The following is a 259,514-nucleotide window of genomic DNA, read 5'->3' on the forward strand; positions in this document are numbered from 1 at the left end:
ACTGAAAATAATTTCCAAACCATGTGTGTCATTGTACTCAACTTTTTAACAGTGCTTCCATTAAACATTAAGAACCTCATACACTATCAGCCATTCTGCACTTCACATCAAATTGCACTGTAGAGTTATACATTATTTACCAATGGCTAGTCAATAGCCAGTTCATTTCTCTAAAGGGTTCTCCATTTCACTCCTCAACTCCAATATGATGTGTGCTGGAGTGCGAGTGCCTCAGTGTGCGTCATTTATTGTTTTAAATATTATCTGTAGTGGTTTTAAAGCAAGATTTTTGCTGGATTGAAATCCAGAGAAGTAAAGAACTTAACTAAGTTTCAAGCAGTTGTTGAGGGAATGATCAGTTGTGCTACAGCTAACCTACACAGAAGTGAGTCATTAGACCAACAGTATGAATAGCCCATGCAGTGATTCATAATGCTAATGAAAAACATGAGCATGACTGTTGACGTTAGAATTCAGTGCACTGTTAAGTGATGAGATCAGCTCATATTAATACTCTGCGGTCAGCTGTGGCTCTTACTGTAACTGTCAAAGCAGCTTTGCTGAATCTTGTGAGATGTCAGTCCAGCTGCGGAGACGTCACATGGATTGAGCTTTCATACTTGAGAAAAATAGCTTTGACCTGACATTGACTGTGTTTACTAGAAGGCTGCAGCATGTGATGATAAACAAAGTGCCATACTACATAAACTGCAATGCATAGCCCTCAGGAATGGTGCGTTTAACTGTATTTAAATTAAGAAACCTTAAAGGAATGCAAACGTGTAACCCGACATCTGGCTGATACATTGGAATCTGACTACATACAATACATTTCAAAGCAAAGCAAAGAAGAAAATTCCATAACACAGGTGTCCCTACCACTATATTGCCATTTTTAGAAAACATGTTATAACCTTTGCCACCTTACAGATGTGAGAAAACCAAGATGGCTCAACCTTGTGGTGTCCCTCACTGGCACCCCTGTGTCTAACATAATTGCCGGGTCCCTCGTGGCACTGAGGTTATTAAAAACACAGCCTCTCCATCTGTTTGAGCATGGTGTGTTTCTGGCCTTTTGTCGCTTTGAAGATGTACGCTGTCAGGCTTTCCACCCTATGAAGTGACTGGAGATAAAACCCAAATCCTTTATCAGCATGTCTGTCAACTATCGACAATCCCATCTGTCTTCCCTGATAAGACTCGTCTCGCATCATGGCTTCAGAAATTTCACAAGGCATGAACGATTCTGAATGATGCTACGAAAAAAGGGAAATGTGATAAAAATTTGAATCAATCTCATTAAAGATTAAATATGTTAAATGTTTAGCCTAATAGAATTTCTACTCAAATAGCATTGTGAGAGCAGGAAACATAAGCAGACACTGTTGGAATTATGACTTCAGTACAGAGTTTGAGTTTTGAGACGTCATAGATGTGTTTGTACAAAACTGCTTCTGCCACACCCAAACAACTCTAGATGCTGAAAATAATGTAAGACACAGAAAAAATAAGGCCGCTCTCATGTTAAGCAAGATTGACAAATGCATTGCTTTTATTGTTCCTTCTCAGGACTAGTCAGAGTCTTTCCTCCCTCAATGCTCATAATGAACATGAACAATAACTATATTTGAGTGCTACCAGTTGTTTCCAATAATTGCCTAATAACAACGTGCAGGGCTTTAAAAAGCAAATAAGTTAACTTACTGACTACCAACGAGGAAACAAAGCGTCGCTGTTACACAACACCACGAATGTGAAAGTATCTATGTCTGAACGCTAGTATGAATTCTGAATTATTAATATAGGGAGGCAAATGAGCTCTGCCATTTCAGAAAGCAGATAATCAAATGAGAAAGGGTGGAAATAAAAGCTGGATTAATAATGAATGAATTTGTCCCAGATTTTTCTGCTTGCAAACCCATCTGCAGCCGAAATTAAATATCTTGTGTCGGAAAAAGTTTTTATTTCATCATCATACGTGTTACAAGTAGTTTACAGTTTTTACTGTGTTCATTCTCATGTTGACATCAATAATGAAAAAAGTTCAATTTCAAAGTCTTATATGCATTTTAGAGTGTAATATCTAAGTTTCTAAGTTGTCTACTCTCTGTTTGGAAAAATATTACTGAGTCCTTTTTTATTTTATTTTTTTAGTTGTAATAGTTTTTAAATTCTGCATTTTTTTCTCCATTCTCAATTGATGCTGGCAGATTCAGCAGTGGGATAGCTACACACATACATTTCCATTTCACTAGAAATGCAGGAAATCATCAAAACATGTTTTCTACTGAGCAACATCTCGGGTGAAGAGTACAGAGAATGCTACTGAGATTAATGGCATGCTGTAACTCTTTATTGATTCCCTGGAGATGAATAGTGTGTAAATAAAGTATCATCTAGGATTCACAGTGGCACAGCTTCTATTCAGTGTCACCTTCATGCAACCAAGGCCAAAGTTTTCAACTGAAAATAAAATAGAAATGTTTGTCAGTGCATGTTCTACTTGGTCCAAATGCTACTTCTCTTTTATTACATAGTAGGGTTATTGGAAGAAATGTGTCTCCAGTACCTCAGACTAAACACAAGGTGAGCTTTAGCCTTGTGCTATTTTCATGAATTTGACAGCAGGACTATTTGTGTAGACTATTTATTCATCTCAAACAACCAATGTACTGACCATAAAAACAGCTGTAAGCTAGCTCGCAACATATACTACAACCATGTATGTGTGTGTGTGTGTGTGTGTGTGTGTGTGTGTGTGTTTGTGTGTGTGTGTGTGTGTGTGTGTGTTTGTGCGCGCGCGCATGTGTGCGTGTCAGCGCGTCAGCTCTTGATCTCAGAGCTCACCAGGAAACTTGAGCTGTTTTTGTGTGTTCCCTCCAGTCTTCCATCTTTCTCTCTTCTATACATGTTTATGGAGATGTTTCATAACAACCATGGATTCTTCTACTTAAATTTAATATTTTCAATTTGTACAGTTGTGTCTCGTATATTCACATTTGGTAGCACGAGTGTTAGGAAGACTTTTTGAAAATGTAATTACTCTCATTACAAATACTAATTTATAAATGTAATCATATTACTTTTCTGTTTTGGAGGTAATTCATTTAACTTTAGCATCAGCAACTGCTGGCAGTGAAGCTGCTGTAGCTAGTTAGCAAGCCAGTTAAGATGACACAGCATGTGAATAAGACAACTTATGGGGAGTCACATTTCTCCTCATTCGGTAGAAGCTAACTCACTCCAACTTTATTTTTTTTTGTTCCCAGAGGACAACTGGTTTTACAGACATGAATCAAATTAGACATACAGTACAGTAAAGTGAATACATGTTGGCTATAAGTCCACCAACAGTAGTCACAGGTGTCTGATTTTCATATTTTTACAGTGTACAAAGCACAGCAGCAATAACTTTTAAAAAACTTCAAGGCAGATAGATTCATTTGGGAAAGTTAATGTTCAGCTAGATCAGAAAAATCACGTATCAGAACGTTTGCATTTGTGGCAATCTAAAAATGTTTTAGTATTCATCAGTACTGATTGAAGCTACAGATTCGTAGAGAGATTTGTACAGTCTTAAAAAAAATACCTTTCTCTCGCTGTGGATTATCTAGAGTTCAGTGCTGACAGTAATTGGTGTTTGACTTAAACAAACTCTTTTCCACCCTCACGCCCCATGAGGTAGGGTACGGTTTCAATCATTCCCTCCCACCATTCTAGCTTTACAGGCCTCCGGTGTTCTTCAGAAACAGACATTGTAACAGTGACGTGCAGTCAGGGGAGGCAGGTGAGTCTCTTAGGAGGCGAGAGGTGAGACACGGACAGCTGAGCCTCCCTCCAGATTGCGCGTGCAGAGGGCGCGTGCTTGTTCCCATTTCTGTGTATGTTTCCAATATGATGGTTGAGGACCCTTTTATGAAATAAAAGTATACGCCTTGTTTTCCATGGTGTTCAGTAATGTATTTTACGTATGTGTGTAATATGTACATCTTATTGATGTGACATAAATCCACAGGGAAAATGCTCGCCTTGAGGCAGGCAGTACCTCTGCCTCAATGAAGGCGGCGATAGTGAGCAGCCTGATAGCCAGGCAGGTCATGGTGAACTCTAACCTGTGTGCAGAAAGTAAACACAAGAAGTGTGCTGTGCGACGCTGTAGAGCTAAGCGACAAGCTGTCATCTCTCATGCTGAAAATGGAGGATTTGATTTCTAAACTAAGACGTTTTTCAAAGCTGGACTTTCAGTCAAAGCAAGAAGTAATTTACAAGTAAAGGTAAGATATACTGCAATATACAGTGGCACTGGCTCCTATTCGCTCCTATTCTCTCATGCTATCCTATTGGCATCCTACTGTATGTTTGTAAATCTGACTTGTGAGTCAGTGCCTCCCCAACCCCAACCCTCACTGTACGTCACTGCATTGTAATGACCCATTATTTCATGAACACCAACTATAGTATTTACTCCATGCTGCCAATGCTAAAGAGCTGAGGTGGAAACAAAGGTATGGATTGTGGCTCCTCCCTGTCGCTAGAGATCCACAATAAAATTCAACATTTCCGAGAATGGCTCTGCTGAAAAGACCATCGTTGGCTTCTGTTAGAATCTACTTTCAATGTTTTAATGGTTTTTTTCTCTCTGATGGCTAGTTGTAAACCTCAGAGGGCCTCAAATAAATGCAGCTAATTGCTATTATGACTCTAACAGCTAGCCAAATTAACTGTTTAATATGAGCTTCAGATATTATGCATACGCAACTTCAGATTCAAAAGAGAAGAATAACTTTGCAGTTGAGGGAAAGTCACAAAGTCAGAATGAGAGGAGGGATGGGATGAGGAGTGGAGAGAGAGAGGGAGCGCAGTAAATGAAAAGGGAGAGAGAGCGAGAGAGGATAGTCACCGACTGACTAAAAAGTGAGCTTTTATCATTTATTCATTTGAAATGCAAAAGCAGAGAGGCAGATACTGAACATACCCAACTAAGCCCTCCTCTCTAATTTGCATAGAAAGGACTGCAGGGTTCGCGTGAAGGCTCACGCTTACTAGCTTCATGGCACTGTGTGGGCCCCCTTGAGCCAGTTCATACTCCCACATGTTGGTGATCATGTAAGAGCTTTGAGCAAAGGCAAGCTGAACAGCACTCACTACCCCCACTCACATTAACAGCTATGCGTAATGGGAACTGGGGTAAATACCCAAGTATATTGTACAGTATGTCAATGTTTTACATGATCTTCAAAATTTGTTTTAAAAGTGTTTGTCTGCGTAAACTGAATAAGTGTGTTTATATATTAAGATTTAAAGTAATAATCTCAATGGTTTTTTATTTAAATAAATGTCTGTTTAGTCATTTAGCACAGAATGAGGTAACACAATGCTGATCAAGCCTATGTCCTTCTGATGAAGGCCCTTGTATTTGCAGTATTGGCAACTGGGTAGCCGTGCAACCCGTTCTCATTTCAACTTGCCACATATTGCCATTTTGTTAGGAACCTTTGGTGTCACTTGTCAACGCACTAGGTAGTCCTGCACGTAAATCGGAGATTCTCCACTATGGTCACTGTATTAAACACAGGGAACATGTGGTTAGCAGTGTGAATTCAAACAAAGCTACGTGGTTTGGTTTAGGCAACAAAACCGCTTTCAATGTTTTGTTGAGTTTGGTTAAAGCGAGAATCAAACAGCCAAATGAAGGCAACAGAATCAGCAGCTGTAGTGTTTGATTGTCTGATTTGGGCTGTTTAACATGTGAGTCAAGAAGTGGAGACCTTTTAAGATGGCACAATTTAAAAGAAGTTCAAAGAATAGGCCACAACACACTCTGGACTTGCTGGAATAACCACTGTGAATTAATCAATGAAAGTTGTGTGTTTTTCCTCTAGCGAGATCAAATCCAGCTGGACGCGATCAAAGCAAACATATTTTCTTTAATTACTTTTTCGTAGGTTATGTTATTCACCGTAGGAGATATGAGACTATTGCTTTGTGAATGTGTGACAAATCTGGTGATAGAGGCAGACCTCATCTTCTGCTGTTAGGGAAACACAACATATGGTCTAGTTAGTTTGAAAACCAGTTGGCCAACACTGCCTCATCGTTCGCCTGTGATCGAGAATTTTATTAGCATTGATTTAAAAATGGTACAGCATAGTGGTGCATATTGTTACAATTTCTGAATTAAAGCACAAAGAAAACAAATGCAAGAATATCTGTGAGTTGTTACAGTACCACATCATTAAGTAAAACATTTAAGGACTGTTAATGAGATCTGCATTCCCTCTGGATGAAATGTTCACAGTAATGCAGATCAATGCAAATGAATGAATCTGCTGCACTGATAGTAATAGCAAAAATATAACACATATCATCATCAAACATCCATGCACAGAATGTGCAAAAGATGTAGAAGTGAACCTGCAACTACAAAAAACAGTCTCTTTTTCATGACAAAAGTCCCTGAATATTTTCTAGTTGTGTATTCCCTTATAATTAACTATTGGTATAATAGTATAATATATTTTGTGTCTAATGCACCATTATATAAGTCAGTAGCACACCAGAGAAGTTGACAGTACTGGATATGTTTCTTCTCAAATGTTACTCAGCTGCTGCTGTATGACCACCAAGGTGCTTGAAGCTTACATGCTTTTTCAACATACGTCTAAAAGTGGCTTCCTCCTCTTTTGAAAAATTGGAAAATATGCACATTAAATCTTATTTATACATACAGTACAGACCAAAAGTTTGGACACACCTTCTCATTCAATCTTTCGGACTGACTGACCTTCATTTCTTAAAGTAATGATGGCCAATCGTTTTTCTTTACTTAGCTGTTTTTTTCTTGCCATAATACAAATTCAAACAGTCTATTCAGTGAGACTATCAGCTGTGTGTCCACCTGACTTCTGCACAACACAACTGAGGGTCCCAACCACATTTATAAGGCAAGAAATCCCACTTATTGAAGCTGACAGGGCACATCTGTGAAGTGAAAAACATTTCAGATGACGACCTCTTGAAGCTCATTAAAAGAATGCAGAGTGTGTGCAAAGCAGTAATCAGAGCAAAAGGTGGCTACTCTGAAGAAACTAGAATATAAGGCGTATTTTCAGTCTTTTTACACTTTTTTGTTAAGTACATATTTCCACATGTGTTAATTCATAGTTTTGATGCCTTCAGTGTGAATCTACAATGTCAATAGTCATGAAAAGAAAGGAAACTCATTGAATGAGAAGGTCTGTACATATTGGGAAACATTTCTAATAAGTCAATGAAATGATTGTAATTATTGCCACACCTTATACGAGAATGTTAGCCATATCACATCCTTCATGATCTAACTATGTAATATGATCAAACTAAGGGGCCCTGTTTAGCCTATCTCACTAATACGATAAAAATCCAATCCACTCGCAGCAGGAAATTAAATCAGAAAATCACTGAGGAACTAGAGCCCTGCAATACTGATATGTGTTCACACAAGAGCATTGTTTCTTTGCCTGAGGAATGTAATATGTAAACAGAATGGTTACAAAACATGTAGGAACTCCAAAACACCCAAAGCATGAATAATTATTCTTTACAGTAGTATTAGATTTATTTGTTAAAGTTACTTTTATGTCATTTAAATCAGTGCTGCACGCCACAAAAATTCAGTTTGAACTGACATTGTTTCAATGCAAAGAGATTACTTTAAATAGAACTGGAAAAAGTGGAGATGGAACTGATTTGGCTATAATCCTGCATGTAAAGCTATAACTACAAAAGGATGCAATTGAGCATGACTGCAGTCACTGTGCTGTGATTACCTGTACCCAGCTCAGCCAGACTTCCATTTGGCTCAACAAAGCCCACACAAACTACAGAGAACTTTGTGTCCCTCTGTGAGAAGTGTGTGTGTGTGTGTGTGTGTGTGTGTGTGTGTGTGTGTGTGTGTGTGTGTGTGTGTGTGTGTGTGTGTGTGTGTGTGTGTGTGTGTGTGTGTGTGTGTGTGTGTGTGTGTGTGTGTGTGTGTGTGTGTGTGTGTGCGCACGCAGCATATATATGGAGGGAGGGGGCAACATGCTGACCGTCCCTTTCCCTTGCTGTCAGGACCAATCAGTGTCTGGCAAGTTAATGGAGAACACAAAACCTATTTAAAAGCTACATTTACCACTTGGCTGATTCCATTACATTGTGTAATTTCCAGGTGTCACATTTCCCCTCCACACGTCTGTCTTAATGCTCTCCCAAGCACCCTCTGATTAGTCAGCCTCGGCTGGCTCCCCCAAATCCACTCTAGCAGAGAACCCCATCCGTTTACATCCTCCTTGAAGGGAAAAACTCCTTACTGCACATTTTGTTAAGGTGTTCAGCAAGTTACCAAATAATACTGGACACTGACCTGGCTGTAAAATGCTAAATGGGTGCACACCTTGTCTGTTCTTGGTAGGATTGTTTTATTGTGTTTCATCGCTATTAAAAAGACAGTAGCTATAAAAATGGCATGACATTAATTGTCTGTACCTCAACACTTCAATCCATGTTGTGTTAAACCTTGCCCATACCTAGTTTTATGAATCAAATCCTGGGATCAGAAGGAACAGAAGGATAGGAACAGATAATGTTAACCACTGAAGCTGATCTCAAATATTCCACTGTACTTTCAACGGGTGTTTAATTTGGCTTCAAAGAAGCTCTTTTTTGTTCATGACCAAATGGGCCGAAACCCGGGACATGCTGTTCTGGCAATACCTGTGAATGTTTCAAAACTCTGCACAGAAACCAGTTTTTACAGAAATCATTTGAGCTAGAGAAAAATGACTGAAGGCAAATCACAGCCTTCATGATGTAAAGCTGGGGGAACACAGGGGCACTTTTTCAGACGCCAGTATTGGACCCCCCCCCCCCACACACACACACACACACACACACACACACACACACACCAAACACACATACACACACACTTTATCTAGTCTAAAAATAATTTAATATATATAAATACAAAGTTTGATATGCATATTGATTGAGGAGAAAGGCAGATATCAGGGCACTATTAGTGAAACAAATATTTTTTAACTAAATCCAAGCAATAAGTGAAAAATTACATGTATGGTTTCATCCTGCACTTTTTCAATATCAATTCAAGATCAGTTTCAATAAAATAGTTTTACTAATACCATCCATTTCATGAAGGCGACATATCAAAATAATGAAAAATGTGATTTTGTTTGGTTATACTTCGCTGAAAACAAAAACCTTTTTAAGGGTGTGTGTCTGTACTAACTGTGCCCCGCCAAATTTCAAATCAAAACTCTGCCCCCTGTGCTGGATTAAGCTGTTACTGGAAGTGTGTCTGTCTCTGTCTTTGTGTCTGTCTTTGTCCTTCTCTGTCCATCTGTCTGTCTTTTCTCTCTTTCTCTCTCCTTTTCTTCCTCCCCAACCGGTGCAGACTGATGGCCGTCCTTCCTGTCTGTTATAGGGAAGGTTTTTGTTGCCACCGTACTCTACGGGGGAATTGTTGGGTATATGTTTATCATAAATAAGTCATAGAGTGTGGTCTTTACCTAGTTTGTAAAGTGTCCTGAGATAACTTTTGTTATGATTTGGCACTATAAATAAAATTTAATTGAATTGAATTGCTGGCCCTAAGGTGTTTTATGATTTGGTATTATTCGGATATACAATGAAATTAATAACGAAGCTTTTTTCTTTTTACATCTGATTTGACCATAAACAGGTTTCTACCTTAAATTCTGTCTTGATTTCTGATCCATTGTGGTTGGAGTTCTTTTGATCAGGGGGCAGTGTTTTAAACTTTTATCTGCAACAGTACTTTCAACTGCCATATTTTCTAAACATGAATTAATAATCTTTAGAGCTTGAAATCTTAGATTGTAATCAGAATCATTGGGGAGAGATCAGAGATTGGTTGGTTAATAAGAAGCCACTTAGTGAACTAACTTAAAAACAAGTGCTGGACTCCCAATGGTATGAATGGCAGTCAGGAGATAGTTTCCACCACTTTGTCAAACACATTATTGATGTTGAATCAGGAGCCGGACATTAAATTGTGGTCATCCACAGACCCAGGAAATCAATGTTGGTTGAAGATGCAATCGAAAGCTTCATTTGATTTGTGACCTGGAATCTGGCTGTTCTCCCGGTTCGTGGGCCACGAGGGAGCTACCACCACCAAATGCTTGCCCCATAGAGGTGTCTCTTTAAGAATTAGCAACCTACTGATTCATCGCTTCTTTTCCTTTTTGTGTCTAAGGATAGTGCTCTCAGAAAGCATGTTATTTTTCTCCCTCATTCTGAGTTCATAGTCAATGGAGTGTGAGCACTTACTTCTCATAAAGGTCACTAGCCTTTTACAGTGTGTTATGTATGGGTACAATCACTTTTATGTGACATCTTACTAGCTTGTCGTTTTATGTGCACAAGGTGAGGTAGATGCTGCCGCACGCGCTCTTCTTTCACTGTTTGGACCAGAATGTGAGCTCTGAAAATGAGGTCATTTGAAATGAAAAGCCTTGCAACTGTAAGGGTCCTTTTCAGTCTGTTTAATTACATGCAATACCCTGAAGTTACAAGATCTATCAAAATGCCAATACCTACAAGTGGGGAAATAAGGACACAATTGATTTCAGGATTAGTGATCATTGCTATTGAACGATTATGGCCCTCAGTGTGACTCACCAGTCATAACAGATCAACACAACTTACTGAAGGAATGCAGGCAGATAATGAGATATAGACAAAAGTAAATAAATTGCATGGATCTTTATAATTAAATTGTGCTTGTTTTAGTTCATTCTGCTACTTTAAATAGAGCATGCAGAAATATACAGAGAAGCATCAAATCATCATTATCAATTATATTTCCATTCATCCAGATTTTAAATATTCTTCAGAAGTGGGTATTGTAATTTTGCTCCACATATAAAGGATAATGCTTCAATTCCATTATCATTACAACCAGCTAATATAATAGCAATAGAAACACAGAGGGGTGTCTCCTTATTTTTATAGCCAGTCCACAGCAAAATACAGGTCAACAAGGTTGATTTGCTGGGTCCTGCTACTCAAGTCATTGCAGAATTGCCAACTGCAGGGAGAGTATATTAAAAGGACCCAAAGGGCCACTAATGATCTTCTCTCCATCAATGTGCAGCTTGCCAGGAAATGTTATGTGCTTTAATTGATGATTCTAAAGCTTACAATCAATTCACGCGTATGTTAAAGGAATTAAATCTGTCCCCTAAAATGTACCCATTTAGTGGGTGGACGTGGTAATTGTTGGTATTACTGACAGTTGAGCGTGTTGTTTAAAAAATATAGAGGAAAGATAACAACAAGGCAGACTGTCCATCTTTCCTAGGGTCAAATAGAGTGTGTGGGAAGGGTAACATTCGTCATGTTAGCTGTGAGCTATTTTCTGTCTGCTGACTGACTGGAGGCGATCCTTCAGGAATTCATCATTTATCAAACCGGAAGATATCCCCTCAGGCAGGATGGGAGCGGATGAAGTCTGACACCTCCGGGTTAGCCTGGAGAGAAGGCCAATTGGGATGCATTAGCGCCTAGCATAACCACAGGATTACTACCACTTGCATTAGACTGGACTTACAGATGATGACAAATGAATAGTAAGAAGATGCTACTCTCGCATGCACTCTGCCTTTCTCCTTTTTTCCCTCTTTCCTCTCACTCAATAAAAAACTGGTCTGTCCAATCACTGAATACTGTACAGGTACAATAGTTATATGCTGTTGTGGTAGAAAGAATGTTTTGTATAGTGGATATCCTTTCTATACTGTGCTGTACGTATATTTTATATATGTTGACTAGTCCCACATTGCTAGACCTACTGTATATCAAAGGTGCTGAGAAAAAGTATGCAGCAGTTAACACTCAGGGAAATAACTTTCTGGCTTTTTTGCATCTGTTTAAGTTTAAACCAATCACGATCATCTTGGATGGCACTAAGGGCTGACGCAGCGATGGTGCCCTTGCAAAATAGATAGCAGAGATAGCAGGTTGAAATAGGCAGCCAATGTTGACAGTAGATGTTGATTACACAGCTTACATTTAAAACTGAAATGTCATGGCACAGTATGCAATGTGTCATCATGAAATATAATGTTTCCTTGTACAAATAACATAAGGCACCATGGTTTCTTACTGCTTAAATACTTGGACAACTCATGCCGAGACTCAAGCTCAGCCGAGCACTATGTTAATGTATACTTCTTTTCAAACTAGGCTTTACGGCCTCATGATATGTCTACATAGGGCTCGTGTCACAAGCATTGTCCATTCAGGGGAGACTCTCACACAGTCAACAGTTTGCAGATGTCACACAATCATGCTGAAAAACAAGTGGGTAGTCACATGCTACCCTTCTGATCTCACAACACAGCCTTGTAAAGTCCAGCAATCTCTCTCAACCAGTAAAGGCCTTTTCAAAGTATAAAAAGCATGTCTGCAGAGAAGCAACACAACGTACCATCTCACAAAAAGGTGGACAGGCAGCTTTTTTTTCTGTCCTGTGGACAATAAATGCAACACAACAATAGGCACTAAATCATTTCAGACTGCTTCAACATGTGCAAAGTGGAAGAAATTGCCATGTCACGACCGAGCACACAGTAGGATCCAAAATATCCAACAGCAAAGTAAAAAGTAGTCTTGCATTGCCGGACCATTCTCTGGCTGCCGAAGTTAACATTCTGGTATAGGGGAACAATGCTCTGGGCTGTTTGTTTTTCTTTAAACCAATCACAATTCTTCTTTAGTCTTTGGCAGCTTGATGCAGAAACAGTGCAAAACAGATAATGGAGATGGCCTGACATCCGGTACCACGTTATAACTGCTCTGTACGTCCAGTAAGTTAGACTACTGTAAAAGTGAATGAAGCAGCAACAAAAGCAGAGTCGAATGTATTCCCTCCTGGTGTTGAAACCATTTGAAAAGAGTCAAATAAAGCCAGCCTATCAGAGAGTTGACTGCAGTTGCCCATGCTGAAAATGTTCACTTAGATTCATCCGCTGACATCAGCACCAGCATTGTTGCTGAAGCATGCAAACTGGCAAAAACTATTATTTCCAACAATAATGATGTATTGTGTCTTGTTGACCCTTCTATATAGTATTCTGTGAAAAAAATGACTTCGATAAGCTACAAAATATTTCATAACTACAAAAAGGAAAAGTATTAAAATAACTCATTTACACATCTCCCAACCCTTAGAGAAAGAACAAGTCAGAAAGAGTTGACAAACAGTGCCGAAGCTCACAACTGGATGGGACACACAGAGCCCTATTTAGAGGCCTATTTATGTCATGTCCAAGTCTACTTTTGTGAGTTAGACGGAACAAAGTAAAATGAAAGGGGCAAGGGGTTGTAATTAGCTTCACGCACTCTTTCCACAAAGTTGACTGCTGCTGTTTCTACGGAGCTCCATGAGAGAGAAAACAACTGGTGCCGTGAGCCTGCTACTGATCGGGACTGCAACAACCCATCTTTGGGACCTCCACTGGATACCACGGATGGAAAACACACCACTGAAAGCGATTTAAGTAACAGACCGCAGTTTGGTTACAGAGTGTTTTATTTGCTTCATCACTGTTTTTGCTGTTTGTTTCTGTGTGTTAACTCGTAACATTGGTTGCAACTCACACTGCTGAGACTTTTGCTGAGCAGTGCATTGTTCTACCACCATGTAAAAACTAACGAGCTGCATCTTACTCATAGAAAGCCAGCTGTTATGTTTTACTGCGGCGATCAGAACAGCCTGTTGGCCACGGCACAAAACTAGCGAACTGCATCACACTTAAAGAAAGCCAGTTTGCTTTGCGGTCAAACTTGCTTTGCTTTGGTGCTTTTCTCATTCTCTCTCTCCTTCTCTTTCCTAACCACACACATGCACATCTTTACACATCTGAGATGAACCGATACATAGCATAACTATCTTAGCTACACAGCATCTTGTTTCAAGAGACATGCAACACACACACAGACACACACACACACACACACACACACACACACACATACACTATCCCAGGTGCCACATACTCGTTTATTCTTTGAAATTGGTCCATCTCAGCTTCAGGGGGCGGTTCGGAAAATGTGGGAATTGCTTTTTGAAGGTAATGAAAACAGTGACTATTACTGCGCATTCACACCAAAAGCAATGGAGGGGATTAAATCGCCCGGAACGCGAGTATTGCGTCACTTGCTCACATTTGTCACATTTTTGATCATCGATTCATTCGCGTCTATCGTATGTAGCAGCAGAGGCAGCTAGCTAACCCCTGGCTCAGCCAAATGTTATGCTAAATGGAAGTAATGCTAGTGCTAGGGATCTGAACGCTTTTAAAAGAACAGAAATTAGCTCTTAGATGAAGTCTGTGGCTCTTACATAAGCCGCTGTGTTGTAGTGAGATAAGGCCGTCAGCTGCCAGCTTCACTCTGCACTGACGGCTTTCTTCTTCTTCTTCTGGATTTCTGGCAGACTAGATGTCTAAAGGCAAGTCGCTGCCATCCACAGTTCATAGTTATATGCATTATATTATATACATAGGAACAGTCTGATTTCAGCCAGGGACTGCAACAATAGTGGCTTTGGTTAGCCCGCTGAGCCCCTGGATAATTCATAGGAAACTTTGATGACGCTTACCACGATCTCAATGCTGATTGGTTGTCGCGGCACAGCTTCCCGTGATGTCACTTGAAAAGTAATTTTTTTTCTTTTTCAAGCGACACACGCGATAGACATGATGGACATGATGGACATGATGGACATGATGGACGCGATGGACGCATCATCGCTTCATTGCATCGCTCTTATCGCTCCGAGCACGTCTCCCGAAGCGACATCGCGTGTCATTGCGTCACTTACATTGATTTTGAATGGCAGCTTGACGCTTTCATCGCCTCCATCGCTTTTGGTGTGAATGCACGGTTAGGCAGGCTGTATTTGTCCGACATAAATGCAAAGGACGCAGAAACACCTTCTTCATACAGGTAATTAAGCATTTTGAGTCCCTTATCTGACCATATGCGGAATGCAGGGTCGATGCAGGAAGAGAGAAACACATAATTATTGAAATATGGGGCAAGTATTAAAGCCCTTTGCAAGCTGCACTGCTGAACTGGATCCAAATTTTAATGGTATTGACAACAACCGGATTAGGTGAGATCTTGTGGGCAGGTATGGGGAGCTGTGGGCAAATCGTAGAATGCAAAGAGCAGGAAGAAGATGTTATCTCTGTATGAGCCCAGGGCGGGCAGACATCTGCAACTCCACCGCGAAGCCAATATAAAAGCTTATAAATGTTGCAAGCCCAGAAGCAGTGGCGGAAATTAGGGAGTGCTAGTCCCCCTTCAGGTTTAGGGAGTTGAAGGATAGGGTTTTTTGATATGGGCTGGTTTATTCTGCCAAATAAAGGCGTTAAGTCGTTGATCTAGATTAGTAAAAAATGATTTGTTAAGACAAATTGGGAGGTGCTGAAAAAGACAGAAACTTTGGTAAAATGGCAGTCTTAATCTAGAGGGGCCCGCCCATCTAGACAAGCCTGACTTGCATTTATCTTATAGCGGCTGGAAGTTCTTATGGAAAAGGTCCCTGAAGGAGCTGGTAATAAACAACCCCAAATATTTGAACCCCTTGTCAGGGGAAATCTAAAAAGAAGGGGAATATGGATTGTTGGAGAGATCTTGCCAAATTGTTGACAAAAAATAACTCACTCTTCTGAATATTCAACTTATACCCCGATAGGTGCCCAAACTGATCCAGGATTGATAAAACTGTGAGGAGTGAGGATGTGGGGTTTGAAATAAATAAGAGGAGGTCATTCGCATATAAGGAAAGTTTGTGGACTAGACCAAAATGAGTAATGCCTTCAAACTCATTCTGTTTTTTAAGCCAGATGCCTAATGGCTCGATGGCTATGTTGAACAACAACGGACACCGTTATTGTTCACAGATGCAGAGGGGGTTTCATACAGAAGCTTAACCCAAGAAATAAAATTAGAATCAAAGAAAAATTTCTCCAAAATGTAAAATAGAAAGCCCCACTCCACCCGGTCTCTGCATCTAGCGCCACTATGACCTTGGGAGTGTCCGACCTTGTAAATTGCAGTTTTGAATTGCAATTATAACTGGTAAAGGGGTAATTGCTCAGATTCAACCCTTCACAGTTCACTTTATAAAAGTATATATTTATTTAATATTTGACTTTTTAATTAAACCAGTTTTCAGGTGGTGTACTGTTTATTATTAATGAATAGCCTATTCATATTTTTAATTATTAATAATACATCTATGATAATTGCTAACACCTGAACCAGCTCCTACCTGTTTCCAACATACCTGTAAGTACAAAGTACACAGTTCAAAATATGCAAAAAAAAACAGTTTTGCATTGTTTTAAATTCAGAATTTTCACGTGTTTTAGACCCTGATCTAAATTGATGGATGGATGGATTTTACTATTTGTCCACAAACACACACACACACATGCGTATTTCTCTATATATTTTCATATATACGTAGCATATTTGAGCAGGGTTAGTAATGAATGCCCAGTGGGATAACATGAATATGCATGGCATTTATCATTGTGTGCACTCTGCATGTGCTTGTTGGTGCTTAAAATAGAAGCTGTGATGTTAATATTTATGTTACTTAAATGTTCTGCAACTTTTCAGCTGTGATGAAATATATGCAGTGTGTCCCATTTGTTTACATGTACGTAAATGGGAGGTTAGGGTACTTGCAATGCAAAATCAATAATTAAATGCAAGTACTAATTGGATGATGGTATTGCCAATAGTTTAATGGAAAGGCTTCCCAGTATTGGGACCAATAATTAGATTCTTTGCTTTACTGGGTTAGCAGCAGTAGGAGGAAAATCTCATGTACATGAGGGCAAAGCACATTTCCCAAGGCGAACAAACTAAATACATGAATACTTTACACTGCTGAAAGATAATTTATAGCATGATTTATTGAAAAATGTATACTAGACTGCCTACACTAATTTATATTGATGGATGGATGGATGGATTTGTATATATATGTATACAGTGTGTTGACATGCACTTACAGTCTGCTTTCTCCAGTAAGCTGGATTTCTTAAATTTCCTTGTGTACAAGTCTCCAGGTTTCTGTTATCAGTGTAGGAAGTCCGAGAACTCTTATTCCCCCAGCTAAATTTCTCCTGGAGAAAGTTGATTTCTTGACCATGTTGTACGTGTAACCAGGTTTTTAATTGCCTTGTTAATGCATATGCATTACTAAAGGCTGCAAACAGGGGAGGTAATAGTGAAACGGCTGGATGAAAGTAATGCTCAGGGCTAGAGGAGAAATCTGAATAGTGACCTGCTGCATGTATGCAGATCCTTAGTAACATGATCTCAGATTACATGCAGAACCTTAATTCTATTTCTGCTTATTTGCAAATAAATGCATTAATACAGTAGATGAACATATTTATAGATACGAACTAGAGGACTAACAAAGAACCTGCTTTTGGCGTTTTAATTAGCTGATGTCATTTAAGTGTAAGAACCCAATTTTCATGGACACTCCAAATCTTTCACACCGCTCATGACAAATGCAGCTGTCTTCCTCTTTATTTTATCCACTGACATCTTTTTTTTACAAGGCTGCCTTTGACTTTGAGTGCCTATTGTACAGTTTTTACCCAGACAACACCTGACACCACAGCATGGTCACAAGGCTTCATGCAGGGCCCTGCACAAAAAGATAAAAGCTCCATATCCTGGCATTTGGCTATGATGCTCACAGATGCTGCCACTCATATGTACAGCTTCTGTATATACACTCTGTGAAATCGATAAGAAGGAGAAAGAAAATTGTATTTACTGCAATTAATCCATCAGCCAGGGGTAAGGCTCAAAAAATAAGCTGCTTTGTTTAGAAGAACATTTATCTCTCTGTGCCATGCTGGGAAAGGGGGCCACGGCTGGATGATGTCAGTTTTGCTCCAATGGCTTGGTACATTAAGCTGACTATTTGCGCTATGTGAGAATCAATAATGGGGCATCTGTAGAGGACTATTAGAGTTGTAATCGTACATGAGGCAGCATCCTCATGATTCACAAAAGTCTAGAAGAACACCTTGTACAAGGTTAATGTCAAGAGTGGAAAAAAAATCTAACACTGTAAAATAGGTATTGGAAGGAAGAAAATATCCTGACCTTAAAATAAAGGGTATTCAAACACTTTGTTCAGTTGTTTCAGAGACTACTGACCATCCAGCAAGACTTGTACGTCAAACCATCAGTGTCCAAATCCTGTGAGATAGAACTGTCAAAATGTGTGAAGACGGACGGATCTGGTTGGCCAATCAGACAAATCACCAGTGATTTTCAGACATTTGGGAATTGCTGCTGCACCATCCCAAATGGCTCTTTCTTTTTTGTCACATGGAACCTGACTCACTGAGCCATGATTGTACAGTGGCCCCTACCTCTCATCAAGCACTCTTCAGTTCGGGCAATCATCCGTGCCCTTACCTGTGTACCCCTGGCAGTTGCTATGACAACACCCTCCGCTTGATCAGCCTCCTATTCATGGAGTGACACTTGAATGACCACTTCATGGATCAGTGAAACGCACCCATCTGGATAAAGAAATACAGGAAGGTGCATCAATAACAATGGTTTCAGAACCATTGATCACTTTAAACTCTAAAGAGTTCCAGTTTTATGGCCTACATTTTTCAGCAATAGACATTCAATGTCATTCATTATGTACCTGCATCGTAATGTAGTAGTTTTCATTGTTAGTGGCAGAGTCTATAATAATGTAATCAATGGTCAACATCAGGAAAACTTACATACTTTATTCACTGGAGATGCAATCTGAATGACTTATGTTTAATCTGTTACTCTCAATCATTGCTTAAATTAAAGTAGTCATTATACTTAAGTTTATAGTTTCAATTAGACTGTATAAAATTTGGAAGTGCTCTTTGTGATGTAAGAGAACTATAGATTTCTGAAGAATGGGCAAAGTGGTCGAGTGTGGATGGAGCTGAGGCAAGCCAAATGAAACCTAAAGTGTCTAGTGTCCGGCGATGGCACTCACCTGCCACTAAAAACGACATGCCCTTTGTTATGCAGAACTTTTAGCCTTACTATGATTTAATCAGGTGACTTATATAATAAAAATCACCCCAAAACAGTCGGCAATGGGGAAATTACAGTATAGACACCAAAGCCATTGTGGTTGTACCATAATTAACATGTTTATTTTCTCTGTAAAGTTGGGCATTTTAATATGGGGGTCTGTGGAGACTGACTCAAGCCAGTCTCAAGTGACCATTTGAGGAACTGCAATTATTGGCACTTCCACATTGGCTTATTTTTCAGCACTGGACTGAAGGTTGCCGCTTGGTCTATTCACAACTTGTGGACTTCAGTAAATGTTAGTATCTGGATCAGAATTATATAATTATTCACAGAATGCCATTCATTGTAATTTCATGTCAAATAGATATGTTAGTACTGTACATATTGATGTTTGACCAGCAGCCTGTTACTGTCAATGATAGTAACTTTTTCATGACAAGCTGCGCAGCACCACACATGTTGCTAGCAATTGATGTTAAGTATCTCATGCCAACTTCTCATTCTCTTTGACAACGAGGCAGATCAGGGCTCAAGACCCTCAGTCCCAAAATATACATCGAATCAAACAGTTTGATGACCAGTCAGTCTGTCAGGGCATCACTATTGAAGTGTCTTCATTTTCATAGAGTGCTACACCTGAGGCACATCCTCAGGCAGACAGCTGATTGGCCTTGTAACAGAGCCCCTGTGCGGTTTAATAATCTAATTGTCTTTAATTTATTAAATTTATTCACCTAGTAGTCACAATAAGCATAGTGATCAGGGATGATCAATGACATCTTTATGTACCTTGAAATACCTTTAGGATATTTTGTCAGACCACGTAGCTGCCAATAGATGGTGCATGGTCCAGAAATTAAGAATTTACATAATAAGGAGCCTGGAATAATTCCCAGATTTGCTTTCATAAAATCCCTTATTCTGGCTACACAGAGCCAAAGTTATTCAAGAGTCCTATCATATTGGGCATCTTTAATGGTCAACCATATTCTGCCAAAAGTAACATTTTTTTAAATCACATAACATAGTGGATGTAAGAGGCAAATAAGAAGATTAGGAAAAACACACCAAGACACGTTCTTCCTATTTCATACAGTAAAGATTAAATTGTGACTAACGCTGTTGCCGAACAAGGATTACATGTGCACCTTGCAGCAAGATGAGCACTTAACAGCTGTCAGCAGGGTTTTGTTGCAGTGGAGCTCAGCTAAGAGCTGTTGATGCAGCTCACAGAATTGTAGGGTGCATATCATGAAGCAGATTGGCTCATACAAACAAAACCCTTTGAATTTCTATTTCAGCTGTGCATCAGAAAATAGTCTGACTAAATGATCCTTTTCAACCCACTATTAGCCCAATCAGCTTGGGCACCATTGTTTTAATAAATTCTTCAGAGTGGTAATGTGGCACCTTTAGCTCCAAAGGGCTTTAGTCGTGCACCATATTTTTATGATAAACATGCTACACACATTACTCACGGGAAACAAGTGAAATGTGTGTTGCGTGTGATTTAACAAGCAGTATGGCTTATATTTTAGTTCAACTAGCACAGATACTTCAAACTCAGTTTCCTCAGCCCAATACAGAAGGCGCAGATGCATTTGCTGTGTAGCTGTGCCTGGAGAGCTGAGATAGCTACAGTAATAGACTATGACAGGGCCTTTTCTCTACCTGCCTTCAGGGGAGTTAGTCATGTGCGGTTGAAGTCAAGCTAGCCCTCTCAGGACCTTTACAATCCAAAGCATATTCTGTCAGCAACCCCCATCCCCTCTACAACATTATTCTCATGTCATCTATCAATCTTTACCTTCGCTTATTCACTAAGCCCAGAGTCAGGCCCAGAGATGACAGTGACTGCCGGTGCTTCTGGGGCTTCACAACTTCTCCCTCCCTCTGCAGCATGTTGGCAGAATGGGCCATCGAGCAGTAGATGGCCAATCACATGTGACAGTATGAGGACCGCAGACCTTAGGAGGAGGCTGTTTGTGGCGTAAACAGGCTCTGACAACACTGACTAACAATACACATCGCTGCAGAAAGTGGAGCTATTTATATCAGCTAAAAACCCCACAACAACCAGGTGACAGTGCAAACATGAAGCATGCAGGAAACCAAAGGCACTGACATGAAAAAGGAAACAAAACAAACCTCTTTCTGACAACACAATAAGTGAATATGAGCAGTCGACTTTCATTTCAGCAGAACACCTTTACATTGCAGAGATATCACTTTAGCTTTTTTATGTCAAGCCTTCCCACCGAAAGCCGTCATAAAACAATGATGAAGGTTAATGAAAGGTGAATGGACAGGCATATACCTACAAATAAAATTTAACTGATAATACCAAGTAGTCTTTTATGGAGGGACATTGTCCCATTTTGGTGGAGAGCAATCAATGACAGTTTTTCACATCTATCATGTCATTGCAGCTCAACGGTTTGGCAAAGCCCCAGCCCCCCAAAGTGCTGACACAAGTCTCCCTGCACACAGGCCACTTAAAAAAAAAATAGAATTACCTAGGTCACCTGAGATGCTGTAGGAATGCAGCATATGTCTGCAGCTGAATAATAAATGTGTGAAATGAATGTTTTAAAAATGAAAAACACATTTTCCTACATATCCTAGCTAACATTTTTTCACTTTCTTCATTGTAGACATGTTCATATGCAGAGGTCCATAAAAACAAACTTGCATTTCAATTTTCAATTTAATAGTGCCAAGGTGTGTGGTATATGAATCTTGTTATAATCGTTAACTCTAAGGCTTAATTGCTTTTTAATAATCAATAAGATAGTGCTTTATTGTTTAAATTCATTAATAAAGTGCAGAGAAGTTGGCTTGGTTCCTGACCATTTTTTATTATGAATAAGGAATTTTTCAAGAAGAAGTGATCTGACGAGCTCTCCTCTATTTTGCTAGTGACTCAGGGCTACATTAACCGCTACAAGCACCTGCATCTCTGATCAAACTCATCAGTCAAGTTGCATTGTGGGTAAAATAGGTGCCAGGTTTTGACAAGGAAGAAGAATGTGCGAAAAAAATCTCAGGTTCTGCACATGGATGCCTGCATACTGAACCCAAAGATGGCACCTATTCAATCCAATGAGAAGTGCTTGACCCCTGAATACGTCAAGAAAGTTTCCACAAGCTTGGTTAGGCCTGGTTTACTTTCGGCCTAGACTGTACATTGTGATGATGTCACTGACATGTATATCACTTTTCTTGGCTCAAAGAAAGTTTCACAAATATTAGATCTCCATCAGTTGAAAATTCATTATACTAAGGGTCATAATCAACCTTGATTGCAGGTCAAGGTGTCCCGTCAACTGTTTTACAGACATCTCCTTTACCATGTATATATCTATTTTTATATAGTATAGTGTCACTTTTATGTGCTGGTATTTGTGTTGTATGAACTGCAATCAGGTCATCCTTGTAAAAGAAAGATTGCTCTAAATGGCCTTTGCTGTTTAAATGAAGGTTTCAATACCCACGTCTTATAATGTATCCATGGTTTTGCAAAATCAGTCAACTATTGTCTGCGTGTTTGCCTGAATGATGTACAAATCTGCACATATGGAGTGCAATGTAGTGTAATACATGCAAGGATACATTAGGGGTGGTTAAGGTAGTAGTAGATTTCAAAAAAACATTTTATATAATTTATATTACTCTGCACTGATACAGAGCACACTGAGGAAAAAATAGAGATTTCCATTAAAAAAAAAACACAAATTCAGCTGGTCACCTTTATAGAATTAGTATTCTCAAAAAGCAGCGATGCAGAAGTCAAGACGAGAGTCTCACAAAATATCATGGTACAGTCATACTTAAGTTTCTGACCAGATAGAATGTAAACCAACAAAAAATAAGCACAAAGATAATTGAAAGTAGCAAAAGCAGTTTTGTTGTTTTCCAGAAATACAAGAACAAAAAACTTGCTAATACTCAAGGGTAATAGGGCAATGCGGGAATGGATTAAGAAATTAACTTGTTTTCATCTTGTTGCAGTTCATTATTTCAAAGAGAATAAGACATTAAGATGTTCTTTCGATAAACAAAGCCTGATTAATATCCATGGCAAACAATGTCTAATGGTTCCTGTCTTGTATGAGATTATTTTGGAATATCTTCACAACAAAGAAGCCTTTCATACTGCATTTCCCCCCTAATCCAACAATTATTGAAGTAAAACAACAAATGATTTTCTAGTTGTCAGAAACAAACAAAGAGACCTGGAAGCAACAAGATAAAGTACAAAGTATATTTTGAAGTGTGAGTTTGTTCTTCTAACGTTTTACGAAACCGTCAACTGAAAACTCAGCGTTTAAAACTTCAAATTGTAGCTAAGTAAAGAAAGGAGCTGTGTTTGTCAGATCCCCCCAGCTTTGCGAGGTATTAATAATAACTCAAGTAGATATTTTGAATTATGACAGAGGCATTTAGAGGTACAGCTGACCCACGTTCAAACAGGTGGTGTTCCCATAAGGACAAAATCAGCCTCATTACTGACTCAGAGTTGTCAGCTACTTCAAAAAGGATTCACTGCCTCTTTCCTTTTTTGGAGGGAAAGTCTCTGCTTATGGCCAGGCAAAGTAAACAGTACTGTCCTGGTGGAAGATTTCTCTCTGATCATCACCAGCCTCAACACTTACTTCTTCCTTTCATGCAAATCTTTAAGGTGCATAAAAAAGATTCCAGCTGGAACCACAAAGGCATTGACTTTGCATTCCACTGATTACTAGCAGATAAGACAGGTACATACTCAGTGACGCCTGGACCCTCCCACTAAATTGATACAAATGAGGTATTTATGTGGCATTGGCTTCAAGTGGTGTAATCATTTCAAAGGTTCTCATTACTCAGCTGGAACACTACTGTAAATTAATGTGATTATTAAATGAATCACATTATTTAATAATAAATAAAGGAGAGTTGGGAATTCGTTTCACCTTTTATTAACTTCTAAAGTGGTTTGTCATTTTTAGTATTGGTTCGTTAGATTAATAGTTCAACATTTTGGAAATTGAGGATTATTCACATTCTTGCTCAGAGTTAGCTACAAAGTTTGATACCACCATAGAAACAAAATGAGAGAAGAATGGACATTGAACCGATCGGTCTTAATGGTCATTTGACTAGTTCTAGAGAAAATAACGTTGCCCAAAGGTAAAAACAAATAAACACTACCACCACCTCTATATGTTCATAATTAACATCATATACTAATGTGTAAAGACATGGTGGTCTTGTTGACACCTTGAGGTTGTGGGAAAATTAGTCAATACGGGTCAATCAAGAAAGATGAAGAAACAATGAGATTGGCTTTCTCCATGTGAGTTTATTCCAAATAATTTCCTTGCAAGGAAGCCCTCTTCAAAATGTCTGCACAAATAGCTCCCACCTCGAAGAGTGCCCCCAAGGTCAGGTTCTGCAGAGCTTTTAATACATATACTGCAAAACAGCCCAGCTGGCATGACGTTTACGGAGAAAAAGGCCGACTTGCCCTGTGCTTTGAGTATCACAGAGTCATGATTATAAATTTCAGTCCCACTTGTATCAAAGGATAAAGGGAAGTATCTTCACGAGATATACAGGACTGTACATTGCATGCAAAGATAAAGAAAACTTCTGCATCATGAGGAGATAAAGAATATGTTTTGTCCAGTGCTTTAAAACCCAGAGCATCAGGCAACTAGCAGAGACTCCAATTAGTTAGCTTTAGGGGCGGTACACATTTTTAAATGGGCACATGCGCCGCAACAGTGTTGCTCTAGCTTATGACTTCCCCTTCCATATGTTTACATTAAGAACAATGGATTTGAGGGCTTGAAAGAAGAAAGAAATGCTTAAAAATTCTACTGCCCCTGCTTCCAGTCTTTATGCTAAACTGAGCTAACCATCTCCAGGCTCTCGTTACATATTTACCATCCAGACATGAGTGGTATCCATCTTCTTATTGAACACTCGACAAGAAAGCAAATTATAGTAATTCACAAAATGTCGTATTATTCATTTGAAGAGATTCATCTTGTCATTATAGCCGTGTTTCTAAATGAGAAACATTATCACACAAAGCCAAAAGTTAATTGAAGTGATAGCTTGTGTTTTCTTGATCTTGTACAACCAAACTCTTATGATTTGTTACTATTTATCTTGTCAATCAAGATAAGCTGGAGTCAGTGGAAAATACAGGAATTCAAGTCATTTTCACTGCATCCAGTTCAGTGCTTCTTCTGCTAAACATAAAACTGCATTATTCAAGTCAGGAGCCACTTGGTTTGCAAGATATTTTAACTGAGAAATGTGAGTAATTTATGGCATATATGCAGGACCAGATGCATTATGCACAGCTGTACACACAACTTTGTTATACAGTGTTGGGAGAAATATACAGATCCTTTTCTGAAGTATAAGTAACAGTATCCTGCTGTAAAAATTACATAACCAGTGAAAGTTCATTTTAACAATACGGTTGGGTAGTGTAATCTGTTAGAATATATTACATTTTATAAAGCAATCATACATTTTTTATTTAATATACAAATAAACTAGTAACTCCAGCTGTCAGATAAAATAATGCAGTGTGGTAACAAAAAAGTATTTGTATAAAAAGGAAGTATTTAACTAAAGTCTCTCCAAACTGTATTTAAATACAGTACTTGATTAAATCTACTACTTGCAGTTCATCATTGGTGTTATTTGTCATGGATAAAATAATTATATAAAAAGCAACTATCAGATAAATTGTGTTTTTTACTTGTTGAAAAGAGATGAAGAGATTAAAATGTTTGCTCACTCATCACAGATGAAAAACACATAATATACTCGTTTCCTATCTCACGCCTATGACGGATGCCAACATTAAGGTAGTATGGACAGAAATAGTATTTCAATATATACTCAGAGGCCAGGTGTTTTGCTTTGCAGCCACCTTTTTAATGTAGCATACAACTGCATAAAATCGTATTGATTGAATAAAAAAGAGCTCGCTTCTACTCTACTCTGGCATCCCGAGCAAGCAGCACTTACAAATTGTGATCTATGGTGAGTAAAACTCTTCACATTGGCGAGCTGCCCTTTCATTTATCACAGTGAACGTAATCACTGTTTATCTGTTTCGCATCATGGCTCCTACCTGCACAGCAGTCACTTTTAGTGGCATTAAGTGAACATGTGGAATTCATTGCGGTTGGAAATATCACCCCTAGCACCGTCCCTCATGGACCTTAACCAAAATATATTCAGAAACGCATCCGTCACCGCAAGGAGATGGCAAATATGAAAAAAAAATATGAAATGATGAGATCTGAAAGAAAATAATTTAAACCTAACTGGGTTCAAGGTTCAGTAACTTGAAGGTAACTTCTCTAAGTGCTACTAAGGATAATAAATCTAGTCAAGTTTATGGGTTGACATAATGAGCCAAACAAGGTGTGAGGAAAAACCTGGCGGGAGCTAATGATAGAAAGGCATCCAGAGGAGTTGCGTGATCGTGATTAGATCTCACCACATGGCAGATGAGTAATTCATCTGCTCTTAATGTGCTGCAGCTGCAATCTAATGAGAGAGGCCGAGAGAGGAGACCTGGCCACAAGCTCCCCATGACTGCAGTTATATGTGGAGGGCCTGTATGTAGACAGACACAAAGGGCTTCATTAACGGTTCTTGTATCTTATGAAGTAGCAAAATCATGTCCAAATGGCTCTCCAGTATTGGTTGAGACAACTCACAAAATCAACAATGACTAAAAGACACTGATCTGTATATTTGCTGTATATTGTTGCAGGGCTATTGTAAGTATATTCCGTCATTTATAGGGCTGTAGTCAACCAAAGAAAATCTTGGTCGACTGAAATTCCACCTACTCTTCAACCACTCGATTGGACAATGGTCAGTGCACTAAAAGCACTCTACCTGGAAGCGCTGTCCACCAAGGCGTTTTTCCTGATGGCGATGTTTTATCATTTTTTCAATTCTTTATTCTGCCCTGAGTGTTAATCTCTTCTGTGCTGAGCTCTGCACGTTTTTTTCTTGGCGCAAAGTGCTGAAGAATGTTCTAACTAGAGCGCTGTGCTTATCACTGTCTCTATTTACCTGGCCGCCCGAAAGGCAGGAATAAAAGGCTACCAAAATAGCCAACCGTCGCATCCTACATGTACAAGGGCTGAACAACAACAATCTAACAATCTATCTATAGATATATAGATATATCTCTATGTATCCATCCTCTCTTGCCATGTGCTTCATCCTTAACTTTACCTTCTAACCTCTACCTTGTGCCCACATTTTGACTTTTGCAGAAACACAGCTGTGACATGCTTTACTGGACACAAGGCCCTATGAAAGTAAGACCAGTGATTCTCCGAACAATTACAGTTTTGTTGGACAAGAGCATATTGACCAACTAATCAGCCGCCCTGGTAATTTATCCACGTACAGACACAGACACACACGCACACACACACACACACACACACACACACACAGTGTATATATATATATATATATATATATATATATATATATATATAGTATAGGAAAAGCAACAGAATCATTGAACAAGCCATGGGTGCAGCATTCACAACTTTGTGAATGAAAATGTTCTGCTAGTTCCCAATTCAAGAATATTGATGTTTTTTAAAATGTCTGAACCAATGCAAGTTACTTGGTCATTAAGTTGTCTACTTGTTCTTGATCACAACATGATTTTGAACTGCTCAAATTATTCAAAATTTTCTAAAAGGGAACAGTTTTTGTTGTCAGTCATGTAGCAACTGTGTTCTCACGACTTGCCAGGCATGTAGTATGGAGGACTTCCCATGTCAAAAATATGACAGCAATGAGTTGTATTTGGAGGCAGCATAACAAACAAATGAATTCACCCATAAAAACATGCAGTACTTAAACTCAGATATACACTCGTACAGTATGTGTTTGGCACTCATTATTGGTCTTGTCAAGTGCTTGTATTTTAGAAAACCTTTACAACTTCATCACTATTAAACAACTTTTTGTCCTCAATTTTAGTCTGCAGATTTCAAGAAGATGTCTTTTTTCTAAAACTCTGAAGAGTGAAACCTTATGGTACTGCCTGTTCTGTCTATCCAAACACCTCTTTACATATAAAGTGCTCTATAGTGTCCCAGTTGTTATGCTAAGAGGGCTGGAGGCTCGATTCATGTTTGAGGGGTTTGAGAAATCATGAGTAACAAAAGGATCTACATTGAGTGAATGGGTGAGAGTGCAGGGTGGGAATCGCAGAGTTGGCAGCTAACAACAACTTAGAGCTGGCAGTTCCTGTGCGGCTTTGCCTTCCAAGAAGCTTCTCATCCGACACAGAGCTGGGCATAAGAACCACTAGCCCAGTCAGAAGAAGCCCTAATAAGGAAAGTTCTTATGAATTATTGATTGTGATGCCCTCCCCTCCTTTAACCCAGCACCCTTTTAAGATACAGATTCCCGTTAAATCCAATAGGCTTTGCTGGCCTCTCAGTTGTGGCTCTCTGAGCACAGCAGCTCTCCAAGAGAAGGGGAGCAATGAATGTTCCAGAAAGAGAGACCAATTAGAGGCAGCATGGTGTCCTCTATACCCTCCTTGTTCCCCCCCACGCTGCTATCCCATGATCCTTTAACTCCTCTCCATTGGTCGGAGTCAAATCTTTCCCCATGCAGTGCTCCCCTAATGTTTGGTTGCCGCTCTTGATCTGAGGTTTAGGCCCTTCTTCCTATTCTCTGTGGTCCACCGCCCAGACCCCCAACAGTCAGGCCCTCACAACCCCCTTGGCAGCTTGCTAGTCTATGGTGAGACCACGCTGTCTGTTGTTGACAGCAACGCACAAACCCAGAAGTCTCTAGATCACTAACCACCCAGTGAACGCACTAACAATAAGGAGTTGGGGGTTTTCCACAGGATTAGATGGACGGTGTATTCCCCAGTCTCATTGCGCATTCTGGAAACACGTCAGTCACCACTCAAGGACATGCAAGGCAGTATGCTTAAGATGCAGGGTCTACATATATAAAATCACCACTGAAATGGTAATAGATATTGACAAGTAGGCAATCCTGTTTGATGGATTTGCAGTTCAGTGCAGTCTGAAGAGCAGCTGCTAAGATCTCTTCAGAATCTCAGAAAAATAGCCGCAATTTACAAACCATATCAATATGAAGTGATCAGTTTCTCTCAGTTAAAAGCTAAATATTACATTTGTACATTTTAGACAGACAAATTAATTGCAAATGTTCTGATAATCAATGAATCATTTAAGTATTTACATTCCAGCTACTAAAATGTAAGTTTTTATCATCTTTACTGAATATGTTTAAGTTTACCTTTGAATTAGACAGTTTAAGAGATGTGTGATGGCCACTGTGTGCTGTTTGCTGCTCTATCGTGAAAAAAAAAGGTTCATGAAAGGATAATAAAATAATCATATGTTGCAGCCCTGCTGTATTACTGCTTTGTGTATTTACAGAAGATAACTCACATTATTTCGCTAATAGTTTTATTAATTCCCTAAGTGAAATGACCCTAAGCCCCCACCTGAAGAGGCCCACTTCATTAACCAGGGGTGAAATGATTTGGGCTGAACAGAGCACCATGAATGAAACAGACCTGGACTGGGAAATATTTTAGTTCAATATTTCACTCTCTTGCAACAACTAGAATGAAATTCACACACACAAAAAAACAAGACAACGTTTACTCTCATGGGTATTTTACTTACATTTATATAAAATAAAATAAAATGCAGTTATTTAAATTTATTTTATTCATTTTTGCCTTGGCTATTTGAACAGTATCCAGAAAAACAAATCCCAAATGAAGGCTGGAATTCAGTATCTGTTATAGAATTCGGTGCCTGTTAACACAAATGAGAGTGCAGGGAGATCTGGTATTCATGGGCTTGCTCACCTCGAGGCAAGTTCTTCACTTATATATGACTGTGTATAGTATCCATTCCACAGCTCGCCATGCGAATCTTTGCCTCTCCCTCGCTCATCCAGGCAGGTCATAGGGGCTGCCAGATAAGCAGAGCTATATTGAAATATTCAACAGCAGTCAGAGACTAGACCAGGGTGTTAATGCTTGGTGTCTTGGTGCGCAGGATGGAGAGAAGAATGAGGGTGGAAGAAGAAGTACACAATGGAGGAGAAATAAGATGGAGAAACAGAAGATGATGAGGATGATGATGAAGATAATGACAGGCCTAACTAATCAACTTTCTGACTAAAGCTTGACATTTCCCACTATGCAGAATCGTTGTTAGTTTCCTGACATCCAGAGCCCTCTCCTGGCCAGATGGATTCCCTGTTTTCCATCTGGCCTCCCTTTCCTCTCATCATCAGATCTGCTCCACCAGACTCCCATACCCCTCTCCTGTCATTACAGATCAGTACAGATGATTGTTATCACATGGCTTTCTCAACAATGAAACTGCAGTGGGGAAGCAATTGAGTTTGGAGAGAGTTTCAAGCCTTACATGATCGCTCATCATGACTTTTGAGATTCGGAAAAATGGCAGACATCCACTCAAACCACTGTAGACTACAACATCCTTGGAGTTTGACAGAATTGCTCTCACTGTGAAAAGAAAACAAAAAACAAGAAACCTGGTGAACTTGAAAACATTTATAAAACTATAGTGCTGATATAAGGTTTTCCTTTATTTCCAGGGTAGAAAAGAGGCCTGAGCCATGTAATCTCCCTGAAAAAAGCTTGATTCAGGAAGAACAGGGAGCAGACCTGATGTACAGCTGAAGCTAATAAGCACGTAATCACCCTGCTCTTTTACTCCAACCGGAGCCTTGTGTGTGGCTTAGCAGGTGAATAATGTGCTTACATCTGACAATCCACTGTTGAAGCCGGTGAGTTGAACATCTTATAGTGAGGATGAAGGGGGGAAAGATGAATGAGATTTTAAGGTTAGAACACTAGTGTATTTGGACATTGAGGATTTTACCTTTATTGTAAGTGACCTTAGGAAGAACCCTTTGACATTTGGTAAAGACATCAAAAGCATTTGGGCACGCTGGCGACTTTAGGTTGTTTCCTGGGTTTATCCCCCCTTCCTGCTTTAGGATTTATGACCCATTAGTTAAATAGTAGCCTACGCCATGCATGATGACCCACAATTTAACTGTCCATCAGAAGAATTGTTTGTCTATTAATACAGATTATTACACATGGTAATGTAATGTCCCATTTTAAAGTCATAATAACTGCAATAACCCGGAAATGAATAGTGCTACCTGTACCAGCTTCCATTTATGCTATTGGTTTGATTAGATTTCCAATGTGGTACCCACTAGACTCAATTAATAATATATACAGTATATACTGTATATTATATTGACAATGAATAGTAAGTGCATTTCACCTGTGTTTCTGCAAACTACACTAACGCTACCTCCCTGGAGTCAACAAGCACAAAAGTGGATAGCCTCCAGGAAAAGCCTACTTTTTGGTCTCAGCGTGCACATGAGGTTTGAACAAAATTTAAATGAAAACCTCTGTCTGATTTGACGGAGTAACCCATTATGCAATAACAGATGACATGAAATCTGTCATCGGCCATAATTAAGTAAAAAAAAAAATGTTTTTTACACTATTTATTCAGATGATGTTTTATTTCAGAATGTTTTAAATTTAATATTGAAGATTTTGGGATTCAACAGTTTCCCGTTATCTTCTCCAGTGTTGATATTTAAGATTTCAGAATCAGTCTCTGAAATGTTTTTCCACAGTAATTCTATAGTGCTCTTAACCTGAGAGCAGAACAAAGCACTTTACAAAACCTCTCCCATATGTGCACTCACATAAGCTTAGTGCATGCTGAGGGCTTCAGCACCCCTATAACCTTCAACAAGGTAAGCAGTTATAGAAAATGGATTTGAATGTTTTCCTGGCACAGCTGCCAATATACACTATTCATTTCCACAATATTCCAGTGAAACCCAGCAACTGAAATATGTGCATTTTTTGGGACTTTCACCCAAATTGCATTATTTGCACCTCGTTCAGGCAGCACATCCCTCTAACTAAAAGTATGGAACATACAACGTCTGTTGCTTTTTTGAAGTTCCTCTTTTACCATCAGCATCGTCAGTGAGCCCAGCAGTGTGCATTAGACATTAAAAGCTCCCTATATCTAAAATAGGCCTCTGAGCATAAGAAGGCACTGTGCTGCTTTTAACTTGCGCTGGAAAATGGGAGCCTATGCTCCTTCAGTCCTTTGTTTCCTGATGGTTCCAACTATACGCTGCATCAGCTCTGTGGAACTTGGGACTTCAGAGGAACCTCTTGAAGCCATAACATCAACCATGCAGAGAGTTACACAAAAGTGTTACAAAAGTGTCCTGGGAATTTGACTGTTTTCAGGATAATAAGTAGAGAGAGCTTATGTTAAAAAGTTAAAAAGTCGCTTAAGAAGCCCACCACATGTGACCTTTCCTCCTTATTCTATAAGACCACTGTAGGAAAAAATGGCATTTAATCTGGTCATATGTAGATAGATGCAACCTAACCATTGAGCTGGGGTGGGAGTGGTAGGAAGGTGTAATGTGGTACATTTCTCTCAACAGGGATGACTGACACATTTAATCATGAAAAATAGATATGTGATGAAAAGTTATACAAGGAGAAAATGAAGTACAGAGTTAGCCAAATAATCTGACTCAACTAACAACATGTGCAGCCCTTTCCTTGAAATCATATTGTTGTTCCTATCAGAACAGAGGGCATAAATGCATGAATAAATAAAATAAACTTAAGAAGGCCCAATGCATACTCACTGGATGTGCCCACCTGGAAGATAAAATATTGATGCTGTAGGAGGACAATGCTTCCCAGTTCTTCTCGAGCACTGCTGAGCCTACAACTCAGGTCAGAATGAGTCACCGGCAGTCTGGGAGAAGGATGTGAAGGGGGCAAAGGGTCAGTAGCATGGGGGAAACCATGCTGAATGTCAAACTGAGGGAAAAACACAATAGACCAGCACAGCTCTGCACTCAGCTAGCAGCCCTGGCCTGTTGACTGAAGTAATTTGCTCTTTCTCCAACGTCTACAGCATTGCAAACAAAGTCCAAAGCAGGTCAGACTGATATTGACCATGCACTGTATGCTAGAGCAAAAGCCATAACATTACAGAGATAATCTGCAAAGGCTACTAACACAGCAGAACAAACAGTTGTTGGCTGTCTGGACAGATTCCGATGATCATTAATAGGTAGCATAACTTGAAATGTTTGCAGCAGGAATGATTTGCTAATGACAGGGTTAACGATGCATGCATACATGAGAGTACTCCAGGAGAAGGTAAAATTACAGTCTCTGTATGTTTACCATGAATGAGCCTGTGTTCACAGAGCCTTCAGTGTAGCAGTACTGTCCTTATGTGAACAATAATGGACAGAAAGGCCAGTGGTACCAAATATAGAGCAATAACGTAAGTGCATTCAGTTGTTCCCAGGTGAACTATTCTTTCCTGCTCAAATATCTTATCTGATCATCAGGGACATTGCTGACACTGTATCTGTGCAACTGTTGACAATGACAGCACAGAAAAAATCCCAAGATAAGAAGGAACTTTAACTAGATTTAACTAATACTAAACCGGTCGATAAATGCAAAATTCCCTTACAAAAATGATACTAAAAGAGTGAAAGCAATACTAGTAAGGATGTCTATATCCGTGCCTTATTGTCTAAAGGGATAGTTTTTGGGGAAATATACTTATTTGCTTTCTTGCTGAGAATTATAGCATAGTGCCAGACTATAGCATTTGATCATTTAGCTTTAGAGGTGCTGCGAGGCAGAATTTGTTACCTTTGGACAGAGCCATGCTAGTCGCGCTTGTTTCAAGTCTACGATAAACTAAGCTAACCAGCTGTTGGTTCAAACCGCATAGCTACAGACATGATAATTAAAATCAACAAAATATCTCTTTAAAGACATTTTCAACAGGCTCCCTGTAGTTTGCCAGACAATTAAAGGTTTTTATTTAAAAAAAGAGAATTGCAAAACAAAACAAATAACCTCAATTAACTTTTTGTCAGTGGTGAAATATACATTTTTTAACTGAGGGGGGTGAATCATATTGTCTCGGAGTGTTTATATATATACTGTTAAAATCTCTTATCACTAACCTCCCATTCTTTAAAAGGCTTATCTTAATTAATTTTGCTAAAGTATTTAGTGACACCATCTTCTCACTCTGCTGTGACTATGAACATGCAAATCCCCAAAGCTCTACAGTGTTGTGTGCTGTATTTCATCCTACATCATCTAGCCTTGCATATGAATTTTGACTCAAGGTGTAAATTTTACAGGCAGGCTTTTGACCAACATGTCATCAAAACACTCTGTTAACATTTATTTACCCCCCCCCCCCCCCCCCTTTTTTTATATATATATATATCTTTGGTTTTGGCTGTTTGTCAGTAAACAAAGGATGTCAAACATCTAACTCAGACATTTGTTGGTTTGTGCTGTTGTTCAATCAAACACATGTTCCTAAGTGAAAACTACAGAGCCCCGAAGGTGGAATTTTCTTCCTCTCTGAGTGGGAAACCGGTCGTAGATATAAATTACCCAAGCAACTGCTCATTAACACCATCGATGGGCTGATTAGCTAGTCATGAAGTCATTGTGTGCCTAACAATCAGCACCATATTTTTATCTGCAGCCATTGTCCCAAACGGATGCCAGGGAAGAGGGGGTTTGATGAACTTAATTAAAGCCTATTAGAAATTCTGTGAGGTGGATTTGATCATCACTGTGTAGAATAGAAATGAATGGAGGAGACACTGATGAATGAGAGTGAGCCAGTGTACAAATAGACCAAAAGTGCTCTTTGAGCAGGATAACCAAAGCATCAAATAGAATAACAATCATGTTGTCTCAGTCTCAAATTAAAAAAAAAAATGAGACTCAGTGATAGATTGCCTTTTGGATGCATACACCGTGTTGGGTCAATGCAGCCATTAGTGGAGCTCACATTTCTACATAAAGACCCTGCAGTTCGACCTATCGGCTTGTATATAACTATCATTAGTCCGTCATTAGCAGCCTTGGCACATGTAGCAATGCTTGTTGCAGTAAAGAGATTCCTCATTGACTTTCTATACACTAATATCTGCCTAACAAATTCGTTTACAATGCAGTGCTTGCTTCAAGTATGAATAAAATATGCCTAATGCTTCTTTTAGACTGTAATAGACACCTCCGTAAGGGGTCGGTGAAATCCAGGAAAATGACAATTGCAATTACTGTGTAAGTCATGAATTTACATCATTCAAAAGATGAAAAATGTGTAGGTTTAGCGAATGAAATAACGATTCATGTTCATGTCCTCAAAGTGAGTATTCAAACAGGAATGGCATGAGAGCAGCGCCTCTGCATTGATAGGGTTGCTGAAACACCTTCAGACCTGTCATTACGATTCCCAGTGAAATGAGCATCAAAAGAGAGGAAGATCCCCCACGGTGACATTTAGAAAGTTGCCATACTGCTGCTTTGATATTTCAAACAGTTCTCAGTTTAAACACATCGTCTTTGAAGCCTCCCAGTTTCTAGAGAATGTCAAAAATAAAACTGGCACTTTGCAGAGAGGAGGATTTGCTTAAGTTTTATCAAACAGTTTCCTTGATGAAATCTGATGTCGGCTTACATACAGTACAAGTAACCACAAGCTTGAGCAAAGTTATTCTGTTCTCATCTTGTAGCCTGTGTATGCGCCTGTCAAACTTTAGTGAAATACCCTGCAGAGATTATTGCAAGGTAGATTTTCAGTTTGACATGTAGGTAAAATACCAAACCATATACTGAGGAATTAAGAAGCTAATTATGAATAAGCATGAAATCATTATTATGCAGCTTTATATCATGTATACATTTTTCCAGGTTATGACACAATATCAAAGATGTGTTGATCACATAAGAAAGTATCAGATAAATGTTTTTTTCTCACATAAAAGCATGCATAGATTGCCAGGTAGTTTTCTATTTTTGCTTTCTTGTATAGGTCTCTCATAATTTTAACCAGGTCTACTTTCACGTGTCACTTTGCAGAATTTTCTGTGTACTCCCCCGTCACAGTAAACAATCTTTGATAGATTAATGATAATAAATTCATTTTTAAAAAGATAGATTCGTTTGACAGACAATCAAAGTTGTTGAAGTAAAAACACAGTGAACAAAAAAAAAAAGAGTATTGCTACTGTAGACAAATCTTCAAGCTAGGCAAGACAGGTTAAAGGTACTCTGTAGAATTTTTGACCACTGGTAATGATATAGAGCAACGTTTTTATGAGTGGAGCTATGTTTTGTTTTAAATCATGCAAAAGGACACACAAGCATGTGGTCGAGGTGATATACAGTAAATTCCCTCCACAACTATTTTGCTGACTACAGTTGGTGGCAGTAATGTGCAACGAAGCCACTCAATTAGCTTTTGCAAGGAAAATGCAATCCACATGAGTTTAAACTGGGGCTGTACCCTGGGAATCGCCGCTGTCTCTCTGCATGCACCGCTGAAGCTCATTAACTATGTCAGAAAATCCCTACCCACCAATCAAATCATACTCTGTTATGAGTGTGCGTAACCAATGATGAAGGTGCTGCATCATCGAAGTCGTCGTGCTTTGATTAGTAATAGTCGTTGCAGTGCTATCCAATTGCATGCAGTGGTATTTTGAACTGCACGCGTTGGTGCCGCCCCTTGAGTTGGAAAGGTCTATTGCTTGTTGCCAGACCCTACAGCTGGATAGATGTGGGTCTGGATTTCCAGGCTACTATAGGGCTGGGCAATATGGAAAAATAATATATGACAAAATTTTTGACCAAATACCTCCATCGATATTGCAAAGATATTATCAGGTTAATATATTTACATAATGAGATTTCTGATAAATAATTATCAGTAATGGGAATATAATGACCAGGTGTAATAATAGAACAGCTAGAACAGTCTGATAAGTTCAGAAAATGACCTCACTTTATGATATCCAAGCTAAGATGATATCAAGTCTCATATCACAATGATATATTGCCCAGTCCTGGTTTAAACCCCCGCTCTGCCTGCTGAAACACTTTTCCAGAGAACTGCAGAAGTGTAAAAAATACATAATGCCCATAAAACTCTTAAAGTAGTCTTAAGAGACCCGGGGTAACTTACAACTTACTAAAGCTTTTGCTTATTCTTATTTTTACTACCTTTCGTGCTCAAGATCTTAATAAAGCATTCTCTCCATGCATGTTTTTTTTGTTTTTTTTTTACAAATTTGAATACAAAGGAAGTTAGTCATCCCTGCTGTCCATGACAAGCAACCCTGTTTAAATGGTGCTGCTCCCCACCACCCAGAGCAGCCCAATAATAGTTTGTTATGGTCATGCCCTGAAAAGTGATGATACACCGCTTTGGCCGGCCATGCTTACTCACCGTTAAATAGGGATATCTCTTTTTTTTCCTGAACACCTTGCTCTACTGCTCTGTCCATCATAATAAGGGCTCTTGTATCCAAGCCCTGCCTGTGAGAGAGTAATCGGTGTGAAGCAGGGAATAACATAGCGCTTGGTATGCCTGGAAGGCCCTGCAAGCCACAGTCCTAATGAAATATTAATCTGCGATTCCCTGCTAATGATAATGCACTATCAAGCATGAGTTGATCCAACTGAGAAGGGCTGTCACACTTCTGTTATGAGAGGATATCCCTGCTATTACAGCCCACAAATGAGATTTGAATCTGTGAATTACAAAATAGTTGAAGGGGTGGACCGCTGCCTTTAATAATTCTTAACAGCCGCTGATTTCCTCAGACAGTTGTACTGTAGACCTTTCACCTAGAACACTGTTATACAGAACATGTGCCCATTAAACTGAAAGGCTGCACTGATAGCCCGTGGATTTCCTTCTCCGTCTCTCTTTCTCACTTTCAGTCTTTTAAATGTACGTTGAGCCATATTTTACTAATTATGCACAAGCACATATACAAGTCCTACAACGTTTTCAACTATTCTACAACATTTGTGCCCTGTCTAATGCTGTTAACACAACTGAATTCTATAAACATACATCCATCTTTCAAATGAGATAGTTTCTTTCTGTTTTCCTCTGAGCTTACATGATCGACAACAGGAGATTTTCATAGGAACATGATCGAGCTAGTCAGGCTGGCTCTCCAGTCACTGGATCCTTCAATTGTTTATCCATAACATTAGCAACATGGCTACTGCAACCACACTAGCGAATGCAAGACACAACTGTAAGTAACCGAATTTCAACCGAAAACCAATCTGATATAATAAAGGCAGAGTCAAACACCCGGTAGTACTAATAAGTAGGCAGGTGTTGTTACTTAGTGGTCTAGGTATAGAAAGAACGGTTTTAATCAACCTCCCACTTCCTCTGTACGCAGGGCTGTTCTAAGTTTTGCTAACATTGACAATAGCTTCCTTAAACTGTTTTGTTGAGTTGTAAGCTTTTTTGCTGGATCACCTCTTGGTCAATTAACTCTCAGGTAAGCAGGGATAGGGTGTGTCGTGAAAGGTAAGAGGTCAATAGTGAAGCTGTGACATGTTGCTATTACCAATGTGGAAGGCAAAATAGTTTGCCGTCTTTGTTCAGACTGCAAAACTGCAAAAAAAAATGGCAGACAGAATTGCATTGTGAAAGTGAGTCGCTGGTGGTGTCATTGTTCTATAGCCATTAACACTGTTCAATCCACTTTTACTTCATAATGGTAAGTTAAAACAGAAAAGTGAACATTTTGATCACTAGCCAGTTTTTGTCTGTCACAATTGATTTGCCTCTGGTTTAGTGTTGCATTGCCAGACCATATTCTGCAAAAGTAAACCTTTTAGGAGGAAAAAAAAAAGCTCTGGGTTGTTTGTATCTCTTTAAACCAATCTCAATTTTCTTGGGCAGAAGATGCGGAAACGGTGCCCTTGCAAAATACAGTGGATAGCAGAAGTGGAAGGAGAATGCTTATCAGCCTTTATACCTGCACTGTACATCTGGTAAGAAAGACTGTGTGATGAAACTAGTAGCATAGGAGGGTGTGGATTTTGTCACAAAAACCTACTTTCATAACACTTTATGTGCCTCGGTTCTGATTAGAACAAATTGGCACAGTAATGAGCTGCTACCTAACTGCATTTTTGCTGTGCAAAAAAAATAAATTAACGGTAGTAGTAATAAATGAAAAAATATGGATGTCCTTTCACAAAATAAGAATTTTGACGGTTAATGTTTTGCTGATCATGCCATGCATTCTATCTATTCTGTCACAATTTCCTAAAGCCCAAGTCAGTCATTTACCAGTGAGTACAGAGGGAAGCAAAAGAAAAAATAAACAATAATGGTGATGATTTATGATTTAACTGTGTATTTAAATAGACAATAGCATGACAATCATAAATAAATGCTTTCTGAAATATATAAGTATAAAAATACAATCATGTGTAAAAATATATGTAATAATACATCATTTGTACAACTTGATGTGCTGTGTATACACACACAAAGAGACACATACACCTGCTGTACATTAAAGGCACTGTGATTAGGGAATGTTTCACTTTGGTGCATCTCCCGATGTGTAGTATCAGAAGAAACACAGTAATATACAGTATGCCACCTGTTTCCACCAGGATTGTCTCATTTTCTCTACAAACAAAAACTTTTGCCATCAGAATGCTTTGAAAAATGCTATTATCACATAAAAAATGTACAGAAAAGCTTTACAATACACACTGTGGTGCTCACACACCACACACACACTTGATTTATTCCACATCCAGACTACTGATACAAACAACAGATTAGACGAGTGGTCCCGCACAAAGCAGAAGAATATCTAAAGCCACAGTCCTCATAGCTCTCATTTAATAAATAAACAAACACGCTGAAGTGACACAGTCGAGCAGTCAATTCTGTGCGTGCATCCCCATATTTCACACATGCTGCAATAAACACAAAGGTGTCCACCCACACAGCATGCGCTTTTGAAATACAAGAGATCAAATCTAGAGAGAAGTTATACTGATTGACAAGCAAGTTCAAAAGGAGCATTTTATCATTTGGCTTCAAAAGGCAATGTGTGGCTCTGTTGTACATTGGGGCAACACGTGTCTCTTTTAACTTGAAATTAATTTCAGTCTGGCGAGGAGGGAAACATTTTAGTGTAAAAAAATGAACCCACCTTCTATCAGTTCTGCGGGAGATGCTATCAGGCCCATCGTAATGAAACTGGAGATCTAATCCAGGGAGAAACTCTGTTGTCAACAGTGATTTAAAACTCACAGCAGAGGCACCTCGCTGAGACAAATCCTCTTAGCCACTAAAGATGAGACTGAAGCGCTGATTCCTCCACAAGAGATGACAAACAGAGTTTCTTGTGTCATCTTTGAATAGTCTCAACCTTGCTCATGTGGTTGAATTGAGCACCATGGTAAAGCTGTATCAAAAGCAGATTGAAAGCTTTTCTGTTGAAAGGCGTAACATTTCTTCTAGTGCGGAGTCACTTAAGTAGCTCTGGCCCTGAGGTCACGAGGTCAAGGACAAGAGGAGGACGGAGCGGGAGACATTCTTTGACAAGCCACATCCTGAGTGCAGCTTTCGATTATAGCTGTAGAGTATTTGTGTACTGTGTACTGTACATCTGTGTTTATGTTTTTTGTGCTTGTGTTACTGCTTGTGTATGGTGTGCATGTGTGAGTGCGTGTGGATTTTGAGTAGGAGGGGCAGCCAGCAGGATCCTGGCACGGGAATTCCTTCCCATCAGGACTTGACGAAGGGAACAGATGGAGCTCTCTAAGGTGTGCTCTCAGCTCGGAGTCTCCCTGCTTCAGTTCTGCCATCTCACCCCCTCACCCTCACATCCACACACCCGCACCACTCCATCTACCTCATCCACCACAGCCAGCTGTGCATGGCCTCTGCAATTTCATCAAAGCACCTGGTCATTCTTTAATGGTAAAGCCACAGCGCTTGATCCCTTGAGAATCTGGGTTTCTTGAAATGCATGGCCTCATATCCGGGTAATACAATATACAACAATAAAACTGAGCTGATCATCTGAGTAATATGCAATATTGGTGGGTGGCCAGCTGCACTGTGTCTATTGGGACAGCTGCTGTAGTGTGTTATATTAAATGAGTGCTGTTAAATGATATGAGTTTGGATTGGCCTTGGAAAGGGTGAGTGCCAGTTTCACTCCCCGGTATTGATCAAGGGCTGTTTTATTTTCCACACAGGCTAACTTAGTCTGCCATACATTAGATTTATTAAAGTTTTGATTAAGGATTGACATCAAAGCACTTTAAAGCCGCACTCAATATTTTGTTATTAACAATTGGCCAGGTGACTACATGTAAAGGGAAGGTGTCATTTATGGAGAATTATCCCGCAACTTTTGCAGTTCCCCTCAGCTCTATGAATCATGTTGCAGCTCGTTGTTTTGGTTTTCCTTTAGTATTTTGGTTCACTCTCAACGTTCTCATCTGCCACATTTTCCAACAACAGCAGTATGCTACCTGCCCAGCACACAGGGAAGAGATTCTGGTTGTTTCATGACGGAATATTTGCTTTTTTATGAATGCCCAATCAGTGCAATCACAACTCTTGTTCAGTGGAAATAAATCCTTAATTCACAGAGTAAGTTGTGAACACACTGCCCCCCTTCCACCCCCCACCCACTGTCTCCCTTTGGCAAGTATGCTGCCAGCTAACCAGCGGCTTCTTGGCGACTCACACTCCATCTTCAGAGGTAGAATAATAAATGAGTAAAATACAATGACAAAAATTGCAGAAAGATAACCCTACTGCTCTTAGTTGTCTTTAGGTTTTTCTTAACAATCTGAACTTTGACCTTTAAACATTGCTTGTGTTTTTTGTCTCTCATTTTCTCTAAAAATCTGTATTCCAAATATTTTGAGCCATTACTTGATTTACTTTTCTATTTCCCTGCTTGCAGTGTGGTGAACACAATGATTGAGATTAAAGGCACATGCACTATACACTGGTGTATGTCCATTAACACCTGCTCTCAAGGCTGTTGCATGAAGATTATTATTATTATTTTATTTATTTTTTTAGCTATCTCTATTTTCACCTGTCTGTTAAATAACTCTGAGTTTGTTTTTGTCAAAGCGTGAGAATGTCCCTGAAAGGCCCAAGCTGTCTATTTATTTGTCAGCATTCTTCCACCGGCATATTCTAATCAATACACTATAAGGCTTTAATTAATCTGCAGACAGCTTCCGTATGTTTTTCTTACAGATAAAGAAAGGCAAAAGCGGTGCTTGATTTTTAATTTTCTGCCATTGTTTGTTCGTAGGATTGCATTTCTTCTAACCAGTTCTGTATGTATTCAGCAAACTTTCCATTCTGCCAGTTCAACCAAGAACTCATTGTGTTTCAGCCAGCATTGTGGTGCTGCTGTTCTTTTCCTAAATGTATTTACCCAGAGAAGACTGAGCACTATTTTTCACACATCACACACTGACACCTGGGAGATGCTCCATACGGTGCACCCCAGAGTAGATGCACTGGAGCAGTTGGGGGTTGAAGACCTTGCTCAAGGGCACCTAATTAGTAGTTGGGGGCAAGAGATTATTCGTTCCCTTCCTGCACCCAGACAAGTTCAATCCGTTGACCTTCTGCTCACAATCTTGCTTCGCTAACCTTGAGGCTACAACCACCCTCTATTGTATGAAAAAAAGAAGCAGAGTACAACATACCATACAGCAAATGCAACCCAACATTACCACATTAAGGTGTTTTCCATGCTTTTGTCTCCCACTGTACCTCATGTGAATCGAAAGGATGAGGCCAGTCTTTTTCCACATCCTAATAACCTCTATAATCTGTCCAGTTGTTTCTCATTTATTATTCTTTATCGATTTCCATCATCATTCCTAAACCTCCCTCCAGCCTTTTCCCCAATGAATCATTCTCCTCTCTCTCTCTCTCTCTCTCTCTCTCTCACTCTCTCTCTCTCTCTTGCACACAAACACACACAAGAACACAAGCATTCACTCCGGCTGATGTAGCAACTCCCAATCGATTCAATGCCCCAAGCATATGAAGTACGGCGCTATTTTATTTTCAGTATAATACATCACAATCATGCATGCTAATGGTTTATTGTTTTGCAGACTTGTACAGAATGCATTGTGCTGTTGGGTTATTGTCAAAAGTATTAATTGCAGTTTGCAATGCTGAGATAAGTCACTGACTTCATAAGTTCTAGTAGGCAAAAAATAAAACTTATTTAAAAACAATTATATATCTGAGTAAATATGCAACTTTTACATACCCATAAGCTGCATATTTTAAAATACCATGCTACACAATTACATAATCTAAACTGATAATAACAAGCACATGCTTAGTAAACATTTTCAGAAATTCTGATGTGAAATATTTCGAGTTTTTATTATGCACTAAAGTTCTTAATGAAATGTTTGTTTACGTATTGCATTAACATGGGAGTATACAGAAATAGGCTTTACCATGTGATTATTTCACATATTTTTTTGTTGAATTACCAGAGAACATACTGTATTGTAATATGTATCGTTAATAAGACATGAAAGGATCTATATATAAGAAAGTTTGGGCATATCGTCCAGCCCGACTGTTACTTCCCGAATAGCGTCTAGGGGAACAGGGACAAACACAAAACCAAAATGCTATCAAAATAACAATATCCCGGGGGTGAAGGAGTAAAGGTCCGGTTGTTTTTAAAAGGCAAGGTACATTTTTATTTAACCTTTTTAGTAAATTAAACAATGACAAACAAAAAACACACGGCGTCCGCCACCGAAGCCGCTTCTCAGAATGACGAGGGTGAGAGAGTCAGAGCAAGAGCAGATCCCCTCTTCCTTTTAAGGCCCCACTGATTGGCTAGAATCAACTTCAGGTGGGGAAAGGCGGGACCTACAGCCGGAAAGCACAAAGAAAACAACCCAAAAACAAACAACCCTCAAGGTCGTAACACCTACCTTTGAATATATTTTTAACAAGAGTAAAACCTTACCCAAAACATTTATGGAAACTCAATAAATTCCATTTAGACAAAAGTGATTCTATGGAATTTCATAGAAATGTAAAATAATATATTTTGTTGATTAAAATGTGATATGGTTTACATACAATTTGCTGTTGTAACTTAAGCCTTTTAAGCAACATTCATTCATTCATTCATTCATCTTCAACCGCTTGTCCCTGTCAGGTCGCAGCGGGGCTGGAGCAAATCCCAGCTGACATTGGGCGTGACAGGACGCCAGTCTATCGCAGGGCACATGGAGACAAACAGAGACAGACAACCATTCACACCTACGGGCAATTTAGAGTCATCAGTGATTCATCAATCATTTAGTCAGATGTCATAAATCAGCCATTGCAATTTTCCATCTTCAAAATGTGTGTTTTGCTGAGCCAGCTTGCTAAATGTTCCACTATGAGAGAACAAAGTATTAAAAGTACGTAAAACAAAAAAAGTTGCATTTCTGCAACAATAGGTTGCATTCAATAGGTTTTGTAGCTTTTCAGACTGTGTGTCTGAGTAATTCAATGTGGTTATTGTTATTGTTTAAACTCTATCTTCTAGTATCCACTCGCTTGGAACCTCAATGGAGGTGTTACCAAAAAAATACTACCAGAACTTGTGCTAATGAAAAAACAAAAAAATAGACGAGCTGTACCATACCCTAGATAAGCGGTAGTATACAGCAATCTTTCCTTTGAATCAGTTTTTCATTCAGCAGTAAGTTTGTGCCATTGGGTTTGAACCTTCAACCACTGTGTCTTTTTTAATTTCCCTTTACCAGACTTCTTGTGTCGTCATGAGCTCTATCTGTGGAAACCACGCTTAAGGGATTAATAACCTAGGAGATGGAAGTGATGATAAATGAGGCCTTGATGATCCCCTGTCTGAGACTGTACAAATCAACCCCAGTTCACTTTCGCCTGCTTCCCTGTGCTGCACTTAACCGCTCCATTATCTTACCATACCCCCCATTGTGTTTGATGTTCATCGTGAAAAATACACATTTTAAAACAGCACATATCCTGAAACTCTAATCATGCTGATGACTTACCTGCCAACAAAAGGAGAGAATTGAAGTTTCTTCACTGCTGGGGTTTGCCAACAGCTGAAAACGTGCCTGAATATCACTATTGATGCTCTGAGGCACCCATGAGTGAAGAGTTTTAATTTCTTAATATGAGGTAATGATTTGGAACAAATTCAATGCTTTAAAATGCCTTTCAGAATTGTAAGGAAATGTGTCGACAATCTACACGGTGATCTGTGTCTGGCAGAAACAATATCTTGATGGTGTTGAAAGACCTCGAACAATGAAAAAAAGTTTCATTAATGAGATTCTCTTTGGTGTGGCTCCTCAGGGCAGGAACAGCTACATGTTTGTTGTGTTTGTCCAGATGCACATATCCATCTCAATGGGTCAGCCTTACCCTAAGGTGATTTTATCTTTCTGACTAGGTTGCGGTGAACCCTCATATTGTGTCTCAAGATGGAAAGGGAAAAGGCTTTTATTATATCTATCTGCTACTTAGTATATTTTGTAGTTGCCAGGGCTTTTGATATCCTATCAAGTTCTGTTTTGTTTATTTGGACAACACATTAGACCCCAGATTACCATTCTTACATGGCAGTATGTAGATTACAGGAAACCAAAGGCAGATTCACCATCACCATTCTTTGATTTCAGACACAAATAGACAAAAGCAGATTATTAATTTCTAGCAACTGGCAATGTGTGCTCAAATAATGAATGTCTTTTGCAGATTTTGTCAGAGAGATAGTTTAGATTTGATCCGTGCAGTTAAGTGTAGCTAGTTAGCTAACTAAGATCGCGTTAGCTTCATAAGTTGTATGAAGCATTGTCGTACTGTTACCAGCTGAGTCATTTTAAAACCAAAACTCTTTTAAAGCACTTAAAGTTGTAATCGTAAAAAAATTAGATAGTTATTCCTAGCAGCCGCTTTGGTGGTAAGATGTAACTGCAGGTGAGTCTCTGGGACCTCAAGTCCCAGACACATAAGAGGGAGCCTGACTTAGAATTCAGACTTGAACTTCCCCTTTCATTGTTGTTTTACTTTATAGAAGTTCAAGGTTCCCGATTTCCGAGTACAAGTAAACGCAGCACCAACAGTGATCTCTGGCTGGGCAGACCAACGGCTGCTGACTAATGCAGTGCATTAGCATTCAGGGAGGGGGTGTCGCCATAGACACACATATTGAAATACCCGGCAGAGAGGCAAGTACAAGTGCTTTCATTAGTGGGTCATTCGATCACCATTGTTTTGACTCAGTTTTTGATAAATAATAACTTAAAAGGCAATTTACTAAATGAAAATCTTACAGATTATAACATGAATGGCTACATATGGTATATCGTGCTAAAAGACTGAGGCTAAAGCTACTACATGTCCCAGGCCAAAAGCTAGCATCCAAAAGTTGACGATGAAGAAGACATGGAAATGAAGAAACAGCATTGTTCATGTATTCTACTGTAGAACTAGTTAATCCCAGCATTATACAGTATGTAAGCAGCCTGGTTGAAGAAAAAAAAATTTGGCATTGTATGTTTCTGCAAATCACAGAAACGTTGATATGACCCCTGGAAGTCAGTTGACATAGCACAAGCCTCAAACTCCACTCAGAGAGGAGGTGGGGTGGATGGTTGTGTCATACACTAGACTTTCACCCCAGAGACTGGAGTTTGTGTCCCGTTCCATGTGAAAGTGAAACATAATTAAATAACAGGTGTACCTTTTTTTTTAACCAAAACGACATTTTTTTTTCTTAACTGAACCAAGTAGTTATGATGCTTAATCCGTTTTGTTAGAATTTATAACATTAAGCACATTTTTACAACTGCAACCATGAGGCATCAAAAAGTGTTGGTATGTGTCGAGTAGGGAATGCGAATGGCTTACAAGAATTCAGAAAGGGTTTTTAGAACTAGGATAAACTGATTTCCTTGTAAAAAAAAAATAATAATAATAATGATAATAATAACATAACTGGGATAACATTGGATGAGGTTTGTAGAGTGTAGATTTCCTCTAATCTAATGAAGTACCGGACATTGCTGCTGACATTGGCTCTAAACTCTAATGGCATCTAAGGCCAGGGTTAAAAATATTTCCCGCCATCACTTTATTTATTTATCAATGGTACTGTAACTATCTGCTGATACACTTACTGTGCTTTAGGACATGCTGCTACATTTCACTGTGGTTTACTGTAACCTACTTAAGTATGAAATGCTGCTACACTCCACTGTGCCATACTGTCACTGAGTTCTGTAGGAAATGCTGCTACATTTTTAACATTTTTAACACTTATAACTTATCGCTCCTTCTCACTTATCTAGTTTGTACTTATTTTATTTCAATCTGCTGCTAAACTGCACGCTGCGTATTGTTGTATATTGTATATACCTACGCTTAACCACGATGTCTGTTGCACTCTGTCACACTTGGTTCATTGCTTGATTTATCTGACGTTAGCTTTATTTTGATTTGATTTATGTTTATGATTATTGTTACTCTGATCCTTTTCCGCCTTTGTATTGAAACTGTTGCAAAATAATTTCCCTCGGGATAAATAAAGCTTCTTGAATCTTGAATCTTGAATACCTTATCTATAACTGCAACCAGTTGTTTGCTGCTAAGCCCAACCTCAACCCAACCTTACCCTAACCCCAACCGTTCATCTCTTCAAATGCAACAGTGCACAAGGAAACACTTTTCATTTGTTGTCGTAGTAACAACAGTAAAATCACATTATTGTCAAAGACCTCTGGGTGCTGCAACGAGATGGATTTTCTTATTCTGGCTGATGTTATGATGAATTTCAGGGTTGTGGGGCATAAAGCATTCCTAAGAGCAAACATATTTGTCAAGGCAAGAATATTGTCAAACTCCTTCATGTTCTCTGGTCTTTTTGATTTTGTATGTGATACACATTGAGGGCTGAAAATAAAACACTTGAAATGCAATCTAAAGAGTCAATTTGACTTGCATTTGCAGAGATAAGATGTGAACCAGGTTTCAAAGCCCCTATGGATATGGTTTCTTCAATGTGAAGACCAGATTCTTTAACCTTTCTTATAGACATAAGAATATATATATATAATGAGAACAGAATATATATATATATATATATATATATATATATATATATATATATCGACAATCCTTGGCAACCAAGTAATGGCTAAGAAACCCACTACAGTTACAGGACTGTGGAAGAGACTGCAAAGAAGAATGGACCAAGATCAAGTGATGTGTGTGGAAGTCATTTGAAGCAAGGGCCTCTCCACTTCCTATTTATTTTTTAATCCTATAGTCCTAAGAAAACATTGTTAAATCATGTCTTCTGACACAGTGGTTACTGTTACTGTTACTGTTACTGTTTCACAAAATAAAGGATTTTGTTGAAGTACCTTGGTTATTTAAAAAGAAAATGATAGTACAGCAGAGGTATAGCCACAGCGGATATTCTATTAAATTCTGAACCATTAAAAATAAGAATATTTCAGCATAAAACCAAGTATTAAAAATGTGCCCTCCTAATTTTGATCTCTGGTGTATTTGAGTGGGAGTGGTCAACTACTACTACTTTAATTTTAAATCCCCCTCTCAGTGTCTATAACATATTTTTAAACAGTCATACTATTTTATGCATTGATAGCTTTTGGAAATCATCCATTAATGGACTGAAAGTTGCTGAGTTAGGCTCTCAAAGTCAGGCAGAGTGAGCTACTACGAGACACATTCATGATTTATCAAAGATAAAATAATGATATTTACCCAAGAGTAGTCAGCAGATTAGGAAGCCTGAGTGTGTGGGAATGACTCAACATGGGGTTGTAAAACTGTGGCGGAGTACTTACTCGCCACACAGTTTAGTGGATTAAGGAGTGCCACAGTTACACTTGCTTAGACAACTGTGTCAACAAGAGAGGCATCTCCCAAACCACTGGCTAAATCAATGCACCGCACGCTCTCTGGGATGCTTTAGAGGTTATGCAAATGGCGAGGCTGAGATGTGACATTTTGAAAGCCTTGGATGGATCACCTCTATTAGCAGAGGCTTTGACGGATCTTAAAAGGTACTTTCCTCTCATAATGGAGGTTTATTCTACTCTCTCACTCCTCTTTCAACATGATTTGTGGTCAGCAGGGTCAGCGGTGAGTTGATATAAAACAAACAGTGCCCCTGCTGCAGGGGAGCCCACCTGTGAGTAGAAAGCACATAACTGATTCTGTGTTGCATCACACTGAACCATCATGGTAAGGATAGCAAAGCTTACTGAAACCAAGACCGCTCTACGTCTGCATCACTCTTGTTGTTACACAGTAGTGATTCATAAGAATGAAGCCTGTACTACAACAAGCTGTATGTAGCTACAAGGTGGCCAACAGCAATCATAAGCAATAATTGCTTATATTAAAATGTATCATGCAAACGCACATCATAAAATGAGAACAAAATGTCATATTCACACTCCCCATTAAAGTGTGACTGTTGTTTGCACAGGGCCCAAGTGACACGCTAACCTTCATATAAAATGATTGCAGCACTTAACTGATGAGATGACATTAGCCTAACAAAGCACATTATTGCAGATGAGGCTGCAGTTATCTGGTTAAAAGTCCTTAAAGAGGATGACTGAGGGAATGAATTCTGACATACACCAGTCCAGTGCTCAGGAATTACCACTGTGTTGTTTTTTTTTTTATTATTACATTATTAGAATATAACAAACAGTTGACATTTGGCACATGGCGAGTCAACTTCCATTCACCATTAGGTAATGGGCATTTTTTACGATTCTAATACAATATAATAATAATCATCATTATATTCATTACCAATTCATCTTAAGTTGTGAATTAGTGTTAAGACATTAATCTGATAATGAATGGCAGTATTTACAGTGGTTACATCTGGTATTTGAGTTCTAAATGTGTTGCATTTACTATTAAGCACAATTAGACAGCAGAGGGGGAAGATAACAAATCCAAACCCACCAAATTGCATTACATAAAAAGTCAGACACCAGCTTTTTCATTATGTGATTAATTCTATTTGTCATCCAGGCTTAAGCCCCCATATAATTTAAGGGAATATACTACCAAAGAAAACAGCCTTTATTTTGTGGGCCAGGCACACATTCTATTAAAAGGAATATACAACCTGATTACTCATTTTCAAATATTTAGCTTGGGCAGGCAATCACAGTGTTAAGTTGTGATTGTGTGTGATGGTGGGAAGGGATGTTTTTAAGGGTTCGGAGTGACATGGGTAGTCATCAACTCAATGTCATGGATGCAGCCAGTAGCAGATTAGCTGCACCAATATCCACAGTACAAATATGAGTATTCCATCTGCAAAATTATGAATTATGAATACTTGATTAGCTATTAGAATAAACCACATTGCTAATGTAAAACACATCCTTTAAAACATTTGCTAATTAATAATTCAATCTTTAAACAGTGATAACACATTAATAATGTATTCAAGGGATATTTAGGCTGTTGAAGTGGGGGTGTATGAGGTACTTATCTATTGTCAGTGTTTTACCTACAGTAGATGACAGTTAGAACGCTGTGAGTGTTGAGCAGATAGGAAGCTGTGGACAGAGGCAGCAGCTACAGCAAAATGTACTTAGTCACCTTTAAAAAAGCCCACCAAAAAAAACAGTTTAAGTGTACGCTATATTTAGAATTTTCACTGATTTACCTTGACAGCCTTGTCCTTTGGCACTACATTTTCTCCTATGCATAACATAACACTGTATTTCTCCATAGACCAACTGTTTGAGTCAGACTTTCCAGCAGTTTATGGAATAAACAAATACAAGAAAATCAAAAGGAGCCATAATGATAGTGACTACTAAATTCTGTTCACTGTGGAGACAAGACGATCACTTTATGAGCTTGAATATAGAGGCAGCAACAACCCCACTTCAAAAAAGTCAAACTATCATTTTAATGTGTTCTTAATAATGAAGAAATGTATGATATTAGCTATCATTATGAATACAAAATGTAGGGTATAAAGGGCAGACGCACACATTCTGCTGCTCTGAGTGTAACCCCTGTTGTTAAAATGATGTGTTTCTGTATTCCAGTATGTCTGCTTTGATCCTGAACCAGCATCAGGGGTCGATGGCAATAATAATACATTATAAACACTAAACAAGTCATTAACACGTAAGTGCTTTTACAGATGCCCAAGTCTTAATTATAATGTAGCTTCTGGTCTCAGTGTGAAAATTATCGGTGTTATGAGCCCAAGGTTCAGTGACAAAAACTCACTCGGAAATACCAAGGGACAAGACTGGTCTCTGCACACAGAACAAAAACAGAGGGGAATCACTAGGGATTTTCTGATGCTTTTCACAAAGGATCACGCGCCCGCATATTTAAAGTGGTGCCACCACATGAAAGGTTTAAAGGTGTAGCAGGTAACATCAAAGATAGATGAGGAGCAAATGTTCTATCAATTCTAGGTATGCTGCTCTGTATGTCTCACCCAAATGACCATGTATAGTGTTTTGTTTTTTATTTAAAAGACAAATCACAGCGTATTTAAGATGTTACAAAATCCTGAATGTAATTTTGTTAACTATGTGGACCTTTGGATTGAACATACTATATAGACCATATAATGTATGAATCAAGCTATAACGTAGATGGTACATTGTAACCCTATTTCTATGAGCAGTGGCATCACCCTGTATCCATCTCCATAGGCTTGAATGCTTGGGCTGCTCCATCATGAGAGTGGTCACAACCTTGTACGGATAATTAGTGAAGAGTGGATTCATTAACATCAGAGTCATAAAGCCTTTCTCTGTACAGATGATGCAATGCTTTAATTCTTGTCTTCAGGAGGTCACACCACAAAGTGACATTCGCTCGTCCACATAAAAAAGGTGGGAGACTGAACAATCTAATGGTTAGTGAACGAACTTGGTTGCTTGGTTACACAAACACATTCAGTAGATGTGTTTGTGTCATGTAATGTATCATTACTGTCCTCAAAGCATTGGTCTTTCAAGGGACAGATTTTACTTCAACAGGGGAGGCTAAATAAAAGTGAATAATGCAACAGAACTAATATAATAATTACTAATAATTATAAGACTATAATTACTTACACTATTTTGGACTCTCTGACTGTCTGTCTCTCCAAAGGTCAGCACTGTAAAGACTGCTTGCCCTTCATGTCAAAGTTCACTAAAGTTGAACTCCATAACATTCACACGGATTATTTTCACCTCCCAGGCCGTTCTTATCCCCGGGATGTCAAATATCAATTTACCACGGCCCTTGGCATTTGACATATTGACGCACAAGACATGTATAAAATGCACCAAACCCATCTGTGGCACAATTAGACGCTCAGAGCGAGTGGTCCATAAGTAAGAGTAACAACGTTTGTGTAGTGAGGAGGTCAGGGTGCTGGATTGGTCAAACAAACACAGGACTTTCACCCAGGAGACTGTGGTTCCTGTCCAGTTCACATGAACTTATTTTAACCTCACCAAAGATTTTTTTCCCAATCCTAACCAAGGTTTCTTTTTTGCTTAAACCTAACCATTTAGGTTTGTTTGCATTCACAGCGTTAACCCCATATTCCCTGTAGTTAAAACAGCAGCCGTAGTTGAGCATCCCAGTTTGACACGCAGGGCTACCCATTGCATTGATAAGTGATGCTAAGGGGACCTGACATAGCGTCTGTATGTGACGAGTTGGGATGAGAGCAGGTTTCCCCCCCTCGAGCGAATTCCCTCGAAATAAATCAATTTTGCTGCAAAAAAATAATAATTTTGGTTTGGCTCATGTCCTCCACCATCACCACTGGCTGTTGTAAAATAACTGCTGGGATCATTGTCTAAACCAAGTTAACACAACTCAGCTCTCAAAACAGCGTTGATAAGGAGCTAGAAGACTTCCAGGAATTTGGAGCGCACTTGGCTAAATGCCGACTTGAGACAGAAGTTGGGCTGTCACTGATGGCATTTTACAAGTCCACAAGAACAACAGTACAGACAAGAACACGCTTTTAGAAAGGACCTATATTGACCCATTCATGTCAGCACTGTGGACAGCACCACAACATGCTGTACTTCTGCAGGGCTGTGAACAAACTTTCCTGACTTTCCTTATCAGACCATTGTGTTTTGTATTGTTAATCCTGTGTTAAGTTTTTACCGCACTAACCGGGAGGAGTAGACGCAGGTTCAGGAGATTTGCTTGGCCTACTATAATATTTTATATCTGAGTAGCATAATTGAAGAAGCTGAGGTTATAGTTTAATCAAGGGCACTTGTTTATCAAGGGCACTTACTGTAGGAGGCAGGTTTTGTGGAAGTTGAGAGCATTTCTTATTTTTCACATTTCAGATTTTTGCCAGCCAATATTCAAACTTGTGACCTTGTCATGAGCTTGTTTCTTTATCCATTAGGCTGCTTCAGTGCCAAAAAATGGATGACAACTACAGCCACTCCACTTAGTGTTGTAACATGATGTGCTGCAATATGAAAAACTTATTTTCGTTTTGCCCCTACCATTCATAAATACATCCTCATGTCTCCATTCTGTATTTCACAAGAGGACAATGGAGTCATATCGAGGCATGTCACACAAATCTCTATTGGCAATGTCTGACATCTAATCTAATCTTCTCCGTCCTCCATTTCATTTTACTGCTGGTTTAACAGACTATTATGTTTTTAGCATTTGTGGCTTCCGGTGCATAGACCCTCCTGTATCTTATTGAGTGACTTTCCATATAGGCTGGATACTTGGTTTGCCACGGCTTTGGATGTATAAATGCCTCATAAACCTTCAATGAGTCATTTATTTTGTCCGTCCAGTTTCTCTACCAGATCAAGGATTTTCAAGGACTCAAATGGACTCTGTGTTTCAAGGTGCAACAGTTTTGTCCTATAATGACATGAAAAAAAGGCGATCAGAGAGAGGACAGAAAAAAATCATTGTGAATTAGTAGCTAAAGCTATGATATGTGATGTGTGTATAACATGTGAGTCAGGTTTCTCTGCGTGTGGATGTTTCATTATTCCTTCTGGCAGTGTGTGTATCAGTGCTAAACCAAAAAAAATAAAATGTACTGACTGGTTTCTTTATTTCGATATTCTCATCTCTTGCTCCAGGCGAAGACAGCAATACACCAAATGTACACCCACATGCATCATTTCAACAGCATCCCCTTTGGTGACAAGTCCATTCCCACAAGCATTATCCAACCTAACATCACACTTCAAAATAGCAAGACTGTTAAGGGATAGAGTAATGTAAAAAATGTAAGAGCACAGATTTTAATTGCCCGTCATCAGATCTAGTTAATCGCATTTACAAAACCATTTCTTCTTCATTCTCTTCTTCCCACACAGCCGGCTTGAGAGTCTTTAATATGAAGCCACATTTTCATAAATCTAATGATTATTATTACGCTGCAATGTAGGCTATGATTTTAGAATTATTTATTGATTTCAGTCGAGGGGCTTTGGCTCTGGGTGACATATGAATCCGAGCAACCTGTGCTGCAACGCAGTACCTGTGGTACACATGATGAAGTCATGCATTCACAATCACATTAGCATGGCTTTGACCGGTTTTACATAACGTATCCCTGGATACTATGGCTCCCACGGGGACGTGAATAAAGCATAAGGCCTTGTGCAGTATCTTCCTGTGTTCTAAATATCCCCTCTCAACTTTTTATAAATGTGCAGTATTTATCATTTGGAATTCTACCACAAAAAGCCTCTGTGTATCACTGGGGGAAGGAGAGGGAAATGGCAAAGGGAGTACTGGAATAAATTATTCGCAGACAAATCTTTTATTCCAACACAGAGCACAGAAAACAAGTGTGCCAGCTCCCCCAGTAATTCAAGAGGTACTTTTCTTTTGTTCTTCCCTTTTGTTTTTGGTGCGAATGTGGAAATAGAAGTTGCTAAATAAGGCCCCTCCCATTTCCCAACTCCCCTACGAGTTTCGTCTGTCTTTCTTTTTCACTTTGGCAGCTTCTCTTAAGCAATAGATCATTACCTGTTGTCTGTTTTCAGTAACTTGTACCTCCGTGTCAGGTCTATAATTTAAATAGCAAGTGACAAAGTCTACACTTGAAGCTGGAAAGAGCATCCCCTCCAGTGTTTATTAAGTGTGCCAATTGAATAAATTACCTGTGGTGGCCACATAATTGAGTTGACCTTATAAAATAACAAGGAGAGTGGCTCTGATGTGGCACACTGGACGTCACACATTTCTCCGCCCTGTATGACCCCCTCTCTTCTTGTTTGGACTTTATCCCTCTTATTAAGACTTCATTACTGCCATGCTATCAATATTTCATCCTCATTCTCTCCAGCTGCAGCTTTGGTTACGGTGAAGATGATAGTCAGAGAGGAGGGAGCTCGGTCAAAGGAATGAGATGGAAGGAAAGGGAAAGAAACCTTTAATCATGCATCATTGAATGGAATTGTTGATGCAAATGTGGCTCATGGGTAGGGTATCTTATAATGACACCCATATTTATGTGCATTCTCATAAGATCACATTAAAAAGTCTTGCATTATGAGAGGAGTTTCCAAGCAAGATAAGCTGCTTTCAAGCCCTTATTTTTGTGGAAGCCAAAAGTGTCAAATTTACACCCTTTAACAGTTCAAACACCTCCATCCATCAATCCATTATATGTAACCGCTTATCCCAGTCGGGTTCACAGGGCGCATGAGGGTACACCCTGGACAGGACGCTAGGCTATCACAGGGCTGAAATATAGAGACAGACAACCATTCACGCTCACATCCACACCTACGGGCAATTTAGAATCACTAGTCAACCTAACAGCTGAATGTCTTTTGACTGTTGGAGGAAGCCAGAGAACTCAGAGAAAACCCATGCTGGGGAGAACATGCAAACTCCAGAAAAAAGGGCACCAGCCGTCCAGCGGGTTCAAACCCAGAACAGTTCACACATCTCTCCATAGAAAAACCTCAAACAACATAGGTCAGTCAGCTAATTATAAACTGTTTTTTAAGCAGTATCTTGGGTCTCTTTTATATTGCATTATACACTGCACTGGTTTTCTATCAGTATTTGACAGTTAAACACATTGTTTTAAAAAACATCTTTGCAATGTACGAATTTATGAGTGTTTCAAACTTTGTTTCCACCACTACTTCAGGGATTCAAACTGAAGCCTTTCACTCCCAAGCCCACCTTGTCTAACCTTTTGCTGGCTGCCTTTTCTTTGAATGCTAAGGCTATCAATAACTGAATTATTGCAGTCGTGGAGGACTGCACTGTGAGCAGCTTCTGGGTAAAACTCTACCAGTCTCAGAGTATCACTCTGTACATTCATCAGCGTCATCTAAGTATCTTAGTACCTCAGTTTCTCCAGGAATGTTCAAATGCATTCCTTATTTCCACACCTGGGGTTCAGGTGCATGCTTGAATTATTGATGACCCCTAGGTGTATACAGTACGGTGAATGATGCATAGCCTGCATCTACTAATCCACACTGAGTTTTGGACTGTATATAAAAAGCAATATTCACTGCTATAAGATTGATTTGCTTTAAAGGTCTATTGGATGTTATGAATGAACACTGTAGATTATTTAAACATAGATTTAGATATATAATTATCATTCTTGTATGGTTTAAACAGAGGAGGAATTGATCATTTCTTAGCTTCCATCAGCCAAAGTACCGCAGTGATGCAGTTGTTTTGTACCACATGAAATATGTTTACTTGGTTATGTGTATGTCTGTGTTTCCTCCACTCTGTAGTGTGTGTGTATCTCCTGTACAGTGTATATGTACTACTTGTGTGTGTGTGAGAGAGAGAGAGAGAGATAGAGAGAGAGATCTTGAGATACCTGGCATCGCTGCTGCCTCTGTTTGTTTGGCTGCAGGCTTTCAGACTGTCAGCGCGAGGGCTGTGTAGTGAAACAAAACATGCTGTCATCTCCGTAACAAGTCTAGCCGCCGGGACTCAACACACACACCTCAGTGAGACAAGTTGCTATGGCACAGCCTCTACCTCTCCGCATTCTGGTTCCAGCAGTTGACACTTAGGATCACAGCCGCTCTGAGGATTTTGGAAAGCTACGAAACACTCTTCTGTTGGCATGTTTCTCCTCTGTATTTCTTTAAGCTTTATGCAGCTCGACAATTTTTTATAAGTACATTACACAAGGCAAATGTGACAAGCTGTTAATCATGTATCTACTTGGGAAATCAGAATCAGTTTGAGATAAGGCATCACGCAGGCTGATATGTGGAGATGAATGGGATAATCTACGAGGAGGTGAATATGCCTTCCCTCTGACTTGTTTTTTATCCCCCTGCAATTCTGAGCCAACTTTCATGTTGTTTGTCTTTGCCCATCTGTTTTCTAAACGCCATGCTCCTAGAGGCACATCACCCCTGGTCTGTAAGCTGTTACAGACGGGAAGTCAAGCGCCTCTTTCAATTACTCTCTTATTGGTTTAGACCTCCCTCTGGACAGGCCAGGCCCAGTGTCAATCCTGCTCGTAATGAGAGGAGATCTCTCCCCATAGAGGAGTGTCTCTTTGGGTTTAGGTTATGTGTCCTCGTGCAGGGAGTGGGGGTTGTGTGTTTGTGCATGTACACAATGAGTGTTATTTAGTTCATTGTCTTCTTTACTCTGCATTCAACATTTTCTAAAGTCAAAATCACATGAAACGCATGCTCTTTTCACAATTTCCATCATCTATGTGAATGAAATATGTGAATGCCTAAGTACCAATGTTTTGAGCCCCATTTGACATTTTGTTCAACAGAGCACGCTGCCCTTTTGCCTGCCAGCTAGTTGATAGCCAGTGCAATAACACATAACAGCAAAATCTCTCCCCCAACTAAACTTTTTGCTCTTCCCCGGGGATTGCAAGTGTGTTATGTGTATGAGTGTGTGCCGAGGGTGTAAAAGTGTATTTGCATTTCCCAGCCAGACAGCTGTACACCAGCCCAGTGTGAAGGTCAGAGTACAGGCCGACAAGCAGCAGGAGATGTCACACCAGGACAGGCCATGGCAGCCATGCACAAAATTGCCTCAACAGATCACAGACCTCCACCCATCTGCTGTGACGCCAGATTGGGGGGTTGCAGAAGGTTGAATTCAGTGGTTGAGCTAATAGCCCTTAGTGAGATCCACCACAGTAGCATGGACTGATTTGTAAATGAAGTGTTTGTTCCCTCAGAGATTTGCAGATTAATGAAAAGCTCTGTAATTGTTATTGAGGTTGCACAACTAGCAAAGAGTGATTGACCATAATGGTGGCCAGTCACTAATAAGTCTTCATGTAGTCTTGAATACAACAGCTAGTATCTTTCAATATTGGTTTATTTACCATGACAGTTTGAGCTGTAGTTCTGTATCCTTTCTTAGGAATGTAAAAGGTACAGTAGAGCTATGACTTGCACTGTCAGGTAGTAATTGCTCTTCTTGCCAGATGTGACAGGATGATGACCTATGTTGTTGCTAGGCAGCATTTTCAGGACAGCATCCCTGATGGGAGATGCCTGGTAGGCCTAGTTTACTCTCCATCGGGTCTAACGATGAAATCACCGGGCAGCCTATACCACACCACCACCTGTGACGGTGGTAGAATAACAGCTCCAGTTGTCAAGGTAAACATAATAATAAGTCTGTGAATAAGAAATAGCTTAGGCAAAGAAAGATGCGTTCTTGTTTTCTGGGTCTGCTGGAGTGCACAAACACACCTCCAAAGAACAAGTAGTATTGTAGTCAAAAAGTGTTGCAACAGAAGTGGGATGAAAATATAATTCAGCACTACATCATCCACTCTCTAGGAACCTGACGAAGTCAGAAATGTGCAAACACCAACATCTTGCACAGGCATCACAAAAATGATTCCACTGTACCAGACATAAGACACATAGAATGATGTGACAAGTGCAGTGCAGTGACTAAGTTTCTGCGTCAAACTTTAATTATATTCTCATGGAAATTATAAAAGTGCTGACCTCTGGAGAATTTGATGGCTTGCAGTCACACTGCATATAATATGTATTATTATTATTATATACAGCTTTGAGATTGGTTGGGGGGGCTGAACAGAAAAGTCTGTGAGCAAGCGCCTTTCTGTCTGCAGTTTCTATTTCTGTTTCCGTTCCTTGTGGCTGATGTGTCCCATCTTGGAGGAGTCAATCTTCCTCACAAAGGAGGAGCCTGCCATCCCCGGGGACATCGTTTATTCATGTATCAGATTTATTTTTTGCTGCCATGGCCTCCCAGGATTCACACCGCATTTATTACAGGGGGGTAATGAAAATTGAATTCATATGGCGAAGCCCTACATGCATTGTGTGACTTGGGTGCAATGTGAAGGTCTCCTCCCTCCACTGTAGCTGCATGTACGATACCCACAGTTGTGAAAAAGTTAAAATTTGCAGTTTAAAGTTTTCAATGAGAAAAAAATGTGTCAATACAAATTGAAAAAAGAATATTAAAGGGTGGAAAGTTTGTTTTTCGTTTCTTGTTCTTTTGCAGTATGCTGAAGTAGAAATTCATCTGCTGAACTGAGGAAAAAATATCTTCTCTTTGGAAAAGGGTTTAAAAATTGATTGCATAGATGCATCTGCCATCTAATATTGATTTTATTCCAAACAACACAACTATATGCACTTCAAGCCTCTTCAAATAAACAATTTCTTCAAATGACATTATTGGACAATATTCAACTTTCCCACATCTATAGTACTTATTCCTAAATATGTTATATGTGAGAAAATGAAGTGTACTCACAGATGGGCTTTTAAAATGAGCTTGATTTTTTAATATGCTATTGATGGACACTATTGTTACACAACGCAGTATACAAAGGAAACAGGAGAGCTGTTCACAGCTGGAAGAAAATACAACAAATTGTTCAAAGCTCCAGGAACGTCGCTGAAAGCCAAAACTAAAGTGTTACAATTGAGCAAACATAATTTCCTTTGTCTTTGTTCCATTTAATTGGCAGTAGCTTTCATAACCAGCAGTTTGATTGACGTCCGTCTGTGCATGTCTTGTTTCATTTCCTGTTAGCACAAAATGGTGAACTACAATAATTTCCTGTAAACAAACTGGAAAAAAAGGCTGAAGACAAGGAGGAGGCTTTTAAGTTATTACCAGAAGCAATTATGAAACTATGGAAACAGTGATTACATAGTGAATACAAATCATAAAGTAGCCAAATGTATTGTCAATATTGTACGAATAAGTGCAGTAACAAGGGCACTGGATCACTTAAGTATAGATTAGCTGTTAAATTAGTAGCATAGTCCCTCAAGGTCAAGGTAGGATGAAACTATCATCGCAAAATTAATGAAAGATCAGCATAATCAACACCTCCCAATAGGAACGCGGATAAGTTACAGTAATTATTCGAGTTAACAAACACGTAACCCATGTATTCATTCAACTGTCAAGCTAATTTCAAGCAAACTTTTGAAATGTCACAAGAAAAGAAATTCAAATTAGGCATGTTTCGATCAACTGGTCTGGAGAGAATAAACTATGCTACCTGGTCAGAATTTGGTGCTATAGGATACGCAAGGCTGTAATCCACCAGTAAACAGACAGAGTAGAAGTAGAGGCTGTCAACTGGAACCAGAATAAGCTGCCTTGGCCATCTGAAAGCTAAGTTATGCTTTTCATACAGATGGTCGCACAGACATGAGTTGACAAATAACTGTGACGAGGAAACTTTTGGATTTTTTATGCTGTGTGCGTTTCTCCTCGTGGCAAACCAATGTTCTGCTTAACTGTAGGGGGCAGTGTATTGAAAACTCACGTTGGCAGCATGGTTCTATATTTTCTCTGCCCATCCGAGATTGTTTGGTTAGAAAATGTCGGATGTGCATAGACAGGTGAAAACCAGATACACAGGACTCTACGTAAGCATGTGACACTCACCACCCTTGCAGATGCGTCAAGCATAAATCAAGCTGAAAAAGGAAAGAAAAGAATTTCCCCATGGGGATGGATATAGCTTATTTGATTGATTGATTGATTGATTTATTGATTGATTGATTGATTGATTGATTGATTGATTGATTGAATCGAATGTAGGGAGGTCTTCAGGCATTTGGAAATGGGCAAGCTCTAATTGTTCCCTCGTGTTAGCTAGTACTGGCCGTATTTCATGCTGCCCAGACAAGGACACGTTATGGTAATATCTGGGAAACAAAACTAGAGACCATATTGCTATGGGATCACACCAGCCGCAACGCCAAATCGGACCAGTGGCCTAAAGGTAGAGGTTAGCAGAAAGCTAAACTGTCAATCTCTGAATGCAGTATGCCATCTAATAAGGCTTTGCAGGCATTCAAGCTTGGAAAGAAATCACAATCCCGATCGTGTTGATAGAAATGAATAATGAGTAATGTCATTTGTACTAGGGAGAGCTGCAGAAGGAGGGCTCATTTCAAATTCTGGTGTTTGTTTTGCGATTTCCAGACTTTTTACTGTGCGAGTAGCGGTTGCTGCTAGCTACGGAGTGAGAGGGAAAAAAAAGTACTTTTATAACAAGCCATACTGTTTTAATCTACAGCATCATGACAGTACAGTTTTATTACCAATGCATTCTAATAACTTAGCTCAGCTTGACTTTTCATCCACAAATTCAACACTGATTCAGTTAAGATTACATTGTAAAATATGTACTCCTTTCTCTATCATTGACTGGTTAACTACATGTATTTGGTTTTTGTGGTCTGTTGGGGATCATGTGGTCGGGTGGCTGGTTGGTTGGTTGGTTGGTTGGTTGGTTGGTTGGTTGGTTGGTTGGTTGGATGGACTTACAAACTGAATTATTAATTTGTTATTGATGGGCTTAGATGAACACTTTGAAATGATTATTTATAGTGCCATTCCAGCTAATTCACAGAGGACCGACATGCTCAACTTAAAACGTTTCTAATTTAACGTGGATGCATGCAGGCTCACTGATATGAAGCCGGCAGCATGGAAAGATTAAAATAAATGAACTCAAGATATATTGAGCCTGCTTCACACTGGGACAGAGAGTCAGGAACCTTCAGTCTCTTTACTCTGAGGAGTCTTCATCTCCTCCCGCTTCCTGTTCAACTCACCCTGATCGTTTGTCTCCCTTTGCTTGAGTATATTTTTCCTTCATCTGTCTCTACAATGCCTTCTGCTGTGCGGTCTGCCTGACAGGTTGGCCTTTTCAAATGACCGTTTGTCATTGTGGGAGGCGTCAAGTTGCTTTTGTGAGCCATTTGCCCTCAAGTATGAGGTAAAAAGGACAAGGGAAGGAGTAGGGGGGAGTGGTAGAGTGAAAAGTGGAGGAGATGGAGGGAAGCAGGAAAGGGGCGAGGGACACAGGACAGAGGGGAGAAAGGAAGGATGATTTAATAAATCCTCCTTTCACTTTAAATGACCGTGTGAGAGAGCATTTTTTGTGCCTGATCCAACACCAAATTATGAAAGTTATTCTCTAGTGTGAGTGTGTGACAGTGATAACGTGGACAGGTGAAGAGGAATCCTATATCCTTAAGACCAGGAGCAGAGCTAGCTGATTTTATCAAACATGGCTGATGAGGCCGGCGGTTTTCTCTCTCTCTCTATCTCTCTCTCTCTCTCTCTCTCTCTCTCTCTCTCTCTCTCTCTCTCTCTCTCTCTCTCTCTTTCTCTCTCTTTCTCTCTCTCTCTCTCTCTCTCATCTCCCATTTCTGTCTTACAAGCTCACTGGGCCTAGCCTGCTGACATGCTTCAACACGACCACTAAGCACATCCCCACCGTCGGCTCTAGAGTTCACACTGCTGACAGTGCCAATTCATTAGTGTCCACTGACGCACAGCCAAACTCTAAGTCATAAATGCCACAAGGCTTTCTATTTCCTTTTTTTTTTTTAGATTTTCTCTTTTTTCAACAGTTTCGTCTGTACGAAGGAGCGATTCAAAAACAATGTAGTACATTCCTTCACACCAAGATCCCAAATCAATTAGATGGAGAGTGAATAATTGACAGTACGAATGTGAGGTGGCGGAGCCTTCTCCATAGCTGCCCCCTCCCTCCCCAAACATGAGACTGCACCAATCTGTCAGTGTTGAAAACACAAATCAAAACTCACGTCTTCAGAACTGCTTTATGTGATTTTAACATGTGATTATTGTTACTTAATTTATATTTCTATTGTGTTGTTTTATATTGAATATATGTAAAGAGAATTTGCTTATTTTGAAAAGTGCTGTATAAATATATTGTATTATTAATTCAGTATTATTATTATCAAACTCACCGAGCATCTGAAGAAACAACGACACAGCCTCATATATGTGTGGGTGGGTTCCTCTGAGCCTTTTTAACACTTTAATTAAATTGGATCAGCCTCCTAATTATTCTAATTGATAAATTATGACTTGATTATGTCACATTACAGCTGTGTAAATCTAAAATGCTCATCTGCTTTACAAATACGGCAATGTCTACCGCCCATTTGTAGTGAACATCGATGGCCTCGGCCGTACCGAGGGGAATGTGCAGAGCAGTGAAGATTCCCACTTATTTTCAGTTGCTGCTCAGTGTTGGCCAATTATTTGTCTCCTTTAATTACTTGAAGCTCAATTAGAGCTCTTTTCATTTAATTTCAATAACTAATCTGGGAATTGGGGTCTAGACTTTATGACACACTGGATGTAATTATATTCAAAATATATTGCCACACTTTTCTTTCTTTGTTTTCACTTTTAGCTGGGGAATGACAGAGCCCATATCGCTGAAATTGCTGCTCTTTGTGCCTCATCAGCTAGAGCTTGATGATTTTAGATTTGCTGAATTGAAAACAGGCTCCTAGAGGGAATCGTTTCAGGTGATGAAGATATACGTGTAAATGGAAATGTGTGAAGTCAGGAGTGTCACTGCTCCACACCTCCAACAAGGGGAAGCAAACCAGAATAAATGGGATGATCAGCAGCTTAATCGAGAGCCAATAAGCAGTTTAGCAGCGGGCAGTCGTGGTCTGTTGTCCTCTGCAAACACCAATTTAAAATAAAAATGTAATGAACAATAAGCTTTCCCAAGCTCCCTGCTCATCTTGCATCCACCTTTGACCTACAATATGACCCACTGCATGAACTCCACTGCTTGCAGCCATCAGCAGCGCACAGAAATATTTGTGTGGGTTGCAAGTGAATTGATGCTGTAGGTGTGTGTGAAGGAAACACAACACTGAGAGAAACACTCTGGAAGAGGCAGTTAGGGGGTTATGAACCCTCTGAGACCTCATTAACTAGGGAGCTTTCACCACTTTGTGTCATCCGGCAGCATCTACTGTCTGATGCTCAACGGCCAGTATGAGTGGATGGCCACACTGTAATTTTAGTTATTTTAACTTCAGTTCAGTCAGAAACATTCTCGTCATACAGTAGTTGCAGCTGAATGTGCGGTTGTGACTCAGTTCCGAGTAAAACAAAACCCTCAAGGGGAAACAGGGGTAACAATGTCCGCCTCGTCGACAGAAAAAAATGTTGGCATTGGATGTTGCTGCAAACCACAGAAATGTTGATATGAAACATTTTTGGCACCCTTTAGCATCCGTATGAGACTCCCTGGGCTTTTAACTCCAATGTCAACAGGAAGGTGGGAGACAGCACTTAGAGCAGGCATAAGTGCATTTTTTTCAACCAGAGTTGGTGATTGTTGGAAAAGTGTAAAGATTCACTAAGATGGTTTGGCAAGTTTAATTTGAGTTTGACTGAAGTGAAGTTTTACAGTGAGGTAAGAAGACAATTAAGCTAGTCTTAGTGCATTAAAGAGAGAAACTATGAAGATGCAGTCGACAAGTCTGGCAAATCGAGGGGTCAAATTTTAAATGTTTACAACTTCCACGCCCCTCCCTCACTACCAATGAGCTACTCCGCTCCCTCCCATCAATTGCTCGTCAGTGTGCATGCACCATATTCACGCTACACGGAGATAGGCTGGCTAACTTACTCAAAGATAGCAACTGCTAACGTAATTTAGCATATGCCTAGCTTGAGGCATGTGCCTGTGAAATTGTGACATGGGCGAGGGGGGTATCTGTGGCATGTGCAAGACCTGTGCCTGACAGTCAGCTCTAACATAACCATGCTCTGAGTGGACGGGGTGATACGGGCACAATTTTTTTGCAAAACAAACAACTAGCTCTAGGTGCACACAAAGGCAGGGATTTTTTTCTAAAACTGGATAATTGATGTAGCATAGTGTTGATTTCAGTGAATATGATCAAACAAATGTTGCAGACTGCAAGTCTAAGTCAGAAGGTGTGCGGTTGTATCTTTCTGTGTAATTAGGAAAGTAAGTGTAAGAGTATATCTTTACACTGTGTAAGTTTATTTTGTTTATTTATTACTGAGAATCACTGGAGGTGAGACATGAGCGTTCTGTCATTCTATTGGAAACTCTGTCAGCAGCTGAGTGACAGTGGCTGGCTAACTTACCTTCACCAGGCTGACTGACAGCAGAAATATACTGAACCAAAATAGTTTTCCTGTCGCTCCAAGGAAAGAAATCAACAGTGTTTATGTAGTCATAGTCATTGATTCATTGATTTTGTTTCCCCTGCCCCCGTAGAAAGTGAGGTAAATCTGCCTGTAGTGACACAGACACACTCAGACGGCAGACAGGGCGCTGATCAATCGGTTGCTGGACTGACAGTGGCCATTTAGAAAATTTTAACATATCTCCAAATCCTAGAGCAAGTGCTCGAGAAGTCAAGTAACATAATCAAATAAGCCCCAAACTCTGCTTAGGAAGGAGGTTTGGTCATACAGACACCGGACTTTTACCCAGGAGTCCAGGAGAAGTAAAATTTAACCCAAACCACAATCTTCTCCTTAATCTAACCAAGTAGTTTTATTACTTAGTTACTCATTACTTTAGTACTTAGTTTTACCCAAGTAATAGTTTGAATTCACAACATTAACCAAATGTTTAACTAAGACCATAGTGCATCAAAATGTGACGGGTAGGGAACTTAGAACTGATTGCAGCAGTTCAGAAACATTGAGATTCAACGTATTTGAGGTTTGCAGAAAACATACAAAGTCAACGTTTGTTGTGGCGCTGGATTGAAAATGCATCTGATAAAGTGCTCTAAGGAAATATAGTTCAAATCAAAAAACATATAGGTTTAGTGAGCTTGCCATGCTGCTTCAGCTGCTGGTTAGTAAAAAGCAGTAAGCTGCAGCATTCACAGAAGTGTGTAGTACTGCTTATAGACTGGTTTGTTATGTGAATGAGTTGGCACTTAGGAAGAGCAGCTCCTATTCACATGGATGATCCTGTCTGAACCATGCTCCATTAGCACAGACATAGACACAAAGCTGGATTTAGACATAAATTATAGACCATAGATATATAATATGCAGTGTTTGATTTCACACTGTGGATGTATTGTACATTTTTAGGCTACAGACTGCTTTGATTTTGTTCCACAGAACGCAAAGAGTAAGATTGGGAAGTCTGCCTAGATTGGGACCGCCGCCTATTTGATTGGATCTGGCACCTCCTTACTATCAAAATAATGTTAGTGTTATCTGTTCTGTCATTCTTTTTCTCATTGAAGTTACTTGTAAAGTGCTTATTTTCCTATTTTGGATGCATTTTAAAACTGATTTTGAAAAAAAGATAGAGAAACCCTAATCCCTAAGGTTAAGGATAGGCCTACTTGTAGCCAAATATTTGCATGTAGTATGAAGATATATTACCGTAAGCTCCACACCTTGGGACATTTGTGCCTTGTGGTTAAATTCCCGTCGTTGGGGACACAGGCTCCATTGTCATGTCAGAAGATGCAACAATATGTTTTAGACGGTTTTCTAGTTTTGATTTGCGCCGTGACAGAGAGATTTCTTGGTGTAATCCTCGTACTTTTTCACAGCATTAAAACCGTGTTGGAGAAAACACAAGTAAACAAGTCACAGTTCTCAGCTCATATCTGTATCTTTGAACAAACAGTGGAAATGTGACTTTGGCAATGTTTAACCTTGCCTGTGTGTTTTACATAGCACAGGCTATGGAGAGGCTTAGACCTCCTCAGGATTTAATCATGTGCCATTAGAGGTAGAACAGGGGCAACGTTTATAATCATTCACTTGTCAGGACTAGAAGGTTGTTATTGTTACCTAGATCTGCAAGGGATTGCACTTCTCTTGTCCTGCTGTTTAAATTTTATTTGAAATGAAGCATGGTTAATTATGAAGATAAGTATAAATGCCTGTGCATACTCAAGACATGCGATGGCGCTGGAAACTTTATTCTGACACTGAAAATTTAACCAACTGAACGTGTGACTTCATCTGTGTTTCCGTTTCATGTTCAGTCTCTATTGCATTTTCCTTTTGTTTTCAAAGAGGATGGTTTTCATGTAAATGATTCTTTTTGCAGATTTACTGAACTGTCTGCAGTGCTGATGACAGTGAACAAAGTGATTGCACAGGATTCAGTACTGTATCATTGTATTCAATCAGTAAAGTGATGAATTCGAATCAGGGAACTCAAATGCCTCCACACAGTCTTGATTTTGTGTGTTCTTTCCCTAGCTCGCGCTGACAGTATAAATCTCACTTGCTGGAGTTTGAGGCCAAGGACAATATTGAATAATCAACCACGGCAGAGTGACAGATTGATCTACCGGGAACATGATACAGATGTAACCACGCTATTCATCTTCTCACTCTGTCACTGTATTAAGATGCAAGGTGTGTTTCCCGTGCCATGATAAATAAGCTTTTATTGCATCAAAGCCTCGGGGACTCATCTGAATATTTAAAATCTTTGGATGACTACACTGATTTAGTAGATTTGAACATTCCCCTCAGGCTGCTGATGAGGATTTATGAGAGTCGATTCAGTTGATCATCATTAATCTTTGAATTAAAAAAAAGTTGTTGGATGATGGGAAAATAAAAAACGTCCATTAGGGTTAAATTGAAATTGAAATGTAGAGAAAGGAGACAAAATCAAGAGAATATATATTTTTATTTTCTGTTGCGTTTAATATCTCTTTTGAACTTTGCAATGATCTAACCCTGTGCTAACTATGGCATCATCAGAATATCTTTGCAGTTTCCTGAAGAGGTTCATTTTAGTTTTAGGTTTTAACAAATGTTATAAAGTCAATGTTCTGCACTCTGGCAAAATATCAAAAAAGAATATTCCAGGCAAGGAGGGTTGAAAGCAATATCAAAACCTCAATCTATCATCAGTACTTTATACCTCTGAAAAACCCACATGAACTGAGGTGGATATTGATCATGATACCTGCACACACAGAAAACCTGTGTGAGGTCAGGAAAAAAAGATCCCTCAGAGGGACCTCCAATTCCCACAATCCCCAGTTAACCTGAACATCAGCACAAAGTGAAGCGCCTCTCAAGGTCAGAGGAGACGCCTCCCCCTACATAAATCATGAGAGGAGTCATCACAAGAAAAACTCCAATGCCCGTAAGCGTCACTCAGCCTCGGCGTGTAAGCACTTTTTTCCCCACAAAGGCATCCATCAGATTTTTTTTTCTCCTGTTTTTCATTATTCATCTGTTTTGTCGTCATGTTTGTTGCAAGTTTTCCAGTAATGGTGGATCTACAGACCGTTGTCCACAGATTATATCTTCTTATCATCTCTCCATGTTTGTTCTGTCTTAAAATCCTTAAAAAGTGAATATTCATCTTGCCCTGAGGAAAGAGCCATCAAAGACCACTGGAAAGGGGAAACAAGCAAAATTAAAAATTCCAAAATGACTGATGTGCAATGTAGTTTTTGCAATGTATTTTGTTATGGATAGTTGCAGCTTCTTTCAGATGATTTCTATGCTTTTAAGTTCTTAAGTTCCAGCATTCATTGGACAATTACACCTACCCACGCCTGTGCTTTATATGCAATCTTATCAGTTACAGAAGTCCTTCTCAAGGACAAAACCTCTTCTTTTAGCAGATTTGAAATGAAGACATATATTAATAGCATATTACAGGATGAGGCTTGTGATTCTCTTATTGTCGAAAATCCAATTAAACCCGAAAAGTGTTAAATTTTCTCTTAACACTTTACAATTTTTAACCCTTTTCAATCCCATCATCTCTCCATCTCTCCTTGTGTTTAAAGCCCTGCACAGGCCAAGAACCGGCCCTGGACCGTGATGTTCAAGCCCTAACAAAGGCCCAGTCCGCCATCAACCTCTTTAAAGTGGCAATCCTTAAGATTTTAGTCCTGGTTAATTTGGCGACGGCTTATTTACTGGTGATATCAGCAAATGCAGTTTAAAACTGTCAGATATTGCATATACAGTAGATGTATGCAGGCTTGCAGACCTCTGTTTGTGACCCCTTGTCACAGTTTGGTAAGACCGGCGGCATAATTTCGCATTCATGTTGCATTCATGTTGCATTACTTGTGTGAGTTTGATGGAGTAGAATATTTCTACTTGCACTGATACGCGAGAAACACAAATTTTGCGTCTTCGTATTGCCTGCTGCAGATTCACGCCCATTTGGGTCACTGCATTAGCTATGTATCCAATCATGGAACGCAAATTGCAGAAAATGTGAGCGGTGTGAATAACACCAAGGGATAGAAGAGAGTCTGAAAAACAAGAGAATTTTTCAGTAGCAAGTTCTATTTTTTATTTTCTAACCCAGCAGTCATCTCATGGCCCCTGAAACGCAGGTCCTGACCCCCAGGTTGGGAATCACTGCTCTAGTAATTACAGCACCAGAATGGTGTGGGGGTAAAATAAACCACCGTGACCACGTTCATTGTAATGACAGCACATGTCACCCAGTGCAACAATGTGGCTCAGTGATGTGTTTTAATAATAAAGGTCTATAGCACAGAGGAATAAGCTCTGTCAGGCTTTGGTTGGACAGATTTGTTAGTATCAATTCATGATTGACTTTAGGCTTTTAATAGGATTTTTTGGCTAATGGAATCATATAGAATATAGCCATCCATTACCTTACACTACATATCTCGAGAATTTGAGATACCTACATTTACAGCACAAAGCTCATATTTCCTTTCCAGGCCTTAATGTTTCATGCATGGCTTCTCTTCTGCCACAAGCGTTCACTCATCTGCAAGTTGTAGTCAAGTTTCTCACAAAGGCCCATTAGCATTTCTTTATCACAAGTCTTGGATGCATCTTTTGAGAGAAATGGTTAATTAAATAGTCGATACCTCTTGCAATTTCTGGAAATTTGCTTATTATCGATCCACCCTCCATCTCTCCTGCTGTGAACCAGATGCATTTCTCTATTGATCCCGCATCAGACTGTGCAGTGTACCAGCACAGTATTTTTAAATCTCAGGCTATTATGTATTGATTGCGAAAAACTTTCATTTTTGCTCCAAAATACATACAAGTTTAGTTTGAAAGGGAGTAATTTCCATCTCAAAAGCAATATCAGACTCACGGGGGGATTAATTGATGCACTTATTTGTTTCCATGAATTTGTCCCAGATACTACCACAATGTTCATGTGTTCCATTAGTACAAACTGCAATCTTGGCTTACTTGACTCCTTCATAATAAATCCTTTCCTCTGTCATCGTCAACATCATCCTTTTTGTGAGAGTGTTTGAAATGTTCCAAGTCAACAGCCACCTCAGCGTTAATTCGTGCCTGATTTACAAGATTTCTATATATGGCTCCTACATCAAGGTACACCCTTAGCGGTTTTGATACAGAGGTGCTTTGTTGTTAGGAAACGGGAGAAAAAAAAGACCAAAAAACGAAAACAGGAGTTTATTTCTGTCGAGCGACAACCCTCTGCAGTCTCGTGGATGTCAGAAGTTGAATTTACAAGACAAAGGCGGTGAGTGCACCACCAACATGCTGCATCACTGTCTTGACAGATGAACGGCAGCAGCTCAAAAGAAAATGCACTCCCTGTAAGCCAAAGTAAGACGTTTGGCAATATGTCCACTATTTCTAGATGACAGTCAGGGCTTTGTAACTTTATTCTTTTTGTAGTATCTGTTAGCCATGTGTTTGTTGTTTTTTCTAACTAAAGTGCACCGGTCTGCGACAACATTTGTGAAGCTCTCAGAAATAAGACCCTATTACAAGGTTAACATGTTTAATCCAGGCTTCCTCTTACATTCAGGTAATTATACATTGTCCCAAAGCATATTGACCTTGAACCACAGCAGGAACTCTTTACTATTGAACTCCAGAGTTAACGTAAAGTGGTTTAACTTGTGTACATAAGAAAAGTCCCAGGGTATGAATGCGTAATGAAGTTTTATAGAGCCTCATCCATGATTATATGACTTATGAATATGCATACTTTAAATCTGGGAGACTTCCACCGTGTATGGGAATTTTTGAGGTCGGGGAGGGAGGACCACGCTGTTGCTACAGTGTGGCAACTGCTGGAGAGATGTTCTTAATATATTCATAAGGGAACAAGCAAGGCATTGTCTAAGATGCAGCTTGTACGCTACGTATCTTCTTGGTGTTAGTATCAGCAGGTGGTCACACAATGAGGTGAAAACTCACAGATATGACAATTATTATTTATGGATGCAGAGCTACAGTCTGTCATTGCTCACAAATATCGCTATAATGTTGCGGTGCACCTACACTTTTTGTCCTCATATATTGTGCTGCATAGGCTCTCAACAGGTAGATTTTACTGCAACTCTAAGTCATTCTGTGTGCTTTTGTCACAAATATGTATCCTACACAGATGCACAATTTGAACTAGGAAAGTAAAAGATGTGGAAGAGTGTCTCTTGATAAATAGCAACTCTTCGGTTGTTCCATCATAATGTTTTGAAATACATTTCTTTGCAGTTTCAGTCGTCAGGTGTTCTGCATGCGCGGCTTTAACATCCTGTATTGTTTTGGTTAATCCTGCAGAGTCTAAGCCTGTATCAGCATTACATTTTGCAACCCTGACATTTCATGAAACTAAAATGGAGGGAGTCTTTGTCTGTCTGTCTGTCAACAACCATTTGTCCGATCGTTGTCACACTTGTGGGTGTATTGCTTAGGACCCAAGGTAGAGCTCTCAAGATCTACGTGGCATATTTATTAGTAGAGTGTAATGTACATACCGTGTGGTGTAATGAGAGAGGCCCCCTATTCATTCATACAGAGCAGAACAGCATTCTGGGTACAACTCGCTCTCCGTCTCTTGCTACAGTACATTCAAGACGAGAGACTGGAGATGATGCCCTGTAACAAATTCACATTTCAAACATTACAAACATTACAAACATACAAACAATCCAAGCATCAGTGATGTAACTTTTGTAATGAGTGCTTTTGTTGCAGGAAATAGCCTGGTTGCAGTTAGTAAGCAGCTTGCTAGCAGTAGAAAATATGAAAATGACGTGCATAATCTAGCATTGTTTGGGAACACAATTGTGTCATGGCAGGTGTATTGACCCAAAGAAGTGTAGTGTCGAGTGTGAAGTTATGAAATCATTCCCTTGTCACTCATCTCTCACCAATTATCATTTAACTTCATCACTGCAAGGTATAGGGTATGAGGGGCTAGGGTATATAGTGATTACTAAGCATGTATTAAGTAAGTCTGGAGTTCACAATCAGAATTTGGACACTGAATAAAATAGTCAGTTAATAAAGAGTATGCTGTTATTTCAGACTGCTGTGATTCACAGTTAAGGTACAATGATTTTGGAAAGTGTTGAAATGTTTTTTTCAATTTTTCAGTGCTATAAACACAGCTAATGGTACTCAATTAACTTCCATTGTGTTGGTGGGTGGAGGCAGAAACATCTCTGCATGAATAGAAACCACCTGAGGTAAAAAAAAAGTAATGTTGTTTCTTTTTAGTTAGGTGATTTGACCCAGACAAACTTTATTATAAATGTTATCATAATCAGCATATGAATTCAAGTCAAATTATTGTAATCTAAGTTTTAACCTGTAGGCCTACTGTAATATTATTGTCTTTATCTCTATTCCTATAAAAACAAAGTGTAAAAAAAAGAAAATGTTGTTCTTTGTGTACTAAAATGTATTAAGACAGGTGGAGATTTACAGTACCAATAATGAATTGTTATCTTAACTCTCACACACAGAAATACACCTTATAGCAGTGCAGCTTACAGCCTGCATTGCTTTCTCTCTCTCCCTCTCTGCATACTGTATGTGAGTGAGAGACTGTGGCGGATACTGTGCCCAGGTGATGAATGACCAGCAGTGGATAAAGCACATAGCAATAACCTCCAGGCAATCTGGAGCACACTTGGGTACAGACCAGCAAATGTATCATTCAATTGTCAGAGGATTTTATCAAGTATGTTTTCTCCAATGTCTTTTGATTTATTTTACAATTTGTAAAAGTCACTCTGAGTCAGCATTCGACAAGTGTCACTACAGCCAAGCCACAGCAAACATATGCAAGGCACAGGAAAAATCCATGAACGGAATTTAACCCATGAACTCATGAGCAACAACAGTACATAACATTTAGAAAATTCTATTAATTTAGCAAATTGGGGAATTGTTAAATGAGTCCACAACAGAGGAGCATGAGTGGTGCTGAGGCCAACAGTACGCTACAAACTAAACAGACCTCGCTCCCTCTACTCACTCTGCTCAGACGTGTAGAGTGCGTGGGTTTTGGCGGCGTGGTGTAGGAGGCATAAGCCCTGCTGAGCCCTGTGGGCTATGCACACTCATCAGCACATGGAGTGCACTTCACTATCTTGAACAGAATATACATGCTCCCCCATTACACAAATGGGTCTACAGCAGTGGAAAAGTTGTCTCCGCAAACCGCTTGTTTATTTCTCTCTAGCTGGCTAATTGTTAATAATTTTCTTTTTAATTGTGGTGGTGGGCCTGGCTTTTCAATCTACAGTGGCAGGCCTCCTGAGGCTTGCCCCGGCATTAATGTGATGTTCAGTCTCAAGCGTTAAGTCAGTTTTGCAGTGGCAGCCTGTCCCCCAACAGCCACTGAGCACAGCATGAAGGCAGCCCTTGAGGGACATTACCAGTCCAGCCTCTCCGATGCGTAATATGTAAGCTGCTTCTCACTGGAGGCAGGGAGCCTGGTTCTATGTCTTGCCTGGCTCTTGCATCTCTCTCTGGGGGCTTGGCAGTGCCCATGTGGGGGTGAGAGTGATTGATGATGCCCACTCCGTTTAACACACTGTGGAAACCCAGTGGCAGATGGGTATCTACAGATGCACACTTCGCTGCAAAGCTAGACAAACCCAGGTCTTGAAGAAGTCAGTGCTGTTATAGTGTCAGTGTGTTGTTTTACAAGTGCAGTAGATCATGTTACCATCTTTCCTCACATAGATCATCCCTTTTGAAAATGTATGATCCAATAGCACCTGTCAGGAGAGGGGTAACTAATGATTCAAAGTACTAAAGCAAAATATTTTAAAGGCATAAAACACAACCTGACTCTGCCAGATGGATTGATTCGCATCATCTGCATTTGCTCTGCATATCCATCTGGGAACTCTCAGTTGGATATCTTTTGGGAAGAACCAGAAATACTGGTTGCTGATTGGATAAATCATCCGTCTATCACCTATGTTTGTGATAGACAGGCCAAATCAACCAATCAGATCAACAAAGTATATGACGTACTAACAGATTGTCAAGGCAAAGTATACAACATGTCGGTAAAGGATGTTTGCCGTTGTGTAACATGAATTGACGGATAAAAGGCACAATTTCAGGTGCCCGGTCCATATTCCAACAGAAGGATCCAAGATAAAAAACGTTAGCGAGCGGCTTGCTCGATAGCTGCTCTCATCTCATCCGCAGAAGCCATCATGTTGCTTACACTGAACAGTCACTTCTCGTTGCGTCACACTTCGAGCCACCTCATAACCAAAGCTGATTGGTTCGGTCGCTCCCTTCTCCAAATTTTCTCTGCTGCATGTCACCAGACTGATCTGCGAGTAAAATACAATGGAGCTTGCAAGATCAGGATGGTCCCGCAAGGTTAATAAAGACATGGAACCTCTTTAAATATTCTTCTGTAATGTGAGTTTTTTTCTATTTTAAATGCAATAGGTTGAAATTTATAGTATAATACTTGCATAAGTGTTCTTATTATCCAGCGTTAGACCTTTATCACTCTGTGTTCATGTAATATAATGTGGTGCCATGTCTAGAGAAATGGCAGTTGTGCTGCAGTTTACCACTTGTTCATTCTAAACCGGTTTGATTTGACATATTAATGTTATCGACTTTACAAGAGTGGAGATGTGAATAACTGAAACATCCCAATGTTATTTTTCATGCAAAGAGGCGAAGAGGGTAGGAGGAAGTTATTTGTCGGTCTGGTGAAGTGGGAGGAAGTTCCATTTAATTGGATTTTGATGTGCCCTGTTGTCATGGCACCCAGATCCCATCCTTACACATGAACGTATGTGTACATGTGGGTCTGTGTGTTAGTGTGTGCACGCATATGTGTGTATGTAAGACAGGAGAGCAAGGGAGAAACAAGGTGGAAGAGAAATGGAGACAGCAAGACAGACAGGAAACAAAAGGGGGAATAATTATCTGACACTGGAAATGAGCTTCTAAAAAGAGTATTTAATGATGGAGGTATAGCCAGTGATATTGATTGAGAGAAATAAATGTGTTTGGCCATTTGTCACACGGGGCTCAGGCTACAGCTGGTTAAGTGGCCACGGATCCCTTCACCAGTGGCAAGTGAAATCACAGCCAAGGGGTTTAGTGCATGTGTAATGAAGGGACACAAAGTCCATCTGCATCTCAGTCTGCTTTGATGCTTTGATGTGGCATGTGCTCTATCTCGATTTATCTCGAAAGGCATCTCTATAAAACACCAGATTAGCAAGACACACACACCATTTGTCCATACTGGATGTGGAGTGCAAACACAAAAGCCTTGAGCATATTTTTTAAACCTTAATTAACTGGCGGAGAAAACATTCCTATTTGAAGCAACAACTTGAAGAAGTAAAACATTCAGACAGAAACTGCCCAAAGTAGGAGAGCTCAATTAAACAAATGTTATTTTCAATTACAATTGCTGCTTCCATCGATTATTAAACAAGATCATCGATATCAAAACGATTATTGCGTCACTTTCAGTTTCACAATAATGCTCTTATTTCGTCACCTGTTTTCATTGAGTTACTGACTGAAATATGTAAAATATATAGTTAACACAAATGTGAAATGTAATGAAAATTGTGTTGTAGTCAGAAAACACAGTTGTTCACTGTAAGCTGGCTTCATTTATGTAACTTTACTTTACAAAGACAAACCAGCAAACCCTTTGTGAAGTCTGCCTGTACATGTTCCCAGCTGCCAAAGTGCTGATAAAACTACTAATAATAGCTTCTATTTTTGCTATCTCCATTATCCAAGAACACATTTTGCACACTCCTGCTTGTAACTCTGCTAGTCACTTACAGGTACCAGCTGGTAGAGAAACTCATGCATCACATCCACAACATCTTAACATGAATGAATATGAATGAATATGTGAATGAACATGGACTATATATATATATGTATGCATGTATGTATGTGTGTATGTGTGTGTGTGTGTGTGTGTGTGTGTGTGTGTGTGTGTGTGTGTGTGTGTGTGTGTGTGTGTGTGTGTGTGTGTGTGTGTGTGTGTGTGTGTGTGTGTGTGTGTGTGTGTGTGTGTGTGTGTGTGTGTGTGTGTGTGTGTGTGTGTGTGCGTGCGCGTGCGTGTGCGCGTGTGTGTGTGTGTGTTGTGTTTTGGTATTTGCTTGGATGGAATTGGTTTGCTAAATGTTGCACATGTGTTTTCAAATTGATGAAGATGTTTTCTTAATTTGCTTGTGTTTTATCTATTTGCAGTGCTGTGAGCTCTCAGGGCCACCGTAGTAGCAGTCGATGAAATATTAATCCTTTTTCCACCCAGATTCTTCCAGCTAGCGGGGAATCAAATCTTTCATGTTGCTTTTCTTATTTTTTGCTTGTCCACATATTTGTTTGGCCAAAACAAAGTAGGCCTCGTAATTCTACACAATAGCTGCAATAGCATTCATTTGATCCCGTCTTAGATAGCATGTTTATGTATTAAAAGTAAGCTCAACTGCAGAGAACACTGAAACTAATGGACCAGTGAGCACAAAGGGAGGTAAATACTATCATCAGTGGGAATAAGACCTCAGAAGTGAATGATTCACTCCAGAAACACTGCATTGAATTAATTGCTGTTCCCAGTCCACAGAAACACAGTGATTAGTCTATAAATCCGACTAGTTGCCAAGGATGTTAAGAGTGACATAAGGCAAGATTAACCATCCATCCTCAGAAGTACCAAACTGAGTCACAGTTCAGTGTGAATGTAAACACTAATATTGACATGGGGAGCTCTTGTAGCTTAACCGTGCACAAGGGAGCTCTAGCCAATCCGCTCACACACAAAGAGAAAGACACTTCTTTTGAGGACGCTTTACATCATGAAAACAAGTACATCCTACTTTTGTGAGTTGTTTGATTTCGAGAGGTGTTCCCAAAGCAGAGAGGAGGCACTCCTAAAATAATTTACAGGAGTCATAATTTTGAAAAACACTGTTATTTGTATGGAGGAGGTAATACTAAAGGAACAAAGAGATGAAAGGAATCTCACTGCATTTAATAATGGACTGTTCTTGATGGTTGCTTGTTATGCCACTTGTTATTTTCATATCATATCCTGAAATTTCTTGTGTAATTTCTTGCAGATTTAGGTGGTGGAATGTAACTGTATTAGGGAAGTACTAAAATACTTGTATGAGGTACATGTATTTTCCTTCTGCAGCACTTCATTTCAGTATTGTACTTTCTACTCCATTACAGTTATTCATGACTTTGTTAAAGAAAATGAATAGCTTACAAAAAATGATGTTTTGTTATAAATTAAACTGCACAACAGTGTATACAAGTACAGCTTAAAACAATTACCTGTGTCAATGGACAGAAAATTAATTTGCCATTAACTATGTCTATTATCATTATCATCATTTTTAAAGCCAAAAAATGACAATTGCTTTTAGCTTTACAAATGTGAGTATTTACTGATTTTCTGTTTAAAAAAATTATTCATCATAATTTTGAAGATTGGACTTTTGGTATCTATGCAAGCCTTTTACTTGTAATAAAGTATTTTACAGTACACAGTACTATAAGTACTTTTACTAAAGTAGAGGATATGATCCCTTCCTCCCTTCCGCTGGCAGATATTAAAAATAGATAAGGAAGCACCTCGTTGTTGCGTGTGAGCACTTAGATCCCACAGCAGAATCTGGAGCATCCAAATTCAGTCAAACGCAATCCAGGGTTAATCAGCCAGGGTGCAACGCAGACACTCAAACATCTGTTAGAAAAGAGAGAGCAAAGAGAAATTCATTTGCTTCTCAAATAAATAGAGAGGGTCGGGGGACACAGTGAAATTACTTTCCAATCTGTGAGTGGAGAAGAATTAGTATTTTTGACCAAGCACAATGATGTTGTTCACGGGGTTGGATGCCTTTAAACGTGTTTTTTTTTTTTTTTAAATGCACAACCTAGGCTTCTCATTACTCATTTGCTTCAGAGAAACTAATTGGTATACATTTACATACAAAATCTTAATTGTATTTGGTGCTGAACAAAACAGACGCAAGGCTTTGGCAAGGCGTTATACAGCTATAGGCTGTGCAAATGTTGTAGATATTAACCCACATCAAATGAAAGCTTATTGCTGGCCAAGTGAACATAAGTGCCTCGTAAAATTATCAAGTATTTGGAGTTCAAACATAAGAAGCATGGAAGTAAGATATGGTGATGGGTTTGTGTGAAGCCACAGCTCTTTGGCTAACCCTACACTAGAAAAAAAATCTTTGTTTGGTGTCTGGAGAGCTGGGGGTTTCTACCTCAGCAAACTCTATTCGACTCTACTCCACACTACCTGAAGCAGTATTGTACACTGCTACATGAAAGTGCAGTTCTCTCTGGCTGTTAAATTGTGAGTAAAATCTTTTGGGTGGATGCCTGTTAAGCTCTCGCTAATTGTCAGGGAGGAGAGTTACTTTGAAAACACTTTTCAACTCTCACGTCACATTAAGTCCAACCAGTACAGAGAAGTGAAGAGTGAGAGAATGAAATAGACTGCACTCCAAAAAACTTGAGACATGATCCTACGGGAAGATCCGTGCCCATTCATCTTTAATGTATCTCAACTTGTGCTCCAAGGCTCTGAGGACTGACAATGGAGAACAGACAGAGCGAAAGAAGAATGGAAAAGGGAAAGAGAGAATTTGGAAGGAGAAAAGAGAGGACGAGGGGGCAGCTTACTGGGGAATAGGAGTATACTGTGAATGATTGATGAGCAGACAGGGCTGTTTGGGTGCGTTTGCCAAGCAATAAAAATGGACTAATCCATCCTTTTCGCTCCCTGAGGATCATAGCCCCATAGTCGTCTCTGAGCTAGTGGGATTTTTGGAACTTTCCAGTCTGTTCATTAACCAGTTTTCAAGAAGCAAAAACAGTGGAGAAGTTACTGCCAAATGGTATCCGTACTGTCTCTCCATCACATCCACTCTTTCAATCTCTTTTTGTTTTCATTTCCATCATCCTTTCCCTTGCCTCTGCTGTCTGTTTGTCCTTTTGTCTTTCTGTACCTGTCCATCTGACTGTTGCTTGGTTAATTTGCCTGGATCAATCTGTTCTCCCCCAAAATGTTGACACTCGTCTCCCGTGTCATTTCCCCCTTGACCATCCACTCTCACCTGTGTAATTCTCCCTCCCAACTCACCTTCATTCATGCTGCATCCTGATTACCCTTTCACCCTCTTGTGACTATTTTTCCCCTTCAGCTGCTGGTCGTTTTTGCTAAACACAGAGTGACCCCTGTTGGTGGAGAATATACTCGCAGGCAGTAATGGCACATCTTTCTCTTCTCTGGGGGACCTCAACCGTGAAATCAGCCTGGCATTGGCTACACTGTGACAGACCCTCTGTCTAGGGGCCATATTTGCCCCCTGCTCTCCCTCCACATTTGGGAAGTAGCACCAGGCAGGAGGTGGGGTTAGTCTCCTTGCTTCATAGGCCTCCACAGTTCTTCTTCTCTCTCTCTCTGTCTCTGTCTGTCTGTCTTTCTGTCTTTCTCTCTCTCTCTCTCTCTCTCTCTCTCTCTCTCTCTCTCTCTCTCTCTCTCTCTCTCTCTCTCTCTCTCTCTCTCTCTCTCTCTCTCTCTCTCGCTCTCTCTCTCTCGCTCTCTCACTCTCACTGTACAGCTTACCAAGTCATTAAAAGGCTCCACTGTGAATCTCGTAGCTGGCAATCAATGTCTTCTCGTGTTTTTGTCTCAGATGCATGAAATGTGTCACACAGATTCTTTACTTAAGTGAAAGTAGCAATACCACAATGTAAAAGGTTCTCCATCCAAATACACTAACATGGTGAAAACTATCAGTGTTGCTGTTGAGGCTGGTAATAAATGTAATGGCAAAATGTAAGCTACAGTTGTGTCTTAACTTAATTATAGTCTTTCATACCATTTTTTCTTTTCTATTATGTCCTTATCTCTTCAATTTGTTAATTCAAAAGCATCCCATAGATAAACAGCAGTTACAAATGCCATTCATTCCTTTTGTGAATCGTAGCTATAGCTTTAATGAGAAAGAAATGTGACAATCTATAAGCATTAAGAGGACCCTCATCTTTCTTCAAACAAAGGAATACGGATTACTTCCACATTTGCTGCTGAAACAACTGAGTGACTCATCCATTCTGAGACACTGCAGCTTTCAGAGAAACAAAGTTGATATTGAATGTATCCTACCGTTGCTCTTGGAAGTCAAAACAGAGAGAAGTGAATCATCTTAAATTTGCTAAAACGCTTAAGTTATGACACAGCCAGCAGAGATTTCCTTTGAAACACAAAGTGCAGTGTGCTTGGCTGTCTACAGTAAGTGAAGTGTAATTGGGTTTCAGTGGAGAAAAATGTCCCGAGTTTGACTTCAAGTTTAATTTGCTCCAGAGTGAAAAGAATGAATTAGACATATGCAGATGGGAATGTCAATATGAACTATGCTTTCTCTTTACTTTCATCATTCACTAAAGCCATCATGACAATGCCGATTTTGTTGAGGGGATTCAGCTCTAGGAGGGAAACACATGTGTGCTTGAAACAGGTGACGAAACTTACAGTTATTGTATTAGGGAGAAATTACAGAAAATATCACACAATGCATCCATTGTGTAATGTAACAGTAATATATTTCAAATGAAGTTAATTCTTTTAAGTGCTGATAATCGTCAACGTAAAATGACACCTGACGCATGCTCATAATGGTTTGATTTTGGCAAGTTATGCCTGACTTCCCAGCAGACAATCATGCTCCTCTCAGATGAAATATATGGTCACCGGTTCAGACTGGCCCCTCTTACACTCAATTACCTCACATGATTTACTTCAAATTCCATTTGATGAGACTGACCCTTTGCCCCCAGACACAGAGAAGACTGCGTTTTAAACGTCAAACACTGGATTTTGATTTAGGGGGATCTAAGTGATTCAAAGTTAATTGTTGAAATGTGTCAAGGTGGCTTGTTTAATTAAAGGGAACGAGGCATTTATTTGGGCTCTGGCTTAAAATATCACAGCAGGTAACTTATACTGCAGGGTTCGCCCGTGTGGATGCATTACTGTTTTATTTACTTTGCAGAAGTCACAGCAATGACCCCCGGGGAAGATAATTAAGGTGGAATCAACATTTCATGCCGTGGCTACGTGATGAGCATATCAAGTCAATTTTGCTCTTCAGAAAACCAGGAGAAAATGCTGATAATCAGTGTTATGCAGGTTTAAAGTGTGAGGTATAACAGACATGAGTATTCAGATGCGGCTTATCCCGCAGGCTGCTGCTTACACAGGATAATTAGGTCCAATGTAGCAACTAGAGGAGGTAGCTGGTGGAGTGGGAGTGCACGGATTCAATCAGCCTCTATTTTTTGCATCGTACCGTTAAGCGCTCTAGCTTGACACTGCCCCCCCCCCCCCCCCCCCCCCCTTCACTGGGGAGCCAACAGAATGCTCTACCCAGCTCTTTAGGATCTGTCGGGCACATATTCATTGCCATTGATTTATATGTCAGGTCATAGTTCTCCATTGGCATAAATGAATTCCATCATTTCCACTGTATTCGCAATAGAGAATCCATGAAGAACTTTATTTGCCTCCCACAAAGTTTGAACTGGGTCATGATAAAGACCCCGCAGGCCGTTTCTCTTTGCATAAGTATTCCTTTCATGGCATGCCAATTACACAGCAGATACTCAAGCAAAGTTCATTTTCTTACGAACTACTGCCCCCTCTCTCTCTCCTTGTAAATAGAAAAAGAGCACATTTTGACTATTCGTCAGAAGGAAGCACAGCATCATTGAAGTACAAGAAACCAGGCTCAACCGATAACATCCATTTCCAAACCAGCAGTTCTGAATGTGACGCCACCTGCAGGCAGTGAGCAATATAACTGCGGTGCAAGCAGTGTCCATAAATCACTTTTGTGAACTAGGCTAGTTTGAAGAAGGAAGGTGACGGTCTACCAAACATTTTTTTTTGTAAAGAAAAGAAATAAAAGTATGTATGAAATTATGTCTGTGGTGTTGAATATTTTAACTACAAAGATGGATGTCATTGAAATCCTTTACACCGCTGTTGCTTATTAGTAGAACTGTTAACTCTGGACAGGTGACTATTACTCTTTATTAGCATTTAACCTCACCTCAAGTTAATGTTATTCCCAGTTCATAGATATTTAGAAATATGAATATGTGATTAATCACATCATATACATAGTACCAATCGTGAAAGTGCCATCTTGCCTGTTTCGAATGCATTAAAATACAAACACACATACACACATACACTCAGTCAATATAATTGCAAAGCTAAATGATGGCGACCATGGGGAAATAAGAATTATTTTATGTGTGCTGTACTCATTTCACGCCTGATAGACTCTCACCTTTACCCGGGAATATGCATGTCTTTGGATGCAGTTTCAGGCACGGGGCTTCTAATACAAGAATAATGGAAGCATTCTTCCTTTTTAATTGGACATTGTTAAAATGACATATCAATCCTGCAGCAGAGATGCCCTTTCCATGTATACTGTAATTGAAACGTTCCCTATTTCCCTCTCACAGTCCCCATATACAGGAGACTGAGACTGCTTATGTCTTGCAAATCTGGACCGCCTGCGAGGTAGTTTATTGTTGACTGTGCTTTACTGAGTATCATATCATCAGATCAGTTCATCGTTTAATTTATTTTCTGACTAATATCTTGATGCTCATGTCTCTCTCTCTCTCTCTCTCTCTCTCTCTCTCTCTCTCTCTCTCTCTCTCTCTCTCTCTCTCTGTGTCTTCTGGGTCGCGAAGGCTTCCTGCGTTGAAAAACACTAATGTAAAATCCTCTTTGTATTCTATTCTTCTATTAGCCTATTATTGTTGGTTCATCCGTCTTCATAATATTTGTTTTTTGCCATTTAACATCCCAAAAGCTCTGATTTCCATTAGCATTTTTGCAATTATCCACACATTCTATTAAAGTTGTTGGCAATGAAATGGCAAGAAATGATCACCCTAAGCCCCAGAGCTAAAAGCAACATAATGTGCACAGTATTGTATGGTAATCATTTTAATTAGAGAAAAAAAAAATGTGAATTACTACCTGTGTTTAACCACTCAAATTTCCATTTCAGGTATTCATGGCGTGAGGCTGACAAGCCAACTGAAGCCGAGCAAATAAAAACTGGCAGCCTCTGGATGAATGGCTGCATGTTTGGGTCATGATAAGGAAGAATTACATTTTTACACATCACTGAGGAGAGGAAAACAAAGCTTGGTGTGGGGTTGAAGGCTCTTTAAACTGTTGGAAAGTAACCCAGTGGAGAGGAAAAAAAGCATCGTTCTCTCTTACTGTAGCATTTCAAGCCTTTTCCTCAGTGGAAGATGTAAGTGATTTAGAGCTCATCAAAATCACACAGTATGGCCCCCAAAGCACACATAGTAAAAAGCATGATAGTGGTCCGCAGGATACTGCATCAATCTTTTGGGGGCGTTCCTAATGGAGCTATTAACAAGTCAGTTGTCATATCCAAAGAACTTCATTAATCATGACAAGAGGACTAAAACTCCCTCATTTAAAAGTACAACTTCACATCCTCCAGATTACATACGGTCAAATTCAACACTTCAAACTTGTTTATAGATTTCCATCCATCCATCCGTCCATCCAGGAAGTCTGACTCGTATTTTGATCAGATTTTTTTTTTTATCAATATAATCTGAAGTAAATATTCCTACTATTTTTTTCACGTGATAATACACGGCCCCATTCGTGTTCTGTATTAATCATGCTTTTTTTCTCGGTACTTTTATTTTAGGGTTTGTTTGTTTATTGCCTATTCTTCAGTGTTTTTGTCATGTTGCATCATGTCCTTTATGTGTTGAAAAGTTTAATACATTCAACAAACACACACACACACACATACACACACACACACACAACGGGACACAAGGCCTACTGTACATTATTCCAGCCAGTTGGCAGCTTGGCTCCTGAGAGCCCACTCCCACTGGGTGTGAATCAGAAATCTAACAGCTAATGGCAACAGTCACCCCATGGTAGCGCTACTGACAGAAAACTAATGCCCACACATACAGAGTGGAGCACAAGAGCTGTCAACACCCCACCATGACCCTGTGGGTATAAACTGACTCAAGAAAGAAAGAAAAATCAGCTCCCAGTGGAAATTGATGGCTGTTATTTCTTTTTCCAAAAAACCTCTTAAGCATACTTTATCTTTTTACGACTAATGTTGGATTTTCCTCATGATAATTTTAAGGGTCAAGGAGTACTTTATTATCAACTCTGTAAATATAATTCAACTACTTATTTCAGGCTCTCACACACCCATCAAATTTGCAGGAAAAAATGAAAATGCCTGCCTGCAGATTAAAGAGTTTCTTAGTCATGCTCCTTCTTTCTTAGCCATGCAGAACACCAGCACTCATTACCGGAGCATCAAATCACTACCATTTTGTCACAGCCCTTGGTATTTGATACCGAAGCACAACAACACATTTTTTTAATACGTCGATTAGTCCAAACTTTATGGATGTGAAAAACAAAATGAGTGCCCCTTTAATTATCACCTATAACTTTTCTAGTACATAAAGCAAAATCCAGAACTGATGATATATCTTACTGTATATCATGTTGTAGAAGTTATCAGAATCTAAGTTATCAAAACATTATTTAATTAATAGCAACGATAGTAACCCTGCAGGCTGTCACAGGACAAACATTGACTAGAAGGAGGGAATCACTGACCAGCTACATTCACAAAGACAAGTATCTCCAGCGTTCAGCAGCACCAGCAAACCGAATCAAGTGTGTGTTATCAGTATACAGGTCAAACACCAACGCTGAGCACTGTGAGCAAAGAACAGGAGTCCTGAGGGGAACAGACATCAAAGTAATCAACTGCTGAATGCAAGAAGAGAGAACAACAGTCACACCACAGAGCAATTTCACTTTTTCCTGAGTAGAATGGAAAAGTGTTCTCTATTAACGTTCCTACAAACACCATTACTTATTTTGCCATAAAACATAATCCACCGCCAAGATAAACCAATAACAACGATGCAATATCATTTTTTTATGCTTAGCTCCTACAGGCATAACCGTCTTGATTAATAAAGGCTCAGAAACTTGAATTGAGCAAACAGGCATCGGCTTAATCTATCTTAAGCAGCACACATGGCAGAATGCGAGACCGTCATGAATTTCTATTTTGTTATTTTTCAGCGTTGCTCCACAGTGTAGATATTGTGTGACTGAATCACCACAATATGAGCGAAGCACTTCAGCAGAAACTCCAGGTTCTTTCCCCGAGATCCCAACAGAGAGTGCATTAATCATCACAGTCTCCTTTCTAAGTGAAGACAGAGAGCAACAGCTGGGGGAGAGGAGCTCGACTTTAAACAGTACAGACTGCAGGAGGTTCAGCCATCACTTCTTGTTGTGGATTCTGACATCAATAGTAATGAATACCTCGGAGCGTTGCCTGACTGCCTGAGCATGAATTGCTATCACACATGAGACCGGGCTTTGGAAGCGGTTTTGTTTGTGTCTTTGTTTTTGCTAGTGACCATGTCTGTGGGTCTGCATGTGACTGTGTGCCCTTCTGTGTACCTGTACGTCCTCATGCATCGTGGCGGGTGTGCGCCTTTGTTGGGGCAGACATGAGTAATATGCAGAATAACAGGTCAGCCTCAATGACCCAAACTGACAAGAAAAATTAATCAGAACATTTTTGGTGCTCTTGGACGAGACCAGAGCCTCATGCTGAGGTCACACCTGCAAGGGCTGGAGCTGCACCATGCAATGATCTTTATGAAATGATCTATGGCCGGCAGGACCACATTTATTTCAAGCAAAGATTAAAGTGTTTGCATGGTTGTTGGACAGTTGAGGGCTGAGTTCACCAAGAGTACAAAAATATACTCCTCCCTCAAAAAACGACCGTATAGAGTGTTTGTACAAGCAGCTTTTTCGAACCCATACCTATGTTTATTATGGTGGCGACCTTAGTGATTGATTCTAGTGTCCTTTGAAAATTAAGACGAGAGGAGGAAGTAAGGTGATGGAGTATAAAGAGCGACAAAGTCCACATAGGGAGGAGGTCGGGGTGGATGGATGGATCAGACAAACACGGGACTTTCACCCGTCCCGTGTAAAACCAGAAGTCAATGGTAACTTATTTTAACTTACGTGTTTATTTTAACCCAAACCACGATCTTTTCCTGAAGCTAACCAAGTAGTTTTGTGGCCTTAACCTATACACGTGTCTTAAACTACAGAGGGGCACTAATTTAGGAAATGCTCTTGTGGGTTGTATTAGAGTGTAGGAATAAATGACCTATGTGGTTGTATGGACTGAAGGAGTTTTTGGAAGACACAGAGAAGACTGATTATCTCATTTGTGCAAACAAAACAAAACTATCTGCATAGATGCGACAAAGGTCAATGAGTCTTAAAGTCAAATCCTTAAATAGAATAGATGATAATATACACATGGATGCATAGATGCCAATTCCTTTATTTGATTTCCTTGCTAATACATTTCTAAAACATAAATTATAACATACACTACAGTTTCATATCCAAATATAGACAAATAACTACTGAAGTACAAGGGGTGTTAGTTTTTCTGATTCACCATCTAGTTGAAAATAATGTATCTGTGTTGTGTGTAGATCTGATTAACGCAAGAACCAAAACTGTCTTCAGTCATTAAAGGTTGTACTCTCCATGATCAGGACTAGGATGCAAGGGAAAATCCTGGCCAAAAAGAAGTAATACTACAAGTTAATTGTATTAAGTTCAAGTACATTTCCCTAAGTATACTTTATGTAGTAAGTATACTAATATTAATGTACTAGGTGTACTATATTAATACTGTTTGGGACTGAATTAGCCATTTTTAAGTATACTTAAAGTATAAGAGCAGTATATATATATATATATATATGCTTTAAGCTCAGTTGTCAGTATAAGCCAAGTATTCTTAGTACATAAAAAGTAAGCTGAAAGTATACTCTCTTATTTAAGCTTGAAGTATACTAATAGCACACTTGAATAAACGTATTTTTGGTTAGGGAGATGCAAGTGAGAGAAACAGCAAATACAAGAATTGGCACGTACCCATGGACAGACCTGATTGTTATTTTTTATGTCAACTTCAGGTAAAAAAACAAGCTGAAAAACTTGACATTGACAGATATATCCTTATAAATTAATTGTGGAGAAAATGTCAGCTAACAATTGTTTATTTACACATCCAACCAACACAGAGCAACATTAGCAGTCATTTGTAGTGGTGTTTCTGTCCACTTGATGAATGTAAGTCCAATATTCACTCTCCTTTTAGTCCTGAGGGAAATATCTGACTCTTTAGCTGCTGAATTCTCCACTATGTTCACCAGCCAGTTGCTAACTTTGCCTGTCAGTCATTTGGAGCTTGCAGGTATAGTATTTATTAGGTTTTCTAAAGCTGAGTGTATGCAACACCAAAAAATAACTTTGATGGGGTAGCCGGTGGCACAGTGGTTGGAGGAGTAGCCCAATGTAAAGAGGCTGAAGGTCCTCTAAGCAGCGGCCGCAGGTTCGACTCCGACCCGGAGCCCTTTGCTGCATGTCTCCCCCTCGCTCTCTCACCCCCATTTCCCGTCTGTCCTATGAGCTTGAAAACTGCCAAAAAAAGAAAATCTTATAAGAGAAAAGAAAATTACTTTGATGAGAAAGAAAGTCAAAAAAATGTCCAAAGTAAAATCTCAGGCCGTTAAACCAAAACTTTCATTCATTCATCTTCAACCGCAGGGGGCTGGAGCCTATCCCAGCTGACATCGGGTGTGAGGCGGGGTACATCCTGGACAGGGCGCCAGTCTATCGCAGGGCACATAGAGACAAACAGAGACAGACATTCACACCTACGGGACACGTGCATGTCTTTTGGATTGTTGGAGGCAATTGGAGAACCCGGAGAAAACACGCAGACACGGGGAGAACATGCAAACTCCACACAGAAAGGCCCCAGCCGGCATGCGAACCTGGAACCTTCTCGCTGGGAGGCGACAGTGCTAACCACTACTAAAATAAATGACATTAAGGGTATTTTGTTGTTCTATTGTTCCGTGCCTGCGTAAACTTCCTCTATGTGAGATTTGTCTATGTTGTTGTTACAGTTTAGAAAAGTGTGCCAATCACAAGATCTCAAACCCATATATAGTTGACCCACGCCATTGAGAAATGTCTTCAAAAAATGTCTCCAACTCTACTCGCCAACTGCTACTTACATTAAATAGCAGTCCACTTCTGGGTTTTGGTACAGTTGGTTTTCACACATGAACCGTACTCAAGACCACCTTTTCAAGTATACCAGGGCACAATCTATCATTTTGTCCCTGGGTCTACTTAAAAAGGTGGTAGTAGAAATAGAATAAATTAGACTTTAAAGAGACAAGATATACAATTGTTGGGTAATTGCTGGCCAGTAAGAAGGTTGACAAACCATTTAAATTTAGATCAACCTAAACAAATTAGTGTCTGCCTTTGTGATGTCTAGATGATGACAGATGTTTCAACAGTGGCCTACATCTCAGTGGATGTCTATGATCAGCAGGCTGGAGTAGTCACTTAGTTACAATCAAATTCTGCTCAGGGAATTCACATGTCGCTAATCAAAGCTTTAATGTCTTACCTTCTCTACACTCACACACAATGTCAGGAGGTCTTTGCTTGCTGATCTATGTAGGACAAGCAGTGGGGTGTCCAAAGTAATAAATGAACAAGATGAATGTGGAGGATATGTTCATTTGAAAGCTCTTGTCACTGAGGGTTTGCCGTCCGGCTGCACAAAGGGCGGAGCCGTCCTGCCTGATTTACTTTAGATTCAAACCATGGCTAAATTGGAAATCGTGAATCACTCTGACACCATTGGCGAAAGATGGATTACTCCAGTTAAAGGCTGCCTTTTCTTTTCTTTGGTTCTTTTTAAAGAAATCATACAAAAATTAATTTTTCTGACAGACGGCTGACCCGGGCAGTCAACGAAAGGAATAGCAAAGGGAGGCCAGCACTGAGGCACTACAAAGCTGGTTTTTATCAGCACGGCCCTATCCCAGCTTCATCCAAAAGCTCTCAGCTCGCAGCACAATGAGCCTGGCTGAGCATTTGATCAACTGTCTCAGGTTTAACAAGCCTTGCCAAACTACACCTGCCTGGAGGAAAAAGATATGCCTTTGAGCAGGGCAATGCCTCCCCCCAAGATGTTAAGGAAATAAGCGTTTGATGTTCACAATACCCAATCTGCACTAATCTCATCCAATCTTGGGCACTTGGATTCTCAGCGAGGCTCAAGATTTGCATTACTGAACAATAGCTCTCTGGATGCCAATGATTCATTCCAATATAACACAGTCATAAATTACAAAACAATACACTCAAACCAGAGCCCACTGTAGGTTGAATGGTGCTTTTACCAATTGAATTCAATAAAATAGTATATAACTGTCCTTCGTGCCAAGTGTGATACAACTGATATTTCGTCATAATGCACTTGGAAACCCTCCCACAAATAAAGTCAGTGGACTACCCACCTGTACAAAGGTGTGAATTTGCGTGAGCTCTGTATCCTTCAGTGTGAGCTTGAGTGTATGTGTGTGTATTCACCCCAACTCATCGTTGCTGGCTGCAGCTCATTGCCCTGCAGTAATATCAGGCCTTGCAGACACCTGGGACCAGTGGTGTGGGCCCTCAGAGGAGGCAACCGCCTGGCAACTGGCCCTGATTACTTTCTCCACTCTCCGGAACTCAACTCTGTATATGCCATTAACCAGCTGCACGCGGTGTGATCCCAATTCGACCGTGCCATTAACCCTGTATACAAAGGGTTGTTTACAAACACACACATACACACACACACACACACACACACACACACACACACACACACACACACACACACACACACACACACACTAGACAGAACTTCACAGCTCAGTCTACTCAAGCCACAACCATCTGCAGACCAACATCTTCCATAATCTCCCCAGTGAGAGCCGTACAGCGGGGTAACATGAAGCGAAGGTGACATCTAGTGGGCAAATTATAGCACAAACAGACATGTAAACAGTAGTTGCAGTATGCAGTGAGTATTGCAGTGATACACTATAATATGCAGGGTAAAGGGGGGAAGATGCCCCCTACTGAAAAAATAAAATGTGTTTGAATGTGATTTCAGTATGCACAGTATGACTTTGCAAGGTTCAAGGTATCTTTATCTCATAGTCTTGTTGCACAGCCAGTAGTAACCATATGAGAATAGATAATAGATCCAAAAACATGCCATAAAAACAATAATTTCAATAAATATAGAGAATAGAAGTTGTTGTTTAAAAGACCAATAGCAGCAGGGACAAAAGTGTTTGTAAGTCTATAGGTCATACAAAGTGGCAGGATGTATCTGACAGAAGTAACACAAACTCTTAAGATGGGCCTTCAAAGTTCTGACCGGTCACTTGAGGCTGTACCAGCAATTTTGCTGCACACTTTAACAATACCCTATCAATGTTTTGCAGTTTGGGAAGTAATGTGTTGTTTAATCTTTGTGTGTTGTTGAAATGTGCTTTATTTCCTCATTGTTTTTGGTCTTGCAGACCCCACTGCCGTATGTGTAAAAGCAATCCTTAGAATTGCTAAATTAACCTTTTTTTTCGCAATATGGTAAAAAAGTATTGAAATCATAACTCTTTAAATTTTCACTTACACATTTGATGAAGTCACCAAATAGAATAATTATTCATGTTAAATGTGCTACATGAACAAATACGTATTTGTCCTGTACAGACAATGAAATGCACAGTTTGTTCTACGTAGTAGTTTCATTGGGTTCAGTTACACTACATGTTTGACCTCTGTTAAACAAACATACAATATATACAATTACTTATTTGAGAGTGGTAGTGCTCTGTGAAATAGTACTGTGCCAACACCACTCACAGATATAGAACATATTTAACTACACTGTACAGAAATAAAATCAGTGGCGAAAGAAATACGCAGATCCTGCTTTAGTAAGATGTGTGATACACAGTTGTATCATATTAATGGGTTATTATTAATTGTGCATTTACAGTATATGTAAGTTGCGGTTTAATGCTGTAGCTTTTCAAGATGTGTTTTTGCTGTTGCGTATATTGCAGTGTGAGGTGTAATATTTTATTTGTTGAGCATATGTTTTGTAAATTACATAATTTATATAACTGCAAAGGAGCTGAAGCTGTCAAATATATTCAGTAAGGAGTAATATCTCCATTTTTAAATGAAGTGGGGTTGAATTATAAAGTAGCATACCTCAAAAGTTAGGTTTTGCTCTAATAGCAAACACTCTTGAGCATTTAGCATCAGCAATGAGGTTTTTTTTTTTTTTTTAAATGCAATTTCCCAGCTTGAGATCAATAAAGCATTTATATTCTATTCTGTTCAATTCTATAATTGATTTCATGTCCTTTAATGGTGACATAATATAATAAGATTGGGGTATTTGTGTATTTAACATATGAACAAAAGTCAAGCTACAGTGAAAATATACATAGTTGAGGAGATAATTTTCATTTTGTCCTGAAACCATGAGGGGGCGCCTTGTTCTCCTAATGTTTCTGTTTTAATAATGTAGTAGGACAGGGGATCCACTGATTTTCAAGATTTCAGTGAGAGATCACTCCAAAAAAATGACCGTTTTCCAGTCTAAAGCTTCCGGCTTTGCTTCAAAAACACCATCAATTTTATATTTTGCCCCAAACTAGTAAACTGTTCACACATAAATATTGTCATTGGGGGAAAAAACTGTTGTGCAGACGTTCACAGAGAAATATAAGGTCCTGCATAACAGCCATTACTGCAGGTAGCAGCATTATACCTTACCTATGTTTCCCACATGTAACATTTATAGATCAGGCCTGCGTCTGTCTTTTCTAATTTAAATAATATTCACTTTAATTCATTTGGTCAACATTTATTATCTATAAATGTGCTCTGTTGTGGTAAATTCTTAGAGCTGATGAACTTGGAGACAACAAATGTCCGGGAGACTTACACTGAAACATTTACTGACATTCAATCGAGGAGAATTAGGATTAAGCAGAACAACTGAAACACAGCGTAGCGTTGTGTAGTGCCATCCCAACTCTGATGGTTCTCGTCTTGCTGAAGGAATACTTGTAACTTACAACTCATGCTGAACATATGACGTAGAATAACCAAATAGTTATTGTTATGTTATGCAGGTTTTACTCACCTGAGTCACGTTGCAGTCATACCAAGACACATTCAACACATTTCTTAGTCAGACAATCTGACCAACTGAGAGGCAGAGTTCACACTGTCATAATATTGGTGTGTGTGTGTGTGTGTGTGTGTGTGTGTGTGTGTGTGTGTGTGTGTGTGTGTGTGTGTGTGTGTGTGTGTGTGTGTGTGTGTGTGCGCGTGCGTGTGTGCGTGTGTGCGTGTGTGTGTGTGTGTGTGTGTGTGTGTGTTTATTTAATGCATGCATCTCCTGTTTCTGGGACACTGTGTGGGTATATTGTTTAGTCTAACTCCTGAAGAAGAAGAAGAAGAAGAAGAAGAAGAAGAGTTCCTTTATTAATGAAGGAGTCAGAGAGTTGAGCTGTTGCTCTGAATGAGACATGAATGTTGCTCTGAATGAGACATGAATGAGACATGTCCTGAATGTGAAGGCCTGCCAGGGCACAACTGTCTCACTCTACTACAGCAAGAGTGTGAAAAAAGGGTTTTCCATAACATGCTCTATAAATAAATTAACATTTGTTTTGACACTTATAATACCTCAATATTACAATAAATGAAGAGTTGATTTTATTTATTGTCATGCCTTAATTTGTCCTGTAGATGGCTTACAGGGACAAAAACAACAGAGAAAATGTAAAACACACACACACACACACGCACACACGCATACACACACACAGACACACGCACACAAACGCACACAGACAAACAAACACGCACACACGCACACAGACTCACGCACACAAACGCACACACACACACACACACACGCACACACAAACGCACACAGACTCACGCACACATACGCACACACACACACACACACACACAAACGCACACGGACACACAAACGCACACAGGGTATGGAATAAAAAAAAGTGGTGTACTACAGCGTGACAGACAGCCATAGGAAAACGAACACCTTATCTTATCTCTGATTTATGCAAATCTCTCAAGGCTCAGCATGCCTCCGTCGGCGGGAGGAGGAAAGGGGACGAAATCAGGGAGAAGGGGGAGGCGCCGTGGAGTCAGAACCGTGTCAAAGTTACTGTAAGTTGAAACATTAACGGGAGTGTGAAGTTAACTTCTGCTGACAAACGGGACACGCGGAGAAAGCGACGAGAAGTGAGGGTAAGTTGTCGGTTCGCCTCTGCGGTGTGATTTACGAGGACGGAGCTGTTACCTACCGGTTAGCAGTGGAAATGTCCCGTTGGAAACTTTTCATCTGAGTCAGGTAGATGTAACACATTCGGTGTGACTTCTACCGCAGAGGGACGTTTATAGCCTATAAAGTAAGATCACTTAAAGCGGCGCTGCGTCTCTTCCTGCTGTGTCCAGCTGTATTTATTGAGGCTGATAATGAGTAGACTTTAGTATAATACCTGATACTGTGGTAGGCGACTCGTTTTATTATTTTTTATTATTATATTTATTGATTTGAACTCCTGATTATCAGATTTGACGATTCCAACATAGCCTACAATTAAACCTTTCCAATTTGTCATATAAATCAAATGTTAACAATGGTACATATGTCAAGGAAATATTAAAATAGAATATCAGTTATTGCTAAATAGGCTTTAGTTTGTAAATGTAATTAAAATAAATACAAGTTTGAACTATAAGGATCATTTTAATTATAGTTTAATCTGCCTGTTTTTTTTTATTAATCAAGTAAACGTGTACAAAATGATTAAGCTAGATTATTTCGATTTGATGAAGTGTTTCAATCATTAAAATGTATGGTATGAAGGTATGAATAGTTAACTCAGTTAAGTTAGTTTCAGAATAGATAAGGTTCTGTGAGACATGTAGAATAAGATATTTTTTCTAGCGCAAAAGGGAAAACTGGATGTTGATTTTCTGTCATATAAACATGTATTCCTAATTAAATATCATTTCCCTTCAGTCAGTCGATGAATATCGCCCTGAAGCTGTGATACACGTTGTCTATGCTGCTGAAAGGAGGCCCAGATGCTTCAGGATGGATCAGGCACTTTCCAGCCAGAGCTCAGCGCCGGACCTGCTCGAACCAGACAGCGAGGAGCTCCAACTCAGAGTGGACTTCTTCAGGAAACTGGGTTACTCCTCATCAGAGGCAAAGGCTGCTCTGAGGAAACTGGGCCTGAGCACAGACACTAACTCGGTGCTGGGAGAGCTGGTTCTGAGCAGGACTGATGCTGCACCCTGCCTGTCCGGTTCTGAAAGTTATGAGAGGAGCACAGAACAAAAGGATCCGTTGCTTCCTCCCAGCTGGACTCTTGGACCCTGCAGAATCATACCACAACTGGGGGACCGGAAGAATACAGACACAGAATTGAGGTCTATTGTTATTGATGGGAGCAATGTTGCCATGAGGTAATCTTGAATCTTCAAGTCCTTTTTTTATCTCTTTCATGGGATCATAGATGATTAACTTCTCGTAGTTTCCATAGCCATGTTTTGCTCCAGTACACAAATTCAATTACATTTTATTTATAGTGTCAAATCATAACATAACTTCTTTCAGGACACTATGCAGTCAGGTCCAGGTCACTCTTTACAGAGACCCAACATTCCCCCCATGAACAAGCATAAAAAAGTGACAACCAAAAGCAGGTGTTGTCTACCTTAAGGAAAAAGATAAAAGTAAAGTGCCTGTGAAATTACGTGTCCAAACTGCAATTACTCATTGTCGTGTTGTCATTCAACTCTGACCTTGAAACATCCATCGTCGAGTCACTTTAAAAAGGGGGGCGTTCACCACCCTTGCCTGTGCATGTTTTAGTAAAGGCTACTGCTACAATATGCAAATCCTAGGCACACACCTCAAAATCTGTGTAAAAGTGTAAAACAGGATGACTAATAGCCTGAGGTAACATCCAAAGGTGTGTGGTGTTTACACAGATAAACTGTACTTCTCCCTTTCATTTTTATCCTTTTCCCTGCTCCTTTTTACAGCCATGGCAACAAGGAAGTGTTCTCATGTAGAGGCATCCAGCTTGCAGTGAACTTTTTTCTGGACAGAGGTCATAATACCATCACTGTGTTTGTTCCCACTTGGCGCAAAGAGCAGCCCAGACCTGATTCCCCCATAACAGGTGAGCATACAAGAAGTGTATGATCAAGTGGACGGATGGTACTCATCAAGCAGAGTATTCATTTAGCCTCACATACAGTCAAAGCGGAAACAATCTCATTGGCTAAACAATAACCAAGTAAAAGATAACCTATTTTATAATCCTTCTTGACAACCTTGCAGGCTAACTAGCTTAACTTGTAAGTTAACAGCCTCAACCCTGGGAATACAAAAGATAGGGTTGTAAATCAAAAATCACTTTGCTGATTCGACTTATTTCGTGCGGTTCAGTACAAAAGATTTGTAGTCACTGATTTACGCGTAGCGGACAGACCGCCGTTCAAATGCACTTTTTGCTATTCCGAACTGTTTACTGCTCATAAGGTAAGTAGCTCAACAGCCTATTATCTTACTAACTAGTATGAAAAAGTCGTTGTGCCTTTTGCAGTCTTTAAATAAGCTTTTAATAAGTGGCATACTTTGCAGTACGGCTGAGTTGACAAAGGCACTCTCAGGCTCCATTGCTGAAAGCAGCTGATTTACACAGTGACAATGGTGATTCAGTATGGAGACGATAAAGATGAAACCAAAAGAATCAATGTCTCTGCAGCTTCCTAGCAGACAACACCTTACAAAAGAGTGAAATCCCCTTCGACTGGACTGGATGCCAACATCGCTAACATTGCACTAGTCATTTATGTTTCTGCTTACGTCAGATGCACTTGACGCAGATATTAATATTTTGAAGTGTGTGCCAGTCACTGCCATCAACTCCAAGCCATTATAGAAGCAGTCCAGTCTAACGTGATTTTCACTGATAACAGAAATACTCCATGGTGAGAACCGCTAACCGTCGGTTAGCGTAGCTTAGTACAAAGACTGGAAACAGAACAAAACTACTAATGGGCAAAAAAAACAAAGTGCAATAACATCAATTAGCCATTTTACAAGGGTTTTCTCCTTTCTGTATTTCTTGGCTAACTTCATGTAAATAGTTCACTACATAAACGTATATTAATTGTCATTTCCACTTTGTTTTTGTTTTTGTTATATGAAACAAACAAGATTTAAAGTGTTAAATAGTGAGCTTTAGCTGTGTGCTAAGTGCATTTTCCAAAATACTGAACTCTTCATTTATTTAGCCAGGAATCAGTGCTTCTTTTGCTTTGTCCCTGAAGACATTGTTTCCTTTATAGAGCTTTTCTACCACTTAAATCTCCTCTGAAACTGTAGCTGAAGGTATGCATATTCCTTTATATGTGGTTCAGTCCCACAGTAGCCATGAGATTCTGTTGCAATGTTGTCCGAGGCAGAACTACTGAACTCATGCCAAAGCCATGGTTCAACCGTTAAGATTGTGAAACAGCGGTTTACCCAATTGGCTACCAAGTAACTTTTCTGTATATAGCCAGAATTATTTTCTGTAATAGTTTGCCTTTGGGTGCTGTGTGATCATCTCTGAGACAGACATGTTGAGTCACTAACGTTTTTGGGTGTGTTTGAACAATTCAGATTAACATCATAGCTACACTACACCATCTCTTTGTGTAGAGAAGCTGCCCTTCATTCAGTCTTAAAGGTGGAGTCTGCGATTCTGGAGAAAGATTGTTAATATTTGAACTCGAAACCAAAACAAATACAGCTCTCCAGTTAGTACTCCTCTCCTACCGTCCCTCTCACTCCCACTGCCTTTCTCTTTATAAATACATGATCTTTCCCTTGTCCTGTACACAAACAGAATAGTGTTATGTGGCTCATTCTCAGAGTCATTTTTTCAAGCTGTGCTTCCAACAACAACTATATAAAATAAAAAAAACTGATGCATCATCAGCTTGTGGCTCTCATGATTTAGAAACTGTACACTCTGGGTGGAGCAATCCAAAGGTTCTATTTTCAATCTGCAAACAAGGAAGTAAAAGTCAGCTGGGAAAAGCCCCATCAGGAAGTAAAGTTGTGTTTTTTCTTCCACACCTATTATACTTGTAGAGTATAGTTAACTGTTGACAGTTAAGAGGTCAAGTGAAGACAGTTAACCTAAAGAGGCACTTAGTTAGAAAAACGCCTTTAAGTGTTTGCGTGTGTATTGTCTGCAAGTCAGTGGCGCAGCCATACACACATCCAGCTTTCATGTACCCTGGCCTCTTTTCATGGTTCATTTCATATCTAATTTGCATAAAAAGCACCTGTACAGTGTGTGTACTGGGATTTTTATTCATATTGCTGGTAGAGTAATATGATATGACGCATATATTAGAGATGTCTGTACAGGTGATGTCTAATTTCTTGTTTTCTATAATTGATTTCTGGGGATTTTGTAAATTGTTTGGTGTTTTTTGTATCTGATATGTGTGATTGTGGATCATGACAATTGTTTGTCATGTTACATAACAAAGCTTTTCACTTTATACACAACTTTCGACTAAAAGGGTAATACAAGTACCTCCTCTTCACTATCTCTCCACAGCCATCTGACTCATGATTGTTTGCACTTTCAGATCAACACATCCTGATTGAGCTTGAAAAACAGAAAATAGTGGTCTTCACTCCATCGCGTCGTGTTGGTGGTAAGAGAGTGGTTTGCTACGACGACCGCTTTATCGTCAAGCTGGCTTATGAGTCTGATGGAGTAGTCGTATCCAATGACACCTACCGTGACCTCCAAGGAGAAAGACCTGAGTGGAAGAAATGCATTGAGGAGAGGCTCCTCATGTTCTCCTTTGTGAATGACAAGTAAGCAATTAGACAGTTTTTTTTTGCCTGTGCATGTGAGGTTTCACATTTGAATGCTGTATAATGATTCTAGAGGACATATTGCGTCTTCAGAGTGTAATCAGGGAGACATAATTATGCAGCACCCAGCTGATTTGTCAGGTAAATTAAAAAATCTGTTTAATTTCTGTGGTGGTTTTTTTGTGCAGGTTCATGCCCCCAGATGATCCTCTGGGTCGCCATGGTCCCAGTCTTGACAACTTCCTTCGGAAAAAGCCTCTGCCTACGGAACAAAAGAGACAGCTCTGTCCATATGGTGAGATATTATTAGCACAAAGCTTTATTCCTTTAGAGGTTTTGGACAAGGATGTAAGCTTGTTCCAAATGAGATTACCTATAACCTTTGTGTGTCCATATTTGTTTTCCTCAGACAAAAAGTGCACTTATGGCATCAAATGCAAGTTCTACCATCCAGAGAGGTCAAACCAGTCTTACCTGTCCTTAGCTGATGAATTGAGAGAGAAAGCCCAGATTTCTACTGTAAGAGAAGAGAGAAATACCAGGTTATCACCTAGACAGCTTCAGACTGAACCTGAGCCTGCTCACAATGCATTTCTTCATTCCAAAGACTCTAAGGCCGAGCAGATAAGAGACCAGAAAAGTTCCTCACACCCTGGTCGGCTCTGTGAAAATACACTTCTATACAGGGAGGATCCTAGAAAAAGTCCAAGTCAGATGCCTTGTCCTGTAACAGGAAGCCAGTGTAACAAAGATTGGCCTGGGCTGCACTCCATGCCCAATCATTACTATGCCAACATATCCCACGAGTACCTGGATTCTGGCTTTGGCTCTTATGAGAATCAGTACTCTGACTTTTCACATTGCCTCAGCAACTCCCACAGGCTCAAACCTCAGCAGCAAAGTGCCCTCGCTGGACCCAGACTTGCCCCAGTGCATTTAGAGAAAAGTACCACCAGCCAGTCTTGCAGGTGTTGTTCCCATGCAATGCCCTCAACAACCCACCAGCATCATCATGGAAACACGGACTCCAAGGGTCAATCCAAATACGACAGCTACCCTCCTCACATGTTCCCACCTGGTGTGCCACAGCAAAACAGCCTTTCCAGCCATCTCCATTACACTGGAGCCCCACATCATCAGCATAACTACTGGTCAGATCCCTTCCAGGGGCTGCCCCAAGCCAGGACATGTAGTGTCTCCTCTTCAGTCCATTCCTCACCCTCCCAAAACTGTTCTTATAAAGGCCATCAGTACCACTCCTGGGGCCAACAACAGTCATCCTCTGCTGCGTTCAACCCTCAAAGGGTAGAACTCCGCAAGAAACTGCAAGCCATCTTCAACCCGCATCAGGTGGATACCGTCATGGAAATGTTTCCACATGTGATGAATGCGGAGAAACTGGCTGCTGAGATCCTCAACCTGAAGGCTCAGAGAGGGATGTTCTGATAGTTCTCCTAATGGTTTTGTTCCCTTTGCAACTTCAGTCACATGATACTCGTGTCAACCTCTATTGTAGCAAAAAAAGGAATCTCTTGCGAAGCTTTTATAGTGTCTGTAGTTGAGTAATTTGAAATTTTTTCATACTGTGTAATGTGCCATTACAGAAGTGCAATTTACCTTCTTATTTATGAAGAGTTAATACAATCTGTTATATGCATTTGTATGACATTGTAGTCAAATTTGATCTTGTCACCCAAAGTTTTGGATGAAAAGTACCTCTAGACCAAAAGTAGTTATGGCTTAGTTTCTAGAGTTTTGACTGTTGATGCATATTATGTCAAATGTAATATATTTTAATCTTTTTCCTACAATAAGTTCTCATGCAATAAGAAATTGATATGTATATGGTATTACTTATTTCTTTTACAGCTTGCAACATGATCTTTGTAAGGTGTAGCTACAATATACTGTACATTTCAATATGTTGTGGCCTGCAGTTGGTGTCAATCCAGTAATCCAGTCAATCCAAGGAAACTAGGAGGAAGACGTTGGCGCTAGGGAATGGAATTTGCTGACGTGTCATCACCCTTTCCTGTAAATCGGCGTCAGTTTAATGAAATGTTCTCAGAAGTAATGTTGTAATGCTACATGTGTATTTGGGTCACTGTGCGCTTGAAAAATGACAGTAAAATATGGAATTTAGTTCTCATGAACATGCAGATTTATGTTCTCTTAGAAAATCACTGAAAGATGATGATGATGAAAGAAAAGTAGGCATGTCTATGAAAAGCCATTTATTAAAAATAAAAAAGAAACGTGTCAGATATGATGTGTGTTAACTGCTGTACCAGTCTTTTGAGCCTTGCTAATGCACCTTTAAATGTGTCTACAAAGTTTATCAGGAACATAGTATTGACACTCAATCATTCTTGCATCATAACACATTGCCTAATATTCCTGCCCAACTTCTTTCCAAATTTCACAAGTGCGACTCACAGACCTTTCTACAACAACCATTTTAATGAGAAATTGGGTAGAGCCCAAGGGTTTTTACAAACTAAGAAATGTTCTACTCTGCAGCTCATGTTGCAAGCTTGAACAAATCAGAAACTCATTCGTTTCCACTGTCTGAGGGGAAAGGTCAGAATCTGTGTGTGTGTGTGTGTGTGTGTGTGTGTGTGTGTGTGTGTGTGTGTGTGTGTGTGTGTGTGTGTGTGTGTGCGTGTGTGTGACATATGTCAGTTGCACAAAGTTTACGGCTATTCTGGAGTTATCTGTAAAGACAAATAGTTTAGCAACTCATTGATGAGTTGCTGTGAATTTTGGTAAACACATTCATGGTCCCCAGAAAGCAAATTGTAATCACTTCAATCCACTGAATACATTGGTTTATGACCAAATACCTGGAACACTAATGACATTCCTATGAATCTGCTGTTCGTATTGTTTCCTGGTTAGCAAATGTAAGAACAACAATGTTAGTATGCAAATACACTTACATGGTAAACATACAAACGTATACTTATACATACATAAACATTCAAGTATCATTGTTAGCATATTTGAGCTCAGCTTGGGGCGAGAGAAACAGGTTTTTAAGACATCTGGTTGTCATTTGTGAAGTTGTTTTTGAAGCCCATCCTGACCTTGTGCTTAAAATTCAGCATTTCTTAGGTAGTCCGAGTCTGTCTGTCTAAACTCATACGATGGAACTATTTGATGTAATAGTATTTTTATTGTGAACAACAGACAAGACAATACACATTTTATATGTATATACTTTGCTACAAAGATTCATCTTACTTTTTATAAATTAAATCCATGGATGTTACTACTGTTCTGTATTCTGTTGGTTCTGTTTTCATGCATCTAGATGGGCAGCTCAATATCAGCAATCAGTACTTCTGTCATTCCCAGGCCATCAGTAGTTTGTGGAATGGTACAAAGGCACCATAGCCAGGCTTGCTGTGAAGGGCAGAAACAGACATAACAGAACATTAATGATGGCCATGTTTAAAGTTAATTTAAAATCAAATATTTGAGATGAGGAAAAACCCCAAAAAATAACAAGAGAGAGCGAAAGAAAAGAAGAAAAAATGAAAAGACACATAGGAGTGGTTTTAAAGATGTTCGCCCATTTATAGGATACAATAGTTATGTGCTTATTGTATTTCACTACCGGGTTTATAAAGAAAAGACTACATTTGAGCCAACAACAATGAGTCAAATTTGTCATGCAGGCAAATGAATCACCTCACATTCCAAGTTCACACCTCATCTCTTAAAAGCTGTAATTTGAGATCGAAAAGTTTGCCACAGCCTGAGATTTGCATATTTAGCTCAGCAGCTAAGTGCACATGATTTGCTCAAGTGTGTCTGGAGGCATTGGTTGGTTGTTACATACTTAAGGACCGCAATGTGATGCCTTCACTCAGAGAAGCACTTTAATGTATTTGTATGTATGTCAGGCATTGGGAGTCATAGTTTAATTACAGATAATCCATAACAAGTTCCTGTGAATGTACTGTATAAATCTGTGATGTGATATCTGAATGACGCAGTGGTGGACACAATAAATCAGTGCAACACTGAATGTCAGGTTACAAACCCTGAGATGCATTAAGCTACATGTTGCTAGTGTTTACACAGTAGAAAAAGGAGATCAGTTACCATTCAAAGTAACTGAGTCCCTTGTGGCTGCCATCATGTAATTCATGATCAGGCGTCTGCAGCTCCACCCCAAGGTGGAGATCTGCCTCCCCCTGCAGGTGGCCCAGGAAACGAATCGTTCCTGTGCTGATCCGTCCAGTAGGCAGCATGATCCTGACACGGTGACCCAGCTCCAGGTCCATAGGGGAGTGGGGTACAAAAACCCTGTGAGGCCCTTTGGACATCCTCCATGACCTCACACTGGCGGAAGGACGGTTCAATCAGTGATAGAACAAAGATAGAGATGTTCAATCAGTGGTGTAAAGATGCTTAGTACATTTACTCGAGTACTACTTACATACTAATTATTATAGATTAAGCTACACATCGGTAAGTCATTGAAATTAGCCCCATCAATATCAGCTCAACACTAAAATCATATGTATGTTAATCTATCAAATTCTAGATTGTGATCCAATAATATAAATATATAATTGTATTGTCTACATAGATATAAGAATAGTCATTCAAGGCTGCACCTAGTGGCAGAAGATGACGAGGAGGAAGGTCTTGAGCTCTGTGCTGATGCTGAGGAGGACTGGCAGCCTGACAAACTGCTGGCTCTGGATGACACCTCATGCCCTTTGTGCTGGTACATCATTCTTGAAAGACTACCTGTTCATTACAGAACAGCAGTTGACATCAAAAGCATGCATGTATAAAAAACATGTGATTGAACTCAGTGTGTCATAGCAATTTACTTGAACACTCCTCAAATGCTTCTCCATTGTCCACTCCTGACTCTTCCCGCTCATCATAACTGCCCACTGTAACCAACACTCCGGTCTGTGAAGCCAGCTATGGAAATGGAGACAAATTATCATTACTGAAGTCCTGTGGTGGAAAGTAATTAAGTCCATTTGCTCAAGTGCTGTACATGAAGTAGCAGTGTGGATTAAGTGGCATCTAGCAGTGATGTTGAAGATTACAAACACCCCTCACCTCACCCCTCCCTTTCCAATCATGTAGTAGAACCTACAGGGATCTTCAGGTAATGTAAAAACAAGAAAGGCGCTCTCTATGTTTGGTTTGTCCATTTTGGGCAACTGTAAAAACATGGCAGTGCTAGACAGCCAGCCAACGAAAAAAACATAATTATTAGTTTCATAATTATTAGTGTCACTAATGAAGACATGGTTCTAAATATTATGTTCAATTTCTGCCAATATATCCCACTAAATACCCACTGATCCTTTAAGTGTAAGTACAAAGTACAAAATTATAAATGTTTCCACTTTTCACTTCATTACATTTACAGTATATTAGAGCTATAGTAGATGCTTCTCACCCTAAGATTTCAAAACATATTCTCAGTTTATAATATATGATATAAACTATCAAAATGCGAAGTACTTTAAATTACTGCTACTACTACTACTACTACTATAATGTCTACATGGAAAGCGGTGGGTGAGGTAAGGGGTATGGTTTCAATCTGCAACCTCATGCTAGATGGCACTAAATCCTATGCTCTGCTCCTTTATGTGACATTCTGGAGCATGTTTATACTGTGGTATTTCTACTTTAACTTGTGTAAATTATTTGAATATTTCTCCCAACACTGCTGTACTCGCACAACTCGCACACACATTCACGAGTACCTGAATACAGAGCTCTTCCTGTTTTCTTTGCAGCTCTGCAAACCTTCTTTCCCATGATACTCTCTCACAGGCAACCCTGGTCTTGAGTGACAGTATCTCTTTCTCTGTTGTGGTAAGTCGTTTATGAAGGGCAGTTGTTCGGTCAGGGCTGCCGGGTATGGCTGCAATCCCTTTATTTTCAGAACCTGTCAAATGAGGTCATCATATATCTTCTAACACATGTGCTGAGGATATTTCAGATAGATTTACAGTAGGATGAAGATAGACAATACTGTTGGTTTACATTTAACCCTCAATTAGCTTTATTCCAGTGCACATTAAGGCTTATGGATCTATAATGCACTAGCATGTCTGAATATATTTAGGAAAGCTACATTAATTATTTTCAAGTAAATATTTTGTACAGCAGGTTTTTTAGTTGATTTTATGAGACTTACCCACAAAATGTTTCAGCTGTCGGCTTGTGTCCTGTGTAATGTGCCGCTCCCTTGGCAAGAACTTGATTGCATTGTATGGGCATATCTGAAATGTAATAAACATGGTTTATAGTCATAAAAATCAAACCTTATCAAAACTTGTTATTGACGAGACAGATGTCAATACAAATGACACATTACACAGAGGAAGCACTCACCCAAAGGAATCTGCAGGTGCACAGTATCCCCTTGAATGTCCATGTAAACGCAGTCCACATGATATATGCCGTCATGTTGAAGCATGTTCACCTCACATTGTGTTATTCTGACTTTCTGGGGAAAGAATTGCCGTAATGTGATTGAATTATTACGGCTCATAACGGGATGAAGTAATTCAGCTGAAATTATATCGAGCTCAACCTCACTGAATAACTGAACTGTATATCTAATAATTCCAAAGGATCGGGTGCATCATCACAAAAACAAAACCTTTTTTTTAAATACATTAGCAATTCCTCAACTCAGGGATGTGCCCTATCCTATCTCAAAGCTCTTATCTTATCAACAACAAACTGTTACTGTTAATTTGATTCCTCGGTAGCCACTCATCCTGTAATGCCTGTGTCTTTTATTAGAATATAAAAGTACTACTAGATAAATATGCTATCATGGACAAAAAAAGACCTCATTCAATTTTCAAATTCCAAATGAATCATCTTTGCAGTCAATATATACACATTAATACATGGTCCATACAGTTTGAGTAGACTGTCAATCATTATATTTTGGTGTTAATGTTGTTTCCCGTCTTCATTGTCATTGACATACGGACAGTGCTGCTGCTATTTTTGAAAGTTATTTCAAATTTAGTACAGGGTCTAGGCCATCTTTTCAACCAAATGCAATTAGGAAACATCTTCTGTAATACCAAAAATTCAAAATTTCAAAATAAAAGCCATCCCAGACTGAGATAAGATAGGATTTTTAGACTTTGGAAGTTTCCGTAACCAGGCCCCAGGTGTAGGCTGCTATAAAGAAAGTATGCCATCTGTAGTTGGATGCTGCCGTGCTATGACGTACACAAACAAACACACATAAAAACATCCATGGAAGCTTACTATTGGGGAATGTACAGACAGAGCTGGACACTGACCTTTGCCAGAAGCTCAACTGTTGGATGGGAGGAAAAAAATCCCATGTGGAGTCATAAGGAAATGAAAGTTCTCATTTCTGCTGAATGGGTGACTGTCCTAGTCCATGGTGAATGCTAATGTAGTGCACCGAGCTCACTGACCTGTTGCTATGCACCAAGTCTGTGTGAATAGTGCTGCTGACGACTGCCGGGCAGGTAAATCTGGTCTAATCCTATTAGCCATGCAGTTACACAGGCCAGTTACATCAAGGCTGCTTAATTTGGGATACTGAGCCTTATCTATAAACAATGTGAATAAGCCTTCACATGCAGTGCATCTGTTGCTTCTGTTAGTGGAAGGAGGATTCAGTGTCAGTATCCACCTGCTACGCCTGTATTTTGAATCAGTTGTTTGCTGACAAGATAATAAACAAATGTTAAGCCAGAAATTTGATCTTGACCTTTTTAACTTAAATGGAATTAAATTCCCATGTTGTGACAATATCACATTAATGTTTTCTTTTTCCTTATTGCAGCTCTTTCTTTCTGTTTTTTTACACTGAGTAAAACACTAAAACCTAAAGGACTTCTCAGTAGACTCTGTTTTCCTTGGTGACCTCTCATGTAGGTATGTGGACATAGTTAAACATAAAGAACAAAATATAACAGATATAAAGCAGATGACAGCAAGTGTCGCTGTCAATAGTGGGCAAATAAAATATAATTCAAAAAAGAAAAGAAATAAACAAATATCAAATTGAGTCAATGTACAATAGCTATTATTATTTTAGGAAAACTTAGCAAGATTGATTAACTCCTAAATCTTCTTAAAGTTTAATATTTGCACAGTTTATACAAACTAAATATTCAAAATATTGGATAAAAAGCTCACAAATCATCACCATCATATAGTTGCAAAGTACAGCCTTTGACCTTTGATAATTGTGTCCACCTTGCAAACTCATGTCCCTGTTAAATAAATAAACTAAAACAACATCTTTATCAAATTCTATTTAAATGTCCTAATTTTGCTACTGCATGAATAAAAAGGCTGCCATTTGCTCTGTCTTCATCCGATGCGTATGTTATCGCTCTCAAAACAGAACTGAGAGTTGGACATTTAACCTGTTTCATTTTTTTTCTAATGTGCTGGAACGTGAACCCAAAAAATGGGTCACTGTTCTACTACAGACGGCCTGCACACTGAAGAGTCAGTGTTGCCTAATTTTGCATTGTGGACACTATGCCCTTTGTTCAGTTACAAAGTTTCCAGGCCATGCAAATATTTCATTTGTTGTGATATATTCCTCATGATGTGATTTTGTTGTGGTTTCCTAAAAGAGGAAGCTCTGAGGAACTGAACCAATGGCACTGGGTTAAAAATGTTTGCCAAACCCTTTGCGTGTGATATCGCACAGAAGGTCTGTAAATATAGTTCAGTAAAATGTGAGAGGTGAGCCTGTAACCAAGTATTTATCACATATCAATTGAAGTGTATATGGTTTTTCTCTGTTAGGTGCTAGATGTTTATTCAGCCTAAACCAACACGCATCATATATCTCACTGTTGTCCGGTGTGAAAACGGGGGAGCATTTCTTCCTAGATGATTACCCTGTTATCTATAGTACAAGAGTCTTTGGTTTCAAAGTAAAGCTAAGTCATTCAAGTGATATATGGTTGCATTCAGACTGGTTAATTGTGCTTGTAAAATATTTGTATAATAGGGGCATACATTTTTGCTCTTACGCAGTGGTCAGCTTCGGACCGGCCTTCATAGAGACAGAAAAGCACTGTCCTCAAACAAATGCATGCAAACAAAGTGCACATTCCCAGATTCAGACAATGAGCTACTCATTCATGGGCACTACTCATTTAACTATGAGGTTTACAGTTTGGCAGCTATCAGACAACAACTTCAATAGTGTGAATTTTGCAAATAGCTTCTTAAAACAATACTAATATGTCTTCATAGTCATTGAAAGAGTTATTGGTAAAATAAACAACTTTTTACCATAGACTGCATAAAGGAGTGGATGTATCCACCACGACATCACCCATTGGTTTGTGGACTTTCATTTTGAAGCCTTGAGTTTGGCATTTTGACTGTCACCATCTTGGTTTTTTTTTGGAGCCAGAAGTGACCGTATTTGTACGAAACGGTGGAGATGGGTTACTAGCTCACACTGTTGCTTGCTAGATAGCATGGTTGGCAACGTGCAACCATGGATTTTTTAGGCGAACAAAATGTTAAACTTCATTTTAATGAACTGAAAACATGCTGTGAAAGGGTCAAAGTTTTGAAACATGGACATCCACCAAAAACTTGCAGCTATGTGATGTACACAGTGCTATAGATGGGCATTGCTATGCTTCTATACTGACTGACAGGTCGCCATGCTATCAACCATGCTATGTGTATCATAAAATTATCGTGAACAGCTCCTATTCTGCCTTTAGAGAACTCCATAAATTAGAATAGGAGAATACAAATACAATACAAAAGTCAGACTTGATTTTACCACCTAGAGAATTTTTCTTCTCAAACTCCTGTGTATCTTTAGCTTTAACAATGAGCCAAACACGGCAGACAACATTTCATGTGTTTCATGAAGCTGTGATGAAAAAAGGTAGGACTTCTGTCACCTGAATTGTGCAAGTGGCTTTTGTGTCGTGCCCAAGAATTCTACGTTCTTTAGGCCACAAAGAGGTAATTGTAGTCTGTGGGGGCTTTATGGCTGGCAGAGAGAGAGGGTCTGATTTCACATTGTGTTGAATAGAAACCAGGTTCCCTATACGATCACCCCATAGGGCACTGAAATCTCACCTGTACTCTAATAGACTCACAAAGGCTTAATCCACTGAGTTATTTTAGTAAATCTTTAAATACCGGGTACACAGTTTAAGTTCACCTTCCCCAAAGCAACCCAACGATGTTATGTATTGTAATGTAATATCTTCTTTTATGTGAAATTGGAGCCCTGTAAAGTGGTATTAAAAGAGGTTTTTATATCGCAAAGTAATAATTAAAAGTATTTATTTATCTGTTGTACGATTTTAAGTATTTATTTCAATCCCTCTGTGGTTGACCAGATTCCAGGTCCTCATCAAAACCTATTACCAGTCACATTGGGATATTTATGACACAGGTGACCTGTGCTTTTATAATGTCATTATGAAAATACCTAAATTACCTTACCTGATCATTAACACATCAATTATGCGGCATCTTTAGACCCACCCAGCAACCGCAGGCCTTAAGTCTCCTCCTCTCACACTAGTAGCTGTGCAGGTGAGGGTTTCCAGTTATTGTCTTGCCACTTCAGCACTGTCGGCAGGAAGTGAAGGGGGGAGGCGACAGAGAAAGGGAACACCAGAGAGAGAGAGAGACCTCATTCACTTCAATCGCAGCTGACAAAAAAAGCGTACAGTGCACCACAGGTGAGTGGACTGATTTTTGATGATGAATTTTGTGAGCATGATTTCATTTCAGCTAAATAGAGCTTTAATAGAGCTTTAATGTTTGTGAGCACAGGGAATCACAGCGTGATGCAGGTCAACAACAGTGGTGCTATTGTAGCCAGTGAATGATACAACAGGAGAAAGTCTTGGTTTCTGTTATGTTTTGACGTTTCTGTTGCAAAAGTAAATTTACATAGACATAATTAATGTGCCATATTATTAATAAGTCTATCACTAACAATTATTTTTGATGAATATAAGTAAATTGGTCTAATAAAATATAAATTGGTCAATTTGAATTTAGTTTTCAGTCACAAAAGCAATTAATTGAGTATTTTGGCTGATTACATAATTATTCAAAAACGTTGTAAATTCTTCTGCTTGTAGCATCTTCTCTTTTCTCTCAACATTTAGACATACATTTATATTCTTAAACAGTCTCTAATGAATAAAAAAATACTATTGAGGATTCCTTTTGATTTCATTCAACTTGTCCTTTAATTAAATCTTGAACTTTTTTCATCAGAGCAACAGGATGAAAATGTACATAGTGAGTTCATGACCAACAGGACGGTGTGATTAACAGCATGATAATTTAGCACCTGAATATACTTCTTGATGCACTGGATTTCAAAGTATCTATTCACTTTTTCCTATTAAACTATGCATTTTCACCTGGAAGTCAAAATGGCTACTGTTGTCTCTCAGTTTCCAGGGTGTAGAGCCCATAGGATGCCGTGTTGGGTTCCAAGGGAGAGGGCAAAAAACAAGTCGTGCTGCTTAGTGGTTCTCCCAATGGGACTGATGGAGGAACAAACACATTTTAATTGTGTTCACTGATAAACCACTGCAAACAGAGACAATACACAGAACTAATCTTAGCAGAAATGACTTCATGGGGGACGGGTGACTGTTGATGAAAATTAATTATCATGCTTAAAATGTTCTGGCCAAAGCTTTTGTTCTAGTTGCTACTAGTGTGATAAACTGTGTGTAAAAATGTGGAAGAAGTTAAAGTGCAGTTTTAAATCTCACATTTATCAGTTTTTTTTAAATTGTTGTGACTCAACTAAACAATTATGAGATCAGTTTCACTGGAACAATTAGAGTATTGTAAACAGAGGAGAGCACAGATTACTTAGCTCTCACTGATCAAAAGAACAGCCCAGGTGGGTTACAATGAATGAGCATGGCTATAATTCAGAGACCTATTAGCACAGGTAAACAGATTGAATTGTGCTCACATTGGCATCCATCATAAAGGTCTTTTGTCAGCACACAAATTAAATTCCTCATTGCTCAGTTTGTTCTGCAAACAGAGATTTCTCATTTGTGTCCGTGTAAAACTTTGTGGTCAGATAGCAGAACATCCCCCAGCTGTTTCATTCATGCTAATTGTATGTTTTACTTTCCCCTTTACCAGGATTTTGAAATATGACTTCATTTCAGGCTGGACAAAGAGCTCTCTCCGTTTCTGCCAATGTGATAATGGCCTCCACTACTTTCATGAAAGACACAGGTATAAGTGTATGTTTGCTTATTTGAAATCACTGTCAGTGGTCACATACGTACATGCTCACACTCAGAGGTACATCCTAGAATCGATGAATCTGTTCTTTTCACTAACCTTGTCTATAATGTCATGGCAATTGTATTTCCATAGCCCAAAATCACGTTTGTTTTGCCAATCTATATAGCATATGACACCTTTAGATTCTAAATTGAGACAAGGGAAAGTTTGCCCCCCCAAAAATACATTTTACAGGGAAGAAATCTCAGGAAGAGAGGAGGGATTCCTCTTACGACAGACAGATTTGCAATAGATGTTGTATACAGAATAGAGAAATTTAGCTACAAATATGGACAAATATGGACAATAGGAATGGCAATATTAGGTCTGTCAAAGCAAAAGAATATTTTTATAGTTGGGCCCTCTTACATGCAAGAGAGACTTGCATGTACTGCTGTGCAGGTCTTGCTTAAAGGCACTTTGAAAGACCTGGCTTTTGTGTAACTGAAACCGGAAATTTCACCCTGGTCGTGTTTTCTAGCCACAGATTAATTTATTATACTGTAAAGGGTAAACTTTGTGGCCTGTAGGCTGCATAATGTACTGGATGATAAAAACGTAAAAACAAGACACTCATAGACACACTGTCAAGAGGTAAATGCCATTGAAACCCTGGGACTCCACTGTCATTGTCCCAAAAGCAAAGATGTCATACTGTTCCATTTACCATATTGCCTTACATTTAGAGTCTGCTTGATCTATTTTTTTTGCCAGCATGTTACATTCACATCTGTCTCTAGCAAACACACACTTTTTCTCAAATTTTTACTTTTGGAAATGGATGCATTGATGTTGTTGATACAGGTATAATGTTAAACTACGTTCCCCATCTTAGTTTAGCCTGTTACCTTTGCTAATTAGCACTCAGGTCAAAGTACAGCTGAGGCTGATGGAGCTGTTGTTATTTTTGGGATATTTAATCATAAATCAAAGTTTGAGACAAATGATGAAGATGATGATGTGGGAGGCTTACCAAAATTAGTATTATTTGACATTTTATCACAACCGCAAATGTCAGCCTCTGGTGTTAGTAGCAGAAGACCCTCATGAAGACCACAACCCGAAATGCGTTGGTCTCACAATGTTCAGCGCAGTGTTCTGGTGTTGCTGGAATTTCAAACTCTTCACACATATTGAGTATTTGTATTGATAATCCTAAATGCATTTGATATTATGAAAAGACCAAAGTTAAGCAAAATAACTGCAGATAATTTCACATGTGGTTTCCATACACTGAAATCATTTTTTTCCTGTTATGTTTCCCAAAATGCCAGGCTGCACAGGAATCTTGCGCCTCTTCCTGTTAGGATTACTTCTGCCATCAGTATTAGTGTCAGGCCAAAGTTCTCCTTCTACTTCGATGTCCTCAACTATCCCAACTATTGCCTCCACATCAACCACAGCAACCCCCAGCACCAGTGAAGCCACAACCACCAGCACCGGCATCACCCAGCCCCCCACTACCATGACCTCTGGAGCTGCAGCAACCACCACAACCATCCTGCCTTCCACCTCTGGACCCACCACAACCTCAACCACCATCCAGCCCCTAACATCAAGCAGCAGCACATTGACCCCAACAACCCAGTCTGCCACCTCCACCGCCTTTGGAGGTACATTAATTACCATCACCACCCAGTCTCTCACAACCTCCGGAGGCTCAGCATCTACCACTGCTCCCCAGTCCCCCACAACCATAACCACCTCCGGAGGCATAGCAATCACCACCACCTCTGGAAGCATAGCAACCACTACTACCACTCAGTCCCCCACAAGCCATACTACCTCTGGAGGTACAGCAACCACAACTACCTCTGGAGGCATAGCAACCACTACACCCACCCACTCCCTCACAACCACCTCAGGAGGCATTGCAACCACTACTCCCACACAGTCCTCCACAACCACTTCTGGAGGCATAGCAACTACTACTCCTACCCAATCCCCTACAACCATGCCTGGAGGCACAACAACAGCTACTCCCGGCCAGTCCCCCACAACCCCTACCACCTCTGGAGTTACAGTAGGCACAACCTCCTCTGGAGGCATAGCAACCACTACTCCCACACAGCCCACTACAACCTCCTCTGGAGGCATAGCAACCACTACTCCCACACAGTCCACAACAACCTATTCTGGAGGCATAGCAACCACTATTCCTACCCAGTCCCCCACAACCAGCTCCGGAGGCCTAGAAACCACTACTCCCACCCAGTCCCCCACAACCACATCTGGAGGCACAGCAACCACTACTCCCACACAGTCCTCCACAACCACTTCTGGAGGCATAGCAACTACTACTCCTACCCAGTCCCCCACAACCACCTCCGGAGGCATAGTAACCACTCCTCCCACACAGTCCTCCACAACCCCTTCTGGAGGCATAGCAACTACTACTCCTACCCGGTCCTCCACAACCACCTCCGGAGGCATAGCAACCACTACTCCCACACAGTCCTCCACAACCCCTTCTGGAGGCATAGCAACTACTACTCCTACCCAGTCCCCCATTACCACCTCCAGAGGCATAGCAACCACTACTCCCACTGAGTCTCCCACAACCACCTCCGGAGGCATAGCAACCACTACTCCCACACAGCCCCCCACAACCACTTCTGGAGGCATAGCAACCACTACTCCTACCCAGTCCCCCACAACCACCTCCGGAGGCATAGCAACCACTACTTCCACCCAATCCACTACAACCATGCCTGGAGGCACAACAACCACTACTCCTAACCAGTCCCCCACAACCCTTACCACCTCCACCTCTGGAGGCATAGCAACCGTCACCACCTCTGCAGGCATGGCAATAACTACTCCTACACAGTCCCCCACAATCCCCACCACCTCTAGAGGCATAGCAACCACTACTCCCACCCAGTCCCCCACAGCCCCTACCACATCTGGGGGTACAGCAACCACCATCACCTCCAGTAGCATAGCAACCACTACTCATACCCAGTCCCCCACAACCCCTATCACCTCTGGGGGTACAGTAAGTACAACCATGTCGGGAGGCATAGCAATCACCACCAGCTCTGGAGGCATAGCAACCACCACTCACACCCAGCCACCCACAACCACCGGAGGCATACTAACCATCACTACCACTCAGTCAGCTGCAACCCTTACTACCCCTGGAAACACAGCAATCACCAGCACCACCCAGTCACCTGCAACCCCTACCACCTCCGGAGGCACCACCACTACCACCCATGGGGTTTCAGCAATCACCACACAGTCTGGCACCAGCACGACAACCACTGCCAATTCTGCATTTTCAACTTCTATCACCACTCATAATTCAATCAGTGCTACTAATTCAGGAACCACCTCTGCCTCCTCTACAGTTGGTTCAACAGCCATGACCCAGACCAGCACTGCCATGATGACCCAGTCCAATACCGCCACAGGTGGGAGCGGTCCATCCCCCATGACTTCAAAGTTTGTGGCCATGAGCTCAATGATGTCCGCTATTCTGTCAACAAACACCACTGGTAAGTTTTCTTTCACCAAATAATAAAATGTTAACTTCCAAGGCTTTATTTTCCCATGCGAAAAAAAAAGAAAACAATTTTGTTTTTATTTCTCTGTTTTTCCCTACTTTGATCCAATTTTTTTGCGGCAGGTGGCATGCCTGATATGAATGGAAATACTACTTCAATGAGCATGGCAAGTCCATCTTATCAGAGAGAAGTGCAATGTTGTATTTGCATGTTTTTCTTTAGCCTCTGGTTTCATCACGTGCCTTTCATCTCTCTCAAAAACAGATATACTGCCCGTCATTCACCTGTAACTACTCAGACTGCTATACAATGTACACCAGTCAGAATGCTACTTCATGTGCTGCTGGTTGCTATTGTCAGGTAGGGAGGCAAAGACACTGTCAAAACTTTTTAAACCATCCAGCAAAACTGTATGATGTACAATCCATAACAAATTACAATTAAATGTCATGAAATGCATCACAACCAGCAAAATATTTGAATGTGCTGTATTGTGTGGGCTGTATTAGTAATCCATGGAATATTCAAAAGATGGAGTAGTATCTTTAAGTAGCTATGAAGGGTAAAGGATAATAATCCGTTTTTCTATACTCTGTATATTCTGTTCATAATGTAATTAATTAGATATAGTAATAAATCTTGCTATATGGCCAATGACATTTGCAGAAAAAAGGCAAAAGCAATTAAAACATGTCTTCTGATGTGTCATCCTGCAATGTATCAGCTGATTAGACAGACGGACATGTTCTACACTGCTAGCTGCAGTGCCTCCTGTGCAGATAGTTGCATCAATGCCTCTCAGACCAACTGTTCTGTGAACTGCTGCAATTCTACTGGCTGCCTCAATGGCAGTTTTGCATCCATGATGATGATGACAACCACAGGTAAACAGACTTATCTTTACAATCCCTGTTACATGACTCTCATAATTGTTTTATTTATTTTATAAACTTCACACTGTCCATACAAATAATTATGTTCTATCTTAAGAGTCGTGACTGCATGTTTACAGGCATGCACTTTTAGTCATAGGTCTGCAATTTACTAATTTTCTACTCTTTTTCTTACATGTTCTCAGTAATCACAACAACAAAACTCAAACCAACCACTACAACAACCCCCAGTCCTAAAACAACAGCAGACAATGTAAGAATATAGTGTTGCATGTGTGCTGAATGTATATGTATGGACAGAAGGCTGGAGAGTTGTATCACTAAATTCAATGAATTCTGTCTCCTCTTGGGTACCTTGTCTCAGACAGTCAGACACAAATTGTCTTTGTGACTAACTGCTAACATTGCCACCTCTCAATGTGTAAACATTTTTTACATACATTTGGATACAATGTGGACCTTTTACCAATTCCTGGTGGTTATTAAAAAAGAATCCTGCCAATGATTAATATTTAAATTCAGTATGTTTCAATATAACACTTGCCAAACAGTCTAAGTCAGGTTTGTGTGAGACTAGTAGCCTATCATCTTTTCATCTGTGCTGTTTTTTTATCCAGAGAAACAAATGCCATACTGGTAAATGTACCGGTACAGATTGCTACAAAGAAATTAAAACGGCGGAATCATGCTCCTCCTCACAGCCACACTGTCAGGTGAGAACTGCTCTTGTAACATTAAATACATATCCTAAATATAAGATTGAAATGTTTAACCCTTTGGAGTTATTTTTGCTGGTTTTCTACGCATTACTTTTTTGTCTTTGTTTAGCACCTTTAAAATTATTCCTACCCCACATAATTTTTTCCATCATAAGACTGACTTAATTGTTGATTTAATAAAATAAAAAGCTGTCAGGAACCCAAAATACAAGAAAAACATATTTAGTGCTACAGTTCATGCTACGGTGAACAGTTTTATTTCTACTCTGCAGGAAAATGAAAGTGAAAAATCTATAATACATTCTATTAACATCAAGTAAATAGTTTCAAACCCCTTTTTGTTTTTGTGTATTCTTATTGAAAGTGTTTGTATGCCTGTAAATCACTGGAAAGATAAACAATTCATAGTTTATGTCTTTTAAAAAAATGTTATAGTCTAAATTAGATAATGTGTGAAAGCCCCACATCATCACATTCAACTTCAACTTCTCTCGTTCTGTATGTGAAAGCATAAATAGTTATCACATTTTATATGAAACATTCAGTGTTTCTCAACAACGAATAGACAGAGAACAACCATTTAAATATCAAATGTTCAGACTTTTAACCACATGTATGTCCTGCACCATTCTTTCTCACTCACTATTGCCATTACAGCTGAAAAAGGAGACCAAAGAATCCAGTTTTGAGTGGACAGCAGGTTGCACCACCAACTGTTCGGACAAAACCCCATGCAAGACCTCCACGAAACCTCCATGTCATCTTGAGTGCTGCAATGCCACTATGAGCTCTTGCCTTCGGATGAACGGTACACTGAATGTCCCCAATTTCGCCACAAGAGGTCCTGGTTTTCACATTGAGTTGATGGCTTCTTTACTGTGCTTGCTTGCCATCACTTTGCTGCTGTGAGTGACTGAGCAGGAGCTTGCTCAGTCTGCTGTGTGGGTCGTTAGGTAGTCAGAACTTTGTGTAACTCAGTCCTTTCCGAAAAAAAAGCTTAGCAGGGCAGCGGTTAATACTACTTAATGTACACCCATTTATCGCACTGATATTCATATGTGATTGTATATATGTATGGAAGTCTGTAAACCCTCAGTTACAATGTTGACTTTGTTTCTTCTTTTATGAAAATTCCCCAATCATATTTTTATTTCTGGTTCAAGACCAATGAAAGATGTCTTTGAACCGTATTTCTAAATGAGGAAAAAATATATCGGAAATCAAGAAAGATCTGCCAGAAGTAACTCAGTCTTCACATCACTTCACATTTAAGGTGCAAATCGCCTTTATAATTAACAAAAATGATATATTATTTGAATTTATTTAAGGATGGCCCCTTTTAATACAGCATCTCATTTTCAATATACATATACGGTAAATATATATATATATATATATATATATATATATATACCTATATATTAAAATAAACTTCTCAGTGAAGCTTTAAGAAATCATTTTAAATAGTTAAACACCTTGTATTTTGTTTGAGTCATGACCTTACTCATATTGTAATTGAATTCAGGTATTGTCTTCTTAAAGAAAGCCAGAAACAGTTGTTGTTTGTGCCTTTACTTTAAACTAATTGTAGACACTTTTTAATTTTGGATGGGTGAGTGAGCCTAAACAAAACAATTAATGTCAACGTGGCTATAAATGTTTTATAACCAAACTTCTCCCTAGATTATCATCTCTTCGAGCCATTGTGAGAGTGACGCAGCTGACTCTACATGCACTTTATGAAACACAAATGTTGAGCTGTTACAGGGCGTTGTGAAGGTTTGCTAAAGCATTTCTGTAGATGTATTGGTAATCATAATGAAATGTGACATTTCCTACTTTTGGATACTCTTTGTGTAATATTTTTGTGTATCGTGAGTCAGAGGTCTATATTGTGTGCTTTTCAAAGTATATTTTAAGGTATAATGGTGTCATGTAAATGTTAAATGAAATCACAATTGTAACAATGTATTCTAATTTTGTGTATTGTATAAAATATGATGATTGTGCCTAAAGATAAACTGAATCTAATAAACTATATAACAGATGATCATTTGATTAAGTCACATATTTTCCAGAGTGGGGTGAAAGGTGATGACATTTCTAGTGGCTCATAATTGCAAAGCGCTCCACAAAGTTCCATTAGCAATTTTATTATGTTTTATTATATAACTGTTCAGTCCTCCTTGTGGCCTCAAACTTTTTGTAGCCCACCATCAGCTAACTTACTCAAGTGATAAATATCCATATATATATATATATATATATATCTTCCAAAGAACAGTGGTGGAAAGTAACTGGTAATTGGTAGTTAATTTACTCTAAAATATCTCCTTTTCTTTGACCGCTACTTCATTGCATTTCAGAAGCAAATATTGTACTTTTTGCTTCACTGCATTTATTAAATATCTAGCCTGCGGATAAGAATAGGGTGTTACATACAGATAAAAAAAAAGCTTTCATATCCAAAACATTGATGTTGTTTGGACTTGTTAACTCTTTTAAATAAGCATTGCCTAGTTGGGGCCCCATGTCTCATTTTACTGATAACACTTTTGTAGTTTCACTTAAGGACTTTGAATATAGAGCCTTTAATTTTAGCAGAATATTTTGACATTGTTGCATTTGTGCAGGATCTAAATATGTCTTCCATCACAACCTGATGTGTTTGAGGTCAATAGGAGTGCAGAAAATCACAATACTCTCCCTGCATGACTGTTGAACTCCAGTACATTAGAGTTAAAACGATGAAACTGTCCAGGCCAATATGAGTCAGTTTAAGCTTATACTGTATATGGGGATGGTGTGTATCACCATAGTTTATCCTTCACAGAGCACTGACAAGTTGATTTTTACACTGCAGTGATCCGCTCAGAATTTATATTACAGTTATAATCACAGTTCTTTAAAAATCAAATCTGAGGCATCTGTATCACAATTTTTTTGATGTTATACACCGTACTCTACGGGGGAATTGTTAGGTCTATGTAAATCATGAATAAGTCATAGAGTGTGGTCTAGAACTAGTCTGTAAAGTGTCCTGAGATAACTTTTGTTATGATTTGGCACTATAAATAAAATTGAATTGAATTGAATTCATTATTATTATTTTAAATTATTATTGGCTGATACAGCTTTATTATCAAATCTTTGCATAGGACAATGGTGTTTCTGGGTAGGTCTACGCTAAAATATTTAAATCTCTGGTCTGTTGCAAATAAAAAAATAAAACTGACCCAGAAATGCAAAATCCTATTATGTTTTTATCATTTTAAAGGGAATAAATGTAGCCTACACAGGTTGGTTTCCCCTCCAACAAAAGCCCACCTACTGTAAACCTAATTATTGACCTGACGAGTGGTTCATTTAACCTCCTCTAAAGCTTTGATATAACTTTGTAGAAGTTGGGATACAGCTCTATTGAAGGACATAATCCTCTTTGGATCAAACGCCTGAGGCCTAATCCAAAGCAAACGCAGTTGATGACAGCCCAGATGTGACGTCACTGCGGGTGCACGGAGCGGTCCCGAATCAGTGCGTGGCAGACTGGGTCGGGCCAAGGGGGGAGAAGGAGAAGAAAACATCTGGATCGAAAGGGAATAATGTCGGATTATTACACGAGGGGCCCTGAAGAGTCTCTTATCCCGCAGTGCACTTAGAGAGAAATCTAACTTGAGTTAGGCTGCGGGGACTCCTCCGGGTATTTTCGAGTGTGGGAAGCGTGGGGGCAGACGTTGTCACACACAAGTTTTCCACTATGGATCAATCCGTCGCAATTCAAGAAACTCTGGGAAGGGAAGAAAACTGCATCATAGTATCCTTTGCGCCGTTCACGCGCTGCTTTGTGGATTATCGACACTTCACACGAAGGATTACCTGCTTCAGAGTAAATGTGACGAACGCGGCTCCGTTGAAGAAACGCTCACCATCAGAGTTTAAGGATCTACCACATGGTTGACATCTATCTGAATCAATAGTCCGAGCTCACTTAGGCTGTGATTTTGACCCAGGCAGTGCGTTTACAGTGCACGGGGGCTAGTTTACAGCACTAGTGTAATCGGGTGTGACTTCCCAGGGATTTGTGCCAACGTTTGTAGTGAGACCTTTCATCCACAAGATGGCAACAAGTGTCACCAGCTGCTGGGTTTATATGTGGGACGCATTCATGCATTATCACTTTAATGTTGCAGCTGATATTATTATTAACTTTATATACTTTACGTAGTTAAACCTATACTAAGGATGCATTCGTTGATTTTTAGGCTCTTTTGTTTTGATAATCTAATTTTGCAAAGTAACTAAAGATAGCAAATAAATATAGTGGAGCATAAAGTTCAATACTATAGTAAAAATTAGCATAGAATTGGAAGCACTCAAATAAAGTAGTACCTCAAAATGTAAGTACAGTATTTGAGTAAATACACTTCCATCACTGGTAACAATACCAATAAAAACAAGTAAACATTCTGCATTCATAATGTCAGAGGGATTAGAAACAAATGGAAATAATCAAGGATATGTAGTCTTGCAGTAATCACTTGTTATACTCTACGAAACAAATGTCAAATGTTGCCCATTGTACCAAAAAATGAGTTGAAATGAAAGAAAAAGGTCATATTTCCTGATAAAATATTGAAGGTGCAGCAGAAGGTACATATGAACGAATTTCCGTTATATCCTTAACTAAACTACAAAAACATGCTGTCCAATGCGATGTCTTCTTCGATGACATTACAGAGAGCCGACTGCTGGGATTGGTGGAGTCTACAAAAGAGCATGCGTAAGTTTAAAAAGATAGTTTAATGAACTTTAAAATGGCTTCTGTGTGTCGTTGAATGATATGCTTGTATTCCAAGGCCAACAATGTAATTCTGTGGAGAGGGAGTGACAGCATTATGCAATCAAGGGCAAGGCCGCAAACTGACCACAAAGAGTTGCATCAACCTACCTGACACTATAACCAAAATTATATGTTTTCTGAAAATGGTAGTATTTAATACAGCGCTGGAAGGCCATGGCTTACATTATATTTTAATACAGCTGTGTTTTTTTGTGTCCTCCCCTGCTTGTGCCTTTTGCCGACTAACTAAATCCAATTGTTATATTTTGTAGAATCTTCATTTATACACATCGGAGGATGGCTATTACTGCTGATGACGTGTCACTGGAAGACATCATACCCATCTCCCTTGACTTTGCTGTCGTGGAGGGTGAGCTCCTTTCATATGTTGTCCCTCATTGCAAACAGACTGACAATTAAAGAGGAGAGTGCAAGATAATAATGTGTTCCTCTAGGTAACTATTGTTTCTGGTGAAAAAATGGAATGACAGTCATTTCTTACACTTTCTAGTGCCCTTACACATTTCTCATGCTGCGATCTATTTTTAGTTTCCTCACCAGATGAACTTGCGCTCGTGGGTGAGTTGCCCTCATTTCCATTACAGCTCAACTATAATGTGCTGCATAACTGATCATCAAACTGAACATTGCATTTCATCCTGTGTTCTTCGTCTGATTCTAGGGGCCGATACTAAAGTGAGAGTAAACTACCAGGAAGAAGAACTAGAGCTCAGACTTCCTTTCGGGTCGCACTCGCGGCTCTTCCTCAGTGAGGTCAACAGGGCGTGGAGTGGTAGGTCAGCCGTCAGAGATGAGTGATATTTTTCCATGACATCAAGCTGTAATTGTTTTAATTGAGGATGCTCGCAGCCTTTGTGGGTGTAAGGGGAAATTTTAAAGGGGACATGCTCATTTTCATGTCCATACTAGCATTTTCTGCTAAAACGTGTTTACATGCTTTCATTTAAAAAACACATTATTTTTCTGGCATTCTGAATATACCTATGTTCATGCTCCGTCTTAGCACATGTATTTTTAAGCCCCCCTCCCAACAAAAGCCCAGTCTGCTCTGATCGCACAGTGTTTCTAGATATTCCGCATTTGCGTTCTTGGCATCTCTGCACAGTCATTGCGGCCGGGGAATGACTGCAACGGCACTGTAGTGGCACTTTCTCATATATATAGTATAGTTGAAACACCACAACCGTACATAAGTCCTAATGGCTGGTTTAAAGGAAGAGTTACCTGCTTTATAATTAAAAAAAATACAGGGGAATCTAACTTTTTTACAATATGAGACCTTTAAAAAAGAATCCATGCACTTAACTGAGATGACACCGGCAAGGATACCACTGAATGTCATGGATGTTTGTGTGAAAAATACTTTTCATTCAAACAGTGCAGTAACGTGGACTCTCACCTCTTTACATTCATTTGGGTTTATTGTTCATGTCTTATTTATGTATATATATTTATTACATATATTTGTCACACAAGTTTATTATTTATTTATATCTTTTTTTCTTTCCTAAATAATGTGGGAGGCACCCACGTGTGAGGAAGTTCAAATAATCTGCTCTAAGCATCTGTTTGTAATAAACCTGCTCAGCCAGTCTTCAATTGCCTTGAGGTTACACGTGTGGAAAACTATAAACTTTTATTTTAAACATTTTGAGTTAGTTTAGCTGAAAACACATTTTAAAAACAGCAAACAAATACGTTTGTGAGACTGGTGGTGGCTGTCATTTCACAACTTACACCAATTTTAGAATAAACCGGTGGTGTCACTTCATCTGTCAGTTACTGGGTGTACATGACGCATGGCTGACAAAAAACAGAGCTAAAGACAGACAGTGAGAGAAGGGGTGGAGTTTGGATGGTTTACTCTGGCTAGGTTGCCTTTTTTTACAGTGAATGAAAACACTTTAGAAAGGACGTGCATATCTTCCTCCACAGTACTTCTCCTGAACTATTTTTTTGCTTTCTGCATCTTGTTCATCTGAATGGAATGGGCCACTGAAAGGTTAACACGCACTCTGCTTTGTTAGGGATGTGTCACTTTCACCACTGGCTCACTATTTTTCACGGGGAAAATGGATGAAGTCCGATATGTTGTGTTACATTTTTTTGTGGTACTCTGAGATGAGCCACAAAGGCTTTTAACCTGGTGAAGGATACCACCAGTAAGCCTAATGGAAAGATTGAATGACCCAGCACCTGTTGTTGTTACAAGGAAGAGTTTAAAAAACAGTAAAGGTAAGCAGAAAGATCTCTTTGATGAAGTGTAACAACTGTAACTTGTAGTTGCATTTGAAAAGCAGTAGTGCACGTGTGAAGGCAGTCTTAGAGTAAGACCCATATTTAAGAGCAAGATATAGGAAGCTTTGAAAAGGACTGGTCTTCTACTTTTTTGTTTTAAGAAAGAAGGGTTTTTGTATGTATCTTACCATTTCTGTTGCTCTCGCTTCTCAACTTGTGCCTGACAACATATAAGCAGAAATTGCAAAGATTAGATCTGGCTCTTGTTGTAATCTACACTCACAATTTTGCAATTATCCTAACTAATTTGAATTCTCTTCCTCTCTGTCTCTCTTTTACTTCAGATGTTTGCAAGTCGACCACACAGGCACCAAAGTTTGAGTGGATCAGCAAGTACCACAAAGCCACCAAAGGACAGGGAGTTGTCAAACAGGCCCTTGCCCCCCTTGGCTCAAAACTCACCAAACTTAATCATCACAGGAAAACAGGTTTGCCATCTTATTTCTATGTGCAGAATTTCACAACCAGTACTTTATGTCCAATAAAACTTAAATAATTAGGAATAGGACTACCAGTATGCATGCAGTTGATAGATAGCCTCACACATATACAGATTGGTCCACACCAAATGGTTGCATGTTAAAAATGGGTAGTTTTGCAAGTACTACTTCCTTTAAATACACTTGGCCCAATCTGCGTATGAGTTTACTCATAACTGGCAGAAGGCCATGTGGAGAAGGACACCAGTCAAACAATAGGTTTGACATGTGTCAAATTGTATCTTATGACTGTACTAACCAGCATACAGCAGGGTAATGTACCTGTCAGAAGTAAATTGGATATAGTCATTATGATTGTTACTAATAACACCTTTGTCTGCTATGACATGTGGAAACTATGTGGAAAGCAAGTTAGTAAGGACATAAGTAAACTTTATTTCTGTAGCACCTTACAAGATGCTTACCAGTACAAAAAATACAATACCATAAAACTATTTCAGGGAATGATCAAACATTATTTTTTAAACAAATTAAACTAGAAGGGCACTCAGAGAATGCAGACTTCCATCAAGGCCATGCCCTATATTGCAATGTTAACAAACGTGAAAAAATAACTTGTGTATCCACCCAGTAATTTAGATCCTTCTTTGGCCCATGCTACACCCTTTCACCAAGGTTAAATGAAAATTTAGTTTTTCTGTAAATGTGTTGACTTGTTTGTCAAACCAAACCAAAAATAGAAGGGTAAGTTTGTTCCACACTGGAGCCTAAACAGCAAAAACATGCTTTGTTTGGACCTATAACAATGGAGGGTTATCAAAGTAAAGTGCCTTTTATAAAGTAATATAAACACAGACAGGGCAACCACAAGCATATGAGATCTCCAAGAGGCATGCTGTGAAATCTGTGTAAGTCTGTGCAATTTCTCTAACATGTTGATGACCCATTTCACACAGATTTCATACAACATTATGCATGCAACATTGTTGTTGCATGCTAGATGAGAGCCATGCTGTTTATGACATGCATGTCAGATGCAAAACCTCCACATGGCTCTTTTGGCATTGGGTGCACATTATTGCGTGATTAATACTAGAAATTATTATTACTATTATTATTATTAATTATAGATAGTGCAATTTAGTGATAGACTGAAACATCGGCCGGTCGATATTTGCGTTTTTTAGGTGTATCCGTATCGGCCAATGCGGGCTGCTGTGTTTGCCAATAGTTTTTTTCCCGGAATTATTTACGGACAGGTGCCCTCAGGCAGCTCCGTGTTGCTGGAGACGCCTTTTTTGAAGTTCAATAAATGTACCTTTTTTTTTTTTTTTTTTAAATCGAGACTCGTAACGTTTGTTATCATCATTGTGTAATTTTTAGGATGTAAATTGGGGGAGCAAAAGTAGTATCGGATCCAAATAGAATAGAATTGAAATACTTTATTGATCCCAAGCTGAGAAATTGAAGTGAAACAGCAGCATTACACACAGACACATCAAAGCAGTAATACAAAAATACAATTTATAAGGTACCTAAAAAATAAAATGTATAAATAAGCGGACTAAATGTAGTGCAAATGTAAACATATAATAATCTAAGGTGCAGTGGACAGAAAAAACATTAGGTGCTTTAGATTGTACTGTTCTGAACAGTTGAACTGTTATTGTACAGTGTGATGGCATGTGGCAGGAAAGATTTCCTGTATCCGTCCCTTGGACAGCGGAGCTGGAGCAGCGTGTGTGAGAAGGTGCTCCGCTGTCTGACCACTGTGTGATGGAGAGGGTGCTGATCATCGTCTATGATGGCTAACAGTTTGTTCAGCGTCCTCCTCTCCACCACAGACTCAAAAGGCTCCAGCCTGAGACCAAGTACAGAGTCAGCCTTCTTGATGATTTTATCAAGTCTGTTGGTGTCGCTGGCTCTGATGCTGGCAACCCAACACACAGCAGCAAAGAAAATGGCGCTGGCAACGACTGACTGGTAGAAGATCTCCAACATCTTTCTGCACACGTTGAAGGATCTCAGCTTCCTCAGGAAATAGTCTGCTCATCCCCTTCTTGTACACAGCCTCTGTGTTAGATTTCCAGTCCAGTCTGTTGTCGATCACCACTCCCAAGTATTTATAGTCTTCCACCTCCATTACCACCTCCCCCCTGATCCGTAGTGGCTGTGAAGGCATCCTCTTCTTCCTGTCAAAGTCGATCACCATCTCTCCGGCCTTGTTGACGTTCAGCCTCAGGTGATTCTGCTCGGACCACTCTACAAAGTTGTCTGCCAGTGTCCTGTACTCACCCTCATCCCCTCCCCTTACACACCCGACAACAGCTGAGTCGTCAGAAAACTTCTGCAGGTGACATGACTCAGTGTTGTACTGAAAGTCACTGGTGTATAAGGTGAAGAGGAAGGGAGAAAGCACAGTTCCCTGTGGATCTCCAGTATCACTGACCAACACATCAGACAGGACACTGCCGGCTCAAGAAAATCGGCAGTCTGTATCGGTAATGGGCTAAGGCTGATGAAAAAAACAAACTGTATCGGACCTTAAAAATCCATATCGTTCGATCCCTAGTGCAATTTGCTGTTGCTCATGGAGGAATTGTCGGGTATCTGTAAATCATAGTTAGGGTCTAGACCTACTCTGTATGTAAAGTGTCTTGAGATATATTGTAATATAATTTGGCACTATAAACAAAATAGAATTGAATATAAAAAAGTATGTAAAGGTACAGTAAACAAACCAAAATCTAATGGTCATGTACAAATCATATCACATTTTCTTCCCTTACAGGGTGTTTTAAAAAGCTATATAGATATAATACATTACAAAGTTATATAAACAAAAAGGCGACACACAGTTGATGAGCTGTACTTCCTGCTGTTATACTGATGTGATGAAGCAGATAAGGGTTAGTGCAGCCTCCTGTGCTGTCTCTGCAGTGGGCAGCAGCAGCGGCTTGAGGTAAACTCCTCCTCCCTCTACAACGTTAGCATGGGCAGGTCTCCCACAAATTGGACATTGCTCTTCTGCATATAATGCGTGGAAGCGGCGCATGGAGATGTCTAGGGCGACGAGAGACTTTGGTATGAAAAAGATTTCTAACGCTACATAGTTTTGTTTTTTAGAGGTAGTGACGTGATTCTCCATCACTCTGTAGCGTCCAGCCCACGCTAATAAGCTAGCTTCGTGGCTAACGCTACGAGTAGAATGGTTACTAGTTAGTAGGGGTGGTATTTATTTCAAAGAAGCTAACTTTAGCCACATTAGCTAAAGGACCATAGATTCGTCAGGTGGGATGATTGTTAGTTTTAAAACCTGGTTGTGTTATTAATGTTATGAGTTACTTCCTCAGAATAAATATACATACCGTGAGCGTTATCCCGCGTAACGTTAGGTTTTGTAGACGATTTATACACAAAGTAACTAATATTAATTTGACGTTAGTCCCGGCTAACCGTTCATGGTGTTGCTATGTGACAGAAAATGAATGTTCACGTTGTTGCTATGTGACAGAACATGACACACCTGTAAGTTGTGACTGGTGGTGCAGGATTGTGTCATTCATGGAGGCAGTGTTTTTTGTCTTGCTTCATAGGCAGCTTGCTGTTTTATTTCCCGGCTGTGTGCCTATAGAGAGCGTTCTCCCATTCACCCCCTCACTCTTCCCTTTCTAGTGTTTACTAAATAGTGAACCAGAAAGGGAATGAGCAAACGAGATTTCGGACATTACACTTCTATTTCTCCTCGGGGAAAAACACAACCGCATCGCATTGTGGTATAAGAGAGTAAAATAAAGGGTTCATTTATTTTAATTTTTTTTAACAAAATCCATATACGGAAAATGTGGCTCAAAATTCTCCACAGTATTATAACGGATCGGGTGCTTACGAATGTGTAAAAGTATAATAAAAAACAAGCAAAACAGATTCAAATAACAGCAATAGTTAAGTGAGATTAAAACTACAGCTTTTTTTGAAATTCATATTCTTCAATAATGTTAAAATTTAGCTGAATTACTTTTTTTATATATGTTTTCGACATACAACATGGATTCAGGTTTAATTTTCATATACATGGATTTGTGTATATGACATTTGTACCCACAATGGAGGGTACATCGTACACTCGGATTTGTTGTACATTGTGGACTTTTAAATGTAATTCCATTGCTAGGCAACAGCCCTGTTCCTCGTTAACTTCCTGTCAGTTTACGTCATTCACACGAACTGCAACAGGAAATAAACTAGGACACATTAAGAATGTTTATATTTACATCTTTGAAAAGGTCCATGTTGAATGAAATTAACCACCGAGGATCCTAACACCGCTACAAAATGATGAACACACTATAGTGCACTATTTCCGTGATAGGGTACAATTTTGAACACACTTGTTCTCATTCTCTAAGCATCAGTTGTCTGTGGCTGAAACTTTCTTCTTTCTTCTCTCAATAATAAGAGTTGCCTACACATGTGAGAAAAGTCTCTCTCTCATTTAAATTCTTAAAGGCAAGAGGGACACCAGGTCAGTTTGCAACAGTAGATATAGCTACAGTTGTGGGGGGGGGATAAATCCCAAAATTGGTTCCTCTGAAGTTTATTACAGGTAGTTTAGACTGTGAAGGGAAGTTATGTAATGTTGAACTTTGTGCAGTTGCATTTAAAAAGATATGACTGTTTTAATACAGAAGAGCCTGAGACCTGATACAACTTGACATTTATGCTGACTTGTGATCAGCCGCAGATTGTATACCATGCCTGCGTGCATGTGAAATTGTAGACGTAATGCAACTTACTCTTAGGTGGTTGGAAGTTTAGATAAGCTCATTAGCTAGTTAAGAATGCTAAAGCATAAGCAGCAGGAATGTAAAATATGCCATAAAATAACTAAACTACTCACACACAAAAAACCCTCATGGGCACAGGGCCTCAGCCAGGTGCTGGTTACAAAAACTGTTGCATTATTGGTTAGGTTTAGGTTAAGGTTTAGCAAACTAACTGATGACTTACACATCGTGGCAAACTGGCATAACTGTCGTCAGCAGGCTGCAAACAGTAGTAAACAGTCATTTTGGTATTTAACGTCACCACAAACCTTGTTTTTGCTCTTAGACTGAATGTATCACTGAGAGAACCGGTATAGTCTTATGCTGTATAGCTCTTTGCATCCATCTGGTATTTAAGTAGGACGAACCCATCTCCGATAGTCCTTGCAATCCAAGGGTTGGAAATTTACTTCTTTGTCCAACTGCTGTTGTGGCTGTGTTTTTAGTACTCATTATCTCTCTTCTTTTTTTTTTGGCATAGGTGATCTCAGAAAACTGTTAAGACAAAGCAGTTTTTTCTATGTGTGCACAAGGAGATTTTCATCATCTCAAATGTCGCACCTATGCACACTTCCAAAAGAATTTCACAGCTTGCTGGTGATTTTCTCAGTCCAACAAAGGGCCACCATTATGCTTTAGGATTTGCAAAGATTTGCAAAGCTTTGTTGGACGTATTTTAACTTTTGTTTTCTACTATTATTGTTTGAATATGATTTATTTTTAGATTTTCCCAATTCCTCCTGTTTCACAGAATGCTGTTACTTTGAACAGTTAAATTTCCTAGTGAAAGAACTTGGCTCTCCCTTTCAGGACAGCCAGCTGTGTTTCCTACAGAGCTGCAGGAGACAGGGGCCATGCTGCTTCACACTCGCCCATTAAATCCAGCTACTTAGGATGCAATAACTGTAACCAACTACCTCAGCCAATTGCACACAGCAACTGAGCCCTGACTTGGCACTTTTATGATTAACTTGTGTGTAGAGCCATACGGATATATCATTCGGACGATTTTATCAGTTGATATTGGCCTTTCTCAGACATATCTGTATCTGCGTAGTTGTTTTTCAATATGCACTACGATGAAAACCATTCTACAGAACATATAATGCAAAAAAAACAATGCTTGGGGTCGTTTAGAAATGATGTTAGCCTAACTATTTTTATTATGTTTATTCTTTATCTTCTCAGTGTTCATTTCGAGAATCGGTTGACACTGTAATACATTGTATTTAACGTGGTAAATGTTCTTTTGTGGTGCACAATCAACATAGGAGTGGTCTATTTTAGCCAGCACAACATTTACTATATCGACGCCATATGGGTAATCTTAATTTTCCCCCTCTTAAATCTGTCTGACAAATCCCATATCAGCTGGGTCCTGCTTGTGTGCGTGTTTTTTTTTGTTCTTACTCATAATTATCTTTAATTTATTCTCCATATAATTTTTAAAGACTTGAAATATGAGTTTGCTCAGGGTTGGGTCCTTTCTTATTAGAGTGAGACGTCCCAGTTTGTCAGTATCTAGGGCAGAGTTTAGGGTAATGTTGGTGGGAGGTCTCTCAGCAGCAGGAAAGACGGTCTTAACTAATAACCTGCAAACAATATGTTAGTTTGTGATTCAAGGTGCAGGCACTGCACTGTAAACGAGTAAAAAAATGAGTCGTCCTTTTCTGTCCTACTCTTCCCGAACAGAGAAATCGTCAGACAAAAAGGGAATTTCAGAAAAGGAGAAAGGTTCTAACAGCGGCACACAGAAGTCCAAAGCAGCATCCAGCCCAGAGAGGTAAGACCTTTTATTTATTCACACGTGGGAGCTCTCAAACCAAAACTCTTTTTACTATTTTTACTCAATGGTTAATTGATTGATTGATTCTTTATGTTTGTGTCGTGCAAATAAAGTGCCCAAATGTCATGGGTTTACAAGACACCTAAATTTCTGTTGTAGCTGTCTTTTGTTGGTGCATTGCTCTGTTTCTTGCTCTGTTGCATTAATATCATCCGTAGATCAGTGTAATATTGTGAAACCACAGGGTTCCTTTTTAATATATCCCAAGTAAAAGTTTAAAAGTAACTATTCTAAAAGCTACACCGAGAAAAACCTTTTTACTATATGTACTTGCATGTAAGTACATGTGTATGTATGTATTTGTTTGCATAAGTATGAGTGCATAAAAAAAGCAGAATTACAGTGCTTTGAGTACTTTCCTCAACCTGTTTAACAGAGACTGTGTACGTACCTGCGTGAATGTTTAATTTATTTAAATGTATTCAAATCTAAATCGCAAATTTGTTCAGTTGAAATGTTTAGCCTGGAAGCCACTGCTGCCACTTTTGGAAAGAATGCCAGTACTGTAAGATGGAGTTTAGTTACAGCATATTCCTGGAAGATTACAGGGTCCAGGCGTATTACATTTCCTCCTCTCCCCTCAGCCGTGTTCCTTACTGATGACATGGAGACAGCTTCACTACATAGCCTGGGTTCCTGTTTTCACTGTGGTGATCTACTTTACGTTAGGCCGTTATTCTGAATGTCTCTGCAATGCCATACTTTTATTTCTAGGCTCGAGCAGCCTGAATGGGAATTGGAAACTATACATACAAAAAAAACAAACTCACAGTTTATGATAATTTGGGCCCTCTGATATCACAGAAGTGTGACAAAAAAAAACACCTTATACAGTATATATATCTTGGTCTGTCTCTCACCCCTCCGCCTAATTGTCATTTTGTCTCTCTTGATTTTCAGTCAGGGCACCTCCAGTCGAGAGGACCGGAATGACATGGTGCGCTCCTCCAGCCACACCACGTCTAACAAAGCTCAGATACTGGCCATGCCGCAGTTTGGCTTGCGCGACAATCTCATCCGGTGTGAGCTGCTGAAGAATGAGGACGTTTATACTTACCTGGAGGACTTCAGGTAATTTACTCTTAACTGCTTATTGTTTAAATCTGTGGAACTGTTTCGGGGACAAACGTGATGGGTGACTATATCAACTCAATGATATCCCACTGTAAACAAATCTAAAATGCAATAAAGAAATATTATTACAAAATACAGAGTGAGGTTATAAGGAATGAAGAACAAAGACATCAGTCAGTATCTGTCCTTCCTCCTGTCCTCTGTACTACTCACAGCACAACATTATTGAGTTGCATATTAATTGGCCGTGCGCCGATAGTTTTTACTGAAGCTAGGCTATAAAATTACAACTATGCTAGTTTTAGCTGCTTAGCTAACTGTAGCTATCAACAATAACAATGCCTGTGGTTTGTCTGCCTGTCTATTCAAATGAAGGAGCGCGGTGATTCCAAGTGGGTAGACGGAGTGTCGCTTACCTTCTGAAAAGACCTTTATGGCTGTTGATCAGGTGTATTGATAAACTAATGACTTTTTACTCATCACAGCAATGAGTGTAGTTGAAGTAGCTCAGTCCTGACACAGACAGACAGAAGTAAATGCTGCAGCAAAAAGTGTGTCCACATTTATCAATACCATGCTCTTTTATAATTTAGCCAGAGGGCCTGTTTTTACACTGGGTTTCGGTACCCATCTCTAGTTACTATACAGTTGCGTTAAGCTATACTTTGTTTGAAAAATAAAAGGAGTTTGTGCAGGAACAGTTAGAGCCCACAGCGTAACTGTGAGCCCAGTTTGGATCCTAGAAGTGTTATGTTAAAATGAGTCAACATCTGTGGTCTTGTATTTCTGTGTACTTGTCTCTTTGCTAAATTGAGCTCCATTGTCTCTGTCAAGAAATGCACCAATGTATTGAAGCAACTTACTATGGCTGAGGTTGTAGCTTTTCATCTAATTTCTGATTTATTGTGAAAATTAATCTCCCTGTAGAGACCTCAACATTTTTTGATGGTATTTTATTTCAGATGCTTGAAAAATAAGCATTTGCTAAAGTCAGCATCATGGTTTAGCTATGATGCTGAGCTGCCTCCTGCTGGTAGCTGTTTGCCTTAATATTTACACTCGTATAAAGAATATAGCAAAGAATAAACAGGATATAATGGGAATGGAAAAAGTAATCTTAAATATAACAATATGAAAATACAACAGCATCTGTGATACAAAATAATGAATAGGGAAATACTCCATGTGGTATTAAAATATGCAATATGTTGGCTTACGGTACGGGACCCGAAAAGGTCCTGTGTTTAAGTTAAATTCAGATTTTTCTCTGTATATTAGCACATTTTTCCTTGGGTGCTCTCATTTCCTCCCCCACACAAGACAAGTCTGAATGTGTTTGTGTCAGGTTTGTGAGTGACTTGCAGCATCTCCAATGCGTTTGCCTACCTTTTGCTCATAGCATGCTGGGAAGGCTCCTCCTGAATGTGCAGATTGTGGGGGAAAAAAATCTCAGGAAAGCACTGCAGCAGTCAAAGATTATTTTTATAAAACTTCAGCAACTTTTGCCCTTAGGGAAGAAAGTATTGTTCAGTGCAATGGCAGTCAGCACAAACTACAGAGCTCTGCGCTGCTCCTGTGCAGCAACATGAGCAGAGCAGTAGTTGCCTGAAGGTCAGGGAAGTGGGCTATTAAATGGAAGGAAGCTGATTTACAATCTGAATAAATCTCAGTGGGGAGGTCATGACAAGGGTTGGGTCCTCTTACCATTTCTCACAATTGAGATTCCCTTCAGCAAGGCACTTAAAGTTCCAGTGGGGCAGTTTGCTGTGCACCGTAAACAGCTCTTAGGGATAACATGCATGTATGAGTGTAAAGGGTAGGGTATACTTGATCAGAACTATTTATTAAAGGTGCAGTCCAACCAGGTCTGATATCAAAAGTGTTTGTAGTTGTTTTGAACATCTACACACTTTGATAAGTGGGCAGTGGTTGGCAGATGTGATATTGTTTAAATATGGGGATACTGGCAGATTTTCATATAGTCTCTCCTCAAAGGCATTCGTAGTGTTGCACTCGAAAAGTGACAGAAAATGTTGTCAAGACTGAAGAAAGAGAGCAAGAGAGAGAAGTTTAAGCACCTTCCTCACCTCTACACCTGGCCAATCTCACCGTAAAGTGGATATGAATATCGTATCGTCAGTTTTGGAAAGAAATAGTCGGACACAGCCCCCCTTATCTGACTTCAGTAAGGGGTTTCCGAGGCTATTGGAACATCCAAGCAGCAGTTCTGACGGAGTGTACTGGCCCATTAATTTAATAGAACATCATCTAACCTACATAAAATACAATTTTTAGACATGAGCACTGCAGTAAAGCAGCAAGGCATTATCTAAATATAGATTGAGGTCATTGTTTCACTATTTTAATCTCTCCTGATGTGAACGTATATATTATAGAAAAGACAGGTCTTTCTAGAAACCATCACAGACAAAATGAACCCAAAATAGTTAGCAAACATCCTGTGGCTCTTTATTCCTCTCCTTTGTGCTAATTTCTCATCTCTCCCTGTTCTGTTTCAGCTTTTTTCTCGGCACATACAATGTGAATGGACAGACACCCAAGGAAAGCCTCCGTCCTTGGTTGAGCTTCACTCCCAATCCTCCTGACATGTACTGCGTGGGGTAAGTCATATTCACAATGCTTTCTTGCAAATCTCTGCTTAATCCCATTACACAGGCAGACATATACTGCTCAAACCTCTGATAGATGTATGCAGCCATGATCCCGTTTTAAAGGGAACATGCCCACCCACAGACTACACACTATGTGTAATCTGCCTACGTTTCAGTTTACTACTTTGGTGTTGAAGAGTGAAAACGTTTTGAGAATACCATGAAAGTACTGGGTAGAGTTTAAACCTAAAGCCTTGATAATTTTTCCCTCCTGATAGTTTTCAAGAGCTTGACCTCAGCAAAGAGGCTTTCTTCTTCAATGACACCCCAAAAGAGCTGGAGTGGACGAAGGCTGTGACTGAGGCCTTGCATCCAGATGCCAAGTATGCCTTAGTAAGGAATTCCTTTTTTTTTTTCTTTAATCTTGTTTTCTTGTATTAATTCAGTTATTAACTATGTGTTTAAATTTTGACTGGGCCTGTGCACGGCCCACTATATTCTGGCTTGTTTTGGTCTTTTTAACTTGGTGGTCGTAGCGGATATTCCTATTGATCATCATATCTCTGCTTATTTGACCAGCTAAGTCAGGCCTTATATTTTAAGATTTTCTCTTTTTTTCCTCTTATTCGCTTTCATCTACTTCCCCTTTTCAACACTGCTGACTCATTGAGTTTTGAACTTGGCTGTTTTCTTCTAGTTATTTTAGAGCTTACAGGATGTCTGTTAGTCACGTAGGCAGTATAATGAAAAGTCATGTCATTATGCACTGTGAGTGCATTGACTAAAGCCCACTTGGCTGATCTGTAACTGACACTATATAGCTCAGCAAACTGAAAAATTAACGTCACATCTGGATGTGGATTTGTGTAGGTTTAAGTGGGAGGCTTATCAACCTATTTTCTCCCACGCATACATGTAACAGCTTTGTATTCTGGGATGAACTTTTTTGTTTCTGTTTACCTTGAGATAAGACAGGGGATGATACTAAACATCTTCCACTGTAAATGCCAATGTTAATAGTTGCTGGTAAGATACTTATATAAGCTGCAAAAACTGTATTGAAACACTGAGCCAGCTCCATGTGGCTACAGTCACTTGAACTCTACTGATTGATTATCAAATAAAAAATGTCAGACGATTTGTATTTTTATTGACATTACTCTGAAATGCTGTATCTTTCTCCTTTCCTGTATGAAATGGCATTTGTAATTTAAATCTACTTATCTTCTATAGGTGAAGTTGGTACGTCTTGTGGGCATCATGCTGATCTTCTATGTGAAGAAGGAGCATGCAGAGTTCATCTCTGATGTGGAGGCTGAGACTGTGGGCACTGGCATCATGGGAAGGATGGTAAAGACAAATTTTATAGGTCTTTTTCTTTCATGCACTGGTCCTCTTGTAGATTTACTAGCGTTGTGTATATTATAAGATATGACATTATAAACATCGCTGACCTGTTGAGAGCAGCTGTGATCAGAGTCCAGACAAGCTGCCCTTTGTGTGTCCAGAGACATAAGGGATAAGGGGACAGTCATCTCCATCCTTTTGCTCTTTTTGCTCACACACCAAGCATCAGGCCTTGTTGTTTTCTGATTCACTGTCCTTTAACTTGCTTTGTCAGAGTTTCAAACCCGCTTCCAGGCATCAGTTACCAAAAATGTCAAAATAAAATGTTTTTCCAGTCACTGGTAGTGTCTTTGGCTTCACATTAAAGGCCTTCCTTTGCCATCATATACATGCATTAGTTTTGAACACAAGAAGTGTTGAGTTATTATCAACGGTAACTTTACGCTATCACTGTAAATGAACAAAGCAAAAAAAAACAACTAAAAACACTCGGGCTCCTACAATGCCTGTGTTGTTTTAAAATTGCCATAACCTTGTCTAGTTCCTCTTTTTTTCTGTTCTTCACTTTATTTTTTCGTCATCCATTAAGTGCTATGTCCAGTAGCCCTGTTAACTCGTCATGCACTGTTGCAGAATAGATTATTCTTCTCTTGTATGTGTCCGTGCTTACTTAATAGTCCCTACAGTGTAGAGCAGAAGGCTGGCTGGTGACCAGTGGGGTTTATTGTAAGGTTGCTCCATCTTTTCCTGCCGTAATATGAGACTGATCTGTGACCAAGAACCATCTGAAGTATGCCAAGTCTCAAAGTTAAAAAGTGTAAAGGAGCATATATAAATGCATACATACTATTGTGTGTTTTCTCTTAATCTTTTTGCAGGAGCTTTTAAATGTGTTTGCTTACAATATTCTGCCTGAATTTCTCTTTCTCTCTCTTTCAATGACTCTTTGATTTCACAGGGGAATAAGGGTGCTGTGGCGGTACGTTTTCGCTTCCACAACTCCGATATCTGCGTGGTCAACTCTCACCTAGCTGCCCACATTGAAGAATACGAGAGACGAAATCAAGACTACAAGGACATATGCAGTCGTCTCCAGTTTCGCCAGCTTGACCCTACCCAGCCTCCACACACTATCATGAAGCATGAGTATGAAACCCATTAAATGTTATAGAGTTACAGTATAAACATGTGGTTTAAAGCTGAAGTAGGTAACTTTTTAAAAAATAAGTTAAGAATGAGAAACTTTGTCAGGCTTTCAACTTTCTCATTTTACAGCTAAACAATACACTAAAATGTGTTTTTTTATGTCAAATTTTCAGCTTAAAGTGGGTCTTTATGGTTTCTTTATACATATTCCACTGCATCAAGAATTTGCCTTGCAAAACTGCCTTTGCTGCCATTTTTGCTTTAAATCCAGATATTTGGATTTATGTGTAGGATTAGTATTTAATGTATGTATTATATGAATAATATATTGCACATCCTTGTCCAATATCTAACTGTGGTAGCATTTGATCCAAATTCAAGATATTTCCATGTTTCTTACACTTTCCTCACCAGTGTGATTTTATGGATCGGGGACCTCAACTACAGGATCAGTGAACTTGACGTCTCCAATGTGAAAGAGCTAATCAGCAAGAAGGACTTTGAAACTCTGCACAGTTATGATCAGGTAATAGCAATGATTGTCTCTTCTTTCTGCTATCAAGTCTTTACTCATCATCAGTGTTTATGAGTCCTGATACTCACCAGCTGCATATGGCCCTCAGCTCAAGAGGCAGATCGATGAGGAGGCTGTGTTTGTTGGCTTTGCTGAAGGAGAGATTGATTTCCAGCCCACCTACAAATATGATACTGGCTCTGACAAGTGGGATACAAGGTAATCTCATATGAAGGCTTGAACTCGAATATTAGAAAGGAACATTTTTAGTAAGCAATCGCTTTTCAATTATACGATTATGTTCATAGTTAAAGTAAGGATAACAGAAGTGTGATGTTTCACTTGTGTGAATGTTTATGCAAGCTTTTCTAGTCTACAAACAAACACTTTGTACATGTTCTACTGTGTTAAAGGTATTCACACAAAGATTGGCACAAGTGTATATGACAGTAGCTTTATAATTCATGGGCAGTTAATGGAAGGAAACTAATACTGTAATGTATCGTAAATACAATGCAAAGAGGAACTGGTCATTTATTAATTGGACTTGGCTCTATAGCAAGGTTAAAAACAACTTGTGTTACATGTTTGTGTAAGGCAAGTGGCTTCTTGCATTGAATCATAAAACCCACCCAGTGCTGTGCTATTAATTAACATTATCAATAAACATGCCTTACAGTTAATGGGGCCCTAAATTGCAGGAGCAGTGTTGTGTGTTGTTTTCTGCTCTTTCATTAACTTGTGATGTATAAAAATACACTGAACTACAGATATAATGTTTGTTGGTTGTATTTAGATACTTTGTATAGTGAGAGATTAACATATGTGACACTTAACATCTCTCTTCTGCATTTAGTGAAAAATGCCGTGTGCCTGCGTGGTGTGACCGTGTCCTGTGGAGAGGAAAGAACATCATGCAACAGCATTATCAGAGTCACATGGCTCTGAAGACAAGTGACCACAAACCAGTCAGTTCCCTGCTTGTCATTGGGGTAAGGTTTTATTGGGGCCTTCTAACTTCTTTCTTTCATTTAAGTTCTTTTTGTTTGAAGAAGATGCAGTGGTCCCTCTTTTGAAACTCATACACACTTTTAAAAAGTATTAGAGGAGAAAAGGAATCATACATCAAGTGCATTAAGATATAACTTTACCTGCTTGCTTCACGTCAATAAGCTCTTATTTTTTGAAAAGGTCATATCAAATATTGATTGCCATATTTAAAGGTCATATAACACAGATGTCAATGCTGCATTGTTACTTTGCCTCTTACATCTTTCTTGTCTGTTCCTACAGATCAAGAGAGTAAATGCTGAGGCCTATAAGAAGACCTTTGAGGAGATTGTACGCAATATAGACAAAATGGAGAATGAGTGTATTCCATCTGTAACCTTGTCCAAGCGAGAGGTAACGTTTCTAATTACATGCCGACCTATTACAGTGTAAAGGGAGCTCTAATGCCTCTCTGATACACCTTGTACAATCAATTTCCTTCTCATTATGTTACTTTGATGAATTTAATAAGTAAACCACCTCTGGGTATTGATCTTGGGCTTTTAGCCTAATGCAGATATTTAAAAGATACATTTACATGAAATAGAGTAGAATTGTTCTGTCTTGCCTCATGAACCCTTCCCTCTTCTTTCAGTTCCACTTTAACAACGTGAAATATATGCAGCACCAGGCAGAGACACTGAGCCTCTTCAATGACGGGCAGGTCCCGTGTCAGTTTGAGTTTATCCAAAAGCCAAATGAGCCCACGTACTGCAAGCCCTGGCTCACAGCCAACCCCCCCAAAGGCTTTATTGCTCAGGGTGAGTAGCACATCAAGTCAGTCACAGATTTCATTTTGATAAAGCATCAAAGTACATCATGAGCTATGAGACCAGATCTACTTGATTTAAACTTAGAATGACAGGCTTTTTGTCTTGTAAGACAAATAATCACAGATTAGAGGAATCTTGGTGCTTTAAAAATCTTCCTGACTTGTGATGGTTCAGCTCCCCCTTACTTTACTTACTTTATGTGCATCTCTCTCAACATTTAGGGGGTTCTGTGGAAATTGAGCTTGAGGTGTTTGTAAACCGCACAACAGCGCCAGAACTTAACTCTGGAAAGGAGCAGATTGAAGACATCCTGGTGCTCCACCTGGAGCGTGGGAAGGACTACTTCATCTCTGTGACAGGAAACTACCTGCCCAGCTGCTACGGCTCCTCCATCCAGTCATTGTGTCAGCTGAGGGAGCCCATCCAGGACATGCCGCAAAAAACTCTTTTGGAAATGGTTAGTGCTCCCATGTGCACAGTAGGAACGGTGTCCTTGAAATCTCTCGATTCTCGATTCAGGGTTGTCTTGTCAGCCACAGCGTATTATTTTTTTATTACAGTGTTTCGTATTTAAAGTTAAACACTAAGTGCATTTTGACTGAACTGCTCGTCTTGTGCTCGGTTTGTTCTTAACATCAGGCAGAGATGTCTGGAGACGAGAATGCAGCAAACACTGAAAAGCCTCTAGACATTCCTAAAGAACTCTGGATGATGGTGGATCACTTGTTCCGCAACGCACTCAAACAGGTAAGAAATGCGTTGCTGAAGCTTCTATTTTGGTGCTATAATAAAATTCAAAACACTATAGTCTGAATAATTCAATATTTACTCTCTGTTTTGCAGGAAGACATATTTCAGCAACCTGGGCTCCGGAGTGAATTTGCGGAAATAAGGGATTGCCTTGATACTGGCATCCCAGATTCCCTCCGTATCCTTCAACACTGTTGCCATCATAACAATTGGTGAAAATAAGTGTTTATGTTTTAGACAAAATGGATGTTTTTTTGTTTTGTTTCTTTTTGAAAGAATAATTTATATTTTTTGGGGCATTAGTATGCCACACCACAAGGAGGCACTAGCACGCTGGTGATGCGGCACTAGTGTGTAATCGTCATTGTGTTTGGACAACAGAGGTGCAATGGTTCTTACTGCAAAATGATTTAGATTAAGAACAATGAGTTAGATTATATGGCACAATTACTAACAATGGTAAGGAAACTACAGTCTCTTAGCTACAACAACAGTAAGACCAGAGAAGCATGCAACAGATAATTAACTAAAGGTATGCACGTCAAGAAGACATTTTAGCACCCAGGGGTGCCCGGTGGCTCAGTGGTGAGAGCAGGCGCCCCATATGCAGAGGCTAAAAAAATCCTTGTTGTATCGTTGACTCTGACCTTTGACCCTTTGCAGCATGTCGCCCCCTCTCTCCCATTTCCTGTCAACCTCCAGCTGTTCTTTTTGAATAAAGGCCAAAATATAATCTTGAGAAAAAAAGAAAATGTAACTTAGTTTCAACACATAGTCATTGTTTAGTTTTAGGTACAGTATGTTTAATAATTAGGTAATGCAACACAAATGTGACGTGTTACTTTCCAAATACTGCGCTGTGTTTCTGCTTATTTTGTCTGTCTGGTGGTTAACCTGCCCCTAACCTGTATTAGGTTCATATTTTGTACCTACTACATTTCAAAACATGCATATTCGGCTCAGGAATTATGTCCTTGACTCTAGTGACCTGCAGCGGGCAGTAACCACTCAGTGGCGGAGGCCTTGCTTCTCTTCCTAGATGCCCTCCCAGAGCCTGTGGTTCCCTACTCATTTTACCAGCAGTGCCTAGAAAGCTGCTCCATTGCCAGCCAGTGTGAGAAAGTGAGTGAGAAAGCCCGCGGTTGATTGCTGATGATCACCATTCATCTATTTTAAGATGTCTTTTAATTATAAAAGTTAATTTCTAGATTTTTATTTTTAATACAATGGCAATTTCTTCTGTCTTCAGATTATTTCCATGCTACCTCAGTGCCATAAAAATGTATTCAACTATTTAGCTGCCTTTCTCCGTGAGCTGTTGAAGAATTCTTCTAGCAATAGATTAGATGTCAACATCTTGGGTAAGAAAAGGAAGCAGATTGCACTTCTTTCTCTTTCATTTGTGAATGTGTTGTTTGTAGCTGCTGCTGTGTGCTTTAGTCAGCAGTGTAACTGAAGAATAAAGCAATAGAAAGTGAAAATGAATGAAAATCCTGTTAAGTATTCTGTTTTGTTTGCACGTATTTTGTACACATATAGTACATTTGATATATATTTTTCATATTTAACATTGATATTTTCATCTTCTGTCACCAAAATGAAGCCTGCTAATAAAGATAGTCTAAGATTACAACTCAGAAAATGAACCCTTTGTTATACAATGCTATATAAATAATTGATTTTCTTTCCCCATAGCCACCATTTTTGCCTCACTGCTCCTGAAGTCTCCTACGAAGCAGGATCTTGCCGAAAAGAGGAAGACTCAGGAGTTCTTTCAGCACTTCCTGGCCCAAGGCTCCTCCTAGATGGAGGACTTTTCCCCTCCTGTCCTTCATGCTGAAGTTGAACACTAAAAACTGTACAGTCCAGTATTTGAAATAAACTGTAATTTCTTATATTCTTAGATGGCTATTTGCATAGATATAAGGTATAATTACTTTAAATGAGTTATCTGATATTAGTTGTTTCACACATCTGTGGATGTACAGAGTTTATTATAGATCGTACAGACCTAACATTTTTTAATGTATGTATATTTTATTTAAAAAAATATTTTAATGCTTCTGATCTCAATCGCATATTGTTTTTCTATATAAAACTGTTGCAAACGAGGTGTGTTACACTGATTTATTTTTTGTGCCAATTAAGCAAAGAAATGAACACTTGTGTGTAGTTTTCTGATGATGTGTATTTGTGTGACAATACATCCTCCCCCAACATTCATCTTAAATAATCATATTTGTCGCAATAACACCCTTAGCAAAGAACAACGTTTGATGTTTTTTAATTTAGCATTAAGAATTATATTTAATTTCCCATAATTCATCACGAAAGGGCCGTGAGTCTGTGACGTTGTTTGGTATCCTAGGGAGGGGATAGGAAGAAAGTGCTAAACATCACAAGCATTGGGATAAGGCTTAAAATTGAACAGGTAAATACATATTTTTAATGAGGTTGCCTTTTTGGTTGATGGACCGGAGCGTTATCGCGGTGCTGTGTGTTGGTCAGTTTATCACCCTGGTAACGTGAAACTTGCTCGCGAGGAAGGGAGGTAATGTCAACTGTCGATAGTGAGCTGGCTAACGTTAGTAGCTAGCGTATAGCTAACTTAGCCGCCTGACGTTTATTCTTGCTATCTGGCGCTCGCAAGCAAAATACAAAAAAAACACTGTTATATACGCAGTCAAGTGACATAACGTTAAGAAGCGTTACAATTATATTTAATATACACGGAGTACGTTTGCATGAAGCTAGCGACATATCTCTGAGGCTAGTAACGTTAACGATGTGACCGACGTACTGTGTGGAATAGCGTCAGGTCAGTATCAACACAGCGTGCTGCTAATGGTGTAACATTACCAGTAATAAACCCCAGTACCGTGACATTTAAGTTAGGGTAACGGCACTAAGGTGTCAGTTAAACGGACGTTAAACTTGGCATTTGATCGGGCCGTTTTATTCGTAAAGGATAACGTTAGCCATGTCGAGTATTGCAAAGTTAACTGGCAATGTGATATCGTTCATGTGTTACTCATAGCGTCTTTATTTAGTGTAGCCTGATGAGTTTTAATCGATTGGCAATAATCAATAATGTCGTTAAAATTATAGATGAGTTTATCCGCTACTGTCCTTCTCGTGACTTCTGTCATTGAAATCAGAAAGTTCTGGATCTCGGTGTGGAGCCAGAGGCGATTCTAGCTTCTGTTGGGGCCCTAGGCAAATAAATAACAGGGGCCCCACGAAACCATCATTCATCACCATTGTGTGTGCATTTTGTATTTCCAAAATGCACATTTTATTTGTCGTTAGGTTTGTGTATTAACTGAATCCCGCACATCACTTGCAACATGAGTAAACAACAGCTACACCGCAAAGACTTCTTAATTTACATTTTTCATGTGCTGTATGTTTACTAACTACTAATTTGACATGTAAATGTTCATGTACAAATATGAAATATACCTTGTTGATTATTAGAAGTGTGTGGATCACCCAGTAAAGGCACCATGAAAAGACCAGAAACTGCGGGCAGACCAGATCCGTCCGCATAGGGATAATACCAGCAAACAGCGTCTGACTTGTGACACAGTTACGTTATTGTCCTGACGCCCCAAGCAGTTGTCTGCTTTTTTACTGGAAAGCTGTGCCTCTGGGTGTGGTTTTGCTAACGTTAGTTTCTTCTAAACAGTGCTTTTGTGTCCTGTTTAAACCACTATCTTACTAGGAAGAAATCATTTCCTCAGTACAAACATGATTCACTTTATTTTGATTGACACAAAGGAGTCTATACATGGCTGTTGGATGTTTGTTTGATCAAATAAATCAGAGCACCGCTCTAGAGATGTCACGCATATTTGAGGCTGTGTGTCTAGCCAGTTGTTGCTAGTTGTTCCTTTCTGTCAGAACAGGCCTTCAAGGTGCAGTGTTCTCTGGGAGTATAATAGGTGTTATGATAAACCTCTCTCTAATGTCCAAGCTGAGCTCTTTTATCAAGGCAATGTGGCATTTAGTTTGAATTGACGCTCACTAACCTGGTCCACTGCTATGGTTAGCTGTGCTCTGCTGTGAGGGACTCGTCCAAACCTCTCTTCTTACTGTCTATAATGGAGAAGCAAAATTCAGTCTTAGCATCCTATATCTGGAAGAAACTCCCAGAAAACAATACATTTAGACATTTCTCTCTTGCACTTCCTTTTATCAAATTAAACTTGGGACAAGTTATTCATATTCTACACTTCGTTCTAATTCATTAATAATAGTTCATTTCCATTCACCTGTATATCTGTTTTAGTCAATTTTAGTTTGTCTGACTTCTGTTTTGTAAACCCAGTTATGTTTCCAATTTTGTCGCTTATTATACATTTGTCTTTTGTAAAGCTCTGATTTAAATATAATAACATTAATTAAGCAAATTTCTATTACAGGCTGTAACATTACCAGTTTGAGTGTGCAGTCCTCCTTGCCAAGGAAGGAGAAGCACCAGGGAACATGAGTGAGAATGGCCCTCGTACAGAGGCGTCAATGTACTTTGAGGTGGAGGTGGATCCCCTGGGGCGTGATGAAGAAGAAGAAGAAGAAGACAAGATCCACTTTGACAAAGACGATGACCTGATCGCTGAGCCTTCAACGTCCTCTGGTCGTGTATATGACCGCACCACAGTACTCATTGAGCGGGACCCTATCAGGCTAGATGAGGAGGGTGAAGAGGAGGGTCACTGTGGAGGGGACGAAGATGGGGTCACCTTCTTAACTGAAGGCGAAGGTGATGGAGATGAGGAGGATGGCTCTCTGTCCTTTATGACTGACCATGACGGCATGTCACAAGGTTATGTGCACCACACCATTTCTCCAAACCAGATCCAGTTCACAATAAATCCAGGCTCCACCCCCATGCCACGCAACATAGAAGGGGCAACCCTCACCCTGCACTCTGAGTGCCCAGAGACAAGGCTGACAGAGGTAAGCTTAAATAAATGCTTCTCCTCCAAATGTGAAGGATATACAGATGTTACATACTGGGCTAGGGCGACATTCACCGAAATGGCATATCACAAGGTCCTAAGTGAAACCACACAACGGACGATGATGTGGTTCCTCTTATGTTCCACTCATGTAAATGTAAACTAATTTTAGCTGATCGAGCTGTGATGATATGTTTGAATTCAAAATTGATATTAGTCAATATTCAGGCATCTTGCTCCCTGTGTGCTGTCACTGAACGTCTGTCTCCTCTGTCGCACTGTTTGACAGAGTGCTGAGCACTCAAACTGTGGCTGCGCAAGTCATTCATGATGTAACAATATAGCAAGTATTTTTATTTTTATGCTTTCCTTGGTTAGAAGCAAAGTACAATTGTAAATACGTTAACATGCTGGAAGCCAGGTTTTTTAAAATTAGCTTCTCCAGCAGCTTGAGCCCAGTTGCTCGCTTGGGTTAGGTAGAAGTTTGTAGGTGGTATCACCGTGCTTCCACCGGATTTTCACCCGGTGCAAGCACTGGGATCAGCCCGTGTACAACTCACCCTGCTTCCTTTCCATGATCAGGTGGTAAATTTGCCATATTTGACCAGGAACATTTCATTGAAGTTGTGGATGAGTACACACTTCTACACTTCTATGGACAGTAATAAAAACATTCTGCCCCCTCTTATTGTGGATTTGTGTGAATCTTCTCTGTAGGTAAGAATAGACTGCACAAATAGATAATATCTTCATTTTTCTGCAACAACATAATGTTGCAAAACTGTTCTGATGGTTTTGAGTCACAAGGAAATGGTAGACGATTCTTGGTATTGTATCACATCCCCTTGTGTGTGTGTGTGTGTGTGTGTGTGCGTGTGCGTGTGCGTGCGTGCGTGAGATACAGAGCACAGTGTTCGTTAATCTCTATGTAATGTTGGATTGCCTTGATCACTGCCATTGTCCTCACATTGTTGGTTGGATTTTATCTGGATTGTAGTCATTATTGGCATTGTCTTGACGTTATTGCTTGATTTGCTATGACATTGTTATGATGATAGCCCAGGCACATACTGAATTTCCAAGAGGACAACGAACTAAGCCATTCACTTGGGATACTTAACCCTCCCTTTAACTGAAATGCACACGCCGTAAAAAATGGAGGGAACCTCTAACTGCATTAAGATGCATCTTGCTGCTCTAAATATTTATGATTTAGAGCATAAAACGGTGCTTTCTTTCATCACTTGCTGCTGATATGAATATGAGCACACTGTGATGTGGTGCAAATTCTGTTGCGTGCAATTCAGTATTGTAGTATTTATAGTTTGTACTATGCATGTGGGAGACCAAGGCATAAAATACTCTCACAATGATCGAACTGATGGCAGGGAAGAGTCACGATGGTGTGGGAGATGAATACACTACTGAGCTACAAGCGTTAGCAGACCTCCTACAGTGGCTTTTCATGGATGATTAACAAACCTCTCCTACATCCTTAAAATCAAAATGAATAGCCTTAGATTACCCATCACTCAGATAAGTTTTTCGATTTTTAGATCAATCAGTATGCATTATCACTTACAGTTATCATTCACAGTCAGGCAGGTTTTTTTTTTACCAAATTGTTCAAAACTTTGTTTGAATTCAACATTGGGCCTGTCCTTTCTGCGAAACTGTGCTGCAATTTTGGCTGAAACTCAACTGATCTCAAATTTCTTCAACCATTGAAGATTTCAGAAACATATACTTGAGGTTTGTTTATTACCTTGTGTAAAAGTTATGTTAATGGGAAATCTTATGGTAGGATTAACACCAGCTGCGTGGGCGTCACTGATGATGTTTTCACCTTTTGAGTCTGTATGTATGTGTCATTGCAAAATGTGGTCGTGGGGCGGAAACTACCACTTTGTCAGTTTTGAGTATTTGTACCAGGTCTCTATGTCCGCAGCCAGATAATGTTACCACGTTAGTATCACAACCTTGCAAAATACAGTCACAAGACATAGCAGACTTTGTGTTCAACAAACAAGAAGAGAATAAACGGCTTTTATTCACTTTGCTCCAGGGCTTATGTGTGACAAGAGAGCAGCAGACTGCCACACTGCAGTCATGGTGCTGTGAAACAGAATTGGATGGGATGTATTGCATGGGGGGTTAGTCATCATGGCTGTCCTTTGTGCTTACTCAATTCATGTGCTGACGAAATGCTGAGTCATTTAGTTCAGGTCCGTTTGAAAGATCACACTTACATAATTTAGAAAAATTTGTCACTACATCTTATGGCCAGGCTCGTTTTTACTCAGACAAATGAGGAAATTATTATTTCACTGGCCCTTTGTAATGCAGGTTAAAGAGAGGCAATGTTGTGTTTTTTCTTGAGTTTCAGAATGATTTTATAGAAAAGAGTTGACTTATACCGTATTTAGGCGCTGATTTCCCCCTCCTCTTCTTCATCTGTCAGGTGAAACGCTACCAGTGCATGTTCGAAGGCTGTACGAGGACGTACAGCACGGCGGGAAACCTGCGAACTCACCAGAAAACACACCGGGGCGAGTACACATTTGTGTGCAATCAGCAGGGCTGTGGAAAGGCCTTCCTTACCTCTTACAGCCTCAAGATCCATGTCCGTGTTCACACCAAGGAGAAACCGTTTGAGTGTGATGTGCAAGGCTGTGAGAAGGCCTTTAACACATTGTACAGGTAAGCCTTTACAAAAGAATGACCTTTTATTTTATTCTCAAAGGTGCTGTTCAGATCATTCAGGGTTATGCTGATGACATCATCTTATCATTATTACCACTGTAGGTTCTGTTAGCAGTATCAGTGTCAGGCTTTGGTGACATTACTTTCATTATATTACATTACTTCTCTTATATGACCACCACTGAGAGTGTGTCTGACTAAATTCTGTTCTGACTATGTACCCAACTGTTTTAGTTTTTTTTCTTATTGTAGGTTATTTGTGTTGATAGAATAATTTAAGTTAATTAGAAGGATTAAGAATATTTAAATTATGTATAATTTTATTACACATGGTTTGCTTATAATGGGGCAATATGTACATGTTTTGCTATTTACAATATTTGTGTACAGGTGTATTTTTGTTTTGTAAAGACTGCACCTTAAATGTGTCACTCTTGCGAGTGTTATGCAGGTAACGTTAATGTTTGTGGTTAGTAAAGCCGTAAAGTTTTTTTGCCTCTTTCTCACTCATTTCGTGTATAGAACGCGATTTGTTTTTAATTTTGTGACGATTTATTTTCCTTTATTTTTTTCTGCTCTTTTGAAACAAACATTTCAAGTTTACCAGCTGATCTTCGTGGATTATTTGGAAGTGGACAAGTGGAAGAGTGTTATGAGTGTCAGACTGAGGCTTCACCACCTACGCATATGCTTTTTAGACATTGTTTCGATAAGTGCAACAGGAATCTACACGTGCTGTTTATTGCCACTGTGCTTTGTCTGTTTCTCTTAACATGTCTCCCGTAGTGGTTTAATGACACACATTTGATTGTCTTTGCAGACTAAAAGCACACCAGAGACTTCACACAGGCAAGACATTCAACTGTGAATCAGAGGGATGCTCAAAGTACTTTACCACACTTAGTGACCTGAGGAAGCATATCCGCACGCACACTGGGGAGAAGCCATTTCGGTGAGCATTTCCATTATCACACCAGGTTTAATCCCGCCCTAGTCGAAGATGAAGGAACTGTGATACCCGCAGACAGCTCATTTAGTTTGTTTAATGTTTGTGCTTGTCAACACAAAACCAATCTTTAGGGGTTCTCCCATATTAAACTGTGTTACTCATGGTGTCTGTCACTCTAGAAACTATATGTGATGATCAAGGGTGCTCACTGTTCTAGCAGGGCCCTGACTTTACTGTAGATGAATTATCAAATCCAGTGTCTTGAAAATGTATAAATGTCTATTTGCATCTGGTCTTAAGCATTTCTGAGATGATTTTGTTTTCTGTCTTTTCCTTCAGGTGTGACCACGATGGCTGTGGCAAAGCTTTTGCAGCAAGTCATCACCTAAAAACACATGTACGGACACACACAGGTACTTATTCCTGGTCTGTTGGTAACTTTGACTTTTCTAGGGAATCCTGAACAAGGACAGTAGTGTGTCGTTTAGCTATGCCTGATTTGCATTTACATTGTTTGCTGCACAAACATAGTTAATCTGAATATCCCAAACAAATAGATTCTTCCTGCAGCCAAAACCAATTTTCTTTTTTTTCTCTTTTTTTTTACCATGTTTCCCTTTCAAAAGTCTCTGTAGAAATGTAGTTAAAAGAGCAGTACTTAAAAAAGGCTGTATTCAGGTACTTGTTTTGATTGGACAAATAATTTCCCTAATTTTTGTTGACTGTGCTCTCGGACCTGATAGCTTAGAAGTTTTATATAAAATACATTTCTCAAGTACTTATTTTCCCCCTTTGACGTTGACATATTTAATTGGATCTTACTGTATCTACTTGTTCCATCTATTTTGAAATGTGCTAAAGTTGCTCCTCTTCATAAAGGAGCTGATCTTAGAATCTTAATGATTATAGACCAATTTCTATTATTTGCACAACAGCTAAAAGATTAAAGAAGCTAATTTCCTTCTTGTCATAACTTCAATACTTATTTGTTTGGTTTTAGTTTTAGTTTGTTTGTTTATAGGTACTGTATACTTAGTACATTTTATTTATTTATTTTATACATTTTATTGTATTTTTCATAAGTTCACTTTATATGTTCATTTCTATGTTTTTGTGAATAACGTCCCTCTTGAATAGAGATTATACGTCTCAAGAGGTTTATCCTCAAATTAAAGATTTAAATAAATAAATAGGAAGTTCCCAGGAGGGCAGCTGAGCCAGCTTTTGGAGTGCTAGCTACTGAACAGGTACAGTTGTGTAAAACTTCTGACGAGGTGGTTCCCACTTCCATTAAGGAATTTTTTTTATTTATATGTGAGTTTTTCCCAAACTCTAGAATAAAAGAACAATAAATCTCCTAAATGTACTACTGTTTAAGTACTATGTGTCCAATAGAAATTCCTCTTGGATAAAAACAAAAGTGAAACATTAGATTTTGTGCCCAAGCTGTTTGCCTGTGTTAACAGGCGTGTGCATGCTAGGAATCAGTCAAATATAAGTGCAACATCAGCTGTTGATAGCTAGATAGTGTTTTTGTATCAAAAGGAGCAAAAGCCTGACTCTGGTGATGAAAAAGTAACTGGAAAACTGGTGTACTTTACCTCATATTGTTGTAGTCTTTAATATTATTACATTTTAGTGCCTGCAATGTCAACATTTTCTCCAAAGTTAAAAGTTAAGTAGCAACTTTTATCTTGGATGACAATGATGATTAGGCTGTAAGATTGGCTTTTAACTGTCCTTAATGCTTGCTCCTGTCTGTACTCATTCTGCAGGGGAGAAGCCATTTAACTGTCCCAGCAACGGCTGTGAGAAGACATTTAGCAGCCAGTACAGTCTGAAGAGTCACATCCGGGGCCATGACAAAGGACAGCCCTTCACTGTCACCCTCACCCATCCGCTCTCTGAAGTGAGTCACAGTACAGAAAGTTCTTCTCTTGATATTTGCACACATGTTCTCCACGCACAGAGCAAACGTGTGAATTTTATGCATGCTATGTTCCAGTTGCACAATGCTCCTTTTGAGACCCGGAGGATGAGAGGTTCTAGGGAATATCTTTGCAAAAAAAAACATACATGCATATCTGCATGATGTGGATATTTGCAAATGTCTACAAAGACCAGGAGTTACACTGCATTAACCACAGTAAATCTGAAAGATATTGTGAAAAAGAAGTAGCTTTAGATGAAACTATTCATATAGAAACTTTGCTTTTCCTATTCTAAGGAATAGTTCATTCTTTGTCATAATTATGTCATTACCTGCTATTTTACCTTTTGTGGCCAACAATTCCTTTCAAGTGAAATGTTTTTACGCAGTTGTTGCATTCTTGTCTTCCCATCACGATTTAACTCTTGATCCCATAGCATGGCAAGTCTGATCGGATCCAATTAATCTCTTAATTACAGGATGCAAATCACTCGCTGTGCCTCAGTGACTTGAGCCTCATTTCAACGGACTCAGAGCTACGAGAGAACCACCATAATGTAAGTCTGGCCTCTGCTGTTTTTTCAAAGATTGAAAATGTTGAGAAGTCAGCAGATAATTAGTAAAGATGTCAATTAACAGGCGGATATTTTGACACCTACGACACAGCATTTAGAGGCACAGCAAGGGTTCATGGCCGTTAAATATTTATTTGTCATTAGTCATATAATGTTAAGTTTTGATGCTTTTGATTTGATTACAGGGTCAAAATCTGGACTTCTGCAGTGTGACCCCTGTGAAAGTCTTTGAGCTCATGTTCCAGAGTCCTGAAAATAGTGTCAGCCAAGATGATGCCCATCCTAACGGTCAGTACATTTCAAAACCTGTCAGCTTGAATTGTATTGAAGTTTCTTTTTCATCAATGAAGTTTTTTTCCCCCTTCTTTAGAGAGCCTTGCTGAATCCTTCAGCCTAGAGACACCTACCCATTCGGTAGTGACTGATGGATCGTCTCTCATCTCTTTCTCTCTCCATGCTACCTCCTCATCACCCTGTACCCACACACCTGCAGTCCTGGAGGCTCCTACCCAGCTCAGTCAGAGCTCTTCCTCTCAGGCCTCCACCCCTGCCTCTGTCACCACTACTGTCAGCTCTGCACAGCCTCCCCCTTTCATGCAGCTAACTGGGCCTCAGCAGATCTCCGATGTGCCTGCCCAGGCTTCTGTTCAAGCACCAAATCATGTCACCCCCCAGCACTATGTTGCACTGCCACCCACATTCCTGCCGCAGGATAGTGCTACCCAGACCACTCCTCTACCACCTGCCATCTCCGCTCCTCCTCCAGTGGCTCCTGCCCTGACCACCACAGCACCAGGCACTGCTGCTGTGTCTGTTGTTGCAGCCCCAGCAACAGATGCTCTGGCAGCTGTGGCTCAACCTGTGCCTATGGCCAACATCCCTGCCCCCAACTCTGGCCCTGGTTTATCTACCACCCCTGCCACAATCACCATAGGTCCCACCCCAAACATGCTGCAGCCTAGCCTGGTAATGTCTGACCAGAACCTCCAGTGGATCCTCAGCAGTGCTGCCAACAGCCAGCAGAACCCAGAACAAACAGTGAGTAATGCTCCTGCACTGTTTGCATAGAGAAATGGGGACTTGATTTGTACTTAATATTGTCATTTGTTCTTAAGTTTAAAAACCCATTATTACATGCATAACATTGCACTTTGACTTTCTAATTATAAGTATGTATTTGTGTGAGTGGATTAGCCAACAACATGCCACACTCTTATGTAATTTAGCAAAAATCTAAACTATACATTAATCAAATCAATATGTAGAATAAAGTAGTGGGGATAGCTATGACCATGGTCAGTACTCTGTATTTGCAGTAAGTGTAGTGATCGAATATGTTATACTTTTTAATCAATATTACTTTTAATTCGAAATTATAGAAAATCTGGGGCAAACCACTTCATAATACTCTAGTGTGTCCGCAGCTTTTTTTTTTTTATCCTTCTTGATCCGTGACATTAAATGTTTTTCCACAGCCACATCAAGGAGCTCCAAAAGTGGAAAAAGTTTTCTTCACTACGGCCATACCAGTGGGAGGAAATGCTGGTAAGTCAATGAGTAGTGAATTATTACATATGTTCAGGCTTTGGACATCGGCCAAAAGGCTGTAATGAAATCATAAATTAGTTTGAAAGCCAGTGCTGTACTTAGCTTTAATAGGAATCATTCAATAGTAGATCGCTGTCTGAAGAGCTCCACTAAGATACGGTCACAATGGTTTTATTATACAAATTCAGTTCCCAAGATGCTGATGCTCAATTAATGCACAGTGCCATAACAGTTGAAAGGGTACCCAGTTATAATATTGAATACATGAAAGTGACAAGTAAAGGCACAGGAGCAATAATATTTAAAACACTAAGGATAAAAATTGCTGTTGGCTTGTTGATGAATTGACCTCTTGTTTCAGCTTTTATATTATCCGTACTGTCCTCTTCAAAAGAGTCATGGCTGAATATCTCTGATTGCAGTTCTCTTAAAGGTGAATTGTTCAAATGATGTAAAGGAACAATATATCACCTGACGTAAAATCGGGTGTTGTTTTGTGGATTAAAGTTATCTGCCTGTTACATTTTGTACTTGGATTTCTATTTGAGGTCCAGTAGTACATGAAACATTAACTCTCAGTTAGCAACTGACGAATGCCAATTCAATCAGTTGCCGTATATATTCTCTATATCTTTTTATTTGATTTGTAGGACATTTGGAAAGCAAATGTGTTTTGTACTTGTTGTTTTCAGTCAACTTTGAAATTGTTTTTCTGTTTTCAGGCAACTCGGTCCAACAGATCGGCCTCAGTCTGCCTGTCATCATCATCAAACAGGAGGAATCCTGCCAGTGCCAGTGTGCCTGCAGGGACGCTGCTAAAGACAAGAGTTCAAAGAGTGCCTCCTCCGTTGTTTCAGCCCCAGCACAGCCGCAACCACCAGAGCCTCCCCCTCCCCCTCCCCCTCCACCTCCCCCTCCCCCGCCATCACAACCCCCAGAGCCTCTACATCATCCAGCAACCTCATCTTCTTCATGCTGCCTCCCAGAGTCTTCCTCCAAGGTGGGTGAGGTGAGCCTGGAGGCCCCCTCTTCTTCATCTCTTTCTTCTTCTTCCTCCTCCTCCTCAGCTCAGACTTTCTCCACGATAGTGAGCACCACTGCCACAAACCCGCCTGCTTCAGAGGGGCTAGCCAACATGGATGTCTCTGATTTCCTCTCCCTGCAGAGCCCTGAGACAGCTGCCAATATTGAGGCTCTGCTGCTGGTTGCTGATGACTTCAGCATGTCGACTGATGGCAATCCTTAGAAGAGCTGCCTTCTGAGTTTTGTACCATGTGTTGGTGTGTTGCACCCACTCATCCATAGGCATCATTTCAACCCACATCTCGAGTCATTCTCCACAGCAACGCCTCTATATAGTACCTGCAATGCATTATGTTCCGTATGCCATTGTGCAACATATATATATTAGCTATTGATACTTTTTCTGTTGAGTCTCATTGCAGCAGTTGGGTTTTAAAAACAGGATTCTTTTGTTCATTGAAAATTAGCAACGTTAATGCAGGGAAAGGCAGTAGATCCTTTTGTTATAAACAGAATCAAACTGTATATAATAACCCTTGAAATCCACTCTGAATTGATTGAATGAAACAAATGAGTGTTGTCCAAGCACTGATAACTTTAGAGTTCCATTTTCCTGACTCCTGAGTAGGAAAACAAAACGTCTGTATATCCTTGTACTGTACTACAGGTCCTAACAAATGCTTAAAGCTGGTATGCAACTGACCAGAATGCACTGTATATTAGAGGAATTTAATTTTAACAAGCTCCCAATAGGAATTTAAAGGGGTTGGCCACATAGCCCCTCATTGGCCGTCATACAATATGAAGTGATTTCCTCAGTATTTTGTTTTCTAGGAAGACTAGTGTAGTCCGTAAAATGTGATTTTTCTTTTCTACTTCATTTGACAGTTATTTACTAATTGAGAAAAAAAACCTGTGATCCGATCTGCCTGTCTTAAGTGAAATCAGTAAGTTGCCTATAACTTAAACTAATTTAAAATTGTACATGTTAATTTATTCAAATACTTGATTCTTTCATTATACTGGTAATACTATTATCTTCAAGATAGCAGAAAAATCTATTAATTTATTCCAATCACTTGTTGTATTTTTAAGTCGAGCTGTTTTTATGTTACTGAATTGCTTTTTTTTTTTTAAGAACGTTATGGGTATTGCTAAAAGCAAGTTTGAGAAACGATGCACCTGTAGACTGCACAGTGAGACAAATTACCCTCAAGGATCTGCTTGTTTGCAAATATTGTCCACAATGAAACAGTAAGGAACTACTGTCAACATCCCATATTTTATAGGGTTATGACCCTCTCAGGGATGCATCAAGTCATAACTGATCCTGGTTCCCTTAATTTGTTACTCAGACATACGTTTTTCTCACCAGATTCCCCACACTTGCAGTAGCCCTACGTTTTGCTGCACTCTTCCCTGTTTATTGCACACTAACTTGTAAAGTGAGTAATCTGAACAGCTTGTTAGCTGAAGTGCAGCACCACTATATACTTTTTTTGTATACAACTGCTGTAAAGTAGCATTTAAGATGGTGTCCTGGTGACAGTGTAAATAGAGTTTAGTGTAAACATATTTGAGAAACTTGTAGATTATTCTAGAATTTGTATTTTTGTATAGACTTTTGAATTACTAACTCTCAGAGTTTGGAGCTAATGTATACCCTCTATCCTTACATTCTTCCCCAAGTCACGTTTATGCAGAAGAGTTTTTGCTGTGTTTAGTTGGATAGTTATTCAAGCAGCTGGGCTTTTGTACAGTCTCCATAGTAACAAAGTATATGTAACACACAGTCTCATGCTCAGAGTTATAATTTAACAGTATTGTTTCATGTGGGACACAATGCAATGATAGAACGAAGGCATTATACCCTGTATACTAGAGTGTAGAGCTACTTGGCCTTACAACATAACTGTTCTATGAGCCTCCTTGCCTTGACAGTCTCTGCTTTACACAGACTTGCCATTGACATGCCGACGCACTCATCTTCACTGAGTCTCAGGCAATCACTTCCAGCAGCAGATCACAATAAGGAAAAAACAACGAGACAGAAAGCTTATGGTTTTCCGACTGTCATTTCGGAAAGTTGTTAATGGATATGCATCATACAGTAACAAATATGTGATTATACATATTAGATCCAGGAAAGAAGGATCAGACCAAACTAACATGCATGTCACATAAGTCTGTCTGGATTTATTTCCTTTTTTTGCCAAAATTTAGCAGGTGCCAAGAAGGCAGTTGGATATGTTGTAAAAGGCTGCACAGTCACATTTTGTGCTCTAAACCATTCCGTGTATGCAGTATTAGATATCAGGAGTGTCTCTACTCGGCTCCATTTTTAAAAGAAAGAAAACCTGCCAGCAGTCAAGTTTATACCATCAATATATATGATCATACATGCATACAGTCAAAGAACACAACTATGCAATTTTACACGCGGCATTCACAAGTTTAATATGGACTCAAAGGCAAAAAGATTTGTTCTTGGCCGTTAAATTATATTCTGCTATGTGTGGAACTCCAGAGGCAAAAGCTGCCTTTCTAATGCATACAGTGTTGAAGCATGTTTCTTGAACTCAGTATATGGCATTTCATATTAGGAGTGGTGTGTCCAAGTACTGTTCCCGTGAATGTTGCACCCCAGCGATCCTTTTACATGCAGTTTAAAACCAACTGGATTTGTTTGAAGGAGGATTTAGTGAATTAATGATTCTGTTTTAAGAATTATTTTTGGTCAAATGTACACAGCTTTTACTTTTCTCTTGTTTGTTTCATTTGGGCTCACGCCGTTTATCTTTTCATCTCAGCCTTTCACGTATTTGTTGGCTCATCTTCACCTATGAAAGTCAAAAGTTATAGCGGCCCATATCTGGTTTTATCAGGAAGCAGAGAATATGTAAAAGAAGAGTTTGACGCCGAAAAGTTTCGTCTTTCGGAAAACTTACCAGAAACGGTAACGTCAGAAAGTCACTGATGAAGACATCTGTTTGGAAGCAGATATTTGAAATCACATTATAGGAAGATTGTTTTTGGAAATTAGATCTTCAGATTACCAATATTTAAAAACAAAACCCCACAATATTTGCTTCCAAATAATGTCTCCGCACCCAAAGAGTGAGGAATGTTAAGGATTTGTATTTTTTAAAAAGAATGTATAATGTGAAAGTTTGCTTGTTTCGTATAAAGTACTATGATAAATACATTTCTGAATTGAAAGCAATATGAAACTAATAAAACCTTATCCTCGTCACTGAAATGTTTGCTTCTCTTGCTCCATTAGAGTTTTGTAAAACAAAGACAATGGATGTTAAATTGAATTTATTTAATCATTAAAGAGAAAAAAGGAAAGCGGGGGGGGGGGGAGAGACTTCCGGTCACTTCTGTGGTGGTAAGGGCACATCCTGGAGGGATTTCTTCTGTGGGGAAATAAATAGACTTTTTTAAAAAGCTGCATTTAGTCAAAAAACATCCGAAAAGGAAAACGCACCTCGAGGCCTTTACCAAGAGCCTTCAAGTCCTTCAGGATCCCCTTGCACAGCGTTATCCTCTCGGACAGGTAGAGCAGTCTTTCAGCGACGTCCTCCAGCTCCTGCGGAGGACAACACATGTTGGTCACCCGCTGTTTTTTTGGCGCACACTCTTTAAAGTTGCGCTGCAGTTTGTGACTGACCTGATCAACCGGGGACACGACCTCATCAGCCCGCAGAGTCATTCCGTCTGCTGTGCAACCTTTAGCTGTTTCAGACACACACACACACACTTAGAGAAATGTGTCGACAGTGTAACAGTTAAAGCGGAAAGGTGCATGTTTGGTTACCTGTGTCCGAAGCCATGGTCGTGAACCTCCGCATTTACTTATGCTGTGCGGCTTCTCTGTTTTTAAGCAGGTGATCACAGCTGAGGTAAATCCTCCTGATTATTGAGGAGTGCGGAGGTAACGTGGGGTAGTGTGCGAGTTGAAGCAATGTCAGGACATTATTTTACAGATATTATTGCATATGCACACCATAATACACATGGCATTTAAGGGACGCCAAACCCAGAATTATTTTTTTATTTTTTTTTAACACCAATGATAACACATACAATATAATCAATAATATATAAAGGGGGGGGGGGGTAAAAATAAATGATAATTAATAAAGCAAATGGTTAGAGTTATGGATTTAATTGTTGTTCCTTTTTCAACAGGTTTTCGGATTTGACTGTGACTTTTTGGGTGGGAGATTTTGCGCAGATAAACTATAAGATATAAAGTTTTTGTTATAAGCTGCAGACGTAAAAAAGCGCAGAAATGTTCGCAAGAGTAGGCCTCTATTTGGAGAAACGTTTTCACAAAACAACAGTTTAAGGGCAGATTTAAACCAACTTTTTTTTAACCAATAAGTCCATAAAAAGAGCATCACTCCCACAGAGCAGGTTTTGTTCAATATCATAAGTAGAGTGGTTTCATTTAATTATATTTAAATAAAGTCCACACTCCTTTGCTAATAATTCATAAGAAAGTATTCTTTCTCATATATAGCAACTGAAAAAAAAAAATATTACAATTTCCAGTAATAGTTCAAAGTCCCAGCTAATATAACACCAAATAAATCTACAAATACTTTGCTGGAACAACGTTTTATTTATTTTTTTCCAAAAAAACTTTATTGAAAGTGACCAGCGGATACAAACGCAAATACCACTGGTGTAAACATCAACACAACACCGAAAGAGAACAAAACATTAACAAAGAGATGAGAGGTGAAGAGAAAAAAAGAAGAAAGGGGAGCGAGAGAGAAAAATAAAAATAATATTGCCCGTAGGTGTGAATGGTTGTCTGTCTCTGTGCGTCTCTATGTGCCCTGTGATAGACTGGCGTCCCGTCCAGGGTGGACCCCGCCTCACGCCCGATGTCAGCTGAGATCGGCTCCAGCACCCCCGCGACCCCGACCCCGGGATAAGCGGTTGAAGATGAATGAATGAATGAATTAGCAGCGGTAAAAGTAAATAAATAGTCATAAAATACAGGGGTGCGAGAAGAAGTTATCAGATTAGGTAAATACCTGAAAAGTACAGCATACACTCAGAGTTACTGTACTGTGAGGGGGGAATTGTTGAAATACACTGTTCCATTTATTTCATAAACACAGTGAAGTTTGTTTTTTTGATTGTGAATTTACATTTGTGAATGTGAAATTTATTTAACAGTAAAATCAAATTAATAAGAAAAAAAGCATCCTCATTTTTACATCTGTGTTCATAACAACCATGCTGGAACAACGTGCTGCTGGCCCTTTAAGAACGGTGACGTCATTGTTTGGGGGCGTTACCCGGAAGACAACATGCGACATATTTCATCAGACGACATGCTCACCGGCTGGGAAACAACACGCCCGCCGCTGTAGCGTGGGTTTAAATGAGGTCCGTTTGTAACCTCGCCGCTGAGTTACTGAAACTCGGAGGAGCTCACAGTTCAGCCGCGGCGCGTCGACTCGAGGCAGAGATGTGTAGCGAGCTCAAGACCAGAGTGCTGCGTCTGTTACCGCCGACCTCCAATGGGCCGTCGGTTCACCAGGAGGGCCACACAGGTCAGCTCCCATCCACAGCCACAGGTGCACACGCGGGTCCTTAGACTGTGTGTCTTTGACTTTGATAGTGTTTAGCAACTGAAGAAAGGTTTACAGAATAGATTTGGCTGTAAGTAACTTAAACATTACAGCATGTTGCATCAGGTTCCGGATTTTCCTGTCATGCAACACATGGACCTGCCCCAGCGGGGGTTAAAGGCACAATACACGCAGAGCAGACTTCTTTTAGTCCAACATATGTCTGAAATATACATTAACATTAATGCAACGTATAATTACAGAGACACGTTTGTGAAAATATTGGTTTAAAAAACACACACACACATTTACACAACCTCGATGGTTTATAGGCAAAGTAGTCTTGCACAGATACATCTGAGCTGAGGGATTCAATGGCCCTCCAAATGCATGTTTAACATTAATGTATGATGTATAAATATATGAATATGTTAATAATGGTCATTGTAGTGTATTAGTATCATATGCACCATGAAACGCTTTGTGTAAGGGCTTTAGGCCACCCTAGCTGTAAGGCCCAATTTAATATGTAACTCAGTTTAATACAAAATCTGTAGTAGGGGGTCCCTGCTTTGTCTCTCTTTCAGCTAAGGGGTCCTTGGCCTATAAACGCTGAATACCCCTGCCTTAGTCCAATACATTTTGCACAGTGAAATCAAATACAGATGCCTGCCCTCACTGGACATCAGGGCATCAAAGCCTCAGGTGACACTTAAGATTAGAGATGCACCGTTCCAGTTTTTTCTGATTCAATCGATACCTGGGCTGAGGGTATCGGCCGATATCCGATCCTACTGTTGAATGGATGAACCGTATACCTTGCCATGTAAGTGAAGGCATCGGGCTTGACATAGACATTTAGTCTTGTTTAAAAAGTTACATGTGAACACAGATACAAATGTACTTAATATTACTTATTGACAAATAACAAAGTGTACTTTAGCAGCAAAAAGAAATAACGATTTCAATGTAAAGTGCACTGCAAACAGATATTTAAAAATGTAATCTAAAAACCCTAACCGGTGTTGAAAAACATAGAATTGAAGTAACTAGATCGCTGTAACTGTGTTGCTGTGTATGATATTAATAAGAAAAAAAGAAATGACTGGATCTGAAAGCTGGATCGGCCTCATTCAAGCTATTTAATCGATATCAGAGCCGATAGCCGGGTGTGGATCGGTGCATCTCTACTTGAGATCATCCATGACAACAGTGTTGGGGAGAAATAATACTAATCTGACACAAAGGTTACCGTTCTCTAATTTTGCACACAGCTTTTTTCACAAAATAAGTGCTTTATTGAAGTGCCGTGGTTATTTAAAAAAGCACGCTAGTACAGAAGTGGTATAGCCACAGCGGATATTCTATCAAATTCTGAACAGTAAAAAAAAACAATATTTCCGAATAAATCAAGAATCATTAGTGTGTTCTGTAATTTTGATCTCCACCGTGTGTATATACATGTATTTGATTTCATTCCCTCTGTGTTTTGTTAGTGTGCCTTGCAGTGGATGGTGCCTTCATTGACCCTCCTTTTTGTTTGTGAACTGCAGATGGTGCTGAAATCCTGGGTTGCACAGTGAAGGCTCTGAAGGAGGGTCATGTGGTCGGCGTGCCCACAGACACCATCTACGGTCTGGCATGTCTGGCCCAGAACTCTGAAGCCGTCAGAAAAACCTACGACGTCAAAGGCCGAAATGGACACAAACCACTGGCCATCTGTGTGGGTGAAATCCAGGATATCTACAAGTAAGAGGAAGAGGGAGACTTTTGATGTGGTGTTTGATGAATGGTGAACAGGATAAGCTGATATTTCAAACAGAACTACAGTTTGAGCGCAGGTCTCTTGTTTCTTTTTGTAATTTATTATCAGTGGTAACTGTTGGTTTCTCTTTAGACGTATCTTATTGCACAAACATACTAGTGATCCACAGATGAGTCACACGCATAGGAGGCAGAAATACTGTCTCCACTCAAACACTATTTGCATTTCAAGTGACAGTCACACCGGCTGTCATAGAAATACCTCAGTACATATTACTTAAATTGCTAGGCAACAGTGAATTAAAGTGTAAATCCGGCGTCAAATCATCCCATGGTCTTGTTCGCATTAAAACCGCTTTTTTTAACCACTAATACTGCTCCAAATAACACCAAACCTCTGCAGTAGCACGATAAGAGTTCTTACACATATAACGAAGCACCAACAATGTAGGTAGCGAACCCAGAGTTTATTAAAAGAGTGTTTTGAAAGACTTACCAACTGGCCCCGGTACCAGCTCCTCTCATAGTAAAGTCCATTCAAGTGGATTACCAAAGTCAATCCAAAAGGAAGGAGCCCATTGATTCTTCGTTTTATGTGTAGGGACTCTTCTCATGCTACTGCAGAGGTTTGGTGTTATTTTCAGCAGGATTAGTGGTTAAAGAGATATTAATGCCTTCACCGTACTGCCCCAAGCTAATCAGTGTTAGCCACGTCCGGCTGTTAGCGACTCTACCGGATTTCTCCGTTAATAGTTGCACAAAAAAAAACTGTCTCGATGGCTAATTTGCTGTATGTAAACGCGAAAAAAAGACCATGGGATGATTTTGTGCGGGAATACACTTTGAATGAAGGTTTTTGCAAGTAAATCACAAAATAATACAGTGGAGATGCAGCAGTAGTATCCAAGCTTTCGCAGATAATAATAATTATAATAATAATAATAATAGCACCTTTTTAAAAACAGCAGTTTACAAAGTGCCTTGACAGCGCAAATCTACACACACACACACACAGACAGACACACACACACACGCAACCACACACAGTGAAATCCAGTAGGGTACAACTTTACCACAAGTTGTAAATATAAGAAAGAAGGGGCATCATTAATGGGAAAAATGGAATTATTATTAGCTTAAGATGCTTGCAGAGAAAGATGAATAGATAAATGTCTAACTGTACCTACGCTTTTTAAATCACTGCCCAACTTAAACATTCGTTCCCGTTTCCATGTTCAGGTACTGTAAGGTGAAGGTGAAGGAAGCGCTGTTAGGCGACCTGCTGCCTGGTCCCGTCACTCTAGTGCTCGAAAGATCTGAAGTCCTGAACACAGATCTCAACCCCTTTACTTCAGTAGGTCCACTCCTTTTTTAACTGACTGAATATTACTGGATGGTTTAATTAATGATCGTCAGTCATCTGTTGTTTACCTGTCCACGCGCCCCTCAGCTCGTAGGCGTACGTATCCCAGACCACGCCTTCATGAGGCGCCTTTGCCAGATGTGTGCCGAACCACTCGCACTCACCAGCGCCAACATCAGCTCACACACCAGCACTGTGGCCGTACATGTAAGTGACAGAGGCTTTCATCAGTGTCACATTCACTATCTTTGGAAATGTCCTAAAGTGTGTTTCCCAGCATCTTAATTCAGGTTCACTCTTCGTTTTATCTTTTAGTCCTTTAAGTTTACAAAATCTTCTCTAATGCTGACAGTTTTTTCTCTGAAGGAGTTTCAGGAGCTCTGGCCCAAACTAGCAGTGGTGGTGGACGGCGGACCAATAGGAGACAACAGCCGCCTCGGATCAACAGTTGTCGACCTATCAGTACTAGGCAAATACCGCATCATCAGACCAGGCTGGTGAGTTCACGCAGGACCATTAATATCCTCCAAATTAATTTGCAGGACCACTTAAATTTTAACAGTGACAAATGTGGCTGCCTATTTTGCCTATATGATACATTCTTGGCCTCTTCACTATTTCTCACTATGTGTACACAAAAATAACACAATAGAGGTCACATTATACTACCATGCAACAAAAATGACCCTGATAAAGGATGTGATCCATCACATTTAAGTCAGAAATGTGATGATCAGAGCAATCTGTAAACTACATGACATTTGTTATGTATACATATAAAAGCCATAATAATATTTACAGATTGCTCTGATCCTTATGTTTTTTTTATGTTGAAAAAAGTCATAGTTTGTTTGTGTGTACGCTTTTTATGACGTCAACATTCTATAATATGACTTTTTTATTTTTTCAACATACTATGCTATGGCTTTATCTATGACCTTCGCAACGTAATATCCTATAGACACATACTATACTATGATTTTATTTTTTTACTTGTTTCAACATAAATTGAAAAAAATTAAAAAAGTAAAGTAAAAAAATCAGACTGTAACATACTATACTACATAATACACTAATTGTTTTTTTTACTTTTTTCAAGATACTATAGTATAACTTTGGTCGACATACTATACTATGCCTTTTTACGACTTTTCAAAATTTTACACTGACTTTTTTTGACTTTTCGCAACATAATATGCTATGATTTTTTTTGACGGACTATACTTTAATACTGGTACAGTAAATGATAAATGACTGCAATTCTGTTTTCAGTGCCCTTTCTTCTACGGTTGACGTGCTGGAGCACAAATACGGACTGTCAGAGGACTTGGGGGAAGACTGAACTTTTGAACTCTCCACACTCCCCCATTACATGCTGAGATGCACAACCAGCGCTGACCCCGAGGCTTCTTCCAAAAAATGTGAATCCTTTTCACACGGAAGAATGAGGAGCGACTTGAACTCAGAAACAACTCGACGGCTGATATTTTTCTATATTAAGATCTGGAATAACTATTTTTTATGACCATATTTTCTGCCTTAGTGTGCGTCTACTATCATGGACATGTGGAAATTAGTTAACGTTCTCTACGATTTATTCAGTAAGACAGTCGGATGGAGAGTCTTAATTCTATGTCCAAAACAATCCCATACTATATAGCTGATCTTGGTTTGGTTTTTCTTTCAATACATCTAAAATGGTTAGAGGTTTCCTTGGCACCTTTTTGTGGCCTGAATAATTCTTTGTGATGACACAAGGGACGGGAGGACTTCTGTGAATTGCGTTGACTATACATAAACTTTTTAAGATCAGAATTACTGTATTTATTTTATCTGCATTTCAGTTTGTGTGAGGCTTGCATTGCAATTGGTCACTTGCTACAGTTAAAATGTTTTAATGTTGTAGATCAAAATACATGACGTTTCAAGGTTGAAAATGTTATATTTCAGACTTGTTTGTTAGCATATTGACTAAGTGGATATACGATATAAAATGTATCTGCCAACTTTTGCATTAAAACTTGTTTTTTGTCATTGTTTTAATGGATGGTACAGCCACAATAACACTGTTTCCGGTATAACAGTCTTATTCATCATTTTAAAAACAAAAGCTGTGACGTGTCTGTCTATAGTCTGTGTTTTTCGGGGGGAAAAAGATACTTAGCAGAAACCACTCAGAAGCGCCCTTCACAACCAAAGAGCATACTTTTATTTTGTCTGAAAGTACCTTTTACAGGATTTCATCAAATCTAAATCACACAAATCCATACAGCAGAGTGCTCCAGTAAGTGCTACATTTTTATTCATATAGCCACTCCAAAACATTGAGCCTCAGCCCCCACACTTACCTTCTGATTCTTCAGAAGGTAATGGTGCCGACGTTAAACGTGGCTTCTTTCCATATAGGGACTGTGAATATCAGGAATGATTTAGCAAGAGTCTGACTGTTTGTACAACTGTAAGACTTCACTTAGCAAATGGATTGACATACTTTGACACTGAACATCTTGGTTAGTTAGCAACAAATCTGAATGAGACAAAACTATTGGAAAAAAAAGTGTAGCAAAGTAACAACAATTGACTACGGTTGACGTGCTGGAGCACAAATACGGACTGTCAGAGGACTTTTGGGGGGGGTGAACTTATGAACTCACACGCTCCCCATTACATGCTGAGATTCACAACCAGCGCTGACCCTGGGGCTTCTTCAAAAAATGTGAATCCTTTTCACACGGAAGAATGAGGAGCAACTTGAACAATTGACTCTTAAAGCAATAGTTTGACCTATTATGAAATAAACATATTTGCCTTCTTGCCAATAAAGTCAAGAAAAGTCATAGAAGTGTGTCTAAAAAATAAGCCAAAAAAAGTAATAGTATAGTATGTCAAATAAGTCAAAGTATATGTGCAATATATATATATATATATATATATAAATATATATACATATACACACACGCATGTACATATAGTCATATAGTACATATAGTATAAGTCATTAAAGAGTGTGTCAAAAAAATAAGCCCCCCAAAAAGTCATAGTATAGTCTGTCAAAAAAGTCAAAATATATTTCCAAAAAATGCTTAAATCAGTCATAGGAGAGCCTGTCTAAAGCAGTCATGGCAGAATTTCTTGGAGATAGAGATTGATGCAACCATGAGGTTGCCAGGTAACAAGCAGGAGTGGTATCAATCTTCTCATCTTACTGTCTGCCCAAAAGTGAATAAAGGTATTTTCCAATAATGCAAACTTGTTATCGTCATGTGTAACCTCCTCTTACTGCTTATAAAACACCACACACCATTTGAACAAGCTTTCTGGTAAAGGAAACATGGCTCTTACGTAGTGACAGTTTTCGCAGTGTGTTTAAGAGACAATTGTTTATTAAGTTGCATTATGGGAACAAATACAAGAGATGCCCTACAGAGCATTTAAGAACAAATTCCCCAGAACAAGTCTTTCATGTTGCTTTACCCAGTCAAATCACACCGGCGACACAATGTCCTATTCTTACAGATCAGCATGTGTGCACAAAAATACACACACACACACTTGCAGGAACTCAAAGGTATAAGCATGTCCTTATGCACACACATCTATACTGATAGATCTCTACATTCACTCCCCTCTCGTTTGTTCTTTCCTCTTCATGTGTACACACACTTTCACTAGAGCATGCTGTTTCAAGTCACTTTGATGAAAGCTCACATGAGCCACTGCTCCTTCTCTTTGTTGAACTGCTCTGCCCAGCGGCGGGTCAACTCCAGGTAGTGATCAGGTCCATGTGGCTGATAGTCCAAGTACACACGGGTCACTGTTTTTTTGGGCATCGCCCTCTCTATCTGCGTCCCCTCATGCCATTCATTAAAAGATGTGATGGTGACGACCTCTGGCCTCACATTCAGCGCCGCCTGCAGAGCTGTCTCATAGTAACGACCATTCACCCTGTTGCGCATGTTGTGGTTGTTCCACGGCCGGATGCTGGTGTCGATATAACCGGGTCCAACGCTGGGGATGAAGAGGAGATTGTTGCCATCGCAAAAAGCTTTGATGGCCTTCCAGTTTTGGTGAGAAGAACCAAAGGAGAAACCGTTGGAGGCAAAGTAAGTGTACATGCCATCGAAGCCGCCTGCGAGGATGTCGTGCTTGTGGCGCTCCTCCACAATCAGGGCAATGAAGATGGAGTCATAGGCTGAGCCACGCACGCTGTGGGAGCCGGTGGGAGTCAAGAATTCAGACCAAGACTCTGGAGGTGTCAGGTAGGAGTCGTAGATGTAAAATAGAGGAAGACTCTTTCCTGTGCTGGAAGTAAACTTGTAGAAGGCTCCATGGTCACCATACCTTTAAAAGACAATAACATAGTAAGTTTGGGCTTAAACAAATAGTTGTTTACGTCAACAGGCTGTTATGTTCTTTACAGGTGATTTGGTGATCATTTTGCAAGGCTTGACAGCAAAGTAGTGGCTAGAAATAGAAACTTTCTCCTGAGACTGGTGGTGGAGAAAAGACTGCAGAGGTAATACAAATCAATTCGAAAGGCTTTGTCCCTTGAGAAGCATTTATGTGGTGTGTCAATTTCAGTACATCTGCCTATTCACGTTGACGGTGGGACATATGGATTAGTGGTGGGACAAAATATCGATACTATAGTGTATCGCATAACTTCCTCCTGCAATGCATCATTGATATATTGATTAACGGCACCGTGCCGCCAGATTAGACATGGGTTTGCATATTTGACTCAATATAAACATGTAACGGCTGAAGAGCTAGATATTTCCCTCAGGAGTTGATGACTAGAATCAGAGCTAAAAGAGAGGGAATAATGCACCTATATTCACCAGGTTGCCAGTGACATGACTCCAAATGAATAATAAAGTTGCTTCTTAACTGCTGGATATGTAAATAAGCAACTGTTGTCAACTTAAAAGGTGAGGAAAATTGTTTCTGTTGCCCCTAAAAGGCCAAACAAAATCAGTTATTCCAGGTTTAGATGAGAGGTAACAAAAGGGTAACTGTCTATTACGTGGTTACAGGTTTATAGGGACATAAAAACATTAAGATCTATCCTTTATCTATCTATCCTTAGGGAACCATGAATATCCACAGAAAATTGAATGGAAACTCAGCCAAACATGTTGGTTTAGAGGAAGTTAGAAGCAAATAGGGATGCTAGAGACAAAGTCAGAGGGGAACTGACTCTTCATTTAATGACAACCTGACCTCACTATATCTATGGAGGTTAATTGTGAAGATTTGCTTGTTAAAAATGGGTTGAACAGTAAATATCTTTGGGGTTGTTTGGGCGTTTGAGCTTATATGTACTTGAGGGGATACCTACAGTTTGGAAAAATTGCTTTTGCTTCAAATACTCATCCATAAGTCATGAAACAAGCTTTATATAATCAGAAAAACTTTCTAAAAGCATTTCAGTTTCGTAGCTTATGTTCGTTCAACTATGCATGACATCTTAATGTGTTTCTAGTTGTGTCAGTGCTGTAGAAGGGCAGCCTACCTGTCAATTATATACTTGATGTTCTCATGCACACTCTGGTCGTTTCGCCCTCTGTATGGTTGGATGTGAAATGCAACCTAGGGAAAACATGCAGACAGACAAACACCTTGTTAGTTTCCATTCATTATGCTAACACCATTACAAAAGATACCACAGTCAGCACTCAAAGATGAACTTAGCAAGTCTTGACTTACAATCAACATTCAGTTTTAAGGGGACACTTCTCATAGCGGGCTGACATGGGCAACTGTATGGTCCTAAGGTGTCCAGCTGATATGTAAAAATATGAGAGAATGGAATTAAAGTCATAGTATAGTGTGTTGAGAAAAGTCATTAAAAAGTCATGGTATAGTATGTTGAAAAAGATTTTTTAAAAGTTATAGTATATTTTATCGAAAAAACTCAGTATAGTATGTCGAGAAAAGTCATGAAAAGACATGGTATAGTATGTTGAAAAAGTAAAAAACAAAAAAAGTCATAGTATAGTGTGCCAAAAACACTCATGTTGTAATATGACATAGAGTTGTCATAAAAACTATAGTATGCCATAAAATTCATAGTATAGCATGTCAATGTCATAAAGAGTTGTTGTATAGTATGCTATAAAAATGTAATAAAAAAGTCATAGTATATCATAAGAAGTCATATTATACTATGTCATAAAAATATCATAAACAACAAAAATAGTATAGTTGGCATGATAATTTCATTGTATGCAACACAATTATGATAAAGGATATTTTATTCTATGAGAAAAATCACTAAAGTGAAACTAAATGAGAAAGCCACTAAAGTGCAGCCAAAAGCCTTGAACATGACATGAAATGCATGCATTATATGTATTACTGTCAATACTTTCACTTTTAATAGCTTACATTTAATACACTACTCAGCTACTGCATTAATCTACATTTTCCTACCAAAGAATGACATATTGTAGAAAGGCCACTGGATCAGTGCTGGTGCTGTGAGCTATGGTTATCAGTGGACAACTCCGCAGTTCACTTTTCTGTGCAACACTGAATCATATGTTGGCTACCTAAATTGGCACTCAGTCATCCCAACTTTGAGAACCTCTGTCCTAAAGCATAGCATGACATTAAGATTCTGGTTTCTCTTCCCTAGTACCATGTTACAGATGACTGTGCTTGTTTACAGGTTTTCTAAAAACCTATAAATAAAGAGTATAACAGACTTTGACCAACAGTACAAGATACCACAGTTAGCCGTCCAGGCAGGTCTTTTTGGACAGGATGTGGCTGTTAAAGAACCATGTTTTCCGTCTTCCGTTATTATGACAAATTCTGTCACATTGTAGGAGATGTTTTTCACCCTAAGTGCTGCCCCTCTGGAGATTTTTGTAGCACGCAGTTAATGGCTCAGTTAGAACTGGGTATTTGCAATTGGCGAACAAAAGCGGCAGAATGAACGAGGGATTTGAAGTGACACGCACACAGAAAGTGCTTAAGTTGAATATTTTAAGGAACGGCCAGAGAATTCAGAGACTTTGAATAATGTATGATCAAAGCGAAACACTTCTCCTCTTGAGCAGTGGACACCCAAGGGGAAGAATGTGAAGAAAAATGTATTTTTCAGATGTTGGAGACCAACAGCAACTAAATGGATATAAGATGTCATCAAGTGAGCTACATTGCCAATGATGTATGATTCCTCTATTATTCCTGATTAAACCCTAATGAAAGTCGGCAGTTGGACCAGTAATTTATCTGAACAAGATGGATCGGACTAATCCAATTTTTACATGATGGTTGCACTATAGGAAATGTTAAGTTAAAGACATTTCACTTGAAACTACAAATGTCTGCGGGTGATGCTAGAGTGGGATCAACACAGTCATTATGCACCCACAGCATGAATTCAACCATGAATGCCTGTGTGAAATGTCATGGCAATTCATCTTATAGTTGTTGAGATATTTCAGTCTGCACGGTCAGCCGACAGACAAGCATTCCCATCAAGAGTCACACTGTTAGCACGGCTAAAAAGCAGTAACATTGAAGGAAAGTCTGCAGTGCATATATCACGTGTGCATGTGTTCACCACATTTAATAGTTGTTACTTGTATTTTGTGATGGTTTTCCTGTTGTCTGTTAACATGTTTACTAAGGGGAAGCTGAATTGCAAGCATGTGGCGCACTTTTCTGTGGAAGAAGGACTGTTAGCTGCACTGACTGTCACTAGGACATTGGCCTTAAGTGTACTAATGGATTAAAATGATGTTTGGAATTGGCTAAAGTTGGTTTCGAGTCTTTTAAACTGCAAATGTCGATAGGTAAACGGTCAACTAGAGGCAAGAAAAACAGAACAACTTGTGCCACTAATGGAGATGCTAAGTGCTTTTATGTGCTGCAAAACATACATTCGGTTGATGTAAAATGCAGAGGAAGGAAGATCCTGGAAATCTCAGTAAATCGTAGCCTAGAAACGGTGTTTGTGAAGCCATAACTCGCTTGACTTCTTGTTATAGCCCAGTAAAGGGAACTCAAATATGAAGCTATATTGAAAAGCTGTGAGGTAGTAGCAGATATGAGGCCATATAATCATTATCCACAAAGGGACAAAAGTGGTTGTGGTCTCCTGTTGCCTGTAGCAGAACGCCGGCCACTAGGAAGCTGATTTTCCAAACACACTGGCCCATTACTCTGCGGTAATTTAGAAGTAAATGAGACAGAGTCAGTGTATTTTAATACCTCATAAACATTGACAGCATGAGCTAGGAACAAACACAGCATGATTCATGCTGAGCAGAGTGGAATTTATTGCCATGTCATGCAGAAAGAACTAAAGAAGGGATATGGGCTAACACAAAGATAAAGGTCCAGACCCTCATAATAATTACATCGATTTCAATGAAGCAGATTACATGTCTTCATGAGATAATTTCAGTTTGCTCTGCTGTCAAAGCCAGACACACACCACACTGTGTATGTGTGTGTAGGGGGTCATATAAGATTGAATGTAGCTACTCTGTACATCTGGAAAGTGTGGCTGATGCCATCACAGGCCACCCATGGGCGTTATTCCCTTGTGTACATGTAGCAACATGGCCTACTTACTGGATAGAATTTTTACAGCCCCTCAGGGTGCAGATTGTTCAGAGAGGCAAACTGAGTCATAGGACCCATGATGCGCATTTCCCCTCTGCTCCAGCTTCCAATCACCCCCCGCCCTGTCCCCATCCAACCGCCCCCACCCTCCCCTGGGCAGAAGGACTATTTCAGCTCCTCTTCAAGCTAAGGTCGAGCAACAGCTCTGCAGTGGAGGCTCCATGTGATCTGCTCTCCAACTCTGCCGTACAAAACACAATCTCCACGAGTTGTGTGTGGGTGCTCCTCAAATACTGTTCAACTTATATAATAAAAAGTACATTGCTTTCTTGTGCAGCACTACCCAAAAGAGGGGTCAGTGTGTTTTTAGCTGTGTAGAGTGGGATTGCCAGTTTGATGGAAGGTGGATTTGTTTCTTATGGGATAGCTCTGCTCCACTTTCCATTCAAATTTTAAGTTGCAGTTATTACACATGTTATTTAGTGTATGTCTCTTGTCTAAAGCTTCAATACACTCCACTAAAAACTGGGAATGCTGCAATATCATCCAGGAAAAACAAGCAACTGCAGTAATTTGAGATGTTCGGCTTTAAAATCTAGCATAAAGATATTCCAACCTCTAATAATCGTTCATTTATCTCTTGTTATGTGCCAAAAATATGTCCCAATAAAAGTCAGTGAGCATTTTTATGTTCCTGTAAAACATTTAAATATTTTGGGAATCTACTTTAGTACTGTTTAAGTCCTTTTTCAAGCAAAAATGCTCTTGTTGCAGCTTCTAAAATGTAAGAATATGATGCTTTTCTCTGTTTTGTATGATAGGTAAGTGAATATACATGGGGTTTGGACTGTTTGAATAAAACAAGCAATTTCAATAAAACAAGCAATATGCTAATCCGGCTATAAATCTTGGAAAGGCTAATGCCATATTCATGCTCCAATGAGCCACATAAAAACACTGTAAAACCATTCACATGCTGTCCAAGATTGCTCTGTCAAGCAGTTATTTAGGAAGACTGCCGAGCTCCCTGTAATCCTCATCTCAGTTAGGAGGAGTGCTGCTGTGACAAACAAGACGAGACAGCGCAGGACAAGGAAGGACGAAGATACCAGATGAGAAACAAAGTACCCATGTAGAGGTGTCCTATCATGCTTTCACAAAATACATTTAAATTGTTTAATAGAAATGCAGATTTCTGACTGTTAATGTTCCTGGTGATTTCTGTCTCAGTCCTATCTCTGTACCATTTGCTCATCTTTTGTCAGTAATATAACATTATTATTATTATTATAATTATAATTGTGTAATTATAGAGACTCTCCAAGGGCCTGATGTTTCAAAACAAAACTGCTCATGCATTCTCACAAGCATTTCTCAGATTGGCTGGCAGCCACGGTACCACTAAAACCAGATTGCAGATCTGTGCGTCTCCTGAATCCTGATCTGAGACATTTTAGGCTGTTGCCGCTGCTCCTGTGGGACCATCTGTCCTCCCTCCTGTTAGCATGCCTTTCAGTAGAAAAGAGCAAAGAAATTATTTAAGGTTGTTGCTTTTGAAAATTTGCATTCACGTTCCAAATGATCAGAGCCAACGCTCTTTGCCTTGTCAGCATTTTTGCTGAAATTATTCAAGGAGGAGCAGTCCAAAGATAAATGTCCTTCTGTGCAGAGGGACTGGCAATAGTTCATCAAAAACAAGGAGAACTGGAAGAGGATGCGAGGCACTTAACATGCTGCCGTATACAGAAATAACATATTGTAATATATATAAAGCTTTCTCTGCTCTGCTGTCTGATTGTGATATGCTATGTGCTTTTATAAGACAACACTTCCTTCTTATTTCAATGAGGTTCTGAAATGTTCAGTTGATTTGTAGAAAGCATGTCACCGTCTCTTGTTCCGCACGCTTCCTCCGAGCTTTATGAAAATATCGTGCATGCTCGGTCACTCATGACAATAAAGCATGACATTAAATTCAATCAATTAGTGTCTCTCCTGACACATTTTGTGTAAAACCTCATCAGCTTAGCGTTGCATGTCTAATCCAGGCGTTCTTGTGTTGCCATCGCAGAGATACATTATTTATTTGCCTGTGGCCGAACGGCACACTAAACAAATGTGATATAAAATCTGACAGCCTGACAAACCTACTGCCTCTCATCAGGGTTATTTATACGGAGGACGAAGCCAATATGTGTCAAATCAGTGCTGGAAAATAGATCTTTATCTTGACATTAGGACACAAACACTGTCATCCTAATGGTTTGTGTTTAAACTACGCCTCCAATGACTTTGTAACTTGTTCCCTTATAGGTCAGTGTCCGGTTATCTTTGGTCCTAAACATCCATCATAGTTGAGTGGCTATAGAGAGCAGTTTACATTATTTTGGCTTGAAAAATGGATTATCAAAATACTTACATAATATTTTTCTGTTGAACGACTAACCGCTTAATCAACTTATTGTTTCGGCTCAACGGATCTCAAATAAAACCTTACGGTAGAGTAATGTTGATGCTTTTACCTGGTCGGCTGGCTGATTTTCCTTTACTTAAACATTTAGTGTGTTGCGCAAATGCTGTTGCATCATTAATGGCACCTGCTTTGACACAGGAAAACTCTTACAAGCCTGTCTCTTTTATATGTCATTTCAAATTCACACAGCTTCTGAGTAGCTTTTAATATGCACAAAAACAGATGATGTATCTTTCTTCAACTCTCATTTTAGACTTTTTTTTTTTTTTTTTACAAGGAAAGTCGGACAAAATATCTTATCTTTCCTTACCCTACCTCTCTATCTTTATCTGGAGAGATCTGACATGAATTGTATCGTGTTACGAGCAAGCTTACCCTGTAAAAGTTTAATAAGCATCGATATAGTGACAGGAGGCAGAGAGACCAACTATTTCCTTTAATGTGCCATTTTCCAACCTAATTGGCAAATATGGTCATGTGGGTTTGCTACCCCCCACCTCTCCACCCTGCTGATGTTCTCCCGAGCTTATTTAATCCCAACTGAACAACTGATCCAGCAGCAGCAGCAGCAGCAGCAGCAGCAGCAGCAGCAGCAGCAGCAGCAGCAGCTATTTGCATGTTTGTTTTTTTGCTCTAATGCTGGAGATGTCACTGAAAGTGCAAAAATCTAGAGTCAAATCCTTGACTAACACAGACAGCTTTCCAGGAGGCGGCAGAACAAGTTCAACAGCTCACGACCATGCCTTGTGACAACGACAAACTACTGCTTCTGTGTAGAACTCACCACAGCATAATGGCTGCATTGAGATTACTCAGCAGTGTTAAGCTCTCTGCTCACCTCTGTGAAGCATCATTAGTCCTTTTGTAGCTCCTGTGTCACTGTGCTCTTAGTGAGATGAATGGATAGAGGGATAAATGAATGGAGAGATAATGGAGAGACAATCATATTTACACATCGACCCTCAGCTTCATTGCTATTCTGGCAACTATTCAGATATGAAATAATGGGTCTCTCTCCAGGCAACGACATTAAAGTTCAACAAGCTGGAAGTTTGACTCAATTAAATATTACTTAAATACTACTCTACAGCACGTTGTTTGTGTTAGTTGTCGTCGTTGTAACCTTTCTGTAATTTAGTTTAGTTGGCAGTGTTTGAAGGTCAATGGGAAAAGTTCAACCTGGCTTAATTGAGGGCCTCAAGGTTCTGTGCTCAGCCTGCTTGTATTCTCTCTTTACATCATTTAGGTATACACATGGAACTAATCATTATTGCTTTGCAGATGAAAGTAGTTGTGGATATTTCTCTCCCAGATACACTTTGTTTTCTAAAGCTACATACATTTTGGACATTGTTACAGCCCAGGGGAAGACAACATAACATCTTACACCTTATAAAGTATTTTGTTATACTGTAAATATAGGTACTTGGCTTGATGTACTGTATGTCTTTATTTTATGCAACCTGAGACTGAAGTTCAGTTTGTATGTTAGACATAAGTCTCTGGTTTCATATATTAAGCCATTCTGGTTAAATTACATCCATATCCATGCAAATGTAATGTGTACATAGTAAGAAAAAACCTAAGGAAATTAATTTGACCAATCCGATTTCCCTCGCAGAATTTGAGACAACTAAACTTTCTGGTAAATGTTTTTTATTCTTAATTGTGTCTTTTTGTGGCCAACTTTAAGTCTAAGTAGTATTATTATAGTAGTATTTTAGTTATTTATATGTGTTTTAGTAGTGTCTCATCTGTTTGATTTTGTATTGTTTCGTCTCCAACATGTAATGCTGCTGTCTTGACTAGGTCTTCCTCGTAAAAGAGGCCGGTTAACTGGGATTTACCCAATTTCATACATACAAATAGAAGAAAAGTAAAAAAAAAAGTTTTAAATGCCCTCTGTAAAAGCCAATACCAGCATTATTGATCTTCCATCAAAATTTGCTGATTTAAAATGGTCAAATTACTGAATAATCAACACTTTTCCCTTGGACAACTTGCTGTAAAGCGTAACAATTGAGCTGAATATCATGACTCACAATGGATTTGATTCATTGCTTTTCTTCCAGCCTTGAATCTTCCCCCACTTTGTTTTAGGTCTCACACATACACACACAACACACTCAAAATGTGCTGATGCCTTTTACCTTGAGGTTGTGTCTATATGCAGCATCCAGTACAGCTGGTACCAAATCCTCAGCGGGTTCCCCATTGTCGTCAGCCAAGCCGGGAGGATACCAAGACAGGACCAGAACCCCTGGAGACACACAGAAACTCTGATCATCCATCCTGGGCCAAAGACACTGGTTAAAACCTCAGAGAGCATCTACTGTTGAGAATTAAAATGCATATGAACCTCTAAAAAGGTCTTCTTGGCATAACATATGGATTTCATGCTGATTGTAAGAAATGCTGACAATACTGGGGGGAGAAATGGGAGCTGAAAAACTTTTACTGAAACTACAGGTTTCATGCAGCCCTTCACACCTTCTTATAGACCCATTTGAGACCATCGAACGGACACAGTCAGTTGTGCTTTTATTGAACAGGCTGTGAAATGACTGTCCTGGTAATCCATTAGGCTAATTACTAGATTTTGTAGGACCACAGAGATGCTGATGTGAGGTGAGACGCTGTATGCATGGATGGATTATGAGGCGAGGAGTCCTCGTGCACAGATATGTAAAAGGCCCCCCCACGCCACATAAATAGAGGCAACACTAGTATATTTGTGATCGTTTGGAGCTCTTTTTGTGTTTTTATGTTTCTTTTTGGCCATTTTGCAACTCTTTGGGCTCCTTTTGCATTTCCGGTCATTTCTCTTTGTGGTGGTTTTTGGTGTCTTTATGATCATTTGCGTTGTGTGTTGTGCAAACGTTGTTGGTGCATTATTAACATAGGAACGCTCTTACAAGCCTCTTGATTCTTGTCCATAAGACATGTTGACATTCCCTTCAAACAGAGGCTCTTGCCCAGGGGCCCCATGAAGCCTTGGGCCCCTGGGCCTGGGCTTTGTAGGCCTGTTCAGTAATCCATCCGTGGCTGTATGGAGGAAAGTTGATTATTTTCATCTGAAGGCTTATTTGCACATCACCCATATCCTGCACTTGATTAATGAATATGCAATTGTCATCTTTGGACTATTTATTATGGCTTGTTTTAGTGGCAATCTCTCGAGGCAGCTTGAGTGTGTGACAGTTCATAAATTCCAGTAGAGAAATGCTATCTCATGCTTTGATGCTGGGCTGGCTGAGAAATAGCTTCATATCAGCCACAACGGCGCCTGGCACCAGAGTGGATCTGGCACATTGGATATGCAATAAAAGGTAATTCATTAAACTCATGTCCGCTTGCTGTGGAGCTGTGCTGACTATTTGATTACAATATCCAACTGTGTCCATGTGTATTAAGAATAAGGCTGCAGCTATTCATTTTATTTATGGGTCTCTGTGAAGTGGTGGGGAATCAGTCATCAAGCCAAATGGAACAATTTAGACTTTGGCTGGCTGTGGTCACGTCTAATTGAATTGATTATTTTAACTAATCATTGTGAGCAAGCAGCACTTCTGACCCATCTGTCGAGGCGGTGGGGTTTCAGAGGGATGGATGGCCAGCTCATCATTCTGGATGGTGTACAATAACCTACTGAGCTGCAGGCTAGAAACATCAGGGCCTATCATGTGTATGTATGGCTGCTGATGGACAGACACGCCACGCTGTTACTCGACACCAGGCGACAGGACTTTGCTGTTTTTTTAGGGAAGCCATACAAGTTTTTGAAAAGACTAACAGCATGCCTATTAATAGTTCTCTGAAAAGACATTAGGGACATTAGGGCTGGGGGAAAATGTTATGCTGTACATAACCTTTGATAATTACACACATTTTAAAAGTACAGTGTGTCATTCCCCTTGAAGAACACTCTATTGTCAGGTTTGTTTTATGACTCTTGCCATTGTGTTCGTTGTCTGGCTTTGGGTGTGTTGGGTATCGAATACTGCTTGTCTGACTGTAAATGTTTTCTCAGGATAGCAGGTCTTGATCTCAATGAGACTACCTGATTAAATACAACTTGTATTGACTCTGAGAAAAAAATGTGCACTAATGATATGACCATTCTGTTCATTAATGATTGCAAAACGGACGAAATTGTGACTTTGATTCCAGCCATATTACTCAGCCCACGGGTCATGCTATGCCGATGACACACTAAATTGAACCGCACTCAGTTTTGAAATTATAATATCCAAGAACGTGGTTTATTCATAATGTAACCCTAATAGGTTATGGGGCTTTTAAAGTCATGATATTTCTGATAGAGCAGCAGAAAAGGGCGCAGATATTTGTGAGCTGAGCTTGTCGGGAGCTGTCCAGTGGATGGGTGGTGCTGAAAAGGTTTTGTGCCCAAAGCAGCTTTGAAGACCACATTTCTGAAGCTGTTGAGCACTAAAAACAACACTCAGTTCTTTTTTTTTTATATCCCCCTCCAGGAAATATTAACTGTACCTGCTGCCGAGGCTCCGATCTGCTCCATATGGAACTCCAACACGTCCGGGTCCCTTGAGCTGTACGGATTAAGTTCGGGGTAGAAACTGGAGCCGATGTCCTCTGGCGGCATGTGTCTCCCTCTCGGGTAGCTCGATGCGATTTTGGGGTCCCAGTGTGGAACCAGGATGTGGTCCCAATGGATGTATTTGCCGTCCATTTGTGGGTTGCCGTACCAGCTGTAGTAAAAAATGTGAACATCGTAAAATATTGTCCCCTCGGGCCCGGAGTTAGACATAACTGCTTTGGTGTTGCTGCCAGCCGGGCGGGCTTGACCCGGAGACGCGGTGGCGTCACGGGACACGGAGCGCCGGTCCATCTTCCCCGCTATCGGCAGCACCTCCAAGCCCGGAGCCAGATCCGAGAAGCCGTCACTCGGCTTCAGGGTCCTCAGTCCCATCATGGTCCCAAAGATGAATAGCGTAAAGAGAAGAACGGCTATGCAAGCTTTCCTCCTGAGTCGTGCCATGTTTGGCTGGAGTGGCAGACGCTGCAAACGACGTGGACGCGACTGAAAGCGCAAATAAACCTGTCTCTCTGTGTCCTGTGTCTGCTTTCCCCCGCACCGAGAGCTCACCTCCCAACCTGCGAGCTACTCTTCAAAGTGTCCTGCATGCAATTGAAAAAATCCTCCTAAACTCATACTTAAAAGTGGCTACATGATTGCAGTCCAGTCGCAGCAGACTACTTGACGCAGTTGGCTGTTAGATTTGTAACTTTATTCTAAAAGCTTCATGTTTTTCATTCTGCTGAGCTGCGTGTAGCATGTAGAGGAAACCCACTTCCCCCAAGCGCTTGCTCGAGAGTTTGTTAACGTGTTCCCTCTTCAGCTCCTGGAAGAACTGCTGGAAATGTCGTATTTAATGCTGGAACCGTTCCCGATTTTGTTCCTATCAAGGTGCTTTACTCTCTGATCTCCAAGCTGTCACTCGTCCAGCTGGCAGCCGAGCTGATCCACATGACACCGGACACAGACAGGCGACCGGCGTCGTGATGCAGAGTGATGCTCTCCGGTGATGGTGTCCGGAGGGATTTTAAAGCCTCCGTCGTTGGTTAGTGTCTCATTTAGACAGTCCGTTATGAGTAAAGAGGCGGGACATGGCGGCAGAGCAACGTGCAGATACAAAGAGGTTTCAGGCTCTCTGGAAGGAAATAACATCATAAATGATGTGTGCACATCAACAACAAAGATCGAGTCCGGCTGCAGTCTCCATCAGAGTCCATGAGTCTTATTAGCTGGATACAAAGTAACAAATGTCATAATATAGTTTTTGAAGTTCAGACTCCCGTGCTTGATTGACTGCACCGTGAGTTCAGAGTTATACTGACATCTTGTGGTCATTTTATAGCGCGCCCACACACACGCACACGCACACACACACACACACACACACACACACACACACACACACACACACACACACACACACACACACACACACACACACACACACACTTGTGTTGTTTATTGTAAAAGTAAATCTAAAATTAGTTACATTTCCAGACTCTTGTACAAGGCACTTAATCATCACATCGTTGAGCACATTATTGTTTAAAGGACCATAAAGTGCAGTACCGGATTTCGTAATAGGGTGGCGTAAATATTCAGCTTTATAGTGTGACACTACAATATTAAAACGAAAGGTAGCAGGTAGCTAAAATGCCAATTTTGAAAAAGCCAGTTTAAGGCTCATGGTCATTATTTATCTACAACCGCACCAACAATAAACAGACTAGACCTAAACATTACTTAGAATTTCATTTTTCAGGCTACTTTCCTGTTTCAGACTTATGCACATTTGATAAATCCACAAGTTGTCCTATTCTGAATCGGCGTGTGCAGGAAGTAAAATGGGAATAAAGAAGTATTTTTACTTCAAAGACGCCATGATGAACTGGAAAATGCAGATCATTTTGCATGGAAAAAACAACCCACGGACAAACATCTTATTTTATTTCAACATCTCATAATAAATAAAATATATAAAAACAACAATAAAAATAAATAAGGTTGATGTATAGAGCTGCATTTAACAAGAAACATCAAATTAATACCTGGTTATATCAATTCAAATCGATGTATATAATTTGGGATATTTGATGATGTAATGTTTAGGGTGGGGCTGCCCAATCCTGCTCCTGGAGAGCTACTGTCCTGCATGTGTTAGGTTTCTCCCTGCTCCAACACACCTGATGATCAAACCTGTGACCAGCTTCAGCTGCTTGATAACGAGCACATCACTAGACTCAGGTGTGTTGGAGCAGGGAGGAACTTAAAACATGCAGGACAGTAGCACTACAGGAGCAGGGTTTAGCACCCCTGGTTTAGGGCCATAAATACGCGTGTTTTACGGGTCCACAAGGGGTCGTTGTGGTAGCAGGTCACCTCTGAAACATCCATCAGGCGTCTCACACACAGAGGTGGAGCTGTGTTAGTTAATGGTGAAATATATACCGCATATATACTGTTTTATATTTCGGTTTTTCCAAATATGTAGTATATTGTATGTATATATTGTTGTTAACAGGTTGTTTGTGGAGTTTGCAAGGAAAATAATTCCCCCCTGGGATTATTTAAGTATTTCTGAAGTTAATCCACACAGATACATTTCACTAATCTTCCTCCCTCTCACGGGTCCACCACAAGATGAACTTTTCAGTCAAACATTGAAATGTAAATAAATTGGGCTTAAGCTTCTGATGTTTGTTGCACAATCAGAACGAATTAAAAATAAAAATGTTTTTTCTGTGTTGTAGTTCTGCCTATTTAATATCATTAATAGATGTTTTTTAGTGCTATATAGTTTTGATTCATGATTGTACAATTATTAAGTTAGTGGAGTTAACAAATAAATGAATGAATGAATGAATGTATGGATGAATGAAGCGGGCCTGTAAATTTTATCTGTTGGTTGCTTCGGCGCAGGACTCTTAAACTTTAATCTTGGTTAAAACACTTCCCTCTGTCTTTAAATCATCCATCACTCCACAAGGACACGAGTCAACATCTTAACGTTGTGTGATCAATCACTATCGATCCATGAATTCGTTTGACCAGCTTGGCTTGTTTTCATGCTGCCACCCTGTATTTTGGGCCGTTTTCTAAAATCATTTTGTTTTATTTTAGAGAAAGAAAAGCGTGTTTAGTTCAAGTCCGCTTTCGTTTTCTTCTGGGTATATATGCTGTATTTTAACCTCTCCTCCCCGGCTGTTCGAGTCCGTTTCTCTGTTGCTCCTCTGCCTCACAGAAGGAAAACACTTCCCCCTCCATGTTACATCTGGATTACCATTACAAACCTTTCTTTGGTATGTTAGGACAGCGGCCGACCAACTCACTGATCGCATAGAAACGAATGCACGCACGGCACAGGATATAGGAAATGACATGTACAATAAAGTGTAGCATTGTCTTATTAAAATAGAAACGCGAATCCTTAATTTAAAAAAAATAACATTCAACTAAGACTGGTCTTAAAAATGGTAGTTTTAAAAGAGACACATCAGGCCCGACCACGTTTATGTTCCTCCTTTTGTTAACCCACCTTGGGTGCATGAGGCCTACTGCGTGCATTCAGATCCACATTTAAAAGCAGGTAAAACAAAGTTATTAATTTGGCCTTTAAAGTCTTTATTCATACCATTTTGGACAGGGGATTGAACGTTTGAAAAAAAAACGTTTTTAAAATCAGGTTTTACATGTTTTATAAATAAATCTGCCCAAATGCAGATAGCATATTAGAAATACCAGTGCTTAAAATGAAATTACTTTTTCAATTATTGAGCGTAAATAACCGAATAAACTCTGAGTATCCTAGAAGTCTAGATAGAAACACTTTATCATGAGGGTTTTCCGTGAGTATTTCACATTTTGGGCCCTTCTTCTATCACACAATCCATCCTTGGGGACTAATTATAAATCACGTGGACATGACCGAGCGTGTGTGGGGGGTTTGTTGGATGAGAAATGGTCATTTGTATTGACCAACAGAGCTGACCACTGCAGGAGAGAGAAAAAGAAAAACGCGTCTCAAGAAAGAAAGACAGAAAGAAAGACACTGGGATTAAACTGGCCCACAAACATGGCAGAAGGTAGGCTGTGTTGGGTGCTTTTTTTTTGGAGGGGGGGTTATCTCTGGGAATAGCCGAAGTCGTTTCTGAAGGGGTTGGGTGTTCTTGCATTGTTTTAGAGGGGTTTTTTTAAAGGGGGGGATTCTTCAGCAAAAATCCTGCCCGGTGACCCCCCCACCCCCATTGTTTAGGGGGAAAAGGTTGCCAGCCCCCTTTTATTTACCTCCCTCTCCCGCTTTCCCTCTCCCTGCGCAGTTTCTGCTTTTCACAGCATTTTGCATGAAAGTGGCAATCTGTGAGGATTACCCATTTTGAGGGCTAAAAAAAAAAAAAAGGATACTGTAGCTTGAGTGCTAATTCGGACTCAAGGCAGAACTGAAGACATGGGCTCCGTTTCTAACCAGGAATTCCCAGGTTGAGTAACAAAACAGACTTCATTTTGCATCTTTACATGAGTTAATTGAGTGGTTTTCTGACGGCACTGTCGATCCGATTGTAGTGGAACATTTTGAGGCTTTGTTCACACGTGATGAGCAGCCTGTGAGTCTACCAGAGCATTAAACGCTCCTGACACCATGCAAACGTCCAACATTACATTTTTGTTTGCGCACACTCGTAGTTTATTCATTGAGCAATAAGGTCGCGTGTTTTCAAGTTGCTTTTACGTGGTGATTGAATCGAAATGAAGCCAAAATGCAGCTTGTTTCTAATTTCATTGATTCAAATCGATTGATGCAGCAACGCGAGAGAAAGGAGAGAGGAGAAGTTTTTAAACTTTGTTGAATTTGTTGCCCTACGGTGTATGTTTTATTTATTTATTTTAATTTTAAATCTCATTTACAACGGTAACATACAGATTCCTGTTTTGTATTTACATCCACTTGTGATTCGCAGGAGTGTGTAAGACCGAGGAGGATGAAGGACCGAGCACCGAGGAGGATTCACAGTGTGTCCACGGGGTCGGCGTGTGCAAATGGTTCAACGTCCGCATGGGTTTCGGGTTCCTGTCCATGACTAGCCGGGAGGGAGCGCCCCTGGATGAACCGGTTGATGTATTCGTCCATCAGGTAAGGAGGATGATTGTCTCTGTGGCTATCAAAACTGTACGGAAAACCCACCAACTGTTACACCTCAACACTGCAACAAAAAAAAAACAAGTATCAACACTTCCACGGCTGGAAATCTACTTTTCCGAGTGAGATTTCTTACCAGCAGCAGGGGTGAGATCATCCCACCTGTTTCCAATACCGCTTAATTAAATTTAAGATTCTTTCAACCTAGACAGGATCTTCAAAACTAGTAGCCTAAGCGTTGACTCATTAGTTGTTAGGAAGAGAAACCACAATAAAATACACATCAAAAGTGCATTGGGAACAACCAAACTAACACTGCCTAAGCGGGAGTTTTCGTGTGTTTAAATAGAGTTAAAACGATATGAGCTATGTTTTAGATGGGTGTTTCCTTTCCTTTTTTTTAGTAGTGTAGTGGGTGTTTCTATCTCTGGGGAACACGTGTTGCAGGAGAGCTGCTCCCTCGTGTTTTTTTAAAGATAGACACGGATGTGGTGTGGATAAATGAATGTATGATTAGAACTTACATGCTTTTAAAAAAAAGGCACCCATCAATGCTTATGAGGTGAGTATAGATCACAGGGAGTGCTGTGTGAGCTGCATGGGGCCTGGTTCTTTAAAGAGGACAAAAGTGTAATTGATCCTCTTTTGAAGATATATATGTACAGTCAATATTTGTTCACTTTGTTTAAAACACGAGTGGATGTCACTTGTTGCTGTCTATCATATGCATCTGTTTAGGTGGAAGCTTTTAGAAATGAGTCATACGTGGTTTAACCACAATGAAAAGACTAAACTACACAAGCACTATTGTTCACTTCTTTTTTTAAAGTTAAAATATGCCTTAAACACACAATCCTGTTAGGCAATATTCAGACTTTTGCCTTTTTATGCTACTACTTTTTACACTAGGTTTAATGCAGCATAATCACTTTATTTATATATGCCTTGACTATATTTCTGTAAAAATGGCCACAATTATCTAAATGTAAGCGTATGCACTTTTATGGTTGGTGCTGTTCTGGTCATACGCTCGAGGCATTATTGTTTCTTTCTCGGGCTGAATAGATAAAAGAAAACTTCTCAATTCATGCAGGTTTGTAACTAAACCCTCCATTCACCTTCTTATACAACTGGTAAAGTGGGAGGTAAAGAGGTGGGGAGTGTGTTTCCCTACGACTTCTTGTGTGAGTGAGCCCCTCCATTGCTGTCTGATAAGATAAAGGCTTAGCATATGAATGAGAGGAGTCCCCACTGCTCATTCACCTCAAGGTTCCTGTCATAAAGTGATTAAAGGCTCTTTGCTGTCTGCTCAACCCCCCACCCTGCGTGTGTGGCACTGCTCTAGCTTTAAAGAGGAAAGGAGATACCAGGATTTATTTCAGGTGTCCACGCCGAGCCACAGCTCTCCAGGGCTTCATGCTGTGGAGACAGTTGTCTACTGGAGTGCAGTTCCTTTTTTTAAAAGATTTAAGTTTAATGTGCGGCCTAAAAGTCGGTCTATCAAATTAAGTTTTTTCTTATATGTTTGCATGTTCCCCACTTGGTTGATGCCAGTTTACCGACTCTTGCAGCTCTTACTCGTTTCTGTTTTTCAGTTGTCTGCTTTCTGCTTATGATGATGCACAGACAGAGATTTCATTGATCTGTGCAGCCGTTGTAACTGAAATATTGTTTGACTATACACAGGAAGTTGGTGCCTGATTAATCATAATGCAAACCAAAACATGAGTTCAACTGGGGATAGAAACTTACAGTTTGGCGCTCCAGTAGCTACAAAGATTTAAACGAAAACAGGAAGGAATATGTGGCTGCCATTAAATACAGCTTAAACAATCCAATCCAGTGTCCAAAAGCATTTGATGAAAACAAGTAGATTATTGCTATAGGGACTTATTAGAAAGCTCAAACTGAGAGAGCGAGAGAGACAGAAGTTGTAATAAACTGTGTTTTACTGAAGCAGTAATCTCACACTGTGTCCACAAGAAATGCGTAACCAATGACTTTCTTCCCTCTCTGTCACTAGAAAAGTTAGAGACGCGTGTGTCAATGATGGATGTATAGGGGTTATGGCAACGTAAAAGGCCTCAGCCCTAAAATTAGTGGCCGTGTGTCAAGGAAAATTAACTCTCAGGGTCCACTGGCCTTTGTGCAGGTGGACAATAGAGCCATGCATCCGAATGAAGCACCCCTCAGCCCTGACCGAGCCCCTCTTTGTCTCAGCAGCAGTCCTGCCATTGTCCCTTGCTGTTCTGATGTCTTTCTCTTCCTCACTTGGCTTCCAGACTCATTCTGGACAGAGTTTACAGTAGTCACCCCCCCCCACCTGATAACACTTCAATGTCAGATCTGTGAAGTTTAAGGCCCCACCCTGATCTGTACCTGTATCTGTGGATAACCTGATGTGGGCATGTGGCTTTTGAGGATCCGTTATGGGGGTTGGGAAGGTCACACATGGCAGAGGAAGTGGGTTAACGGTTTCCAGGGCAGAGAGGCCTGATGGGATTGGGGCTCTGCAGACGTCCATGTTGCCACTCAAATGTGGGGCTCACCAATTGTGTTGCTCAGGACTTCGCAGCAGATGCTCAACTGTGAGTGCCAGGATTAGCGGGGATGGTGCTTTTGTTTTTGTTTTTTTCATTGCACAGGGCGTTGCTAGTTTTCAGCTCATGAGAACTATCACTTGTATCCTTTAATTGATAACCTGTCCAGAATGATTCCCCTGTTGGATTTGCTTTAAAGCGGAGCCCAGACGTTTTGGCAGACTGTTGTTCATAATTGAAAGATGGATGTGACTTCACTCAAAAATGAAATAAAGAAAATGGGATTAATGTCTATCAAAACAAACCGGCTACATCATGGATCTTTCTTCTTATGTCAACAGACAGCTATAGTTGTGACAAGTTAATCTCACAGTCCCACCAAAGGAATTTTGGAGAGGGGTTTCCCATGTTGTTTTAGCCAGTCTCTGGGTTTTATCCTCAAACCCGCACCACACCTTTTCTTCCCTTCATCACTCTTTTCTTTGGATTCGGAAATGTTTCTGGCGGGACCAGTAAAAGAACCTTTTCAGAGGTCACATCAGGTGAACATAGTTTCTGTGAATGTTAGCAAGAGACTCAATTAGTGTCCAACACGCCCCATCCAATGTTGCTTCTCCTCAGACATGCTACAAAATGAAATCTTTCACAAAAAATGTCACTTTTTCAAACACTGATATCAAAGGGAGATATCAATCATTTGCGCTTTCCTTCGACTTTTATCTTCCACGTCTTTCTGCCAAACAACCATCCAAAGAATGTCACCCTGACCCCCAACCTCCAAAAGAAGCCACGCTGTCTTCTCACCCCACCCCCAATCCCAGCACTAACCCCTGCATCCTGCAGTTTAGGGTTAGTGGTGGTGGTCAGTGTGTTAGTGGAGCTTTGTGATGTGGGTGGGAGTGGGGGCAGCAGTGTGGAATGCTGTTCCTCCAGAGGGGGGGATGGGTTGAAGGTTATCCTCGTCAGGTTTACCACTCAAACACAGCATATAGACAAAGCAGCATTAGACAGTGGTGCCTTTTTAAGCAGGGCAGTATGTGTACACACTGATCAGTAGAGTGGGAACAGCAAGCTTTGTAGTGCTTGTTTGTTTATCAGGTGAGACATAATGATCACCTTAAAATACCTGATATGTCCTATCAGGCTCTGGTATCACACAGTGAAGAATGGGTGGGGGTTGTTCTTGAGGGTCAAAGTATCCACAGGCTCAATGTAAAGGTGATTTGGTCTCTGCAATATAACAGATTGAAAAACATGCATCCGTTTGACTATTCCTGGCAAAATTGGAGTTCCCCCAACATGCAAACATGAGTTTTGATGCTGAATCCTCTTCCTATGTCACCTTTCAGAGCAAGTTGCACATGGAGGGCTTCCGCAGCCTGAAGGAAGGTGAGGCGGTCGAGTTTACCTTCAAGAAGTCATCAAAGGGCCTGGAGTCGCAGAAAGTCACCGGACCAGGGGGTATCCACTGTGTGGGCAGTGAAAGGAGACCCAAAGGCAAGAAGGTCCAGAAGCGACGTTCCAAGGGAGATAGGTAAGCAGGGATGATCTGAGAAAGGAAAGCAGGAAAGACATTTAATGAATGCTAGCAGTGCAATTTTTCTAAACCCAATTGAAAATCATCGCCAAATTTGGTGATACATGGTTTTCATTGGACAGCGACAGGTAATGCAACTTTACATTAGAGACCCTTAGATACTTTATTTCTCCACAGTCATTGTTGTGTTCAGATATACAATGGTGTTTTAGTTTCTCCCCATTTTCCTTCCTCTTCCTCGACCCCCAACCCCCACCTCCAACCCTAGTAAGGGTCACACCAGAAGGCTTGATGTGTGACCTGGATCAATAACTGTTTAAATCTGCTGGCCCCTGGTGAATTCACACCCACTGACTCTCTCGTTCTCTCCCTCTCTTCCTAAACCACCAATGTGTGTAACTAAAAAAAAAAAAAAAACACACTTGATTAACCAAATTCATCTAGATTTTTGGTGGTTCTAGCAATTTTTCTAGAGATCTCTTAGAAAGGCCTTCCTCATCACTGTAAAATAAGTCATTTGTATATTTTCATTTGCTCTGAACCTTTAGATCCTCAGGCCCTGTGAAAGTGACAAAAGCCCAGACCTTAATGATGAATCTTTAAATCATTTTTATTCATGAAACGTTTCTTACGAAGGTTTGAGGGTTTCATGCAAAGGCAACAGTGTCCTTCCACTGGGTTTAACGATAAGTAGATATATTCAGTGATCAATGATCCCATACCATCAATGCAAAATGAAAATATCAATGCATATCCTCATCCTAAAGAAGATCCCACTCTATATGTATATTTATTATTTTTTTTGAAAGTGTTTTTCATTTAAATGTCTGGAAGAGCTCAGTGATAAAACGGTCATATCAGATTTTAGTTGCCTTTTGTTAAATAGGCATTTAGGTCGTCTCATTTCGATCGCTGGCTCCTGAATTGAGTTAAAACCGTATCACGGCAAACTTTGTGATATCAGCAAATATCGAATCATTGTCCAAAGAATCTATATAATATTGCACTGTGATAAAACTTGTGATTTACCCTAGTCCCTCCCAAGTGAAAGAAAGAAGAGCCAAGAGGGCCTTGATTTTTGGGTCATGCTTTGAATATCAATATAGCACCGGGTTAGAGGTGTATCAACTTCACCCCCCTGTCAGTTGTGATTAGAGCCAGAGAGTAGTCAGTGTGAGAACAGAGATCATTACCGCCTCAAAGAGTCCTGGGAGGCCCACTGTGGCTCAATAACTCTTGGTAGACAACACTGATCCATGGATAACATATCGTTCCCCTCTAGCATGTTTCATTATGCAACACTGGAAGGTGTTTCATTGGTTTATCGGATGATTGATTGATCATAACCAATAGTCGGATATCATTGGGACAGGAGTAAATAAGAACATTCCAGCTCTTAGCTCTTAGTGTGGTGTTCATCCAAAGTGAACAGCTGTTTTTCAGTCTGCATTTTATAGACCACCTTTGTGAGTGTGTGTATGTATGACTCAGTGTGTGTGGAAAAAGCTCCTGTCCATTTAATTGATAACAGATGTAAGAGCCCGGGCGAGGGGGTGAAAGGTCACTGTTGCCATGGGAACGGTGTATGAGTAAATGCAAGAGGGCTGGGGGCTGGGATGGGATTGGGGGTTATAGAACTGAGGAGAGGGCGGGGAGGGCAGGGTTCAGAGGTCATTACTGCAGCTTTTTTAGACAAAGGGACCACTTCCCCTTCCCTCCACTTGCCTCCTGATGGATGCTGATGTAGGAGCTTCTGCGATGTGGTGGTATAGACCTTGACACAACCCCAACGGCCACACTGACCTCTCGGCAGTCACCCTGTACAAACGTCATCTGCTGCTACAATGGTGGCAGGGGGTCTGCAGTGGCACAGAGTGACCGCCCCACGCCCACCGCCCATCTGTCTTCCACCCCTGCACGCGTGGCCATTCTATAGATTATGTAGGAACAGAGGTGGCCGATAGCACCCGTGCTGGCTCCCCGCTGACCCCTCATGGTGTTCATTTCTGAAGTTCAATAACGACGAAATGGATATCTTACATTGATACAATAGAGTCCAAGGGAAGCTATTGGCAGTGACAAACTGACAAATCGGACAAGTTCATGATGCATTGAGATAATGAGGAAAAGTGTGAGCCCTGCCGTTTAATTCTTGCAATTAGTAGCAGGAGCTCCTGCTTGCCAAAAAGTTGCTTATAAGTATATTATATAGAATATTTCATAGATCTTGGTTGTAAATTTTGACCATCTAGGAAACTATGCCATGTTTTGAGAGGTTCCTACCAGGCGTACTTATCTACAGAACAGTGTGGTGTGACCTGGAATGCCCTTTCAAGATTTACAACCAATGCAAACTCAAGTAATTCCACATGAAATGTTGCCACCTGGTGGGAAATGGGTGCAACTTAAAAGAAAAAGTGCTTTAGTTATTGTTGCTTCATTTGAAGAGTTTCATACTAGAAAGCTTTTTTTCACATTAATCTGCAGAAAGGATCAAAGTTTTTACTGGTTAATCTTAAATCTGAGTTAAAGAAATGCACGCCCAACTATGATTTTGTGCCATCACTACGTTGGAACAGTTACAGTTTGGGGATTTTTCAATGTGAATAATGTTTGTGTTGCTAATAAGTTAATAAGTGCATGTTTTATTATCTTAGTTAAAGTAGTGTTCATTTAAACCTGCACTAGGTAGGTCCAATATGTTTTCCTATTTTTATATTAGGCATTGATTATGATATTGCTTATTATTATATGATACTGCTAATTTGAGTGTTTTTCTCGGTACTTTTTGAAAGTTTGAACACATTCTTACCACAACAACTGTTACTGATGAGATTTTTTGTTAATATGATCGTTAAATTAAATTTTAATACTCATCATCATCATCTCTAGTACAGATTTAATAGTGTTTTGGGGGGAGACAATGTTTTTAAGACAGGGTATTTTCATCCAAGATATTTCCCTCAAGAATACGTGGAGACCAAAAAAAAGATCAAATGAAATAACAGATAAAATGAGACTGAATATTGGACTTACATTTGCTAAAACACAACTAAAAATTAGTAATAATGTTCCTCTGCTGGATGTGTGAATAAGCTGTTTGCTTACATGTAGGCCACTTTGATGTTGTAGTGATCGCATTGTTGTGTTAAAGCTTCTTTCCACTTCCCCCAAGTGGCCAAACAATCAGCTCCTGCATACAACCACACATTATACATTACATGTGACTAAATGCTCTCTGCTCTTGTAGGTGCTACAACTGCGGAGGCCTGGACCACCACGCCAAAGAATGCAAGTTGCCACCCCAGCCCAAGAAATGCCATTTCTGCCAGAGCATCGACCACATGGTTGCCAACTGCCCAATCAAAGCACAACAGTCCTCACCGGGTTCTCAGGGAAAACCGTCCCCCTTGAAAGGAGACGAGGAGGAGCACAGCCACTCGGCACCGCCTCCTGAAACCTCTGATTAAGCGAGAAATCAGGCTACACTGACGCCGGGGAAGCACAGAGGCCAATCAAACTGCTTTGATGGAGAGATGGGACACATGGAACCCCTTCCACCTGTTGAAGCTGCTTTTGGAACTACCTCAGGTTAAAAAAAAATGCTGATGAAGAATGTTGAAGCTTTTTTGTTTGTTTGTTTTCAGTTAGTGTAACACTCAGGAATACTGCTGTATTATTGCACTCAGGACGCTTTCTAAATGTTTGAGTAACTGCCGTTGTTTGAGGGGTTTGAGATTGTAGTGAGCAATGCTATATAACGGATTATCTCGATGAGTTTTTGCAGAATCTGTTTTCTTTTATGTGAAACTGTGCCCCCTTCTGTGGGCATTATACTTCTTCTGTTGTTGCGTAATACTCAGTGTGTTTAGTGTGGTTACACTTTCGCTGCCTTACCATTCAGTCTTCTTCCTGACTGTTACACCTCACTATCCGACAAGACAGAGACGTGACAATTGGTACCTCTGTAATGAATGTTAGTTTGCATATCGCATGGGGAACGGGAGGGTTTGTGAAAACACATGGGACGGGTTTTAGGGTATAGCTATAGGCAATGTATTGGCCTTTGCGAATATTGCAATTGACCATCCAGTTTTCCTGGGGCCAAATGAATGTCAGACCAAAAGTCCAGAAGCGGTTTCCAGCTTTTGGTCAGTTATGTTTTTGTAATTTCATTATTTTCATCCAGCGTTTTGCTGGCTGTCTAAACGTGCACAGTCTACCTCATTTGCGCATGTTTGGTCTGCTACCAAAATTGTCCTTCTAACCGCTAATGGTAAACCAAATATTCTCAGATACAGCTTTGGAGATTGTGATTTGAACTGGGATTAAATCAAATCCTTTTTGCACTACAGTATTTACATAGCATTGCCATTAGTTGTTATAGGCCCCATTAAAGAGTAACTTGACACTCCCTGAAAATCAAGAATGTCAGTTTTGGAAAAATTTGTTGAACTCTTATTCTGACGGAGATCTCTGAGTGGAGGGTGTTTCATAAGCTTGTCGACCATGCAACAAGCAAACAGTCTGCCAGACTGATTGCCTCATCGCTGGTCTAGCTGCACGAGTTAAAATTCTGGGACAGGGGAAAATTGCTTGTTTGTATTACTTTACCAATCTCATTAGAGCTGGGCGGCTAAGCCCCGGATGTAGCAACAGGGCCCTTGCAAAATAGATTGCGGAAAAAGCAGGAGAATGCCGGCGGAAATAGGCGGCCAATTTATCCCAACAGTCTACGTCTGATGTGAGTATACAAGCCACTTTAATCTCTTGAACCTCTGACCACACGCCACTTGTGACGTAGCATGGCACTACATCTCCACGATACACCACAGCTGCTCAGTGTGCCGAAACTACCACTATTCCGCAAGAAAAAACTGATTATTAGACCTCATACAGTACTTACCCTTGTTTCTTTAGCATGGTGTTAAGTTACTCTTTAAACTTTCTGGTAGCTTACTCAGCTTTCCATCTACAGCATATTCTCATCTTAATGGATGCTGCTTTATACTTAACCTCAACTTGGATTTGATAGAATTACAACCAATATGATATTATTCGAAATACATAATCACTTCAAATAAGATACTTGACCTGGACTGAGTTACTGAGGGGTCCAGCTAGCTCTCCTCTTGATACTTGAATAAAATGAGGCAGAATCAGACATGATGTTGCCAGCGGGAAGGCTGGTGTTTTTGTTTATATCCAGTGTGATCCATTTCTAGGTAGTTATTTAAGACATTACCTCCCTATAACCCTTAGTCGGGTAATAGTTCAGGAACACCAAGCCTGCACAGAGGAGCATGTAGAACTAGCTAGGCAATCAGCCTTTTACTCCCGTTTTACAGGAGAAGCTGACACGACTTTTACACCCAATTAATATATATGTAAAATTATTCTAAAGCCTTTTTTAATAAAAAAAAATCATACTTCTTTATTTATTTCCATCCAAGAGTGCTGTCGCTTCTCCCTCTGCTCCTGTTGAAGCCTCTCTGCAACAAATGTTCTAGTGGGCATCGAAATACTGCCAAATGTCATTTAAAGGTATATATGACATGAGAATATATTTGGGTAATACATTTTTAACATCAAGGTACTCATATTACTTTGTACATATGTGCTTGATAAATCACTGTCATCGTCCTTGACAGTAATTCAATGCAATATGAATACAGTGTAACAGTAATATATTGCAACACACGAGGAACAATATACTGTACAGGTAGTATTATGAGGACTGACGTAAACTGAGAGTTTGTTTTATTTGCTTTGCCTTGTATGATTTTTTTTTTGTATTCCTTTTTTTTTTGTTGCACAATGAGCCTTTCAGAAGAGTCCCATTGTTATTCCTATCTATGCCAAAACCAATGCAAAGTTACTCTGCACTAATCATGTGTAAGATGCATTAATTATATTTTATAATCAGTTTAATCTCTTTTTGAATATATGTTCCATATTTTATATTGTATTTTTTTAGATTTTCATATACCACATACAGTCGGTTGCTGGTTGGGGGAAGAGAAAAACAACTCCCCTCTTAGACTCATCTCAGGAAATACCAGTCTGAAATCTCAGGGAATACTTCAGACTGATTGAAAGGAGTCGAGGAGTCTTTATTCAAGACAAAGTAGAGACCGGATGTTCATCCACATGATGTGACGCATAGGAGAAAAATGTCAAAGAGAAATGGGTCTGGGAATGTCTTGGTAAAGCTTTTTTTTTGTTAAAGAAAAAAAACAAACAAACTAAGATCAAGGCCAAAAAGCAGTTATTTCACATGTGAAATACGTATGTTTAAGATTCATAAACTTTATCACTCTTTGTCAACTATCCATGCACACAGTGTGATGAAGTTCTTCATGGTTTCTCTTTGACATAACTTGCCATGATATGAAGAAAATGTCCCTCTGTTATTGTATTTTTTCCTCTATAATCGTTGTAGATGGGGATGTAGTAGAATATTGTTAAAGGGATTGGGGCTAGTAGTATATAATCCGGAGTTGTCTCATCTCAACACATGGTAGATACTTGGTGTTTTCAGACTATCAATGCTTAAGACAAAAAAGAATGTGTCATGGATGAACTAAACACTCAAATGTTGTTTCATACTCAGCTGTAAGGTTGGTGTTTATAGAAGTTTAATAATTGATAAAAAAAACAAAAAAAAAGATTTCACTCAGGATATGAAAAGACAGAAGTATTGTTTAAATAACTGCTCTGAATAGATGACATGGTTTTACTTTTCTATGAATCTTTGTGTTGAGTTTACCACTTATGATTGCAGTGCCAGTATATCTCTTAACTTGAACCCTCTCCTTTCTCTCCATTTGAAAGGACATACACGGGTGACTTTTGTTGTCAATCACTGATCAACTTTCTTTTTGATTCTGACAACCACTGTTTAGATACAGGCTGAATAAAAGTTGTGTAATGTTTGCAATATTCTGTTGTACTTGGTGAGGTTTTCAAACTGTAATCTGGAAACTAAAGTCAAACACATTCTGACTGCAACAAACCTGTTTGATCCCTCGTTGGTGTGTTGTGATTTGATGGGCATCATTTGACACACATCAGCGCATCCTGCATCACAGTTTGCATTGTGTGCTTTTCATGGTACAACTTGTTGACCATCCGCCATTTCATTTGTGTGGTTGCATCGGATAAATGGTTGGAGCTACTACCAAAAAATGCATTTTTTACTGATGAATGTATCAATGTTATGTTTACTGCCATAAAACTACATTTATCTGGATCCATCTTATCTTGATTTAATGACTAGTTTGTTAATGATGAGCAGCATGTAGGCTTTTCAAAGTATTACTGTGATTATGTTTCTATATGTAAAGATCTGCTCCATTTCCTAGTAAATATGTCGATATTCATGTGTCCTCTTTGCCTGCTCATTTCCTGCTCTTACAAAGATTGTAAACTAACATTACGACACGCTTACTGAAGAAGTTGTGCATGTATTATCAGCAAGGTGTGCTGTAGCATCGAAAGTAGAAGTACACCCACAAATCAAGCCGTACGAGCCAAATGGATTGGCAATCCAAATGTTTCCCTTTTAACAATTAACCTATAACGTCTTAATACATTCATTTATATAGTAGTAATATAATAAATTAATGTCTTACGTGTAAACACAAGGTAACCTAGGCTTTATTAAAAAGTGGTACCCAGTAAGTGATTATTAGCAGGTCAAAACTGATCTAATTTGAACTATTTTGTATAAATATTTCACGTTTGCACACATTAAAGATGACTGATACAGTGCTGACAGAAGTTGACTCAAAAAAAGGATGCAGTGTTCTTCAGACTTCAGTCACTGTGTCGCATTACACAAAGTGAAATAACTAAGATAATCAATTCCTCTTTTTTTCTGCCGGGTTGTTACCCGGAAACCCGGCGTACTATACCATGGTAGTTAAATAAGCTCTGAGTGCGGAACATGTACTTTTGTAATGTGGGAAATATAGGGAGGAGAGGAAAGTGGAGCCTGGGGGGTACGCTGGGAACAACATGAGAGGGATAAGGGACACACAGAAGACACTGGTGGAATTTTTAAAAGAGAAAGGATTATTTAATATGATTAAGTGAATAGTTTTTTGTTTGTTAATAATGTAAAGTCATTTGGATAGATTTTATTACATACTCCCATACGCTGGTGGCAATATGCACCAATATAAGAGATGGTTGCAACCTCTGGAGGACTAAACATGACTTAAGTATCGATACATAAATGCATAAATACACAAATAAATCAATTAATAAATGTATAACTACATAAAATAACAAATAAATGAACAATTTGTTCACCTACATTTATTTATTTCTGTATGTGTCCATCTATAAATGAAATAGCAGGTCCCATTTATTCATGCATTTTTTTACTTATTCATTGGTTGATTTATTTCAGCATTTATTTATTTATTTATTGAGACTTAAGTCATGTTTAGTCCTCCACAAAGCAGCCCGCCATAAAACTAAAGGAAGTGTAGCATCTAGCTAGTAGCATCGTTCATCCACTAGGGGCGCTGTTCTCTGTTTATATTTTCAATGACAGCCTCATGGGTAATATCCAATATGGCCGTACAGGGACAGGAATGCTAGCTAGAACTACCACTTCCCCTGACTAATATTACTTCATAGCAGTGTCGTTTTAACACTGTAACGTGACCGCCATGTGGCTGTCATTACGCACGGTCTGTTTAAGGAGGCAGAGAGTCTGCAGAAGATGTTCAAGGCCCAGAGATAACGTTTCTCTCTTCAGTCATTCAGCTGGGCTTGCAGCTCCGACATGCAAAGCCCTTCTGTTCAGAAAACACGGAGACCCTTGTCAAGTCGTCCGGTAAGCCCGTCAAAATAAACATGTATGTAGCTAGTTTATCAGTTTCTGTGTTAAGTTACAGTTAATATGTGGCTAAATATGCGCTTTAACGGAGGTGGGGGCGGTTAAACACACGTACATTTGCCATGACAACCAGTTAGTGTTCGTGCTGGAAGTCTTTTCTCTCTTAAAATTGAAAAACACTATTTGAAAACACTAAATCTCACCTTTGTGTCGCTTGTCCCAAGTTAAGGTCCTTTCTTCTTCGCCTTATTGTGGTGTGCAGAGCCGTAATGAGCTCGTTGCTGCCCCCTCGGGTCGGCGGGCGAAAAACACCCACTGCTACTTTATTTTTATTTATTTTTTACCCCTATCCCAGAATGATAAACGCTGTAGCTAGACCAGTGGTTCTCAAAGGGTTTTGTCACAAGGCACGGCATTTATGAAAACAAGTATTTTCCCAGGCACACCTCACCTTACATGTCATTCTGTGTAAATCATTATACATAAGACTACATTTAAGGCACACCTGGCCCACTCCCAAGGCTCACCATGTGTGCCACAGTGTTTTCAAACAGTATTTTTTACTTTTAGTGAAGATAATGCTGCCAGGCTGTTTGCGTGAAATGTCAGAGTGAGGGGGCTGCCAGTGCGGGGGAGCAAGGGGTTGGGGTCCAACAGCACCTCGGCAGTGCCCAGGAGATGAACTGGCACCTCTCCAGCCACCGGTCCACGCTCCATTCATGGTCCACACAGGGACTCTACTCTGCGACACTCCGGTTCCCAGCCAAGTCACCTATGTGGGGATTGAACCTGGGACTGCTAGTTGGCAGACTTCAGGGTTAACTATTGAGCCATCATGCAGCTTGAAATTCAGGTTACATATATATGGTTGTATATATTGTATAAACTAGAGGACAGAAGATCTTCATATTGGAGAGACTGAAAACAGTATTTCTTTGACATTTTTGCATAAAAAATGGCTTTTGACAATTAACAAATTATCAATTGGTTAGTGATTGAATTTCTGTCGAACTATTAATCGTTCGACTAATCGTTGCGTCTATAACGGCGAGTCTATTTACAGAAATGAAACCTTGGTTTCCTTTATTTTGTCACCACCATCTGTAGAAACCCATCTCAAAGCATAGTTTTTGGGTGTTTATAGCACAATAGCATCTAATTTAATGTGATGATTAAGTGCAATAATAAGCCTTCTGAATATACTGTATGTACTGTATACCAATGTGTAGTTTATCACAACTGGAAACGCATGAAAATGCACCTTGAAATGCATGAAAAGTGCTTGAATTTGACTTTGGAAAAGATGTTGGAACCCTGTAAATGGAATTGAGAATATGGCTTCAAAGAACAGGTATTTTTATCATAAGTTTGATGTCACCACACTGAAAACCATGTGGTCTATACATACTTTTGCATACATGTGTTTTTTTTGGGTTGCCAGGTTGGAGGATGTTGATCTGCCCCCCATGGGTGCAAAGGATGTCCTGGTTAAAATGCTGGCCGCGCCAATCAACCCATCTGACATCAACATGATTCAAGGTATTTGGTTTGTTGTTGTTTACCTCCACATCAAACACCAGCACCCATACAGCAGTTTACATTGAAAGCAGCTTTACCAACAGGAACAAGATAGCAAAAAAAAACAACCAAACACAGTATTTATTTTAGTAAGGTATGAAGATCGGTTGTTTATCTGACGTTTTTTTCTTTCATCAGGCACTTATGCTATCCTGCCTGACCTCCCAGCTGTTGGGGGCAACGAGGGAGTGGCCCAGGTCGTACAGGTGGGCGGCCAGGTGAAGTCCCTAAAAACAGGAGACTGGGTCATTCCAAAAGATGCTGGTCTAGGTAAAAATATATGTAAAAACCAGCTTGAATCTACAGGGTCACAATTATGTCTCCTATCATGAGTTCTTAAGGTCTTTGTGTGTGCAGGGACATGGAGGACAGAGGCAGTGCTAGCAGAGGACAATGTCATCTCGCTGCCGAATGACATTCCCCTGTTGTCTGCTGCCACACTGGGGGTGAACCCCAGCACTGCCTTCAGGATGCTCTCTGACTTTGAAGATCTTAAGCCAGGTAATCTCTCCCACACACAGATTCAAAACCATAGGCTGTATTAAATATGGATGTAGCCACTTTGATGTGACCCATAGGTTTTTAGAAGAGCCATTGTGAAGCTCATTGTGGGCGGATCCCGCCTAATGCCACTTGACTCCCAGCTAATGCAGAAGTGGACAAACTGATGTAGAGTAAATGGAGCTGAGGCGGGCTGAATGTATCCTACGCTAGCCACCTTTGACAGCAGCCACCTGCCATGCACTTGATTATGCATAACTTTAAGCTTTAATAAAAATCACCCCCACACAGTTGGCAAGAAGTGGGAAATTAACAGTAGAGACCAAAACCTATTTTTGTACCAGGCTGTAAACATGTTTCTTTCTACTGTTAAGTTTGGCATTTTAACATGCCTGTGAATGTTCTCATTCGTCCAGGTCATAGTTATCCTCAAAGCATGTACGCAGCTGACCAGGCTGGGACTGGTCCCGGACCAGTCCCAGCCTGGAACTTGGATTGAACTTGGATTGACTTGCTTTTGGATCCAGCCTCAAGTGGCCATTTGAGGAACTGCAGTTTTTTGCACTTCCGCATTTGGCTTCATTTTTCAGCCCTAGGGCTTGCCACAAAATATTCATTTTCTTCTATAGAATCCAAAGCCCCTGAAATACACCTGTAGGTGTTAGTTGTCCTTTTATTCTATTAATATTCCTTCTCAAAAGGAATTGTTGTTTAAATCGTTTTTTAGCAACTAGATAGATGAAACCACCGTCCCTTTAGACTAGACCAGAAAGTGTGTTTCAAAAGACCGCTAAAGCACAGATGACTTACAGAAGTAGTCCTTACCTAATATCAGTGAATTTAAAGCCACCACCCAGGTCAGGTTTATGGGCTAGTACTTGCAGCAAGAACTTGCATTGTAAGTAATCCTGTTTCAATTAATCAACAAGCAACTTGTCTACCAAGATGGGAACAAAATCTAAACTCTAACTCTAAAAAACCTGACATGGCATGAAGTACATTTAGCCATTGTGAAACAGCTTCTCTCATCAATCTGCTGTCTCTGCAGGTGATTCTGTGATGCAGAACGCAGCCAACAGTGGAGTTGGGCAGGCTGTAATACAGATTGCCGCTGCAAGGGGAATAAACACTATCAACGTTGTCAGAGACAGGTAAACTCAAGTACATCAAGTCTTTTCAGGAGACTAAACTTTTCACTTCTTATCATTTGCTCAGATAATCAGTCCTCCTGACTGTGAGATAATGAGGTCTTTTGTTCAAGGGTAACAGAGAGAGTTTTTGTGTGCTGGAATTTATGACAGTAATGAACTTCTTAATTGTTTCTTCCTTTTCAAAGGCCAGAGTTCACACAGCTCAGTGATAGGCTGAAGGCCATGGGAGGAACTCATGTGATCAAAGAAGAGGCACTGAGGCGGCCTGAGATGAAGGAACTGTTCAAGGTCTGTGGGTTTGAGAACAGCCTAAAAGATATAACATTTGGCGATTGGTGAATAAATAAATTCATAATACAATATTGTTTTCCCATTTTCTTTTAAAAAGACCTGTTCAAAGCCTAAACTGGCACTGAATGGAGTCGGAGGCAAGAGCGCAACAGAGCTACTCCGTCATCTACAGTGAGGATGCTGAATCATCGTTGCTGACATGATCTCATATCTCACAGAGAACAGAAAGTGTGATTGTAAGAAGCAATAATTCCCATGTATTTCAGGTTTGGAGGATCTATGGTGACGTATGGAGGGATGGCCAAGCAGCCAGTTACTGTCCCTGTGGTACGATGAAACCTCCTACCGTACAGCCTCCCAGATTTAACATCACATTTCACAGAGGCACCTTTTCCACAGTATGCTTCTTCTACTCTTTCTCTCCAGAGTGCTCTTATTTTCAAGGATGTGAAGGTTCGTGGATTTTGGGTCACGCAGTGGAAGAGAGATCACTCCAGCGGTGAGTTGCCATGGAGTTTTCTGCTTTCATCAAATAAGTCTTTTAGGTGAATTTTATGAGAAATTATACTACCTTTGTCTGCAGATGGAAGGGCATTCAGAGCAATGCTGGATGAACTGTGCCACCTCATCCAGCAGGGAAAGCTGACTGCTCCTGCCTGCACTGAGGTGTGCCTCCAAGACTACACCAAAGCTTTGGACGCAGCTCTGCAGCCTTTCAGCTCCGCTAAACAGGTCTTGGTTATGTGAACGGACCCTCCAACTTATCAATACACAGTCATGACCAACGTGTATGAACTCAAGTGTAATCCCTGTACTGCCACACTATTGTTTATGTGTCAATCAAATACACTGCTCAAGCACATAATCAATAAATGTGTCTTCGCGGCAGGCAAAGTCCAACATCCGTTATTTTATGACGGTTTAATGACAGTAATCCAAAAGTCATTAAATCTTTATATAGTGATTTTAGATAACAGGAGACATACCAAAACCCAGCTAATGCAGCTTTATCTGATATGTTTAGTAACAGGTTGAATTGTTTATAAGTAAATGGGCATGAGTAAGTGATATTCATTGACAGATTTATTGTTGCAATAAAACTGATATTCACTGTGATTCTTTCTGTTTAAATGACATTCAACCAATAAACAAGTGTTTTAGCCATTTCTAGTTTTATAAAATAGATACAGGAAAGCTTGGGAGAAATAAATATTTGACAAAAGTCTGGATTTGATCCACAACATCACAGTTGATACGTACTTTAGCATTTTGAGCACATGAATACCACATAGTTTATTCTACTGAGTGGAAATGAAGTATTCAACCAGCACCATTAAACCAAGGTCAAGAGGCCACACCAAAGATTGTTGAAGCCAAAGGTTGTATGCATGACTCATCTAAATTAAAGCTATTGTATGATTTAAAACATGAAAACACGTCCTTTGATATTAACTGTTAAACATTTACATGACCACAATTATCGTGTTCTTAAATGTCACGTTTCTTTTTTTTATCCAATGACTCCCCGAACCTTCAAAAATATATTTTAAACATAGTATGTGATAGATAGATGATCATTACAGTTTGGCCAGCACCAGACTTAGAGCCACAGACAGGACCGGCAGCAACCCACCATAAATGGCTGCTGCCCCTTCTTTTACCAGACAGGCTTCGTAACTGTCAAAGTCTACTTCTCTGGCTGCACACAAGTGATCAGCACGGCAGTCACTGTTACACTCTGTCAGGTCATAGCTGACAGAGTTGTACTCATAGTACTTCTGTAGGTAGCTGGGGTCATTAGCAATGCGCTCCAGAACCTGATGCATGGAGGCTGGGGAGGCGTCTGGTACTCTGAAGCTCTCTGTGAGGCGATACTCTTCCTCCCAGTGTCCGCCGGCTGCATTAGCTTGCGTCAGGTTCAGATAATAGGTGACCACATCCTGAATATGTTCAAACAGGTGGTTTAAGAAACAGAAACCGGAGCAATAAAAGCATTTTGTGCTTTCGTGGAGGCTGTATATTGCAGCTTAGAAAGGCTCTTGACTTACTTTGACCAGGAGTGTTTGGGTGTCATATTCAAAGACACGAATCCCAGGGTTATTGGCTCCATCCACGACTCCGGGAAGTGTTGTTTTCCATGGTGTGACACCTGGGCTCAGGAACATCGTACTGATAGGAGAGCCTGTAGGAAACATATGGACCACCACCTCTGGTTACCACAGTATTTTGTGCTAAAAGGTAACATCTGGACACTAAATGTGTGAGTCATTGGGCATCACAGACCAACAATGAAAAAGCAAATAATTGAGAACCAAAAACCCCAAATGCAAAACAAGGAAACACATAAGCAGTAGTTTTACAGCAGTCTGACCTGAGCTGTAGAACATTCGGAAGCTGTCGGTATGATGGTGGCCAAAGAACTGTCCAAGTATGACTGAATGGTGCTTCTGAATTAGATGCAAGTATAGCTTGTTGAATGCAGGCATGAACCACGGCTTATGTCTCTTCTTCTCAAAGAAACCTGGAGGAACGTGACCAATGATGTAAACCTGGTAGAGACACCAGTGTAGAGTTAGCAAAAAATATTTATTTTCATTCACAGTCATCATAGGGCTATTATTTCAGTCAAATATTTCAAATTATTAATCTTATTTCAAGGCAGAAGTTGAGCTGGGCTGGAGCTCCCTCAGTCTTAGTCTGGTGGTGAGAGTTGACCTCTTTTCTGAAATAATTATTCATACAGGGGCTGTAAACAAAGTATTCTTTCTCCAGAAGAGTACTTTTCTTACAGAATAACCCAATGTATTGATTTCTAAGCAGTAATTCAGACACAACATTTAACCCAACTGTTACAAGGCACAAATAGACAAGATGCTTTGCCTTTTCTTTGTTGTTGGCGGCCTCCGTAAGAACCTGATCCGCCCAGATAAACTGTCTCGCTGGGTCGATGCTGTTCCTGGTCAACTTGTTCTGGTCATAGTAGATATTAGTGTTGAGGACCAGCATCCTGTAACCGGTTCGATTAAGCAGCTTTTCTGTGTAATATCCACCTATATAGAGAAATATATTGCAGAAAACGCATGACAGGATTTGACGTGGGCTTTCAAATGTTTAATGCCATGTGTCATTTACTGATTCTTAGGAAGTACATTGTGTTAATATCAAAATAATGAATCTTTATGAGCTATATCAACCTTGTTTAAATGTTCTTTGGGACTCTGGATCCAACCAGTCCTGCCACATGTGTGCTGTTTGGTTATAGATGTGGTTTGGGCCTGCAGGAAGCTGGCTCTTAGGGTGGTAGTCATGGTTGCCCAGGGCGGGGTACACTTTAGTGTCTAAAGAAGGTTTAGTCAATCATGAGTTCATCAACAACACGACAGTAAATGTTGATCTCTGATGTTTTCTCCCTTAAATACACATGATGTCTCTTCACCTCACACTTACTTGGAAAAACCTGCTTTATAATGTGGGTCAGTTTGCTGATAATGTCGAGCACTTTCTCTTCTCCCAGATCTTCATCGGGTACATGTGGTGTGTCATCTCTGAAGAGCAAAACAATAGATAGATCATTTTAGGATTACATGCTGAACGGCAGTGGCAGAAAGTAACCAAGTACATTTACTCAAGTACTGTACTAAAGTACAATTATGAGGTATTTGTACTTTACTTAAGTAATTCCATTTTATACTGCTTTATACCTCTACTCCACTACATTTCAGAGGAAATATTGTACTGTTTACTCCTCTAATTAATTGGGTAACTTTAGTTACTAGTTTACAGATTCAGATTATTAATTTGATTTATTTATTTTTATTTTATTAATAAAAAATATTATCAACAAATAAAATAGGTCATTGTTATAGATTACGCTACACATCAGTCTATAAACTAATTAAAACTAGCCCCACCTGTATCAGCTGCAACTGCATTAAATATTTACATTAATGTATTATAATCCAAACATATATTTTTCTGAAACAGGCAAATAATGCATATTGAGTACTTTTTGATGCTAATACTTTTTGATGCTAATACTTTTGTACTTTTACTTTTTAACATTTTGAATGCAGGACTTTTACCTGTAACAGAGTATTTCTATAGTGTGCTTACTACTTTTACTTAAGTAACAGCTCTGAGTACTTCTTCCATCACTGCTGAATTTGGAAAATGGTGATTTGTTAGGACCCGCAGTTGGAGAGGGTTCACTAAACAGAGTCCGACTATTGTTTACAATGGAGACAATACTCATTCATGGGAATTTCTCTCTGGAGATGGACTTGGGACTCAACAAGCAAGCAGGATTGAAGACAATGTGACAATCAACCCTAACGCGGATCCGTACCCTGTCCATATGATGAAGTCCGGATCTGGTAGAATATCCTTCATGGCATACACGGAGGAGTTTATAAGGAGCCATGGCGCGTCACAAGCATAGTCTCCAAATACGCCAGCGTTGGCTGTGGGTCGCTTGCCACTTGATGGGCACACAGGGCTACCGGTCAGATTGTATTCTGGGTCCAAGTGCAGATCCGTGATGTGCCAGAAGTTTCCTGGATAAAGTCGGTGCGTAAAGGCGCGCATTAAGTTGACCGTGCGCTATGACAGGAGTTCTTCAAGAAACATGTTAATGTTATTGCCTACTATGACAACATAACCAGCGGGTACTTACCTGACAGCCCGACAACCTCTTTGAAGAGCAGACAAGATAGGAGCAGCCTTACTGTGGACATGTTAAAGTCTTGGAGGAAAGCAAACGTCCGAAAAAAGTCAAGTCGAGGTTTAAGAGGTAAGTCTATAAAAGGCAAAGCAAGATAAGACACAGCTATTCATGACGTCGTTGGCCTGAGGGTGTCACTAGCTTACTTATTTATATTTCTGTTTATGTTTCACTTTTTAATTGTGTTCCCTCTATTGTTAAAATGTTTATGACAAACATTACAGGGGAGAGAACAGCCTTCCTTCTTTTTTTTTGGCACGAAAAGGAGAAATAGCCGAGTTCAACATATCCTGGTTTTGGCAGCAGGCCCAGAAATCACTAAACCTGCAGACTGAGGCCAACAATAATGTAGGCTTTAATGTGGAATTACCACATTAGGCAACTATAAATATTTAATTCAGAAATTGAAACCGTTTAGCTTAATGGTTAGACAATATGTAGCCTATTTACAGCCCACTCTACATATCTGAGAATGCCATAGTTCAATTCAGTTTTATTTATAGTGTCAAATCACAGCCTATAACAAAAGTTATATCAAGACACTTTACACAGAGACTAGATCTAGTCCACAGTCTATGACTTATCTATGATTTTCAGAGACCCAACAATTCCTCCATGAGCAACAGCAAGATGCACTATCTAAAAAAATTAAGTAATAATATATATACAGTATAAACCTTCATTTTAACAGACAGGGACGTCGAACAGACCCAGCTCTGTCAGACGACCATCTGTCTGGACCAGTCATTAAGACATGGCATTAGATACAGCATACCAACTATTTGTGTGCTAAATATAAAATCAGTTGGCCTTCTTTTACAGTTTCTCTCTTTTAAGTTTACAGAAGAGCTATATGGGCGCAGCACAACCTCGTCCACGTGTTTCTCTTTAGTAGGTGTTTTAATATTTACATTCTTGTTAGATTGCAAACGTAATTTATTTCATAGAAGAAGAAAAAGTCTTGAGTTGCGTTTGCTGCCTTCATGTGATACTCGTACTTTCCAGAGTCCAAGTTGCAGCTAATCTATTAACGATTTCTTCGAAATAGTAAGAGGAAGCAAATAGGCCTGTCTTATCTCTTCTTACAGTTCCAACAGTTAAATATTGATAATCCAGCAGAACGTTTTAATAAAAAAAGATAACAGGGAGACATTTTAGAAACCCCAAATAGTTAAATCTTTGGGATATTATATCTTAAACATATTATATCTATTATAATGTATATGAATTTTAACAAAAATAAAAAAACATGCCTTTCGTTTTTGCTGCATAACGTTTACTAACTGAAAAATGTATATTATGGAGCAATTGAGACTTTGAAATTGTAACGTTCACACAGCGTGTGCCAGTGATGCAGCGATACAGTAGATAGTCAATATTTCCAACGGAACCTGAAGGCAACACATCATTGGCTCAACTAGTTATGCCTTTTAAGCCCCGAGTGTTGACTATCAGGCCCAACTTTCTCCAAGGCTGTGTGCCACCTATAACAAAGTACACACTCAAAAGTCAATGTAAATAGACGCTTAAAGTATTGTTATGGTCATTGTTGATTCCCCACAAAGACGGTATTTGTACACATCCAGGCAGGGGAACGAACGAATGTCTGGCAATCTACAGTCAGGGCAAAATCACCCTCCGTGCTGTTGGTTGGTTTTCGCGGGGCTTCTGTTATGCGCATGCGCTGTATATTGAGTTTGGCGCGCGGGACTACACAAGGAAGTCATCTCATGTGCGTGTGGCTGTTGTACCTGCGCCACAGTGTCAATAACGTTTCAGATTATATTTTAATAACTTTATCACAAGGAGCCGACATGTTTAACCAGGGTGAGTTTACTGACCGCACCGTTGCGTCCGGAAAGTGGTTCAGGTCGCCTTGTTGACGTCATCTAGCTGCTCGACTAACGGTGCTAACTGGACTCTTTGTTGTTGTGTCTTTGACTGTAACGTCAGTTGGTGAAAACGGCCGTTTCTAAATGGAAGAGAGCGAGCGGTTTTAACATTTCATAGCTAGACTGGATATGTATTGCAGTTATCTGTGATTTAATGCTTCCGAGTCTAAAAACACTTAAATGTCATTCACATTAGTACAAATGACATCACTTTTGCCATTCATGTGTGTTGGTCTTTCAATTCTAGATACCAGCAACGGGGATGGGAAGAACTCCCATGCACATAATCCAATCGTTTCTAACCATTATTTTAATTTAGGATATCTATAATGTAATGTTGACTATCCAAAATACAGTCTGGCTTGTAAAAATGTCATTAAGGATATGCACAAGTGCAATTGTCCTGGTTAGAATTACAGATATCCAGACTGTAGAATTCAAAGCCCAATAGACCTTTTTAATGGAAATACATTGCTAGGAAACAGCCCTGGTCCTTGTTGACTTCCTGTCAGCTGATGTCATTCACATTCACTGCAACAGGAATCAATCATGGACACATTTAGGATTTTTGTTTACACCTTTGAAAAGGTCTCTACACATGAATGGCAAGCGACGTCATTTGGACTACTAAGAGTGTCATCTCGGATATATCTGAAATGATAATTGTAGGAAGAATGTCATTGTTGATATCTAAAATTATCATTATGATTAGTAAGAATTCTTTGAAATAATGGTATAATGGATATCTAAAACGTAATTACAGATGGGACATAAAGGCTTCTTTATCTCAGCTGTTTATGGTAAGTGGTTTTTACATTTAATCAAATCACTTTTCTTTTTGCTTTTTCAGGAGGGTACAGCGACTCAATGGGCGGAGGTTACACTCAGTCTGCAGGAGGCTTTTCATCACCTGCTCCATCACAGGGAGGAGAGAAGAAAGGGGTTTGTACTGAAGTCTAAAATTATAATTTCTTCATGCTCCACTGGAAACTTGAAACAGTTGTTAGCTGGAGCGATACAGCTGTGCCGAACACCACTCAAAAAAGACATCCTTGAAGTTGCACAATCTTATTATTTAAGATTTGTGACCGATCTGAGGGCTACTTCCATAACAAAGAACAACTTTTGAGCTCTCCAGCTAACAGCTAATCTGAGTTTCCGGGGTCTTTTCCCTAACGGTAACAGTATTTCACCCTTTAAGTCACAGAGCATAAAACGGCAAAAAACATGTAAAGTAAATTAGCCAGCCGAGGACAATAAGATGACTCAAGGCAAGCAAACAGTGAAAGTATTCCTCTACATCAAACCAGATTCATAGAATGCCTGCCTATATGAAAACACATGTAGGCTGTATTGATGTAGGTCCCCACTATCCATCAGTCTATGACCAGTGTCAGGCTTCAGGAGAACCCTTTGACTAAATGAGTAACAGAAAGCAAGAATACGTCAGATAACTCTGTGGCGGTGGGTGATAACAATTAAAAATAAAATAAAGCTGCGGAGAAAATATATAGTAACAAACTGAAATCCACATGTAAACGAGCTTCAAGTACATGGCACGAAAACCGATTGAAGATAGTCACGTGCATATTATTTAAGATAGATTCGGTTTCCTATCAAAAGATTTGCACCTCTTTCCTATCTACACATTTGTTAACATGATTCTGTGTGCTGATGGCAACGCTGTGTGTGTTTCGCAGAGAACCCGTGCCTCACAGATAATCCCCTGCACAGTGTCTCAGCTGATGTCTGCTGCCCAGGCTGATGAGGCCTTCAAAGTAGGAGATGTGGAAGTTACCCAGGTAAGCTGAAGAAAATCAAGGACTGTGTGATGGCAGAACATGGAAATAATGGTCAATAGTGTCTAATGGTGCAAGTGAATTTGGTCTTAAATTTATTATTTCAGTTATCAGAATTGTATGAAGGAATTGTTTGCATCATGTACTAACTCAAGACTTGATACACTACAGCGTATTGATACACCCCTATAATGAGAATGCAACCTTAATTTTCTCGATCTCACTATTGCATAACAGTTCATGTTCTATGTCATAGGTTACCATTGTGGGTATCATCCGGAGCACAGACAAATCCATGACCAACATCCAGTACAAGGTCGACGACATGACAGGTGCTCCAATGGATGTGAAGCAGTGGGTCGACACAGAGGTCAGTGCTTTTACCCTTTCACTAACAATTTAAAACTATTCTGCTGTTGTATCCAATCTTTTACAATGTTTATAAACTTGTGAGAGAAGCGTGAATCATTTGACAGTAAAACATAAACGAGAACCGAGGTTCTTGGGACCATTTTAAGAGTGTGAATCATTGATTGCGTGAGTCATTATTAGAACATCATTACGGTCCATCGTATTTTCTCAACACGTTTCACTTCTCTACTTTATTATTAACCTGAAGGAGTGTTGGTTTACTGGCAGGCATGAAATGACACACAAACATCAATGTGCAGGAGGTAACATAAATGAAAATGTCTAAATGCATGCTTAAAAAAACAAACATAGAATTAGTGGATTAAAGACGGATAGCGGGACGCATACCAGCATGAATTAAGAATGTAAGATCAAGACCTGGAACTTGTGCTGTGGCAACAATAACATACTCTGGTTGAAAAGCTGAACATTGTTTTATTCCTTGCTCAGAAGCTGTTGCATATCTTTGTTTGGCAAACTACAGAAATCAAGCCAATTAGCAACACTGTTGTTTTTGGTTTGTATAGGACCCCGGTGTGGACAACACTGTCCTGCCTCCAGGCACGTATGTCAAAGTCTCTGGCAATATGCGCTCCTTTCAGGTGAGTTGACCATTTGTACATTCTCTCCACAGTATCCAGAAATGAATAGAAACGTTAGCTTTATGATCACCTGCAAGGCCACATTAATGTGACATTTAAGTTGCTGGTAGATCTTAGCTTGTTTCATCAGCAGCTGTACACTAAAAGTTTATTTTGGCAGTGTTATGTAAATTCATAGCGTAGTAGTTTCTCTGAATTCAGCTGCTTTCGAAAGATTGACTGAGGGTGTGAGTTTTTGTCTTCCTGTCTCAGAACCACAGATCTGTCGTTGCATTCAGCGTCAGGCCCCTGGAGGACATGAATGAAATCACCTCACATATGCTGGAGGTCGTCCAAGCGCACATGGCCCTTGGCAAACCTCAGTCCATGGTGAGAAATCTTAAGCATAAACCCCAGCAGCCTTAATTGTAGGTTGGTGCGAACACAGAATTTGAGGACATCAGGTTAGCTATCAGTTCTCATAATGATACCTATGTTAAATAATGCCTATTTTAAGTTGCTATTGAGATACATCGAAATATAAAAATGCTATCACTTTGAAGATACTGATAGGATGGCAAGAGAGTATACTGTACAGGGTTTCAGAGTCTGTCATGTTGTAAATGTAAATATATCTTTTTCTCAACCCTATTCCTCATGACGTTTTGTTTCTCTTTCAGTCGGGTGCCGGAGCAGGAATGAGCAGCAACATCATGTCTGTGTCAGCGCCAGACAGGGGCAGCTACGCAGGCGCCAACGACATGGTTAACAATGGGTTAAGTGCAAACCAGAATCAGGTGAGCCTTAATGACATATTATTATATTAGAATACACAACTTAGAGATGATAGCTCCATTATTATTATATAGGTAACCACAGAGGGACCACTCCTGGATGTAGACCTAATACTGACGATGAAAGCTTATATTGTCATTTATGGATTTGAATGTTACTGTTAATTTATGGACTCTGCAATTCAATTTTAATAACTTTTCTATCAATGCAAAAAAAAGAGAAAAAAGCCCATAAATTTCAACCTCTGAATCTTTAACTTTTAACAAATTTGAAACTCCTACTATCTGTCCCTCCTTATTATAAGTATTAACATAAAATGGCTTACATAAGTAATAGAGTTGAATGATGCTTTTGTATTCGCAGTTTGACACAGTTTGCATGTTCTCAATATGACATTTTTCATTTCACAAGGTGCTGAGTTTGATAAGAGGCTGCCCGGACCCACAGGGCATCAGCATCCAGGACCTAAAGCAGAGACTCCATGTCATGAGTCTGGCTGTCATAAAGTAAGAAAAGTTCTGCTTAAATTTCTAAAAGGATAAAATGAACGTTGTGTTGTTCTGGTCAATTTGGACCGTAAAGTTAGTTACTCTACAAGAAAGGAATAAAACCTTCTCCCTAAGTTGCAAAGCAGAGCATTGAATTAATAATCTTAGTGGGGGAATTTGGGACATGCTTCATTGACACTGAATTTGAGAGACCGAAACTGAAGTTTAAGCTTGGAGGTCATTAAAGGTTCTAATTCTCTTTTCCATGTAACTCTTAGTCATGTTTATTCACCGTTGCTTGCTTACGCCACTGGATGGCTTAATCTATAAATAAAAAAAAAGGTCTGCTGCATAGAAGGGATGCTGCTGCTGAGCTGTAAAGGCCGGAACACACCAAGTCGACTTTTAAGCACTAGTGAAAAAAGCCGTCTGTTATACCATCTGTGTCTCTAAAAAATGTGGAACTTGAACACACCGCAAAGACTACAGCCGACGGCAAACTAGCGCGGCCCTGCACCAGCCCGAGAGGAAACAACTCTCCGTAGCAGCAGGCGGCGGAGCTCTGTATTTGTCATACAAAAAGGGAAACCGAAAGAGAGACCAAATATCCCTGCAACATCTGCAATATGTTCTTGTCTTTTTATTACATTGCTATGCGATGGTATTTTAAGTCTTTATTTTTAATCATTTCTATTTATTTATGTCTTGTGAAGCACTACCCTGTTCTGTATAAAAAGTTTAATCTGTAGCTAATAAGAGGATTTAGCAGTTAGGGAACTTGGTACTAAAGAGGATATGGCTCTGGATGATACCCACTTGTTTTGACTCTGAGGTTCCTCAGACAGTATTTTACCAAAACCCTAAAAAAATTTATTTACTATAGTATAAGACCAAGAAAAGCAACAAATTCTCACATTTGAGAACCTGGAGCTATGAAATGTTTGGCATTTTTGCTTTTAAAGATGACTTAAATGATTAAAGTAGGCTTCAGTTAATAGTCTCTGTATTGTTGCAGCTCCATTTGTAAAAGTATCATAGAGTTATGGCTCCAGTAAAGATAGTGGAAACCAGAAGTGAAGCTTGCTTGAAGTGGATTTCTAAAAGGGGCTTTAAAATATTCTTATTTGTCTTTGTGCTCTAGGCAAGCGGTGGAATTCCTCAGCAACGAAGGACACATCTTTTCCACCATCGACGAAGATCACTACAAATCAACAGACACTGATGACTAGACTCCTTTTTCCATTTGGTTCCATTTATTTGAGTTTAACCTGATTATGGGTCATTGGGTTTTCATATAGAAAGCTATCAACTAAATCGCACTCTCTCTGCCCTCGTTAATGCCGCAGGACTGAATGGCATCCCATGAATCCTTCTCTGTTAAGGTGCTTTGGTGGATGTTGAAGAGCACATGGTTTAAGTTTGAGACCTTTCTGGTTTACACATCCTGTATTCCTGGAGTTGCTTCTGCTATTTGGCAATTCCCAAAGGGGATTTTGTGGAAACTCTGTATTTCCCGACCACATTGTAAAGCATTTTGTAATTTTAAAGGAATACAAGAACTCAAATTATTTTTGTCTGTGTAACTTACTTTTGCCAAAAATTAAAATATACAAAATACAGTTGGGTCCTTAACCTCAATGTCTTTTGTTTCATTATTTACACACACACTTTTTTAAATATTTTGCAAACTCAACAACATAGTCTGTACAGTGAACTAAGCACATTTTGTTGCATTAAACCTTAATTCAAGACAAGTTCATTGCCCGTCGCATCTGTACACAATCAATGATGGAAAAGCAATTTGCAAATTTTATTAAGGCGTAGATACAGAAACTCTTCATTTACATGTGCATTTACAACTGAATTATACATCTTGTATCTTCTCACACTTAAGATGTTGGTCTTGAATGTCTTGAATTAGATCCACCTGTGGCAAATTCAGTCAATTGAAATGTAGACCAACTATTTTGGTTCACACAGTAAACAGAACTTAACGAACCAAATATGCGGAGTGCATTCTGTAGCCACCTGTTTTATGATGATGGGTGTCTTTAGTACAAAATAAAACTCCAAATTATTCAGTATGTTTGTAATTGATATATATATTGTTCCGACTTAGAAGAAATGTAGATGTTGCACAACATGAACCACCGGAGTAATTCCAATGAAATCCAAAAGAAAACAAAACAGGATTTGATACAATATGTGGCGCCTCTGTGTACTCTCAGATCATTAGTTTGCTGTTACAGCTCGGAGAGCTTCTGCTGTTGCATCAGTACATGACTGTGTGAGAAGCTGCAGAGCTGCTATTTTGTGGTTAAGGTTTTCACCTCCCAAAAAGGACTGGTTTAAGCTCTTTCTGTTTAGAGTTTGTATTTATATTGAAGGAGGTTACCATGAACATCAAATGCCTGTACAATAAAATGCTAAAATGTACATTACTCCCTCTGAAGCTTATAAATACGCATTTTTGGGACAAGGTATTGATTCAAAGGGTGAGTATGTCTGCTGTTGTGGTATTAGACTGTACTATATATAGACAGTAACTGCTCACAATATAATATCACTATATACAAAACTACCATACAGTTAGGTCAACCGTTTGCTGACAAGTTTGAACAAAAAGTACAAAGGTACTGTATCCTATTTGTACAAATACAAGTATAATTGCATAAAGGGTAGTATTTGTTCATTCAAAGTGTGTGGGTTGTACACCACGTACAACCTTGAAGAGGATGAAGTGGGTTGAGCATAGAGAATGAGTGGATGAGGAGATGAAAGCGCCTCCCTGACCACCAGATACAGGGTCTTTATGTTTTGTGAGACACTGGCGGATGTTATAGGTCCTTTTTATACTATGTAATAACAAAATATTCAGGATTTCATGGATGGGTTCAACTCCCTAATATAATTCCTTCGTACGTTGGCGTATAAATATTAAAGTGAGCTTAAAAACTCTAATATGACATTACCGTGGTCACTTTTGAGTTCAGTTCCTGTTATGATATGCTGTTGCGGTAGAATGTTTTGTTATTGTCAGTAAAACATGACATTCTCTTGTGCGTCCTTCATCATCGCTGCCAAGGTGTCATCCACAGTTTCATAGTCATGGTCGCTGTCCACATCTGCTGCGACTTCAAACATCGGCGCTGGAGGGAGGGGGTGACAGAAGGTTACAATCAGCGATATTCTAAGACAAAAGAAGACAAAATACAAAAAAACGATGAATTGTAAACCTGGACACAGCTTTTTACGTTCTGACATACAGGTGTATTTTTGTCCAAAACTTATAAACAACACTTCAATGAGTCACAACCTATGTGACTTCCTCATTTCAGAGATGTTCAAAGGTACTCTTTTGAAAATCCAAGTCAAGTCTTATGGTTGTAATTTTATTTTTGATTTTTTGGTTTATTTCACGGACATTGCACACTAATCAACAGCCAAGCTGTAAGTGAGCCAGAGTTAGCCAAAGAGGCTAGTTTACATCTGTAGTCCCCGGCCAGATATTCAAAAGGCAACTTAAAGTTACAGAAATACAATGCATGTATAGGCAAATATTTAAAAAAGAAATTGACAACCAGCATACATAAGACATTATACGATGTGGACATTATAACATTATTCGGTAGATTAAAACAGGACAAGCACATCTACATATAAGCACATTTACAGCAACATAAAGCACAAACATGCAGCACCACCACATTGATTTAGACACCAACATGCACAGCAGAAGACAGGACATGAGAGACAGGCAGGCAGGACACCACTATAACCGAGCAGGGGAAGCATTTGCAGTCCTAATGTACTCATAACTGTTTATTAATGAGCCATATTTTCAGCTGTCCTGAAGAGAAACAGTGAGACCTAATCTTTCTGATGTCACCTGGTACTGAATTACATTCCTGAGATGCTATAACTGAGAACGCTGAGTGACTAAAGACACTTTTTCTAAAAAGTACATTATGGTCTCAAATGAGAATTGTATCATCTTGTGCATGCCATCGTATCTTAGAATATAGCTTTATTTAATGAATTCAATACATAAACTGTATCATCACTTTATCTGTTGGTATAGAGCAGGGGTGCCCAACCCTGCTCCTGGAGAGCTACTGCCCTGCATGTTTTAGGTTTCTCCCTGCTCCAACACACCTGACTCTAATGATTATCGAACCTGTGACAAGCTTCAGCCACTTGATAATGAGCACATCATTAGACTCAGGTGTGTTAGAGCAGAGAGAAACTTAAAACATGCGGGGCAGTAGCTCCCCAGGAGCAGGAGTGGGCACCCCAGGTTTAGAGTATCAACAATGATTTGTTGTTTGCTCTATGAACACATTAAACAGGATATTGCAATTCAATGTGAAAAAAACAACAACATTGTGTTGTTCTGGTCAATTCTCAGACACTTCCTTAACGTAGATGTACCAAAAATATATAATACAAAATAAAATAAAGATTAGTCACGGATCCCAAAGCTTGAGTCTGCGTTCCAATAGTGGTTCAACATGCCCTTTGAAAATATATGTTGGTTTGGTTCTTTTTTGTGGGACTTGTTTACAATAATAAAAAGTATTGAATCACATCAGAATGATCCATTAAGCATTGCCAGTATGGCTGAAACCTACGTGATCTACATTCAGAGCCTCACCTTTTCTCTTCGACTCCTCCATTTTCACATAAGTGTTTGGCAGAGCCTTCTTGCCTGTTGCAATTTCATCCACTGAGAGCTTTCTGGGTACAACAGGTGGAGGATGATCATCATTCTTGATACCCTGCACGATAAGAGGAAGTCAGAAACCTTCATCTTTATTACACATACAACTTATTTACCACGACGAAAAGTGGAAGTAACCTGTCTCTGCAAAGTCTGATGCTCCTGACCAATTTTAGATTTCCTAAAAGTCACATTGTAAGAAATTGTTTTCATCGAAGAAAAAGGGTCACAATGTGTTGTTTTTAAGAATAACACGTGACAAGAATACATGTTAAAAACCACAGCACAACCACAATAGATTCTAATGAACCTGTGGGACTGTAATGCCTACGTGCATGAAATGTCATACTTACTGGAGGTGGAGGAGCTGGGGGCCTTTTTTTGCCGTTTAATGTCAACTCGGCTAACTTCCTGGTTGGGATGCTTTTGTCTGGTCCATGTTTGGACTTGTCTCCCTTGGAGGTTTTCTTCGAGGGTTTTGATGGTTTTTTGGAAGACATTGAAGTTGACAGATTTCGCTTTGGTGGTCGAGGTGGAGGAGCTGCATCGGAGTTCCCCTGTTTGCTAAATTCATAAAAGAACGTGTCTGTCACCTCAGTGACCCGATCCACATGGCACTTAGGTGGCTCACTGTTGGGCCATGGCAGGGGGTCCTTGGTAAAAGAGACGGACATAGAAAGCCACTGGGTTGGGATCTCGAAACAGTGGTCTGGCTTGTGTGGAAAGCTTGCCTGGATGGTGGGCTCTAACATCGCTCCCTCTATTCTGAGACATGCCAGCCCAACTAGAGGATCGGTCTCAAGTTCAGTATCCCGGCTCACAACTTTAACATCCAGCGGCAAACTAAACTCTTTACCCAAGTCCCTGAGTCTATACTTCTTTTTATCACAGAGGACCTCCACAAAGTGACCCTGCATGTACAGAGGCAGAACAATCTCCTCTTTCTCATCCTTCTGCTTGACCTCCTCTTCTTCATCATCCTCGTCATCATAATCCCCGTCATCCGGCTCTTGGAGACGCTGACACAAAAGAGCCTCGACGGATTGCTTCTGTCCCTTGCTGCTTTCACTGGGTAACTCCAACGTTTTGCAGCCAACAACTTCCAATTGTTCCCCCACACTGAGGGCAGGCAGGCCCTCCTCCTCAACCTCCTCACAGTTCCTTGTTACAGAGACCTTCAGACCCGGTGCCTGGATTGACGCAGCATACAGCTCGTATACTGAATTAAACTCTCTTGGCCGCCTCCGAAATCGTCCACCATATTGCTGAGATACCAGGAAGTACTGCTGTGCCTTTCGGCTCTTCAAACTGGATAATAAAATCATGGCTGAGGTTCCCTTCTTGTGGAAAATTAGGTGGCTGCTCTTGCTGAGTTCTGGCAGCCAACTGCACTTGAACACAGAGCGGGACTCTGGGACTTCCAATACCTCAACTACTGTAGGGAAGGATTCATCTGGCCGGGAGAGGACCTCCGTCAGACTGAGAGGGGTCACAAAATTCACATCCTTACATATGTCAGTGACATCGACTACATCCACCTCTAGGCTGGAGGGAAACTTCAACACATTCTTCCTCACTGTACAAAAAATGAGAGAAACAATGTTAGAAAATGTAGTGGAGGCGCTTGATGAAGTAGCCTGCTTTATCAGTGATGGAAGACGTTTCTGAACTTTTACTAGAAGCAAAAATAAAACTAGTAAAAGCAGGAATACAGTGTAGAAAATACACCTGTTTGGATTTTTTGAAGTTGGATTGTATGATGTACTTATGCACTGTCAGTGTTTTTACAGTAGATGGCATGTCCCCCATTTGAAGAAGCAGTCCGGAGTACTGTAGGCTCCTGCTGTGGATGGGGGGTGGAAGCTATACGTGTTTTAGCCACCTAAAAACCATCCTTATTATTTTTAGTGTACACTATATTTAAAATATTTTTACAGATTTATCTTGCCCGGACAGCCTTCTACAGGGAACTGAAACCATCATATCCATCTATGTACTTGTCGAAGCCACCAGACTTCTTTGATAAAAACAGTAATTTTACATTGCAGAACACAGGAGTTGCTGGTCTAACGCCGCCTCTTATGTGACTTTGGCAAATGTGAACTAACTCTTTCAAACACCACACACTGAGTATAGCTAAGCACCTTATACAAACCCATTTAAAAAAAATCCAAACTATCCCTTTAAGTAAAATACTGCAATATCATCAGCAAGTCTCACAAGTGAAAGTATCAGTCTGTGGAAAACGGCAACCTTGAGTGTTATAATATAATAAAGTGTATCCTATTAACGAATCACTGATGTTGGTCAAGGGGGCACTATTATTTTTTTTTTACTGTTGGGGAACACATCATATTTAATGAGATCACTGATGGTTTTGTAAAAAGTTAATCTGCAAATAACTTGGTGGTGAGAAATTATAACCAACAAAGTGTGCAAATATGTAAAGTCAATTACTAACATATATATATATATATATAAGATGCAGATAACTTTAATGCTTTTCAAATAAAGAGTAGGTTATTCTCACAGTTCATGATGGCGTGGACCTGGTATATTGGGCTGAGGAGAAGGGTCTGTTGACACTTGGCGGTGTTCATGAAGCGAAACTTTCTGCTACGTAGGCAGGCTGAGGACATGATCTCCCGCAGAGTGAAGCAGTCCTTGCTTTCACGCTCACTGAACTGCCCTTGGAAAGAAAGTGGGAAACACACTTCCGCAGAGGCTTCCTGTTGTCCTTGAACATGGCACCGCACCTGATCCTCCTCACCCTCACGCCGCTCAATGGAGAGCACTGTCAAAGCTCTCTCGGCCCCCAGTGTGAAATCGCCAACGGTTATCTTGGAGTGGCTGGTGAAAGTGAAGGGAAGGCAGGACTCCAGGCCCACAGGCCTCAGGCTCACCATCTCCTCCACTGAACTGTACGGCATCTCCTCTGGAACGACCTTGAACAAACCTTGAGAAACAGCAACAAGTGTCAGAGGTCAGCTGCAAAACAAAATCACGATAGTCTTGTCTAAGTCCTAACCGACCTGTGTGGCTGATAGGCAGCTCAAACTTCGCATTGTTTCTGATGTCTTCACAGCAAACTGACAGGAGATCAATGCCAGTGACCTTTATTAGATCCCCAGTAGAAAAGCACACTTCACACCCAGAAATTTCATATATAGACCCTGAAACAGAGAAGGAGAAATGGAGCTAAATAACAAAATGAATATTGAGTAATAAGCAGGTATATCGACCGTAATTAACACCCTTCATTACTTTTCTTAACCCTGTTTTCATGAACAATAAAAACTCCTTAACTAAAACAAAAGCTCACTGTCTTATTTCGGTAAAAATATAAACTATATATATATAAATGTAAGCAATAGGTACAGACACAATATAAAAATCCAGACAGGTTACAACTTGAAGCGCTCTAATCTCTTAGATAATCACTTATCTCTTCAGCTTTGTCCCCATCTGCCCTCACTGTTTCAGTTCACAATGAACAAAACTATCCAACGCTCACCTTGGAAATACACTCCAGAGCAAACTTGTAGAATTTTTGGCAGACAAGAGTCATCCAATGAAGCGACGAATTGCTGAAGTGGCAAAGCTGTCGTGCCTGCCATCACTGTCGCCTCAGTGTGCTGCGATCAAAAATGAAGGCAGACAGCAAATGACAAGCGAAGCATAAAAGAAGGTTTCTTTCTCGCTCAAAAACCACAAAAGTGAATGAGGAAGTTACAGGAGCTGTTTGCACAATGTGTGCATTCAGAGGGCTGAGTGATATGAATTATGCCTTGTTATACTGTGAAGTTGTGAAAAATGCCTGCGATATTATTCTTTCATTTAAATCATTGCGGCAGAAAGCCTTGATTTTCTATCACGCAGAGAAAATAGACCAAGATACTCTAGGATATACAGTATAACTTTATACGGGCATGTGTAAAATTAGCATATGTGTGAGTGCGCGTCTGTGCCTATGAGTGGGTCTAAGATTGTTTTAAGGTTTAAAAGATCCAAAACACCTTATCTTGTCTATGCATGTCACTCAGATGGACAGCTTAGGGTTCAGCCAAACGAAAAAGTTTTTGTACATGATGCCAAAAACACAAAAATAATAGTTGACACTTGACAGGAAGGACAGACATGTGAAACCTACGCAGCCTAACCAGAAAAAGGGTTCCCTGAGCACAATTTATTCACTGCACCACTAAATACATCCTGGCAGGTCCCAGGGCATATTGAGTTTTCTCAGACACGTAGTAGACAACACACTCACTTCCTTTTGCTAATCTGCACTGTGGAATAAACTAAGCATCCTCCCACCTGTGTGACATGACAGGACGGCCTCTCACACTATCTGGTAAAAGCCCAACACACCCAAGGATCAGCCTGATTTGTGGGTTGAACCCAAAGAACCTCTTGAGAGTCAAAAGCACAAAGGTGCTGTATAATTCAATTCAATTCAATTACATTTTATTCATAGTGCCAAATCATAACAAAAGTTATCTCAGGACACTTTACAAACTAGGTAAAGACCACACTCTATCAGAATCAGAATCAGAATCAGGTTTATTGCCAGGCAATTTTCATTGCAAGGAATTTGACTTGATTTGACAGTGTCTACATAAATATAAACATGAACACAAGCAAACAAAACATATGGCATTGAATTATATACATGAAATATAAGTGAGTGTGTTTGTATGACCAGTGCAGGTGGTAGTGTGCATGTTAAAGTGTCCATTGAAAAAAGAAAGGGGGGGTTAATATAACACCTGTGATTTGGGAACGTTAATATAACGTATGAGTTCCAGATGTCGTTAATATAACTAATGACAGTTAAGTGTCTTTAACAGAATTCAAAAGCCTGGTGGCAGAGGGGAAGATCCTCCAGCATCTGGACTACGTCAGGATCCTGTTTGTGGACTTCAGCTCTGCATTAAACACAATCATTTTTTTGAGGCAGCAACTGCAAATGCTCTGTCACCTTTCTTCTGTTGTTCAGGTTCTCAAACCACTAGCACTCAGCTACATTTTTCTGCAGTATGCCTATAGTCAGATAGCTGGAATCTGAGGACCCCAGGTGGTTTGTTGAGGGAATTAAAAGTTGTTATTGTTCACTGTAATTTCCCTCACTTAGCACAGAGGGTGTATGATAAAGTCATTTTGCACACTCATAGTGGACATAATAGTTTTTATTAAATACATTTGGTGGTCTAACTTGGATGTTATTCGTGAGAACTACAAGACTGCAACTCCCAAGTAACCCCTTGTGACGTTTACCCAACATGCAGTTCGGCTGTGAGACGATAAGGCAAGATGGCGACTAAAATAAGCAAAGAAAGTGCTCCTCCTTTTGATTGTCCAACATGGTGAGAAAACGCACATGCTAAAGTTGTAACTGTTTGTTTGTATTGAAATACCAGATGCACACGGGCAAAGCGGCAGCAACATATTCATATAACTGACTTTTTACTCTTGTAGTCATAGTAGTGCTAACGTTAGCAACCAAAGCTAGCCAGCAAGCTAACCCACTAACGCTGCCTTTAACTTTGGTGTTGGGTTTTTCCCCACCGTTATGTTCACGAATATGCGTCACATGTTTGATTTTAAGATTATCAATTATGCACAGAGGGCTTTGAATGATATAGATATGATATTGTAACATTTAATTTGTCCTGTTCTGTGATACATTGCTGTAAACGTTTCAATGAGCTGACTAACGTTAAGGTTACGGGTCATCCAAACGTTAGTTTTTAATGGATGAATGTGTATTTATCGCATGTAATGAACTTATGCTGGAAATCCTTAAACACTTCAATTTTAGTCAGGTGCTTGGATTTTGAATAAAGTGCTTGGAATATAGCTGATAGATGATGACATACATCACATAAACCAGATAAAAGAATAGCTGCATATTTGAGAGACTGAAAACAAGCATTTTTCTGACATTTTTGCAAGATAAAGGTCTTTTGATGATCAATATACAATCAAAATAGTTGGTTACTATATATATGTTGGTCTACTAGTCGACTAATTTATGCAGCTCTAAAGGCGAGTCTATTTAAAGCTTCAAAACATAATTTTGGTTGTCAATATAGCACAATAACCTCTTATTTAATGTGATGAGCACTACTCTGTCACAGCTCTATGGTGCTGAAAGTGCACCTTGAAATGTGCTTGTATTTGACTTTGGAAAAGATGCAGGAACCCTGAATGATTAACATAGCACAAATGCCAGAAACATAGACAGTCTAAAATGTTTTCAAACTGTTTCCTTTCAGGGCAGGCAAGCCGCCACAGGGTCTCCATCTAGACGTGATGAAGGGAGACAAACTGATGGAGGTACGGAGGTTGACTATAGGTCAAAATGGCCTGGCCATCAGATTATTGTAAACTCACGTTTTAGCATGCAATGGGTAATATTATGTGATGTAAGTTAGTTGAATGCACCAGATACGAGCCTGACAGTCCACTTTGTCCCAAATGTGTTGCACAGTTGGGATTTTCTATGACTGCACAGGCTTCAAATGGTGCAAGAGCAGCATCAGCCCTGAGATTTAAGCTTTTCAGTGGAAAGAAACACTGTTAAAGTTATGGCTCAGAAGCACAGAGACATTGCAAACTGTTTACAGTCTTTTCAACTAGTTGTTTGAATGACCATGATTCACTGAAACTGTCTTCTCCCCGTAGAAACTGATAATAGATGAAAAGAAGTATTACCTGTTTGGGAGGAACCCAGACTGGTGCGACTTCACCATCGACCATCAGTCATGCTCACGTGTCCACGCTGCCCTGATCTACCACAAACACCTGAAAAGGGTCTTCCTCATAGATCTCAATAGCAGTAAGACATCCTTCACAATCACACGTTGCGTTTAGAACCAGTGTAATGTGGCTGCATTGATATCATCTTAGCTAAGATGATGATTAAGAGAAAAAAAAAGCCCTTATGTAGCACTCTATAAATTGGCTTATTTGAAGCTACCGCACTTAGGTAATAACTTGCTCTTCTGATTTGTACCCTAATTGTTGAATGCACTTAATGGAAGTTGCTCTGGACAAAAGCGTCAGCTAAATGAAATGAAATGTAATATCAAGATATTAATACTTTACAACACAGCAATAAAGCAGACAGATAATAGGTAGCATTTTTTATTTTTCATTTATTTCAGGCAGCATTCATTACAATAGCATTTGCACAAAAACGGCAACATTTGAATGCAATTTGTGCCTGAAAAGGAGTGGAAAGAAGAAATAATCTTGTGTATACCTCACCCCCTTTTTCTCATCAAGTGTCTTAAACAGAATGTGTATTGCCACTTCCTGAATTTATGCAAGTAAATGTAAATAAACAAAAACACACAAAAAACAACACCTTACATAATGTTTAGGTATCTGATCCACTTGAAGTAACTGAGAATCATTATTATACTTTTATATTCGATCATAATGGCGATTAGCAAAGCAAGATGATGATAAACCAATAACAAACAAAAACGCAATACATATGAATGTCAGGACAACAAGTCCAAGATGGTAGTGAAGACACCTGCAAAGAAACATTGTTACCTGGCGAGGAAATATACATTAAAGCTAAAACCAAAGTTGATTAAAACATATGATAAAAATGCTAAACTTTATCTGGTTCAGGCTTTGTTAATGTGAGATTTTCTAGTAATTTATGTTTTGGATCATTTATATTTATTTTAATATTTCACTTTTCCCTTTGGAAAAATTTGATGGACAATCCCTTTTCAACATATATTGCCACAATAATGTAACTAAACTTAAACTATAAATCTTCTTTTACTGTCACCGTAGCACATGGTACTTTCCTTGGACACATCCGTCTGGAAGCACACAAGCCTCAGCAAGTTCCCATAGACTCTACGATATCTTTTGGGGCCTCAACAAGGACCTACACCATCAGAGAGAAACCCCAAACCCAAGGCACCGCCGGCACAGGAGACAGTAAGACAGGGGATGATGAAGAGCTGAAAGGACTGCTTGGACTTCCGGAGGAAGAGACAGAGCTGGAGGTAAATTTCTTCACAATAACAATATTCTCAAACGTGGCCTAAATATAATATATTTTTTATTATATTATTTTTTTTGCCTACACATCACTGTTTCATGTAGACTGCTAATAGACACACAACAATGTTTTAAACGTATTCTATTCTAGTTTTCAGTTATTTTTGAGGATATATTTATGAATTGTAATATGTATAACATGTTGTTTTAATCCTCACTGACTATCACATGTATAAGCAGTATGAATGCAAAATACCCTCCAAAATTGAGGAACATTAACATTAGCTTTAGTGACTATAGGCCCTGCTTTATGCTTATTAATTAACAAGTAGTTATCTTTACTTTTCCATTTTACGCTGTTCCCTTTATGATCCTGCTCGGTCTCCTATAGATATATTGCTGTGTTGTAAAATAGTAATATTTCAATTACACACATTTCCTTTGCCAGAACCTGACAGAGTTCAACACAGCTCACAACAAGCGCATATCTCTACTGACAATTGAGGAGGGTAATCTGGAAATCCAGCGGCCTAAGAGGAAACGGAGGAACTCCAGGGTTACCTTCAATGAGGAGGACTCCATCATTAACCCAGGTACAAATCAACATGAAGGTGGTATTAAAGTTAACACAAAGACCATACCTTGAAATAACTTAACTCAAATAGTCCTTTTGTAAATTATTTTAATATTCTTGTGTGGAAGTTTTACAGCATGTTACCAAGAAGGAAATTAATTAAGTTCAGAATAAGACTTTTACAGACATTAAGTCATTTAAGTTTAATTAGTTCGATTGAAAGGATGTGCAGTTCCATTTTTCAAGAGAAGAAATGCAGTCCTCACAAATTGTGACCCTATTTTGAAATACTTGCAGAGGATATAGACCCCTCGGTGGGACGATTTAGAAACATGGTGCAGACTGCTGTCGTCCCCATCAAGGTAAGTTTTGGATTTGTCATTTAAAATGTGTGATTCCCTGTATACATTTAAGTGTGTTGAACAATAACGTGTAGCTCAGCAGGCGAGCATGGCGCCACTATTGTTGTGTGGTTCTGATCTGAGCTCAATCAAAAATAAGTAGTGTACTCGTATAGTGTTAAAACGTTGATAATTTGCCTTGTGTCCAGTACATCACATGCAAAGATAGTAAATTTGTAATGTCAAGTGCAAGTGACTTAGTGACTGGCAAATGTATGACTTGTGAAGTTAATACTCTCTCATTACTGCTGCAGAAACGCAGATCAGAGGGCCACAACACTCTGGGTCTTGATGACCTGACTTCAAAGCGCATGCATGGCTACAGCTTGGGCGGTGGTCTCTATGGGGACTTGCCTCCCACCAGTCATGAGAACCAACCAACGGGGGCTCCAGGAGGCGCTGCAATGCAGGGAGGGCTTCCGCTGCCATTCCCCAATCCGGCGCCAGAGGTGGACCTGGCCCCAGAGGCTCCCCAGCCCCCTGTCACACTCAACCCCACCCCTGTCACAGCCCCCTACCTACCAGAGACCCTCAACGAGCCACGCAAAAAGAAGTATGCCAAAGAAGCTTGGCCGGGCAAGAAACCCACCCCTTCACTACTCATCTAAACAGTTTCTTAAAGCTGCTGACTCTCAGGTTACCAGCAGCTACATCAGGGACTGTGACCTGGCAGAGGTGGAGTCATTCACTTCTCAGTCTTCTTTTTTTTATTTGTTGTGTTACTCATTGTCATCATAAAAAAAAGCACCAACTTTCTTGTGGTCTGTCACAAGATATCATCTACATTAACCTCTCTAAACAGATTCTGCATGTGAAAGCAGAATATGTAGGCAAAGGGACAGGATATTGGTAGTGGAAGTGGTCAGGTTTCCGTTTGTAGTCTGAGTACTCTTTTACCAATCACGCCTGGGCAGGCTTCAGCTGCATGCAGGTAAACAGTCAGAACGGCATGCAAATCACGGAACCCATTGGCTATTGTCTGACGTCGATTTAGCTTTTTGTTCCTATTTACCACAAACGCCACTTGGAGGAAGTCTTGGCCAGGATATCCACTGATTACACCGGAAAGCCCGAAATATTAGCTATTACCCCCGAGGCTTATCTGCCTTTGAACAAAAAGCCGATGGGTTCCATATTGCCAAGCCAGCGGTTGATAAGTTGGTCAGAATGCGGCAGAAACTTGCTGACTGCAAACACATTGCTGTAAATTTAGAGGGGTCATGATTCTCCAAATCCACGATTCAATGTGATTTTAAACGTTTTTTCAGCACCGAGGACTATGCCGTTGTTAGACTATCGAGTCTTGATTTAGTAAATGCCTTGACAACTGTTTACATTTCCAGGAGCATCTTCAAAAAGATAGGCTACATGGTATCAAGTGTGATATAACCGCCATATCTTATGATACTGGTAGAATTACCCATCCTGCTTTTGATTTCCAGTGACTGAAATACCGAGCTCTTTTCAATTAATTTTTGATTCAGAATTGAAAGTGGGACACCCCTGAAATTTACAGGACTTGGCAGTTAGCGTTTGAGTCTCAAAGTGGCGGTTTCATATGTTTGCCTGTCAGTAACAGGCTAAATGGATATGATGGTTCATGAGTTATGCTTGGATGTAAAGATGCGTTTTCTTTTCTACTAAACATGTTTCAACATTTGTTTTCCACTCTGGTGTTTTGATAATGCTGTTAAACAAATGGCAAAAGTACTTTTTATATAAAATATTTAACTGTGAGAAGCCAGGAGAGTTGGAGAATCCAGCCATTAATTCCGTTTCTATCAAAACACAGGACTGCTTTTTATTTTGAAAACCTATTGATATAATGTGAAACATTTCCATTACATGTAGAACAATATGACGTCAACTGAAGTGTCTTGTATTTGTCCAACAAGCCACCAGATGGTGACTCGTGCGCAACCGTCAGTTTTCAGTGAGGTTTGGCTGCAGACTGGCAGGTACCATTTTTATGGCCTGTTGCACAAACCTGAACCTTTCCGAAAACTACACGTGGTATCCCATTAAAGTGGTGCTGTAAGCTTTTTCATTAGGATTCCTCTGCAGTTAAAAGCCATTTGTGCTGTCCAAACAGTACTTTGATCATATTTGTCTGTTGGCTTTTCCCCAGTATACTGATTTATCACAGCATCAGTGTGCTGTCGATACAATCATTTTACCGTTTTCTATGTTAGCAATTGATTGGATTGTTATTTAGTAACAGGATATAGCAAAATTGGAATGGCAGCACAGTAACAAATGCCGGCTCTGCTGCAAAATAAAAATGTGGTAAAAGGAGAAGGGTTTGTATTTAGTATGTTTTAATGGTCATGTAGCGTGTTTATACCTTTCACAGTACAGTGCGTTTATACAATATACTGTTCATGTTTAGTTTGCCCTGAACTGACTTGAGACATAGGAACTGTCTTTTCACAGTAGCAGAAAATCATATTTAGCCGTGTCAAACTGGTGGAACCCTTTCTGATTGATTCATACATAGGACCGGGCAGTGTTGACATGACAATGCCAGTACCAATACCAGTGCCCTTCAAGTGATACTGATACAGTACTTCATTTGATAGTTTTTTTCTTTTTTTTCTACTGTCTTTGATACCCATCGTGTGAATGCAAGCATTCAGTTTTGTAAAATGCTTCTACCACCACTCCTTCCAATCCATACATTACATTTTGAAAGCGACAAAGGCGCTCAACTTCACCGTACCACAGGCTTTATGGGTTGTAGGTGCTGCGGTAGTTTTTTCTAGATCTGCGTACAAAAAGTATTGAATGCAGTTCAACCTTTGATGCTACTGGGTTATTTTGGTTGACATTTTAAGGGAATTTGCACCGATACCCAGCCCTATTCATACAGAGTGTACTACCAAGTGTAAAAGTCCCATGAAATGGTATTGTTACTTTTTTGGGGTAATTTTTGCTGTTCAAATGTTGGTAGTAGAGAGATGGGAGAAAAGCTGCAACTGAAGCCCTCAAAGGCAATCACAACCAGTACATTGTGGTCACTTTGTATAGTTTGCATCTTAACCACAAGGCCACCATGACACCTCTTTGTATTCCCTTTTGAAAGAGGTTGTTGTGGGGACATTAGATCATAAACTATCATTCTTACTGTAAACAAAGGGAGTAGTTGTTATGGTAAGAAAGGCAGGTAGCGTTTGATCGAACATGCAAAGGGATCAGATAGCCTTAATGGTTGGTACAGCATGAGGTCACCAGTAAAGATGCACTGTGTGTATGGACATTGACCATTTCATGGAATCTTATGAAGGAAAGGTTCGAGATCAGAGGTCGACAAAATGGGAGGTGTTTCACGTTTACAAACTGTGCTGGTGACAGTGTTTGTCCTTGTGGGAGTGTGGATTTTGTAATCATAGGACTGTAAATAAAAAATGAATTACTTTTGATTCATAACTCTGCAGCATTTTCAGCCGTGATTAAATAACGTTGCATTACATTTGCTCTGATACTAAATGTATTACACGAAGGGTTCTCTGAAGGCAAGCAAACAGCATAGACTGAGAACAAAGGTGATCCAGTGTGAGAGTGTATTGTTTTGCATACCACACCTTCAAGACTTTTCTCTGGAGATGAACATTATTGACCAGATGCCCCAAGAGGACTTTGGACCTGGTTCAGATGAGTTCATGTGGCACAGACACATTTCTTTCCTGACAGGCAAAAGCAAATCTTCACACAACCACTGTATACTTTTGTTAATGGTTAAATCCTGTTCGTAGACTTAAAATCCAACTTTCACACGACCACTTCATGAATATGAATGAAGGCAGACAAAATGTCAATGTGCTCTAAAATGGGTCAACTAGACCTTTTGCTGCTTTGACCTAACTCAGCAATCAACCATTACTAAAGCTGAGAACCACCAAATATATTAAAGTTTATCATGCGTTAACAAATGAGGAAAGGAAAATGGTATTTTTCAAACATTTTGTATTTATTTAAAACTCACATTAAAGGTCCTATTCCCTTTTCACTTAAAGTGCAAACATTAAGTCATTAAAACAGTGAAAAAATGATTTCAAAATACAAATGCTACATTCTTTTCAGCAACTAAATACATTACAATTCATAGTTTATCATTGTCTTTGTGATTTTATTTCAGTCTAGAGGTTTAGTAAAATATTAGAAATGACAATACTTCAATCCCTCGAACTTTTACTTAACTGAGTACTGTATTTTCCTGGTTAATAGCATTTCCCACATGTATCTCCTTTACTCTTGTGGGTCTACAGGTTTGATCTTGATGTGGATGCCGTTGAGTGAGCGAAGCACTAGTCTAGGAATTAACTTTGGCTCGTGAGTGGGGTCCTCTATCAGCTGGTACCTCTTCAGTGTCAGGGCTGTGGCCACTTTCAGCTCGTTCATGGCGAAGTTCTGACCAATGCAGTTTCTGAGTGAGGAAAACAAAAAAAATGAGGAATGTGATAATATATTAAAAGCTTTTAAGCAACATCTTAAAAGGACGACATGAGAAAAAGGGTTGTTTTATGGTAAAGAAAATCAAATCAAGTCAGTAATTATCTTTGAATGTGGACTGACATTATAATAATAATAAAATAGTGTGGACAAAAGGTTATGGCACTCGCCCTGCAGTAAATGTGGATATGATGAAGCTTGTGATGATCAGTTTTTTTAGGCTTTAGGCATATGATGGCGAGACCAGACACACACACACACACACACACACACAAACACTAGGCGCCGACACGCTTGTGTTTACTGGTCACACCTGTTTTGCTTCCAGAACGCCGCCATGCTATCTAAAATCTGATGCAGCATAATGTCGGCGTTGTTTGGTTCAGTGTTCAGTTCGTTCTTCTTTATGGCAGTATTATGGAATCTCTTATCTCTTGTTTATTACCTCATAATAACACTGTATTGTGTTGGGGAAAAGCGGTTGATGGTTCTAGGTTACACATCCACATACTGCAGAATGTCAGATAAATGATTTGATGAATGACAAATCAGACAAACCGTTGCTGTAACCCCAGTTTTCAGTGAACCAATCACACGGTAACATGTCATGACAAACCTTGGACCGGCAGAGAAGGGCACGAATGCATGAGGTGACCTCTTGGAGACATTCTCTGGTAGAAAGCGCAGTGGGTCATAGACCTGTGTTGACACAGGGTGGAAAAAACAAACACCGGTGTGTCATACATGAATCATACATTTTCTTCATTTGGCTACTGGAGGATCATCTTGACTTACATTAGGGTTTTCCCAGACAGTTGCATTCCTGTGCGTTGCAAACACACTTGTTCCAACATGACAACCTACAAATAAAGGGAAAAAAGGTGTATTTTGGTTTAGGATTGTGCAAAGACCAACATTTAATATATTTAAGTGTCTGAGACATTATTATATAGGTTGAAAACAGGGAAATGAAAAATAAATAATTTTAAGTATTGACAATGTGCTATTTTTGGCATGCATTTCTATTTTTCTGTATCTTCATCAGCTATGTACAATTAGGCTATAATTGATGTATGATTCATGTATGAGTGATTATAATTCCTCACAAATTCACTTTAATAACATTACTGGCATACATGCTATTTTTACCATCACCATCAAAGTGTGGCATGGCAATATCAAAAACTTCACTCACTGCAGAGCATACTGCGCCCTGCTTTAGTTGGCCCTATTGTATCATAATGTGTTATGTTTAGTTTTCATACCTGTATGGAAGTTTGATTTACTGATGATAAAATATCAGATGTGTTGACATCTAATAAGTAGGCCTACATGCTTACAGCCGTGAATGCTTCTTTGCAATAAGAGTCAGGTCACACGCAGGTGCAAGCAAGGTGAGCTGCCGTTCACACACTGGGTTAAATGTTAATATGTGCCTTACTTTGTGCAAGTCTGGCTTTGTAAGACAAAACTAAGGATGAAGGTCCGCTATAAAAAATCCATATGAGACACAAAGAAGTTAATATTTCATCTTTTACAAGAGGGGGTAAAAGTAACTACGTATGTGACGGTGTGCTGTTTTATCGCTGTGAACATTAACTACAAACCTTTTGGCAAAGTCCTTCCATCAATGAAGGTCATGGGTTTGGTGGTCGTTCTGGACATTCCTGGTACAGGAGGGTAAAGGCGGAGGGATTCTTTTATGCACATTGTAGTGTATGGGATTTTACTGAGATCCTCCCTTAAAATAAGACAGACGTGTTAGCTGTTAATGTCCTGACTCAGGCTAAAGTTCACCTAATGTTTTCAACATGTAAGCCTACCACTCCATGGTGTCTTTGCCATCCAGCACTTGAATGATCTCCTCCCTGCAAATCTTCTGGTGTTCTGGGTTGCAGGCCAGAGAGTAGAGGATGAAAGACATGCCGCTGGCTGTGGTGTCATGGCCCTCAAACATGAAGGTGTCCACTTCTGCTCGTAAATCTTCATCTGACAGACCCCGCTCCTTCTCATCCTGAAGGTGAGATAAAAGACAAAAATATAAATATAAAATTTGTTAATGCACTACTATGTCTTATACTACTACTATCTATTTTATTTGTAAAGCACAACAAGTTCTCTACTTTACAATCAAACCATAATAAAAGAGCATATAAAATACAGATAAGAAGATAAAGAATAATGACAGGTTGGAGTAAGCACGTCTGGCGGCTTGTTTACTGGATCAAAGGTGTAAACAGATACAGAAACGTAGAAACAAATAGACGGAAACATGACTATGGTCAACTTACTGAGTGGGCTGGAATGACTTAATGACAAAGCTGTTTTTCTAGCTTAATGTTTTACCTAAAGACAAGATAATCTTAAATCTTAGAGAGTGTCATCCCTCCCTTAGAGTGACTGATATCTAAGGTCAGAAAATCAACCTCGGGCTCAGGGATGTTTACAGCAAGCAGAAGCTTTGTAGGGCCAACATTGTCTTATAAGAGGACAAAAAGCCTGACTATTGCCTTTAATACCGACGGTCATTGATATGCTGACCATGAGAAAGCTCATACAGATCAACAGGAGCCTCCAGGGTTTTGGTGGTCGCACCGCTCAAAACTATTTATCCAGTGTTTTACAGCCAAAACAGTTGCGATCATAGGCTTAATGGTAGCAACAAAGCAGAATACAGCGGAGTGTGGTGGAGCTAACTTGGTTATTCTCACTATCTTGCAAATTCATGCTTTGACGGTTGGTATACTGCAAGTGCAGTTTACAGATGTGTGGTTTGTTACAGATATTATGACACTGAGCAAAATACAGGTGTCTATACATTTAACTTCAGTAGATTGGAGCCAATATCACACAACATACTTTTGCTAAGAGAAGGATGTCCAGAAAGTCCATGTTTCTCTTGGACTGTATGCGGTTCAGCTCCTTCTCCTCCTTGAGTGCTTCTTTCCTCTTTCTTATGATTTCCTCTTCAAAAGACAAGATAATGAATGAGTATTTGCAGAATAACTCTTAAAATACAGCAACTTGTAGAAACAGATAAACCATTATATACCATGATATTTCACAATTGTTTCAGATGTCATTAATCTGATTATCTGTAAAGATTGTACCTGTATGATTATGAGCTACTCTGCATGCCTTTCTGTATCTGAAGCCATGCGGGCTGAGGTAGAAAATTAGGTCACTGTGGTATGGAAAGGTCCTGAACCGCAGGTTAACCAGATAGCTGAGCTCATACACTGCTTTGATGTATGCATTTGTTCCGCTACAAAGAGAATGTAGGCAAACATTAGAAGTCCAACCTACTCCACTCGTGATTCACACAGATAAGGCGTTATACAACTGAGAACATGACAGAACTGAATTTATGGATGGCTGGAAAAGGTTTGCATTGGCTCACCTCTCAGTTTGACAGTTGCTGTCGTGGCTGAAGGCACACTTCAAGATGCTGTCTAGTGTCATAAGGCTCACATGTCCAAACAATTCAAAGGACTCGTCGGTGTTTGCATAACTTTCCCATTTGTCCTGGCAACAGTGAGAGAACAGATGTGACATCTCCGCATGAGATGGAAAGAAAACTGCAACAGTCTTTAACTCGACCTACTTTGGCCCAAAATATGTCATCTAGACAGCCCACATCTTAGCCTTGTGAGACCATCCTGATCTCGGGAGCTCCATTGGTATTTTAATCCGATCTGACCTGATCTAGACACATTTTCAGACAGCAGTATCACTTATTCTGTAAGCCGCTTGCTAACGCTTTTTTCTCTTGGATCCTTTTGATGGAATATGCACCTGAAACTGGGTCCTTTCTCTGTAAATGTGCTTTACACAAACAGCAAATATCATTGACCGACATGGTCTTTGTTTACTTATTATGAATTTTAAATTACAAAACTAAACAGCAAAATGTCAGCTAGGATCGGCTCCACCCTCCCTGCGACCCCGATAGGAACAAGCAGTTGAAGATGAATGAACAACTGAACAGTCATTTACGTACCAGCATAGTTTTAGTAGAGTCTGACATCAGTTTTACGTATGGTTTCAGAACGTCATAATGGAAACCTGGGGTCAAGAGCCTTCTGTGCCGAAACCACTTCTGACCTTTTGACACCAATAAGCCATCACCTGAAGACAGAGACAGACGGTATGTGTGCCAGTGAGTAAAAACGCTTTAAGACCAACTCCAGATAAGTTTTCCCCACATAAAAATTAAAAAGTGTCACCACATCTACTCTTTCTCCCTCAGTGAGAAATTCTGAGGATCTGGCCTCACCCCACCCACTCCTGCTTGTGATAGGTTGTGCTTTGGTGACTGCCTTCTAGCTTCTCTGAAATAGCAGGGTAAATCAGGATGGCAAAAACACTGCTGTGCACTTAAATGGGAGAGTGGCAGATGTATCAGTGGCAGTGGCTTACAGCTATGATCGCAGCGTGGATTCGCTTTGTACTGACAGTCCCCTCTGCAAGGAGGTTTCAGGTTCCTTTGCCGGTGTGTTGAAATCATTCCTCCACCGAATAGTGTTTCCCGTATTAGATAGTGTTTGGTTTAAGGATTAGTACAAACTCAATGCATGAGGTACGTTTGAATCCCAAATTTCAGACAAATGCACAAACATCTAATTCTTCAGAAGGGGAATGTGAAGACGGCTCTCTAGTGACAAACTTACATCAGCTACAAATCAGTATACTCAGTGTCAGACATTTTAGAGGTCATAAACATGAGAAAAATCTATAATAAATCATCATGTTGTAGGAGAAAGGAAAAGCTGTCTTACCAATCCAAGACTCAATGAACCTATATGCAACATCATCTTTGGGCTCTGTTAGGAAACAAACAAATAAAAATTATAACAAATATGTTACATTGACCATTGGTTCTACAAATGTACCCAATGTCCCTGTAGGGGATATAAAAAGCACTGAATTGATACACTGTTATAATGACGAGATAGTACAGATCAAAATAAATGCTCACACACCTGTCGATGCCAATACCGTTTTTATGTAATCTGGATGGTGAATGCTGACGAAACAAAGAAAGGGACCAAACCAAATCCGGAAAGCATAAGGGTACTGCTCTGCCCATTTCAAAACCATGGCAAAGTCAGTTCCATCTTGTTTAAACTGAAAGACAAATGAAAAGATGAAAAGACATTTACCACCTGCATGTCTCCCATGTGCAGTGTTATTTGAATCATCTACTTGACAGGCATGGAAGTTAACCTTAATGCAGCTATATTCAGAATATTTTTGCTGCTTTAGTTTGCGCCAGTCGGCCCTGTTGAAGTTCATGTGAGGGGAACTGAAGTCCTTCTATACTCTTGCGAAATCCACCAGACTCTATTGACTAAAACTACAGTTTTAAACAGCAGAACGCGGGAATTGCTGGTCTACATTTCATTTGATCGGTTTTGTGTGTGTTGTTGCGTGGCTTTGTTGTTTTTAAAATGATTAAGAAATAAAACATGAAGCGCAACTCCCGTGTTCTGCGAAGGAAAATGATTTTGTCAGTGGAGTCTTGTGGCTTTGATGAGAGCATAGAACGGCTTCAATTACCCCTGCGTAAACAGGGCTGACTGATGGCAAGGTGTAGCCATATTCCAAATACAGTAAACTTAAAGAGGTTGTTTTTTTTTTTTTAGGTGAACCTTTTTTGGTTAAAATACTTGAAACCTGTGCCCCCATCCATAGCAGCACATTTCTTAGCTTCTGTTGCAGGGGTGTCAAAGTGATCCAGTGAAGGTCCGCTGTGGCTGCAGGCTATTATTCCAACCAAGCAAGAACATCGTAGCCGCTATTGCCCCTACTCATCATTGATCATGTTTGTCATAATTATTTTCATTTTCATGTTCTGTCACCCTGGGTGTGCGTGTTCCTGCTGTTCTGCTATGCAGACTGCCATAACATGTGGGTCATGTTCACATTACTATTTATATTGTTATAGTTACTGTTACTCGCTGGCTGCTTGCATCTCTGGAAGTGTGTCAGTCTCTCTGTCTTTTTTTGTGTTTCTCTCTTTCTCTCTCCCTTTCTTCCTCCCCAACCGGTCAAGACAGATGTCCCTCCTGCACAGAGCTGGGTCTGTCCGACGTTCCTGCCTGTTAAAGGGAAGGTTTTCGTTGCCACCGTACTCTATGGGGGAATTGCTGGGTCTATGCCTACTCTGTAAAGTGTCCTGAGATAACTTTTGTTATGATTTGGCACTATAAATAAAATGGAATTGAATTGAACACACCTGACTACTTACTCAATCACCTGAACTGCCTTCACAAAGTTGACTTGTTGGACCAGGTGTGTTTTTGATTGGTTGGAATAAAAACCTGCAGACACAGCGGCCCTTTACTGGATCAGTTTGACACATGTGTCAGGACTCCCGCCTGATTCTCCATACTGCGGCTGACTGCCATCTACTGTATGTACTTCAGCGACTATAACACCGTTGCTATCAGCCTATTATGAATCAGCTACACAAAGTTGCAGCTGTTTCTACATGACCGAATTACCTCTTTCACATGTCCAAACAGCCAATGTGCAGGTGGTCCAGGAAAAGCTTCAGTCTTTCGAAGCGCATCTCTTCTTTGGGCGAGCAGGGTAGTTAGTTTAAAGACGACGGCAACAAGGCAAAGCAGCGCAAACAAGTGATAACTCTGGATCCAGCCCAACTGAGACTTCACGAAAGCCTCCGTTGAACCCATTCCGCTTGAGCCCGAGATCCTCCCTGGAAGAGGAGAGATGTTTGAACACAACGAAGGTGGTGCACAACGATCTGTCACGTAATCACGGGGGGGAGTGGAGAACTGTTGGGGAAGCAGATGGTGGCTTCACGTGCCGACGAAAATAGAGGATTTTTGAGGTTAAAGGATTGTGACGAAACATTTAATTATATTAAAAGAAATCTTGCGTGTTTGTGAATGAATGGATGATGAGACACTATTTGATATTGAGCAGCATTAGTGAGCGTGCTGTTGTTCTGATGGGACTCACATCTGATTCATATTGTTCTTGTCATGTCAAGTTTTCCATTGTGACACTTTCCAGACCCTGTGCTTGTTATCAGTGCTCTGTGGTAACCTAGTCAATCTTTGAACTTCTTACTCAAATAAACATCTAGCACTAATAATAACAATGCAGTGCATATCAACATCTCTCTTATGAATTAAAGTATGATGGTCATTGCAAGAAAATCCATTTAACTTTTGGCAGATGAGCGAATTGCATTGACAGCCCGATTACAATTTTGGTTTTATTCAAGGACATGATCTCATAGATGTATACACAGCAGTGAGAACCAGCTGTTTAACACGTTTATGTGAGAATTTGCACTTGTTGCTGATGCATATACTGTAGCTCAACACCTATGCTGATGAAAAAGTGGAATAAATGCCACAGCATCAGAAAAACTGTGTGGGTGGAAGCCACAGTAAATTTCCTCTGAATTGGCTGTTGGACTACCTCGGATGTGTCAGCGTGATTTTAGTTGCCATGCTCAATCTAAACACTTCTGATGCATACAGAGTCTCTGATATGTGTTTTGATGAGCAGTAAGAGTGCAACCACGAAGGGGGTGCTTCATCTGTTCCGTATTGTTTGTATTTCCGAAGAAGTATTTTCCACTTATTTTCCTCAGGCACGATGCAAAAGGGCTTTATTCTTCTACTGATTATTTGGAACTCGTCCCCGTCTGCCTCAGGAAACCGTAAGTAACTTACTAAATCACTGATATTACACTGTAAAATGTTGTCTGGCAATACATTATTCATATTTGACATTCTTCAAGCTACCACTACTACTACCGTATAACAGAAATCTTATATTTTGGCAGAAACAAATCTTCAATTCTCGCTGGGATGTCAAGCTGTGATACCTTGTCATTATAACAGAAGTGATTCAAACTCTTTCAAATGGTTTTACAAGAAGGATGAACATAGCAACACAATCCGGATGTATTTTCAAGATAAGAGAGGAGTGGAATACCATCCTCAGCTCTTTCCCTCCAGAATGAAAGTTCATCGCAATGGTTCCTTGGTCATAGATGCTCTCACGGAGGACGATCTAGGCCTTTACTGGTGTGAAAATTGTGACTTTTGTAGGGAACACCCCAAAGTCATCGGAGTAAAGAAAGGTCAGAACTACTGTGATTGTCATCATTTGTTCTCTTAAAACTGAATATATGTAAAGTGCCCAACCGCTTTGTGTATCCACCCCTTTACATTTGCCAAAGCCCATCTTATATTCAAACAAATATCTTTTTTTCCCCTCAGAAATTCAGAAAAAAACTCATCAGACAGTCACACGGTACGTTATTGCAGGCAACAGCTTTTCTCACGAATGTCCGGCTGAACCGACTAAGTTAACATGGACTTTTGAAGCAAGTAACATGACAACACTCAAGGTACAAGGATCACAGTCATACTTTGTGACTTCCAATAAGTTTATACACATTGTAAATGTCACAAAAGCAAATGCTGGGAAATATACCTGCTATAAAAAGGAATGTGATGGACACAGGCAGAAGCTACTTACTATCAACTTGTGTGTAATTACAGGTGAGAAAAAAAGCACACACATTCAGTGTCTCACATCGAAATGATATGGTTTAACTTGGAATCTTTTTTGCCGTATTACAGTACACCACAGCAAGGATTCATCGGTGCCTTGTGCTGTGTTGCGTGACATGCAATTCAGCAGCATCAAACCAAACAGCACAATAAATGTGAAGGCAGGCACAAGGACGATACCAGTGCATATAGATCTGAATGGGTCTTTAAAGTGCAGTGAAAAGCAGATGTTTGATGGATACAGTGTAGTTAACAGCACTCATGGATCATCAAATGCCTCAAACAAAACAACAGGTGGGTGCTTTTGCTATATCTGTCTTTAAGGAGTTCATGGACCTAAATGATAGAAATTTCAATTCTTATACGTTTGGTTTTACAGATATACCTACAGGGCATCCGATTCCATATATTTTTGGAATATCAGCGGCCCTTACATGTCTTATTTTAATGGCACTTTTTATTTGCTACCTCAAACGAAGATTGGGGGAAGGTAGGATAAGCAGCTCTTTGTCTTATTGAATTTCCTGTTTATTGTTTGTTCAGTGGTCTGTTGCCTTGAAAGAGCAGTAGATGTTTGACACTGAGCTAGGCTCGTATATCCCCCCCCCCCCCTGATTTTGTTTCTGTTTCTATCACTTCAAAGTGTTTCCTGTTCATCTTTGTTGCCGTGGCTTGAATTGCAGGGTAAGTGTTAAATGATGATGATAATAATGATGGCATTACCTAATACTACATCTACCGTGCAGCAATAAACTAGCATGTATGTTGTTTCATTGGAGTAATGACTGCTTACTTTCCCTGCAGGTGGAAGAGGAGGCTTCAGTGGTTTATTCATCAATTGTCATCCAGGCAACAGACAATCCTGTGACTTACAGTGACAACAGTTGTGTGTATAGTGAACTTAAAGTATAGCGAAAGATTGAGGCAGTGGGTTGATTTCTTTTTTATTAGGAAGTTATAAGGTCAAATGATCCAAGCTGCAGCTATAATATGAGCTCACAGAATTATCTACACCAGGGGTAGAATGGTGTACCTTTTTATGGCGCATGCTATACAATTGCTAAGCTATTAAAATAATATTTATTAACATATTCATATATTTACATATGCACACGTTTTAATGGTAGACATACATTATTCAGCTTACCTATATCTGTCAATGTCTACCTTAGTGGTTACCTTATTTGTAGGCCAGTAAACCTATCATCAGTGTTGTGGAAATAAATGTGTTTTTTTTTTCAGAAATTGGCCTTTTTATCTTTGCTAATACTTTGTTGGATTCATGTTCATGTATATTTTAAGATATTTGTATTTTTTGGACAAAAAAAAAAATGTATCAAACAATAATTCGATTCCAATGATAGGTATACACCCAAAGTGGCCCTATGCACAATTGAACTATTAGATGTTTATCTTTAATACTAAAGTAAATTGAATTGATTGTACTTTTAACTTTAAACTCAAAGAACATTTTTGTATTTCTATAAATTTGGTCCTTTAAGGTACTATACTATTGGCTATTCTTAATATCAAAAACATTGAAATTCACTGATCTGATTTCTTTTCAAACAGTACAAATAATGTATAAAGCAATACAACTTATTTCCTGGCATTATTCAAAGAAATGTTTTAATAGAGATGGGGGATATAATTTGAGGGGGAAGTTCCTTTCAAGACATCATTGTGTCTGTACAACATAAATAAACTTTTTGTTTTCTATATGTGGAGTGAAACTGTTGATCAGATTAAGTTAAGGACCTAATTTAAAAAGGGGCACAAAAATGTTTTTTTTTTACAAGTTACAGGGAGGAAGGAGTATTTCGACCAGATGACACATCTGTTTATTTAAATTATTCATTTTTCTATGGTGAAAATATGTAAATATGTATGTTTTCTTGTGGTGTGTGCATATATACATACGTAGAATATTGTAAATAATAAGATATGATATAAATATGAAGCCATTTATTGTCATTATTATTATATAGTAGTGGAAAAGGGGGGTCAGGATTACATAAGCTTTTCAAGATTCAAGATTCAAGAAGCTTTATTTATCCCGAGGGAAATTATTTTGCAACAGTTTCAATACAAAGGTAGGAAAGGATCAGAGTAACAATAAGCATAAACATAAATCAAATCAAAATAAAGCTAACGTAAAATAAATCAAGCAATGAACTAAGTGTGACAGAGTGCAACAGACATCGTGGTTAAGCGTAGGTATATACAATATACAACAATACGCACTGTGCACTTTGCTTCATCCTATTCCTTTTCAGAAAGGGTTAAGTAATATTGTGATTTTGTTCCTTTAGCTTTTATTGTATTCTTTTATTTTTCTTTACGTGTTACGTGAAATAAAGCATTCATTCATTCGTACTCCAGTAGATGGCTGTAATGCGCCGCAAAGGTGGATGCGAACCGCCGCGAAAAAGCCAGAGGTAGAAAAGAAAGATGGTTTTCATTCATAGTTACCGGGTATTTTCACTCTGTCTCTGATAATAACCCGAACCATTGGACCCTTTTGTTTTTTTTTATTGGGTCTTTATTCCCACAGGTAGATATTTTTCTTCGTATTTAAGTGACTTAACGTCCAAACGTTTAGCGCAGTAGCCTGGGAAACACATTTACAGGGTGAGGCCTACCGGATCCTCGGTCTTTCCTGCGGCGGCTCTACTGAAGACGAACACACCGACTTTTACTCGGTGTTCCCGCAGCAAGTGAACAACTGCATTTTGTTGTTCGGGCTTTCTCAGGTAACGTTAATGAAGCACATTAACTTAACACGGGTTATCCATTGCTGTTAACCAACTTAAAATTAACTAAATGGATTAGATAGCTAACGTTAGCTCGCTACACTTAGGTAACACTGGTTGCCAGGTTACGTTAGCTTTCGTCATACACGTTCAAATTTGGAGTGACTCCGAGTTCGAAAGTGGCGTCATGTTGATCTATTAATGGGTATTCCGCTCGTGTTCCTTCGGCCAGAGGCGGTTCTAGAGTCTGTTTGGGCCCCAGGCAAAAATTCACAGGGGCCCCCTTAAACCAGCATCTATCACCAGTATCTTATAAATATTCTGACAACAACAAAAATCATCAAAATGTAAAAAACCAACTGTTATAGGTACTGTATCACCATTCGGACGCTCGTATTTGCCCTGTCTGGACCGATCTGCCGCACCTTCCGGTCTTTTCGTGAGTGCAAGTAGAATTAAATTACACACTTCTGAGAAACTACAAGTAAAATTTCATATTTGTACACGGGCATTTACATGGGAAATTAGTAAATTAAAGTGGCGTTGATAAAGCAGTAAGAACGTTTGGGCGATGCTCAGCCTGAGCGGCTCAGGTGGTGGTTTACATTCAAAATGGAAATTAAGAAGACATAACGGTATATTTTGGAGCTTTTAAAGCATGTCATTTTATTGTTATGAGTGAAATATGGTCCTGGAGGCTTTGACAACTTTGATGCTAATGTGGACGACCAGCAGTTCCCAGTGTTTATGGAGAGGAGCACACGGCTAATTGACCGGTGTAAGCGTCCTTTTGATGACCCTTGTAAACACAAAGATAAATTAGGCCGTTAAAACGATATATTGTTAAAAGGATAAGAAATTAGACTTTAGTTTAACACCGTTAAATGAACTCAAAACATTACACCATCATTCATATTCGTAGGTTAAACACAAAGTTTGATAGAATTTAGCCAAAAACTGTCCGACTGGTGAAACAGTTTCGCTACGTCAAAAGTGCACATTTGAGTTATTTTCAAAATATGAATATAAACATGATACAACTTGTAATTCAAGCATGTTAATAAGGAAGAACAATAAAAAAGAGAACATTAAAAACTTGGTAGGAGTTAGGTGGGGCAACCTTAGGGAGGTCAGGTCTCCTACTGTCAATGCAAACTTTGCGCGTTATCACTTCTGTAGTTTAAAGTTTGTCAGCCCCCCTACTGGCCTTGGGCACCAAGAAGTTGCCTATCTTGCCTGCTGACAAATGGCGCCTCTGCCTCCAGCACATAACGTTTCCTAGAAAATCAGGAGCCCCTGCCGTTACATAACGGTATGTGCCAGAGAAACACAGACTGCATACCACTTAAGGGATCAACATATGCATATGTACCATAGTGGCATGAAGCCAACTCAGTTAACGGGCTAATGTAGATATAACCCTGGCTAATAATATTTTCCTCCTTCAGATTCAATTACTTGCCTGAGAAAAGATGGAAGCGCCTCCTGTTACAGTGATGCCTGTCACCGGGGGCACGATCAATATGATGGAATACCTGCTGCAAGGTAAGCCAATGTCAGAACCATCCACAGCTGAACACAGATAATTAAACATTTGAAGAAAGTTATAACGTGGTTCCAAACCGGCTGTCATCATTGATATAAACATGCTGGAGACGAAATTATAAACTAATTTAAATACAATAGAATTCAACATTGACAAGCTAAAGTTGTATCAGCAAAAAACAATATCCCACAAGGGGGAGTGCTGTTGTACTGAATATCATCACGGCTGCCTGTGATTATATTCGGCACTACGGCTGAATCACAGCAACAGCACTACCGCTGGTGGCATGTTGTTTTTTGCTGATTACTGTTATGTTTGTGGAAGTTAGGTGACGTTAGCTTAGCTGTATTACCAGATCTTGCGAGAGTTTGTTATTGAGACAGAAACAGGTCTAAAAAAAAAAGTTAATTTTCTTTTGATCTGTCCATTTGTAAAACACCGTTTTGGTGTAATCTAGATATCAACGACTGATATTGGCCTACAACAAATATATTGGTGTCGGCGCAAATATTTTCCAATGTGTGCTGATATGAACATTTTCACAACACATAAAGTAAGCTGGTGGGGTAAATTAGACATTGAGTCATGTCATTACAAGCTCCACCCAGCAGAGTATGCAATATTGTTATTCTGAGTAAAATAACCCTTACATTGTTGTAACATAAGGTCCAAAGACTTATGAGTAAATGCCGTTGCAGCCACCCCACAAATGGTCAAAGCTATCAGCACAAAAATGACAGATGATAACATAAGCCACCATGTTCAAAGTAATATTAGGTATTTTTGAACATAAAACAGCAAACTTAAACAAGTTCAGCACTAGGCAGGCATGATGGGTAATGTTGGCTGACGCTATTAGTGCACATCACAGCTGAGCAGCACTGAGCAGACAGAGTTTCCGTGTCTTAACGGCAAGTTGAGTTTATCTGCTAACTAGTTTGTGCATGGCTGGAGAGTTAAACAAAATAACCCCTTAATTTTCCCTTTTCAATATAACACTAATATAATCCTGTCCCCGACTGACATGTCACTCATTCCCATCACACCTGTTGCTGTGTTAGAAAGGTAACGTAAGCCAACCAGCTGGCCAGTTTGTCAGAACAGTCACGCAGTAAGTAAACAGCAGCCAATCTCTTCGATCTCTTCCTGTTCATTTTGCAGGGATGCATTCTTTAGGTCATTTCATATATAGATGATATACAGTATATCACGATATGGCCTGTTTTTGGTAATTCAATAAATAAACTGTCTATGAAATACCCCAATGTCAAAGCCTATTTTTGTACACTGTGTGAATTATGCTTGACAAATGAAAAGTACCAAGTATTTTCTCATTTCAATAAGAATTTAGGTGCAAATGAACATAAAGTCACAAATGTTAAAGTAACGAATCATTCAACTGAAGTAAACATTGCCGTAACACAGTTCGGCCGCTTGTTTTTAGGCAATCCAACGGAAACAATATAGGAAAAAAGTATACGATAGGCATTTTTGTATTGTTTCAACGACATACAGTAGATCATCATATAACCCAGGCCTAGTTCTTAAAACAATATATTGGGCAGTCTAGATCATCATATCATGTTTGTATGTTGTTAATATATTTATGCATCTGCTTCTCTTTTCCTTATTAATTAAGGCAGTGTGTTAGACCAGGCCCTGGAAAGCCTCTTGCATCGCCTTCGAGGTCTGTGTGACAACATGGAACCGGAGACCTTCACAGATCATGAACTGGTTTATCTTCTGAAAGGCCAACAAGGAAACCCTTTCATTCTGCGTGCACGCCGCTCCCTCTCCCACCCCACATCACCATGGCACTTACGCTACCTAGGCCAACCTGAAGTGGGAGACAAGAGCCGGCATGCGCTGGTGCGCAACTGTGTTGACGTGGCTGCCTCTCATAGCCTTCCAGAGTTCCTCAATGAGATGGGCTTCCGCATGGACCACGAGTTTGTGGCCAACGGGCACATATTCCGCAAAGGTGCAATGAAAATTGTTGTTAGCAAGCTGTCACGCATCCTGGTACCGGGGAACACAGAGAACACAGAGCGTCTATCGCTTTCATACCTGGTGGAGCTAAGTGTGTTGGCTCCTGCCGGTCAGGACACTATGTCAGAGGATATGCGCAGCTTTGCTGAGCAACTTAAACCCCTGGTTCACCTGGAGAAGATTGACCCCAGCAAACAGAGACATTGAATGACAACAGTTAGAGGTTGAAGTCACCTCTGACTACCATGGACAAATTAGAACTTTTTGTACAATGTTTACATTTGATTTAAAATTAAAAACAGTTCAACTTTGACTTAACGATTACACTTCTGGTCAGTTTGTTATGTGAGCTGTAAAATGACTGCAATTAATACAAAATATTACTGCATTCCATCAGTTGCTACCAAAGCGTGGTCACAGAAGTTTTGACATGGTAATCTTGTCACTTTTTAATAAATTAATATTTGACATTTTTTTAAAGTCATTGCTAGTTCATTTAAATGTTTACATTTTTACCTGCAGAACAATACTCTCTGCAAAGAGGCGTTTACTACATTTTACAGAAGAAACAATAGTAATATGTTGTGTGGGAATACATAGAAGAAATGCACAAAGCCTGCTTGAGTGTAAAGTATCAAATGAAATAAGTATTTAACAATAACCAGAGAATAGATCTGATAATAGATCTTTACAACATGGCATGCCGTTCTTAAGGTGGCTCTTTGGCTCCTACTTTTCTAGAATTGGTTCATGTCTAGGTTTTTGATTATATTTTTTTATCAAACAAACAAACCAAACAAAAAATAAGTGTATATATATAAAATGATATTGCTTATAGCTATATTTATATTGAATGTTGATTCTGTAGCTTCTCATGGACATGTTGATTTTATCCCACTAGGGGTCTCTCTTGCTCTTTGTGTATCTGGCTGTCTTGCCATCTGAATGCTACCTCAGATCATCTACAGGAGCTGTGGTTGCCATGGAAATAATTAGCTGTGAGATCTGCACATCTTTTCCCCCCACTCTAATTAGCTTTCTCAATTGCTTAATGATACATAGACCTGTGAAAGCCTTTCTTTCTTCCCCTCAACAAAAGCATTGATTTTCCCTCTCTTCCCCTCTCATTTCTACTGTTAACCCATTAGTGCCTCTTTCATGGGAACTTGAGCTGGGACTATTACACATGAAAGCACTACAGCTTCCTCATGTTCTTCATTCTTCATGCTCAATTCCAAAATGGCTTGTACACTAGTGTGTCAACATCACGGCCTATCTGCTGCGGAGACTGAGGTAACTAATGCACATCCTGTCAGCTATGATAATAATGTGAGCAATAAGACATGAGTGCTTCTAATAATACCCCTACAGAAAGATGCATTTCCAGGGGTTGTGATGTAAAGTGACCGTGTGCGTGTCTGAAGGGAGAGCTTGAGGGCAGATGGCTGTCTCTACATGTTGACCTACCTGCATATCAAGGATGATGAGGACGAGCTCATTGAGGTGGAAAGGTGAGATGACATTGCTTCCACATTCGATGCACCCTGAAAACCACGGTGCATCAAATATAGGATTCTTTTAATTTGTCTGGTTTTGAAGGCAAAACTGATCTGTGTTCAAATTCAACTTAATTTTATAGTTTGGTACTTAGTAAGTTGCCCATCAATGAGAAAACAGATTATCTGGTGGTTTTATGTTTCAACAACCAGAAGCAGACTACTGGCCCTTAGGACTAAAACATGATTTTTTAGCTCTGAGTGAATTATGTATTAAAGAGGCAGATGCCTCCTTGCCCAAGGCTTTATATGTCCAGCATGGATACGCTACAGTCTGCTGGCTTTCTTCCACTTAAACTTGTGCTTAGCACAGTGCTCCTTGGTGATGAGTTGGACTCCCACTGCACTTCCACTCCACATTGCCTGGAGAACAGAGGCATAGCTAGGCTAATCAGTGTCTTGGCATCGGGCCTTCTCGGCTATTGTGGATGTAGCCAACCAATGACTTGCACAAGTGAGGGATTTGACTCGTTGCCAGAGGCAATATGATATTGTGCATGGTTTATTTCAAGAAAGTGAGACTAGAGGAACAACCTCTTCCAACACATGCATTTAAAAATCCCAACAAATCTATCAATATGGTGTCGTAAGGAGTTAAAGTTACAGTATGTGACTGATCATCAAACCGATTACTTTTTTTGGGGGGGGGTTTGCTATTTTGAGTTGTGAAAATAATTAATTAATTAATAATTAATGAATGTGGGGTCATAGGTGCTGCTATTTTCAGAATCCTTGCAAGCTGAGCTACTGCAGCAGAGCAGTATTGTTTTTATTATTTAATATGATAAAAATCATAGGACAGCAGCAAAATCTTTATTTGTGAAGCTCGAACCAGCAGATGTTTTTATACATATACTGATTATATGCCTAATATATTGAGTATAATGAAGACATCTGGCGAAGAAGGTAACACACAATACAATCTTATTGTATCAGCTATTTCTTCTGTTTAATACATACCCACACACCTTTGACATCATCACTTTATTTTAATGAAATTATGCTCATTGCACTTTTAGGCATGAAAGAGCACATACACTTATTTTCCTCTTTGGGCCACTTGGTTGTTGTGTGTCTTTAACTGTTAAATAAAATTAATTGGCCAAGGCAGATAGTGTTAGTTAATCATATTTTGTTAGACCTCTGAAATGGGGAGACACGCTATTACCTGCACATGCCTTTACTTTCCATTCCACAACACAGTCTTAATTAAAACTCTTGGCACCAATTGTCTTTGCTGCCTCTGAACATAATGTTCATAGTTGGTAAAAGCACATGCCAAGTGCTCGGGGCAGGAAATCTTTAAGTCATCCTACTTTGGGTCAGTTCCATGAAGGGGTGAAATTCCGCTTCGTCTACTCAGGAACATTCCCAATACTTGGACTTGAGCCCTCTCCTTCATGTGTCATTGGGAGCCCATATGCTTGTTAGCGAGTGTGGGATGTGTGCTGAGAGGAAAGGAGAATCAGTGGAAGTGTTTTCCCAAACAGGCATCAATCTCCCAAGGGTGTTCTTGTGGCTTCTCCAGCTTCCTCTCGTCCTAATCCCACTGGGCAGAATGGTTGCAGGGATAAATTGCACACCATCATGAGGTTGCGAGGGACGTCTGGAATGGCAGGGCCAAGTAAATGAGGATGGGCCTTGAGGAAATGGGTGGAAGAAAAGTGTCCCTTTTCTTATGTGAATGAAATGCCAAAGGACATTTTCAGGGTGCAAATTGACAGGCTCAAAGCTCTGCCTAGTTGTTGATGTGGTGCTCTGCCTTGCTTGTGGCTGGCTGAGGTGATTACTGCCTTGCAGAACATGCTGTTCCAGGATCAGCCACTCAGGGCCTGAAGCCAGCCGCTCTGCCTCTGGAATGTCTGGTATGGGGACAGTGTAGCATTCAGCCTTGAAGGGTCTGAACATATATATATCTATGCAGTTTTTGAAGCAGTGCTGTCTGGTCCTCCCTCCTCTCTGTCTGTCTGAGGCTTCTCCTCTTCCTCCGAGTCTTGTTTCTGTGGAGATCAGTCCTGCTCTCAGCCTCTGAATCTGGTCATTTGTCTCCACAATTACCTGTCTTTCTCTTTATGTGTAATCAAGATTCATTGTGTAGTCTTGTGTCACCAAAAATCTGACACTCAGGAGTATTACCTGTGAACAAGCTTTGCAATAGCACATTGTGTTACAGACTACAGGATATGAAAGGGTTCTCCTTCTCCAGCATTGAATTGATTTTTACCTTTGGAGAAGAGCTGATTGAGCCGTACACCAAAAAGCTCCTGTTAGCTCGACTACTAGCTTTAGTGATGTTGGTCTGAGGAAGACCCAAAGGCTTGAAACGCCATTAGTGTTAAAATCCTTCTAACTGTGTGGATCTATTACATTATTCATTTAACCCAGCACCCGTCCAATTGGATACTAAGTTTTTTATTATTATTATTGGCACATAGTTAAGTGACCAAATGATGATTGAAATATAGAAGTAATTTTCCATTAATCAAATGCACGGTTGCAATAGTGCCTTTTGCACAAACATTTAAACCATCTGATCCCACTGATGTTGGGCATTAAGTCATTTCCATGACACACTATGACACATCCTCGTGCATTTAAGGGCGTGCTATTTTTGACACACACTTCTCAACATCAGTCATGTCTGAGTGCACACAGTATGGCCATGTTGTGCAACTTTTAAGTACAGCTTCCGCCCATGCACACTTTGCACGAAGAGGGCGGGGTCCTCAGACATTTTTTCGCCACCGTGCTGCACAGGTGCTTGTTTTGATGGTTCTCCATAACTTTGTGCTTGTGTCGCCCTAAAATATGAGGGCGTTTTATAAAGTTTCTGACGCTGCGGAGGACGTATTCCTCCATGTTGAAGGAATCATTTATTTTTCAGCTGTTGAATATTTTGACTGCAGTCCGATCATACCAACATGCCCCCTTAGGTTATACTGATTACCCATGGGCGGTTAAAATACTTGCATGAATGGCTGCCTAACTTCCAGATAGTATCAGAAATTGTAGGTGTGTGAGCAGTGTGTGTGAGTGAGCATGTAAAAGTAGTACTGTCTGTAAAAGCCCATGAATAAGTAATATTGTCCCCACAGCAATCGCCAACAAAACAGGTGTGAATGTGCATAAAAATGTGAAGCAGACTGTTGCTGTAGAATAGCTTGTGAGCCGAGCACGTCTTTTGAATAAAGGTGAAATGTGAGGTGCATTGTGAGGCTTCCATCCCATTTGTTTTTTAACAAAACAAATCTAAAGCCATATATTCGTGAAATAAACAGCCAATAGGATTCGAGCACCTGTGACTGTGACCGCCCTGCTGTCAGATTTAGGGAGGGGGTGGAGGGGATGGAGGGGCGGATTCCCCCTTGGGTCAGTGTAGCAGAATTACGCACATGGGTCTGACCAGGGCTGTGTCTGCCTGCCAGAGAAGCGTGTCTTTGGCGTCGAGGCTTGGCAAATGCGATTTGAGATGAAAATGTGGAAGTGTTTTGTGCATACTCAGTTTGGTTGGAGAGCGGAGCACAGATGATCTTTCAATCTGGCCCCTGAAAGGCCTCATTTCACCTCACTCCTGCAGGATTAAAATCTAGGGTTACCTAATCTATCTTAATCTGGACTAAATCTGTCTAATCGGCATAGAAAATTACACTCGCTGAGGTAAAGCCTGCAAATAATCAGCAGAGGTGAAATCTCCTGCGCACCGTGAGTTCTCCCTGGAGGGCATTTGGACGCAGCACACGTTGCACAGGAAATTTGTTACGCACAAAGGAAGATCAGACACTGTATTTTTTTAAAAGACAAAAAAAACAAACCCTTGTCGAGATTATTCAGGAATTTCCCCTTGTGTAATTTCCACATTGTCTTGTTTTATCACCGCTGGACGCGGAGGAGGCTGGCATACAAAGCGCCGTGTGACGCTCCGCCAGAAAGATCATTATGCAGAGTTTTGATTAAGAATTTGGGGTTTGCTCCATCCGTTCATATCAGAGACGGTGGAGAGAGAGAGGGAGGGGAAGAGACAGACAGAGTCAGAGAGAGAGAGAGAGAGAGAGAGAGAGAGAGAGAGAGAGAGGGTTCGGGATTTCGCTGTAATCATGTTCGGAGAGTATTGATTTCGTGAGCGCACTCCAATTGGCAGCATCTCCACTACAGCGCCGGCGCGTCATCCTCGGTTCACATCTACGGAACGAGTTGTAAGCAAATGAGAACATGTGTGGGATCTGAGAGAGTGCGAAAAGACAAGGGGGGATAGAGGGGAGCGAGAGGAGGTGTGATAAAAGACTATTTTATCAACCTGACAAGTGGATACGAAATTTGATCGTTGGACTATTTTTTTTCTTCTTCATATTTTTGAGACTGGGGATTTATCGATTCTTCACATGCGCACGCCTCTTCATTATAATTGCAGACAGTTGGGTGCTGTTCAGGCTGAATGGACTTGAATGTGCCGCTGCCAGCCTAATCCGTGCAGACTGGAAGATTTAATAATTCACGGTAATCACGCATTATCGCCTCAGTGGATGCTCTCAACACAGCGTTGGTGATTTCTCCCCCTCTTTTCCCATTCTTCCCGTTGTCTTCTGGAGGATTTATCGACGACCGCTTTGCAAATATGCTCCTTATCTGAAATATCATCTGTTGCTGCAACTGGATTGAAAAGCCCTCCAATGACGGGCTCTGACACGCGTTTGAGATTGAGACTGCCTTAAGGTGATGTGGACTGTTGAATAAGAAGCATTTTTAATCACCGTTTGATATTTCACTCCAGGTACAATGGACGGAAAATTATTATTACTTTTATTACTTCTCTTATCTCTACACGCGAGGCTGTGATTTTGCTTGAATTCAACATGGTCCTTTTACTCCGTCCAATAACCTCTTATTGATTCAGACTGCAAGATTAATAGCAGTATTACAAGGCGAATTTCAACGTGAAGTGACAGGCTACCGAGGGCAGTTGGATACGGGGATCGTGGAGGTAATTCCCTCCCTTGCTCTTCATTTGATTTATTCCATTTTTCAACGGAAGAATAAATGTTGATGATGGAGGACGACGAATTAGACGCTCATCAGGTTGATTCGGATTTCGAGCCGCAGAGCCGGCCTCGCTCATGCACCTGGCCGCTGCCTTGCCCGGAGGATTTCCCCGGTGGACACGAGGTCGGCGGGGGTCTTCCACTGGCCAACATCAAGGTGGAACCAGAAGACGTCCCTGCTTGCATAGCGGGGCTCGTGGGCGGAACGCCGGGAGAGCTAAAGCATCCAGCCGGCGCCCCGGCACCCGCAGGCGCGACGCACCCATGCCTGACTGGCGCGGCGCTTGATGTGACCGGACCGCTGCGCAAAGCCAAATCCTCGCGGCGGAACGCGTGGGGGAACCAGTCCTACGCGGATCTCATTACCCGCGCCATTGAGAGCACCCCAGAAAAGAGACTCACGCTGTCACAGATATACGACTGGATGGTCCGTTATGTGCCCTATTTCAAGGATAAGGGCGACAGTAATAGCTCAGCTGGCTGGAAGGTAAGGCATAACACAGGTGACGGGAGCTTTGACATGTTAATCACAGTGTCTAGTGATAATATCGATTATTATTCCTATTCATCAAACCAATATGATTTTCCCCCCCTCTCGTCCCATACACATGTCACAGTGGGATTCCGCGTCGGTTACGCATGAATGGTGCCATGCGTTATCTTGTCTTAGTTCATTACTGCCATCAGTCATTCTAATAGATTACTGATGGCAGAATGTAATAGACTGGAGTGTAGTCACTTGATGTGTGTGCGTGCGTGTGTGTGTGTAACAAGGCTTTGCTCATCTCACAGCAGCTCATGATGGGCAACAGCGTCCGTAGAAGTGCATGCAATCCTTTCACCAGGAGCAGGACCACAATGGTTAATGATTTATTTCTGCTGCGAGTAAATGAGGCGGTTAAATAGAATTAACTATATAATGCATTTGCATGCGAATGGGCAGCATATTTTCTTCTACTTGTCAGTTTGAAAACACATCAACAGAGGGTCACTTGTAGATCGCAGGTCAGCTGTCCGCAATATAAATATTCAGATGGGTGTTCACAACTGACCACAGTCCACCACCGCTGCCTGTCTGGCCGAGAGCCTAGAGTAACCTCCTGGACATCTGCCCATGTTATCAGCCTCTGCTCCCGGCCTCATCACGTTGCTATTTATTATGGCCATCTGAGGACAAGGAAAAGGAGCAGAGAGATCAGCAGGTCAACATGCTTGTCCTCATGGTGCACTTTTGCTTAAGCCACAGGACTATAAGTTTCAATGTGTGGTGTGTATGATAGCTACAGCATATGTGGATACATTGTCACATGTCAGAATCGTTTTTTTTTTTTTTTTTTTTTTACTGAATCAAGACCACTAAACAGGACTTCACAGTAGCTAGCCAGTTACAGCATAAACCAATTATTCAGTCTGCTAATGCTTATTGCTAGATGTATCCCATTAAGTTCTTACAGTAAGAATCATTGAGTCGATGTCATCTTGATTTCTACCAACCCAGAACTATCAAGGCGTGTCATTCATATCATCATTTACAATCAAAGACGTGATAATTGCATTCATTCACATATTTCAAATTGATGTGGAATCATTCTGTTTGTCCAAACTTGTTTTTTTGCTATTGCATAACATAAACTCTGTCACCTGGGAGTTGAGTCTCAGCCTTAAACACAAGCACCTTACTGACACCCTAAGCCTGGCCCATTAAAGTGAACACTGCTAAGGTGTGTCTCCAGGTAGTTTCATTAGCCCGGCAGTTGCACCAAGAGTCTTCAACCACAGGGCCTCTTTATCTTTAGAGCCAAAGTCCCAGTCTGCTATTTATGAAACTGCAAATTAGGGTTGGTTGACAGTGGCCGTCTGAGGTCCTGTGCTATTTCAGGCCACAGGCGAGACATGGGGCCCATTCCAGGTAATGACGGGGCATTAGGTAAGTCTTTTATAGCAGGCAGCCATAATGTCAGTAACAGCGCTGACCTGGTTTTGGTCCGAGACGGAATGGTAATGTAAACATACACTCAAGAGTCCCATGTGTCGCTTACTTATAGGAACCTAAAATGTGTATCCTACTTACAGGAACCAAACAAACAGAATATGGAAGTATTCACTCAGCAGCATTCATGCATGTAGAGTAAAACTCTCATTTCTGATGCAACCGCCTGCCTTGGCTCTTGCAATAAATGCCTTCAACTTTAAAGTGAACTTGGCTCGTTAAAATTGAATTTGCAGAATTTTGAATACACAATGAAGCAGTGGAATATTTTTTTGCGAGGGGGTTGACAGACCTTTACATGCATATGATTTCAGTAAGGTACTTATAGAGTAAAAGGGTGTAGAGACATAAAGCATCTGTTTTATGAGAGATTAACAGTAGGATTATAAAGTAGACTAGATGTAAAGTCGGCTTGTAAGACCCAAGTTTGCAAGGTTAAGGTGAAGTTCCACGTTCATTTTTTCAATCCATGAACCCAGGACCCAAAATCCTGCTACCCCCCTTCACTGGCGCACAACACAGGTGCACGCTCATACATGTCATTTTACAATCATATCAGGCAATTAAATTTGACAGCAGCATTTGCAAGCTGGGGAACATTACTTGTATTATCCACTGTGTTTTCATCTCAATCAAGAATATCACGCATGAGCAAAACATTTGATGCAAAACAGTTTTACTTTTTTGTTGTTGTGGCAGAGAAAAGGGGGAAAAAAGATAAAAGAATTGTTGGTAAGTTGCTGATGAAATAAAATGAAATTGAGTGGTATAGCTTGGCAGTTTGCGTATAGGAGGCGGGCAGGGAGTTGAGTTGGGGTTGTTTGGGTTGATAACGGGTGCTAGACAGCCAGTACACCTAGACAGAGCCATTAAGCTCTGACAAATACCTGATGGCTTCTGACTTCTAGGAAGGCTGCAGTATTCTGAGATCATGGCTAATCACCTCCTGAAGGGAGGTCACATAGAGTTGTGTACTTGTAATCCTGATTACACTTTCCACAATCACTACTGCAGTGTACCGTAGATTAATGGCAACTGCACTGGCCTTTATTTTCTAGTGTTCTCCAACTAAGCTGATCCAACATAGAAATTTGCAGGATACTTTGAAGTTAGCGATTGTTTCTGAAGCCCCATATTTATGGCTGTGTTTTATGTCTTTACTGCTAATTATATCTAAATATATCCACGGGTGCATGTGGATTCATACTGCATTTGTGTGTGGGAGAAGCACATGTCAATTGCAACAAAGCATCAGGGTTGGTAGTGTTGTGTGTGTCTTTGTGGGGGTTAGTGCAGGGGGAGGGGCTGTCTTCTTGTATAGGCGTGTGTGTTTGGACTCGCTGATTGGTCTGACAGCACGTCACTGAAGAGAATGCTGCATAGTCTGGCTCTTGACTTCATAATGCCTCTAATGGTGGGGTTTAAAGGCAACTTGGTGTGGAGATTGCCCTGTAGGCGCCCAGAAGTTCATTAAACTTCAAGGGGGTTAGATACTACCATTGTTATGCTGGGGGGGGGCTTTATTCATTGTGGGTATTTATGTGATACAAAAATCCATAATACGCCAACGCTTTTGGGTGTAATAAGTATATTTTAATAAAAGTGTGAGATACACTAAATGCCTCTATGATAGCGTCACATTATGTGTTATATGCCACAGTGCATCTGTATGAAATTATTTTGATTCAGCCTGCTTTGATGAACAACACTTAGTTTTCACTGTATGTGTTTACAGGGATTTTAACGGTGCCAGGGAATTGCACAGCAGGTCCACAACGGTGCCAGGCAGTCACTCAGACACTTTAATCCAAAGCGACCAGACGATTATTTATAAAGTGTCTTAAGTTAACGGTCAGCGAAGGGCCAGCTGGGCAAAAGGTCACAGGGTGTCCTTTAATGACAGAAATCAGACATACCAGAAAGATGGAACCAAAATAAAAAAGGGAGAGGGAGAGAAATGTGAGAGCAGAGAATGGGAAAGACGAAGAGGAGGTAAAGAGAGATATCTCTCTAATTAAATCAGCTTTATTTATATAGCACCTTTCATACATATAAAAATGCAGCTCAAAGTGCTTTACATTAAGATAAAATAAAACAAACCCCCTTGACATCCCCACTCCCTCAATCGTGTCACACACACACACACACACACACACACACACACACACACACACACACACACACACACACACACACACACACACACACACACACACACACACACACACACACACAGACACACCACCGATACTTACGTATGGCTGTACGGCTGAGCACTGATAGACCGTGTGAGAGCCCTCCAACCCCACGATTACAGGAGATGCCGCCACAGAGACCACCCTGACCTAGACATATAGGGACCCATACCACGGCCATAAAGCCCTGGGTCAGTACTCCCCAACTATCCAGGCCCAGACAACCCCCAGGACGGCATCCCCGCATGTAGGCCAGACAGAGCTCTCGGAATGAAGGGCCCCCATGAGGATATAGGTATATCTTATCTTCTGTTTAGGCACATAACCCCTGTCTTCACAGGCAGTAGTATTTATAACAGTGCTGGATCATATCACTTTATCTAATTGATTTATTGGTAAAGCGACGGACAAGCTCTCGTAATCCTGTCACTATGCATGCACTCCAGCAGCTCCAGTAGAGAAACACTTGTCAAATATGAGGGATATGAATGTCAAATGTGCAGCGGAGAGTGTGTTTGACAGAAGCTTAGCAAGAAGTGGAGAGACTTGAAACTTTCTGAGTGTGTGGAGTTTCCTGAGTGTGCGTGTGTGTGTGTGTGCGTGTGCGTGTGCGTGTGTGTGTGTGGGAAAGCATGCTTGTGTCGCTTGTTGATGGTCGGGGAGTCTGAAGAGACTGGAAACTATCCTAGACTTTAGCTGATTCATATTTTATCCTCCGTCTTGGCTCAGGGGAGCAGAGTAATTTGAGAGTGCGACAGACACACATGCACACACTTACACATACAGAAAATGGGAGCATATGATGCATGCCGGACAGATTTATGATGTAGGATTATGAGCACCTTACATCTCCCCTTGGCTCCTGCAGCCGGAGCCAGGTTGGGTTCAGGCAGTATATTCGGGGTGAGTTGGGTATCTGATGCCAAGAAGCCCATTCTCACTCTCTTATTTTCCCCTGCAGCCGCCAGGCAGCCACGGCAGTTCATTTCTCACTGAAAATGATTAATGTACATGCAAATTACCAAAGCATGGGCACGCATTCAAATATGGGAGACAGCAATCAGGAGACAGTAATATGAAAAACAATATAATTTTGCCTTTGATATTACTCCGCTCTTTCTTATCACTCCATCTAGTAGACATCCACGTTATCTCCTCTTTTATCTCTCTGCCTTTCTCTGTCTCTCTCTCTCTCTGTCTCTCTCTCTCTCTCTCTCACACACACACACACACACACACTCACATTCACTCACTCAATCCATCTATATTCTATGCATTTTTTTTCTTGGTGGTTTTTGCTCAAGAGCCAATTGAGGTGAGGAGTCTTTCTCAAGTGAGCTTTGGCATCAGTCTCCTGCCAGTGATCTAGACTGCCTTAAGCAGCACGCCCCCTCTAATCTAAGAGAGATCTCATATCTCACATTATCTCAGAGATAATAGGATAACAATGCTGGATTTTCCCCAGCTCGACTCCTCTCAACTGCCAGGTCTTTTGGAGCAGAATACAAGGAGATGAGACCGTCAAGTTCCCAATTCGACAGGGTTGAACTAATTTGGATGCTCTTCTCAGCCGAACTGAACTTCAGCTGTTGAAGCATTTCTTACCAAGCCTATTACACATGGCTCTGCAATTTGTTTATTTATTTTTTTCCCGCTGTCGCTCGGTGATATTTCTCAGAATATTAAACACTCCTTTCAGTTCATTTAGTTTTCCTAAACTGAAGGACCATAGTGATGCAAATATAGATTGTCATTCTTTTCCCATTGCACTATTTAGGGTGATGGTTTCCACTATTCCCTCTGGCTCATGCACCCACACGCATTTGCACGAAACACACAACATGCTCGTGCCTCCTCAAACCACCCATGGAGGAACACTCTGTTCTTGGGTGGGGTGAACCATTTTTGGGAGGGGAGGGGGCTGACCGAGAGCGGAAGTGACTTTCTGTGGTGCTGTTTTGCTGTCTGATATGTTTTGAAACCTGTCTGACTCGCAGCGATTGGCTCATAAGAAAGGCGTGGCTCTGTTTGGTAAGCGCCCGCGGACTTTTTGGCAAAACGGTTCACAGCTGCAGGGACAGAATGTGGTGTGTGTTTCTGAGGCTGTGTGAGTTTGATGTCATGGAGATTTGATGGGGGGAGGGCAGCATTGAGTGTTACACTAGTGCAGGGCGATTAGAACAAATCTCTTTTTATTTCCAGGGAACTGCTTCTGAAATTGGGGAGGAGGGGAGGGAACAGAAAGAGGTCTTCTTCTGTTGAGGGGTCAATATGTTTGGATACACAGTGAGCTCTAGGCATACAGCCACAGTACATTTCAATAAAACGGGAGTAAAAGTCCCTGTGTTCCTGCTCAACTAGCCTCCAGCTACATCCTATTGACACCAGTACCCTTGCGACTTGTAGTCCTACACATAAAAACAGCATGCATTGCTTATATTCTGCTAGTTTAGGGGGTTTACTGAAATAGAATAGGAGGAGGGCTCACAGGTCTTTGTCAGCTGAGTCAATAATGATATTACTCCAAGAATAAACGTCCTATAATAAAGCATTTTTTTCATTCAAGATCATAAATACTTTCCAAAATGACTAATAGGCAATGGATGACTCATCTAATAACTGGCTTACTTCTCAGAATTGAAATTCCTGCTGTTTCTCAATGTAATGCTTTTAAGAAAATATCCATTGTTATTACACACGCTTGATCAGTAGAGTAAGCTGAATGGATGGGGTTCGCCCATTGAAAAGCGTTCTTCTATGTGAGATATTTGGCATTTTTTTGAGTGTTATGTTGAAGTGGCTTTTTCTTAGACAAGAGAAAAGTCTGTCAGTTTCAATCAGATGGCAGCGTATGAAGTTATTTTGTCCCAAAGAAATGTTGTTTGTATTTCAAATGATGTAAATGTCTTTGGATATTCACTTCAGCGCGTGAATAAAACGTGTTGGCCCTTGTGGTGCTTGAAATTTCGGTCTCCGTATGTAGCAGCATGCTTGTTGCTCATCTGTGTCAATGTGCATAATGTGTGATTGTCGTGTGTGTGTGTGTGTGTGTGTGTGTGTGTGTGTGTGTGTGTGTGTGTGTGTGTGTGTGTGTGTGTGTGTGTGTGTGTGTGTGTGTGTGTGTGTGTGTGTGTGTGTGTGTGTGTGTGTGTGTGTGTGTGTGTGTGTGTGTGTGTGTGTGTGTGTGTGTGTGTGTGTGTGTGTGTGTGTGTGTGTGTGTGTGTGTGTGTGTTTATGACTACATTTCTCTCTCTTTTCCCTGCATCAGTGTATAAGTGTGTGTGCGTGTGTGTGTCTGTGTCTGCATGTGGGTGTGTTGGGGGGGTTGATGGGCTCAGTGGGAGCCCAGGTCCTGAGGGAACAGCTCTCGTTAATAATTCAGACGAGGCTCATTATCAAGGCAGCGCAGATTTCTCCCTGATTCCACCTTAATTGCAGGCAGGCTGCTCCACTCAGGCAGGCGGTAGTCACGCTGGGTCGACTCTCTCTGTCTTTTTCTCTACCACTACAGGGCCTGCTCTGCTCCACTCCGTTCTGCTCCGTCTCCGGTACTCACCCCTATCACAGCAAGACAGCCTCGGGCTAACTTACCCCATATTAGTGTACACCTTAATAGCCCTAATGTACTACGAACATGCTATTTCCTTTGTACTTAAAGATGTGCCTCATATATTTCTGATTAAATACAGACCATGCACTGTTTGGGCATCACTGTGGAATGTTTGGTTTTGTTTGCCAACAAAGATGCAATCTGCGTCAGGCTGCGGTCGTTTTTAAAGCTCAAAAATACGTCGACGATTCATATTAGTTGATAAGCAGAAAATGAATCGTTCACAATTTTGCTAATCGCTGAATCATTGCTGTTATTTATCAGTTTTGCTGCTTCCACCCTCTTTCTTGGTTTTATATTGTTACAAACTGAAACTGTTTGCATTTTGGGCTGCTCCTCCCCAGTTCTCTGACATTTTAATTGTGAAGATAACCTTTAATGATAATGAAAACAATCATTAGTCGCAGCCCTTGTAGGTTATTTGATTTATGGTTCATTATGACTGACGTACCATTTGTATATTTGCAGATCCATCTAAAACATAAGCCACATAATGCCTTATGATGATGCACACTACATAATGCCTAATATGTTTTGTTGTGGTTATATGCTCAGTGATATATTATAATGGGGAGTTTATCCTTGAAATAGCCTATAGGATATTATCATACTGATGACACTATAGAACGTGTGTGGCCATGATTGATATCAGGCTACAATAATACTCCTCTTCAAGCCCATCTATAGGCTTTTGTAATGTATCTTGTCTTCATAATTTACACTGACTGATGGGTTTCCATTCAGTCAATTCAGCGAAGCCCCGCTGAGAGAGCAACATAATGGGCCTGATCTTGTCATACATGTATATGAATATTTCAAATCAAGCCATTGTAACTGGATGGGGCTTTAGATAAACAACACAGATGCTTCTTCCTCTTTGCTCTCACTATAAGATGAAGTGCGCTCCAAGCTGTATTTCTCTCCCGGCCACAAAACTCTCTTCCCACAAATCACGGTGCCCATATTTCCTAATTCAATTTTTCTCTTCGTCGGATATCTCTTCCTGTATGCAAGGGATTGATGGCCGTGCGCATGTGTGTAAATGTGTGTTTACGTGCATGCATATTGCCATGTCTGTCCCTGAGAAAGAGATGATGTATACCGAGCTAAACGGTGTATTTCACAACGCTCCATCTCCGAACCCTTCCTGGCAGCCACGTGCTGGTTCTCTCGCTCCTCTCTGCCTGTCCATCAAGCCCCTGTCATGAGCCAAAGGACTGTGGGAGGGGAAAGGAGAGCGTATGGGGGCCGTCGATCAGTTTACCTGAGCTCGGCGGTCCTGGCAAGTGATGGAGGGGGTCGGCTCACAAAGGGAAATGTAGTTAACGTTGACTGATCGGAGCAGGTGGATGGAATAAAGGAGGGAAGCGTAGAGGAGGAGTACCAAGAGTTATGTTCAAGAAAGATGCTTGTTATGCTAATGGCTGGTGGATATGCTGCGGCTGGGCCATGCGCTAATGGCTGATGGATGGTGCTGTGGAGGTCACCTCATGTATCGGCTTGGTCAGGAACCGGCGCAGCACCCCACTGAGCTGTAATGTCTGGTCACCTGAGCTGAAACGAGGAAGCTGACCTTGGACAGAAAACCCTCTTACATGTATGGTTCAGCCCGGGTGTGTAAAACAACCCATGTGTGAGCAAATCTGTGTGGGAGCCAGCATATGTGCAGGGAGGTTACAGGATTGGGGCGAGGTTGTTGCGTTATGAGGTGACTGTGAGACCAGCTGGGATTGAGGGGGAAGGGGTGTATGTGTGTTTGAGGGGAGATATGGTCAGACAGGGGGGTGAAATTCTTCCCTCCCCAATTGGATTTGTGTGTCACCGGCTTGAATCTGGGTCAGGACACTGGGTCCGGTGTTTAGTATGCTGACTGTGTGAGGTCTGAACTCCGAGTCTGCTAGCCCTGAATGAACCCAACACGTC

The 259,514-nt window shown here is 40.0% G+C and overlaps 14 protein-coding genes across 21 annotated transcripts in view; 10 read left to right on the top strand and 4 right to left on the bottom strand.

Moving 5' to 3' along the window:
• The first annotated feature begins 94,186 nt into the window (after positions 1-94,186).
• Positions 94,187-100,943, top strand: zc3h12aa (zinc finger CCCH-type containing 12Aa). Its single transcript, XM_083918923.1, has 6 exons — positions 94,187-94,248; positions 95,027-95,475; positions 96,058-96,197; positions 98,671-98,905; positions 99,094-99,200; positions 99,315-100,943. Exons 2-6 carry the CDS (start codon positions 95,102-95,104, stop codon positions 100,349-100,351), a joined length of 1,893 nt encoding a protein of 630 aa, XP_083775049.1. The 5' UTR covers positions 94,187-94,248; positions 95,027-95,101; the 3' UTR covers positions 100,352-100,943.
• An 18,976-nt stretch (positions 100,944-119,919) lies between these two features.
• On the top strand, positions 119,920-141,993 carry inpp5b (inositol polyphosphate-5-phosphatase B). 3 transcript variants are annotated; one of them, XM_083918231.1, is made up of 23 exons: positions 119,920-120,167; positions 121,054-121,133; positions 121,466-121,563; positions 121,743-121,772; positions 121,876-121,986; positions 123,797-123,940; positions 130,471-130,561; positions 131,525-131,695; positions 134,218-134,319; positions 134,589-134,703; positions 135,544-135,660; positions 136,616-136,803; positions 137,218-137,329; positions 137,427-137,536; positions 138,174-138,309; positions 138,611-138,721; positions 138,963-139,128; positions 139,362-139,597; positions 139,780-139,887; positions 139,984-140,068; positions 140,885-141,012; positions 141,140-141,251; positions 141,586-141,993. In XM_083918231.1, exons 1-23 carry the CDS (start codon positions 120,111-120,113, stop codon positions 141,693-141,695), a joined length of 2,718 nt encoding a protein of 905 aa, XP_083774357.1. In that variant the 5' UTR covers positions 119,920-120,110; the 3' UTR covers positions 141,696-141,993. The 3 variants fall into 3 exon arrangements, with proteins under 3 accessions (XP_083774357.1, XP_083774355.1, XP_083774356.1); XM_083918229.1 differs by lacking the exons at positions 119,920-120,167; positions 121,054-121,133; positions 121,466-121,563; positions 121,743-121,772; positions 121,876-121,986 and adding an exon at positions 123,200-123,449; XM_083918230.1 differs by lacking the exons at positions 119,920-120,167; positions 121,054-121,133; positions 121,466-121,563; ... (1 more) ...; positions 121,876-121,986; positions 123,797-123,940 and adding an exon at positions 127,008-127,036.
• A 260-nt stretch (positions 141,994-142,253) lies between these two features.
• On the top strand, positions 142,254-154,646 carry mtf1 (metal-regulatory transcription factor 1). 2 transcript variants are annotated; one of them, XM_083918066.1, is made up of 11 exons: positions 142,254-142,321; positions 144,315-144,849; positions 147,313-147,551; positions 148,375-148,506; positions 148,843-148,916; positions 150,279-150,412; positions 150,913-150,990; positions 151,194-151,296; positions 151,379-152,046; positions 152,484-152,553; positions 153,279-154,646. In XM_083918066.1, the coding sequence occupies exons 2-11, from the start codon at positions 144,379-144,381 to the stop codon at positions 153,800-153,802; spliced, it is 2,493 nt and encodes an 830-aa protein (XP_083774192.1). In that variant the 5' UTR covers positions 142,254-142,321; positions 144,315-144,378; the 3' UTR covers positions 153,803-154,646. The 2 variants fall into 2 exon arrangements, with proteins under 2 accessions (XP_083774192.1, XP_083774193.1); XM_083918067.1 differs by having other exon boundaries at positions 151,502-152,046.
• Positions 154,647-158,919: 4,273 nt separating this feature from the next.
• On the top strand, positions 158,920-164,298 carry yrdc (yrdC N(6)-threonylcarbamoyltransferase domain containing). Of its 2 annotated transcripts, none has more exons than XM_083918679.1 (6): positions 158,920-159,179; positions 160,727-160,922; positions 162,177-162,291; positions 162,388-162,507; positions 162,667-162,797; positions 163,573-164,298. In XM_083918679.1, exons 1-6 carry the CDS (start codon positions 158,984-158,986, stop codon positions 163,640-163,642), a joined length of 828 nt encoding a protein of 275 aa, XP_083774805.1. In that variant the 5' UTR covers positions 158,920-158,983; the 3' UTR covers positions 163,643-164,298. The 2 variants fall into 2 exon arrangements, with proteins under 2 accessions (XP_083774805.1, XP_083774806.1); XM_083918680.1 differs by having other exon boundaries at positions 158,920-159,155.
• A 1,706-nt stretch (positions 164,299-166,004) lies between these two features.
• LOC310949956 (glycoprotein endo-alpha-1,2-mannosidase-like protein) lies at positions 166,005-178,373 on the bottom strand (the record flags this gene model as incomplete). Its single annotated transcript, XM_083917586.1, has 4 exons — positions 166,005-166,641; positions 167,816-167,892; positions 175,507-175,616; positions 177,866-178,373. 4 exons carry the CDS (start codon positions 178,371-178,373, stop codon positions 166,005-166,007), a joined length of 1,332 nt encoding a protein of 443 aa, XP_083773712.1.
• Positions 178,374-182,355: 3,982 nt separating this feature from the next.
• lin28aa (lin-28 homolog Aa) lies at positions 182,356-190,592 on the top strand (the record flags this gene model as incomplete). Its single annotated transcript, XM_083918487.1, has 4 exons — positions 182,356-182,386; positions 182,867-183,039; positions 186,935-187,119; positions 190,373-190,592. 4 exons carry the CDS (start codon positions 182,356-182,358, stop codon positions 190,590-190,592), a joined length of 609 nt encoding a protein of 202 aa, XP_083774613.1.
• A 5,134-nt stretch (positions 190,593-195,726) lies between these two features.
• Positions 195,727-200,314, top strand: mecr (mitochondrial trans-2-enoyl-CoA reductase). 2 transcript variants are annotated; one of them, XM_083918265.1, is made up of 10 exons: positions 195,727-195,970; positions 197,415-197,512; positions 197,690-197,821; positions 197,909-198,052; positions 199,101-199,203; positions 199,389-199,491; positions 199,592-199,665; positions 199,761-199,821; positions 199,921-199,993; positions 200,078-200,314. In XM_083918265.1, the coding sequence occupies exons 1-10, from the start codon at positions 195,804-195,806 to the stop codon at positions 200,239-200,241; spliced, it is 1,119 nt and encodes a 372-aa protein (XP_083774391.1). In that variant the 5' UTR covers positions 195,727-195,803; the 3' UTR covers positions 200,242-200,314. The 2 variants fall into 2 exon arrangements, with proteins under 2 accessions (XP_083774391.1, XP_083774392.1); XM_083918266.1 differs by having other exon boundaries at positions 195,933-195,992.
• A 757-nt stretch (positions 200,315-201,071) lies between these two features.
• On the bottom strand, positions 201,072-204,078 carry smpdl3b (sphingomyelin phosphodiesterase acid like 3B; the record flags this gene model as incomplete). The annotated part of the gene is given in 7 exon segments (XM_083917782.1): positions 201,072-201,434; positions 201,543-201,701; positions 201,837-202,043; positions 202,375-202,544; positions 202,689-202,832; positions 202,942-203,039; positions 203,840-204,078. Coding segments are annotated over 7 exon segments (1,380 nt in total).
• Positions 203,994-211,812, top strand: rpa2 (replication protein A2). Of its 2 annotated transcripts, none has more exons than XM_083917892.1 (9): positions 203,994-204,283; positions 206,957-207,048; positions 207,807-207,908; positions 208,162-208,275; positions 208,844-208,918; positions 209,171-209,287; positions 209,578-209,694; positions 210,104-210,198; positions 211,322-211,812. In XM_083917892.1, exons 1-9 carry the CDS (start codon positions 204,226-204,228, stop codon positions 211,407-211,409), a joined length of 858 nt encoding a protein of 285 aa, XP_083774018.1. In that variant the 5' UTR covers positions 203,994-204,225; the 3' UTR covers positions 211,410-211,812. The 2 variants fall into 2 exon arrangements, with proteins under 2 accessions (XP_083774018.1, XP_083774017.1); XM_083917891.1 differs by lacking the exon at positions 203,994-204,283 and adding an exon at positions 205,924-206,041.
• A 236-nt stretch (positions 211,813-212,048) lies between these two features.
• On the bottom strand, positions 212,049-218,532 carry themis2 (thymocyte selection associated family member 2; the record flags this gene model as incomplete). Of its 2 annotated transcripts, none has more annotated exons than XM_083919184.1 (6): positions 212,049-213,329; positions 214,835-214,958; positions 215,254-216,476; positions 217,431-217,856; positions 217,933-218,073; positions 218,415-218,532. In XM_083919184.1, 6 exons carry the CDS (start codon positions 218,515-218,517, stop codon positions 213,217-213,219), a joined length of 2,130 nt encoding a protein of 709 aa, XP_083775310.1. In that variant the 3' UTR covers positions 212,049-213,216. The 2 variants fall into 2 exon arrangements, with proteins under 2 accessions (XP_083775310.1, XP_083775309.1); XM_083919183.1 differs by having other exon boundaries at positions 213,264-213,370; positions 218,415-218,517.
• A 1,675-nt stretch (positions 218,533-220,207) lies between these two features.
• ppp1r8b (protein phosphatase 1, regulatory subunit 8b) lies at positions 220,208-227,155 on the top strand. Its single transcript, XM_083918768.1, has 7 exons — positions 220,208-220,266; positions 221,179-221,239; positions 221,588-221,741; positions 222,719-222,936; positions 223,380-223,524; positions 223,803-223,867; positions 224,161-227,155. The coding sequence occupies exons 1-7, from the start codon at positions 220,214-220,216 to the stop codon at positions 224,512-224,514; spliced, it is 1,050 nt and encodes a 349-aa protein (XP_083774894.1). The 5' UTR covers positions 220,208-220,213; the 3' UTR covers positions 224,515-227,155.
• A 996-nt stretch (positions 227,156-228,151) lies between these two features.
• Positions 228,152-235,053, bottom strand: cyp4t8 (cytochrome P450, family 4, subfamily T, polypeptide 8; the record flags this gene model as incomplete). The annotated part of the gene is made up of 12 exons (XM_083917783.1): positions 228,152-228,329; positions 228,972-229,054; positions 229,151-229,215; positions 229,963-230,096; positions 230,179-230,369; positions 231,215-231,321; positions 231,466-231,620; positions 231,756-231,880; positions 232,356-232,483; positions 233,134-233,178; positions 233,338-233,482; positions 234,862-235,053. 12 exons carry the CDS (start codon positions 235,051-235,053, stop codon positions 228,152-228,154), a joined length of 1,548 nt encoding a protein of 515 aa, XP_083773909.1.
• A 4,363-nt stretch (positions 235,054-239,416) lies between these two features.
• Positions 239,417-243,411, top strand: med18 (mediator of RNA polymerase II transcription, subunit 18 homolog (yeast); the record flags this gene model as incomplete). The annotated part of the gene is made up of 3 exons (XM_083919122.1): positions 239,417-239,669; positions 241,118-241,214; positions 242,855-243,411. Exons 2-3 carry the CDS (start codon positions 241,142-241,144, stop codon positions 243,409-243,411), a joined length of 630 nt encoding a protein of 209 aa, XP_083775248.1. The 5' UTR covers positions 239,417-239,669; positions 241,118-241,141.
• A 6,319-nt stretch (positions 243,412-249,730) lies between these two features.
• Positions 249,731-259,514, top strand: part of LOC310950020 (forkhead box protein O6-like) — a 29,264-nt gene continuing 19,480 nt past the window's right edge. Inside the window, exon 1 of the mRNA XM_083917683.1 lies at positions 249,731-250,283. Coding sequence (XP_083773809.1) covers positions 249,795-250,283 — 489 coding nt within the window. The 5' untranslated portion in view covers positions 249,731-249,794. The remainder of the gene's footprint in view (positions 250,284-259,514) is intronic.

Source organism: Echiichthys vipera (genome assembly GCF_963691815.1).
Source record: "Echiichthys vipera genome assembly, chromosome: 8".
In the NCBI taxonomy this organism is placed as follows: Eukaryota; Metazoa; Chordata; class Actinopteri; order Perciformes; family Trachinidae; genus Echiichthys; species Echiichthys vipera.

Excerpts from the sequence above, each read along its gene's own strand:
- zc3h12aa (XM_083918923.1), top strand. The coding sequence starts at position 95,102 with ATGGATCAGGCACTTTCCAGCCAGAGCTCAGCGCCGGACCTGCTCGAA. Across the intron at positions 96,198-98,670 it reads ACCTGATTCCCCCATAACAG|ATCAACACATCCTGATTGAG; the intron begins GTGAGCATACAA and ends TTGCACTTTCAG. Across the intron at positions 99,201-99,314 it reads GAGACAGCTCTGTCCATATG|ACAAAAAGTGCACTTATGGC; the intron begins GTGAGATATTAT and ends TGTTTTCCTCAG.
- ppp1r8b (XM_083918768.1), top strand. The coding sequence starts at position 220,214 with ATGGCGACTAAAATAAGCAAAGAAAGTGCTCCTCCTTTTGATTGTCCA. Across the intron at positions 222,937-223,379 it reads AGGAAGAGACAGAGCTGGAG|AACCTGACAGAGTTCAACAC; the intron begins GTAAATTTCTTC and ends TTCCTTTGCCAG. Across the intron at positions 223,525-223,802 it reads GGACTCCATCATTAACCCAG|AGGATATAGACCCCTCGGTG; the intron begins GTACAAATCAAC and ends AAATACTTGCAG.
- rpa2 (XM_083917891.1), top strand. The coding sequence starts at position 205,945 with ATGTGCGTGTGGCTGTTGTACCTGCGCCACAGTGTCAATAACGTTTCA. Across the intron at positions 208,919-209,170 it reads GCAATATGCGCTCCTTTCAG|AACCACAGATCTGTCGTTGC; the intron begins GTGAGTTGACCA and ends TTCCTGTCTCAG. Across the intron at positions 210,199-211,321 it reads ATGAGTCTGGCTGTCATAAA|GCAAGCGGTGGAATTCCTCA; the intron begins GTAAGAAAAGTT and ends TTTGTGCTCTAG.
- yrdc (XM_083918679.1), top strand. The coding sequence starts at position 158,984 with ATGAGGTCCGTTTGTAACCTCGCCGCTGAGTTACTGAAACTCGGAGGA. Across the intron at positions 162,292-162,387 it reads ATCTCAACCCCTTTACTTCA|CTCGTAGGCGTACGTATCCC; the intron begins GTAGGTCCACTC and ends CGCGCCCCTCAG. Across the intron at positions 162,798-163,572 it reads CGCATCATCAGACCAGGCTG|TGCCCTTTCTTCTACGGTTG; the intron begins GTGAGTTCACGC and ends TTCTGTTTTCAG.
- mecr (XM_083918265.1), top strand. The coding sequence starts at position 195,804 with ATGTGGCTGTCATTACGCACGGTCTGTTTAAGGAGGCAGAGAGTCTGC. Across the intron at positions 198,053-199,100 it reads CTTTGAAGATCTTAAGCCAG|GTGATTCTGTGATGCAGAAC; the intron begins GTAATCTCTCCC and ends CTGTCTCTGCAG. Across the intron at positions 199,492-199,591 it reads AGATGAAGGAACTGTTCAAG|ACCTGTTCAAAGCCTAAACT; the intron begins GTCTGTGGGTTT and ends TCTTTTAAAAAG.
- mtf1 (XM_083918066.1), top strand. The coding sequence starts at position 144,379 with ATGAGTGAGAATGGCCCTCGTACAGAGGCGTCAATGTACTTTGAGGTG. Across the intron at positions 150,991-151,193 it reads TACGAGAGAACCACCATAAT|GGTCAAAATCTGGACTTCTG; the intron begins GTAAGTCTGGCC and ends ATTTGATTACAG. Across the intron at positions 152,554-153,278 it reads ACCAGTGGGAGGAAATGCTG|GCAACTCGGTCCAACAGATC; the intron begins GTAAGTCAATGA and ends TTCTGTTTTCAG.
- inpp5b (XM_083918231.1), top strand. The coding sequence starts at position 120,111 with ATGGATCAATCCGTCGCAATTCAAGAAACTCTGGGAAGGGAAGAAAAC. Across the intron at positions 140,069-140,884 it reads TGGCATCCCAGATTCCCTCC|CGGGCAGTAACCACTCAGTG; the intron begins GTATCCTTCAAC and ends AGTGACCTGCAG. Across the intron at positions 141,252-141,585 it reads ATTAGATGTCAACATCTTGG|CCACCATTTTTGCCTCACTG; the intron begins GTAAGAAAAGGA and ends CTTTCCCCATAG.